At 41.5% G+C, this 288,358-nt stretch overlaps 1 protein-coding gene across 2 annotated transcripts; it reads right to left on the reverse strand.

Moving 5' to 3' along the window:
- Window positions 1-461: 461 nt before the first annotated feature.
- LOC124155700 (ras-responsive element-binding protein 1-like) lies at window positions 462-207,850 on the reverse strand. 2 transcript variants are annotated; one of them, XM_046529735.1, is made up of 5 exons: window positions 206,830-207,850; window positions 11,216-11,562; window positions 9,433-10,002; window positions 3,651-8,912; window positions 462-3,046 (listed from the first exon to the last, which is right to left on the reverse strand). In XM_046529735.1, the coding sequence occupies exons 2-5, from the start codon at window positions 11,513-11,515 to the stop codon at window positions 2,531-2,533; spliced, it is 6,648 nt and encodes a 2,215-aa protein (XP_046385691.1). In that variant the 5' UTR covers window positions 11,516-11,562; window positions 206,830-207,850; the 3' UTR covers window positions 462-2,530. The 2 variants fall into 2 exon arrangements, with proteins under 2 accessions (XP_046385691.1, XP_046385690.1); XM_046529734.1 differs by lacking the exon at window positions 206,830-207,850 and adding an exon at window positions 35,899-36,930.
- Between the last annotated feature and the right edge of the window lie 80,508 nt (window positions 207,851-288,358).

The following is a 288,358-nucleotide window of genomic DNA, read 5'->3' on the forward strand; positions in this document are numbered from 1 at the left end:
GAAGGTAGCACAAAATCCACAAAAGGAAATTTTGAGGTGTCTACAGGAGGCAGATCCCACCCAGTTGCAATCTATGCTGCCAATGCATGTCTGCTTGAAGCCACCTGTATGAAGCGGTAGTAGTGGACAACATTGCATTGCATTAATTTCCCTGGGATTTGCTGTGCATAACAGCCAGTGGCACTCTTATCACATGAGAACCTGGCTGCAAGTTGCCTCCACAGGAGGATCAGCCTGTTTCAAATGGCAAAATAATTTTGGATTTGGAGTATATTTACGGATGATTAGATTAAATGAGGGAGATAGTTGTTACTGGTAGATATCTAAATCATATCGCAGAAAGAAGTTGGTTATTATTAAAGAAGACCTTCTTGGTAAAATTGGGGATGAGTATTGTATGATTCTCCCATTATTGGTGAACCCAGGATAATAATTAGGAAATTGGAATAGAAAAGGCTAGATAATAGTGAATTGAATTTTATTCTCATACTGACAAGCACAAAAGACTACAAAAATGGAAGTGCAACCTAAATTGGTAATGTGTATTTTGGAAAATCAAAGTTTTCAAAACTATTGTTAACATGACATCGTTATCATTCAGAAGAGGTTATTTACATTATATTTTGATAATGTCTAAATTCCAGTACAAAGTACCTTCTTTTATATATACACAACAATTATAACTGAAATTCATAATCTTATTTGCATGGTAAATGAGGTATTTATAATATTTTACAAAACACCAATGCAAAACTTTAAACACACTATGATGATACAAAAGACCGATTTTTGGATAACACTCACTTTTTTAGCTTTTGTAACTAAACGCAGTGATAAAACACAACAATAGTTATTTTCAAACGTATCAATATCATCAAAACTAACCAAACTTTTTGTGTAGGCTCCCTGCCAGAGGTGGAACATCAATATACTTTAATATTGTATATAATACTCATTTTAAAAGAATTCACACATACACAAAGATATTGCCCATGTCTAAGAAATACTCGTCAAGAATCACAGATCCAAATCCACTGAAACAATTAGCTATTACAAATTAAAAACTGACCTCAGCTAAGATTTGCCATTGGAATGTAACAGAATTCTTGAATATTATGTCCCTCAATTATCATTTACCTAAATACTGATCAAAGAAGAAAGCAAAGTAAGGTGTATAATTACACTGTGTGCAGAGATCTTTTTATATGAGACTTAGAAAATGTGGAATGATGGCATTATAAATGACATTCAAACGAAGCCATCTCACATTACACATCCACAACTTTAATTTTTTAAATCATCTCTGGTAAATATGAATAATAAAGTAAATAAATATTAAAATAAAATATATTCATACAAAATTTACAATGCATAGCCTTATAGCTTGACTACTAACTTCTCATGTTGGCTCATTCATCTAAATTTTGATACATTTATGTATAAATATATAATCAGATCATCATACATTCATTTGTATGTGTATCAGTTTTAACAAATATATCAATAAAATGAGCATTGGTTTACATGAAGAAGTAAGGCTATTACTTGTCCAAGACACTAAATAAACTTAACATTCATCTTATAAATTATTATTAAGTGGCTTAAGTATTGCTGCCGTACAAATAAAATGTTCTTACCAGCATAGTTAATGTTAAATCACTGAAAATAACTGGTAACCAAAATGTTCTTCCTTTCTCGAACACAGTACCTACTTTGGCAAAATCAGCGTCCACAAAGCACATTAAATGCCTATATGGCATTTTGGAGCCTTTTATGACTTCAAGATCAATCACTGTCCAAGCCTACATGCTCACATTCACATTGAAAAAATATTCCAAGTATAAAGATTAGAAAATGTGAACTATGAGGATTTTGTATAGAGATATAAATACTTCTTAAAAATACTGACAAATATTGCCATCTATTCTAACATAAAAAGATCTTAGTTGAGACATTGAACAGATAATTGCTTCTTCAAACTTGATATGGAGATAGATGGACAATATTGCAACTCTCCATTCATAATGAGAATAATAATTCTATACAAAACCTGAACACAACAATTTTCAATGAAAATGTTTCGCTAATGTGCACACACTAGCTATTGGTAATAGTACAAAAACATCAATGGCACACCAACTCCCAAAATTAGTGGGAGCTAAGGCTCTATGAAGTTATGTAGCAGTATGTGCACTTCACTCAAATAACATATATTTGGATTGCAGCTCTCCATGGGTTTCGATGACCATTATTAACAGGACATCAACCTCATGTAGTCCATGAAACCTCAAGACTATATACCAAGATCACACGAATAGTTATTACTTTTGTAACATATAATATATATGTATATATACAAAGTAAAATGAAGGTTCCAAAATTTAATATGCACATGCGTGAGGCAAAGCAAATATTAGGGCTTTCCCACGATGCAATTCAATGGGAGATTCTAAATATTGTACCTTAATGACTTAAATTCTTCCTCAGGATCAGGAACAAAAGCAACAGGAATTGAATTCGCTTACTCTCTTCAGTCATGACCGTCAACCCCTAAGAGTTTTGCTGCATCATCAGCTGACTTTGAGAGGAGCATCTTCTCTATGATGGACTTATCTTGTATGTCCAACAACTTCTCAATTAAGTCACCAGCTCCACTCACTCCTCCTATTGCCGTTGCAAGGCTTATTTGCTGAGGAATGAGTCTCTTCCGCTTCCCTTCAGCTTCATTGTCATCTTTCCCACCATGCACATTCTTCTCCCATTTCAAGTGGTTTATTGCTACCAAATCGCTTGCCATGGCTCTATGGCGTGTAGTGATGGTTTCCTCATCACTTGCTTCTGATGTTGCTACTGCAACAGGAGTGTTTCCCCCAGCTGCCCTCTCTGCATTAGAGTGCTTCTTGCGGTGGCGAAGCATGCTGTGCTTGAGGGTGAAACGCCTCGCGCAGATGTCACAGGAGAAAGGACGCTCGCCGGTATGCGTGCGCATATGGCGTCTCAGATCTTCAGCAGACCAGAAACGACGCATGCAGAAGGCACAAACAACCTGTGGAAAACATTTTAATTGATATATTAAAAAATGGAAGCCAAACTTATCACCATACCTCTGAAATTGATTCATCAATAATTTTTATATTACATGCATCAAAGAGTTCCCATGATTTTCACACTGATTCATATCATAAGTTAAGAAATATGGCAAAAATTGTTACTTTCATGGTTTCACTACAGTATAATTTGAGTCAAAGTGATTTAATCAGTATATCATTAATATGCAAGACTATATTCATGCAGTAAGAAAAGCAGATTTCCTAATTTGACTCCCTGCTAGTAATTTTTTCTATAATTCATGTCACCATTGGTATAAATGCTTTGGAGAATTATTTTAAATACATGGCAAGATTAAAAAAAACCTTGCTTGTAAAATACATATTTATAGGTCTTTCAACTCTCAAACCGTTTAGTGAAATTTGTAGTTGTGGTTTCAAACTATTTTTGTTTGGTCAAATTGCATTGCCCATTGGGAAAAATACACAAATTTTTACAGCAATGAAATTTTAGCACAATAAATATTAGGTACCAAAGCCAGCCGAGTTAAAATGCCATTTAAAAAAAATTAAACTTAAAAATAAGCATGAGAAGGTATTCACCTTTCTGTTTGCATAATCCGGGAACTTTCCCCTTAGTTGCTCAAGGCTCTCTTCTCCACCAGTCTGGTCTCCACCAGCAACAGTGTTGTTATTGTTTGGACCATTGTGGTGGTTGCTGTTGTGGGCATCCTCAGATGCCACTGCATTAGCAGAGTCAAGAGCTCCTTTGGCCACAAGGAGCTCATACTCTGAAGCATGAGCTTCCTTGATGTGGTTCAGAGCGTCATTTCGCTCAGCATAACTGCGCTCACAGAGATGGCACTTGAATGGGAGGTCAGAGCCTGGATGATGATGGTGGTGGTGTTGTTGTTGCTGATGGTGTGGTGGCAGCTGAACCGGATGACTTGGTAGGACAGGGACAATTAGTGGTGGTGTACGACCCTTATCCCAAGCCAGCTTGACCTGCTCCCCTTCTTCCACAGGAGTGAGGGGCAGATTCCCATTGAGGAGCTGGTGTTTGTTTTGGCTGGTGGGAAGCTGGAGCTCTGGAATGGCTTTTTCAGGGGTCTTTGTGAGTGACTGTGGTGGTGCAGGGTCTTTCTTCTTCATGGGGTTACTCTGATTGCGGAGAGGATGAGACTCGCCATTGCAGAGAATATCTCCAGCACTGCAGTCTGCAGATTCCTCATCCTCCTCAAACTCCCCATCCTCCTCTTCCTCATCCTCCTCTTCATCAAGCATCCCCTCTTCGTCCTCAGCACCAACCAGACCCTCCTCATCTTCCTCATCATCCACATCTCGCTCCTCAGTGGCACAACGGGGGCTGCTGGCTGATGAAAGAGAACCACCCTTGTCAGACCCACCACGAGGTGAGGTTGAGAGCCTACCGCTCTGGTTCCCTGAGACTGGGGGCTGCAGGTGATGGTGCTTAGTGGCGAGGTGCTTCTTCAGGTTGTTCTGCGTGGAGAAGGTTGAGCTGGGGCAGACACTGCACTTATATGGTCTCTCTGGGACATTGCGCATGGTGTAAGCACTGGAAGCTGCAGCACCACTGCCCCCAGGGGAAAGACCACCGGCACCGGATGAGCTGACCACAGAGGCACTGTCTTCTGCCCCACTACTGCTCCCTCCACACCCACCACTGCCACTGCTTACTCCTCCATTTCCCCTGCCATGCTTCCTTAAGAGGTGCCTGTCACAGTTTGACTTAGTCGTGAATAGCAGAGGGCAGTGGGCACACTTATAAGGCTTCTGGCCTGTGTGCGTCAGTATGTGTCTCCTAAGGGAGCTTCGCCACGGGAATTTCCTCATACAATAAGGGCAGGAGACTCGGTTAGGGGCTGACGAGTAGGCACTCCGCCGCTTACCCTTGTCTTCTGTGTCCGCAGCAGTGGCTGCCTCCACAGTCACATTGGCCAGCTTTCGCTCCAGACTGTCATCCCTATCATCTGCCCTGCCTCTGTTGGCCCCCCTGACTGAGCCTTCCTCCCCTGAGGAAGCGCACTTGCTCCCTCCTGTCTCGTCACCACTCTTCCACCCCTCCTCCTCTTCCTCATCCTCACCATCTTCCCCACCGTCATAGCCTTCATCAACCCCACGGCGAGAACCCCTCCCTTCTGTCTCCTCCATGTCATCATCTTCCTCTGACCTAAAATACTGTTGGAATGTTTGAGTGGAAGCATTGTCCAGCAGCTTGGACACGCTGGCTAGATCTACACCGCTAGATTCATCCTCTTTGGTTTCTGAGCTCAACGTGCTCTTCCCTTTGTCTGCATTAGAGTCATTCTCTGTGTCCATCTTTTCTTCGTCAATCACCAGTTCACCACTGTCCTCATCCTCTGCGGTACCTTTGACTTTGTCTTTGGAGGACTTTCTTAAGTCGTTTTTGGAATCCATTCTTTTCCCATTACCCTCCTCGAATGAGCTGCTGTTGGCTCGACAATCTGAGACAAGTTTTGATTTGAGCTGCTGAGCAATAGCGTTCTTCACCTCTTCTGAGATCACTTTTTTATTGTTATTATCTTTGGCCTTATTAATAGGATCATCTACGTTTGTTGAAGATTCTGGAGTGGACACTCGGTCATCATGTGGCGAGAGCATTTCTGTTTCCTCTGCATCATCCATATTAATGTCATCATCTCTATAGTCCTCGGAGCCATGCTCACTGCCAGGCTTCCCTGCAGACTCTGCAGGGAGGGAGGCAGCCGGGGGAAGGGGACCATCAGGAGAGTGGGACAACCTGGCATCCGATGCAGATGGAGAAGAGTCCGTCCGTGAAGAAGGGAGCCCAGGTAGGCCACCACTGCCACCACGCCTTCCTCCTCTCGGCCTTTGGCTCCAGAACTCAGGGTGCTGCTGCTTGATATGCCTCTCCATGTTGGAACGCAATGTGAAGCGGGCAGAACAGTGACAGCATGCAAAGGGGCGCTCAGTTCTATACCTCCTCTGTTTTTGTTTTGGCATAAGAACCCCATTTTTGATCACCATCTTGACGCCAGACTGCATTCTGTTGTCCTCTTTGGATGGGGTGGCTTCTCTTATGGTAGTTACAGGTTGATCATTTGGCTTCGATTCTTTGGCTTGAGAGAGTACAGGCTTTGAAGGGGCCTCTGAGGTTGGTGTGGTAGACGGAAAGCCCACAGCAGTTGCCGCAGCCAGGGCCAGTGCCTGTATTCGTTCGTTCATGGCTGCTGGGTCCAGAACTAAAGTACCTCCAGAAGACAGTTGCAGGTTGCGAAGGATTTCCTTCTCCAAGCGTTCCATCGTGGGCGGGGCACAGGAGGTGGGAATGCCAGGATATGACGGCACAGTTTGGGAGGAGAGGGTCTGGGTGACAGAGGGAGATATAAGAGGAGATGGATGGAGGGATGGCGACTGGACTTGGGTGGGCTGGAGCTGAGTAATGAGAGATGCTCCTGAGCTTGGGAAAGGGAGTGGAAGTAGGTATGGGAAATTTCCAACTGGGGGCCTTGTTGGGGTGGAGGGCCCTGTGGGGTACTGAGAGTTCAGGTACATGTGGAGGGAATTGGGATAAAATGGGGGTTGGGAGGGTGGAGTTGACATCGGAATCTCCATCTTTGGTACTCCATTTGAAATGGAAACTGGGGTTGACTCAACCTTCAACATTGGTGGACTTAGGTGTGAACTACAAGTGGTAGGAGGGGGAGCCATAGGTCTTGTAATTGGCACCGAGGGAAGTCTAGCAGGCATCAGCAACCCTCCATTGAAGCTTCCAACAGAAGATGGAGGCGGGGCCTGGAGGTTAGTTCGCAGCTTCCCAACCGAGGGCCTTGACAAATCCTCGGGTTCGTCCTGCACCTTTTTGCTACTCAAGTCAAGAGCATCCATGCTCAAGTCCAATGGAGCCTCCGCTCCAATCGGAACAGCTTCCTTAACCAATTCTTGCTTGACAGCGATTGGGCGGTAAAGGTGCTGATGCATGGGGAGTGTGAGCTGCCCACTCACCATCGTTAGGGGTGCTGGAAGAGATGGGCTTTTGGCAAAATTGACTAGCTCTTCCACGCTGGACAAATCATCCATGTGGCCGCCCTGCTTGTTAATCATTCTCTTCTCGGCATCCCTGTCTCCAATCTTGGGTTTCTCGTCCTTGGAATGATCCTTATTAAACTGCTCAGTTCTCGTCAAATAGCTCTTTGCCTCGGATATGGCAGTCAACAGGGCAGACAGCTTTGTTGGTGGAGATTGAATCCTGGGCGGTGTGCACTGAGTGGATGAGGAGGCGAATGCGCTCTCCAGTCGTGGATTTACCGACTTTTCAGCGAAGTCCCTAGGGTTGTCAGGGTAAGCAACGGCGCCATCATCAGCGACGGGTGAGTAGATGACGGATCTCCTGACTTCTTCCCTGGACACCTTGGAATGCCTATTCCGGAGGTGCCTCTCGCAGTTGGCCTTGGTCGTGAATGCGTAGCGACAGAGGGCGCACCTGAAGGGCCTCTCACCATTGTGGGACCGGAGGTGACGCATCAGGCCGTGCTTGTCGGAGGCGACCCTACGACCACAGAGGCAGCACGCATATTTGTTGTCCCCATCGTCGTCTCCAGGCTGTTCCTCGACCATCTCGACTATGTGGTTCCGACAGTGACCTTTGAGTGCGCGCAAGTTGGGAAATACAGAGGGACAGAGTTTGCACGGAAATTCCCCACGCATCTTCATCTCCCTCAGCTCCGCCACGAAGGCGGCATCTTCCTCCTCCTGTTCTTCCTCCTCTTCCTCATATCCTCCACCTTCGATCTCATCCTCTTCCTCCTCTTCCATCGGCTTCATGAAGTCCGACCCGTTTCCGGCCACCGCGGATATTATGCTGCTTATGTCTGCCAAATCTTTGGGGGCATCTGAGGGCTCCCTACCCGAATCAGCCTCCGAGCCCTTGGAAGCCTTCTTCATCCCTAAGTGGAGGTCCTTGGGCTTCATCGCGGGGCTGTTGAAGTAGAAGGCGTTGTCGAACTCTTCCTCACGCCTCTTCCTCTCGGCGTATGGCAAGTGGGACAGGGAAGGGGAGTTGGAGTGGGGGAAGAGCCTGTTATGGGGCGGGAGAGTTGCGCTTTGGTTGGTGGTGGTAGGAGGAGGCGGTGAGGTACCGCACTGCCTCGTCTTGTTCTGGAGGTTTAGCACAGCGAAGAAGTCCTCTTTCGGGTCCTCGGCCGCAGGGGGCGCCGCGGTCGCCGGGGAGGTCGAGGACGCGCGATGGCGGGTGTCCGCGTGGATGTGGAGGGCTGAGCCGCAGGGGAAGGCGCGGTCGCAGCGCCCGCACTGGAAGCGGTGGAACTCGCTCGAGGCTCGGTGGACGGCCATCTCGCAGACCGCGTTCGCGATGAGCGGAAACTTCTGAGTCGAGAAGTCGACGAAAGTCAGATCTTGGAACCCGAGGGTCGGAGTTTGGTGCGGTTGGGACCTTTCCTCCCTCTCACCCGCTCTCCTCGTCCGCTTCCTTCCAGTACCCCTCTCTTCCTCCTCGTAGTCCTCATCGTCGAAATCGTCCTCCTCCTCGTCTTCCGGCTCCAACTCTCTGTGCACCATATAAGCGTGGACGCGGAGTGCTCTTTGGTTTTTGAAGGAGGTGTCGCAGGGGAGACACCTCCAGCCCATCTCCGAGGACTCTTTCGCGGTCCTCGTTCTGGGGGAGCACACGCCCCTGTTTGGCAGCCTGCTCGAAGGCGCCTCGACCGCGTTTCCGTTGGCGGTCCTCTTCCTTCCGTTCCCGGGCGAGGGCGTGGTGGTGGGCGGAGGCGGCGCCGGAGACTTCTTCGGCGTCACCTTGCCCCTCTTGGATCCTCCGCTGTCCGAGCTACCGCAGTCGCTCACCTAAAGAAAATTAAAAAAGATGTTGATGAGACCTTTTTTTATACTTCCAAGTAACTTCAACCTTGCCCAATCAGGATACCAACTAATTAAAAAATAACTTTCCCACACAATTAGTTTTTTTAAACTAATTTTTTTAATTATCAGACTATATAATCGTATATTAAATGAGCCCATGCGATTTTATGCAAGTTTCATGCCGATTACCAAATTTCCCAGGTTACCTATAAAGTTACGTAAGAGAAATTCCAAGTCCTGCAATTAGACCTGAGCCTTAAGGTAATATTTCATTTTAAAAAATTAGCGAAATTCTGAATATTTCACTTCTATGAAAATTCCACTGATAATTAATAATTTATGTGAAATCGTTAGCCTTGTTTATCCCAAAAAATAGTGCTTTTTGTCACTTGCTTTCTGTCTTAGGCAGCAGCAATTAGAATTTGGGAATACGTGGGCGGACAAAAAGGGCTGAATTCAAAGAACACTAAAAGTTCCCACTTCTTTAAGAAAATAAGTCGCTCACCTCCTCGGGCTCCTTGACGGATTGGGGATTGGTGGCGTGGGTCCTCATGTGCCGGTGCATGTTCCCGTTGGTGGTGAACGCCACACCGCAGAGTCGACACTTGAACGGTCGCTCCCCGGAGTGGACGAGCATGTGGCGGTCCAGGGAACTCGAGGAACTCAGCGCCTTCCCGCAGATTCGGCAGCTGAAGGCTTTCAGGCCGTTGGACGTCGCGCAGGCGGCGGAGGCCGAGGAGCCGTCGCCAGGACTCTGTCCGGGGGTATTGTGGGACCTGATGTGCACGGTGAATAAATGCTGCGAGCTCAGGACGTCCTCGCAGATGGGACACACGTAACGCATGTCCTCTTCTTCGTCTCCCTTGGGCGCTTTGGCGTCCGTCTTCTTCTCTTCCTCGGGCAGAGCCGCTGGGACCTCGGGACACTGCTGCTCAATCTCGGGGACGGGGGCCGAGGGTTCCGGTTCCTCCTCTGCCACGACCGACTCTTCTTCTTGCTTTGGTTCTTCCGGTACTACGGACTCTGACATGACTTCGTCCACAATCTCCTTCACAACTTCTACTCTGGGTTCCACCTAAAAAAATTATATTTAGTATAAGTGATTGTTTCAGGCGTGACTTCTTGGAAACCCTTTATCAAAAGAGTTTTAACAATAATTTAAAATTTTGGCATATTCGACACCAAGATGTGTTATTGCCCACAATATTTTCAAGGTAAAAATGCCACCAAGCGTCTAAACCAATATGGACCATCATAAATATACATGAGAAAAAATATTTCTAACACTCCGGCGAAAATATGAGGAAATTTTGAATGGATACGACGAGAGAAAGAAGGAATAAGAGGGGAAGAGGGAGGGAATTTCTTTAGTTTCTGTAATTGAATGAACAAAAACCAAAATCCATCACTCATCAGACTGGAGGGATAAACTAAATATCAACGGAGCTCAAGGACTGAGAAAGGGGAGCATCTGTATCTTAAATTCATACTCTGAATGACACTTTTCGTAACTTGATTAACCACCCATGTTAGTGGAAGAATTGTATTTTATTTAAGCATATGGAAACACTGCAAGTCACTCTTGATAGATAAAAACTCCATAAATGATGGATGAAATCTTAATCGAAGAGGTAGTCACACAGTTGATTATTCACCCTTTCAGAAATAAAATGACAAATAGTAATAAACGGCTATTCAGCAAGGATTTAAACTCAAAACCAAGTCAAAGGCAAATCTGATTACGAAATTCTCACTTTGAAACGTCGCGTCGACGCAAATATTATGTACGATTTCCATGCATATCATATCGATACCCTTTGATTAACACAATCACGCGCCCGAGGAAATTAAAATGCAGACAAATACGCGACGCCGTTTACACTTCTTTATTGTTTTAAATTCCATAAAATTGATTGAGTCTGAAATAACCAAATAGGACTGCAACCCTTATTTTTAAAAAAAAATCAAGATTTTAAAATCGAGAGAAAAAGTTAAGCCTATTTTATGCATCATTTGAATAAATTTAGGTATGTTCCACAAACATATATATAGAAGAGCACTAAATTTATTCTGGCATGAATATCCTACACTTCTTCGAAGAGAAACCTGAAGTCGTTAATGGTATTTTATGATACTCGACTGAAAAGTAATGTTATCTGAATGGAAGAAGGAGAAATTCATAAGGGGGTTACACTACGCGAGCAACTTGGCTGCGTTTCGGCATTTCTCTAGGGAAAATGCATCCACCTTAAGCTCCAGAGAGGAACGATCGAAAAAATTCCACCCACCTCTCTCTTGACAACTTTATTGGATTTTCTCTTCCTGGCACCGATCAAGTTGGACTCTGGCTCGGCGGAGGGTGGCTTCGCGGCGGCCGCATGCCTCGTCACTGGACCTCCCCGCTCCTCCTCCACCTCCTCTTTCAGCGGCGGTGGCACCTTCGCCTCACCATCCTCCTCCTTCGCCTCCGCCTGCGGCTGCTGCTCCTCCACCAACTCCACCTTCGGCACCTCCGCATCCCCTTCATCCACAGCCTTCATCTCCTCCTCGACCTTCTCCTCTTCCTTCTCCACGCTCGTTATCTCCATCCTCTCCTCTTCCACTTCGTCCCTAGGCAGAGGATCGCACCCAGTCTCTGCGGAACAAAAGAAACACACACAGATGTATCAGTAACTTTCTCATTAAAAAAACATCTATTTAACTCACGTAAGAGGCCATTGATTTCATGCAAGGTTTTCGTAGGGATGAGATTTTATTCACTTCCCTTCGAAAAATCATAGGATTGGTGCGATCCCTCACCGCGCCTTTCCACAAACCAGTGGAGACTCGGAGCGAGAGGTTACTTTATTTATTCCTTTTCCAACTTCCCCGTAAATTGCACATAAAGGCCTTTACAATGGAGGATTAACAAATGACAAACATCCATGCTCTGGATAGGAAACACCTACCCAGGAGGGATTCGAACCCACGACGTAAACTCTATGCCCACGACCTTCGGTTTGGCAGGCGAGGACAGAGGTATAGTATTGAGTTAGAAAGAGCAAAACGCCCTAGGGCAAATAGTGATGGCCTGTTACTGTGGCCACATTTTCCCAAACTAAAGGTGATTTAAAACTCCCGAACATCAATTTATTACCTAACATACTGTTCCAACAAATTATGACATGTTGCCATTACGGGGTGTTGCTTAACCAAGAAAATGAATAAAATGTTTCCAATCAGGGAAAAAAAACTAGTGACTTATAGAAAAATAATTTTTTTAGATAAGATCGCTTAATTGGCATAAGAACATCGTATTATCGAGAGGGCATGCATAACAAAAGTGCGCCCCACTATGCAGAGAAGTAACGCAACTACAAAAAAAACTCCTTTTTTAGTTACTTATCAAGATCTCGCCGCAAATTACAACAGAAAACATATAGATATTCCATCCCTCGTTACACAAAAACCAGCTACAATAAAAACGATCCGCCAAGCCCAACGGATTTACGAAGGGTCTCCAAATTATAGCTAAAGCGAGTGATGGTGAGCGATAAAGATAGATGCAGGAAGAAAGGGGCCGCCCCATGCTCACAAGATGGCTTTTGAGATGGAGAAGTGTGAATTTGCTTGGCCACGTGTGGTGGGCCTCAGAGTCGTGGCTCCTGCTCGGGGAGATGTGTTTGAACAGAATGTGGCACGCAGCCGCCAATGCCACTTGCGTGCGCCCTTGGGCCGCACTTTGGATGGGAGGCTTAATTGAACAGTCAGATCCGTTTCTGAGAACTACAAATCAATGGGCTCGACAAATCAATGGGATTCTGTTAAATTTCTCCGGACATCTCCGGTGCTGAAATGATCTGAGGTGTCAGGAGAAATTTAACGGGAAACTATTTTTTTCTCGGAGGGGAAAATCATTCATGTACTCTAATTTTTCACCGTTTAATATGACATTTCAGTCCTATTAGATAGCAAAAGATCATGTAAAACACTTATATCCAAGCAAGACTTCTGTCCCTTAAAAATCTCGCAAAGCTCTCTTTCACTCCATCAACTTTGGAGAGATGAAGTTCGCATATGCAAAGAGTACATAGGATATCTTGTTCGTTTTAATAACATTTAGATGCCCAGCTTTATTTTGCTTACAAAGACTGATTACGCCAAGTTTTAATCACGCTTCAATTTATAAAATGAATTCATGGTTCGATACACGAACTGTGGCGGAGGACGCAAGAGATAAGTGTAATTTTATATAATCAGCATTGCTATAAAATAAATAAAAATACAATAAGGCATCCAATGTCATCGCTCATTGTAATAATTCTAAAAATTTGCGATATCCACTGATTCGCCAGCTAAGAGAAAATACCGCGAGTTCCGTGATCTCCATTGGATCCACCACGCATACTTATGAGGAGCGCTCTCGTTGATGGCATTATGCCACCGTTTACCAGCATCCTAGCGGATGTAAGAATTCTGGGAAATATCACCCCGGATAGATTCATCGCATAATTCACGGCAAAGAATACCCAAGAAAAAAATTACCCTCCTCCGGGAGGTTTTCCCGGGTGCTTTCTCAGACCACGGAGCTCGCGAAATTTTCCAACAATGACGGTGATCGCGCACGCCTTTGCACACTCACTTGTTTTCCCTCGCGGAAACCCTTCTCCGCTCACTTCGATAAGTACGCAACAGCTTTCACGCTACCTTCACCTCCACTTACACTTTCATATCACAAATATCAGATGGATCACATTATAATCCACTGGCAAGTAAAGCAGCCAGTAGTAATGTAGAATTGATTCGATTGAGAGCTTGAGTCAGTAGGTTACTACATAAAAAGATTAATGAATACTATGCGTAGGTATTACCAAATTGAGTAATTTAAATACTGCATTTTAAGCGATTGAAAATAGGAATCCTATAGTTAAACAAAAAACAAGGCCTAATTCACTCGAATGAGCATTCTGAGAAGTTGGGCCTGGGAGTTGGCTAAATCTGTATTTCAATCTACACGGTTATCATGTTTCTCGCCACATACCACGCTCAAAATCGTCCTTCTTTCCACATCGACATGCACAAAAATATTCCTGCGCCGTTTTGGGACTAACACGCCTACAATAAATGACTTTTGCTCATATTAATCCCTCATGGACAGATATATCCTAATCAACTTTTGCGAGAAGATTCTTCATGATGAAATACAGGTGCCGGGAGAATCCTTATGGGATTCATTTTGCGGAGGCGGGAAGGATGCGAGATGGCTTGTAAAACCGCAGCTTCCTCCCCGGCCACCGAGATGGAAATGCAATTTGAAGCAATGAATCGGGCTACCCGATTAGGCCATGAGGAGAGTTCCAGACCCAACTTCACTTCAATGGAGGAGTTTTCTTTTCAGCGCGCGGGTTTTACAGCCCACCACCAGTCGCGCTTACCAAAAAAGGTCGGGAGGAATCGCAGAAGACCATAATATTTAGTATTCTCAACACTCACGGTCAGTTTTCCCCTTAACAAATTAGTGATACAACAATCTTACAGTAAGCATTTCAGATAGTGAAGGTCTTTGAAACAAGTAGCTGAAACTAGCTCTTCATCAGGCAACAATGCATCATGATGTGGCCGATTGAGTTTCGCCGCCTTCTTTACAGGGAGCTTAGTGAACAACTCCTATTCCCCACTCATCTAAACAATTCATTACTATGACGGGCATAAGTAGTTAGGTACACAGCCGTACACCAAAGACTAGATGGAGAACTGGGGCAATAACCGCGAATAAATAGCCCAGCAACATACTGTATCGGATGAGGTGATGCGAAACAATACCTCATAGTTAACATCTCATTGAAATCATCGAGAAAAACTCCTAATACCCAAGTTTATTGCAATGATACCCTGCTAATGACCTCCTCCCCCAGATAATGCCGAAACGCTACGAAATTAATCGAAAATTTGGACGGGACAAGGTTGTTTTAACCCTGAACTACCGAGAACCTATAAAGTAAGGTCCAGGCAGGGGCGTAGTTGTCAGATGCAAGGGCCGAATCCGTATGCGGAACGGAGGATGGAGAGGGGGGATGGAGAGTGGGGGCAGAGGATGGAGTCAGCGGATGCTGCTATGCGGAGGAATGGACGCATTATATCCCATGGGGAAGGGGGCAGATGAAGGAGGAAAGGCACGCAAACACGCGGAGAAAACAGCCGTGCACCTTCGCGCCATCCGCTCGCACAGACCTCGGATGAGAAAAGTTCCATCTCAACCATCCATGCTCGCTCCTCTTCGTGCGTGTACGCTGTATGTACCAGAGCGAGCACATCCTGCTTCCCTCGCTGCCCTGGGAAAATCTTTGGATCTTCTCGAGTCGCCTCCGGCAGTCGGAGTTTTTCTTTTCTTGCTTAAGTGTATGCACTCATAACAGTGCAGTGCTCTCCCGCGCGAATATCCCATTCCAGCATCGACAGAAAGGGTCCAAGATTAATAATTGGTGACATCGCCGGGATTAAACATATTGAAAAATAGGCAATTTTCCTGGCGTTAAGTACAAACAACAGCGAAAGAGAGCTTAAAAGGCCACATTTTAAGCAGCGAGATAATATCTCAATCAGGAGTAAGCGACGTAACATGTCAAACTATTCATTTAGAACGCAAGCTAATTTCAACAAGCGAAGTTTCCCCTTAAGATCATGATGCACCGTGCCACCAGGTTAATCTAAATCTTAGTTGAGTCACAAGGCCAAAAACTCTTTTTGCAGGATAGCCGAGGAGCTGGCAGGATTGCTTTACTTGACGCGCAACATACGAAACATTTTCATTTAAGTAATTATTACCTGATTTTGGGCACGATGCTAACAACTCCGGTTACATTAGCAGGTGATACTTCACAAGAAAATCGTAGGAAAAATAAAGAAAAAATAGGAAAGGCACTGGAGAAACATCACACGATAACCTTCACTGACTTCCCGCCCACGCTTTCACGAAACAACTTGCATCCGCAGTTTCCATCGGATGGCAAGCGACCGCGGGCGCAGTTTCACATTCGCGATCGTCATCCAGATCCCATAACTCAAGACATCGCTTGCGATGATTCACGCAGGGGAAAGAGCTAAGGTAGCATTGCACCATGGGAATCCAACGACGGCGGAAAAGAAGATGAGTAAAAAGGATCGACATATTAATTCATTCTCAATTCATCGCGGCTCCTTTTACTCCACACTATGACCGATTAACTATGAAACTGGAATTCCCCAGTCTACTTTCAGACATAACGACATCACAAAGTGCTAACGATATTTTATCGACTGTTCCACACTAAATATTTCACTAAACATGGTAACGACACCTTTACAATAGATGAAGAAGTGATTTTGTGCCAACGACGATTAGCCTTACAGTGAAATTGTACTGTAATTATTTTTAAAACAATGAAGATACATACAAAATTCTAATAATTTCATGACAAGCACCACACAAAAGTATTTTACACTAGACTTAAGACTGAACTCTATGTAAACCTAATAAATGATTAACTATAAAGGAACACTGAAACAGCTTTCAGCAAAGAACGCAATTTTAAGGTAATTAGGTAAGATACCGGTATCTGAGATAAGATGATGAGGAGATAAAGAGGCTCGACTTTTACAACAGGTATGATGTTTCATGATTTAAAATTCACATTCTTCGGCATTCGAAGATTTTTTCAACGCAACGAAATTCCCTGATTTGCCAGTAGAGTGGTCTAACTCTCATCTCCGGACTGTTGGAGCTATTGCGAAGTAGATACGCGTGCGAGTTGGCACGCGATACGGGAGCCATTAAACACCAAGACTCCGGCTGGGCCTCTGCTGAGGATCGGCAGATGCCACCACCCCCACCTCTCCACTCAAGCATTCCTCCCACTAATACTCTTTTGTTGTTTACGAGGCGCACCGACGCAATATTAATTCGCCTCGCAGGCTTCTGGTCGCCGATTGTGTGGCGCCAAACGCATGACGATTCGGGCCGTAAAAACGCGGAGAGTTCTACGACCCGCCATCGAATAGGAATATGGCAATACGGCGGAACGCCGAGGGATCCCCACGATGTAAAGTAAATCGGATGCAAACATTATACTAATAAGAAAAGAATCTTGTGCATGGGAAGTGGAAATATCTTGTCCTGTTGTCGCAACCTCAAAATGTGTTTACTCGGGTTGAGCTCAACAAATACGCGGAAAAAATATGAACCACCTCAATGTTATACTGCTCCACAGCAGATTACCTAAACTTGATATCAATTTATCCCAGTGTTCCCAACGAGATGCCAGGGTATTTATTTGCTATCAAGCTTGGCCCGAAACCCGACGCTTACGAACTCATGAAAGCAGCAATTTCAACCATAATGACTATCCCAAACACGGTCTTTTAAGATTCCTACCGGTTGCAATACTTAAAAAATTTTCTCAGCCATCCCACATAAGGGAGGAATCTACACGAGAAAGCCATGCTGTTTGGCGGCTCTAACATTAAGACTTCACTGTTCACCTAATTTCTATTGTTATAGAATTACATGAGCTCGTTCTCCACCACACAAATGATAATATGAGTTTTCAAAATTAATTTTTAATTTTAGTTCATTTCAATGTCACTGATTCACAGTAAGTTTGTGCGTTCCCAAACGAAGTACACACCTCCAATTTCTTTGCGAGTATTAATAGGCCATCTGTAAAACCGGACAGCATAAACGAAACAGAGGAGGCAAAAAAGCAACCAGATCCACATGGAAGTCGAAGCAGCCTCCCCCACGTATTTTCGAGGGCGACTCACGGCGATGGTGAGTCTCTGAGTCATAGTATCCACCCAATTGCCTTTGACAAAGCTCCCACTTTCAGGCGAAATCGCATCACTTTCCTCCGGAGAGCACAGGAGTGCCAACGGAGAGATGGGCTCATTCCTCCTTTTTAATGACGCAAGAAGATTTGGCAGAGGGATTTCCGGCGAGCATCACATGCCCTTTCACCAAAATGGAAGATATCAAAATGACCGAGTACTATGTTTACTGACTCGAACCGGACACGAGTTTCCGACCATAGGATAATTCGCGCGTGCCACCCGCTGTCTGATCGTACGGACTCAGGTCGAAATGAAGTTGCGAAAAAGAAACAACCAGGCGTCATCCGATTCGACTTTTGGGGTAGAGGCTGACGTGGCAACACCTTCGCCGATGATCTGTGCGAGCCGCAGAATGCCTTGGGGAAAAACTGCCCACGCCCAGAGTGAGAATCTGCGGATCCGCGCACCTGACTGCGACGGCAGACGAAGAGTCTGCAGAATCGATACCGCGAATGTCATTTATTAGAACTCACCCCCATCCAAACACTCTTACGGCGACCTCCACTTCTATCTTATGCACTTTAAAAGCTAAGTATTCTAATGCACCACCGGTTTCAACAATTACGAGTCATTGTCATGAGAAGGGACTTACCACCAGGAGGTGGGGTTGGACGGAAAAACGTTTAAAATGTAAGAGGCAAATAAGTAATTGAGGTGTAGAAAAGTTTCTCGGGTTTTCCACCGGTTAATGTTCACCGTGTCTCACGAAATTTCGAGCAGCGGCTTGCTGTTCGTCCTCAGCAAGAACAGCAAGTCGCTGCTCGAAACGTAGGGCGGCATTGAAAACATCAAGCGGTGGAAAACCCGAGAAACTTTTCTGCGCCTGATACGCCGGGAAAAGCTAAGATCATACAAGTAAATGAGGTTTGGAAATGTGCTAAGTATTTCACGTATCAACTATTACGCCAGATGTGACTCGCAGGGTTTCATGCAGATATACAATCCCCCTTTTCATACTATCATTTTCATTGGTGCAATTCCAAACTATAATTAGTGAACAATGGGTAAAATTCAGGTTTTGAGGAAAGAAAAATATCAGCCACGTCCAGGATGTGCCAATGCACATAAATGTACTCTTTTTATTTATCTTTCTATTTATTCTTTACCACAACCAATCGTAATCGCGTCTGATAATTATTTAACAAGCTTTTAATTAATTAGGGCTATTTTATATAAACGCAAGAACCTATGCCATTCCAATGATCATTTTATTAAAATAATAGCAATATTGTATCGCCTGATTTTTGCCAATTGATAATTTTGATTCTTATGACAATTACCAATGACTTCTCACGGCGAAAAAATACGATTCGACTTTACACTGATATTCAACATTCTTTTCCGCACCCACTTCTCTACTGCCTCAATCCGTTTTATAAGAGGAAAGAGATAGATACTAAGAGAGAGTATTATTAGATGAAGAGAGAGAGCTGTACCATTGGCGTCATCCCGTTTCGTTGGAGAATTAATTCCCCAGAGCGGAGGCGGTGCGGAAGGAGATGATTGGAGTTTTTAAGAGCGGTGAGAGAGGATGATGATGCCAAGGGTGGCGCGTGGGACGGAGCAGAAGGAGATGCTGCCCCCCCTAACTTCTCCCCTCCCGTTCGCCAGGGGAGTGAGGGGTAGGGGCGTGGGCAGGTGGTCATGGGATGCTGCGGGACGAGCGGCAGACGGAAGAGTTCTCCACGCTCGGTGGGACATTCCTGGTTCCAAGTTCAAGAAAAGAACCACCATCCCGCATTTTAAAAGAAACTCGACTTGGGGTGTGAAAAGCAGCTGATTTTAGCTGCATCAAATCCTATACAGAAATGAATCTAGTTCACCTTTTACAGCAATAAATACTTAGCTGATCTAAAAGCTACCCAAATTACTCAAGATTTCATTCGAATTCTTCAACGAGAACATAAATTACCGATCATAACGCGTCGATTTGTCATGGTAAGGGATTAACCTCGGTCATGCTATCGGTTGCGATTTAAAAATTGAAAAAGTAGCTGATTTTACCTGAACTACATCGTACACAGATTTGAATCTATTTCACCCGTACAGAAGTAAATACTTAGCTGATCTAAATGCTACTCAAGCTAATCTAGATTTCATACGAATTTTTCACCAAGGACATAAATTAATGATCATAACACGACGATTTTCACGAGAATGGATTAACCATGGCCAGAAATCATTTCTTATTATCCTGATTCTTTTGGGGGCACCAAGCATAACACTACGGTATGTATTCGACCAGAGAAGGTCCGGTATCGATTCCAATGACCAGTAATTTTTTCTAATCACAAATATACGATGACATAATTTTCTTATTACAAAAAGTTAGGGCTTGAAATGGAATATCTTCTCCACTGGTTCTTGAAAGCTTGGGATAATACATCGAGAAAATATAGATAATTTTTAACACTACATTACATAAATGCACCACTTTGAAAGGTGATCAACGTTTACATAGACTTGAGACGCAATAAAATGGTGTGGAAAGCGAATGTGCACTGGTTACACACGAAACGCTCTAGAGAATTGAAGTATTTCAGCGCGTTAAAGTTATCAATCCGTAAATGGGTGGATATAAAAATCAGTTTCAAGCCAAGAGCGTTCTTAAAAATTCTATAGTCGGGAGAATCGAACGACGAGGAAACTTCAATCATGCTGTGATTTGCCAGGCTCTGGAGAGGCGATTGAGACACAATAGCCAGCATACCATGTCACGCAACACCCATCACAATTTTAAATGACTTCATTACCAGCACATGCACCATTTCGACATGTTTATTACGACGAAAAAATTAATTGAAATACCAATGTAAGCTCATTACGACTCTCCCAACACAAATTACTTAACTACTAAAACGAATTCTTGCTTACTTTATTGAAGTAACGAGAAAGTTGATCGAAATCTGATAAACAGCCCATTATCACCTGAATTATCAATTCAACACATTCTGAAGCAAAGAAATCAATTACAAAGGCCTGTTTTCCGAGTCAAAGATTTTGAAATTAGTTGGAAACGACTATTAGAAGATAAATCGCCGAGAGCAGCTAACACGTGCCGACGAAAAGCAAGAGGAGAATTCCAGGGAAATTATTTAATCCCTCTTGCGAAACCGCGGCACACATGAAAACACTAGTCGACTCGAGGGAGTGAGGCAGGAATCTTACAAGCTCCAACAGCAAAAGATATTGCGGGATAAGATGATGCGTACTCCTATTCATTACAGCCAACAAGGTGCACGAATTCCAGATTTTAGCAAGGTCACAAGGCTTGGTAACTTCCAAGTATTGAAACTATATCATTTGGTTAAGAAAAATCTATCATTTTGCGTTATCTACTGACTAAGATACCACTATCGCATTGTAATTCCGAACATAATTTGACCGAGGGATATAAATATTTTGCAATTTTAATCGACCTATCGTTACTTTAAACGACTTTTTGTCATATAATGTACATTTTATGATTTTTTTGCATCTATCTATTGGCATGCCTACGATCTATTTGTTTCCATGCAACGAAATCTGGAGATAGACCAGAAAAGGTGATGCGATAACTGAAATGAAAGGTGAAAATGCAAATTTCTGTCAAATCAGCAGAATTTAATTAATTTACCGAGGTATGGCAAACGATAAGCAAGAGCGAGGATCACTTCGATTACCGTGCAACAACATCTGGAGATGGAGCGGATAACGTGATCCGATAACTAAACCAAAAGGCGAAAATGCATACTTCTGTGGATGAATTTATTCACCGAGAAGCTATAAGCTCGTGCGAGGATCGCGGAAGGGTTCGACGCAATCGCAGAGCTATACGAGCGACGATTGACGCGAGAGAGTGAGGCGGGAGGAGACCTTGCACGTAAATTTCTGAGAGCCGCGTCATAGGTCACAGAACTCAACTCTGAAAGGGGCGGCGGGAGGAGAGAAAGGAAGGTGCGGAGGTCTTCAAGAGAGTGCGCGGCTGCGGCGTCGTCAACATGTGACCACGAATGCGCTCGGGATAACGTAATAGGCGATGGGTGGGGCGAGGAGGGGCTCACACGCAAGCGGTGGATGAGGAGGGATGGCATGAGATGAGGGAGATGAGAGGGGCATGAAGCAGATCGCGCCCCATGTGACGAGAAGAGCCCCTCCCGATTGCGAGAAGGGAAAATGCGAAAAAAGGATGCAATAGCGAGAAACATGGTTGAGTTGGTACGAAGAACATGTACCCCGCCAAATGTATCGCGTTGGATACTGAAACGTACCAAATCGAGGAGGAAATGCAATTTATTTTTTATTTATTTCTCACTTCCCCGCAAACAGCACAGAATGGCCTTCACAGCGTGGGTTGCAACATTAACAATAGACTATCACCAACATCCATGCCCTGGACGGGGACCACCTACCCAGGCAGGATTCGAACCCGCGACCTACGGATTGGCAGGCGAGGACTTTACCCCACCGCCACCGAGGCCGGCTGTGGAACGTGTGACGGGAACCATTAAGATTAATGTTAAAACATGAACCTCTGGAAATAATGACCATACGGCATAACAAACTTTTTTAAATGTTTCATTCATTTTTGCTACATCACATCCCTATGGTTTCATAAATTTAATGATTAATTAATATTTTAATTAATCATTAAATTTATGGTCATTAATGATTCATTCAATGGTCATTAATGATTCATTTAATATTGACGCATTTCAGGTCCATGGATCTGATTACACGGCACAAGCTGCATTCTCCACGAAATATCGCCGCTTTTCAATGCTCAACTACAGCCTATCGGCCCAAATATTAGAATGATGTAATTCTCTATCACAATTAACGTCATTTTTCCATAACATTACATGACTCTTCATCACTTCGAACCCTTTCATTATTTGCCAGACGTATTTCCCGTCATTTACTCCTTAGGTAATTATTAATATTGAATAAAGTTCCATGACGCAATTGCATTCGTTCTAGTTATTTTCCCTCCACACGCACCATTACCGTGATGCAAACATTAGGCATAACCAATCTTCAAATGGACCATTATCGGTGTGGAAACTTTAGATATGACCAATTTTGGAGAAAAATTCTCGTGAGAAACCATGAAGAAAATAGAGGCGGTAAGCACATGGTGAGAGAGACGTCTAAAACGAGCCGTGACAAAACTATGCGGAAAAGCGCGATGGGATACGAAAAAGGAGAAATGCGCGAGAGAGATGAATAAAGAGCGAGCGGAAAAGGCGAGATTCGAGTAGGAGTGGATGATGGAGAAGGAGAGAGGGGTGGGGGGAGGGGGAGACCGTGGCGAGGATTGGAGGGGGGGGGACACTAACGGGCTCGATGATGGAATACACATACGGACGACGAGGCAGCCGCGGAGGAGATGGAGGAAGGGGAGATGGGTGATCGAGAACGATTTTGAGCTTAAATGGAATGCGTCACACTCGGCGGAATAACATAATACTCATTGTGAAGCATGCATCAAGCAAATTCAACTCCGCTCCATTATAATACTGATCTAAGTTTCGACAATTTTAAATAGTTTGCGACTACGACACTTAATATCACATACATTCCAGGTGAAAGGGAATCCACCTTTTCTTGCCTACTCGCGCAATGAATAGTCAGGGAAATGTTACGTAATGATTAGAAAGTCATTGATTCAATCAAAAAACTACAGTCTTACGATTGGTATGCTGTTGCTCATCTTTTCCCCCTTTCCCAAGCTAGTTTATTTAGTCTCTTGATTATTCTTCCAATAAAAATCACAAATTTATCATTTACTATCTTTAATTTTTTTTGTTCGCCATTTCCAACCTTTTGGGTCTCAGAAAAAATAAAGACGTAGCCATGGGTCAAAAACAGTCAAGAATGAACCCAGAATTCTTATTAGAAACCATGGATACCCCAGAACGCAATATTATAAGCTAGATTACCAGAAAGACGAAGAGAGACAACTTCAAGTTGAAAGCACTGCCTAATACTGATGAGGGCGCCGACGGGTACCGTGTACCACGGAGATGCCTCCGTCCGCAGCCACAGCGGCGTTGAGGACGGGAGATGATAGAAGGAAGAGTGGGAGGAGGAGGCGGGAGGGGGGTTAATTGGGTGGATGCGGAAAGTGGAGGGGGGACTCGCGAGGAGACGCACGCCACACCGGGTGGGTGTCGGAGGAGGAGAAGAATAAGACAAGCGAGGAGCGGCGAGCGGAGGAGTCCGAGAGGAGGAGAGAGGGGGAGCAGGTGGACGGGACACTTGGCTCGTGCCCGGTGAAAAAGGAGGAACAGGTCATGGATCCATCTCATGAGCAATGGGATGAGACTTTCGCACCTGCTTCCCACCTCCGCAGCGGAGGCGATTTAATTGAAGCAGTCTGCCGCCGCCGACGGCAGCACCGTCGGGCAGCGAGACTTTTTGGGTGCGCGCACGTGGTGGAGAGAGAGAGTAGAAAAAAACGTAGACGGAGCAAAAGGGAAGCACGTATGCATTTGTGAGAGAAAAAATACGAGGAGAGGGTATCCCCCGATTCGGACCGACCGCATGGTCTTCTCCGCCTCCCATCAACCTCCCTCAACGGCAGAGGAAAGAAACGAGTGGCCCTTTAAAAAACAGTCTCTCTCTCTCTCTCCAAGGCGATTAGAATCTCGTCTGGACGTCCAACCTCCTCGGAGACGAAAATCACCATGCACCCGATGGCATCGATACTACGATCTCTCTAGTTTTGGATAATGTATTCTCCTCCGCTATCGAATTAGCTCCCAGGTTGTTGCCTTCCTCCGCGGCCCTGCCTAGCAGTGGCAGCACTAGGACTGGATTACTACCCGTCGGAGTGTTGGAGGAGCGGTAGAGGAGATATTTCCATAGGTCGGGGTTTGAGTCTCATAACATCGCTTTGCCAATTAATGGGTCCGGGGTCTGACATCATCTAGCGAAATGTCACAATTGGTCAAGTAAAATTCTTTAAAATACCATCGTGTCCTTTAGAGATTTATTTTTGGTCATTTCGACTCCAAAATATTTCTGGAAAACTATTCTGTCAAGCGGCTGTTCGCGCATAAACAATTCTCCGCAGCGAATCTGAGCAAGTTGCGGGCTAACAGCAAACATTTAGTCTCATTTTTACGTCGTCGGTCAACAAAAACTCTCATAATGAATGATCCCTCCAAGGTTCTGCGAACGGACGGGAAGCATTGATTATTTAGTTGAAGGAGATAACCTGGGAAATTATCTAGGGTATTCTGTTAGGGAGACCCAAATAGGCAAAATATCACTGCAGCTCGAAATGTAACAATGCCAAAGCAAACTAAACAGTTGAATTCGAACAAGCCACTCTTGGGTTGCGAGGCTGGCACCTCACGATGACTACCACGAATGGTAGGGCAAGACCGGACGCGGACGTTTCGTCTGCGGCATAGAGTGTCTGGAGTATAATTGGACGAGACATCGAAGCGAGAAGCCTAGGCGAGCCCAAGCCCCCGTTTCGAGGACCTACCCTCACGACAGCATCTGCTAAGTGGAGTAAACAGGTTGTCCCCTAGTCGGACAAGTAGCCTCCTCCCGATTGGTACGTGGCGTAGGACAAAGAAATGATGCTCGCAATCTTCCAAGTGACCGATGCCGTGTGAATGTGGAGCAGCCTGGAGAGACGTCTATCATCATCATCATGAAGAGAGCGTTTTACAATTCCACCCTGACCATTTTGAATAATTTTATAATTATGGAGATCCCACCTACAAACAAAATACCATTTTCTTCGTATTTAGACAACTAAAAAACTTCGTCTCCAACTAACTAAGCCAGTCAATTTCCAATATTCGGCGTCATTTTAAAAGGTACATAAATGGCATTAAGTTATCAGTACTCACGATCAGTTGAAGATGCAATTCTTTTTTTTTCAAGTTTTATTTTACGGCACCGAAAATAAAATTTTGGAATAGTACGATGCACCTATATCTTTATAGGAAGGCTGCACTAGTGACAAATAAAAACGCCAGCTTTACGAAAAACTGCCAGCAGGTGCTTTATCATAAAAGGAAATATAATTTGAAGACCTTATCATCGCGAAATTCTATAGATTGCAATCTCTTTCAATACATATGGGATTGCTATCGGTTAATCTGACAAGATATGGGCATTGTAAAAAATCAATTAGTCAACAAACCAGCAAATTTAGCATCCTCTCCAGAGGAAGAGCATATCTACAGGGACAGCAATATTTCAAATGATAGAAAAAAATAGAATGAAACATTGTTTGAAGGTATTCGAGGTTACCAGAATCCCCATCATATTATCTTGAGATCGAATGCACCTGAATCCGCAAAGAGATTTCCACAAACGCAGATGCCACGCCGATCGGCCCCCTTCACGGACGGTTTAAGCCGAACTACGCCTCCGTATTATTTTTTTACACAATGACTCCATCAAGTTTACGAGAGTTGGATTGAGCTGCGAAAAAGTCTTCACACCCCGCCACAATGGTATTATTTAGCGATCATAAAAATAGCTAGGGCGGAGGGAAAAGCAGCTCGGAACCCATTGAAACGAGTGGTAATCTCTCTCCCATCCACCCGCAGAGAGAACACCTTGACCTTGTGAGCCTGCTCCGCCAGTAGCCGCGTGCACAGTCATCCCGATTCACCTGAGGCAGTAACTCGCGAGAAGACAGAGAGAAAGATTATTACAAATTCAGGGTTGCAAAAGACCCCACAAGAACCGGCATTTCGCTTCTTCTACGGATGAGAGCGAAATCGTACTTATCTTTTCACTTCCACAGAAGACGAATCTCTGGAAAAATGATTCCCTGTAATAGTTTTACCACGCAGCGAAGGTCCATTCAAACAGATATTTTGAAAGCGTAGAACTATGACTCAGACGAGTTCCCCACGTATAAGCCAAAAATATATCTCCCAAAACGATTTCTCTCGTCAATTCCGTCTTTGTATCGACTCTCACGGAATCTGTAATTCCAGTCCTTTCCGCAAGACTTCTTCTCTTTCCGAACTTCACCCTAAGTAATAACAACACCTACTGCGTCTTATTTCCATGTTATAGTTCCACATATGGTACCTGTTTTTCATGGAGAAGCAAAGAAATACGCCGAGCCCAGGATTTCTTTATCATCACCGTATGAAAAGCTCAGCAGTTAGTGGTTTAACGCTTAAGCATTATGCAAACATTTTTTAAGAAATTTTCAACGGCACGAAAGATGTAACGAATAGGCATAAACAACGGATCGAGAATATTAAATAGGGACAACCACACCTATAAACAAAAAATGGCTCAACAAATATCCGATAAATCTGCTTCTAAAAAATAAAAAAATACTAAATGAATGAAAATTTTTATAGAATCAGGACCATAATTCTAAACTGCGGATAAGGCTGATGCCTCCATCGTATACTCAATGAATAACATTCGTGCGATCATGTACTACTCCCTAGCCCTCTTAGTTGAAATTTTCTTCACATTGTCCTCAGACCTCTTTTAATGCCATAAAATGTGACGGTGAAACAGAAAATCAATAACTATGGCTAAATTAAAAGAAAACATCGTTCTGAGTTATTCTGAATGTAGACCGCGATTAAAATTACACTCGAAAAACTCTAAAATATAATAAATACTGTTCAGAATGCTACAGACAGCAAAAAGAGTACGAATGCCACAGACAGCACATATGGTATGAAAGATCAGGTAGTGACAGATCTAATGCCGACCATTCATGCCCGATGATGACACAGCAAGATCGAAAGCGCTAAATATGTACGAGGAGCGAGACCGGGAAATCCACGGGCTATGAGGAGGTCCTAACCCGGCCGAAAGAAAGAAAAAGTAGCCACCGCGCTACGCCGTCGGAGGAGGGGTGGGAGCGAAGGGGTGGGGAGAGCGGGTGGGGTGGAAGATGCGGTGCAGACGTGACTGGATCACGAGGAAATCCGCTCCACCCCCTCGCAGCTGACGTCACCGCGGGGAGCAGGTGGGAGACGGTGGCTGTGCATCACAAGGCGATGACGGGCGGCGGCGCACATAACGATGATGGGGAGCAAAGATCGGTGGTCATGCGGTGACCGCCGGCGATCTTCATTTGACACTTCCTTCCCAACGTGCGACGCCCTCGCCGGGGCTGTTATTGCCGCGTGTATACTCACCACCGTCCTGCGGCTAACGTCATAACAGCTCTCATAACTTACTCAACAGACGTCATGGGAAAAATAATTGAGAGCAAAACGTTGCATTGCTCCAGGGACATCTAAGGCATGAATAAGGCCATGAAGTACTATCGATGGGTAAAAAAGTATATATGTATGGCAAAGTGAACTATATTTGTAATTACACGCTTCGTGAGGAGTAACAACATAATCCTGATTAATATTTCGGGCATCCACACACAAAGCAGAATAGCATTAAAAATAAGCCACGAGGCAATTATTTGTTCCACACTACGAACTTCAGTCGCTAATGAAGGATTGGTTTTCCTTTCGTATCATTCATCTTGGTACCGAACGGTATAAAATTGGTTTTTCTTCCCAAAATTCCCTGCGAGGTTTTTTTTTCTAAATTTCTCAATAGAATGCCCATCTGCCCTTACACATGAGCACTAGAGCATTAAACATAAATGGTTCATAAACACAATTACCCCACGTGCCCACGGCCCAGAATCTATGGCCTTCGGACCGCCGCGTGAGGATTTTACGCCGCATTAAATAATCTCACGCGGTGTTGATGCTTGGGAGACAGGTAGTTATTTATACGCAATATTTTCCAAAACAGGCTTTACATAATTTTATATTCGATATTCTTCGAAGCAACAATTATAAGGCGAGAAGTTTTTTTTAAGCGAAAAAGTTGAAATATCTCCGAGAGTGAGTCGATAAATTTACCATTTAATCGATGACGAAATCATCCTCGAAATAAGTCATTATATGTGACATGAAAAAGCTGTCTCGTCTATTGAATCGAGTAAAAGTACAAAACGCCATAGTTATATCCTGAGGGAGAGGGATGTGAGTGAAATAAAGCTTTTAAAATGCGGCGACGATGGTAAAAACAATTTCGAGCAGAAAGAAAATCAAGGGATAAGGTTTTTCCCGATTTCACTTTTTTCGCCCAACCGCCCACCTTCCAGCGGCGGGTGACTAATTCCGGATATCGGACCACGTCCCCGTGACTCTCGCGTCAACAGCTGGGCCCCCACACCTCCCCTTCGATGCAAATGGTGCGGGCGTGGGCACTGGCCGCGGGAAAAAGCCGTGACGCGCGCGCATCCCATTAACAAGACGACAGAGCATCCCGGAGATCCTTCATATCCAGGCGGGGGAGAGATAAAGCGAAAAAAAATGCCAATCGTTTCCCAGGAAATGTTTTTGAAGAGCAAATCGTTTTCAGGGAGTTTGACGCACGTCACCGGAGACTTCAACGCTCTGAGGATGCTGCTCGCGAGACGCTTGTTAGACGAGTTTAGACATGCTCTATATAAAATTAAATGGGCTTCGGTGAAAATATTTGTAGTTTTAGCAACAGGCATCTACTAAAACCACAAAAAATAAGTAGTAACAGGGAAAAGTATAATTATAATTTCTGTGCATAAGCTTTTTTTTAAACATCTATACATGTTGATGATTAAGAATATATTTAAAAGGTGCATAATTACTACGCTTTTAAAGGAACAATTATAAAACTGATAAAACCAAAATTGATAAATATTGAAAGAATTTTGCCTTAAATTCCTCGTTGAAGACAGAGGTATAGTTATCGTGAATAATACTACACTGTCTCACCACGTCTATGGCAAAGACTCATAGGTACAATACCATGGAGGGAATAACATTGTTTTACAAGAAAAGTAATAATTAATCGCAATTAAAAGTTACATTTTCGGTTCGAGAAGAATGAAAAAGTACCTCACATTTAATCGTCACTGAAAATTCATTTACTCGACAGTCTTATCTATTTCGAAGCACAATCTGGTCCCCACTAACCATAAAATTAAGGGAACTGCGTCTAATATATCGATTGTACTGGTTTACGAAGAACCCAAACTAGTAATTATGCGTGGATTTTTCCTCGAGCCGCTAAAAAACTTAGTGACGACACAAGGTAGACCTAAGCACATACGTAGGGTTGTAGTAGACCGTGGTACCTAGCAAAGCGGCTACGAGATTTTCATAATTACTGAGAACCATGACCACCAAACGAAATGATGATCAAGGAAGAAATATTGTTACATCAGCTTTGATTCCTCACAGAAACTAGAGGAAGAACTCTTGTTATTCAGCAAGGGAGAGGACTTTCACACAACATTTTTAACAAAAATTACTGTCGAGCTCGTTAAAAATGATGCAGCATGCAGCACGGGATACAAGGACACCGATATGGTAAATAAAACTGACAGTTCAGGTAATCTGATCTCGTTTGGTGACAATGAGACAAAACAGTTTCACCAGTACTCAATCTGGAGGGATTTACTGGGCTAGGAGAAAAGAGTTTCTCGCATGCTCTCTGATAGATCTCTATAAACTTATTTCTTTTACCGGTCGTGGAAATACACCATTGTTCATTGATATTTTCTGAAACTCACCTACTGTCAGGGTGAAATACTAATAAACCATCCCTAGGAAACCTGAACCGCTCGGTGGTAAAACCTAGAGCGGGCCAGGGAAATAGAAGACGATTCGCGGAATCATATGGCGCCCTCCCACGCCTCGGACCAAACGAATCCCGAAAGCCACCCGTACCCCGTCTCCCCATCGCGATCTCATTATTGCCACGTGTCGATGGGATTTTCCACCGACGCGAAGGTGAACTGGCTTCCGCGATGCTCTCCGAGGGATCGGCAATAACACGGGCGGAGCGCCACGCGGCAAAGTGTGCGCCTGTGTCAACAAAGATGGAGGGGAGGCAGAGATCGGTGGCGGGATGCGACGCGCGCCTCCGGGGAATCGGAAACTGGGTTACGCGGAACGCCATAACAATCGGCCAAACCTGCCTCCCGGCACAGCCTACATGATTCACGGCGACATAGGGGCGGGGTGGGACGGGGAAAAGAGATATAAATGCCCGAGCGGGTAGCCGATCCAGTTCGCGGAAACATACACTGATGTGGCTCGACTGGGAGGATTAGATCGCGCGCACACAGCTTCCGTAGAGAATGAAGCAATTATTGAGAACCAGTGGAACGTGGAGGCCGTTTAACAGAAATGTTTAGCAATAGATATAAATCATGATTAGCGAAAAAAATTCGTTTCACTGCCTCGTGGCGTTCACAGGAAATATTTGCGTGGACTGGACGCCATCCATCATTCTTCTGCAGAACGTATTACACGGGGCACGTAATTCCACAATCTGTATACAAAGGCGTACTCAAAATTGCGTCTTGTAAAGCGGTGTATTGCGAGAACGCATGCGAAAATGTATGGACGTGAGCATTGACTTGGCGAAGGGAGAGAAGTCCGGAGCCCTCCCTCCCCCCCCCCGCCAATAAAAAAGTGCAATTACTTTGTGTAGTAATAAAAGAAATCAAAAAATATTGAAAAATCATGATTAAAAAAAATATCTTTGAAAACTGAAGTTTTTTTTCGATTTGGAAAAGCTTGAAAAAATTAGTTTGAAACTCTTTACTCAGTAACCCGTTCTTCAAAAAAATTCACGCTGGATTTGGACGCCACATGAACGAAATTTTTGGCTACACCACTGGACGTGAGAAGGCAAAATAGCCCTTTCTTATTTCGTTCGTGCATTCGCGCAAATGGAAGCCATAACGAGATATTAATGCAGTTCTAACCTGCGCATTTACTTGCCACGTTTAAAACGGTCTGTTGCCGCATTGATTATTTCTTTTCCGGATTTTATTTCTTTATTCCATATTACTTCCCCTTTATTCTTCATTCCGAAGTGTCTTCTTGCACACATTCTCTGTTCGCAATGGCAAAACACGATCGTAAAGCGCATGAAACAAATGAAAACGATACTGTGCGTTCCAAAGTTTCACGCTTATTAAAAAATCCATCAAACTCCACACTAATTTCCGCGATAATAATTCACCAGACTCTACGCTAGTTTTTTCAATGTACGTATGAGGGCTGGAGTATCACACGGACAAGTACACCGTATGGATCAGTGGGGTAGCCATGAATTTCGTTCGGAGGGAACCAGGGAAATTTTTTTTTGAAAAACAGGGAAATTAATAGAGGGATTTAAACTAATTTTAACGCTTTTTATAATCGAAAAAACTTCATTTGTGAAAGAAATATTTTGTAAATCTATGATTTTTCAAATTTTTTTTTCTTTTATGAAGGAAAGTAATTGTGTTTTCATATTTGGGGGAGGGAGGCGGACCCCACGGACCTCCCAACTCGCTACGCCAATGGTACGTATAATTCATGGCTAATTATTTACTATAAACCGGTCTTGATTCCGGGCGAGCAGCACCTCACTCATGGAGCGAAGACAGCTTTGGAATGATTGATGTCAATCAATGAATAGAGTCAATGAAATCAGTCGTAAGGAACTATTTCACCCTCGCCCAGCATTAAAATATCCTCCGATGATATATTTTTGACCAAGAAAAAACCGTAAACATTCGCTCTGCCAGACGAGATGCTTCGGTAAATTACGAGAGAAATATAGCATAGTAAGAAGGACTAAATATTTACTCTCAACCATGAAATGCAATTACATTTTTAAGCATTTGTCAAAAGCATTGCGCGAAAAGCTTTCACGCCTCACCAAATGAAAACATCTAAAATATCTGAAATTTTTTACAAAAAACGCCTGATAATGTTTTATCTAACTCTTATATAATTGTGAAAATATAGACAACCTCAGAGACGCAGGCAAAAATAATAATGACGTTTAATTAAACCTTAGCCAATAGAATATACGAGTTGAAAATACATAATAATAATATGAAAGCCTTCCACTTCTCAATACCGAAGTGCCATTTGCGACGGTTGGTTGAGTTCTAATTTACTCTATTGCCTCGAGATACAATCGATAAATGGAAAAAATAGAGAACAACTACATATAGCCCTACAGTACAAGGCTCAATCCTCTACAGGTCGCTTCGAAGTTATAATGTATCACCAGGATTTTTACATTTTCAAGAGGATTTCTCTGTCGCTAAACCGTATAAATAAAACCAGTGACAACAGAACAGAGTTATTTCCACCAGCGTAAACTGGTACATCAAAAATGGAGGGATAAAACCATCAAGTGTAAACCAAGCACAAAGAAAAGAGAACCTGCAATAGCGATTGCGAAGGCGATGAGAGGAGAATCATTTCGCTCACGAGTCAGATTCAATCCAGGAAAGAAAAGCAAGAGGGGGGAAAGAAGTCGATTACTTCAAAGTTAAAGAAAGAATAGATGATATCTAGGGGGAAAAATGAGATAAAAATAGAAATGAAGCTAACGGTCAATAAAGATAAAGTACAAGAGTCATTATCCTATTAGTTGGCACTACTCTTTGAAAATATTACAAATGGGATTCCGGAAATAAGAATAAAACATTGAAAAGCCCATAATTTCCCAAAACATACCGTTTGAGGTAACTCATGCAGTTGGTGCCCGGACCTCGCGAGCTTTTTGGAGGCAGATTTTCGACGATAATACTCAATTTTCAAGTAAGCCTACAAAAGAAAGAAAATTCTACGATACTTGAAACACTAACACAGGTATTCAATTAATTGATTTTATTTTATAACTTTCACTACGGGCCATACTAATTCTCAGGGCACATGAATTTAAAAACCTAATTCGATACCGATATTTTTTCGCACGACGTAAATAGCAAACATTTTTATGGGCATGATGAAGCATTACCAAGCAATCTAAAAGAGGACAGAATTTATTCCCATGAACCCTATCAAGTATCATAAAAGCAATAAGAAAGGAAAATAGGCCTTGCCATTACTTAAAATTACTCTATCGTAATCGTACAGTAGTATTATTTTCGTTGCATTTCCACGTAGTTCTTTCTTATGTTTTTGCCATTCTGTTCCAACAGAATAAAATCGATGGAGTAACAATAAGTTTAAAAAATAGTATGATGAACAAAAACTTATAATTCAGCCATTATGGGCATTATATCAGATTCTTTGTATCATAGGCCAGAGTAGTGAAGAGATGAAAGAGAAGAAAGACGTGAAGAAATGAAGACTTACGTAACCAGCGATATAACCTGCTTTCTCATAGAATGTTTTCCCGACCATTTGATTTAGGAATCAGCATGAAACTATTTTCTCCAAGCCTGAGAAAACCGGCACACATCATGAAGTGAGAATTAAATTTCAAAACATCATAGCAAAAAGTAGTACCTTCATTAACGCCGTAAAATACATTTAACCCGCAGCGGGCGGAACTTCAAATAGTATTGGTTAGGAACTATTATTCAGAAGAAAAAAATCTTCGAAAATAAAAATATCATTATAGCCAGAATATTTAACCTGTAAAAATATTCACCTAACAGTGAAGTGAAATAAGAATGTTAGTTCCTCTTCAAAATAATGTGGATTGTACACATAGTTCTCGATGAAGAACGAGAATTGATGGATAAATAATAGTCTTTCCGATGAACCAAACTTCTCCAAAGAAATTCTTATAGAAGAATACGAGTATAGGTAGAATTTTTGACTCAACGCCTTCAGCTAGTCATACCGGGAGCAGTCGCCGATAACGCCTGGCAGATAATAAGCGATTTAAAGTTCTGCGCGCTGGGACTGGCCGCAAACGAGTTCCATATCGTTCACCAACTCTACGGTAGGGGCGCTGCCGGTTAAAATTCAGCCGCAAATCGCAGCGGTGGTGGCGGAGATACCCTTGCCATTCGATAGACCGTAACCCCGCTTGGAAATCCCCAACCGTATCTCGGTGACCACGGGATGAAATTAGAAATGCGTGACAGTTAAATCTTATTTGGTTCAAGCTAAATGATACTTTACCTCATACGTCCGGCATCCCTAATTTATTATCGAACGATCGTAGTTTAATACAACAACACTCCTCTGAGAATACGCGTGGAACAAAGAATTACCTTGCCAGGAGCAATTATGTATCACTGAATCGAGGTCCAATACAATCGTTAAAACGGAACCAAACTCATCCAAAGGAACTTTCATACACAACATCCATGGCTTCCCAAATTTTCGGGAGCCAAGATAAAGCGAATGATAGTCAAAGACATATCACTTCACGAGTGGTAAGGCACCTAGATAGTAATCGGGTCCATAAAGCTTGCAAAATAATCTGTAGTACCTCACTTTGAAAATTACCGTCAAGCAAAGCCAGCAAGGAACAACAGCGCCAATCCAAATCCGCGCTACATTTGTGCACATAAAAACATAACAAAGAAGCAGGCGTGAGCAAATATGGTGCAGTTCTAAACGAAAGAGGATGCTTTAAAAGGCGGGCATGTCAAATTTGTTCATTAGGTAAGCGGAGATCTGCAAGAAAGAGTGAACTTTCCGGATGGAACAAAGGCTAGGGTAATATAACGAACTATATATCCTACAGTATACACTGCAGCGTCAAATTATGCTGAAGATACCTTAATATGATCCGATAAGTCTATAACTTCCTAACGTATTCACATTAATAGGTCATCATATAATAAGTAACATGTAATTTTCCCTTGAATGATTAGAAAAATAACCACTGTCACGTTACGAAAAGGGTGAATACACTATGATTACCATGAATAGGGGTAAAAATACGCCAGTTAAAGGACCAGAAAATCAGGGAAAACGAAGACATTTTAAAATTACAAGAAAGTTTAACAGAACGAAAGAGTCTATCTTAATTACGGAAAAAAATGCCAAGAATCAACAGCATGAAGCGTTTAAGGATATCCATGATTCACTATAACCACCAATAAAACACGACACAATTTGATAGGACACATCACAGTAATCTTTGAATGGACCACTGCAGGAGGAGTATTAGATTTGAAACAAACGCACACAGCAATCTAAAAGAAAGTTTGACAAGTGGCAGGTTAAAGCAAACTTGAGGGTGAAGAAAGTCTAAACACTACCGTGGATCGACAGCAGGATCACGAGCAATTTTGCAGAAAAATCAAACGCGCGACCGCGTAGTGGACCACGGCTAGTCCATTTGACATGCCCGACCTCTCGCCAAAAGCTTTCCTCACCTTCAGGGGACGCCATGCTCTCCTCCTCGACGGGGTCGGCCTTCTTGACCGACCCGCTGCGGCCTCGCCTCTCGCCGGGCGGAGGGGATTCCGACGTCTGCGGCGGAGGCGAAGAGGGACCCTCAGGGCCTTCGGTCCACTGCTCTGCAGGCATCGCACCCTTCCCGCCCCCGCGACCCACCCACGACTGACGCCCTCCTCTCTGCCCGGCGCCGCGCCTCCGTCGTCCGCCACCGGCGCTCCTCCACGGGGAACGCCTCCACCTCAGGCCTCGGGGAGCCGAAGGCGGGGGCTGTGGCATCCCGGGAGCATCCTGCAACGGCGGGGAGGGGGCGGAGTGTGAGTCGACACCGGTGTCGTCCTGCGCGGCAGCGGCCGTCGCGGACGGCGACGGCGGAGAGTCCAAGCCGTCCGCGGCGGATGACACTATGACCGAGTCGACGGCGGAGCTCATCGCGTCGGACACGGAGCGTGGAGATCGCGGTGCCCACGGGCTGCTCCCCCCGGAACCCCCGCCGGGGTTGCCGGGCAAAGTCTCGGAGGCGGTGGACGCAGGCAGGCTCGGGTGCCAGAGCATCTCAGCGGGAAGCACACCCCGAAAGGCGCAGGCCAGAGACCCGAACGAGCGCACGGCAAAAAAAGTTTCACACACAACACACACCGAGACGCGAGACTAGAATACGGGAGACGACAGTCACCTGTGATTTTTTTCTCCTTCCTCCACAACGACCGATAAAAGGGTCTCGGGGACGTCGGTTTGGCATAGGGGAGAAAAAACTACGAAAAACTAGCACACGTTTCAAGGGTCCCAAACCCGATGCGGGACCGGGTTGCCCGCAATGAAAAAAACTATCAGCAGTCCTTTACACTCCCCGTCTGCACTGCGAAGTGGGTAACTCCGCCGAGTCTCTCTCTCTCTCAACCACACACCGTCAGGAGGGCACCCTGGCTATCGTGCCTCCGTTCTCGGATCCCAGGAGCACCTCATCTTCACTTCACGCAGATCGCACATCAACTGAGGCGACGGACGAGCGATGTCTGCGGAGAGGGACCGCAGGGGAATGAGGAAAGGTAGGGGGCGGAGGAGGAGGAGGGGCGGGCGGGCGGGGAAAGGTAGAGGGGGAGGAAATGGAGGTGCCTTGCGGACGTCGGGGAAGGGGAGGGAGGAAAAAAAGGTGGCCGAAGGAGGAGTGGGATGGGAAGGGGAGGCGCGAGAGGGGAGGTGATGGGAGAAAGGGGTACGTTCGACAGAGGGGGCGAGGATTCGTGTAGACCGTGGTTTAGGAGTGTGCCCAATGTATTCAAGTACAGACTGACAATTGAGACAAAAGAGGGAAGTGTGTTCGAAACGATCGAGATCATAAGGAGCCAATAAAAATTCCTGAATCTTAAGACAATCTTTTCACATTCAAGTCAAGCGGTTATTTCAGCTGCCTTTCGATGATCGAGAAAATTATCGCTTAAGCCATCATTTTCTAAGCTGTCATTGGAGTAGTCATTGATTTCCTGTTGAGTTTAAACTTGATTTAATGTTCACTATTTTCGCTACCTGTCTAAGCTCAATGGCGACCCACACAATAAGCATTTGATCTCGTTCGCTGATCGTCTGCTGTGTTTTTCACGCACGAGTACGAAAGAAACGCGACGGCAACAAATGATGGGAATAGGGAAGGTGATCTATATCACTGCTGTCATCACTGAAAATAATAAGTGTGCGAGATACATCGTTTGGGCTGCAACTGCCACCATCCCTGAACTTCTTCATGAAATGTGATCGTGCGATTCAGGCTTTAAACTCTAAGACTGAAATGCATTGTTTAAATCGCACTAAAATCCCGTAATCAGCGAGTTCAATCCTCACCAATTGAGAGTTCTACTCGAAATTATCTCCAACGGTTCATGTGCTTGTAATCACATATCATTGAGTTCGCCTGAGTACTCAATTACCTGGATAAGTACTTGAGTTCCCTGGAAGATTCTCGAGTACTCTAATGTTCTTCTGAATGACGAATATATCATGTTTAACACTTCAAGATATCCACCGCCACTGCAGCTGGAACGTATGAACAAAATGTATCCTATATTTCTTTAGCAATTAGGAGTGTTAAAAATGTTGGCTTAAAAATTACCATTGATAAAGATTCTCGCGCATTAACCTCTTAGGTCTTTTACAAACAGTTTTATGGAAAGTATTAAGTAGTATCCGTTAAAGTATGCCGTATTTATTATGTATCCGTTAAAGTATGCACTAGTTCCCTTTTTAAATTTAGATTGGTACTCGTCACAGATTAACACTTTCTAAAAGTAAACTCTAACGAAGCCTAAATCCTTTTCGCGACTATTAGACCCAGCCAATGCCACCATTGTACATAACTGGATATTCCAGCAACTATCTCGGCACCCTATTACCATCTCCGGGTGCGAATTCCTTTACTCGAGTACAACATTTGGTAAACTCCTTGACTGAAGAAAGAGCAGATCAGTGCGAGTTAGATTAGAATGTGATTATATCATCTTCCTATAGTCGTTCCGCGCATATCAGTACGTCAACCGGCCCGCCCCTACCGCGCGAACGACGCGAGGAAGACATCTACTACCTCCCTCCGAGCGGTCACCTGACGCACCCTCCCTCTCCCCCCCTCCCTTCTGCCTCTGGATGAGATGAGTAAGTGAAGAGGGGGAGGAAAAAGGAGCCGAGGGGTGCCCACGCATGCACCGCCGGCGGAACAGCCGAACAGCGAACCCTTGCACCAGAGCCAGAACCTGGCGACAGCGGAGATGCGCTACACGTCTACGTACCTACTACTGCTTCACGAACCGCAGCGCTGGCTGGACGTGTGGCACGGGGTGTCAAGACACCAGCCGCTGCGAAAATTTCACGTATTGGATTGTGACTGGGGACTGGAGGCTACGTGCAGAGCTTAGATTGCCCGAACACAGGGCCGTAGTCAGAAAAAATATCGGGAGATTTTGAGCTTGCTGATTTCGGTGGTGGACTCGTTTGTAAGGAAAATTATGATCGTATCTCCCAAATATTTTGGGGAGGTTTGAAACCCCTTGAGCCCTCTCTTCGCTCGCTAAGACCATGTCTGAACACAGATTTCGATTTGACGAAGAGGAAATTATTTTGGAAACTCACTATTTTTTCAAGGTCCCAGAGAAAATATGATTCTAACTTGAGGTGTGACCTTCCAGCTCAAATATGACTCCCAGGGAAGTATTCGGAAAAAGTATCTCTAATATAAAAGTAAACACAACAGCCTATATTTTTCTCCTACCACATATTCGCATTGTGTATTATTCTTTGGCATATTTCCAACCTTAGTTCGGGTGTATTTGCAAATCGTAAGAGTATGACTCGTAAGCATTATGTGAAATCGTTTGTGATTTGCGTCTTCGGTGGTTCGGATGGATACGTGGGGCGATGATCCCCTTACGTGCGTTTGGTTAAGATGTTATCGCATAATTCCGTTTGAAGTAGATGAAAGTCATCCAATCGCACAGATGATTACACTAACTCCAATGGTACCTTATTGAAGCAGATTATTGCGGATTCTCCAACCTAAACATGGTTCCGCTAATAACCCCTTCAATTAAAGTCATCAAATCAGAGTCGGAATTAATGACATTTTATCCTAAAGCTTCCGAAAGCTAAATGTTCACACTACTGAATAAAATCAATGTCATAAATCCAATTACAACTTCACTCCCTCTCTTTTCTTTCAAAAACTTTCGCAGGACCGCTATCATCATGTGATTGATTAGATTACAACCATGAGAAGGAGAAAAACTGATTCGAAATTGCAGTTTTTATGTGAAAGAACAATCTTACTGATGGCAATCAACGCGGCTAAACAGAGAATGCGTCGGGCAGTCTAGAACAGCAAACGAGATAACAGGTCTCGTAAAATTTTTAAATCATTAATCCTTCCGATGGAAACCAACAGAGAATTCAAGTACAGCCAAAGCTTTCCATTTACTATCTTAATAAGGCTAATCACATAGGCCAAAAGGATAACAAAAACGCCTAAACTTGCGTGTTAAATCGTCACAAGCATTGCGGTTTAGTTCATAGGCGTAATCTTCTATTTATCGGGGAACGTATGCTGCGGGGTCTTTTATATTGAGGGGAAATAAACATTGACCCCAATTACTGCCATATGTTTCCCCATGTCCCCTCCCCCGGTTAGGACGTCCCGTGATATAGTTTAACACTTGTTTCTCTCTTAAGCGTCATGTCGAAGGCCATATTGTTTTGCTGCATGGTGATTTTACAAAAGCATTCAAGTGAGTAACTATGTGGAATGAGTTGTGATTAAATTTTTTTGGTATTCTAAACCTTCAAAACTTCAGCGACTTTTCAGGGGAATTGTGGTGATTTTGGCTAATGAAATCACCTTTCCAAGTATTTACACTACTCTTGGGATTGCTTCCATAGACATATGAAACAGCAAATCACTTAGAAATTTACTCGGAGCAAATAATCAATATACTGACAGTATGCAACATGCGCAAGGTAATTGCCGACATAATCTCGCTCACAAAAAACAAAATCTGCATTTGAACCTTCAAGGAGACAATGCTAGTATTAAATATATTCACATTAATTATTCAATGCGTAACGCAATGTAGTTTTTAATTTATAAAAATAATTCGTATTTTCAATTTATATTGCGTGCTTGGCAAAATCGAACCGATATCAAACGTTTATTGAGGAGCCCACCCGAGCGCTAGCAAGCTGTAATGGGAGGTTGATGGATCCCATCCTTGCGAAAGTTATCTCTTCCTCATCTCCAACCCTTTGGCGCAAATAGACTTCGCCATCCTCGCCTGTCCCAGGCCTCCTCCTTTCCCTAATCTCTGACTGCGACGACAACTGCCCGCTCCTTCTCCACCCACAAAAGCTACCTCCGAGCAAGAATCCACTTGTCTCAACGCCCTCATAGTCGTCCGGGTTTCCCCATCACTTGACCATCTCTCACACGGCGGTGATTAAGCAGGGCCTCAACGGTAGCCGTCACAGGATTACCACACACAGCTAGAGAGTGAAGGGCAGCCGTCGCTTCAAATTTGACGCCACAGGCATGCAGGGAACTGTGAGGCTGCTGCATCATTATCGTTGTCCTTGCCAACGAAGCAAACGACACAAAGAGATAGAATGCGCCGTTTTTCGTAAGGATATTCAAGCACGCGAAAAACAATGTATCAGGGTCAAGTTTTCCCCTGGATGGCAAAAAGTGAATGCATTTTTGAGTTGAAAATCAACCGCTGTAGCAAACGCATGCCAACACTGATAATCTCAAGGATTTCTGAAGCATACAGAGTGATTGAAGTTCACCTCTGCAACATGTGATGTTTCTATATGAAGAATCGCATACTATTTTTTATAATCTACATCTTCACGATAGGGTATCTCCTAAGGATGCTTGGCATGTGTCGAGTTTTATTCAGCTCCTAGTAAAGTAAAATTATTCCATATGCTTCTTAGAACTTACCATTAATATTCTCAACCGATAACTCAAATATGCATGGAACTTAGTTACACGCCTTTCAACTAATCTTTCAGTGCTGAAATTATACATACTGAATAAATGGCTATGTCTAACATTCTAATAATCCTCCACGCCAAAGAACAAATGGCATTTCATTATTTTCACGCCAGGCGATAGACTCAGAACAGCACGAATCCAGCAGCAAATTTTCCAATAAGAATCCCTACGCGTCGACGAAACAATATGGCTCGCCATGAGGTATGGAGCATGGATGATCTGAAACAAAAAGCGTGTCTCGCTTGCAGAATTGGACCTGTCTCTCAATGTAGACATATTCCCGACGGGTCTGGACTAGCAACAAAAAAGCACGAGCAGAGATGGGCGCTCGGGCTGCGCGAGTCTCAAATTTCACGAGCGACGAATGAAGAAATCTTCGGGGGCGAAATCGGATACGCCTCGCGCTTGATGTCGTCAACAAAATTGATACATTTCCGAGCAGCTCGCTCGCAGTCTCAAAAGCGACGGGCAACCGCCTCGCAACTGGTCTCTATGGGTTCCATCCACGCAGACATGAGAGCATCAATGAAAGGGGGGGGGGTGAGGAGGAGATGCACATTTACCATCAGCTATAAACCCAGCCACTACCAGCTTCTTTTTTTTAATAAATAGCTGTCTCTTACCTGACAATGAAGCAATAAGTCCTGACCGAGTTTGATGTGAGTGAACCATACCCTCCTTCTCCCAAGAAAAACAGACCTCTTTTAGAAATCGAGCCATCTCCTATTTCACTCTATCTAGATGTAATTCCACACATAAGTTTTGGCACGTGGAACTAATAAATCCGGAGAGCGATTCCTTCACATCCTATGCTGCCGAGATGAATGGATTAAATTGTCACGGGTGGCATGTACGTTGAAACGAGACAAATGCCCAAATTCCAAAGACTCGCGTCGGCAGACGTTTTTCAATTAAGTCTGTTAGTGAAAGAGGAGCAAGACGATGATGTAATTCATGATGATCAAGAGAATGTTCGATAAAGAAGTAAGGAAATCAAAGATACACATTTCGAAGCGAGTGAATCATGAGAAAGTGCTATGAGTGGGAGAGAAGGAAAGTCCTTAGAACATCCTTAAGAATGAACGACTTAATCGGCTAAATTATGAGGTACGATGGCTTAATGAAGTCATTAATGTGAATAACAAGTAGAAAGTAAGAACGGTTACATGTATCACTTCGAGTTATCAGGTATTTTAGTGCAAATTATCACATTTGAGCTAGGTCAAACCAATTTCATGATTAATGGACTATAATGATGATGATCCGTCAAAGACCAGAGGTGAAAGCCTATGAATGTTATTTTCTTTTCCGCACCACAACTATCCCCATGACTCGAATGTAGTGACTTCGAATTCTGAAAATACTTAAGTCGTCTTGCTCATGATAAAATGTCTGTTGCTAATCCTCTTTACCTGACGTATCCTTGTAACTCGTTTGCGATTTATATTATTAATAGACCACTTCGACTTCTGCGGGCATCCCTTACTGCCCCAAGGATCAGGATGATAGTATAGGTGTTACTACGATCCACGTAACCAACGGACAATAATAATTTACAAATAATATTCGTTGAGAAATCCTACGATATTTTCATCAATTTATTAATTCCACATTTCCTCCAATCATTGTTTAGTATTGATGATTTAGTATTGATATTGAATTTAGATGCAATCAATCACAGAAGGGAGGATACATAATGAAAGGAGATTTTAAACGGATACCTGCGTCACACTGGATACAAGCAGATTAGTATACCCAATATTAAGGGATTTTAATCGTAAACTTTTCCATTCCTACGGGCCAAGTGTTGAGTTTACGATATGAGTTCGCAAATTTTTGTACCGTAACGTGCAATTAATTTAAATAAATAAATAATTCATCAAATGTAATCAATACGCGCGCCTAATAAGTATTCATTCCTATCGTACTGGGTAGCGCATTTTCTATGAGAGCAGCATTAAATCGGGACTGCATATATCAGCACTCAAATCATTAATCAACTTTTCCACACAACATACTTAACACGGCTTAACAGGTCCTCAACCGTTTCAGCGACCCATCTTCACTATCAAAAAGTTAAACCAGAATCAAAAAACGCTATTTTATATCATTAGACCAGATGAGAAGGCGGGGTTATACAAGTCACGGGACGGAAACCCAACGTCACGTTTTCAGCTAGGGAGCCAGGTCAATCTTTTGAAACCTTAGAGGAGGATGGGAGGTATTTATTTTATGTACAAAATTAATACGCGGAATACAGGTTGCCAACAAAGCCCTAGCGGTACTTAAACTCGCATGGGAATCTCTGTCGGACCATAGATTGAAAAATAGACTAAGCCTTTTAGATAAATTCAAGAGCAGTGTCTTTTCTAACGAAGTTAACCATATCTTACGGACGCCAACATACTATGGAAGTTCGAAGAATCAAGCGAGATGGAGTGGAATTGATTCATAATGAAACACTGACTTGCAATTTTCCACAAAAATAAAATTTAATTCGACTCGAGTTTAGATGTTACTACATCATTTTCAAGTTACAACTGATTGTACCTTGAAAATGATGTAGTAACATCGAAACTCGAGTCGAATTAAATTTTATTTTTGTGGAAAATTGCAAGTCAGTGTTTCATTATACTATGGAAGATCAGATCATATAAATAAAATAAGAGAGATAGATTGTAGAACAGACAGATTCAGAATGTCTTTTTTTCATCGATTAATAAGAGATTATAACGGCAGCGATGGAACTCATAAATAGATTGCATGACTTGTAGTGTAGCCTACTAACCTATGCAAAACTTAATGCATGTTTCTTAATTTTAATTATTTCTAACAGCATATGGTAGTATAATTTGTTAGTATACGTGACGCTTTTTGGACCGCGTGGTGTGCATGTGGGAGTCCAGTTGCATGCTGCATGCTGGTGATTGATCATCCCCTGCCAAACACCCTAGGGGTGGCTCGCGGGGTATTATGTAGATGTAGATGTGTAGACGCTGACATTTGAAATTATGCTCTCCAAACATAAAAAATACTGAATTGTTCACACTGTACGGCATTGGGCGAATTCCAGTAAGACCTCTCGAGATGAGACATCCCACAGATGTGGCAGAAAGAATAACATTGTTTCTTATCGTCATTTCATCCACTCCCTACCTCTTTCCCTGCTCCACTGCGTTCAGCGCAAATTTACACGCCCGACGAGGAAGGCGATAAGAAAAAAATGCTATTCTTGAAATATTTTCACTCCTTCTTCCTCCTCCTCCTCCCCTTAGCAACCCCCTCTCTTCCGATCCACGACCGCCTTCCCCCGGATGATTCATCCTTCAGACGCGGAGGAGAAGTCGGGGAAACGGGAGGACCTCACCCACGGCGAAAGATTTTACTCCCAACCAGAACACTCGGGAGAGAATTCGAAGGGATCCTCACGAAAGAGTGACCTTGAGGGAGATACCTTGTCCTCTGTCTCAACCATCCATGCAGGAAAATCATGGCATAGGCTTCCTAAAACGAGTTGCTCTTGCATTTACATCCACCTAATTATTCAGTAGTTTGGCGGAGGAAATTGAATTTATGCTGGCGAACTGTCCGTAAATTTTAGATACTGCTAGGAGATTTATAATGCCTTTCATAACTTTTACCGTGGAAATGCGTTCACATGCACAAACGTTATAAAAAATAATGTTTATCATCATGTTCAAATCATACAAACCTACGCAATGTCTACGGCGGTCATAGGATCATGAGAAACCCAAATACCTTCAGCTCAATAATTCAAAATTATATCCAAACCGGGCTGTTTTTTTGGAATACATCTGGGAAAGATAAAATCCACGCTATCGGGAGGAAACGTAAGAGATCATACGACGACCGCAGTCATACAATTAGCAATTCCATGATACCACCTCAACAGCGTAAGCTGATCCACAGGTTACAAGTCGGAACGCGTTTGTCGCTGCCCATGGTTAAAACGACGGAATGAAAAAGCGTGTGAAAAATACTACTAAAATAAAATTAGATACTATGAATGCTGTATAAGAACGTGGCAAGATCAAGTGGCGATCGATATGCAGGTCTGGAGGAGAATGGAGAAGGAGAAGTGAACGGAGAGGAAGTGAAAGGACGAAGTACTACATATGGTGGGCGAGGCGAAGAAACTAGATTATTTATGGAAGACACGGAAGGTTCGGATGAAGAGAATAATGCGACGAAAACAGTATTGGAAGGAATAATGTTAGGAGGGGGAGAGAAAGAGAATAAGATTTTGAGATGAGATGAGAAGGAGACCTTTTGAATTGAGGAGAGAAGTCCAATTTGGGAGGTTATATCGGGCAGGGATGTACGTAAATTGGTAGATACATGTAAATGCAGCTTAAACGGTGGAGTACTTAAAAAATAATATGATCCAGCCATAAGAATACTGTTTGTGCGTTTTGTATCCTCCTTAATTTTCCTCCAAGTCGTGACTATTGCCGAATGACTGCTTCCCACAGCTGAACTTCTTACTAATATGAGCTGCATGTTGGTGATTGGTCAGCCCCGGCCGAAAACCCTGGAGGTGGCTCGCAGGGTATTTTGTAGATGTAGGTGTAATATTTCGTACCGTAGCATATAGATTAGTATGGTAATAGTATTCTTAAAACCTCGCTCACTTTTAACCAGCGTTAGATGAGCGCACTGGGAAAGGAGCACTTTCGGAATAACCTTGGGGAAGAGGCTAGCCTCGTCTCTACGAATCTCGCCCATTTCCTCCTCGTCCGTCGCCTCCAGATAGCTCCTGGGTCGCAGCAATGGTTAATGGGTTGTCTCTTGAAGCATTGGGCAAACGCCCCCTCCTCCCACCCGACCCACCATCCGAGAGAGGAATGGGATGGCAGTGAGAGGAGGCCAGAGCGGACCACCTCTCGTTGACGGAAATAAATCCAACGGGTCAACGCACGCGGAAATAGAGATTGCAGACCCAGAAACCTCAGCTCCCTTGTGCGTGCGAAATCTACCTGAGAAAAGGGATGGACTAAACTGCAAATTCCCCACGCCGCGGCGACGAGTCAATACGGTGCCAAGCTAACGAAATTAGGCGTCACTTTGCGGTTTTCAGGGATTTGAATTGTGTCGAATGGAAAGATAAATTTAAATAAAAGATGGTAGCACTTTTCCACAATATACACGATGCACAATAATATTGTGGAAAAGTGCTAGCATCTTTTATTTAAATATGTCGAGCTTCCACCATACAACGTCTGTATCTGTTGAACTTAGATAGAGGAAAGATAAATTCTGACCATGAGATTCCGCAGGTTTTTTAATTCAATTCCCAATTGATTCCAAGGTAAAAGTCTCTCGATGATCACTTAGTAATCATTACAATCCTTAGGGAAAAGAAACAGAATCTGTGGAATAAGATACCTCCTTGACGTTCAATGTAGTTTATCATTCTAAACATTTCAATTTAAAATAATAATACATATCGTTATTTAGCGACAAAATTAATCTTTGAGAACGCTAGGTGAAACAGTAACAATGATAATTTTTCAGTGTCCGGCCTGTAGTCTAATTTTTATATCGTAACCAGGTGCTATGGTGAGGTATTCGCCATTGACGTGGATATGATATTTCACCCAACCAAATACCTGCTTCACAACGCTAGATTGAGTAGCATGCATCTAATTATAAACTTAAGGAAAGGTATTTTCAGAAGGAAAAATACGTAATGAATATTTAAACTTTCAGATATATTATATACGATGAGACGATTCGATGGAATCTCATGGCATTTTTAGAGATCTCAACGGGAGTACAGGGTCGGGCAGTAGGCATTCGCTAAAGTTCCTTCTTTCGACGCGGGTGGCATTTGGATCAAGTATGCTCCAACGGAGGAGTGAAATTTTGAAAGACACTTCCGGGGTGATAACTGGATATCAACTCAATAGGAAATGTATCTCACCGAATCGATACAGGATGCTGAGGCAAAAGGTGAACAAGTTGAAAAGACAGCGAGCCAAACGGCACAACGAGCTTTCTTACAGTCAACCTAACATTTAATCTGCTCCATTTTAAATATCACTTATATAAACATGCAGAATATCCAAGAAAAAATATCGATTGATGAATACAGGAATAAATCGCCTCGGGAAATGAAACGTAAATGTATGCAGATTATATATAAGTGTGAATGAGATGCTTATTTTTGGAAAATCATGCAGCACCTTTCAACAGCACTGATCTTTGTATTAGATTAAAGCGTCTAGAATGGATTTAAAATGGAAAATTTCCATTGGAATGCTATGTGCGACGTTTTTCTTCAGTTCTTGAAGAAATTTTAAATAAGACAAGAAAGACAAATACAAAATGCGAGAAATATAATTGCGTTTTGGCCGCTATTTAAAATAGATCTAAGAGTAGAGTAAAGCATTTCCTTCCGACATTATTGTGATAATATACATCTTTCTCCAGTAATACTGCCATTAAGAATTTAATCAAGAGAATTCCTCCAGTGCTTCTTCCATATCTGATCGTAGGTAGATGACCTAGTATATCAAAAAGGTATTTTTTATTGCAGAAAATTGTGTTCAACTTGGAATTTTTCAAAGTTTACTCGATAAAACTCGAGAACGTCTAGTATAATCAGAAGTTACTCAAGGAAGTGTGGAATGCAAACGGTAGCAGACGGAAGGTTATCCTCAGAGATTGATAGAGAAATTATCTGCCACTCGGGAATCTCAGGTCTAAATAATTCCTCCTCCGCCTGGCCCGGACCGTGAAGAATTTCAAGCTTCTCGAGCATCAGGCCGAATGAATACCACTCCCCTTCCTGACGTGGAGGGAATTCTGACTGAATCCCATGGTTGGCAGAGACATTTTGCCCCGTCACAGCCCAATAATTTCCTCTACGCAACCCGTAGATTACGAGCGATATGCGGTATACTTTCTAATGGGCGCCGGTTATGAAGGACTGCGAGTCGTATCACAAGTTGCCACGCCAGTTTACTCATCTTAGAACTACCGCAGACTCCACGACAGATGACGCAGATCAAGCGTAAAATACCAGACTCCACCAGTGGGACGAGTTCGTTGCATTAAAATAGGGAAAATCACACATATAGAGTAATTGCTTCAGTATGAATCGGACTCACTTATAATCTCCGATACTTTTTTTACGTAAGTAGACCGTGCTCATAATGCATAACGCATCCTAAATCAATTAAAAAACAATTAAAGAAGCAATCACTTCACTTTATAAGTTCGGATAGGAGAGCATGGTGAACTATTAAGAAGAGTGTTTTGATGCTGACCGAACGTTCTCTGGCTCGAAGCCTCCAGACACTCCAATTGAAAACCCAATGCAGTGCGGTATCCTAGGGAGAGAAACTTGGTCCCTACTCGTTATAAGAAAGAATAAATTATTAATATTTTTCTCATGAAAGATAAATGCATAAGAAATACCTCAAACTCTTAAACTCTTTTTTCCCAGTATAATCTTCGATCTACTAATCTCAGCGACCACTCAAAGCTCTATGACTGCCAAGTATTGTGAGTATAGAATGGTTGCGTATCAGGCGTTTAATGGTCGAGGTAATGCTATTGTACCGGAATAAGGTTTTATGCTCGTGATAGTGATGATCGGAAATGGGTGATGGAGAAAGAAAATCAGCCTTGAGAAAGGCTGAAGGGAGAAAGAAAATGCCTTCTTAGAGAAAAGAAGGAATGAAATCATGTTGAGGAGAGATACTCACCTCCTTCCTATACACCGTAGAGGCGGCTCTCAGGGTAAAAGTAGATGAAGATGTTTCACGTGGCAATCAACTTGTATTCTGCGAGATCCTATACCGTATCCATTCCTGGAAAAACTCCAAATATCTGCCGCACTTCATATTCTCGCTGTTCGCGGATCTGATTTAACGAGGAGGATGACGAAATTCGAACCGCATGAATCAAATTTCTGCCGAACGGGAGACGTCGAAGAAAGTAGGCTAGGCAGAGTGCCCGAAAGACGCCGGCGACTGCAGCGCGTTGCCATCGCCACGGGACGGGGAGAAATAAAAAGGAACGGTTGCCCTTGGCAGGCGCTATTTTCCTTTCGAGGAAATATTCCATCACAGCCTTCGCGATCTCTCCCCCGACTCGAACCACGACGCACATCATATTGCATTATACGTATATGTATTACTGGTCTGCGAGTGGTGCCACCAGTCATTTTCCGAGACGGAAAATCCCGATCCGATTCTTCTGCCAAGTGCACTTCCTTCCCGAAAAAAATTTAAAAAAACAAACGGCCACTTTTTTTACTGGCGCCACTAATATTGGCCTTCGTGAAGTGAGTGATGTATCGTTGGAGACGTAAATGATTGCGCTCAATCAGTGGGATATTACACTGTCCTGATGTTAAATATGAACTACCATGAGACATGATTCGAGATTATTCTGGCGAATAATGTCGGGGAATTTTATTTAAGCTAAAGCCAAGTAACAGAGTATCTCTGCCTACGCTTCGATACACTTACGTGTCATCCGTCATACATACTTCCTTTGAAATACGCACACGTATAAAACAAAATTTCGGAAGTGTTGCAATATGTGTCCCCATGGCAAATCTTAAAAAAAAATATTTCGTAAAGCCAACCATATTTCTTCGAAAATTCCGATTGCGTGACCGCAAAAATACTTGAGAGCATCCGCCGAAGTCTACTGGTTAATCCAACCAGGCGATAGGTATTAAAAAAAATATTAAATCGTTTCTGACTGGATTTGGTGGAAGTTCGATGTATCCATGATGAAAGAACGAAAATGGTAATTTCCACACTTTTTAATTCCACAACTCAACAACCGACCCAGGTTTCAACATTACCTTGAAAATGACACAATGTGTTGAAATCATGGTCGGTTGTTGAATTTTTGGAATTAAAAAGTGTGGAAATTACCATTTGCGTTCTTTCATCGTGGATTAAAAAAAGACTTCTAAAATCTAAAAAAAGTTGCGCGACAGAAATATCTGCCATTTTCATACACCTAGAATTAAAGAAACTGCTTCATTCATTCACACGACGCCTTCAGCGCAAACATTCAAATAAATTCAGAGGTAAGGAAAGAAAGGGATACGAACATGTAATATAAAAATGACGAGGACAACGGTGCTGTGGTAGATGGAAAAAGTCAGAAATCAGAGGGTAAAAATGCGACCTGACAGGGACACGAACCCAGATATTTATAATAAATTCTCGGAGTTTTTATTTGTTATTTAAAAAGTAAATTTTGATTTGTATTACTTAAACTTCCAAAGCAGACTCTACTCAACTTAAAAAATGACTAATTCGTGACCCTGAAGTTACCCCGCGAACGTGGAGAAACTGTATGAGCAAAAACAGTTCCCCTCATGCACTATGACATCTGCCTCGTAACTTTTCCTCATTCTGTGGACGCAAATAGCACACGCGGGAGAGCATTCGCCCGCTCGAAGCTGCAGGCAGCCTGCGGGTCCGACACGGCTGCGCGACCCAGCTTACGCTCCCGCCCGCGGTCAGAGGAGCCTAATTAGCCGCGTCTTCGCGGGCCTTGAAACTTCCTCCTCCGGAAACGGTTCCCGAGGTGAAGTGAAGAAGGCAGGAAGATGCAGATAAGGCGACTTGCTCTCACTCCCAGCATCTAAAAACCTCCCCGATTTATCTTCGCCGAACGCTTAGTATTAATAACAAGACACAATGGGTTCCACGGAAGACCGGAATCCGATATCGCTCGCCCAGCGACCGGCCGCTCTGCTATTAATATAACCTTCCTGGCGATTTTGACTCCTTTCCTGTGCACGCGTCTCTCCGCCCGTTTCCGCTCCGACGCCATATTTTTCTCGGGAAGTTCACCGTAATCTGCGGCACATAATCTGTTCGGATATCCATACTTCGTCAAGGCTTCCTTCTAAGAATCGCTCTCGAAGATTCCAAAATTTCAAGCAAGGAATCTCGAGGTGCTATGTTGGAATCCTTCATACAATACTAGACGGATTAGGATGACAGCCCACTCCTTGGCATCCATAAAAAAATTTGATGCTAGCACAACGAAGCGTTTTAAGTTTTAACTTAAGTTTTTTGACATGAAAATAAAGGCACAAACGTGACGTTAAACAATATGTATTGCGTTATAAGTATTTCACCGGCTTAGGTAGCTATTCACGAATTACCCCTCTACAATTAACTTCCCATCGAAGTCCATAAAAAGGTTCTTCCTACGCATGTACTCTTACGCCCTCTTTCACTATTACCTAACGTTCTTCTATTTAATAGCACAAAGCAGAATAAACTATCAACATCCACTCCCCCATTTAGTACTCCTCCCCATTGAAACAACTGTCTCCCGTATTTTATTTATACAGGTAGCATAGAGCAAATTGCAAAGAATTACTCCATTTTCATTACATATTCAAAATGTAACCTTACGAGTAGAGTCGTACTTGATGGAATTTATCAGAGCTAATGTATCATCAAAGAGATCTACGACGTTAATAGTGTACCGGGTTGTTGTGGAACCTAGAAAGCTGTCTTTCCATCTTCAGGGATTCTGGTTAGACGTGCTTACATGGGCTCTTGAGAAAATGAAAAGGGAGAAATTCTTTAATAGGGAGAAAAAGTGTAAATTAACAACGAATTATAATTTCAAATTACTCCGGATATATAAATTATTACACATTTGAGATACCTGAAAAAATAGTTCAAGCTGAACTCAATGCTAATTTGGAAAGAGCTAACGTCATTTCCATGGAAACAGCAAGCAAAATCAATCCATAGGGTCCAAGGAGCAGGAAGACGAGTGGAAAATTTTGAGGCCAAATCACCTCGGCAAAGCGAGATGACATTCCTATATTACAAGAGGACGTGGGGCCAGAAGGGACTAAACGGTACGGGGTGATTTTATTCTTTTACGTGAGATCCCAAAGGATCCATGGACATGAGATATCCTTCTCGATGTCACTTAGGAAGCGCTCTTTCTAGCAGGAATATCCACAGGGAGAGCGATGTGAGGGATCTGCTAAAATTCGCCCTAAATCGATGACAGCCTCGCACTCAAGGATTCCCTCAAGTGAACATCCAAGAAAGGTCCCCTGAACCCCATGTCATACACCGGTTGTCAATAATCATACTGATGACAATAATACGGATTTTTCCGCATCCCCTTTTCGGAGAGCATCTGTCTCTCACTCCTCTGTATCCGTGACCAAAAACACACGCGCAACCTCAAAAGACATGAATGGAACCCTGGCGAAACGTCCTCCACTATACTGCACTGGTTATTAATACGCGACCCGACGGGAAAAGATGTCTTTACCCACTTCCCTCTTCATATTTCTATGGACGCACATACATTGTGGGCAAGCGCGACCACCCTCTATCGTTCGGTTCATTTCTCCCGAAAAACTTGCTCCTTCCTGTTTCACCCACTCAGGTCGGGAGAGACTCAGGTCGCCCGTCAATTGAGACCCGGACACCGGCGACCCTGGCTGGATACGCCGGTGTTTGTGCACACAAGGGATCAGTCACCAAAAAGGCCTCAAGAGAGAGGGAGAGACAAAAGGCCCCGAGAGGACCTTCAAAGAGTGAACAGGTACCGTTCCAGAGGATCCCTTTCCCTCTCGCGACCATATTCCGCTCTCATAATCTCCTCGGGGAACTTTTGCCACCACCACCGAGGAGAGAGCCATCCAGATCCATAAATGAATTGTCTCTCCTCCGGGGTTCTGGAGAGAGAATGGGTCCCTTCCTTCATTTTTTCCCCTCTTGGTCTTGAACCAGAGGGACCTTCTCCATCTTCACGGGATCCTTGCACGCACACCATGAAAAGCCGTGAGCTGGAGGAAGACGAGAGGATGAGGTAAAAAGGTGGTGTGAGGGAGATGTTGAAAAAGTGCCCCTCCCAGTGAAGGAGTGCTTTTTTCTCCTTCTATGAGTGTACCTGCGTGCGAATATCTCGAGACTTTTGGAAGGCAATTGGCATGGGAAGTGGGAACCAGTGGGAACCCGTTGGAGGGCGAGAAGATGTTGCGACTGGCGAGGTCTCCTCAGGAAAGGATGGGGATGGGAGGAAGAAGGAAAGACGTCAGTCGGAGAGGTGCGGAGGCCTCATTACTCCCACATTTCCGCTCCCGCTATTGTGGACAGAGAGGACGACAAGCGTCCCGAAAATTGAAATGAAAATATCGCCAAATTGCCACAACATAACAAATAGCTCCAGAAGCCGCGCATGGATGCGAAATGCTTCCCACGCAGTGAGAGTCGACCTAAAACTGCTTTACGAGGAATAGGGAAGGTGTGGTGGTTAACACGTTGACTTCCAATCCCGAAGAAATGGGTTTCAATGATGGCGGCAGTGAAGATTTTTCCACAGAGTGCTGAGTGTAAAGGCAGTTCTGGACATGGTCCGTGGTAAATAGTTGGACGTGGTCTAGCCGAAGCCGTCCAATAGAAGTATAGCAACGCCGTCACTATTCCCTATTTCTCCGAACTCATTCCCTCCCCATAATAGAGAAAAATACCTCATTGCTTAGTCGTGACCTCTACAAACTGACAAAAAATACTGTGGATACTTTCAATCCAAAAAATATTTCATTCATGTATTACCTATATCTTCAATCAAATTTAATTGTATCTTCACCATGGATGTCAAATAATGGAATCCAAGGTATTGTTAGTATGGCACTTTGCACCTGAATCATTTAAAATACAGTTTTTATCTCTGAAATTTTCAGAAGAGGGCTGAAAAAAACCTTGCAGTGGAAAATATTGCGGCATTGGAGACGGCGATGAAGTGCCTTGATGAATTAGACTTAGATCTGAAACCATGAAATAATCGAATCATACAGAAAATTGAGCGTTGAGCATTCAAGAAACAGATTCGACGGCTTCGACATAAACTCGCAACGTCATGAGATACAACTCGTATCTTTTTCATGCTAGTGCTAGCGTATCATGGGACGATTTAACGCTCCGCATGGCTATGTTCCTTTGTGACATCGCCTTTCCATCTCCGGCAGAGAATACCTATGCGATGCCATCGAATAATAAAACTATTCATTCGGAGATGGAAGCCAAAAACATTTTCCGTTTCATCTGAGAAGGAGGAAAGAAAGCAATTGAATTCTACGTGCCGTGGGCCGCATATCTCCCACAAGGTGGAAGTTGCGCGTGACGACACGGTTGAAGTTCACTGCTCCACGCGGAGACGATAGCCGACGAGCGGATGTCGATATTATGGGCCTGCGCAGATAAGGGAATCGCACGAGGATTGATACGGACCCCGGAACAAGACGAAAGGTGCTTATTTTGAGACGACACCGTGAGTAACAATTTACGTTCGACAGTTCCATCGCGATGAAACATCGGCATGGAGCTTTGACGTCACTCTATCTCCGAGGGGGAAAAAAGATTGTTTTTAATTATGATGGAGAATTGAAAAAAAAGGTCAAGATTAAATGGTGGTTTGCTGGGGGAAGATATCTGAGAAGAATGGAAAATCGAGATATGCGACGGAACTGAGATTATATTTTTCTTTCAGCTTTGAGAGTTTTAGGTCACGGGAAAACAATTCAACAGCGAAGGAAATAAATAATTGCTAATGCCATATTGAAATCATAGCACAATGGCTATATTTCCTAAGACTATACTTATCACAATGCTATTATGGTATTAAATACATCGGAAAACCGGTTCTTGGTTCAAGTCCAGTGTGAAAAGATACTATACAAATTCAAACAAGCTATCGCAGAACCGAGATAATTTGCAAAGAAAACAGTAATGAAGCACGCGGCAGCGAGTTGCAGCGTGCGTAATATCTCGTAAAAAATAATATCACCTTCAATTTTCAATTTTATCGCTATCATATGCGAATAACATAATTGAGCCGCCAAAAACTAAAAATAATCATTTAATTCACATGAAGCATTAATCTCACTCAGTTACGACACGCAGAACGCGCTAAAATGTTAGGCAAGTAAAGGAAACGCATAAAAGTAAATTATGCCGACTAAACATAGCCAAATAATACTTGGAAGAGATAACTTTTTTCACTACTTCGTGACTCATGAAGACGGTCAAGAAAAAAATGAATTTTTACGAGAAAGTTCCACATAGGTAAACACCAATAAAGTTGTTAAACCGGAGGAGAGCCAGTACGAGCAGCTATTATAATTTCATTTACGAATTATTCAGAAAATTACTCTAGATACTATTGAAGAAATGCGTAAAATATACTCCCTTAAACCACGGAGTCGTACAACTTTGTAATCATCCTCTAATTAGTTCAAGGATGCGCTGTTAGCTCGCATTCAAACTCCTCTGAGAAATGGTTCTAAATAAATCCATACCCACTGTTAATGAGACGGAATGTTGGCCTATTTGAAATTAACAAAGTCATTTTTAATATCCTCAATCCTTATTATTCAAGTAACTACAGAAATCCATAAGATATATTAGTGCATTTGAAATCAACGAGGTGAATATGACTGCTTAACTTGTTGATTCTGAATTTAATTTCTTTGGAGTTCTTCCAAGTATGGGGAGGAAAAATTATAACCTCTGAGTCACACTGAAAAGCTCCTGTTTCGAATATCTAAAAATAGCAGATCTCCATAAGAATCTTTGCCAATCCGATCACTCCAAGGAAACGTACGTAAACATAAAAAAATACCGCAAAAATGTCCACAAATCTTCGAAGATTGCGAAAACACTTGCAAAAAAATAACAACTTGATCCATGAAACGTATCAGCGAAACGGCGAAGGATGAGAGACGAGGAGGATTGGAGAGAAATAAATATCTGCCGGTGGCCGTGGGTCTTCTTGGCACAGCCTTTTGTTTGAGCGAGGCGCCCGGATGTTTCCCAGCCGTAAAAGCACAACCTTGTGGGAAAGCTGAAAAGAGGATGATGGGAGGAGGGGAGAGGTGGGGGCAGGAGAGTGAGAGAGAGATACCTCTCTCGTGGGGCCATCCTGAGCCGGCCACATCCTGTGTGCCGCCCGGCCAAGGGTCCGCCGCCGCTGAGGTAGGAGGTTGTCGTCTCGGGCCGATAGCGGGGGCATGGAGCCAACGAAACCTCCGGGGAGTGGATGTCGACCACTCCCGTCTCTCACGTCAACAGCCAGCGACAAAAGAGGATGAAGAGGGAAGCCGGACGCTCCGGAGTGGAGGAAGGTGCTATTTGGATGATGGTTATGAGTTGACGGCTGGAAAACTTTCCAAGACATAATAAGGCAACACACACGTTACCCTAATCCCTGTACACCTAATTCCTGCATACCTAATAAGCCGAGGGTATTTAGTTGTTGTGAAGCTGAAGCGCATTCCAATCCTGAGGAAAATCAGTTTTATCTAGCATAGGTCGTGGATACAGATTGAAACATAAAACTCAAGGCTCCATCTTGTGGAAACCCATTATGACAAAAAAACCAAAATAGATTTGCAGGATTCCTTGTGCAAAACCATTAATTGACAGATCACGGTTTTGACTGTTGACAGTCATTTTCAATTTTTTTTAAACTACCAACTATCGAATCCATGGTCGATTCATTATAACATATTCAAACGGTATATCATAAAGCCTAATTTTCATTTTTGCTGAGTGAACTGTGATTTTTCGGCGCCTATAACTAGCATGATTTGGTATGAGCTCCATGCTCCAAAATGTCTGCTCGTTCTGGTCATGTGAACAGAGATTCTGAAGTGGTGAGAGTGCTGAATTCCAATCAGGAGGACCCCGTTTAGTAACAAACTCTTATCAAACAGTCTCGGACGCTTATAATCAGTCATTGGGAGACTTAAAAATTCTTCTTGAGAGCCTGGGTTCGAATCATAACAGCGGGGACATGGAAACGTAATCTCCCAGGAGTGAACGTCGAACACTCCCTTCTCCCACGTCAAAAGCTGACGACAAGAGATAATAGTAAGGAAGGAAGCCGGTGAGGAGGAAACTTTGGATGAAGGTGATGAGTTGACGGCTGGAAAACTTTTTCGAACATAATAAGGCAACACACACTACACCTTAATCTCTAAATTCCTTACTATCTTCTAGACTGAGGAGTGTGGGTATTGAATTGTTGTGGCTGCTTAACCACAAGTCCAAGCCTCAGGTCCTGCGTTCGAAAAAAACCTTTCGCATATTAAGGGTCCATGCCTGAAAAACAAAAGTTTATACTGGCTTCTGTCATAGTAACTGAGTTATTTGATGGCTCGAGTAATGAATTCCGAACCTGAGGACACAGTTTCGTTGCAAAATCTTATCTAGCAGTCTTATTCACGTTTTATTAGTTGAGTGACAGGAGAATTTGGCAGGAGAGCCTGGGTTCGAAGCATATAATCGAGGCTCGGGACCAAGGAGTTCTTCCCGGAGAGGATTTCGACCACTCCCATCTCTCATGTCAACACACTGAGAGAGAGTAGGATAGGATGGAAGGAAGTCAAGACTTGCGCGCAGGGGACGTTTTTGGAAAAGAAGATGACGGCTACAAGTTGACGGCTGGGAAACTTTTAAGACATGATGAACCAGTACATTCCATACCCTAATACACGAAGACCAGTCCCTTCCTACCTATTCGGTCGAGGCCATTGAGCAGCTATTATGTCTAGAACACTAAATTCCAATCCTCTGGGTCTAGGTTCCGTAGAAAACAGTTTTTATTACCATAGTTCATGAGTATTGAGTCGTTGAGACGGCTGCAGCAAAAGGATTCAAAGGTTTTATCTGTCTAAAACGAAGTTATTGACTTGCTGTGGTGGCTGATCATATTAAATGATTTTTCTGGTGGCTAGAGTACCAGATTTGAATCCTGAGAGCGCGAGTTTGAAGTTCGCATGAAATTACCATCGGCCTAATGTTGTTGTGCGAGTGTCTTTTTTTTTAAACGCTTTGAGCTGGGCTGAACCCATATACTATTTATCTGACCCAGATGGCCCACAACGAATTACTGTAATTTTTCACTAATTTAGTGTAAAAATTAGAATAAAAATACTTCATCATGTTGGTAACTCCACGTGAGAATTCACAGCAGCATCCCTTACGCTAAGATCGAGAAAAAATTCTTAAATGGGAAAGTGGATAGGTATATCTTAAGTGGGTGTGCCAGTTGCAACATGTCCAATGCTTAAGCGGTTTACTACCTAAATAGAAAAATATCAAAATCCGCTATGAGAGTATTTAGAGTCGATCGACCAAATTCTTACGCAGTATAGTTCACTAGGCTTATAATTCGATATTGACATTAAATACATTAATCTTCTCCCCATTTAACGTGTTCTATACATGGTAACTTTCTGAGATGAGACCGAGAGCGAGTGAGAGGAGGTTAATGCCGTTGCGCAAGGGTGTACCCAGGATTATAACTGGGGGGGGGGGAGGGCTAGCCAAGTTGTGACATTTTTGCATGGAAAAGGAAAGGTGAATGAGACCAACATTTTAAGAAAACAGCGCTTTATTAGTTTATGGGATTATTTCCTTGAGAAAATAGTTTTATTTTAGTTGTAAACATATCTTATACTAATACATATCATTTTTCGTGGGTAAAAAAAAAATTGTTGAATACTTTCGTTTCAATTCAGTACTGATTTTGTTTACAGACTTTTGTGATTTTTGCGCCTAGGGGGGGCAGCGGCCCCCCCTGCCCCCCTCGCTGGGTACGCCCATGTGTTGAAGTAAAAGAGGCGTCGAAAACCCAATACATATATGTGTGGGTGACAACTGATGATCTTTGGCTGGGTACAGCCGGTACAGCCTGAAGGAGCGTGGGAAAAGTGGTCTCAGCTTTGCAACTTGTCCTTAATTTCGGACAGAGACCGTCCGTGAGGCATTCCTTAACCCGTTGAAAAGAGAGGAAGACGGGTCTTACGGATAAGCCTCCAAGTATACCCTTTGACGGCTCGTTAGTTTTACCAGCGTGCACTTGGCAAGGCAGTTATTTTAGGTCTTTTGTGGCCTTACACCTCGCCCTTCGTAACTTCGAACACAAGTCTGACGACCAATTTCGCCGAACGAGCAAAAATGTCAAGGGAGAGTGCAGAGGAAAACTTTCCAACGCCTGAGCATGTGCGTCATAACGATAAGGGAGCAAATACCTACATTTGCCACTCAAATAGTTCCGCATCTTCGAGATAAAGATGCTCATCCCCTCCGACCCTTCCTCCACATCCGATGACATCGAACGGGAAAAAATGCCAGCTATGCAATGTAATCGCTCACTTCGGTAGGCAGTAATACCGATGTTAAGGATAAAGCGTTTTTCCTCAAGGTAATTAAGATCATGCTTTCGACGCACAGAAGAAAAATGGAGGCCTAAATGATCCTCCCTAAAAAAATTGGGCCTCATTCATAAATCAATTCATTAAATTTATCTCATCAGAAATGTACATAGGTAATTAATCCAATTATTTGGCTTTATAACGATTATATATCAGGCTTATTATATCACTAAAACCTCTAGATACCACCATGGAAGGTTTATAACATGTACGCAAACTTATTATAACTTCGACTGTTTTGCTATCTTAGTACAATCTTCATTTCAAGTAGTCAACTCTTAAAATCGAGGAGGTAAGGGCGCTCTAAAACTATTTTAGTTGTTCCGGACACCTCTCGTCTCCCAGAACGATCGCTATGTTTCCCGCATCAGGCCATTTCAACAGTACCACACTCAGGTTGTCCATGCACTGACAATGATTTTGCATCCGTTTAGCGTGAAGTAAACTCACATGCCACAACCAATCTCGGAAGGCAGGTAGTCATGTCAATGTATGGATCTCCACAATTCCATTACACCATAATTCTCGTCAGTAGGTCGTGACTAAAATAATCTACATCTCATTCAAATCAATCACGAGAGGAGATTTATCGTAAATGCAGTGATTTACTATCGATCAACATGACAAGTGGGTGGGGAGCAATCGCCAATCCCTAGGGAATAGGGTGGTTTCCTATTATTTATTTATTACCTAAATCGAAAGATTATTACTCCGGGAGTACGCATTTCACGCTCTTAGATTTTCGAATGACGATATCTATTTTTCGCGATTAAACGAAAAGTGAAAATTTTCAAGCGCGCGAAAACGCGACGGCTAAGTAGGAATGATGGGAAAAGTCCGTAAGACGTATTTCTGGTTCCCGCTTTCGCCGTGTGAGGTGACCTTGGGGCGAGTCTTTGAGCGCTGATACGACGCAGGTTGCTACTAGGTAGCGATCGGCTTAAATAAGGATTATTATTACCCTATCAAACGAAGGAAACTTTCCGACCATAGGCAGTTTTAACAGGTGATTATTAAGAGATGTTTCCCTGAGCTCTGTGCCTCATGCATTCATTGGTAATCTCAAACTATGTAAAACTCCTATCTACTCGTATAGAAACTAGGTCCCTGTGACGTCACGTGGAGTGGAATCGCTGGCCTTTTTCAAATGAGGTTAAAATTGACCATTCCCATTATTCTAAACTGGGATTTATAAAACTAAATAATTTGTATATTATGAATACACTAATGGTGGGTAAGGAATCGCAATCGATGCATTTCGTTTTCTTTGATGTAGGAAACTACCCTATTACAGTCCCGTTAGCGCTGCAGTTCATTCGCGAAAAGTTGGCCGATGGCGTCAAGCGAAAGGGGAAATAATTTGAGGAAATGTGGTAGGTGTATCTGCCCGCCCTACGGCAGACTCAGTGCACGATTTTAGTTTGGACTCCCTTTCTGTCGCGGGAAACCTTCGCGCAAGGCTCTAAATTAGTGCTACTTCCCCTATTTTATGAGATGAACTAGGTCCACCTGCTCATAAGAGATTAGAGTCTAGGGTTTGTGAGAAAATATCAGGTACCGAGTGGCTACTGGAGTGCTTGTGCTCTTCCTCGATACTACTATGTACTTTTTGTAAATAATTATCTATATATACTTTCATACTTAGCTACCACCATAGAATGCTTACAAAATACGCAAATATAAAACAACTTCGATATTTTACAGTTTTAGTAAAATATTAAACGTAATAAATGCACAGTTCAATATATTAGGGTACTTTGTGAATCATAATAGTTCCACGCTGCCAATGGGCCTCAATTTCCACAATTTTTTCCTTCTTTACAGTACTTTATGGATATGATCCATCGATGATGATACTATTCCGTATAAAGACGCAGCGAGTGAATCTATCGGCGGGCATCAATTAGTAAGTGTTTTTTTTTTACAGAGTTTAATATTCTAATATTACAGCCATGGTGGATAGCTTGTTGCTGATACGAAGTTTCATTCATAACACAAACATACTTAAATGCATTGAATTGATGAGAAACAGAAGGTAAGATATCATCAAACATTAGCTTTAGGGTAAGGATGCCGGGCTACAATCCAATCCACCTATCCGCGATGACCCAAACCATCTCAGTCGTCTTTAGCACCCGCAGATTATCAACCGACCGAGATAACACGCTTCCACGCGTGACGGCTCGAGAGAAGTGACGTTAAAAAAAGCGAAGGAAAGAACACACACAATTCCTCCCACCCAGCATCCACAAAGACCTCACAACTCCACTCTGATACTTCTTTTTACCCGCTCCGAAAACTAAACCCACAAAGGACGAACCCAATTCCACGAAAACTATACATACACCTATCAGCCAGCGAAGGGTGTTTCGGAGGGGAGGCAGAGAAGTTATATACCGACAGTCCCCTGACGTCAGTCTTTCGCAAAGGAAAGGCAGAAAAGGCCTTTGATAGTTCCGACGCGAGGAAAGCATCTCCCTCCCACCGTTTTTCGGGTGGGGGTGGGGGGGGGAGAAAGATGGACAATTATCTCGTCGAGATAGCCGGCCGCTTGGGTGAGGGATTGGAAGGATCTTTGGGTGGCAGTTAAGAGAGCGAGATCTGGGATGGCTTTTCGGGAATAGGAAAAGAAGAATTGGGGGAATCGGTGCGGAGTTAACGCCCTGACGCCTTTTTAGGGGGTGTTACGAGATTTTCGGCGTCGGAAAACCTTCTACCCCCTTTTTGTTGTTTGTGTGCGGTTGTCACGGGAACGGTCAAAGGGCCCACCCACTACCTTTCTTGCCTTTCAACTTTTCCGCAGCGCGTGTGGATTTTTCGGCACACGTATCAATCGTTTCATTCGAAGATGAACACTGCTTTCGCTATTCTCTACGGCATTCATTTGTCTCTCACGCCAAGTGACTAGGATTGTACACGAACGACGCTCCTGATAAATGAGACTTAAGTTTCTCCTAATGGAACCTTTGGTCGTGAGATGTCAGAGTGAATATTTTATGGGCGAAACAATGGTATTTTCTCCATGCTTAGCATCATTATTATTACGATCCAATTGTCAGAAGCAAGAATTGGATATTGAGACTGGAGGGGGGGGGGGGGGTGAAATATCGTCCGTAGACGATAAAAATCAAGCAAAATTACAATTTGCAAATTTAGTAATGGGAAAAATTTAGGCTTGTAAATTTACCCAATTTAACTGTAATTTTCTAAAAAATTTCATTAGAAGAATGGGAGTTGTAAGGAGGGATTGCAATGTCTTCTTTGGATTTTTAAAAACATCATACAAATTAAAATATTTTAACGACTCTAATTTAAGTAATGGTTTTATGGTAAAATTTCCTAAACTCTATTTAATTTTCTTAAAAATTAAAAATCTGAACTGCCATTATGATAGAGTAACACAATATCCTATAAAAAGTGGTGTGGGAAACCGTACCCAAAAATCAAATTTCCTAATCACTGCTGACGGTGATAATCGCGGAAATCTTTTTTGGATTAGAAAAGAAATTAGGAGAGGAACAAAAAACTGATCCCTCTCCATTAGAAATCCTTCCCGGAAAATGAAGTCGGGAAAATTTTCATTCATATAAAATAATTTCCAAGAAGGGAACAAATGAATTCTCAACCCAAAATCTTATTCCTGTGGATTACCTCTGGATACTATATGGACATATGGTTGTATCTCAAAAGTATAATCTGGGTAGAATGTACTTTCATCCCACCGTGTAACTCGCTTCTAGGGAAAAAATAAAAATTACCGCAAGATACGTTTCAATTTTTAATATATTCACGAAAAAATCCCATCTCAAATAAAAAGGGGAAAAAAATATAAACAGTCATCATAAATTACAATTATTTCGCTACTGCTACCAGAGATTTAACAAATAATCACTCGCTACTAGGCTTTTCATCTCTGTCCGCCAGCGATTACGGATAAATACAATCTAGGTATATGTTTATTTTGAAGCCCAGGTGGCAAGGAAGGCAGAGAGGCAAAGAAAACCGCCTCCTAGGTATGAGAATATTATTTCTTCGAAATGAACCCATTATAATGCCTGAATGGAGAGCGGTCCATTCTTTAATGTGAACCAAGGTCGGAGGAGGGCCATTATTAGCAGTAGTAAAGAACGTGACAGCACCTTTATTCATGAAAGGGACGATCGGCCTCCTTCCATTCATCGGCTGGCTGATACTGATTGTGCTTTGGTTGTGTTTAATAACCATGTCATTTCCACTCACCGTATTTTTGTCATTAAATTTAATACCCATTCATCTCCGATGAGTTAAATGCCAGCTTTTAAACGTCACGGAATTGAATGATATTTTAGATGCAGGAATCTGAGACCGGAAAAAAGATAATGATGATGGACCATGAATTTGTTTAGCTACTATTGCTTTGTAAAAAAAGAAGTTTATCGAATGAATTAGTGGCGAGCAGAACCAAAAATGGATTTTACAAAGAAACTATCAGCCACACGGTTTAAATTTCATAACTCATAGTCGTGTTCTTTGAAAATAAATAGTGATTAAGTACAAACAGGGGAGCGTGGTAGCTTAGCGGGTTGCGCCCTTGCCTTTTGAACGGAGGTCCCAGGTTCAAAGATGGGTGAAGCCTTAAAACACCCGGTAAAAAATGATCCTCGAATTTCAAGGTAGACCATGGAATGTAACTGGCCCTGTTGCTCTGAAAATGTGTCATTTACACGCAACTGGGTCAGTAATGAACGATCTCTACCTCAAAAAAGTTAACCTTGGGGTTGAAACACCGACTGAGTGTTTGAAAGTGTATTTATTTACTCCAATTACCCCGAAAACAGCGCCATGGCCTTTTGCACCGGAGGTGTTTACAATCATTAACAATGGACGAGCACTTACACCCGTGTCCTGGACCGTGGCAACCGATCCAAGAGGGACTCAAACCCGCGACCTTTGGTTTGGCCGCGAGGGCTTTACACCGCCACCACGAAGGCCGGCATGTCGAGTATGTTGATTCTTCAAGGTACTGCTCGGTTGGTCATTGCTTAATTGCGATCATAAAAGATGAATTGAGGACCCTAGAAGCCCAAGGGTATACGTACAATTTTTATAATATTGGAGATAAGTGCGAGTAATGGTAGATGGGATACACAATACTTATTGTTATCGCAAAGCTATAAGAGGGAATTACTAATAAGTATATGCATGGATTAAGTGATTCAGTTGTATCCTTTTGCCACAGTAATACAACAATATTGTGTACCCCACCAACCAGGGGCGCAGCCACGAATTAAGGCTAGGAGGGGTTTTAGGCGAAAGTAATACTGGGGTGTCTAGGGGTATGGAATACCCGCCAGGGTAAGCGGGAGGTGCGGGGGCCCACCCCAGAAAAAAGTTTAGGATAAATAGTTAGTTTCACGGCTTTCTGAGTGATATTTTATAAATCCTTACATTATTATATAAGTAATATTAATGAAATTAAGTAAATGGATTTAGCTTAAAAATTTCTCTGAGCTCTGAAGGGAGTTTTATCCCCCCCTTCTCTGCGCCACTATCACCAACCATTACCTGTACTTATGTCTAACACTGTTAAAAAATTGCACTTGTACCCCTTGGCTTCTTGGGTCCTCAATTGAGCTGTGAATGACACAGAGACTGACAGAGCACAAGAGCACAGAGGGCGAGCAAACGTAAGGAACCACGAGAAGAACGAGGGAGGCGTCTCATCGCCTCGGGGGGTTCATCACCGCCCTGATGTTCGCACCGGTGCGGCGAGGATTCTCAAAGTGGGGAGGGAGGATGAAAGGGAACACATAGGAGAAGGTGAAATGAAAATCTGCCGAAAAGGGAGCCATCGATCTTACGAAAACCGGACGTCGTCATCTCGACCTTCCCCGAAACACTGAGAGACCACCGGAAAGATATCGTGCCGCACTCTCCCTCCCGCCTCCGTCCGTCGGGATGAAAGAAAGAGTGAAGGCGCCTTGTTACTCACGCCGACTGTCGGCGGCCGCCTCCCTCCCTTCCTACGGCGAGGACCACACGCACCTGAGGCGGCTGAGGGCTCGGCAGCAGCCCACAGGTGATGGAACGTGCCGATGCCGCCAGCTTCACCGCGGAGATGCTTTGCTATGTGACTCATGGGATGAGGCTGAATATCACGGCAGTGTACGGGGCGATATTCAGTTTCCAACGCTGAGGAAATTGTTACAAACCGCGGTATTTGAAATAAAAGGTAGTTACCCTTTTCCACAATTGTTATAATGCGTAAGACGCGTTTCGGCTCACAGAGCCATCATCTGGTACATGTCGAACTACCTTTTATTTCAGTTTGTCGAAATTCTATTATACAACTCTTGAAACGGTTGACTTTACCGCAGTAGTTTAAGTGCATCGACACCGGTCCTTTTCATCGTCCACAAGATTTCTACCAGCAGTGCATATTCGGACATCTCACATTTTATATCAAAAATGAATGTGAAATCAATTAAAAATAAGAAAGTAAGATGGTACTAGAATAAGATAGGAAGTACGGCGACAAGTGTAAGCGGTAGGCAGCTTTAACGCTAATAGTTTTTCTCATTTCGTGGGTTGCCAGAGCACCTTGAACCCCCTTATATATGCCCTTCGTATCAGCTATCGTAATGATTTTCTGTGCAACGTATTCATTGCGTATAACCCATAGCTAAATAATGAAACTATGAATCGTTTATTTGATACAAATTTCCATTTTATATTGGTATTTAGATGACGAAATTTATAACCTACACCGAGTTACAATGGTGAATGATGCCATTTTGAACGTGAAAGCCATCATTGGTGTTTCGAAATATTTTCATTACTACACCGGCCACGGTTAGAGACCACACTTATTACGAACGTCGTTCCGTTTCACAAATATCAAGTTGAAGAGGATATTTTGACCAGCCCTACCTCCTGTATCTATGTCGCATTCAAGAGTCGCTGCGGAAAGACAGGGTATAGGGGATGCCTGCCATTGGGCGCCCAAGTCCTCTCACATTGGAGATTAGGATGCTGCCGGCTTGCCTCTTGCCACCCACACACGAGATCCCCCTTGGGGCGAGGAGAGGGCCATTGGAGGTCCTTTCGCAGAAGCGATTTGCCCTCACAACGAACCGAGTGGGGTCGGTAGAGAATAAGGCCGGGTCGTTCTCGGAACGACCCAATGACCACGCCCCCGAAATATGGTGCATGTTCGGCCGGAGCTCCGACGTGTCATACCGTGGTGTGTACTACCCCTCGCACATAGAAATGTCCTCGTTATGAAACTCCTTTTTTCAAAACCATGTAGGAAAGCACAACTAGCTGCGTGCCGCTTTTCTCAGTGTTTCATTTAGTTTGCGGATAAAATCTTCCGGAGTCAAATGCCTACGATGTGCTTGCCTCGTATTCGAGGAGTGGCTTAGTTATGCCAAGAAAAACCTCTCTACCACTTCTACGACCGAGAAACTTCCCAAAGTTATTTTATTGACGTTATATCCACTGATAGTCATAAATTATCTCAAGGCCTCAAAAACTCGATTTCAAGATCGATACTAACGCGCTCCAAAGGCCGTTTTACACGGGGCACTGAATTGCGCAAGTTAGAGCTGCATTAATTTCTAAAATGGCGTGGAATTGCACGAATGCATGAACGAAATTAGAACAGGGGCTATTTTGCCGTCTCGCATCCACGCATTCTTGCATGTGTTCACCGCTTTACACGACGCAATTTTGATTGCGCCTTCGCACGTACGTCAGATTGCGCAATTCCGTGTACCGTGTAAAACGGCCTTAAGATGTGATTTCAGGAATGTTTCACCCATCAGTATGGGCAACTGTATATAACTACCTGACGAGTGCGAAGTGCCACTTATTTCACCCTATTTTGCCCGAGGACCTTCCCTCAGCTAATTTAGTTTTATAGGGTCACGTAAGCTATCGGAAGTATTCAATAAAATTAATTTCACGGTTTATACGCGATCTCAGTTGCGGGTTCAGGAGTAGCCGCCATCCATATGGGCCATAATAATTCATATCGAGCCACATTAAGTTGTCGAGAACGGAGGTTTACTCGTGTTGCTGCGGTCACGGCAAAGGCGCTCCTCCTCGGCTACGCCCTCGTAATCGCTTTCTGCTCTGCGGTTTCGAGATGAGTGATTGAGTGCGGCTGCAACGCGAACAAGTGAGAGCACGGAGCGACCGCGTCTTTCGCGCCCGCAGCCACGTCGCACCTATGAAGGACTATTATATCAGCGAGATTTTTCCACGACACTCCATACAGCTCTCTCCTTTCCCATTTATATAGTCGATTTCAAATCCATGACGGTTTTTCCATCCCGAGTGCTACCGTGCGAACTCGTCACATTAAGATGCATGCATTATCGTTAGCAAGGTTATTATAAAATCTACTAATTTTATTACCACTATAAGTAAGTAGTTATAAAAGTTCGATTCGATCACCGAATTTATACGAATTTAAGATACTTAAGCTACTACTGCTTCGAAATAATGCACACTCGCAAGGAAATAAGAATAATTTGCGAGCCAGAGGGCACCAAAAACGTTCCTCTTTCATTAGTAGAGCACGATAAGTTTTTATGATTGTTCCAGAGTAGCCTTAGGAATGCAACAATATTTTCCGTCGTGATGTGATGATGACTGATGTCTTGAGAGAGTAAAATGATATAAGCATCATTAATGTGAGTAGCATCGATGATGACTCTACCATAATTGGACGAGTATTGATTTAACAATTATTCTAAATCAACAATTAGTGGTATGATTTTTTTTCGCGAACGTTAAGCGAATCATGATATTTTATAAGCTCAAAAAGAACCATTTAGGGGCCTCAGATTTGGACATGGAAATATAACGGAGATGGAATTGGAATCGCAACCAGCACTACTATATTCGTTGAAGATCAAAACCTTCGTTTAACCTTGACCTTTTTGCTATAACAAAAACATTTCACCTATTTTTCAGAATTTAAACTCGTTGATACGTATTTTTGCTATTCATCTAATGAAAAGGGCGCATTTAATATCTCCGTTTCAAAATCAGGAGCAATAGGCAGTAGCAGTGATACTAAATACTTCATAAATATTTTAGATAGATCATTTGTGATAAGTTAGCATCAATTTTTTCTTAGTTAAAATTTGAAATTAAGACGATTCCAGCAATTTCTACCATCTATTGTAGCGTGAACAATCTTGCCCTCATAGAATTTAAATAACTCATTCAACTTAGAGAGAGCTCCACAGTGCACTACTTACTGATGATGGTAAAGAGTACTTAGATAAGATACACTCTCCGCCAAAGTAAACATCGATAAAATGATCACAAAGGAGGCACTGTAGTGATTCCTACAGCGGGGGCTACCCTTTTTTCCGCAAAGAATAGATAACGGCCCCAAACGGAGTCGTGGATTTTGAAAAACAAGCAAACATCAGCGTGTGGAAGAAACTTCGAGTTAGCAGGGGAGCGGGGTGGGTTTCGGAGGAGCATTTGCCATTCCCATTGACACGACGGTGCTACGCGGAGGCTGCAGGAGATGAGAGTGAAGCAGAAGGTGTCGGAGCGTTAATTGGACTGAGCGGAGAGCTGGAGCATAGCCAAGAGCAGTTCGAAGGGAAGCCTCAACCTCTCTTCACAGCAATCCCTCCCCGCAACGAACAATGGCATCGCAGCACGATTCTTAATATAGACGCATTCCGAGAAAATATTGGTGCGACATTTTCTTCTTACCACTCGACTACGGAATTCTCGCTCTCGAAAACAATGAGAATACTTTTAAAATCATAATTTTACCATATCTTTCCTGGAAATATTTTTTTAAGGCCCAGACTCGGCTTGATCTGCAATAATTTATGAGAGATAAGTTTTTCCAACAGCATAGCCAGCAGAGAGCCAGTGTAATTAGGTACATCCTCATTTATGCTTCACCAGTGATAACAGAATGGTGTCCATTCATTCTGTTTTCATTCAGATACGCGGAAATATAAAGATTACTCAGAATACACATTAAGTATAGAAATAATAATTACAACTATCATAGGAGTTCATTCCGGTGAGGAGAGTAAGCGATAAAAGAGAGACAAAACCACGTCTTTTGAAGCACTTTCGGATCCTTTACCTCTGAAAAATAAGATGTGAAAGCTTTTTGTATTATTTTTAAGTACTTGAAAATGATAGCAAGTTGAATCTTTCGGCAATGCGAGAGTCATTTCTTTGTTTTATCTTTTAGATTAAATATTGTGACGAAATTTGCAGGAAGATACTAATTTTATTATTCAAATCAGCTTCCAAAGAGAAAATAACTACCGATGTTTACCAACTTGCTAAAACTAGCTGGTATGTACTGTTAAGCTAAGCCTCAATTCAAAACAGAAGGTTTCTGCAACCTTAACAGCGGCGGACAATATGACAAGATTTTATTCTTCCACTGGGAATACTTTACACACTTGATGAAGATAACAAATTTAACACCATCAAAAAATAGAGATTAACCCGGTAACGCCTGAATTAAAAAGTTTCTGCGATTTTTGTGGTAATCATGTATCTAAATGTCAATGAAATTCTGAGTCATTAGGTGCAAAATTTATCCTTTTACTACCACTACTAGTTACGCCTAGTGGTACCATATGGTACCACCAAAATGTTTTGCATCATATCATCCCAAATATTAGGCTCACATCAAATAACCATCCCTTATTTGATATAAAAATGTTGTAACAATAATAATTACATAATAAAACTTTTGTATTAACAGTACATAAGGCGTAAGTAATGATAATCGCAATGCTTGCTCTAAATAATTCCGTTTTTTGGGATAGTTGATAATTCTCAATTTTCAAACTGCTCTAAATGCGTTATTTACAGCTTTAAAATAGCAAACTTTTCGGAAAAATGTTATTGAAAATAGTCTTATACATTTAAAACTCTCAAAAACCCCATTAGGTTTCGATAAATGACAAAAAAGTTACGTTTAGCACTGAACTCCCAGCTGGTACCATTTGGTACCGCTAGGCGTTAACGGGTTAAGAAAATAAATTCATTAACAATAAAAACAATAGAACGTAAGAAAATTCACACTTTTCTCCGTGAAATGATCGTCACGTCACCATTAACAGCCCTCTAGATGAAAATAAAACATATAAGGACCCGGAAACTGAGTTCAAAAATGGCCATTTGCAGGCATCTGATAAGTAATAAGTCGCCAATCCAAATAACTGCCAATAGGAATATCGATCAATCTGTAATAAGAATACAAGAAGCTCTAACGGCTCCTCTGATACATTGAGATCTTGAAAGACTGACTAAATACTACATCTACGAGTCCCTGTTTGAGCAAAGATCAAAACAAAATATGGTAGTCACCAGTCGAAGGGTAACAGAGCGTAATGAATGGTTTCCACTCGACTATGGGAGTATCCCTTTTCACTACTCGCTTGCTCAATTGACCGTGTCGACGGAGGTTGGCCATGGCAGACCGGAAAGCGAGACAAAGAGAAGATGAGAACATTAGGATGAGGAGATCATCACAATTACATACATTGTACGAGTATAAGCACGATTTTATGTCGTCGGCGAAGTCGGAGGTTGAAAAGTTACACTGAAAAAGGCGAGAAAGGTAGATGAGCAATTTTTTGCTCCAATCCATTCCACCGAAGCTGGAGTGGGCCTCGCGGTTCGCCGGTTGAGGAGTTGGGCAGGATAAAGCCCAAATCACATAATAGTTTTATGGCAATTCCATTTGCGACTGAATTACCTTTAGAAAAAACTATACAATGTGATATTTCGATTAAATTTTAAAATACAAAAAAATGTAAAAATTCTAACTGTGCAAGGTGATGTTTATATACAGAAACAAAATTAATTATCGAAATACCTTTAAATATGCCCATAATTAACATGTGACGGTAAACCTACCAGGTCAACCTCATAAGTGTAATGATTTCAAACATCTTCAAAACTCGGTGAATCTAAGTATAATTTGAAAACTTTTAATGAGGCTCTGAATAATATTTCAAATGTTGATTTCATAAAATTAAATCAATTAGCTGTTGGTTTATCAAGATTAAATATTTCCAGCCTAAATTTTAATTTGCGAGAAATAGTTGAAATTTTCGAAGAAATGCCCTTTTGAACTCTTTAGAGCGATAGCTTAAGTGATCGCTACAATAATGGCGAAAAACGGTAATTTCAAAACATCATTTTCCGCGATGGCTTCAGAGTTGAGAAATCCCATCCCTGTTTACATCACTCGGCACGTCCTTTTTTCCATTTGCTGAAATCATCGCTTCCTTCGTCCTTTAGCCAAACTAACGCAGGGCCGCTTATTGTAAGAGCACGCTTGGAAGTTGTAAATACGAAAGGTGACGGAAAAATGATGGAAAAAGGGACTGCGTGTGCTGTAGAAAATGATGAGTTGAGTGATCCCTTTTTTGGTCCCTGAAATGGTATTGCTCGAGCTATGAGGGACGGGAAAAATGATCGGGTGATTAAGGCTCAACGAAATATTGTACGAAAGTCTGTGACGTCATGGCAAAATTAAAAATGTCGGAACGCATTTTCCTTGACTTTCTTAAAAGTGAAATATTACTCTCTACATTTTTATTACAACTTATTATTGACATTTTATCACAAAGTTTTTTGTTTTGGTTACGAATGCATGTATTATAACTTTTGAGGTAAAAAATTGATAAAAGTGTTATTTGATTTTTATGTCTTTTGTTTACCATTGCCGGAATGGCGTTCCGGCACCATGACACCACTGATGAAAGTGGGAGCAGTCCGTAGAGAGAAGCCATAAATCCGAACGACCGCACCGAGAAAATACCTTAGGAATCTGCCTAATAAAATTAAACAATAAAATATTATTCCTTTGGGCAGTCGAGTAGCAACAATTAATGAAGTGAACAGTGTTTTGACAGTGAGGTTAAAAACCAAGCAAATTTTTATGTTTGATAATCTGTCAGGAAAACGCGGCCCGAGATGTATACGAGCGCGCGATTACCGTACTCGTACGGAAATAAGACGATAAAATTGTCATGACGAAATCATGGAAACATTAAGATTTTTGAATTTTCTATATATTTTTACTTGTCTTAATGCATTTACTAAATAATTAAGATAACGTATAAAACGTTCATAGAAGACATTAAAAACTTTTCCTGTTCCACTTTCTAAATATTCATAATAATAGTGTCCCGGGATCCAAAATCAGTCATGAATAAAGGAAGTCGCCAACGCAATGACGGGAAAATATTTTCATTGGAGCAAATGGGGTAAGAATTAAAGCTCTAGGGGTGAAATTAGTACGAGGTTACTTTCAGATCGATTAGAGTACACGGAAAACGGAATCTATTAGCTTTAATTGACCAATTCAGCTCTTCTTGTGCATCGAAAGGATAAATATACGAGTTGAACGTCTTGGTTAGCCACGGCAATAAGCACGAAAAGCCATAGAACTTTTCAGGGAAAAACCTAAAGATTAATCTTATAAATACTTGAGGGGAGTCGAGCCCCTCGACATCGAGCGTGTACAAAGTATTCCACTCATCAACCCGACTGTAATATCCTTTGGAAAATTATGCTGTCTGCAGTGGCGTAGCCAGGTGGGTCAGGACCCCCCGAAATATAAAAACACAGTTATTTTTCTCCATAAAAGATAAGACAATATTGAAAAATCATGAATTTACAAAATATTTTTTTAACAAATGAAGTTTTTTCGATTATGAAAAGCTTTAAAATTAGTTAAAAGCCTTCTACTTAGTACCATGTTTTTCAAGAATATCCCCCCTGATTTTGGACCCCCCCCCCCCGAACGAAATTCCTGGCTACGCCACTGGCTGTCTGTTTTTTTTTAAATCCGTAGATTCGAACGTGATGGAGTGGGTTTTTTCCCTGCTGAAATAAATACTTGCAATTTTCCACGATTATTGTTAATTAATCCAATTTTACTTAATAAAAGTTGATGCAATAACATTGAAACCTAGATCGTAATGAATTTTATAACGGTGGAAAATGGCAAGTGTTTATGTCAATACGTCTGGCTTTTTATCTACCCACTTTACAGCGCCAAAGCAAAAAAAATCAATCAAATCTTCACGACGCCATGCCATTAGAATCCAAACGCAACAAATCGGACGTGGATGACTGCCGTGATTTGCATCCAACTCCACGCACCAAAGGTCGGTCCCACTTGGTGCCGATGCAAGGCAGTTCCAGTTCGACGCAAGCATTCACAGAATGCTGAACAACTGAATGCTGGGGGATGTGTTTTCCTCCATTGTGCGGCAGAGACACAGAAGGCGAATCTTTAAAAACGCTCTGCGACAAATGCGACGAAGGGGAGAGAAGGCGCGAGCAGCGGAAACGGCAGCGGTGGCGAGGTGGCGCGAATCCGTTCGACAAAGCAGAAAGTAAAGGTCGAAAAGATTTCTTGGATGCAAAATGTACGAGCGAAGCAAATTCTGCGAAAAGATGTGCGCTTCAAGGACTCCAAGGAAGAGGTTGAATACCCTCACTATCTCGCGTGGCAAGCGGTCGAACCCGTGGCTGCCTCACGTCAAATCATCGGACGATACTGATGGAACTTAATCAGATGTCCCATGTTTAAGAAATAATACTGAAATACTAATCTCTACACATCTATAACCCCCTGTTTCTTCGTAAAGGGAACTCTTTTCAATAGGAAGGTCGGTTATTGGTCGCATTTGTATTATAATGGAAGGATAGTCTAGGAAGGTCGCCGATTTTTCCGGTTCATATTATAGAAGAAGCATGAATGAAAATTTCAAATACCGTAGTGAAAATCCGTAATTATTATCTTAATTGAATGGCTTTATCTCCTGGACGAAGATGCTTCACTTGTCAGATGATGGATGATGGAAGACCAAATCATACTGTATAAGGAATAAACGCAACCCATTTTCATATATCGCTCGAAGAGACAAATGATTCATTTTTTGGGGCTTGTGATCAGACCGCATCCCAACGTAAAATACGAGATTTTCCTACGATGCTATAAACATTAACCTCCGTTTCAAATTGGAGCACGGCAAACTACTAATGCAGATATCTCAAAAGAACAGGAAAAGCACTCTTCTTTGTCGAATACAAAAGAGATCAGTTCAAGACAAATTCACGGTGAATCGTCAGTCCTTTGAGGCCAATTCAGCATCTGGCGCAGCGATGCCATGCATGCAATGGCAACTGGAAACGGCGATAAGAGTCATTGTGGATTTGCTGGGCTGGTTGAAGCACTCTCGTGAGATAAAGATTCATAAACACGTCGTTCGGGAAGAAAGACAAAAGGGGCGACACCGCATCGGATGCCTTTGTGTAATCCACGTCTGAGAATTTCTGTGGGGCACAAGGGTAGAATCGCCGCCGCTGCAGTAAACTGGCGAATACGAGTGGAACTAAGGCGCCAAAGCTTTTTCAATGGACAGGATGAAACATGTCCACAAGTGGAGAGAAGCTATCATTTGTATAGTTAGCGCCCATCTATAGTTAATTATCAATACTCTCGTAGCCACCTTAACGATTCCTGTCGTAATACCTCTCGTATCATAATCCGCTTTTACTACTTCAACAAGCTTTGGTATTAGTTAATCAGTGCTTCAAGGTTGGCATTTAACCAAGATTCGGTTTAAAAGTGATAAAACAACTATGTACCCCTCTTAAATCTCCTGGAAGGTCCACCATATTTATATTCTCCGTCCCAAACACAAAATTTCCCAAATTTCTTGTGGAAAAGTCAATGAAACGGCCTTTTACTTTTAAAACATTTTTAGTTCCGCTTTTGCTATATCAACCTGATTATTTCTTTTTTCTTTCAATAAAGCGTTAATTCCCTCCAAGGTCTGAATTCCATCATAGTTAAACGATTTAAATTTGTTTTGAAGCGAAAAAAAGTGAGAAGTATAAAACAAAGTTAGTTCTATCATTAATGTGATCAAACTTCCACAACTTTAAGCCTGCAGTGATAATTCATAGCCAACTTTCCTGCAAGAATTTTAGACGATATTTGAAATCCTAATGATAGATTTTTAGATATATATCGACAGTGGCCGCTATTTGGCATTAGCGATAGTTATATTTCTTCGCCACTTATCCGAATCATCGTCTCTCTCCAGCAATTTCTTCAATTCTCTCATCCACTTCAACTGACCGCGACAGCTCATACCAACCACCTCGTCCCCGACAAATTAAAATGTTATTTTCCCTTCGTTTTTCCTTCACGGCAGCCGCGAACGACATGGATCTCTGCACTGGTATGCTGAGGCGGCGTGAAAACGGACGTGGGACGAGAGAAGAAACATGATTCAGAGTGGCGCGAGACGTCGCTGCCGATTACTTACGTACCGGGAGCCCTTACTTCGACACCGGTGTTGCGTCATGTCGTAATCATATTAATTTACATCGGCATTCAGTCCCGCAGCCCCCTGTATTCGTGTAGACCAGACCAGATGCATTGGAAAATTAATTAAAGTAAAACATCACAGCGGCGTTTATTTGTTTTTATGACAAATACATCAGCGATCGGTAATAAAATGTAAATTGATTGTAATTTTGGTGATAAAATGTTATGGCACTCATCAGCCTCTAAATATGTACTACAGATGATGAATTCACTACCTGCCAAAGATAGCCATTTCCTGCAAAAGAAACAAAGGTTCAAATATCTAAACGAATGTCAATAATAATTTTGGACTTAGGATAAACGTTTAATTACCAACTGCCAGTATACGTAGGGTTATTATGGGCGCATCATGGACGATCAACTTCAGTTAAATAAACGGCCATCAGATATCGAGCATGCATGCCTCAAGTCACAATCTGTCGATTACTTACACACACCAATAATGAACTCTGAACAATGGAATACTGATGCCACATTCCCGAGTAAAGTCAAGACATTTCGCAATAGGCCATCATAAGAAGGACCTGAAGGATTGCACTCCGTTGTAATACACCGTTGCAATAAATTTTAAATCTAAATTCTCTGCCCAAACGGTTCTGCGGCTTGACGAGGGGGGCCAGCTGGGGGGTAACCTCACTGCAGCAGTGGGGGTCCAAGAGGCTATGAAATTTCTGGGAATTTCGATGCTTGTAACAACTCTCTTAAGGTTGTTTAATTACTAATTTTCCAAAGAATTAAGTTTTAAAAACAAATATTTATGCACAGTTTTAGTAATTTTACCTCTATAACGCATTACGTTTTTATTCCTTATTACAAAAGGTCCAAAAAGGCTACTCTCCTGTATATACTCGAAAATGGAACGAAATTATCATTTTAGCTAGTGTAAATTGGATACCCCAGGGGAGCTATATCCCCTATAAACCCCTAAGGGCTGGCGTGGCGCATAGCAATCTGCATTCCTTTGTTTTTTCTTGTAGTATTCTTTGGCGTTGCTGTTTCGTGGATTTTTCTATCTTTCGGGTATTCGCCGCGTTGTTCGTCTTAGGTTGACGATAGTTCCGCCGGAATTCCACCAGGCGTCTTCAGATCGATATGACCTGGTGGAATCACGAATCTCAAAAGAACAGGAAAAACATTCTTCTTCGTTGAATACAAAAGAGATCAGTCCAAGACAGATTCAAGGTGAATCACGGCGAAACTGTCGTCAACCTATCACAAACCACGCGCTAAAAATCCGGAAGATGGAGAAATGCACGAATTTCTTAGTTTTCATTTCAGTGGAGAACCATTAGTAATCTTCTCTGTTATCGATTGCTGAATTTCGATTAACTGATTGATTATCGAATCAAATTCATTCTCGATGGTCTTTGTGCTCAAATTTCCACTCGCCTCTTCATTCCTTTGCGCGTTTCGTCAAAAACTGCTACGGGCGTACAGACAATTTTACCCAGATGTTAAGCGAAATAGGCTGGGAGCCGCTGGAGACTCGGAGGCTTGCGCGCTAGGCTTAGATTACTTGAACAATTGAGAATGGATATCTTTAAGAGCGACACAGAGAACATAATATTAGAGCCACACTATATTTCCAGGTCCGATAGAAGTGATAAATTAAGAGAGGTTTTGCCGAGCGGACAGATGTGGGAATTCGTTTTTCCCCCGAACCACAAAGGACTTCAATAAACGCTAGTCCCAACTTCGTTGGAACACTTCATTTTTTTTTGGCTGTAAACGGCTGGTGTCCTAACACCCCCTGCTACACGCCTTTTAGGCGGCTTGCGGGGTATTATGTAGATGTAGATTCGTCTTGTCCCGGTAGCAGAAATATTCGACACAGCCCCCATCCCACGAACTCTCCTTCCCCAGCCTCCCTCCCCCGCCCCGCCACACCCGCACCGCCGTGCATACCTCCCTCCCGCCCGCCTTCACGACATCTCCGCGTGTCGCAAGCGTTTCGACACTCCTTGCGACCGCTTCCTGCCAGACAATGCACCGGCAAAAACCCCTTCCATTGGCGACCCAGCAGCGCGACCTCCCCACTCTCTCTCTTGAGTTAAAGCCCGGTCTGCAAAGGAGGGATGGAATTCGGGTGGTGCGTTGGCATTCTCTTAGCTCAGGTCTTTGGGGGGAGGGAAGAAGACGCTGCCACTTCGACACCTTCTCTTCGACGCCACAATCTGTCTCCTACCTAATCCCCCGCCCCCTTTCACTCCCTGAACACGTAAGAGAAGATGTCCTCAAACGTCCGAGCCAATTGGATGTTTCCTCCTCTCCGAGACAAACACGCTTCGGTATCCCTTCTCAAAATTTCTTTCCGCACGCTTTTGCACCACCCACGCCCGAAAACCGTCTTTCGATTCGTTCCACGAAGTTTCAGCGCGAAATTTATGCTGCAGTTGCAAGTTACAAGAGGAAGATTTTAGGCAAACATTTTGAGAGTCTACCACAGTATGTCTGTTCAAACTTCTTTACAGCAGGCTTTTTATTTTTCTCGTCCGTAAACCACGTATCAATGAATTCCACGATGATACAGTACTATTTTTCAATGATGAGGCGAGTTATGAAGAAGACATAACAAAAGTTCAATTAACGAGAGAGTTATTCATAAGAAATGTCTGCTATCCAAGACAAAAATTGTGATAATACAACCGTGGAATGCCCAAATTTCTTTTCCACACGCTTTCTCTTCATTTTCACAAAAAAATCTAATAACCTGAACATCGAAGTTAAGCCGTAATATTACAGATAAAGAAGCGATTTGAAGATAAAAAATTCTTTGTAAGTCTATGAGCATTAACTCTGGAAGAAATACGAAAAACTTAACTTTGTTTCCGAAGGATAATATAACTTAGTAGAGTTTCAGACATTCGAAAATTAGCATAAAATGCACCGATATTGGTTACCTAATCCCATAATTTCACGCAAAGAGTAAGGATGATCTAAGGTAAGCTGATCCGAAATTTAAGTTGCAGTATTTATCTTATAATGGGCCCATAGATTCGATCTTTCAGATAGAAAATTACAAACCATGGAAAGAAATCATCAAATGGTATTTGAGCCACTCTCGTAAATGAAGGGATTCGTTTAGTTGTGTCTGTTGTCACAACTAAACGAATTACGCGAAAAAATTCCATTAAAGGCAGTGTCGCAAATCTGAAGAGATGGTTGTAGAATAAGAACGATCTGTGAAGTCAATCGTCAGCTTCCTGAGCTATCGGCATAAGCGCAATGGTGAAGCAAGCAATCCGATACGGCGCCCTCAGTCTTCGTAATTCGCCGATAAGAGCAATAAAAAGCATTTCTCTGACGGTCAAGGAAGGTGGCAAGCACGTTTAGACCGATTTCTGGGATATCTTTCAAGGATATGGCGCGAATTGGATGGGTGATCTCCTATTCCGAGCGCGCAATGCCATGAGTAGACCTGAATTCGAGGGGGCCGCGAAACCTTACAGCAAATCCCTCGATATTTATGGCAAAAGTTTCATTCCGCAGATGAATTAAGCAAGCGTTCACTACCGTAATGAAAATCAGATTGCATCCTACCGGTAACTATTGGATCTCACCTAATCTCAACATAAGCCTTTCAGCAATCCTAAAAGAGACAAAATTCATCTTCAAATTATTCGAGATACACATGTAAAGGTTAATTACGCAGATATACTGATGATGCGATCATTATTGCTTCGGAAACAGTATATGTTCTACTACAGTATATGTTCTACTATATGTACTATTCTAGGTACTTCTCAACTAAAAACTGATGTCCACATTAATGGATTTTTATCCTTTGGATATGTTTTGAAGAAGACAATGTTGTGAGTTCAAATCCGCCAAAAATGATTACGATATATGGTCTTAGTGTACCTCCTTCAAATATCCATCCTCGAAACTTTATCCCTCTCCAAAAGAATGGAAAACTCCCTGGAAACGTTTTTCTGGCTACCACCCTGCTGTGAGTCAACATACACCGGCTGATACTTGTTAATTCATGTTTATCCCTTCGTAAATGGATTTTACATTCGGAAGAGCTCGCAATACATTATGAATGACCGAAAAATATAAGTGGTTTGACCGCTCAGATGAAGACGGCAAGACCATCAATTTCTAGCCATGAGTAATGCACGACACGTAATAACTTCTTTTAAAGCCCTATTCCCAAAAATAATAACAAAAATTATCTTTAACCCCGCACTTTAATTGTGAGTCCCTGGATCGGTAGCGGAGCCTAAATTACAATTTTCTGACGAAAGCAACAGGAGAGCTAAATATATTATTTTATTGGCAATACCTGAGAATAATTCTCAATCCCAAATAATTTTATTGTGCATAAAAGAAATTAGTTTTTCTATCATTCATATTTACTCGGAGATTAATTCAAGGGAAAAGCTGCTTTAGGCTCTTGAATATTTGGAAACACGCCTTAAACCGTAACCTTGACTAATTTGAAATTCGAGAAATGACAACAAACCCTAACCCAATATTTGACCATTCTCAAGAATTGACCTCGAAGCAAGGTTGCGACCTGGAATAGGCGTGAATGAAAAGGTATCAAGGGTGAAGGGCATATCGAAATCGTTCACTGCATTCTGAAATACATCGATCCCGTGGTATCCATGCCCACGGTCACACTCGCCTACGGGATGACCAGGGCTATGGGAACGGATCGGCAAGAGTTCGAAATATTACCAGTAGCGCAGAGCACGCAAAAATCTGGTGTCCCAGGAATAGAATTTGCGCTATGTCAATCAAGAAAGCATGACATAAGAGTACTGACTCATCGCTTCCTCTCGACCGATCTCGTTGATGACACAAAAAATTTAAAACTTATGCTACCATCTTGAAATTTCAGTATATATAAAGAAGAGTATATTTTGCTCATACGTAATATTTCTATGACCGTGCGGTGTGCATGTGGCGGTACTCTAGCATGCTGCTTGTTGGTGATTGGTCATCCACTGCGAAACACCGAAGAGGTGGCACGCAGGGTATTATGTAGACGTAGAGGAAATCTGCCAGCATCTCAACTTTGAAAATGTATCCAAGGCATTTCTTCAGATATAATTATTTTAAATGTAAGATTCAAGAAAATGCCGAAAACGTCCCGTTACATTTCAAAATGGCATTGCAAACTTTAAACGAGTAATTTATACCCCCAAAAAGGACCAAGACCGGTGGAGTAAGTGATGCGCTCTCTTAAAATGTTTTCAACCCCATTGAGCTATATAAATAAGAATGAGTTTCGTCTTTAGAGTCGGACTCGTGCACAGGTAGAAGCGGGCGAAAGATGGGATGAGGGCGCACGCTTGAATTTTTGAACGCGGATCTCGATGAGGGAGGGCAATATATGAAACACGAATAGAATGATGTGGGATTCATTAGTCTGCCTGTAGATGAATTGCCAACCACCGCACATTTAAATGAGTTAACTAAGTTGCCACTCGCGACGCTGATCAGCAGAGGAATCCGAATTTCAAAGTAGCCTATAATTAGAGTTTTTGACCGATATTAATGTTCGTGATGTTGTTATACAGCATGTATCTCTATAATGGATCGCGATCATCTACGCTACGGACATTCTTGAAAACCGCTTAAAATGCGCCTAAGAGGCACCAAAAATAAAACTTTAACGGGGTGGACTGGTGCCTCCTCTTGGTAGTCACCTCGGGATGAAGATTGCCATATCGAAGGCAAGCCGGATTTTTTTATCTGTTTCTAGCCATGCGGCCACTCCTCTCCAAAGACGAAATTTTTTAGGGAAATGCAGAATTTTAGTAACTAACCTTAAGACTCACTAACACGAATACCTCTATAAGGGAAAGTAATAGCCCCTTTTCTAGAATCGTTTCACATTCAGGTTGTTGCCGATGACTTCACCACTTGAATTGCTGATAATTTCTGAGAGAGTTACTTCACCACCAGAACTGTTGATAATTTATGTCAATAATAGATGAAGATAAATTTTATATTGAGGTTTATTGAATGCAAGAATTTAACAGTACATAAAGTTCCAAATTCTTGTAATCTGCCCTCCACTGATGTTGAAGCTCCGGATTTGACCGTGCTCTTACTTTTCCAGTGGTATTGAACACTACAAGTGGAATTCGAGCTTCATAGGATTTAATCTCCTGCTGCACCTTTTAGTAGAAGTTTGAAGGAATTTCCCTGATTTATACATAAAATAATTACCCATTTAGCATCTTCCAATATCTTTCTCGGCATACAGATTTTGGGTAGAACCTATAAATATTTGAGTACGTCCTCGAATGAGGCTCTAAAAAGAAAATATAGAGACTATCGAATGAGGTCAAAACAAAAAAACCAACACTTTGATCCCTGAATTCACAATTGATTCGGCGTGAATGGCCATCGGAGGAATGTGACAGATATATGCTAATGCGCATCGATCAGTGATTTTGTGAAGGATTTCGTAGACTTTATATGGCCACGGTAATTTTTTGTTGTTCCATTCGCCTCCCATATCTCACAATTATACTATAATTATCAACTTCGAGTCCAAACGTAACCTCGCTCCTATTTTTCAGGGATAGAGACTTAAATTAAAAAAATCGAGATGCTATCATTGACTTTATATAATTTTTAAGGCACATAATACGGCAGTAAATACCGAGGGTTTGAGGTGGGGTTTAAACCCCACCTAAACCCCGTAAATTAAAGGGCCACAGGACGAGCGATTAAGATTTGACCGTATGAAACTCGACGACTGAGAACAGAGGAAACCCGAAAGATACGATTTCTATTTGAGAAAATGTGGATGCGATCAACTATTTCGTACATCAATCCAAAGTGATGAATGAAAACCGCCACAGCCTGAGGCGCTAGAGTGATAAACCTCAGTTAAAGATAACTTACAACCCTCGGGAAAACCACAGGCTAAGTGCAACTTAAGTCCAGAATACGCTAATCAGAGCAGCATAAAGATAATAATAAATTTACAAAAGACTCTATTCATAATAAATGGTAAAATTGATTGTGTCAAAGAAATAAGAACACAGTACAGGGGTCCTCCGATGAATCTTCGTATTAAAAAAAATGATTATCCCGCAACTGAGAAACTTGAGGCATTTTCCAGAGAGGTCACCGTCACATGAAGAATTATAACTTTCTGTGTTATCACCAAGAATGCGTTAAATTGGGAAAATATGCTGATGTTGGAGAAAGAGTTCTCGGGTTTCCAGCCGGGTCCAAGGGTTTTTCAGCACCGACGTTTCGAGGGTGAAGTCTGCTATCGTCTTCAGGGTGAATGTTTAAATGTTCTTGTTTAAATGTCTTTTGTTGATGTTTAATTTAATGGATGCCTGCCTTAATATCTAGCCTCTACGCATAGGTATAATTTGGAATGAAGATGATGATCTAGATGAATCCGCTGAGTAAAATATAAAATATATCATCCTTCAAAAGAATGATGAAATTAGCACGTAACTAGCGGAATGAGCATCTCATGCCGAGGTCTCCTTCCCCTCCGTCGCTAATGGACACTCTCCCACCCCCCCCTCCTCCCATCCCACCCATTCCCACCACCCACCCGCTCCTCAAGACGTCACAATCGGCGACGCAGGCGCAAACTGGCTCTGACGCAGCGGAGGCGACCGGTGGTGTCCACTGGGATGCCAGAAATGCGTTTGCTCTCCTATCTCCACGCAGAGGGGAAAATACATCCATATCTGCGATTCGAACATCTGCGTACGTGATGAGACGGTCTTCGGGACGAAAATCAAACGGAGCGAGCGATGGGAGGTGAAGCTGATGGGCTGCGCGTCGTCCTACGTGCAACCGAGGAATAGAAAACTGCGCTTCCCATCAGCCAACGAGGCAATGATTTGAATAGCTCTGTTTGGATTGACTTGCGTGCATCCTTCGCATTGGAACCAAAGTGCGAGCTCATGGTTACAGGGAATGAACTCGTTTTTGGCACGAGATTCTAATTGTAAGATGAGTACGGAATACGTTTTAACTCGATGGTGTTAACCGTGCTTGTACTTTGCACAACTGCTCGGATAGATGCACGGAATTAGAACAGGGCCAATTTCCTCGACATGCATTCGTGTATTTCCATAGATTACAGGCGTTTACATAGAGCAAATAATGATGCTGAATTTATTTGTGCATTGTAATATGTGGTTGGAGGTTGAATCATTGAAATCATTCCATCTTGAAATAATGGATTGTTCGATTTCGCTACCATTTTTTCAAGTTAAAGAGAAAGAAATGCTCCTTCCACTCGATTCGAATCAGCGCATCTATGGACAAAAAAAAATATTTTTACCACACTTTTAGAATTTGAGCCAAAATCATTTGGCGATTAGAAATTTTCTTACGACAGGGAGAAAACGATTCGTAACAAGAATTCACATTACAAACCACAGAATATCTAACTTCTACTCTTCATGTAATTTTAATAATACATTCCCATCAGATAGTATTGTAGGGAATTCTAGGGACTGTTTGCTTGAGATAGAAAAACCAAACCAGTTTATACTTCGTTGAGGTATCGTTTTGGAAGGCACTGAACAAATAAAACGAGTTATATCTCAGTGGTAATGAATTGGGAAAACATAATAAAAGTCCGGAGTTTCCCTTTCACAATCTTTTTTGAACTGAATGAATCAATTCAAAATGCTTTTTTTACGTTACTCACCTATAGCAGTGTCTTATTAATAAGGATAATAGCTCCAGCAGGATCAGTAAACTTACCTAGAAAGAAAAGAGAGAAGGATAAAATTAACATTTTTACAAATCATCTCATACGCCATAGGGATCAGGAAAATAGTCTACGAGTTAAACCCGTAGAATAGCGTTTAAGTGGAACTTCTTTGCAATCGCATAGCGAGCTCTAGTATTCAATTAAGAGAAGCATGAGATAGAATGACATCTCAGACCCAAAATCAAGGAATGAAATTTCAAATATGTCTAAGAGAATAAAATGTAACACATAACTGTGAAAGACTTTTGATTTATTATGAATTTATGACCAAAGACATAGGGCAAAAATGGAATACTATTTGGAATTGAGTAGGATTAGGAAGGCAGGAGAACGGAAGAAACATAATCATTTGAATGAGATATTAGCACTATAAAAACTAGATTGAATAATCTTGTCCATGAGCTGACCATGGAAACATTAATATTTGAGATTGAATTTCGGAAAGGAAATGGAGGCCAATGTCATCTTAATTTATTTCCAGTTGAGAGTAATTAGAGGGTGGCTAGGTAGCCATTAACGGACTTTTTTAACCCTTAAAATAGTTACTATTTAAGTATTCTACAGGGTAAGGTTAGTTTACATGGAGCATTTCACTAATTATCCTGTCCGGTCTTCCATTCCACATCGGACATCTCATTTTAATTCACAATAAGGCCCACTCCACTTCATTCTATCCATTGAGCCTCATACCTCGTGTTAAATTAAAAAAGTTTTATCGGAAATGAGAAGAAAAAATTTGCTGTATTCCAACAATTTATTTTCAGGCACAACTGGTTTCGACGCAGCGGGCGGCTTCTCTCCTCCCCTCTCCAATCCTCACATATCGCACTCGACACCACATTGCTTCCTAGAGGTGTCCAACCCCTTCCACCTACGTTATTCCTCCCCCAGACCTAGATAAAATATAACGATCATGTTCTAGATTTTACTCTTTACACCTGAAGATGACGCCGCAACGGCGAAGCTAGTTGTACCTGATAATGCATTGGCTGGAATATAACAAAGTTTTTCTTTTCCTTTTACAATAAAAGGATCTTCCACACGATTGAACCTGAGACGATAGAGATAATAAATTTATTTGTCGTAACCATTGAAATTTATTTAAAATGCATAGAAAGTGACTCATTCTGATGTTATATTATATTAAATTTCGGTGATAGGTACCATGAAACAAGGTTCAGGTCACGCTCTTGGAGGGAACAAAAAAATTTCTTCATGATCCAGACAAAATCCAAATGCGTTATGCCATCGCAGCCATGGGAAAACACTGCAGTTGATATATAAATAGGCTCCCCCAGAACCGGAGGACTGGGGCAAGGCCATGACTAAGGGAGAAAAACGCTTTGAACACTCAGGAAAGATTTCAAAATAAGATTTCGGAAGAGGGCTTTTTAGAGGTCGTACGCTGAGATGCGCGAGTTGAGCGTTGGACCATTCAGCACAAAGGCAGCAGTCTGGGAAACATGCTGACCGAATCTTGAACTTTCACGTTTTGAGCAAACGGGACGTGAGAGATTAAAAAAGAGCTCACTTGGACGGCGACTGCAACGCATTCAACTTCGTCACGTCTTTTTTTCTTTTAGCCTTGGTTGATGTGCGACAGTTGAGGGCATTCCACCCTTTGACCCTTTCCACGCTTCTCCATACAATGAACAATTACCCTCCGTACGATGAAGTCCTCTAGATTTGGTAACTGTATTTAAGAGGAAAATAATGCTACCTCATCATCATGGTTGTCGTAATCATTGGTCAACAGTGATTTACTTGTCAATATTATGATTGTTTTGACGAAGCTCTTCACTAGTCTCCTATCAGCTAATCTTGCTACACCTACGTATTTTGTCTCATTCACATCCTTCTTTACCTGTTCCATATATTTAGTTTGAGGTATGCCTTTCACAAACATGCCATCTACTTATGTACTACTGCGATGTGGAAGGCAAAGCGAAACAACAACATTATTATCCCGAGGAGTAACAACTTCTCCACTCATTTTTATATCATGACATGATGGAATTCTCTTTAGCAGTAGAATGTGAACTTGGTTTAAAAAAACTATGTCGCCGAAGTGTATTCATTTTGCCTACCTCAGTTAACTTCACCTACCTCTGCGTGTGATTTGAGAGAGTAAATTGGAGGTAAAACGGCAAATCATGAAAGCTTGGGTGATTATCTAATTAACTGAAATTAAAATATCACATTCTGCAAGTTATAAGCGCGCCTTCAGCAAATTACCATATTAAATACCATTCAGCATGTGACAAGTCATATGTTAATCATGCTATCCCATAATTGCCCTTAACACCATCATAACTCTATTAAAATTATTGGTAAAATGCTAGATCGATTGAACATCCTGAATCGCCTTTTGCTTTATGTTCTGGAATCATCATTTATCAGCGAGAAAAAAATAAATATGCGAAAAAATTTGTACACGAATATGAAGAGGATGATTTTTTATAATCCTCAATTTAGGGACCCATATAATTTTATAATCATGATCAGGTAATCAACTTTTCATGTTTGGTACAAGTAGATCTCAAATTCACCCAGTATTCCAATATAATGAATTATTTTTGTGAGACAAAAGCAATCTCAAATTAATAAAAATGGGAAGGAAATGCCAGTTTGTTACACAAATCTCTCCCGATGTTTCGACTCTCGGGATACTAAATAATTCATGGGTGCTTGCACTTGAAGGAAGGGCGGACGGATTTGGAAGTGGAGATGAGGAGGCGAGCGAGAGTTGTCCCGAAAAGCAGAGAAGAGATCTCCGCTCCGAACGAGGAGGCTGACATGAATAAGTCACGTCTACGTCAATTGAAAAAGGAGGTCGTCCGTGCAGTTACGTGCTAGGCGTCATAGAATTCCATTACCAGCTCTCTTGGCGTCAAATAACTCTTCTCACAAAATGTTAATCGCGCATAATTTCAATTGAGCTAACAAGTAATCTTTGGAAGACCATCATTTCCTGTCAACTGATCGAATTTTGTCTTCTTTCGCATCAAATTACTTGTATCAAACTTTCGTTATCACCGAGACAGTTTTAGGAAAAATCTTGGATTTTGAAATTTTCAGAGAAGAACTTTTTGATAATTTGCCTGCTCCTCAAAAATAAAAACATTTACATCCGAGCAAATACTCAAGTAAAATATTCAAATTAGAGATACAGGCAAATGTTGACAGCGATCTATTCTGTTTAACTACCCTGAAATTTCAATATGGCGAGCATGTTGTAAACAAGTAATTCGTTGCGACGAAGACTGCCTGGTCGGGAGTCCTCTTAGCAACTCCAGAAAAGTTTGAAGGCCTTTAATGAAGCATGTAAACAAAAATAAATCTTTGAATTTCCACAGTTAACTTCTTCCATAAACTTAGCGTTATTATTTAATAAAGGTGTTCTACCGGTTAAATTAGGCAAATGAGTCTCCTCTTCAATTCCATTTGGCCTATTACCTTTTGTTCTATTTATATATCCTATTCGCTTCCTCCCTCTTCTCTGCTCACCAAACATCCTTCTCTCTTTAATACAGTACCGCGCTTTTATAACGAAGTAAATAGCTACCAAAATAAGATACAATTTCCGAGAAGATCAAATGTACTTCATTCGGGCCTCAATATCAATACATCATTCTCAAGTAACTCGGTTCGGAGTAATTTTTCTGCGGAAAATTTTACCTCATTATTTCATTAGGGCCAAATTCCAGTTAGTGCCTCGTGAATCTCGATTTGTAGTGTTTTGAGACTTGTTGGTTGAAACCCAAAGCGATAAACGATAGCTAAGAAATGAAAAAGGAATCCATGCATATTTTCGAAAGGAAGACGCAAGAGTCACTTCGGACAGTCATTAAGTGCTACTGAGGTGGTATTCAAAACACAAGCGTCAGCAATGCGCGCGATAAGGCGACGCCTTTTCCTCGTTTCTCGATACAGATAAAAATATTCGCATTCCTCACTTTGTGAAGGCGGACACCCGCTTCGAGGAACCCTCTCTGAATGTGGTTTTGTGTGCACGTGCAGCCAGTGCATCCTTAATCTCTGCATTGTTGTGGACGAGGCGATTGTTTCCATAAATCCTTATCCTTGCCGCAGACTTCCCAAAGCCGCGCGCGGAACAATAGGTCGCCGTCCTTCGCACTCGTTTGCGATCGTAAACGAGCATCCACGTAAGACGGAGAGGCGAGCATCGCGCACGCAAGCTCGCGTCCTTTAAGAAGGTTCCTCTGAACTACGTGAATCAATTCAGGGACTGAACACAGCCATTTTTTTCTCTACATTCAAAATTATTTTGTTTTTTCTTAGGCATGAAATTCCTCAGTCATGGTATAACGAAGGAGCGAGTTGGAAACCAAAACCTTTAGACTTGTCGACGGTCATGTAGGTATTTAACGTGGGATTATTTCAATCCGAATATAACGCCTTTCCCATGGAACTGTAGTAGGTATTCCGAGCACTATTTTTGAATTAAAACTTAGAATCATTTCTGTATTGTTAATAAACATAACTTAGGTATGCCTTGATTAGTCTAATGACTCTTTCACATTTCATAGTATAATGTTTTTTTTTTATTATTCCTTGAAAGTATAAATGTCCTTTATAATTGGATAGTTTAATTTGCTACGTGGCATAGCGGCGCAATCCATTTTAGGGGTTTCCGACTGTCCAATGGTGAAGAAGTTCAATATGTACCCCATACCAGCGTCCAAATCAAAGATAGAGGAAGAAACGACAACCTCCACCAGGACTGTCATAATTGAAAGCGATTTACTTGACTTTAGTATGTTTTCTATGGATAAATTCTGTCTGAAATGTTGGCCTTTAAAAGTTACTGAGAACATGAATAATAAAAAATTGAGTAGACGACAACAGAGTGTAAATGAGATATAGGTGTTGAATTTAATCTACGAGAAGAAAGGAGTCATTGCCATGTAGTATAGAAGATAATTCGTCAAGTTAAACAAAGAGAGCCATAGTCGCCATAGTCAGGACTAACATAGCTAGGCTAAACGGGCAAAAGACCTGTAGCCCAGCTTGCTGGGTTAACATTCTCCAGTACCTCCCCTCCACAGAAAAACTGGTTTGGTAGATGATATTTTTCCGATTTTAATTTACATTCGGATTTTCCTATTTTTGAGTACATTTAATCAAGCCCATTAATAACCAACTTAATCTATTATCGCCGTGCGGGGCAATTTCAATCGAGGCGATTCATGCTGTCCACGCCCTTGCTGCGGAGTTCTCCCTCCGGTCAAAGCGATATCGCAGCGGGGGATAACCCGCTGGGATCACCACACACTGCGGACGACTCCCCTCGACAAAGAACAATGGATCATCCTTGAGCCATCAAGATTTGAAAGATCTTTTCTGAAATCGACGCGAGGTGATCATTGTCTAAGAATGAGCAGGGGCAGCTGAGTTGCCGAGAAGACGACGTAATTGCACGGGCACATTGAGCCGGCTTGCGATCTTCCGAACTACCATTGGACCCTTCCGAAGCTCTCGATCCCGATGTTTCCTAAGCTCCTGATTTTGAATCAAAAATGTCTTGAAAAATATAGTGAACTATATTTCCCATGCAATGAACTGTAAAACTGATGGCGTTGTATTAATCGTATGCAATTTTTGATCTCTGATATTAGGTCCTTAATGTGGTGCAATTTTGATGAAATTTGGCATTCACGTGACAAAAGGTTGTATTTATTCTTTAATGTTAACAAAATGTAATAATTATGACATTTTGATTCCATAATGAGGGAGGGATAACGTCTAGTGTGCCAACACCCCCTCCATACGCTTATTGAGGAAGCTTGCGGAATAGTATGTAGTTGCAGATATCTGTTCGCATTCAAGTGTCTCATTTCTTCAAACTTAAGGCTGGTTTGGATAGTTGAGGGCAAAGTTCTCTCCGGGCTTAACCACTGACACTTTAACTTTGGTCCCTACCTCTCCTTGGGTTATCTTGAACAAACAAGAACCTGAGGGCATCCGAAGACTTCTTCCAGGATTTCAAACGAGGACTCTTAGGTCAATAGGTAAGCGCTCTATACCCTTGTCCCCTAATCCACTTTCTACTTAAGACCTAAGGATTCGGAAATTTCATTTTTAAACTCAAATAAACAAATTTTAATACTGGTGGAGCCTTCTTCGAAGATATTCGAACCAGGTTTGGGAGCTAATGTGAGGCCACCGCATTAAACCGTATCCTATAAGTCTTTTGTGGCTTCTCAGTTGTTTGATGCACCTATGCGATGAATTAATTAATAACCAGAAAAAGAAAAACTACTCGAGGACCACAAAGTTAACTAGGTGAATCCACAGATGCATGAAGTTGTTGAGAACTGTGGAGCTAACACTTTTGTGCCGCAAAGCAGTCACACAAGTGCGTGCTGGATCGAGATTATCTATCGCGATAAGACGCATAATGTAGGCTTCGACTGAGGGACGAGAACAGCTCACAAAAACTGACGAGGGAAGAAATTAAACTTCCAGACAATGGCGAACTCATTTGAATAGCGTGTCGCAATTAATGGACCTCCCACCCGAGCCTACCAAGAGAGGCGTTTTACTGGCTGAGGGGAGGGAAAGGATATGTTGAGCGGTCTGCAGAGGATAAGAAATATCACATCGAAAGAAAAATGTGGGACGAGGAGGAGCTAAGAGATGATCTTGGAGTCACAAAGCAGAGGCCAAGATAATAATACCCGTAAGTACATTACTGGTGGCCTAGATACAAAAATCTCTAGCCAATAGCGTAGAGGGGCATAGGGGACACACTTTGGCGAGCAAAACCCTTCTCCTCCTTGCCCTGAATCAAAACTGGTTTTTCGATAAACGTTTTACAAAAAATACCCTTGAAGGAAAATATCAAAGTTTTAATCAAAATTATTAATGCAGAATAGCTTAATAAATATTCATCCAATGTATTTATTTCTGTTAAAAATAATAGATCTAATAATAACCTTTTTGACGCGTAGAGCTCGCAATATATAAATACTCCTAGAAAAAATCCCCCACGGTCGTTATCTGGCTATATCACTTCAGACAAAATTTGCAAAAACTTCAGATTCAAATGTGAAATACAGGATGACATTCGTATCGATGCTGGTAATAATTCACGTTCTCAGCTTAATAAAATACACCTTTGTCATATAGTACATGCTTATATTTTAACGGCGTCATCATCATGCTCTATAGAGGGACTGTTGGATACATCTCAACAGTTGATTGAAAAAAGCTGCAGAACCAATAGACGCTGAAACAATATCTCGAAACAACCGTATTCAGAGAACCGATTTATTATAGCAATAAAGGCAGCCCAGTTGAAGTCACAAGGCGAGCAAAAATAATTATGGCCTTGTATCAAAATCATTACTCACAGTGGACGAAAGAGAAACATAAAAATAGTGATGCGTTACAATAATATCCTACTCGAATGAGGGTATTGCGGAATATTCTTAAAGAAGATAAAGTTATTAAAAAATACCAAATAAAAAACGCAGACGAGATCATAAAATGTTGAATCACATTTTAGCTCCAAATACATCTGAGGCTACCTTCCCTTCGCAATGCACTGACGAGAGTTGAACAAAATATGCACTATTCATCGGTTATATGCAAGTCCAACGGTTGACTGAGAACGCAACGCTCGAATAAACTCCCATCTGAATAAAATCGAGAGGGCGACGTAAAATAAGGGTAACAGTGAGGCAGAAAATAGAACGCGGAACGAGAAAAATTTCACTTTCAACGCAAAAACTTACCTGAAAATTGCGCAAGTTGACGGCTTTGAGATGGAAAGGAAAGTTAATACTGACATGGTCTGAGAATGTTTACGTCCTACGAGATCAATGTGTCGGCAAAGCAATTTTCAACGGTTCTTCTCAATAGAATATACGACCGCGCCTAGACATCTTTTTTCCCATCTCCAAACAAACAGGCAGGTAGTAATGAAATTAACGGCGATCCAGAATATGATGCGGCGGAGTACACGCTCAACACGCTCACGAAGAGCGAGGGCTGGGAGCGGGTTGCGACAAGTTATTACTGCTATTTATGCCGGAAATGACGTCACCACGCGAGACTCCGGTGTCCACTCCGGTGTTTTAAAATGGCAACAACAACAACAACGGAGAGACACGCGGTAGGGACGGAAGATTCGTGTTTGCGAGAGTGGGAAAAATGAAGGATGAAGAGGAAGCGGGGAGGGATGGCGGTGAGGTCATCCGCGGATCTCCGCTGAGAAGAACCCGTTAAAATCGCGGACTGGATCGACGTGAACTCATGCGGAGGCTCGTCTATTTTATCATTGCCGGAAAACATGCTTCAATATATATACGGCCGGGGACAAAAATTTCCATGAGCGTGAGAATAGAAAGAGGCAGGTTGGAGATCGCGTCTGCAGAGGGAAATGGAATAGGAGATGGAGGAAATAGAAAAAAACACACAAAGGGGAGAGGGAATGAAGCGGTGGTGGGAGGAACGGAGCGAAAGGAAACGAGGACAGCCGAAAGGGAAGACGTTGAGAAAGAGCGAACGGGTTAAATTCATTTATTTTATTTGTTCACAATTATTGCCAATTTAGAGTGAAACAGTGATATTATAATAATGGAGTTATGAATATGAATAAATGAGTTTAAAATCACACAACAACAAAAAATAAGGGAAAATATTACAAAAATACAAACAAAAAATTCAACGAAAATATGAAAGGGGAAAGAGGGGTACTTAATTTTTTTAAACAGATATATGGGACATAGCAAGGTTGATGGAAGAGTCGAATGAGAGTAGGAAAGGATCGACATTAAGTGGTAGAGATTTAAGAAGTGAGGAGAGGTGATTGCATAGGGAAAGTTTTATGTAAGGGAACTGGATGATTCTTTATCTTTCCAGGTTTTCACCACGTTCAGAGTTTCGAAGCACCACGGTTTGATTGATACTACCGGCGAAACCCTCGTTGAAGGGAACTTTGAACGCGGTGGAAACCCAGAAAAATGGAGAATCATCAATTTAGTGAAGAGTTCTCGGGATCGCCACCAGGTCAGGAACTCCATATCTGCCGACGTTTCGATGTCCGACTCGGCCATCGTCCTCAGGGCTGTGAATGATGAGAGGGCTTGATTCACAGCCCTGAGGACGATGACCGAGTCGGACATCGAAACGTCGGCAGATATGGAGTTCCTGACCCGGTGGCGATCCCGAGAACTCTTCACTGAGTCCATTCGCCGGGAAAGCACGAGATCTTTCTTAATCATCAATTACTTCCCGAAAACCGGAGTAGTAATCAGGGAATAAAGTTGATGTGAAGGCCGAGTTTTGGCTTCAAACCCCGCAGGCCCGTACTCAAGTCCCGGTGGTGCAGGCGGAGATATTTTCTTATAAATAGACGACCATCTACCTGCTTGAATGCTTTACGGAGGGCACTTCAAGTTCAACACCCCGTCCGTCGGATGGAAGGTTGAATCATGATCCCTTTGGTGTCTTTCGCTCAGAGTAGGCTTCTGTTGACGCCAGGTTTCTCTCCAACCTTCCTTCCATACTCTTCGCGACGGTGCAAATGATCTTAGCTGCCGGTAAAACTGAACTAAATGGTGAAAACATTAATACACATATATTCACTTCCTATTCTCAAAGCGAGGAGGAGGAACGACGAAGTGCTGGACATGGTGGGTGAGCAGAGGCAGCTTTTAGATGAGATACGGAAGAGACAGAAGGTATGGATGGGAGGAGTACTTAGCGGGGATGGGATGTTGAAAACAGTGTTAGAGGGAAGAATGTTAGGTAAACGAGGGATAAGAAGAAAAAGAATAGGATTTTTAGGGAGTAGGACTTACAGTGAATTGAAGAAGGCAGTGCTTGACGGAAGGGGAGGCTCTCAGAATGCTTCTTAAAGCACTCAATGGAAACCTACCTTAATCGGTAGAATAATTTAATAATAATAATTCTCAAAGCCCTGCTTCAAGACCTGCGATGGAGATTTCTCAACAGAAAACCATCAAAAACTGAAAAAAAGTGACCAACTTACTGTACATCACCCACCAGAGAGAAGGATAAATGCGTTGTAGGCTTTAGACTAGATCAGGTTTTTGCCCTTACTAAATTTCTCATTATTTCCCTTTATCCTGCCAATCCACTCAAAAGGTCACGGATCTCACTTGCCTAATCAAATACACAACCTCAACAGTTTTTTCCGCGTGGTGAATAAAAATAGCCACGAGAATTCAGTGTTATTTCTTCCCCGGCAACGATGCCATTTCAGTCGAGAATTCCTTGCAACTTACGTATCGGAGTCATTCTTCGTCTGGCGATGAATTATTTCATTCACCGAATGAAGACCAATGAGTTTTCTTCGGAAATGCATTACATCACAGCTTCAAAGAATGTTTCACAAAAAGAGAGTGCCGTTACAGCGTTCTAGAGTCGTAGTCGTAGAAGAAACAACAAGGACGAATGTTTGTTCACGCAATCACGCCGAGATTGACAAACACGCAATGCAATGATTACAGTAGGTACTAATTGAAGGGAACGCATTATGGTAGGGGACGATGACAGGTCCAAAAATTCGTATTATCACAAATATGAAAGCACGCCTGTTGGATAAATTAAAAATATTACATCAATGTAAAATATTTTGATTGATCCCCCTACATAAACATAGTAATATATCTTTAAATCACATCACTATAAGGATGGTATAGCAGGAAGATGAACTGTATATTTAACTGTTTGGTTTGTCCTTCTCGTGATGCTTACAGAATCTTAACGTGTGATGAAACCCGACAACGGATACGAAGGCAAAAAAGCTCAACAACAAGGGAAACAATTCAGTGAAACTGTTGAAAGAAAAAGTGGGAATAAGTTACAACGCAACCCACTTAAAAGATCCATAAGAAAACTAGAATATGGAAAAGACTCCTATTTTTTATCACCCTCTATCATTGATAAGCGTAAGCCACAGAAATGTTTTACTGAGAAAATGATACACGTCGCCATTTCAAAATAAATGCATGGCATTATCGTGTCCATGCTAGAATTACGAGTACTCCACTATCAAATTGTTTGTTTTCGCGAATATTCACACGATGCATAAAAGTCTGTAAGGTCTGATCCATTGCCTGACGTGGTCTTAAATGAAAAGACTGCATCCATCGTGGAGAACACCCAGAAAAGATAAAGAAATTCTATACACCACGGGAACCACGGCCAGAACGGGAGGAAATCCCGATTAAAAAGAGACTTAGGACAGAAATGGACGAGTCCATCAGAGATGATACATAAACAGATGAGAAATAGAGTTAAAAAGACAGGTAGGTATCTGAAGTGGGCCGACGATTGCTTAGGCCACTTGCGCCAGAATAGAAGGGTAGGGAAGGAATTGTGGAGAGAAACCCGGAGTCGGCACTGGCCTGCTCTTAGCGAAATGCGCCAAGGAGATCACGTCCCACGGACGGAGCTATGTACTTTTAAGTAGGTACCTTCCTCGAAGCATTTAAGCGGGAAACGAATCTTACCGTATAATGAAACTCCGCAACGGAAGCGAAGGCAAACGTATCAGCGCAACCGGTACAGGAAAAAGAGCAGATAAGTAATAATGAAATCTCATCCACTACCAGGACTCGAGTAAAGGCCCACAGAGTGGAAAGCCAACACTATAACAACCACACAAACCTGATTCCAGTGGATATAAAGATGAGAAAATAAATTATGAAGAGAGAGGAAAAGCGGAGAGTGAACGTAAGACTACCTACGTGTCTCCTCGCATTATACGATCGTGAGGCTAATGGGTCGATCTGAGAGGTAGGCGTGGGAAGGCTTCTTCAAGATGAGTTAAGAGCGAAGGATGTGGAAGGTATAGGAACAAGGTGGGGTGGGCGATAGGGGGGATGGAGGGGGTGTTGAGAAGAGGGAGGAAGAGGAGCGTAATCGCACAACTCTGGCGGCTCGTATCCTCACAATGGCGGAAAGATGGAAATGGATCAAGGTGAGGGTGTGTGAGAGCGGTGGGATGGGAACGCCAAGAAGTGAAAGGGGGGTGGCGAATGGGGAGGGGGGTGGGGCGAGAGAGGGGAGGGGGAGGGAATGAATCCCGTGAGATGTGGCCACCGGAAAAGGACGATTCTTGAAGAACGATAAGAGCGTTGGAGGTACAGCGGACGGGGGTGTGGGGGAGGCGGTGGGAAAAACGAGAGTGGGCGGCGGGGAGTGGATCAGGAGGAGGGGGCGAGGAGCTGGGTGCACGTATATTACGCGAACGATTTTTGGTATTGATTGCCTTATTTTTATCGAATGGCAACCTAAACACAAGAAAGCATATTTTGGGGTGCCTAATTTCATTGACTTTTTATTTTATTTTTTATTCCACTTTTTATTTTAGTTATTATTTTTATTTCAGTTTTTATTTATTCTTTATTTTATTTTAATTTTATTTATCTTCCGCCCCGAAAACAGCCCATTTGAAGGCCTATTACATCGGGATAAATAATGCGTAACAACGGCTATCCCATACAACCATGCCCTGCGTAGGAACAACCTACCCAGGCGGGACTCGAGCCCGTGACCTTCGATTTGGCAGGCGAGAACTTTACCCTGCCGCCACCATTTTCTATGTATTGTGGTTTAATTTTTGGACAGTGAAATAAATATCTTGTGCATCGCCGTATGTATCGTAAGTATAGTCGTCGTGACATTAAGGGTGGAAGAAGCCACTGATTTGTTGGCTGATACGTATAACACTTACATTACAATGTGATGTTCGGAGCCCGGCGGGAGAAGCAGGGAATAGGAGCAAGGTACAGGCCAGGAAGAGGAATACTCCCGTCATTCGGATTCGCTGTATTTATAAAGGCCGCTATACACGGTGAATGATCATGCGAATGATCATGCCGAATGATCACGTGATTATTCACTGGATCATGCGAGCAAAATAGAACATGTTCTAATTTTCACTGAATGATCATGCGCATGACGATTCATTCGCGAATTTTTCCGTTATACACGGCGAATGATTTCATTCGCATGACCATTCACCGTGCATAGCTAGCTGCCTTAAGAAACTAGCAGGGGACCCAGAGTTGCTCGGGAAGGATAGTACCCATAGAATTGTGACACTTGGAACTTGGAATTCATGTTAAAATAGCAGAATTTTCATGTTTCCTCTTTGAGCGTGTAAAGGGATGTGCCTACCCGGCAGGATCTTTAACCACAGAAGTTGTATGACGTGACGTAACAAACAGTAATTAGAACATGACGCTAATGACGAGTCGGACACAACCAAAAGAAGCACAAGGGGGTTTAGGAGCATAAGATGCATTCATATATTAATTTCTGTCGCAATCAGTGCAGCCGTATGGAAACGAATATCGGACATACAAACAGACATCCTCTTTTATACATATAGATATGCGGGTCCAAAAGACGAATTGCCACCAAGGAGAGGATGTGAAAGGGAGGGATGAGGGCGCGGGAGGACGGCATGATCTCACCAGGAATCCCATTAACGTTCTCTACCGACTCTTCGCGACATTATTATTATTTTCAGCTGAAACAAGTATAGTGATGGAAAAATCGAGTTTTAATGGTCAATGATCGACATATTCGAAATCGAGCCATGATCTTTCGAGTCCCTAGGCATCCAGGAAAAGGCAAACGTTAATTTGAAATTCATGTACTTCAACTACTGGTTCATTTTTGGAAACAAACCAACATGTTAGAAACTCAATCGTCGAATGGCACATAAGGTGTTGTCTTAGGAGTTTTCCTTGGCCATCAATGCTGACTTCGGTTTCCTCTCCATCCTAATTTCAGCAAAGGAGCCCAGAGCATAACAACGGATTCTTATGGCCTATAAGATACTTAAAGGACTAGAACCAAACGAGTACAAAATATATACGTTCAAATCACCCTTGTCTTTGACAAAGCAAGTAAGTTCAACCTTACGGAATTTAAAGCATATATTACTCAGAGCTGTTCATAGCGGGGCCTTTAAATTGTTTCCCTTTTTTTACAAGCGAGAACTTTATGGAACCATCGCACAAGTGTTCATTTTATACGGCCTATTATGCAGCTTGGAGACGTGCTCAAAATTCTGATTCCTCTCTCTACGTCGGCCGTATATTTTTTTTTGGCCAACACGAGATAAATTTCATTTCAGACGGCTCCGTTCAGCATCGCTGCCCCCGAGTACAAGGCTCACATGGAAGAACCGGGAAGAGGGGTAGCCCTGCGAAGATGACGAATAAAATCACTTTTTCCGAGCACCAAGGCTGATGTGGTGGACGTCATTAGGCGATTCCTAGGAATTAATTTTCGGGCAGTAGAAGATGATGATAGCGTTAGAAACGAGAAGGCAGGCAGAAGGAAATAGAGAGCATTGAAAGGAAACCTTGATGAAATTGCAAGTCGAAAATTCCTTCTCAAACTAATCGCCCATTGTTACCGGCTGGAGGAGTTATCCCTAACGAAGGCCCTGCATGGCGCAGATGGAAAATTTACCGTTTTCATTTTTATGCGGTTTAGAAACGATTAATTTCACCCATAGCTAAAAAAATTCCAATTATTCCACGAGTGAGTAAAAATCCAGATCAGAAACATCAGCTGGTAATATCAAACACAAGAGTAGAAACACATTTTCGGCAAGGGGGATTTGTTTCCAGACATAGGTGAAGTTGAAAATTATTTTTACATCCCGGGATCTAATCTCAAAATTATTATCCCATTAAAATCACTATCACAGCAAAATATATGCACTGAAGTAAGACTATCTTCCCAATACTTTAAGAGTAATGGTTTCAGGGAAATGTAATTAATGACTATCAATACGTCTATCGACATATCAATGAATGCATATATTTGTGGGAAAACAGAAACACTTGCTTCAATAGGAAAAGAATAACGAAAAAAATGACGAAGCTTACGGGGAATAGTTAGTTCGAATTTTCGATGGGACACAGCCCATCTTCCTCAAGAGAAGGGAGGAAGAAAAGTGAGGGTAGAAGGTATGGTGCAAGGGAGAGGGTAAAGATGGAGGGAGGAAACACGGTTGACGGGGATTGGTGGTGCTTTAGTGGGCGCGGTTGATCCCTGGTGCAGAAAAAGCACGAAAAGCCCAAATGCACGCCTCTTACAGTTCCTTCAGCTCTAGCGGGGTGGTAGACGGAGGGAGGGAGGCCAATATTCCCACTTTGTAACATTCGTCAAATAGAGAGTTGTGGGAGGAGGCATGCATGGCGACTGGAAGGGAGGCAGAGAGAGAGGAAACGCTATTGCAAGAGGAGCTATCCCCATTCATTCGAATACACAGGGGGTGGTGGATGAGCCGACGTAAAAAGCGGGCCATTTCTGGCACAGAAATATAAATGCAACGTTTTTCTTCGAGCAAGAAAGGTCCAACACTAAGGTATGAAAGGTCTAACACTAAGGTATGAATGGTCTAACACTAAGGTATGAATCAATGAACCTTCACACCGGGAGATGAGCACATTATTTCATGAATTAAAAATGAAAAATAATAGTCAAGTACTGTTTACAATTTTCCATTCCAAATAATTCCCTCGCGTTTCGATGACTGCATCATCCTCATCGGATATTTGTAATGTTCACTCACAATGTCACAATACGCAGATACTCATATCGATATTAATTTTTTTTACTGATATCTACTACTATTTCTGTTGCAAAAAAAATTAAACTTAATTAGAGTCATTTTGCCACTGAACCACTCAAGTAATAAAGAGAAGCGAAAGATCTCCACGCAACGCGAAGGATTCTTCCCCATTGGCCTTCTCATTCCCCCTCTGCCTTTATGACCCTCCCCGCCTAATTCGCGAGTCTAGGACCATTAAAGACGGCCTCCCCCGCCTCCAACGCCGCCCCCACCACGACAACAGCACTCGGGGCGGTAGTCCTCCGCCTACTCCCCCACTTTACCCCTTCCCCCTGGTCAGGTGCCCGGTGGGAACGCTTATGCATATAACGTGAGCGGCCGCCCATGACCTGTTTCTACCGGTAAAACATCAGCATCTGCGTGCGGATGTGCGCTGGGAAGGAGTGTGGGGGGATTGTCGGTTGGACGGGGAGAGTGGCGTGGGGTGCGGAGGTTAAATTGGAGGGTGGGCGGCTGCATCTACGTGATAGACATGTAGGCACCGCCGAAAAAGGGCGAAAGGCACGGAGTGCTGGAAAGACTTGTGCCAGCTAGAATGTCCGGACACCAGGCATGATAACTTGCTGTACCGGTGAGCCCACTGAGCCACTGACTCAGCCCAACCAGTCAGACAATCAGTCTTACCAGTGGCGCTAGGAATATGCTTTGGGAGGAATGAAGGGGAGCCAGTGGGGGCTGCTATCACTGACGTGATGGCAAAATTAGCAGTACCGGAACGCACTTTCCTTAACTTTTTTTATAAGTGAAATACTACTCTAGTTGTTTCAATTTTTTCAGCAAATACAGAATAAACAATTCAAAAATATTTTTATCATGGTTACGAATAATATTAGAAATTTTGAGGCACCAAAATTGATGAACGTGTTATTTGGCTAATATGTCTTTTCTTAACCAGGACCAGAACGGCGTTCCGGTACCATGACACCTCTGGCTGCCACCCCAGAAAACGGAGAGTTGAGGAAACATTTTGAATAATACATGCCTGAAAATGCATTTTACATCATTTTGCGCCTAAAAATTCACTTTAAGCAGATGCAGCTATTATATATCAAATCTACACAGGATTTTTAAATAATTATTTGATTTCTCTGAGGCTTTGGGGGGTGGATACATCCCCTCATCCACCCATAGTTATGCCACTGAGTCTCACCAGAGGTAATATCGCCATGCACTTACGATGGAAAGGTTACTCTGGTCCCTTTACGCTTGTTGTGCCATTTGCACCATTAGTGTGTTTAAACAAAAAATCAACCACGCTGAAGAGGTGGTCTTGGAACTAACCGGCAGCTGGCCCTTTACCTGGAGATTTGAGGATATCTGGACCAAATTTGAGGATCGTCGTCGTCGTAGGTAATGTCGCCACGAACAAGGCCGTGGTCATAACAAGATTTCAAGTGAGGTTTCAGGGTTCGCTTGGAGACGGATGTGTTTTGGGGCTATCGTCAGAGAGGGTACATCTCCCATAATTTTGGGGAGTTTCGACCGTTGAATGTTCCCTTCCTAGATGCGGCCTTGTACGCAGAACAAAGGGAAGCAATAATAACTCATCGCACTGCAGGAACAAGTGACATTGTACGCAGTCACGCGCACGGGTGCAAAGTACACCGAAGGATGAAGTTCGCCATGAAAAAATATTTGACTTAGCCGGGATTCGAACCCGGATCCCCGAATAACCGGTCAGGCGTGTTAACCAGTTCCACCACCGAGCCATTTTCTCAAAGCCAACTTCGGGATGGTATTTTCCAAACAAGATGTTGACGTCACAAGTCCACACTGTGGCACATGTGGCCAGGGTCGTGCTTCACCCTTGTTCGGCGATTCACGCTGACTTTGGTGTCGCTCGAGAACTATGTTTCTCATTAGTCCAGTGGTTTGTCTCTGGGAGGAGACCAACACATTTGGTAATTTTAAGTGTTAAGCTCTTGCGGAAAGGAGAGTCAGGGTGAGATTATCGGAGGATGAAGAGATGGGTTCCTAGCGAAACCAAAATCCTATAAGGAAGGGAACGGCGGAGCCCATCTGTTGGGCCGAGCACATAGCACGCAAGGAGGTATGGGAATTCCCCTGCAAAACCTCCGCCGCTCTTCTCTGGGTTGGAAAACCCCAATAATCTAAGACCTAGCCTCCCATCGCTAAATTCCGCTCACTCATGTTTTCATGCTAGAAAATATCTTTGTTCCTTACACGCCTCCGACAAAAAGCCGGAAGAGATAATAATGTGTATGACAGAAAGAATTGAGAGTCAAATTGACTCTAAATTGAGAGTCAAAAACTTGACTTGCATAAAAAGGCAAAATCAATTCACGGCAAGTGATATCGACTGCAGATCAACGAAAATATTTTATGACCATCAGTTTCGACTTCTTTTATTAGGGAATACTTTCACACAGAATAAACCTATATCGACTGGCAATGAAACTGAAAAGTGTTTCACACGACACTAGTCATAGCTCGGTTTAAAGAATGACCATTATTGTGACAGCATACAGATATTTTATCGCATTCATGAAATCCAACGACATCACCATCATGCTCGCTGAGCATTAACATTTGACACATGATGAAGTACTAGTTTTTCCCTTGCGCAGAGTAGCCTGAAACAACACTTTTACCTGCGTGAACACAGTATATTCCTGATTTATTTTAATCTTAACCTCATATACTTAAAAATGCGATGCTATTCTACAGAGATAAATGGATTAATAGGGCATGTTTATCGATGACCCAACTTTGCAACCGAAATCTTCGAGGAAATGAATTCCTCTCGATTAAGGGAAATGGATATTTTTCGATTAAGGGATATGCATATTCTCATTTCCTTTAATCGAAAAAGCAACATTAAATGAAAAAAAGATGCCCTCATATGGTAAGTTGCGCATATTATTAAAGTGACTCAAACGATATGAATGAAATCACTTCTTTTTGTAAGTTCATTGACAGCTTCATATCATCTGGGACAGCTCCCAGCACTAGAGATTACGCTCTCGACACCACACACTACGTCTTGAGATTGATCAAGTACAGAGATAATTGAGTCTCAATAGATTATTTAAAAAGCTTTGAACATGCCTCATCCTTCATTTTAAGCAATCGCCGAACAGCGGAGGAATTTCACCTCTCCTGAATTTTTTCATGAAAGTCAGGCTCGCATATATGTTTAGCAAGGGATTTCCACACTCTTAACAACGATTTCAGGTTGATCTGCGCGAGTGATTTTGCTAATTTTCAAGAAAAATTTTGACGGACGGTTATTTTTAATTAGTCATTAAAATCATTCCAAATTGAGAAAGAGGGAGTTGATTTGATTGCATGGTCTTTCAAGGCCAGATCGTTCCTTAGGAAGATATAGGTAGCCATTTTTGTTCCTCATGAGACTACCGACCACGTGCAAGGATTACTACCGCGATTCGCTGCACTAAATGATACAAGGAGAAAGAGAAGAAACTTTGAATCCCTTAATAAACATGAATTATTGCTTCTTCCTTTGTAGGCCGAAACCATCGAAATATAACAGCGAAATGACTACACACGGGTCGTAAAAATAACACCGTGACGAAGAGATGCTGGAGAGAAACTGGATCAACGAGTTTTGGCCCCTCTTGTTTTCGCAATTGCCACCTTTCACACGGCAATATACTGCCTATTTCGAGGCAATGAGTATTTCGCGAGGTAGCCATACCCTTCACAATGAATCCAATAGAGAGAAATGAGCCAATTGATCTCCCGAACGGCGTAAGTGGAACTGACCGAAAGAAAGAGAGAAGCGACAAAGGAAACCCGTTTTTTTTCCTCCGTGGATAGCAGGGCTTTAAAGAGTCGTGACGGAATTGTTAGCGGAAGGATGCTGTGCGTTCAGGACTGAGTGATTTGGGGAATGCTGGTGGCGTGAGGGAGTTCTCGAAAAGTTTATGACTACTATCGAGAGATGGGGAAAACCGCGAGACCTGAGCCGAAAAACTAACTACACTCGGCGTGCCCATTCAGGGATAACGGAATCCGAAGAAAAGCATCGCGATTCCGCCAAACAATGATTAAGCGGCTGGGATCCGAACAAGAGATAATGAACAATGGAATTATCACCCGATAAGAGGGGGTTGTAAATACTTTTGGCCAATATTTCTTCGGTAGGAAATGAATATTTATTGAGGTGTTACCATAAAGAGGGCAGATCTGAATCGTCGAAGTTATGGAAGAACAATCTCTCGCATTTAGCATAGGTATTTTTACAATAATCGCTATGTAATATATAAACTATATTTTCATACACTAAAATGATATTTAAGATTTTTATTTCCTGAAGAAAATTAACAACTATGGTCGAAATTAAGTACACATAACTTAAAATTTCACATGAATATTTGAGCTACAGTCTCATTTTCGACCCTTTTAGAGAACAGAACGAATTTTGCCAAAGACGCCATGGAGAAAAAATTGATCAAAGGGTCGCAGCCACTTTAGATTTTAACGTATATTATAGGAAAAATAGTTTAGAGGGTGGACTTCAGATAGATTTAAGAGATTAATTATATTCCTAAGGTAATTATTACAAGAAGTAAATATCAGTAGAGGTATTTATGATTTTCAAGCCATTAGGAATCTAGACAATTTAACAATACTGACATTTGCTAGTTTTCCCACTGAATTTAGACACTATATATATCATGATTAAGAGTTGGTGAGCTTTATAGTTGCCACAGCGAAAGGGGACGCAACCCAATGACAACACTACTCTGGAAAATCCACAGCATGACAGTGCAACACTTATGGAACAGGCTAACTTCCGATAAGTAAATGAGAAACAAACTTAAGCGAACTACGTTGGGATCACATCCGCAGGAACACAAGACTGAGCATTTCAACGCTGCGTACACGCAAGAACCTTGACCGTTTTGCATCACATTTCAAGCACAAAAGAAAATGATATTCCCGCATCCTTCAAAACCAGTGACCACAATGATAATCATCACTTCAATTGCTGAGTAAACGCGTGGTAATCGGTTCTTATACATGCATTCAAAACCTTCCAACGAAAGCTAAAGGAATTATTTTATTCCGGAATTCGCTTACGTTCCTTCAAGTTTTCAAGTCACCAATAATCCTCTATAAATCTTTTGGATTTAGGGTGTAGGTTCAAATATTAACCAGCTTAGATATTAGCAATGATTCACCAGTCCTAACGATCCGACTCTATTTCTTTCATCGCTTGCATTATCCCTCTTCTCCTTCCTCCCAGCGTTTATCTTTGTCACATTTTGCAACTCTTAATAATTAACGCCCACGTACATCCACGTGCTCATTATTCACCTAGCCATTCTTCAACTAATCATGACGATCATTTCCCTTTCCTCTCACTGGCCAATGTTATTTGTTTTCTTGACTCTTTAATGCGGTTTATATTTCTGTACCAGACACAATAATAGTAGACATCCTCTAGCACTCATTAATAGCAGACATCCTATAGCTCATGCTCGCGGTCCCATAGCCTAAGATTTACCAGGTACATTGTACCTACACCACTTCTATAGCTAAATATTCCACGAGCAAGCGCACAATTCGCATCAGTTTTAACAATAGTGTAAAATACACTATCATCCTTATGGAAGTTTTTATCAACGACGTCACATGAGGATAAATAGCAGTTGCAACGAAAAGTGCATCTTGTGCGCTGAGGTCCTCGTTAAGCTATTCTCAAAGTGAAGCGCCGCTTGAGGGTATTTCCCAATATTTTCAATGCCTCTCAAGCAAAAGAGGACGAGCAGGTGAAGTTGCCTTTGTTTGAAAACAAAAGCAGAGCGCAATATCTGAGCCAGCGAGTCCCCCTGCTGACCAATTTCATCATCATCCATCCGAGAAATGATTGCGAAAAGCATCTTGCTGAGCGCGATGTCAAGTTCTTAAGAGATTTGGCAAGATTTGCGTGCGAGCTCCAAGCAAAGAGATAGACGATGACCAGTAAGAAAACTTTAATTCTCGTGCTGAAAACTATAAATCTCATTATTAAGTAACATAATACATTTAAAACGGTGTACTGGAATCAGGTATACAGGCCCAATCATTTCCTTAAAATGAAGCTCATTAAGAAGAATCCACGAATAGAAGATTATTCACCACGATCGTTTCTTGCATCATTTGTGTTTCATCCAGAGATTCATACCACTTTAATATTATAAATCCTCATAAAAGAGCACTTCTACTCACTGTAAGTCCCAGGAAAAATTCTGGGAAGGTAGTATGACAGGAGCAAATATCAATTCAAATGCATCCTAATTCAGATGAATGGTAGTTTTAGAGCGAATTTAGTAAATTATTTAATAAGTAAATCCATTATTGAGATTTACAAACATGCTATTATTCCCTTTGAATGCACGCTAAAATGTTCTAATGCGCAGAAAGGCATATCAAAGGACCAATCGTAATTTGCCATTAGCTAAATCATCTGGTGTGTTAAATAAATAAGCAAACAAAATTATGGACTATTCCTCTACCTACGTTTTAAGAGTATCATGCGAATAGTTTTCGGAGTGAGAGGTTGCAAGGCATGGTGGATTAAAAAGGCGTAATTTAGCAGGAATAGTTCAGGAAAACCCGCCACCCATACAGGGAGCTAATGACACGATTGCAATTTTTACTTTGCCATTCACCTCACCGCATCAAATAGCATACATACAGCATAGATTCATAAAAATACTTCGGGTTGCAAAGACGCGCCAATTAAATTACAAATGAATTGTTCCAGGAGGATAAGGGTTACGCTATTCACTTGCCTCAATGTAAGGGTATCGATTGCATTCCTTGTTTTGAATTCGTATTGCGAACTAATATACCCAGGCTATATTCAAATTACGAATTCATCTAGGAAATCCAGTCTGCTAAGGTACTTGAGATTCTATAAAAATTATTTATGATGGGGAATCACCAACTCATTCTCTAGGGCACAGCTTGTGATGGATTTTGTAAAAATCTATATCCCCTCGTTTTTGGACAGCATTCGTAACTATCTTATTACCTTAGTATCGGTACTTCTTACTTCTAGGTTCTCAATCATTGAGATTTAGCAGTATGATAATGTGAAATAATGCCAAGCTGGAAATTCATGAAGACTATGCATTGAAATACTCACAATTTAAAAATGTCTGCCAAATGATTCGGAATGCAACTCTTGCAAATTGTATCATCATCTAACATTTGCCTATTCGCAAAGTCTCACTTGAATCATAGAAATCCGTTGCATAATTTAATTTTGGACGAGAACTCTTAAGAAAGTAACGCTATCGTTACGAAGTGCGATGCTTTATCACTTGATGTTAAACAGGAATGGGATTCGAGTATCAAACACAATCACTATTCTGAACTGAGTATGCGGTGGTCATGGGAAAGTTTGTGAAATACAACGCAACCACTTCGACGTAAAATCGAATGCCAGCTTCAAAACCACTAATTTTCGAGTTACCAGTTATGCTACCGAATTTCGTGAATTCCTCGTGAATTGCGAGGTCCACACGAAAGCAATTTCAAAACCGGACGATCCTGAAGCAGAATAATGAGGAATTCATGTTGCAGACCGAAACATATCCCGAGAAAGAATAATAATAGAGTAGGTGTGTATTGCCAAAATAATTAACATTAATTGATACTGAAAGGCTAGATATATCCAAATATCTGAATTCAAGTGCAATCAAAATTTGAATCTGCAATCGAATTAACAATCAGAACATGAATATTTTAAATTATTCACGCCGTAATTCAAGCCGAATACAGATGTTCAAGGGATGAATATAAATATCCAGGACAATGCCCAGTCAATTCGGTGTTCACAAATGATATGACAAAACGGCACCTTCCGCCACCCAATGGATTCTGCAAGATCAGCAAGAGGGAAAAACGGAGCGAAATGACGACACCATACATTCGAAAGAAACTGGGGTTCGGATTCCCGACACGAAAGAAAAAACCTCCGTGACGTCACGCGATCGGACTAGTCATCGCCAAGTGGCGCGAGTCTGCGGCCGCGGGAGGAAGGAAAGGCGGGAAGCGGAGATAATGAGCGGGGGAGGGGATATCGCCACCTTCGGACGAAGCGCCCGCAAAACGAAGGGTGGGCGGTCAATGCTGATCCAAGAATAGCGCGGTGGGGAGGAGACGCATACACTTCCGCCGCAATCATATTCTTCAAGAGGTCCACCGCGAGAAGCAGCGGCAAAAGAAGACACATTGAGGTTTCCTATTCGTGGGAGGAAGGAACTCCCAATGGCGTTGGGAAGGAATGAGGAGATAGATTTCTCGCCTTATCGACGAAAATTTCCGGTTCGCTGATGAAATAGGAAACGATGTCTCACCGCCCACGGCTTCCATCTTGAATCAAGGGAGAGTAGAGTGAATGATGATAAAAAATTTAATAAACTAAAAAGTACTCCCACTATCTTCCATTCATTGATTCAAACTACGCAGGGAATTTATAAACGTCCTTAAAACGTGAGGAATCGCGACGGAGGGTGATCATAGACTCAAAGTTATACGACGATAATCGACGCTAAGGATTTAAAAGCTGGCAGGACTCTTTAAATCGTATATCTTCATACTTATACGAGTGCAGGTTTATATAATGTGTGATATATATCAACATAATAAAGTCACAGAGTGTCTAAAGAGATCCCACAATACTATGATTCTTTTGGCATGACAATACCAAGGTTGCTATGGATCACGCGTGATTTTCTATTATTGAGCCGTGAATCGGCTGAAAAACTAAACTAAATATACAAGACATAGTTATATACTACCTGATGTCGATCTCATGCGAAACGCTGAAACCTGGTTCATGCTAAATAAATTTATGTGGATTGACATAGTTACTGCATTGTATTTTCAACTAAAGGAGTTAAATATTATAAAATTTAATTTGTGGTTCCAAAAGGTTTGAATTTCACAATCAGAAGATGAATTTTATGTTGCAATTTAAGACAGTATTTGAAATTACAATCTTGACTATGTATTTCAAATATCAATTTCTTCAGTATTTTGTATTTTGTTTTTGAAATGAAATTGATAGGAATAATTTGAATTTTTACATAAAATACAATTGAAATTTATTTTTTCCACCTATGAATGACAATTAATAACAACCAGTTGTGTCCAAGGTATTTCGAAGCAGCTTTACTTAGCCAGTGTTGGGAATGAAATGATGGCATTTTCAATGGAATTGGCACTAACCCTCAATAACCCAGAGCTGATTCTGGGAGAAATTAATTTCAAGACTTTTAATAAAAAAAATGTGAAAATTTGCTACTCAATCACAATTATTGTGGAAGCAAAATATTTCGCCGTTAAACTCTGCGGCACCAAAAAACACGCAGTATTTAAATCTTTCCTGAATAGAGCTGAAAATGTATACATTTTTTATATCACTTAGGAGCAACATAGGGTTATAATGGGTTTTAATACCATTCACTACGGACAATACATTCATAAATGACGTGCTAATATCAGATTGGATGGGAGTAATGCCGCTATGCATCTCGCACTGCATATAGTCAACGATTCTCACAATAGGTCCTCGTTTCCTTCCCCTCCTTGCGTTCCCTTTTTCCTCAGGAAGGAGCCCGCGACATCCACATGTCTCTCGCATCTTGGCGTCGCGTCGTCGGCGAAAGTTTCCCAACTGCAATCCCAGTTTCCTTCCTCCCTTCCCTGAATCTAAGAACCTTACCACTGGCAACTCCAGGATGGACTTCGGGAGGCCTATTAGGTCCTTTCATAGAGAATTAACCGCCACTAAATCCGCAGGAAACTAAATTTTTGAAAAAAAGAGAGAGAGGAAAAAAACCATTCCGATTGAGTGTAACGAAGGGTATAATGGGGTGCTATCGATTGAATATATGAGTTGAGATATATGATTGATATATGGTTTCATCTACCGCACTGTTTATACCACTACCTCTGTAGAGTGAAACAGAAAAGGTAGCGTTTCTAACTAGAGATATTTATGGCTTCGTTCATAAATAACTACAAAAATACTCATCTCTTTATATTTGGACATCAAGCATTAAAAATTTCGATTCAGATTTTAATGGAGTGGCAAAGCTTAAAAACTGTTAAGGAAAGCTGAGACAGCTTATGAAGTTGGGATAAATCGAGAATAGTTATAAGATTGAGGTAACAGGGAGGGTGATAAAACATTGAGTAGAAATGATCCAATCTAGAGAGATAACGAGGATTCACGCTTAAATAGTCATTGCAGATTAACGGATAATAATATACCATAAAATCCTCAAAATTATTGATAGCGGATCCGTGAAACATGCAAATATGAAATTAACCATCGATTTGCGCTCTCTAATGAAAAGGTAAATACATGCAGTGGCGGATCTATGGGGGGGGGGGGGGGAAGGGGGCTATCCAATACCCCCCCTTGGGTATCCAATTTACACTAGATAAAATGGTAATTTTGTTCGAACCCCCTCTCCAGCTAGGAGGTTACCCCCTACTCAGCCCCCCCTTGTCCCTATCCTGAATCCGCCACTGCATAGGTACATGCATGGTCATAATTTGTGAAAGATACTATTCGCCGAATGAAAAAATGAATAGCTATCTCCTCTCGTCCGGCGATACAGCCAATTAAAATATTAACCGTTACATCTGAATATCAGCTAGGGCTTATCACGGATGTATTTCGTTAGCCCCACATCCTTCCTTCTTCAGACTCCTATCTACAAGAGATGGAATGCGTTGCAAAATCACGCTCCTGCGGCTGAGCAGAATAAAATAACGATTTTTGAGTCTCGCCTTTGGGGAGGGAAACGTTGCTTCAATATGCAGAAATTTTAACTCGGGCCTTATTCAGAGATTATAATTTAAGACTGTAAATGAAAACAGGAAAATGATTGAGTTCAAATAAAAATAAAGTACTCTCAGTGGCTGTATTATACAATAAAGTATTTTGCATTCTGAATAATTCATCTTAGAAGATACTAATAAGACATACAAATGTATACCTGCGTAAAAGTAGGTATACAATTCAAAAAAGGATAAGGAAAAATTTCTCATATATGAATAACATTACCGACATTATATTGTTCGAACCCCCGGCAGAAGAAAAGACACGGTTAGTAAGAAAATATTCCCTCAATTTGAAAGAAAGAGCCAAGTTTTCGAAGTTTCGCCATAGTAGTTTGACGAGATTACTTATATCACATTAAAAAATTGAAGTATATAAAGACATTTTCGATGATTTCGAAAAGTTTGACCAAGTCATTCAAATTTCGTTGAGAGTTAAAACTATTAACCCTTTTCTTTCTCTATGGCACCGAAGTCTAACGGTGAGAAACATTAAGAGCAGAAAGGCAGAAAATAAACTGTAAGTCTTTCATGAGCAGGAAATAGCTTCAAAACATCCGCAGATAATTGGCTGCTGTCGACGAGGCTTACTTATCCCATATTATCCTGCAAACCTAAACATACGATAAAAATAACTGGAACGCTCTGACAATGTACACTACATGAACCTTAGGAATTGAGATCAATTTTTATTTTCTCGTTCTACTCCCAGTCAAAACAAACTTGAAGAGCAACCACAGAACTTGCCCGCGACTTAATAGACAGACGAAGCGCGCAGGAATGCTCCACTTTCTTCCTTACCCACAGTAAACACAAACTTTCCCGAGATAACGCGCATGAATACTTTCTGACTCGGCGATAAGACGGCTCCACGCCCATATGGGATTGCCTCAGAGCGTCTCCAAGAGCTGAGAAAACGATCAAACGTAGGATCATACCTTCTACAGCCGATCACAACTTGCGACTGTATGAATGAATAAATGGTTTTTTATTCTCTGGTAAACCCATAAGAGTAAAATACATAAGTGCAGATAACCTTCTGCTCAAAATATTGATAATCTCGTCTAACTGCTATGGTGAACATGCGAAAGCTTGGCTCTTTCTTTAAAATCGAAGGAATATTTTCTTACGAACCGTGTTTATTTTCTTCTGCTGGAAAAACTTATGTCAATAACGTCATTCCCATATGAGAAATTATTTTCTTTATCCCTTTACAAAATTGTATACCTACTTTTACACAGGCGTACTTTCACACATGGGTATGTATGTTGCATTATCTCATCTTCGGAGATGAATTTTTCAGCATGTATTTAATTGCACAATATTTTCACTAGGAGTACTTTATTTTCATTTAAATTCAATAATTATCCTGTTTTCATTTGTAGCCGTAAATTAAAACCTCTGAATAAGGCCCGAGTTACAATTTCTCGAGATTAAAGCAGCGTTACTCTCTCCTCCCAATAAAAATTGTGAAATAAGCATAACATATACTTAAGAGTAATTGAATATAAAGTGTAAAAAAATGAAATGAATCAGCACATATTTTCTTGCATTTCAAAACAACGTTGCTACCGCTTTAAATATTCGTACAATTTTCTCTTTAAATATTACGGGGTAAAGGAGCATTTTATTGAGGAGGGTAATGAATCCCAAAAATAGCATGCTTTCTTCGGGATGGAACTTAGGTGGTGGTTGTTATGGGTTTGGGGTATGAGGAGAAGGTTCAAGTCTGCCCGGGTTCTTCTGACAGAAGCAGTAGTTCTGACAGTGAATATGTTGTGGAGGTATTCGGGAATATGAGTTTGAAAGAGGCAGAACAGAAATTTCTCACTTTATAACCGGTTTTAAGAGCTTGAACATTTCATCAAGATAGAAGTGAAAAAAAACAGGGATACTAAAAGGGTGTAATGTAACGTAATGAGTAGAAAAATAATTACTGGAGTTCGGTCGCGCTGAGTCGCGTTCGAAATATCTCTTCCCTACTTTTTCACATAGCCTCATTTGTGGCGAAGGAAGAAAATTTCGGCATTCGAAAAAAGAAAGAACACGTGCGTTCTCCCGCTCGCAATCTCCGGCTCTTGTTCCGGTCCATAATCCCGTTTGGCCTCTCCGAGCGAGCCCTTAGCCACAGCTTCCCTTTCCTGCAACCACTTCCCCGTTTGCTCCCCGGGTGAGGAACCCCACCCTACGACTCCTTCCTTCCGTCTTCTAATATCTCCCCTCTCGTTCCTAGATGAACCCCTCCCGGCATGCAACGGAATCACACTCGAACAACAAGGGTACTTAGCGAAGGACATTATTTTCACACTGTAGTTACCCACCCACAATTGCTGCAGCAATAGTTTCTCCCATCACAAGTTGGGCTATCCCGTTAGTCACAGAGGAAATAAGCGCAGAAAATAAGGCTCAAACTTCATTTAAAAAGGGACATGGCGATAAGTCCCAATTCAGTGTTACAATTAAGGATAATTTAAGTAATTAAACAATCCGACTATCATTAGAAGGACTTATTACTGATAAGTAGGACAACGGGAACGTACACAAAATTTTCAAGTTGGCATCAGTGCACTAGTGACGAGTTTCAACAGAAATTCTAAATAGTTTTCAAAAATTGAAAATGTTACTTTTTTCATGATCAATTGGAATGCTCAGATTCCAGATGAATCGCATTCAACTCCTCCATTACTTTCAGCTTCTTGACTGAGACATCATCCTCACTGTTCTGGAATATGAGTAGGGGATGAATTTGACTTGTATGCAAAAACTAACTTTCCATTCATCAACCGCGAATGCATTTCCTGAAACAAATCAAATGGTCCTGCTCCCACCAAAATTTTAATCGAATTACTTGCACCTTTGCGTTATTCACTTTTAACTAAAACCCATGATATTTCAACGCATTTGGACTACGAGTGGCGGGCGCTCTATCGGTTAGTTGGAGCACTAGTCCAACATGGAGTGTTCTTCGAGCGTTCTTTTGCCTGGAATTTAGAGAAAAAACCTCAAGAGTGCGACGCCAAGCCAGAGGATGTCAGCATCACCGGTGCTTTTATCTCCAGTTCGACTGACTTCTCTCTGACCAACATCCTGCCCTTATCTCCGTCCCTCAGATCCCTCTTGTTTCTCTTGAAAGTTTCACCACCCCTTCCCAACCGCCTGGGCGGTCCGGTCAACTCATGCTAGTTCCCCTTCTCCTTGAAAATATCTTCAACCGGCCGCTCGGCTACGATATAAGTTCCAGGATTTCATTTTAAATAACAAATATACGAAGTACCAGATAGAAATGCTCACTAGTGCGAATCCATTAAATATAAATAACTAAAGCGTTTATATTTGGAGCAGGGGCGCGGCTACGGAATTAAGGCTGGAGGAGGTTTTGGTGCAACTAATACTGGAGCGTGTAGGGGTATGGAACACCCACCAGGATAAGCGGTAGGTGCGAGATTAGTAAATTGCGGAATTTTAAGATAAATGGCTCAAAAAGGTTAAGTTTACGGCTTTCTGAGGGATATTTTATTAATCCTTACACTATTCTATTAGTAATATGAATACAATCATGTAAAATCATTAAACTTAAAAATTTCTCTGAGCTCTGGGGGGAGGGTCGCTGCGCCACTGATTTGGAGTATGTATCTCTACGGAAATGAGGCATGGAAAGTAGCAGAAAAATTAAGGGTATAGGCCTTCGCAACGTGGTGCTACAGAAGAATGATGAGGATCAAATGGATCAAGCCGAGTAACTAATGAGGGAGTCCTAAGAAGGGTAGGAGAGAAGAGAAGCCTCATGAAAACCTTTACAAGAAGTCGGAACAGCCATATAGGCCATATCTTGAGACATGATGGCCTGATAGAAGACAATCATCGAAGGACAAGTTGATAGCAAGAACGGGAAAGAAAGACCTCGAATAAAACCTGTGGAACAGGTAAAGAAGGATGCGAAAGAAAAGATAAACGTAGGTGTGAAAAGAGTAGCTGATGGGAGAATTGAGTGGAGAGCTTCATCAAACCAATCTTAGTATTGTTGACCAGAAATGATCATGAACTAAAGCGTTACGTACCACACATGGAACGCGGTAGGTCAGCAAGCATGGCGTTACGACACTGATCGGAAGGTCCCTGGTACAGGTCCCGGGTGAAGCCTTAGAAGTCCTCACACCATAATACTCTATGCGTGGGTTTCGGGTTGGTGTGGTGGCATGAGTGTTGGCTTCCCACCCCGTGGGCACGGGCTCAAATCCCGGCGGTGACAGTATTTTCAGAGACTTCTCGATCCCTGCTTGAATGTTGTGTGGAGGACATTTCAAGGACAACACTCCGTACGTCGGATGGGACGTAAAGCCGTGGTCCCCTTGGCTCCTTTCGTCGAGAGCAGGCTAATGCCGACGCCGGGTTTCTCTCCACCCTCCCTTGCCTACCCTTCCCTCATTGCGCAAATGACCTAAGCTGTCGGTCGCCTCCTTCAAAATACCATACCATACTCTATGCGTGAGGTAACCCAGAAAAAGTAACTACCCACCTCTTTCCTTGAATGTGTGATATCACTCTTTTCAGGCTCTACCGTAACCTATACAAAACAACACTAGGGATGAATCATTGCGTGATTCCACGCGCGTTTCAGTATCATCATATAAAGACCAAAAGATGAATAAGATAATAACAAGATACCTGTCGTCGCCGTGAGTTTAAACACTGACTGACCATACAGCATACAAATTGAAGCAACGGGATAAATAGAGTAATTCTCAACTAATGACGAGTAAAAGAGAAATATTGCAGTAGATCATCAATGCGTCGAGAGCATAATTCAATTAGCGAGAATCGAAGTAGCGAACAATGGCGATGAAACATTAATCTTCCACACGCTTCAAAAGGTGAATACCCACGCCGGCGATGCTGCTGCTGGCTCTCTTTTTATTTCATTTTTTTTAATGTCCGGAGGATTGAAAGGCGATCGCTTTGAAGGCTCCGACGATTGCGAAAGATAGATTGTCCTTCTCCCGTCGTCGGCAGAGCTTCCGAGAATGCCTGCGTGGGAGGAATACACTCGGTCGACACCGCGAGGGAATCAAAGTTGCCGATTGCACGCATTCCTCCCACCTTTACGCCCCACTCCCCCCATCTCGCAAACTGCCGCTGACCCCTGCCTCTCCCCCTCAATCCCCTCATCATCTCATCCCACTGCACTAACAGATACTTCTTTCTTCACGCTTCCACACGAGTATAATTCAAGTATTCTACCGATTAAGGTAGGTTTCCATGGAGTACCTGAGAAGACTTTGCCGGCCTCGGTGGCGGTGGGGTAAAGTCTTCGCCTGCCAAACCGTAGGTCGTGGGTTCGAATGCCACCTGAGTACGTGGTCCCTATCCAGGACATGGATGTTTGTGTTGTGTATTGTTTATCCTCCGTTGTAAAGGCCTTGAAGTGCTGTTTTCGGGGAAGTTGGAAATAAATAAATAAAGAATTATGGGATCCTCCCTCCCCATCAACCACTTCCCTCTTCAATTCACAATAAGGTCTACTCCCTTTCATTCTATCTTAAAATCCTATTATTTTCCTTCCTCTCCCTCGTTTACCTAACATTCTACCCTCTAACACTGTTCTCAACATCCCCTCCCCGCTTTGTACTCCCTCCATCCATACCTTCTTCTGTCTCCTCCGTACATCATCTAAAAGCTGCCTCCCCTCACCCACCATGTCCAGCACTTCATCGCTCCTCCTCTCCTCCACTTTACCTTCTCCATTCTTCGCCGCACCCACATCTCGAATGCCTCGAGTCTTGTCTCGTCCTCCTTCTTAAGTGTCCACGTTTCTGCACCGCAAAGCGCTACACTCCAGATCAGATTTCATAAGCCGTTTCTTTAAATTCTTACATGGCGAACCTCTCAGAAGCTCCTTCCCGTTCATGAGCGCCTCCTTTGCTAGTGAACGAGTGCTAATGAAAATCTTTACCGTGAGTACAGCTCATGCAGAATTCAAGAGTTACATGCAAATGGAGGTCGTTCACTCACAAGGTACATATTCGAATTGCCCCCTCACATAATATGGGATGGTAGTAGTGAAATAATTAATAGTAGCGGGCGTAATTTGGTGGAAATCCATAATCGCAGAAATGGAAGGATCGACAGCTTTGCTATTTCCACAGGGTAATTTATTGAGACCGATCATGGGTTCGTTACAGAGTAACATTATCAAGGTCATCATCATTTCAATAACATTATCACAATATCACCACCGCCGCATAATTACAGATGATGAATCAAATATTTTTACAAATAAATGAACACTCTTTGCTGGAGTTATTACGTCAATCCACCAAAATCTCAATATTTTTGCTGCGGATCAAGTTTAAGATTAATGCGAAAAATTTGGTTTGATTAGTTGCTACTAACAGTCTGTATTGATGGGAAAAAATGGCTTACAAAATGCATCAATGAATGAATGATCACAGTGCTATATTTCAATGCCTTACTGAAAATTCTGGTTACTAGCGAAAGACGTTCAGCAAGGATAACACGTATTAATTTGATATTAATCAGTAGATAAGGTTTTTTGATCATTAACAAATTCGTAAATAAATTATTTTATCATGGTAATCACAGTAGATCAAAGGCAATTAAAATAATTAATGTAGGGTATTAAAAATCTTTTGACAGCCGTCCTCGGCATGCCAAGAATCGTTAGCTTTTGAATGAAAGAAAAATATATCGTACTGCACACTAATGTTATTTACCAGTTCACAACACGTTTTTCGATTGCCTTACAATCATTATCATCGGATACATGGAGATGATTGGAGTACTTACTTGAATCTTTGCATTACGAAGGGATACAGAATCCATCAACGATTATTACGATTCTAGAGCATAGTTTCATAGAGCATAGACCGATCCTAGAGCATAGACCGAGAGCATAGTTTCAAACAAAATAGATGAATTGACAGATGACTTTATAAAAAAACGAGGTACGAACGAATACGTTTGAGTGCGATACGTAAGAGTACGGGGTACATGATGATGATTGGAGTCAAGGGCGGATCCAGGATTTTTTTCTGGGGGAGAGGGGGGCACAAGGGTCTGGAAGGCAAAAGACCTTCTCATATTCGAGATTTAAAAAAAACATACAACAATTACTGTACGGAATATTTTCTTTATTTAAATATGAAAATTATGAAAATGTTATCAAATGATCAAGGCTCCGAAATACACGAAACAAAAAGAACGTAACGATAACCATGATAAAAATCTTGCCTATTTTTTAAGCGTATTGTGCATCATGGTATCCATCATGATGCGCCTATGATTGGAGTACCTAATGACGAACGTAAAGTAATCGAAACACGTGTTGTGAGTTGTCAAATAAAATTAGTGGGGATTACGATATTTTTTTATTAACCTATATGTTCTTTCACGATATCTCTCCGGAAAAAATTGACTTTATTTGTTAAATTTTCACTTACAATAATCACATTAATTATGTAGTGTAAAATATTTCCTTCGTTCAGTAAGTCAACATGCGGAAAATGAAGACGATTGACTTGCTATTGACGCACGCTTAGCGGAGAGCATACTCGATCTGCTTACGGGGCCGAGGTGACCCTGAGCGGAGACTACCGATGGAAATCAACCATGGCTAACGGGCTGAAAAATGCTCCCTCCCATGTCTAGTCTTTAGTTCATCCGTCCATCATGAAGACACTCAACCGGATACCGATAGGATAACAAGGTAAACACCTGCCCTGAAGGGAGATACAAAAAGCACAGGAACAATCAATCCTCTTCCTTTAGGATCATCATCGCAGTGGAAAGCAGACAGACATCGTGCTTCCCTACGTAAAGATCTAGTAAACAAGTTTTTAAAACGATCTAATGAACCAAAATGATATGTCACGTGCCATCTTGAATAAAATGAAAGCAAATCACTTGGATGGGAAAAAAGTTTAGACGATTTATTTAGGAATTCCCTTACCACAAATATTACTCTTCGAAATCTCAAGTTCTCGCCAAGATAGGTGATTGATTCAACTATTTACTATCACAAATCCAAGATTTGAAAAAAAACTTTAAAAAGAACATTAAAGATTCCCAATTCTAAATATTGTACTTCGCGCATCCGAAGGGCGTTGGAAAATACGATAATTTTGATATCATCGGCAAAAAAATTCCACACGAGAGCTCCAACTTTCAACTAGAAAACGTTTCAAGTTCTTTTACATTGAGCAAAAATAATGCACTTGCGTTAAAAAGACATAAGGAAACAAAAATTGCTCACTGGGGCAGCGCGGAGTTAGAAAACGAGAAAGATGAGCATAAAACAAAACATAAAAGTAGAATAATAATAGTGAGATAATTAGTTTACCTATCTATAAGTAAATATAACTGGAGTGGTTTTAACAATAAAGTTTACAAACTGCGAAAAAAAGTTATTCTATGGCAGCACATATTCTTCTCTAGAATTTATTTTCCCGTGATAAAATATATACGGCTACGTCACTATTATGCGATCAATGATCATGGTGTTATAATAAGCGAAATAAATACTCTTTCCACGGCAAATCAACGTTAAAACACTGTCGAGTCTAACAAAAGATGAGAAGTAGTCTCAAGAGTAAAATAAAGGAAGTTACATCCCGCAAATAGGATCCCTGCTAATTCCAGAATAATTTTCATCTGATTCGGCAAAGTGAGGTTCTTAAACTCTCAATTTTAGCTGATTCCCAGTACCATTATTACTGTCCTTCATAATGATCAGTGTAATTAAATACCCGAGCCGTTGGGCGTCTAACGGAGGAAATAACTCTAATTAATGAGATCAAAAAATCTCTAATAGCAGATATCTCCATCAAATTACATTCAAACCACTAGGCATACCTACCCAAATTCACCCATTAGAATCACTCGGCAGAGCAAAATCCTTGGCAGATGAAGCGAATATTTGTGATGAAAACGACCTTCAAGAGACGGCGAATAAACGATGCAAAGGGAAAATGGAAATCTAAAGGAATTCAGCTATTTTAAATTATTCTGAGATAACAGCGGTTTGCAAACTAATAACGCAAATGAATACTGTTAAAAACGAAAATCAGGAATATGGAACCTTATTCATTGAAACTGTATAGAATTAAACTGTTGGCTGAAAATAGAGCGTACTGAATGGTTTACGTAAGCTTATGTCTAGATACTATATTGGAGCTTTTGATTTGAATGGGAGGCAGTAAGTGAGCACCGAGAATGAGGAAAATGAATTTCACAAATAAAACATGCTTTACTGGTAGATTACTTAAAATAAAAGCGAGCATTTCACCGTTTAAATTTCGCGCAAATTGGAACATCATACAACTTTTATTAATACAATAACTATTTTTAACTGTAATTACACGGTTGAATTGGACCAAACCAATAATATTTCCGATCATGAACCTACATTCTAAAACAATACTAAACGCTTGGATAGCAATTGAATTTTATTTTTAATTAATAAGAATGCTTCACATAGCATCCCCAGGTAGAGAAGTTATAGCTTCGCTCAGTATCAGGGCTTCGACGAAGATTACGGTAGCCATGGTAGTTTGATATTTTTAGTTGTTGGGGGAAAAAGGTAAAGCCTTTCCATTTATTCCCAATAGGTACAAGTGACCAAAATGCTCTCCGAAAACCATGATTTTCGACGCAAGACGCCCTTCATGCTTTTATACAGTCAGTCCGTGTGTATCCCAGGCTTTACGTTGACCCGTCCGGAATGGACCAACGAAAAACCGCATCGCCGACAAAGAACACGGTTCACATCGAGGGGTTGGAAAATGAAAAAAATGAAATAAATTGGAAACTTTTCGTTGATATGGTAAATAAAAAAATAGCGGCGAAAAAGGAGCCTCTTGGTGACGGATTGCATAGATATTTGGGGAAAAACTGTTCAATACCTTTAAAGTTTGGGCGTATAATATGCGAAGAGCACTATGTACATCGGTATCTTGCATTTTGTTACCGTATATTTCATACGACAATTACTATTTACTTTACAATTTAAAAATATCGATTACGATTTCGATTATCGATTAATTTGGGCAGAAATTCGAACTGGTAGATGATCGACTTTAAAAATAAAAATCAAAAGTTGATTAATCGAAAATCGATTCTGAATTTAAATTACCAATCCCTACTCACGCCGCAACTCAGATGCGGACTTTCCGCGCCGAAAGCGGGCGTATCTTTAGGCGGCGTGACTGAGGGACGCGGTGCCGCCGGGACGGGTAAGTTATCTCGGCCGGGAGCGCCTGATGACCAAAGATGAGAGCCCATGTATCGCAACACTCGCGCGCGCTCTTTAGACCGCGCGCGGGGCAGCCTCCACCGGGTCTCCAATTAAGGACTCCAAAGTGTGTTGCCGTAGCCTTCGGATCGCCACGCTTGAGGAACAAGGACGGGGTCAGAGCGACGGCCAAAGGGGGGCGGGGAGGGGAAGATAGGAGGAGGAGTGATTCGGGATGATGGAACGGATGGATATGCCTCGGAGGAAAGGCTTTGCGCTCTCCCGTGCTGGCGAAAAGTGAAAAGGATGCGACGGAAGGCGAAGGGGATGCACTATATACATGAGATTATTCAACCCTGCATTTTCGCGACCAAGTTTCGGCGGCTGAAATCATACAAGGAATTAGTGGCGCCGAATCCATGGGGCCTGAGGGGTCCCGAGCCCCCTCAAAAATTCGTTATGGATATGAGGAAAAAATGGGTCAGGCTTGTCAATTTTCCCCGGAGTGTCCAGATTTTGAGATTCAAGTTATCAGGGTTCTAATGTTGATCATATGACTATTCTAAAATGCTTAAAATACTTAAAACTCACTACTTATAAAATTTCCCGGGGCAAATCTCCGGTTTGGGCCCCCCAATATTTTTTGTAAGTCAGCCTCCCTGTAAGGAATCCGATGATGACAATACTCATCATCGACTCCTTCCTTCCATGGTTTTCAATGAGGCTTACGATGATCTTTAACAATGAAGATGTTGAATTGAAGTCGTGAATTCCAAAACGCATCAGTCAGGAATTTGGGACGGAGAATTCTTATACATACCTTCGGGACTAGTAGAGCTTTTGCTAAGACTTTCTTTTCTATGAAAATAGTGGTAAACAAATTTTCTTCCAGCTTCATTCCATATCAGTGATATCAGTACCTACCGACTAACCCTAGGATCAATGCCCAGAAAAACGCTTACAATTAGTATAGAGTTACTACAATTTTAAACAAAATAGAACGAGAGGAGATAAGTATTACATTTGGTAACGTATCAATAATGTGGAAAATTGAAGGTTATAGGTAGGTAGGTTTGAAAATTGAAGTGGTCATTTTCATTATTTATTTACCACTATTTACTTGTGCTGTTTCAGAATTTACGGCTTCAATTTACGAGTTCCGTGTTTTCTTCATACCACTGCTCACCTCATATATTCTTCTGCTCAGCTAATTGGATATTCTCTCCTCTAATTTGACCTCTATAAATGTGATTTAAACCTCAAAATAACAACTCTGTGTTTTATTCATAAGCATCCACACCCCGAGAGCAGTAGTAACCTACACTAGCTGTTGCGTCGAATGGCGAGTCGCTTGATTAAACGTAAACAGAAATGGAATAGTTATTGCGTGAAGAATGTATACCTACATCAACTTTTCTTGGAAAAATACGTAAATATGAATCTACGAATGAGAAGTGCCCTAACTTTATAAAATCTAAAGACAAAGCAGCAGTTTGGATTAAATCTTCTTTTACGAAATTGATATTAAGGTAAATATAATTGGCACAATTGGTCTCATGAAAAAAACGGAACAATGAGTGATATTATCGCCGTATCACCGTATTAAATGACTTGTTTATATCTACATCAGCGACATGATTTCAACGTAAACACTGTACCAATGAACAGCAAAAAGAGATTCGAGGTCACCCTGACGAAACGGGCGAAATAAAAAAAAAGAGCTTGTGCCAGGTAAAAATCATGCGAGAACAGAAAACCAGGAGGGCGAATAAAAGGAGCTCCTTACAGGCGAGAGGAGAAGATCGAGCGCGGAGATATGCAGAACTATTAGCAGGGAGGCGTGAAAGAACCTTCGCGGGTTCGGAGAGTGCGCAATCGACGGGACATGCAGCAGTGGGGCACTCCCACGTCGATTGTCCGTCGTCCGTGCGGGACACGAAACCTTCAGCTCCCGGTAGTTCAGACGCTGCTGGTGTGGGCGGAGATGGGGTCCCCGGATGAACGCGTGGAAAAACAAAAGAGTGCGTGATAGATGGCTAGCGATAAAAAAAACAACAACCGCGCGCGCCTCTCTCTCTCTCTCCGCGGCGTGGGTTTGATGTCATAACGGCGGAGCGATTTAGCAAAACAGTTGAGGCGGAGGGACGCGAAGGAGGCGGCGGTATGTGAAACGACCCAGTTTCATCCGTAATGCGACGAAACAGCCGAGAACAGGGACGTTGGAGGGAGATTTCCACACCCCGCGACGTTTAAATACTTCTCTCGGACGCGGTGGCGGTCTGCGGGGAGTCCTTTACAGGGTACTCTCATCCGCCTAGACAGAGATAGGGACATACTACCACTCTCACTAAAGCCTGAATATCATTTATAATTTTTTCCAGTGGCGTAACTATGGGGGGATAAAGGGTATATATCCACCACCCCAAAGCCTCAGAGAAATAAAACAATATTTCAAACTATTTATAGTTTTGACATTTAATAACTGCATCAGATTAAAGTTAAAGGTATATGTTAAAGATGGAGTGAAACCCAAATTTTAAAATCCAAAATGATGCGAAACATATGGTCATTCCCACAGCCCCCTTTTCAATCGCTTTTTCCGTCACTTGACGTATTTATAACTGTCATTCAATTGAAAGCGAAGCGTGGCATTATAACGTTATTTTAGCGGCCGTGTGTTCTGATTGGCTGATGGACGTCGTCAGGGATGGTTTCAGTGACGGAGAAGGGGACGTGCCAAGTGATGTAAAAAGGGATGGAATTTCCATTCCTCGAAACATCACTGAAAATAATCGCTTGTAACGATAATTTTTTCCGCCATAATTGGAGCGATCGCTGGAGCTGTCCCTTAAAAGGATGGAAAAAATGATCGTGCCATTCAGGCTTAACAAATGACAGCTTCTGACGTTGGGGGATATTGAGATGCTTAATGTACCATTTGCGACGGTGATGATTCCCTGGGTGTTCGCCGTGGTAATAAATATTTATAGACAATGCAGCCGCGTCAATGTTACGATCATCCCAACGTTTACAGTCTGATGCTGGTCTTTGTCTAGTGAAATAGCTGGGGAAGGTTCACTTATACGTATATTTATATGATTGCCTCCGGTGATGGAGAGGGAGGACGGAAGAAATATGGAAGAGTGAAATGTGCGGAAACGCTGGGATTACCTTGAAATTGATGGGGCAATATAGCCCAAAAGTTATTACTGCCATTCATCCACATGGTTTTGCAAAATGAGTAAAAATACACAAACACAAGGTAGTATCTACGCAATCTAGGGAAACATCATAGGCCCATTCTCTCACATTACGTATCCTATAACACTCCAGAAAAAATTAATTCGATTTCAAAAGTAATATATGTAATTTTCCGCGAAATAATTTGATAGGTCAAAAACCTTACATGGGTTCAACACTAGGTTCCAATTCAAATCCCAGCCAAATTAATTTAAAAGTACAATAATTCTGATCCTCACAGGAATAAAAGATGTAGAGAACTCTACCACTGCATTCCGCCTCACTGATAGGACACTAATTTGCTCACCCCTGGGCAATTTGCGTTCATCCCGACCAACTCAATAATTCTGCAAGTGCTCTAAATTGCAGGTCGTCTACCGTAAGAACCACCAATTACGAATTACAGGCAAGATTAACGCTGAAAACTAGCTCTCTCGGTTGAGAGCCATTCCACCCGTGAAGGAGAACTCGCTTACTAGAATGTGCATGGGTATCTGATTCGCAGCGATAGAACCAGGGGGATTGCAGAGATAGGGAACGGGCAGGAGAAGGGGGGAAACTTGGGCTCACCCATTCACCTCCACGGTGAAATTCACAGACAACCCTTCATTCGTGTAACGAGGCGCTAAGAGTGTGCGGAGCCAGGGAGTGTAACGCCAGCCAGGTTGATCGCTCTTTCAAGCCACCCACTGCTCTCTTCCTCCGCGTTCACGCCAGGCTGGCTGCAGCGACACAATCAAGGGTCCCCCCCCCCCCCCGTAGAGCACAGAACCCGTGACCAGGTCCCGATGAGGATCATATTCCGCGAATTAAAAATTAGTGAGCGGAGGTTGTTACTCACTCCACATTCTTGACTTCTCACCAAAGAGAGTGTAGAGCAAATACTGTTGTAAATAGCTGATGTAAATGAGTTATAAACAGTGGCGGATCCAGGATAGGAGCAAGGGGGGGGGGGCTGCTAAGTGGGGGTAATCTCCCAGCAGTAGTGGGGGTTCGAAAAAAAATACCATTCTTTCTAGTGTAAATTGGACACCCAAAAGGGGCTATAGTCCCCCATAGATCCGCCACTGGTTATAAATTAGCTGTTAGTAGCTTTTAAGGTACGCAATTACACTGTGATGAGATTGTCATTGTATCAATACAAGAGCAAAAGGCATCTATAAGTGAAAGAATAATATATTATTGTTTGATGGTGGTAATACATTTGATAGTAAAATGTAATTTGTTGTTTGGAGTGACAATAAACTTTTTATTAGTATTACTTCCTGCTTGTACGCAAGTTATAGTGCAGAAGAAAAAAATTGTTTAGTTATATTTATTTAAGAATAATGAAGATTGGTATTTAAGATAAAAAAGATAGCAATTTTACTCTTTTTCTCGAGGAAAAAAAAATTACGTGATACTTGCCAGGACCTTCCCCCAGGGTCTTCCCCACGTGAGATTAGATGAGAATCGGATTAACCCCTCCCCCCCCCCCCAAAAACGCCTCACATCATTAATGGATGCCCCAGAGGATTCACGGGGCTAACGAAGTTTTCACGGGGTTTTAGCTGCTCGCTCCGTATTGCTTGTCAAAGACGTCACCAAATGTCCTAATCATACTGAACACTTCTGTTGTGAAAGGCTCTGCATTTTTAATACATAAGTAACTTCATTGAGATTAAAGTTATTTAAATAAAATCGAATACAAACAACCAGAATTTGCAGAGAAAATGAGAGTTTTCACCAAAAACGAATGAAGAGCTCAAACCAACAGGAAAACAGAGTTAACATAGTTGATTAAGGCGAGTGATAAAGGTACCTATGTTCGTAAATGCCAAGAATCACGTCAGTCATTACGAGTAAATAAGTAAAGGATACCTCATATATCCGTGATTATTCCGAGAATGTCAGTGGGTAAATACGTGCTATCAACCATTTCCAACCTTCCTCCTTACAGCTTTTACTAGACTTCCCCATCAAGTTTCACCTAGCGTATCAATCCCAATGTTATTATCGCAGACATGATGGTGCCGAACGAGGAAACGGCTTTGCCGCGAGAGGATGGGGCGAGATACAAAAAATTTTTTTACTCCACTCGAGATTCACGTGGGAACAAAGATAGCATTCACCGCGGACTCCACGTCCTCTCCAACTGATACCTAAATGTTGCAAATGGGCTGCGCTAGAGAACTGGTCTCCGCTTGAAAACGCTGGATCGCTGCCCCACGAGGAACTCTGCTGATAATGTAGATTCGGGAATTTTCTCTCGCTAAATATAGCATCGTTATGTAATTCAAATATAATACTTTACCTTTTTCTCCATAACAAAATGGTCCTGAAGGTCGCGTTCCCAATGTCTGAAGCTAAGCTTGACTTTTATAATCTAAACCATGACTATTAAGAAAGAAGTTTCACCAATCACAGCCTAATAGTGTCCCAAATACGTAGAAATACACACATATTATATACATGCATAAAGGAATGTGGGATAGCTAACACACCCATCAATGATATATGAGCTTCATCCCGGCTAATTGCTCGATTTACGTGAAAGTTAAAGAAAGATAATAAAAGTTAAAAAAATATAATTGGCTCTATTTTCCAGCATAAAATCCCTATGTCAATACTTTCTTTCCCATATAAGACAATATACCATCAATGAAAATCTCAATTTTTAAGGCAATACGATGATGTACAAATTTTTTTTATACAACCTAAATTTCTTTGAGTTAATAGACTCTAGTGATTATTAATTTTTTACCAGAGTAAAAAAATTGGGAAAGTAATAAAATTTCGCAATTGACCCGAAACTTTGCTTGTATCTGATGGAATGTTAAAACAAAATTGATATACTTGCCAATAGAGAGATCCGATATTCACTTTCTGAGGGGTGCTCAAAAACTTTAGGAACCAGATACGTACCTGCAGTAAACAAAAAAATGAATGTTAGGTCACAACAGACAAAACAGCAATTGGTAGATGTCCTCGTAAATACGTGAAAAGCTGGTTTTCAAATATAAATTCTAAAAATAATGCCATATTCAAAATATCTGTAGAACAGTTTTTAGAACGAAAATGGAATACCAGAATCGCATATTTATTTTTATTATTGAAAAAAATTTTGAATGAAAAATTTGTAACCTTCCATGCTGCATAGTGACTAAATAGGTGAATAGATATGAAAGGCCGAGGATTTTGCTGGATAATCAGACCCTCACACCTTTTCCCACCACAAGATACCCAAAAATAAATGTCCAACAAGGCGAGAGAATAATATTGTACCTTTTTTCACAGGTGATTACTCAATATTAACAATTATCACAGTCAATTACAACAGGTAAAATGAGAAATGAATATGATTTTGAATATAGAAAGGTAACTTTTAATATAGCATGACAAAGAAGAACTATAAGTATTAGTTATATCGTAAGAAATAACCCTTGACCGACCTTTTAAATGGAGTAACGAAAGGGGAAAAATAAATAATTGGTGGTTAATGCATCAGATGAAATTGAGAGGGTAAGGAGAAAAACGAATGAGACTGCGAAATTGAACTATGCATAAGGGATAGAAGTATGGAGGGTGGCAGTTAAACCAATAAGAGAAGAAAACTGGAAACCTTTGACAACTGATTGATTGCCGCTATATATTCTATTCTTTTTGTACTATTTTTGCCGTCATTTCCTATACTAGTAGTATTCTAAGTCAAATATAGCAGTACAAGAATCAGCGAAAGAGGAGAGAGTAGCATTGTTTTACACCATCGTGATCAGAATGTGAAAACCACAAACCTTGATCAGAACCGGCATAATAAGAATAGAAGTGCAATTCTTGTCTGATGCCGCGACAGATGTAAGGACATAGTTACCGTTGATGACAACGGTTTATTACTTTCGCTGCGTTACAGAATCTCCACCGCCAAGAATCTCGGCGGTCGGAGCCGAGGCGAGGACTTTTCCTTCCTCGGAGCGGAGATAAACACTCAATCTCTAGCCACCACGCCCTTTTTGAGAAACGTCGCAGCTCGGAAAACATCCGCTGACGAGATAAAAAAGAGCCGGATTCTTGGCAAAGAAGTGGAAAGCGGGCAAAAGGGTGTGTGTGATGTATCCAAATAATGCCGAGATGTCGACTCAATTGTGGGATGGGTAGCTCACAGATAGCACTGTTCCTACAACCTCAGTCCACTAACGGACCGTGGGTGCATCTTCCGAGAAGAAGAATATAACTTTGACTCGTGAAAAAAAATATTTGAAAAAATCCAATTAATCCTTTACAGAACTTCTGGTCCTGGCCTTAATCCTTTCGGAGACTTATAATTATGCTGAGCATCTAAGTGACTTGGCCTTAAGGCTGCTATACACGGTGGATGATCTTCCGAATGATCATGCGAATGGAGTCATTCGCCGTGCATAACGGAAAAAAAATTGCGAATGAACCGTCATGTGCATGATCATTCAATGGAAAATAGGAAATGTGTTATTTTTCTCGCATGATCCTGGGAATGATGGCATGATCACTCACTGTGCAAAGTGGCCTTTAGATAGGAATATTCGAACGGCAAATTATTTGTAAAAAGTAAATATCTCCAAAACAAGTTTTTCGATTGATTTGGCTATCATGATTGGGAAAAACAATAGATGTTGACCCGCCAAGGTATACGTTAAGAGTGTCCACGGCCGAATTCTTATTCTAGGATGAGTATCATAACTACAATAATGAGTATCACTCATGAAATGTCACCTTGAATTAAACATCGCTATCTTACAATTTGCTCTTAGCAGACTTCTCGGTTAAATTATTTGTTAATACCAATTTTTAAATCGATTGGAAAATCGGATTTCCATTGTTCTCGTCACAAAAAAATAACTTATGGATAGGAAATATTTGAAATTTGAGGACTTTGAATCGGGTAACATAAAATTGAGCTTGGAAAAACTTTTGGATAATATATCTCGGCAGCATTAAAAATGAAAACGTTTACGCAAAGAAATTAAAATCACGGCATTCTTCTACGCTCAAATGACAGTCAGGGCTACTACTACTTCAATAATGTAAACATAAATTAGTTACTAGCACAAGATCATCAATTAAAGCATCCCTTCCTAGTTGAAATTTACGACTACTTCCTTTTGTCTACAAGTCACTTACTTGAGATAAAGGCTACAATTAAATTTCTTTATGATTATTTTATCCACATTATTATATTATTCCCATGTTAAAATCACCTTCTTCAGTCACTTTGTAGTTTATTTTCGTTTCCATTCATATTAATTTCACTTTAAAAAGTTCATATTCACGAGAAGGACTAAAATGGATTCCACTTTGGTCATTTGCTTCAGGGCACAGAGAAGATGAGCTGCTCAAAATCCGCTATAATTACCAATCTTTACGAATAAAATGTAATAAAATGTTCAGTATGAACATGATAATTCTTCATGATTAATTTGAAAAGAAAATGTATGTATGCAAGTTAGGAACATTTCTTACCAAAATTTCACCTTTTTATCATAAAACCAGCGCTTTAAATTCCAAAAACACTATTTTAAAGTCCAAACAACCCAGATTTTTAAAATGAATAATTATTAATTTCAATAATTCGATGAAAATAAAAGCTTGAAGATGACGAATTCTTAAATAAATCTTTTTTGGCAACGTATGTGCATTGAGTGTGCTAAAAATGGAGTCTGTTAAATATTGCATCAAATATAAGAACGAGTAAGTACCACAAAGTCAAATTGGATCAATGGAACTTTTTTTCACTCGGAAATCCCAAAGGTCAATCAATAGCAAACCCCAAAAAAGTAAATTCGCCCGCTATCCATCTCTCTCTTCTCACTCCCTACTTTCTCCCTCGAACACTTCTCCACACCGACCGGCTCCCAAACCTAATCTCTAAATTCTCCGTGCCCGTTACCACGGCAACCACCGTATCAGGCGAGCACGCGATCCGCACCTCTCCCCTTCCCACCGCCTTTTATGATCCGGGCTTCGCGCTTCGGGTCCTGGATGATCCTCGACGCTCCACGCGGGGCTGTGTCGCCAGGATACCGCGAGAGGAGGTGAGATTTGCGCACCACCGTATCACGGGGAGACGAGATACGGCAGGCGTTGGAGGGAAGGGGCGGGCGGGGTAAACAGCGGCCGATGAAGGCGGAGTGCGGCGCCGGGCGAGATATGAGAGCGGGCAGGGATATCGGTATCGAGAGGGATTTAAAGGAAAAAACAAGCGTGCAAACAATATTGATCGCCTTGAGGAAATCTCGAGGGTTCACAAACAGCAAAGGGAAAGTCCCTCGCTCGAAGAGGAAGAACGCGAGGTAGCGATGGTTGAATGTATAGTAAGACCTCGGAGTAAGATCATTTGGCTGTCTAAAAGCCAATTGGTGAAGACCTTAGATGCCGATTGGAAGGAACAGGGTGGGGTACTGGTGGTACGATACATCTATATAAGCTTTTTTGCACCAAGTGATTGGGTTGACATCGATGAGTTGACTGATTGATTTCATTGAGGATACCATTGATTTGTTGAGAAAAAGAGAATATTTCGTCAAAATGTTGCTAAGAAATTCATTTAAGTGCAGAGTAAATCAATTTTGCATGCTTCTGCAACCTTTAAACGACTGCATTAACATTCCAATTAACATCTACTGCCAACGACGGCCTAAGGAATGGGATTTATATTCGCTTTAATGACTACAGAATTTTTTTTTGATAATCATCACTAAGGCCACTGCTTGAGGATGGTGGCACAGTTTAGGAGTAACTATGGTTTCTGATTTGATGGTGTGAGGAGGGCACTCCATGCAAAGGTTAATTAGTCGGATGGGACGTTGAGCCATTTTTTCCTGAGCATTTTCATTAATAGATTAATAGCAGGCAAGTGTTTACGTCGGATTTCCAAGCATTTTTCTATCCTGTAAATTCAACAATGGGCGAGTTAACTTCTTGGAAATTCATCTCTAAACGAATAATACACCAGCAATGTACATTCCACACTTGCATATTTACTAAACCTAGACTGCTTTCAACGCATCAAGGGCTATTTTCCTCTACAAAAGTGAATGATAATATTGTTCGCGAAGTCCTTTCCCCACTAAGTTTTTAATGATACAAATGTCATCACCAATTGCCCTCAAAAAAGATCAGGACAGCTATTTTTATACCTTTAATGTTACCCATCTTCCCCTAGATCGCTTTCAACGCACCAAGGGGTATTTTAGTTGAGAAAAGTGAAGAATACAATAGTTAGTATGCTCCTTTTCTTTCCTACAGTTTCAATGATAGAAATAATATCAGCACTTGCCCTCACAAAAGATCTAAACAACTTTTTTTTAAATACTTTCAATATTGCCCCACACAATACAAAACTCTCTCCATGACGTTTGCCGTTGCGTGAGGAACATCCCTCGAGTCCGACCAGCTTTTCCCTACGATGTACCCCAGATCTATGGAATCGTCTTGGTAGCTGGATACACGCGCGCTCTCTATAAAAAAATGGCACACTAATGAGTGAAGACGGTCAACTGAGTATGCGAAGTGAGAGCTCGCACGGGAGGATGCTGAGACCGCGCGATTCGCAGATAGTTCCGAGCAACAGGGGAGAGGCGTGGAAAAAGACAGTGAGAGCTTGAAATAGGAACTCGAGGCGCGCGTCACCGGCTCCGCTTATCGTAGATCGATTCGAGAGGCGACTAATGAGCGACTCCTTGCTGTGAGGATCGAGTTTTTCCGGAAAGGTTTTCTATTTTTTCCTGCTCCCGACGTCCGCGATGATCATATTGCGTTGCGAGCGGGAATTTCTCTTCACCCACTGGAGAGCGATAGATGACGCATAAGCGACCAAGCAGGTGAGAAGTTCAGATAACGCGTGTCCGAGTTAACTACAGCACAAAGGGATGCGAGGGAGTCAGAAAACAGGGATGGCAAGTGAATCAAAACGAAAATGTTTCGTTTCGATCCGGAGGTAAACGAAAATACGAGGCCAAGGTTTAGTTTCGTTCCCGCACGACATTAAAATCTCCAAGGAGTTTAGTTACGACCCGAGACGAAACTTTACTCCCGGGAACGAAACTAAATTAATCTAAACTACGCTTCTCATAGTTAAGTTTCGATCTCAGATGTTGAGTGGAGGTGGATAGGAGGGAATAATTTCGGCCCATTACGTTTGCCATGCGTGTAGAGAGGTTAACAAATTGAGCTTAAAATCGAATGGCCAGTTTGCGTCCGCCGTTCTCCTGTTAGTGGCTGAAATATGAGTGCTGAATGCATCTAATGCCGGTAGGCCGAACCTCTACTTCATTCAAACATACTTTGCACTCGGTATGTGCGTCGAAACTAAACTGTAGGTGAAGCACGTGGTCCCTCCGGTGAGAAACATTATCTGCGTTTCGTTTCGTCCAGAGTTTTAATTTAGTTTCGACTCGAGGTAGTTTTGACTCCGATTTCGTTTCGTCTCGGATGGGAATCTCTGTCGGACCGTAGATGGAAAAATAGACAAAACCTTATAAATAAATTCAAGAGCAGTGTCTTTTCTAACGAAGTTAACCATATCTTACGGACGCCAACATACTACGGAAGATCAGATCATATAAATAAAGTAAGAGAGATAGATAGTAGAACAGACAGATTCAGAATATCTTTTTTTCCACGATCAATAAGAGATTACAACGGCATCGATAGAACTCATACATAGATGGCATGACTTGTAGTGTAGCCTACTAACCTATGTAAAACTTAATCCATGTTTCTTAATTTTATTATTATTTCTAACAGCATATGGTTGTATAATTTGTTAGTATACGTGACGTTTTTTGGACCGTGTGGTGTGAATGTGGGAGTCAAATTGCATGCTACATGCTGGTGATTGAACACCCCCTGCCAAACACCCTAGAGGTGGCTCGCAAGGTTTATGTAGATTTAGATGTAGAGACCCTGAGTTTAGCTCTTCGGGATTAAATCCATTTCGTTTCGTTACTACATTTCGCTCCCGTGAACGAAACTATTGAAATTTTACTGATTTTGAATTTCGTTTAGTTTCGATTGCCATCCCTGTCAGAAACACTGTATCAAACCCCCTCCAGTTTACATAATGCTTGTACCCGCGTGGGTGATTAAATGAGCATCATTCAGTTCAATGAGCATTACAATATCCGTGATACCCGCCTCCAAACAAGTGATCCAAAAATGTCCCACTCATTGAATACCCCACGGAAATTGGTAAATCAGGGAAATAAACTGGCCCGTGAAATTCAGACAACCGAATTTCAGTACGGGGGAGGTTTATCCTCATCTATTCGAACCAACCTTGGGTTGTAATCACTCAGTGAATGTGTGAAAATCCACTGATCCTACATATCCCCCTAACTTCTATCCCCCTAACACTAACTTCCTCCCGGCCCACAATCAAAATTGCAAATCCATGAGTCTAACAAAGGGACTTAGGTAACATAATGGCAACAAATCGTTTGCATTGTCCACAGAAATTTTTAAATTGTAGATCAAATGGATCGACCGAGTTAGTGATGAGGAAGTCCTGAGAAGATCAGGAGAAAAGAGAACCTCATAAAAACATTGATAAGAAGAAGGAATTTGAAGACCATATCTTGAGACATGATGACCTGATGAAGACAATCGTCGAAGGATGTGTGGATGGCGAGAACGGAAAAGGAAGACCTCGAACAAAACGTATGGAACTGGTAAATAGGATGTAGAGCAGAAGAATTATATGGGTACTAGAAGATTAGTTGATTGGAGAAATGAGTGGAGAGCTGCCTCAAACCAATCTTATGACTGTTGATTATGATGAGTCGACATAGGTTTCCACAACTTATGTTATTTAAACTTTTAAAATATCGAAACCTAACTACGTCGGTTACTAAGAAAATTCTGTGGACCATAAATACGTTTTTCTGTCATTATATCACCTGTTAAACGGTTCCACGAAATATCGCATCTACTCTTAAGTTCGTAACAGATGTATTGCCTGATGTACCGACGCTTCAACTCTTTCTTAAACGAAAATGCTTACGTGACCGCAGTCTACGCACATTCTCTTCCGCAAATACCAAGCATCCCGAAGAAAAGAACGCTCCACACAAAAGTTTCAGCCAACAGCTGAGAGGGATGAGTCCACCTAAGTCACTCGAGGGGAAGATATGCACGTCGCTTAAGTTGCGTCATCTCGTTGGGCTTCTTCGCGAAACGCCAGAGACAAATCCTGTCAGCGTTTTAAGCCGCACATTTTTCTCAAGTCTCCCAACCGGAATGACTCCGAGTTATTCATCCAGCACTATTCAGTCGCCATCTGGGTGGCCACGCAATAACCATCCCTAAACCTGGATTTCGACGCAAGACATTTAAGAAAGAAGTGCGGATGCCATTACAACGTAACTGTCGTCTGAGCGGTGCAGTTTTCATCACCACAGTCATAAGCTATGGCGTACAATAATCTCTATTTTTTCCTGATTTTCCGCTCAGAGAATGCAGTAATGGGGTCAATGTTCGCTGGTAAAGATGACTGAAGTATGCTGGAAAGAAAATGTTGTGTCCAAATACATGCTTTTCAAATTCCTCCCCCCTAAGTGTCCTAAAGATAGAAGCATTTCATTATATATGCCACACAGTTAAAAACTCCTGGGCAAAATTTCTAAACGACCGAAAGGAATTCTGAATATCCACAATATCAACGAGGTAAAAATGAAATAAAATCGGCATTACTCAACGCATCAATAATGCGAAAATTTAAACATGATAATTTTGCTTAAGAACGAGCTTTCACTCTTTTAGACAATACAACACAATACAGTTAGGAATGATTAAAAACATTATCAAATTAACGGATATAAAGTGCAACATTTTCAGAGATGTAAATACGCACTTCCAAAGCGCATGAAGCGAAATCCTTTACACTTGACCGATTTATTCTCGAATTTCTAGAAGAAATCTATTTCACTTGAATATATTTTACCCGTAGACATTTCAAGGCGAAGGCAAGTACTCAGAATACAAAAACCAAGTCAAAAACTAGTAAAAGCCACTAGTAGTACTAGTAAAAACCAAGTCAAAAGTGGTATTCATTGTATAAAAATGATTTCAACGTCGTTTTAAGGTTATTGCTTAGGTTCTTCACTTTTCGCGGTCCCTTTGTGGCATGCAATACCTGTCAGCAATAATGTGTCTTGAGTTCTGAAATGAGAATTCAAGTGGCTTTCAGATATTCATAAATTATTTTAAGCATCGTTTTTTTAAGCTGGCGAAATGAAAACTTTGATTGAAGAACCACCTGAAAGATTTTTACAATTTTTCCAGAAATTACATGGTCGGTGAGGAGAGGAAATTTTTGATGAGATACGGAGGAGACAGAAGGTATGGATGGAAAGAGTGCTTAGATAGAATGAAAGGGATTAAGCCTTATTGCAAATTGAGGAGGGAAGTCCATGAAGGGAGGAAAGGTTGCCAGAATGCTTCTTAAGTACTCCATGGAAACCTACCATAATCGGTAGAAAACTTATACAATTATATTAACGGCGCTTACCCCTATTGTACGCCACTTTATGCATTGCGTAAAAGGCTTCGAACCATGAGGGCTTATTCATGATATCACGCTTACAACAAGTCATTTTGTTCCACGTAAGATTCACCACCGCTGGTCGACAGTTACCCGATTTACGACCGAGAGAAAACGCTCGAAAAGTGCAAGTGTGCGCGGATCAAGGCGTTAAAGCCTTACGGGATATGGTCAGCGAAGGAAAACGGGCGGGGATGGATAAGGGTGATGACGGTTTGAGCGGCTCGTGGAATGTCTCCCCCTTATGGGAGGGATGTCAGAAGAAGGAATACGGAATGAAGGACAGCTAACGGAGGAATGGCTGACCTAGCATTTTTCTACAATGAGCGCAAACAGCTCGGGACTATTTTTCACCCAGATGCGAGCGCTGAGATCCAAGAGAAAAAAATTGAAGGAATCAAAACTGGTGGTTTTTATAACGTCAAGTCCAAACACTTCCATGAGCAATAATAACTACGTTTAAAAAGTAAAGGAGACCACACATATTCATCATTTCATTCTTACACAGGTCTCGTCCACAAAAATTGACTGCTATGGACCCCTCAGTTATATGAATTATAGAAACACTACAGAGTAATCAGTGATACAATACTATGAATGATAAAACAAAAAAATGATCTTCAAAATCGAGTGTTTTCCCAAGTAGCTATTACTAAAAGAATGTCTAAAAATATCAACTTGTTTCGAGAAAAATGTAAAATCGAGGGCTACTACCTCAACAGCAATTCTATTTACCGTTTGAGGTCATGCTAGTTTGCAAGCACTGAATCAATTCGGAATGGGTAAGGACAACACTCTGTTTCCTCAATTTTGACCTCCATTAATATTCACATGTCACTGAAAATATGAACCACAAATCTGTCCATAGGTGATTCCTCCGAAGTTCTAAACACTTCCCATCACCGTTTGCCAAGTAAAATGACAATGATTTCACATTTACCCTCTAAATAAACAGAAAAATTAGCCAGGAAGAAATACCGAAGCATTGGGAGTTCGATTTTCATCTCTAACGAGGAATATGACATAATTGAATAACATTAGCCGCCATCGCATTTACAATAAATCTTCAGAGTTGCAGAAGGAAAGACACCAATGGACGGAATCATTGAGGGAAAGAAGAATATTATGTAATGAAAGTTCAAAATAGTTTAAATCTGGAGCACCACTTGACAAGTGAGTAATTAGGCAAGGAGGGATGAGCGATGAAGTACCCAGTTTCGTAATCTATTATGGGAAATCGATGCTATACCGATTGATCCCATATTCAATTATAATTCTACTTTAGCGAGTAAAGACTGAGACAATAGTCCACGCCTTGAACCCCAGGTAGGCTCTATAACCAAGTAATAGCAACAAAAAAAACGCACTGGGTGGAGATTGATGATGTGTAAGTGCTGACAGAGTTTTAGAAAAAAGTTAAATACCTTAAGAGTCGCGTTGAGTGGCGCTGATACATGCGAAAGAAGGATAAGGACGGGCTAAGAGCATTCAAGATGTGGGTGTGGAGGAGAAAATAAGACGTGGAAGTGGCGCAAAACAGCAAAAATGAGGACGAAATCAGCATGGCTGGTGGAGAGAGATAGCGTTCGGAAGTGATAAGGTTAAGATAGGCTGTGGAAGGGAATACTGATGTCCGAATTTGCGGGGGCGGAAAAGGTATGACAGCAGGCTTTTTGAATGATGTGATGGTAATTAAACTCTCTTCTTCTTATTAACTATAAAGAAGTACTTGTACTTTATTGGCGCTCGAGAATAGCATAGTTGCCGAAACCGGCCGATTTTCAATAAAATTATGTGGGTGTGACTAAGTTTATTCATAGACGATATGAAGGGAGGTACGACGAATGTAGAACTTACGATATACAACACTTCAGCATTCGTTGAAGACTAGCAGAACAACATAATTACAATATGAACCTTTTTCAACTTATAATGGCTCGCTAATAAAAAAAAATCTGGCCACCTGTTCTTACATTCTAGCTATAAAAATAATATACTTTATTTCAAAATGCGATTAGTGCGTGTAAATCATATTTAAATTTTGAACTGTGAACCTCTCAAGGAACATTATGACTGGGACACTATTATCCCGATTGATTTATTTTTCACGGAGAAATAATGCGAAGAGGAAGGGAGTGGAGATGCGGCATACGAGTGGGGGAAGAACAAATGCAAGTGAAGACGGCGAGGAAGTGTGAGGAAGGCGGAGAGAGGGGGAGGTTAATGCACTAACCGAGAAGGAATATGGGATGGGAAGAGGGGGTGGAGTGAATGAGATGAGGAAGGGGCAGCTGCGCAGATAGCACTCACTCGCACACACACATATACACGTACAGTCAGTCAGTCAAAAGCGATGATGCACTCGCATGCAGGTAATGCGTCCCCGCCCACTGCACCCCGCCCAACACACAGCAAAAACCACTCCCATCCTCACGAGCCTATAGCGCAAGCCGACAATTATGGGACGAGGAGGGATAAAAAAAAAGACGGGAGAGATAAAGAAAAAAATATAAACTTCGTACAACGAACGCGAGTTCCCTGACCAGCATGCGATGTTCGGGCCGGTTGGAATGCGAAAGCGCGTATTTGCATGACTGGTGGGGTGAAGATATCACCCCGGGCAGAACCATGGGTAAGTATACGATCAAACAAAAGAAGAGGGAGGGGGGGAGGTGCATTTATTTTATATATGCGCCAGGTTTGCCGGCGGATCGTCCGTACGTGTGCCAAGTCCGTAATGAACGAGCCTCTTTTGAATTGGCGACACCCACATCACACGATATATGATTCAACGTTTTATATTCCGGCGAGTGCAGACAAAAGTGATGATAGTAATCTGCGATTAAGGGTAATCGCCAAAGCGTTCAGTGCTCATTGCGGAAGATGAGCAGTCAGAGGTTTCGTTTTAGTTCGCCCCGTGACTTGTTTCCGGGTATAAAACTGCAACAATGTAAAATTTTCGTCATTTCTCGGCGAAAAAAAACACTAATTGCAGCTTAGTACAGATTAAAAATCCTCTATAGAAAACGCATTGGACGAAATCGCAGAAAAAATGATAATGTAAATCGCGGACAAACCAATCATCTTGCGAGATATAATTCATTTAATATTTTTAGCTAAAATGCAGGTATTAAAGTGAGATGGCTACAGCTCATATTCAGATACATCTCATCTTCAATACCAATCAATTGAAATCAGAAGCGTTGTTAACAATCGGATATGATTATTGGCGAGAGATAAACACAGAAAACCATTCTCCTAAATTTTCGGACGTGGATAAAGCAAAGCTATATAATGGCAAAATGCTACTGCGCAAACCCTATGACAGAGCGATCACACTCATAATTAGGAACCCGATAGAAAAATGCACATTTTTCAAAATGAAGTTACCCAACATTTACTGGTAAAATTGATCTTAATGTAGATACTGCGATATTTGAACCGTGCATTCATCTTAAGTTTTCCACGCATACATTTTCCCTTTAAAAGCGATGCCTTTGTAAGGACATGAATAATACTTGCATTCCATGCATAGCACTATGACCAGGTCGACATCTAACGCCTGGTTATAAAAATGAGACAATAACCATTCATACTATCTGCTTGACATCGTGTTGTAGGCGTCAAATGTATGAGCGATTTGGTTTCACCTCACGATAATCAGGCGTTTAGGCACAGCTACTCTAATTGTAAGAAAGGGTTTCGAACCAACCCACAAAGGCTTGGTGGATGGTACATATATCAAAGAGACGAGGGAACACCGCACTGGGGCGAGATGAAGGGCAAAAGGTATCCACGAGCGGAGACTGCTAATAGGCGAAAATCATTGGCTTGACCCCTGTCGCGACCCCAGCGCCGCTCTTTCAGCCTCCCACCGCAACAGCCACTCAGCCATCTCATTCAACATCCGGTTGTCTAGCTACACAATGGGCTACACAGGTCTTCACGCCGGTATTTCGGCAGCGAGACCACAAGACATCGAAAATGAGAGCCACTCTCTGCCGTCCAACCTCATCACGGATACCTTCCACTCACAGGCGTAGTTACGGTGAATCAAACATTTCAGTACCTCGAAAATATCAGGGAGGAGGATTTAGGAGGCTGAGAAAATAAATTTCAGGGAAATAAGGCTTGAAAGTCAATAGTTACCAATATAAGTATCATTTTTATGTTACGGAATATCAAGTATCATGTTATGGAATTGTATTTCAGTAATGTTTCTTCCAATCCCATGGTGAGCCTAACTTAGCTTAGAAGGTTTTTATATGGGTATTTGTAATGATAATGATAGTATTAATGCTTCCTGACTTTGCGGTGGAAAGTAAAAGGTCAGCCTCTCTGGAAAATGGTCCACCTTATGTGAAAATTCAGGTATTCTATGTCGCAAAATAGCTGCGCACGTTCCCCTCAATGAAACGAAAAAAATAATTTAGAGAAAAATGAAAAAGAAAATAATGGACCATGAATGCTCGCGACAATTTGGCAACGTCAAAGTTATGAGGGAAACTCATAGCTTTGACGTTGCCGGAAGGAACTCAGAAGGTAGAAGCGGGTTAACACAGAAAATTGTTAAAAGTTTGAGTCGTAAAAGTGATGCGTACGTACCAGGGAAGAAAAAGGAGGTCTGAAAGGAAAGGAGGTCTTAGGGGTATTGCATACCCGCTAGGGTAGGGGAGAGGTGCGGAGGCCTTCCCCCGGAAAAATTTAAGATAAATGGTTCATAATGGTGATTTTTACGCCCTTCTGAGGGATATTTTATTAATACCCACACTATTCTATTAGCAATATTAATCCAATTAAGTAAAATAGATGTAGCTTAAAAATTTCTGTGAGCTCTGAGGGGGTTTATCTCGCAAAACCCCCCCTCGCTGCGCCACCGCTAGATGGAACTCAGTAGACGCATTTATTCTTCTTTTTTGTTAAGGGGAGGTGTCCTACCATCCCCCGCCACACGCGTATTGAGGCAACTTGCGGGGTAGTAAGTAGATGTAGTATGTATATGAACATCGTTTATCCACCCTGGATCCTCCTCGAGCCACCGCCTCCACACGTCTCACCGACCTGCGGGCGCGTCAGTTTTTTTTTCATCCGTCTCCTCTCCCGAGGAAAAAAAATTACGAACGGAGATCCTCTCCTCGCTCCTTGTGATGCTAATTTCCTCCGGGGCGATACCGCTCGTCAACGCCGTGTGGGACATGCAGGCACTCCCGACCGACATGCACAGAGTTTCTCTCCCATTCGAATGCCCGGCGGCCCCATTCTCTCTCCCCGTGTCGCCCTGGAGCGCCTCATTTGTTTCGTATTGTGGATGCCGGTTGACACCTGAAGGAGGCGGCAGCGGCGGCGGTCTTCACGGATGCCGTAGCGTTCGAGTCTAAGGTGACAAAGTCGGAATATTGAATAATGGGAGAGTGGAGGTGGTCGGAATGCGAGTGTATCTGGTGTGACGGAAGGCTGTGGGAGAGATCTTGTGGAGAGGAAAGTGGAAAACCCAAGAGGGTTGCGGTCGACAAGTCTTAAAAACATGCGACTCGGAGCTCCTGATCTGCATCAACACTGGCGTTTGGTAATCTTTGGGTTATCTCATGAGTATGTATGGGGAGAGTATGGAGGTGGGTCTCAAAATTTGTTAACAGCCAGGAGACATAGGACCCGATCGTTAGTCATTGCCCAAGACCACCTTGAGAGATGCATTTGATAAATTTGGTACATGCAATCCGTCATCATCACTGGTCAACAATCCTAGGATTGGTTTGACGCAGCTCTCCACTCAGTTCATCTTTTCACACCTACGTATTTCTCTTTTACATCCTTCTTTACTTGTTCCATATATTTTGTTCGAGGTCCTCCTTTTCCGTTTTTCCCATTTACTAGTCCCTCAACGATGGTCTTCATCAGGCCAGCATGTCTCAAGATGTGGCCTATAAGGTTGTTCCGTCTTCTTGTTAAGGTTTTCATGAGCCTTCTCCTCTCTCCTACTCTTCGTAGGACTTCCTCGTTACTAACTCGGTCGATCCATTTGATCTTCACCATTCTTCTGTAGCACCACATTTCGAAGACCTCTATCCTTACTTTCTCCGCTTCGGTCACTGTCCATGCCCCACTCCCGTATAGGAGCATACTCCAAATGTAATGCAATCCGTACTCATGAAAATGCCCGAAGACAATAAAATCGGTATGCATATTGAAGTTGGAAAAATAAATGCGCCCAAAACTAATATTTCGATTGACTTGGAAATCATGCACGCAAGGGAGGATATATGCTGACGTGAAGCGATCTCTTAACTCTTAACTAAACCCTTGACTGGGTAACATCTATCCATATTCCTTCCCGTAAATGACTGAGAAGTAAATCGATATCGGCTTCTTTTATTATTTATTTTCAAATTTTGTCAGCATACGAATTTTCCTTTGGAAATTTTCGCTTAAACCAATAAGCAGCTCATATTAATAATTTTAATTTACAATCATCGTGAAAAAATTAAAAAAGCTAAAGGCAAAGGTGGAAATTTCACAAGAGATCGATCAAGTAATCTAGATTGGATGTTAATACGGTATGTCACAAATCCAAAGTTGAAGGCATACAGCGGCAGAGGAGCAATAACTTTCGTCTATACTTGATGAGATTGTATTCCATCTTCAGCGAGAGAATAAAAGACAACTTTATTCTGTGCTAAAAGCAAGGCAGAATGTGCTTTGCCTTCGTGGAGGATGCCTACGAATTCGTCTTCAAGCACAGTCGGGAGATAGCTTGCCAGCTGAAACTGATACTCGTGGTTTAGTTAATTCGCACAGGTTATACTTATCACAAGAAGTTTCATTACTACAGACTTTTTTAACTCCAGACTTCGCAGCAGCATTAGTGGAAGAGAATACAGATTTATTAGCGTCCGTTATGCCACCCTTCTTACTCCAGCATGGGCCCAGATCTTGGCGTGCTCAACACTTTCCGGTTATCATTGCTATGCCTGATCGGGGCATTGGATACCTGATGGAAGTAGCAAATAAGATGGTTTTAACTACGTCTTAAGGACATGAGGTATCACTCATTATTCGAACGATGTAACTTTCTTCTCTTCCTTTACACATTAGACAAGCATCTCGTTTCTATACCTACCTATGTACGAAAACGATTCCTTGCACAGAGAAAGTAGCCTCTGAAGCAATGATTTTCACCAAATACCTCAAATGCGTGAACTAGGCATTATAATTCTACTCAATTTTTCACCTTTACCATTCTAGACAATTGTACGGCCAGGGAGAATGCGTTTTTGGTAAGTAGAATATCTTGAACGTGATTGAAAATAATGCCACTGCGTAGTGTTCGATGAATGTTATATACTATTTTATCTACTTATTATCATGACTAGCAGTTGGCAAAGCCAGTTAATAATGAAAAAAAGAAATAGTATTCATGCTCTGCAAAACCACGCAATACTACCATCGAAATTGATTCAGGGAATATCCTACTCCGCGCAAAACGGCCCTCTAGGCTGGAAGGAGATTCAGCGCAGCAATTACCTCACGTGTTAAAGAAAGCGAGAGGGATTATGGGGGACGACACGGAAAGAGCGGCGGGTGGTAAGTTGGAATGGAACCGCAAAAACCACCACCGCAGTGGTCACTCGGCGCAATCCCGCAAGCTCCAAAAGAACACCCAATGAGTGGTAGTGATGCCGGCCTCGAGTTTCCCGTTCACCTGCTTCGGCGCGGCGGCGGCCGGCGTTGGCACGTGGTGCCGCAGGGAGGAAGGGGAGAACCAGCGGCGAATATAAGTGGACCGGGGAAGGGGAATTCTGAACGAGCCGTAAAATGGGGATATCAAATTGATGGCCGGGAGGCACACGATGCCTATTCATCGGGAAGGGAGCGTGGGGCTGGATCCAGAATACGCCGTCCAGCGGGAGTTGTGTGTGAGACACGAATATCCACAACAGGGTGGGTTGCATACATATTTTAATACTGAGCATCAATCAACGCAGGAATGATAGCCTTTAATCACATTTATCGTAAACGTTACGACCCCAGAAATAGCCCTTTTACAACGGGTCACCATGTAGATTGTCACCACTAAGGGGCCATTCACGCGATCCATATGTAATTTTTCGAGATTATGTATAGGGCATAGGACCTTTGTGCCCATCGTAGTCAAAAGGCCCCTAATTCCTGGTTTACAATCCCCCTACCAATCCCAAATGTTCGTCCCACCGGCTAAGGGTAATTTAAATCATGCAGTCAATAGGGTTGATATCCAAGAATCAAAGAACGGTTCGTATGCAAATGAAGTATTTTTTTGGTGGAGCCTCTCCTCTTCTCCACGGCATCGACGTTTGTTTTCAGCTATAACAGGCAATAATAGTCGAAATATCTCCATAACGGATACGTTCAGGAAAATGCACTATGCACACAATACACATATATACTAAGAGATCATCTGGCCTAATTACGGGAAAGGAAGAAAATGAAACAATATCCATTGTATCTTTCCTCAGGCTCAAAATTTTTACCATTTTCAAGGATTTTCTTGGCCAAAGTACCTTGGAAATAACGATTAATGGCTTTAATTGCGGAAGGTAGAATAAAAAATTTGGCACTGTGAAATAAATACCATTTCGTTTTATTATCAATGCCTCTGGAGAGTCGGAAGTAGTCTTCGACGGACCGCGACTCTTCGGCGTCAAAACCTGGCAGCCTTCATCATTCATTTTCGTAGAATGGAGATTTTTTGTTAAGAGGGTGAATACTGAGTGTAACAAGCACGAATCGCCTCCATTGCTTCTCTCCTAGTGCCCTTAATTCGCTGTCAGTCTTTCAGGATTAGAGCATTTAATTAAACAGCGATTTATTTGCTAGGTCGTTTTAACACTGACCTCTCTGTTCAGCTTATTAAAAACACTTGTCTGTTTCCACACTCTTTTATTTTCACCAATCATGGTTTCGGCAACTTGTGCCATTATCAAATGCCTTAATAACAGCACAAGTTGCCAAAACAATGGTAGGTGAAAATAAAAGAGTGTGGAAACAGACAAGTGTTTTTAATAAGCTGAATATCAAAGATTTCCACCGTACCACGCCGGACACTGAATCTTTCACTGACCTCTTTGCCTTTATATTGAGTTAGCGGGAGGCAAAAATCAAGTAGATTGATAGCATATGCGTATGCAGAGATACAATTAAGGTCTCCAGTGAGCAATAGATTCAATTTATGAAAAATCGTAAAATATACTTTTTATAAAAATGATGTGAATGCACAGAGAAAACTTGTGCACCACCACGATTGTGGATTACTAACAGAGAAATGAGTTAAGCGAAGGATAAGGGTCCATGCTCGAGTTAGTATGTTGCATGAAACCTTGGTGCAGACGAAGGCATTCACTAATAGGGAAAGTGGATTTTTAACGGAAGTAGGTAAAAGAGACCGTAGCTAATGAAGCGAAAAATGAACGCGCAAGGCCGCTGTGCTTATGTTCTAATGTGGCATACTTTGCTCGAACTGTGCGCACTTCTCGTCAGTAAAAGCATCAATTGATTGCTCAATGTAGTCAATAAAGTTAATTCTTAACACTCTGGGACTATGGATTACAAAGATATTACTTTCACATCATCAATATCCTTGTGAGATGGAACAGTTTTGTAATTCGACTCCAATACATTTTCATAGATAGACAATAAGCATACCATCCACAGCTACAATTCCACGAATTAACATGGCTGAAATTTTGAACATTTTTAATCAAATACTTAGTAGAAAGAAAGAGAAAATATTAATTTAGTCCATTGGTTTGATACATGCAGCCAACGGGAAAAGAAGATTAAAACTTAGCATGCACTGAATAGTAGAGGCCTTCATGTTTTAGAAATCCATCTTACTGATTTATGAATGAAAAACTTTGCTGTTTCTACAATTTGGAACTTTATTTTCCTGACTAGTTTCGATACTAGTCGGTACTGCTAGTCCTATGAATATGATACAGTGTATCGAAACTAGTCAGGAAAATAAAGTTCCAAATTGTAGAAACAGCAAAGTTTTTCATTCACAAATCAGTAAAACTTAGCATCGCGAATAACTATTTTAGTGATTGTACACATATGATAAGCAAGGCCAGTACAGATTTCGGTTCTCAACATCATCTTGTAGGCGCACCAAAACTATAATAGGGCATATATTTTAACAAGGTTTGAATGGAAAATTGTTTTTCATATATATTGATGAATGTGAGTAGAAACACTTCGAGAAATAAATAAAAACTGCAAAGTGGAGCAGGCATTCGGTCAGTGCTTCAAACCAAAGAATGGGTATCGATAGTTGGGGTAGAAGTAATATACACGTGCTTAAAATTCACATATTCAGGGTATAAAGGCCAGTTCCATCTCTGGGGACACCTCATCATTCGTGGATGTTCATGTAGGGCTTTCGAGGGTTTCACCCAAGATTCGAAACTTGGATTCTTCGGTAGAGTGGCTAAGTGCTCTACCCAGTTGTCCACTACTCCCATTATCCAGACAAGATTAATAGATTTTATCTATTTTTTTTAACTTTTAAGTTTTTCGACTAATATCTCAACAAGCTACCCTTTGAGCCAAACCATTGTTTGCCACCATTAAATTTTCACTACTTGCAGATTTCATTATTTATTATTAAAATGGCAACTACCGCTCAACCCAGGTTCTCATGGAAGATTTAGCATATTACCCCGGTTGTCCATCAGCCCCAAATTAAACTTTCCGTTTAATTCCTAGTAACACATACATCTATTCTATGTCCGAATTTTATTCCCTTCCCCCCTTCACTTCTTATCAAACATCCTTCCCTCCATCACGGCTTTTAACATCCCATCAGATTTCATTCCTGCGCTATAATATTCGCGGAAAACAATGAAGAATTCCATATCTAGGCATCCCCTCATCGAAACCAGATCTCGCCTTTATTTCTTTTAGCACCGTCCGTTTCCCGCAGCAAATCTCTCGGCCAAAGATACATCGCCGCGGGAGCCTCGACCATATCCGTCGTTTCTAGTCTGATAGTCGAGTTGGAGGAGCATTTAATGCATGCAGCCGAGGCGGGAGCGGGGTGGAGGGGGAGAGGGAGGGTTGAGTAGTTAAGAGTGAAATAGCGTGACGTTCTCGCGAGGGAGATGCCTCTAGGCGGCTAGGCCTGTCGCCTCCCCACTCAACTGCAGCCCCAGCCAGCTCAATCGCGAGGGTACTGAACTTCCTTGGAGAGGCGCGGAAGATAACGCCACACCTGATGAGGAGAGAACGCATCTCTTAGTGCGACTCAAGAACTGACCTCGCCGACTTGATTGTGTTGTTCTCCTCACGGCATTGAATTCCCAACACCTGGGGTATTGAGACTGGTCTAATGGTATCTTCTTTGTATGATTCGGTTTGTTTCATCTCGGGATGGTGATACCTGGCGGACCCAGGTTCAGTTCTTGGTTCTTTTAAAATTGAATCTATTATCAATTCGTGATGGATTTTTTCGTGAGGATTTCAAGTGTATGCAGCCGTCCATGCGATTTGACGTTTAACTATGAAGCCATTCCGTGCACGGTAGAATGGTTCCAATGCTGGGTTTCACCTTACTTTCTTCTAAGCTTTTTCTATGTTAGACTTGAGTATGCTCATACAAATAGTCTATAAAAATGAGCTCATTTTCCCATGGTTCTTCGAAATAAGGAACCAACAATCAATAATGGATGCATAAAATAACCCTTACAATTACATTGTCAAAAATAGAGACACACTAGGATTGGTGTTTTTTCCCGAGTTTACTAAAGTTGACTTACTAGTTTCTTGTAAGTAGAGAACCCTTAAAGTAGCATATAATATGAATAACGTGATTAGATTTCATAAGAAAAGAAAAAAAACTCTGAAGCGTGTTAGGGTTACATATTCTTTGAGACTAATTTGCAAGTCAGATAAATCATACAATGTCCTTGACTCGAGAACATTCATATTCATATAGAACTATTCACCTCGACGAAGGATCTAGGCATCATCATCAGCCCTGAGGATGTTGAGAAAACTCCCAATGAAACATCGGTATCCATGCAGACATCCATGCACCGGTGAGAAACCCCAGAAGAATTCACAACTAATGGTCACGATCATGCTAACATAGCATAAGTACATGGTGAGGGTAAGAGCTGAAGTCACAAGCGAACGGCTTTATATCGGATTTTCAAGCATCAAAATCTGAAGCGCGAAATACATACGTAAATTTAAAATGTAAATGTAAATAATTTATAGAAATACAATTCATCAGATTGTACACATGGAGCATGTTTATCCATGATCAAGAGGCTTGTACGTTGACAGCAGCGGATAAGTCAACAGTGGAAGAATTCGGAATGTGGTGCAACCGAAGGGTGGTGAAGATACGCAAAGTGGATCGACCGAGTAATAAATGAGAAAGTGCCGAGAAGAGTGGAAGAAAAGAGCTCTTCTAGAAACCATAAGGAGAAGACGGGAAAACTTCGTTGGCCACTTAATGAGGTATGATGGCTTGATGAAAACAATCGTAGAAGGGCAGAAGGAAGGGAAGGACGGCCCGGAATGAGTTACATAGGACAGGTTATGAAGGACGTAAAATATAACAAATACGTCGTTACGAAAAGTTTAGCGTATAGGAGAGCGGAGTTGAGACTGCGTTAACCCAATCTTAGGATTGTTGACTAATGATGATGATGAATGCTAACCACTGATAGTATTAAAAGCCAGGTCACGTATAACAAAAAATGAGACCTAGGATAAACAATTGAACGACACAGAAACGCTCGCATGGCGTTCCACAGGTCGAGACGCGGGAGATTTTAATTAGAGGCCAAATTATAATTACCGCGAAGCCACCACAAACACGACGACGGCGACGCTATCGTTTCTGACCGCATGCATTAAAGGCAACAAAAAAACGAGTTCTCTTTCGCCTTGAGACGAGACGTGAAAACGAGAAGACAGGCCGGCCGGGGGAAGGAGCATTGTGAAAAAACGAGAGGGGAAAAAATAATAAAATAAATGTATAAGTATATGGAGGAAATATAAAAATGAGCGTGTGGTGGGGGAGAGATATTGAGATAATGGAGTCGACGACGCTGATGTGTATGAGAAAGAAGGGGGAGGAGGAGAGGAGGGGGAGGCTATTTCCACCTTGGGCAGGAATGGGATTATGAGATCCCCAGGCGAAGATAAAAGAGCGCCTTGAGGCAAGATGGAGGAGGGTGGGGAGGGTGGAGAAATGGGGGGGGATAGGGGGGTGGGGGATGATTCGGGGGTGGATGTGAAGAAGATGGTGGCTGATGGAAAAGGAGAAAATCGAAATCTCTGCGAGGAGGAGTTCTTCACGGGATTGAAAGAGAATGGAGGCGAAGATGGCGGAGATCAACGTTGCCAATTCGCACGGCCACACTATCTTCAACGTTTTTAAAGGCCATTTTACGCGGGTCATGTTATTGCGCATGTTAGAATTGCACTAATTCCTTATCCATGGCATGGCTGTTCGTGCACGTGCAATTGTTGAAAAATTTAATGAACCCCGATGTAAAAGGCCATCTGTACTGCTTTCAGTGGTATAGAAACAAATGAATAAAAATAAATAAATTATGGCGTGAAATTGCGCGAATGCGTGAAGGAAATTAGAACAGGGGATATTTTGCCCTCTCACTTCCATGCATTCTCGCATGCTTTCTAGCAATTCACCACTTAACACGACGCAGTTTTGACCTCGCCTTCGCACACACGTCAGATTGTGCAATGAGGTGACCCGTGCCTTAAGACTATCTCTTGCGAGTGTGGATAAAAGAATCGGTAGGACTGGGACATCACGATGACGAGTTAGCCATCAAATTGTGACGCCTGAAACCAAACCATGGATTTCGATGTCGATAATGATTCAACATTCGAACTCTCCGATTGTCGAAGATCTCGATTGTCGGAGATCTCGAGAGTTGCTGGCAGGGTTGGCAAGTGAAAAGAAACGAAAATGTTTCGTTTCGACCCGGAGCGAAACGAAAATACGAGGCCTAGGTTTAGTTTCGATCCCGCACGAAATTAAAATCACCAAGGAGTTTAGTTTCCACGCGGGACGAAACTTTACTCCCGGGAACGAAACAAAATTAATTAAAATTCCAATGCTCATAGTTAAGTTAACAGATACATCTACAAAATACACTGCGAGCCACCTCTTGGGTGTTTGGCAGGGGGTTATCAATCACCAGCATGCAATTGGACTCCCACATTCACACCACACGGTACAAAAAACGTCACGTATACTAACAAATTATACTACCATATGCTGTTAGAAATAATAATAAAACTAAGAAACATGCATTTAATTTTACATAGGTGAGTAGGCTACATTACAAGTCATCTAATCTATTTATGAGTTCTATCGCTGCCGTTATAATCTCTTATTGATCGTAGAAAAAAAGACATTCTGAATCTGTCTGTTCTACAATCCCTCTTATTTTATTTATATGATATGATCTTCCGTAGCATGTTGGCGTCCGTAAGATATGGTTAAATTCGTTAGAAAAGACACTGCTCTTTAATTTATCTAAAACGTTTAGTCTATTTTTCAATCTACGGTGCGACAGAGATTCCCATCCGAGTTTATCTAAGAGGTCAGTTACACTAACAAGACTATCGTAACGACCTTTCACATACCTGGCAGCTCTTCTTTGCTCGCGTTCTAACTCTGTTATTAAACCTTTTTCATGAGGGTCCATAACACTGGCAGCGTATTCTAAATGTGGTCTAACGAGGGATACGGAGACTCTAACTGTGCGGACCGTGTGAAATTGTTTGTGGCCGCGGATAGACGAACATACATACATGGAAGCCGGTGGAGTTGGATAGAGAGAGGAGGACGAAAATTGTGACAGGAGCATCAAACGACGCACTGCTCGCGGGAGATGTTGGTGGCGTGCGAGTGGGATTGGCGCGGCCCACACGCGTGCAGTAACGGCCGAGATGGGTTCGAGGACCGGACTCGGTGCGCAGCGGAGGGAGGAATATGACGAGGGGGAGGGGAGGGGAAGACCAGCACAGGGAGAGGGCAGTTGGAGAGCACTCGCTCGTGGAAAATCAGACAAGGAGCAAGAATGGAAAGAGAAAGAGGAGAGATAGGATGGAGCACGCAACCCGACTCTGTCCGGCTGCAAAGGAAGAGGCGATACCCTACCTTCGACGAGACGGATGTGGGGAAGACAGAGAGGGTGGATTCACAATGTGGAGCGAGTCGCAATGGTCACAGCTCATTACTTATATGGGGGGAATAACTCAATTCAGAGATTAAAACTTTTGAGTGTAGAATATTTCCCAATCTGGAACTCACGTAAAATATATGGGTAGGCCACATTAATATAATACAAGTTATCGAGAAGTAATAAGTTCCATGCATGTTCCGGATAATTCTCGTAATTTCCAGACTGATCGAAACTACGTATAGTAAACAATATTCACCTTCTCTTCGATCAAAGATGTCCGTTGTCAGTAGCATGAATTCCAATTTCAATTCGATTTTACGTGATGATTATGATGGCACACTGTGCCCAGCTTAGTAGCTAGAAAAAATTCAGGGGAGAGGTTCTTTAGGGAAGGAGGCATATGCCAAGGCTCATGAAAATGGGATACACTGGAAACCTCACTGAAATTTGGGTGGAGGAGGGGTTTCTGGCTCTTTGACATCCCCCGCTCGATGCGGCATCGACAATGCCATTGAACTGTTGAAATGCCATCCATTCCTTCCTCCGTAGCCTACCGTCAACAGAGAATAAATGATAATTGAAAATAAAGCACAAAACATATTACAATGTAATATCGGAAGGGACCACTGCATAGTCGGTAGCCTGAGCGTAGATGATGGCTTTCATTGATTGAAAAATAAGCAGCAAAACAAGTGAGGAGAATAGATATTCGGTCTGTGTGATTGGTAAAATGTTAAATTAAAAGTCCGCGGGCTCAAAAACATTGGATCCCTTCCAACCTTGGTTACATTACCAGATGGAGGGCTGTGTAATGGCGATCAGTGAGCTTATATTAGAATACCCTCGCTCCACGTCGAGTGGTTAAATACGGCTCCACATGGTATTGGTTTATAAAATACCTTGATTCGCTCGTTTACTATGAAAAATATCATTGCTTTGAAAAGTCACAAATGTTTCACTCACTGCGAATCGGATAAATTTTGCCAAACATTTTCACTCTCATTAGCAGTTCAAGACGTTATTACGTCTCCCAACACTCAGACGATGGTTCAGCTACAGTGACTTTGAAAATGACGACATTAAGTGGGAAACTGGGTCGCACTGGCTTCAATAATTAAAGGCTGTAAAACATTTTCTTGAGTTTTTATCTCTGAATGCTTAAATATCTCAAAATGTAATTTACATTTTATTGCGCACGTCACTGGAATTAAACGTACACATACAAACGAGAACAGTTGTTTAGTGCATTAGTCATCGTTATTATTTGTTCACAGGGCAATTTTCTTTGCCAAAGAGGAATGGAAACTCATACATAGAATTTAAAACTTGGGGAACAGAGAGAAAATGAAAATAAAACAACCTGAAACAACCTCTATGTAACAAATGCCAAATGGACTCGCGGGAATACTGCTCCGAATAATTTCAAACAAAAAGGGATTTGAACTCAGGAAAATCATACGTATCACTACCTGCTACACGAAATTATGAATTCATTTATCTATGAGTTACACTCTTAAGTTGTAAAAATAAAGTGATTCATTTTTTGGGGGAGAGACTTGATTTAAGAACCAGAGGGGAAAAGCTCTGTCGAAGTACCACCACATAATGAAAATAATAACTCGAACAATGTCACTTAATTCTTGATTCGAATAGGTCAGAATAAAGCTCACCCCGAAATCACGCATTCAGGGCAGGAAGAGAGGAAGGTGGTCGGAAATTCTTTTCCCTCGGCTGCTTAGCTCCGGGAAGTCTCTAGTTCAGGAGGATTAGAAGGCTTCACACGAATTTGAGCCCGGGGCCTTGGTAGTCCAGCGCTCAGTCCCATTTAGGCTAATAACTTCCCTTTAAATGTTTAAATAAAGGGTGAAGACACAGAAGAAATTATCGACTGATTAATAAGATGTAATTTTCCCATTTTTATGCGTCAATTTATTTAGACAACCGGATTCGAATACGCTCTATCATTTTCGAGTCTGGAGAGCTAAATTTCGTGCATTGATCGGTAAGCATGCATGGGATGTATCTCACCAGGTCCACGAGGCATACGATGGAACACTTCCACTACATCGACCTTGTTACTTAAGCATACAATACTCATGAACAGATTGCGGCAAGAGTAAATGTAGGTAGTGGATTCAATGAATAGCATCATACTATTCCTACTGTTGATGATACGTACATGATAACGCAAAGGGAATTTTAAAAACAGAGTACCAAGCGACTGAAAGCCATTCCGTCTCATGGACACGGACTTCACATTCCGCGAAAAACCACGATTCCCTTCCAGACTCTCGTCATAGATATTCGTGAAGGGACGGATGAAGAGTGAGCGAGGTCAACATTCGTTGCATGACGGATTTCTCCCACCGGAAGGCTAACATGAGATATTGGGAGAGAGAGGTTGGATGAGGGCCGATTTGACGAAGGCGAAGACAGGGGACCTGCACGTAGGTAATGACGAGGTGACCGACACTCGAAGTGAAACGGATGCCGGAAGAAATGGATAAGGTCTGGGGGAAAAGAGGTGAGAGGGGTGGAGAGGAAGAGGTCTGGCGGAGGCACGCTTAGGGCTTCCCGAAGGGAGGAAATCCACGTCCTCCTGAGGATGGCGAGAAGTGAGGGTGGAGGTTGTGGCAGCGGTACCCATCGTCAGCGAACCCCCAAGGTGTTATACTGAAGACTAGATGTCCTGATTCTTTTCAGGAAGGCCAAGTTAAAACACAAGAGCAGATTGTGCATCGTAACAATACATTCAAATAAACATGAATGATTGAATTGCTCTACGACGTAAGAGGGGAGGATGCAACATTATGTATGATTTAAAACATCCCGGTCAATAAAATGAATGAACTTCTCTCGAGTCAGAAAAATGAAGGGAGCCGACGTTTTGTTACTCATTCTCAAGGTAACTTTAATTTCCAGGATTCATTACATTAAGGGATTAAAATGTACTGTCTTTACCCATTCTGAAGGAAACTTTGACAATGGGCAACGAGACGGAACCCGGAATGTCGGCTGCCTTAATTTTTCTGACCCGCGCGCAAACCCGAAGGAAGTAAAATCAGGATGCAGCGTTATTACAGGGGCGGAACCAAAATTCCATTTTGTTCTAATAATCAATATGTAATGGAGCCAATAGCGTTGTGGATATGAATATTATGGAGAGAATACAACTTAGATAATTTCGTGGAATGTTTTCAAGATATCAGCCCAGTTTTCAAATTGATAACTTTCTTGATAACGTCTGAAAGGTGAAACCTGAGTCGATAATATTACAACATTCTATGAAAGATACAATACACGTTCATTCCGTTCAAAACATTTTTAGTTTGGCTGGTTTGCATTTTATATTCACCATTTCATTACTCCGATTGGAAATATTGTTAAGACAATAATTCTTATCAACATTCATTGACTCAAGTAGAGCAAGTCACTGCAATGCGTTATACGGCTGTGACGGTATGAAAAGAGGAATTTTGTTTTGCGCTGATAAATAACAACCCGACGGCCAGGTATCCCTTCAAGTGACACATAAACTTTTTATTATTATATACAACTTATTTAGATATGTGTTTGCAGTTTTTAAGAAAAATCCGGATGAGTACATGAAAATTTCTCGTCTGATCATCGACGGTACTATTTATAGGATGCGCAATATTTCGCGAACAAGAAACGATGAGGAATTAAGAGACTAGTTTCGAGGTATTATGTGCCCAAGGATTTGATTCATGAGTCTGCAGGTGATAAGTTGCCCCATTATGGGAGGAGGAAATATTTTTAACCCGTAGAGGAGCTTTTTATCCGTTCCTTTTCGAATAATGGCTGACTTGCGCCACTCCTATTCGAACGAGGTTTTTCATTTGTCACCCACGCGGCCTTCGCGACTTCCGCCTCACAAGATTGTCGCCGCTCTGTCTCACATTGACATGACGAAAAGAGTAATTCCCTTGCTTCCTGCCGATCCGTTTTTCTTTTCGGAGAAAGCTTCTTTTCCCGAATACCAGCAACCACAATTCGAAACAGTGTCAGTCGCCGGCAGACAATCAATACAGCTACTGCCGCCGTGCCATCATTTCAGAAGCATCACGTTCTAGTCTCGAGGAGACATTGGTAAGCGATTAATGAAACTATGAAAATTCTAGGCACGTAGAAGGGCATATAGGAATTTTGCCGTAAAGCTTTCAGTTTGCTGGCTTTAATTCTTGGGAAAGGTTGAAAGTATTTGGATAATTACTAATCGTATTACCTACTCACTTATTTTATCATTATAATTCCAAGTATTATGAAAGTTATTACCTTAAAATTTTCACCAAAAAAGTAAAGCAAAAAATTGTTATTGATAAACTTAAATACTACTGAAAGGCTCAAAAAGAAACACCAGGTAGCTTCAAGCATAAATTATTGTTCTTAACCAATCAAAAGAGTCGCTACCAATATGAACTTTCTAGTTACCATTAAAGCCATACAATTATTAAACAGATATCATACATACTACTTGAGGCTTATGATATAAGATCAGGGAAAAATAGACATAGCTAATGGAAGAAAACAGCGTCGTTATGGTGCTATTAATTTAATAACGCAGTCATACAAGGAATATGAAGCAATTAGCCTTTCTTAGAGCACCGTTTGGTGATTTTCCGGGTTAAAGAAAATAATTAAGAGATCGGGAAAAATACTGAGCAATATAAAACATGAACAGAGAAAGTTTTCATCTCAAGGAAGCTCCAACGGGGCCTGAACAGTATGATATTTTATGCTCAGCCGACACTCGAGCTCCGTTTTAAAATTAGAGAGAAAGTCGGGAGGGAGATAGAACTCGTTAGTGGAACTAAATCCAGGGTGGCGCTACAAATGCACGCCTCGTGGACACGTCACTGCGGTGAGCGAAATAGAATGAAAAAGTGGGCCTCCCGAAGATAAAAGAGCAGGATGCTGCACTGCCATGGAGTAGCAAAATAATGGGCGATGCGAATCGTAGGGAAACAATGGCGAACAAATCGCACAAACCAAGTTCTTCGTAGGAATAAAGACTAACGCTGGAGATAGAAGTACAACTCACGAGACTCATTCCTGCTCTTGGATGGTCTATTTTTCCAGCTCTCTCTCTATCATGATGTTCTCGAGAATCGTCTTTCCCCATCTGACAGGCGGCCATGTTGGATGATCTCAAATGGAACATCATTTTTCCCCGTGAGGGAGACGTTGATGAAACACGATGAGTCAAGCAGGAGCATGTATCACCGAGGAGAGAAAGTTTTAAAAAAGCCAAGGAGGAGAATCGCAAAGGTCCATGCCTTATTCAGTCACGAGGTTATCTTAGAGATATAAAAAATAATAGGGAATGAATAAACCATAACCTGAAGATAGAGATGTACAAACTACAACAGGCTCCACACGATAATTTTCGTGATGTGCCAATGGAAAAGTATGTTAATATAAGATTAGGGAGACGAAAGGAAGTAGGGAAGATGAAGGAAAGTAGGAAAAATAATTGGAAAGGAATAAACCATAACCTGACGATAGACATGTACAAACTATGACAGGCTCCACATGATAAGTTTTGTGATATGCCTACGAAGAAGTGTGTATTAGGTGAGAGGGACGGTAGAAAGTAGGAAAGATAAAAAGCTCGACAATATTGCAAAAGAAATAAGAGTATTGGGAAGAAGTAAAGAAAAACAGGACATGGATGGACCGAATATTAAGGAGCGAGGGGCAGAAAGCATGTTTTACGCACGATATTAAGGTCAAGTGCCACAATCAATATGGAGATGCTTTCAGAAAATGAAGCCTTGCGGGACTTACGACAAAAAATGCCATAGCGATGGTCAAATAATGTGACAGCTTCCACTAGAATCCAGGTGTTTATGCCGGTAAATTACTCCAAACATTAATTAAAACTTCGGAAAAGTAAAAAAGTTAATCCTGGAAAAATTAATGGATCATAAAAAATAATTCAAATGTATCATAATCCAATGAAGTAAGTAAATATAAAGAAGTAAGTTGAAATATGTATCCAAATTTTTGCAGACATTTAATGCTCTGATAGTGAGTTGCAATACAATAGCAGCCTTAAATTGCGAGACAGAACAAGTCCATTGAGCAAATTCTAGAACTATCCCTATGCATCATCGAAGCCATCACTAAATTTTTCTCCAATAATACATATGTTATACTGTTATAGAGAACTCTTTTTAATGTAGATTCTTAAAAAAATTAAACGAATAGATGGCCCAAAAGATAAGCAGAATGACAGGTCATCCCAAATTCGTATCAGCTTGAATATTTCCGTTACGGAAATCATGGCTTCAATTGGTATTGAAAACGGGAGCGGACTTAGATGTTCGCACTTAAAACTTCGTTCCGATGGCTACGCAGGGACACGTTCACTTCGAATATCGCCCCGGGATGAGGATTGCACAATTCGGAATTTCGGGGCCGCAATGGGAAAACTCGCCAGACTGACTCCGCACCCTCCCCTCTTGCGATGCGCTCTCTCTCCTCTCCCCCCTCCTCCCTTTCCATCGCGAATCGTGACAACGCCGAAATGAGTGACTTCCTCCTCCCTCACATTCGTCTCTCGAGCGCCCGAGTTACTTTTATGGTCTTAATTGCCAGGGAATCAAGGGGAGATTAATCACCACCCGTCGCTTCAGTATGAAAGGATACGGGGCAATGAATCTGGCCGTGCGATCAGAGCGAAAAGAGGGAGATGCGAAAATGGAACGGCGAGAGTTATACACATCCTTGCGAGAGCGCGATGAATTAGATTGGGCGTCTCTTAATGACGCGAATAAATTCCACGGGACCAGTTTGCCAGGCCGAGGCCAGACGATTGCAGTATCGCGGCTCCGTTCATCCTCTTGTGAGACGCATACAGTGCCATGAGCGACCGTGAACACAAACTTTACGCTTTCATATAAAATCATATCATTCTGACGAAATCCAGTGGAATTTATACAAATCGAAACAATAATGTGCAAAATTCCACAAAATAAAATTTACCTAAACCCAGGTTTGAATGTTAATACGTCATCGTCGGGTAAATTTGACCATTGAATTGCGCAGAGACATTATTACAATTTCAAATCAGTTCGACAGGTTGAAAATGACTGAAATATGATGGCGAGCGGAAGGAAGAGTGGCGCGTTATCCGAAATGCCCAGCTACTTTTTCAGGCACATGGTTACGGAGGGGCCTAATGATAGCTCTGCATCCCCTGAGTCATTCACGTTTTCCTTCAGTTCCGTGGGCTACTAACATCATTAAGGAGTTAGCACAACGGATACTCGCCCAATCATTTGCATTAAACTTAGGTTTATTATATTTTATTCAACTGCACCGGCGAAGTCACACGTGGGCAACACGCCAATATACTCCGTTAACTTACGACACTGAAAGGAAATGCCTAATTATAAAAAACCTACCTACCCTGGAAGCTCAGAGATTGCAACATCCAAAAATATTTTGATCTTCCATACTAATTATCATAATTGCCAGAAAAAGTAACCTACAATGTTAGCATCCATAAGGTATCCCGCGCGCCGATTTGCGTATTTGCTCCCACTGATAGCTTAAATACGACTGTGAGCCTGAAATAGCAATTAAAAAATAATATCATATTAATTTCTGCCAGGATTTATGCCGACAAAAAAATCTCTCGCAGTACTGCGATGACACTGCACCCTATAGAAACAGTGTATATCGATGAATAGGAGGCAGAGCGCGCCACTACAATTACTTCCACCAAAGACAAGAGGAAAGAGTTTTAATGTGATCTTCAAGAGAGACACCCGCAAAGCCCGCATAAAGCAAAGTGATATTCGCACTATAATCGCGCAATTTTTTCGGCTCATTCTGAAGCGTGACTCGCGTAAGGGTACTACAGAGAGATGCCTTTTAATTACCCGTATGAGGTATACAATTCCATTCCTCATCGCTTTGAGCGAGTGCCCGCTAGATATATGAGCGAGGAAATTAAACCCCTATTCTCTCACACACGAGATGTTTTCTACAACCGCACAACCTACCCGAAAAGATAAATTATAGCTGGATGCGGAACATGCCATTAATAATGAAATAGCGACACTTCTAGATGGTACTTTTCCGAAGAAAGGAGCACCCTCCTCAGCCAGGTCATGCAGAACAAAGCATCTAGGTCTTATCCTAAGCAATGACACGAACAACCTTGTAATGTGTTGAAATCGGAAGTAACAGCATTCCATCAGTTTTTTTACTTCATTTATATTAACCTTTTTGAAGTCACGTAGGCTATGATAGTGCTTAGATTATTTACGGATACGTTTTACACACGCTGACGTATGTTCATGGAACTGTGAGGACAATCGCTCGGAAATTTTCGGGGAACACTGAGCTGGGTCGGCCTTTAATATGCAAGACTATTAAAACTATTTTCAAAAGTAAATCGAAAGGGGAAGCTTATGCAGACACGATAGAAATATTCATGAATATACATCAACACGGTTGGTTGGTTGGCTGGCTGAGGGGGAGGATGACTGACAGCTGATGTAATTTTCAACATCAAGGAAAAGTGGTCGGCCTGATAAACTAAAGACTACGTGAGGGTTGGGGGACGAGTGCAAAGGGAGACTAGTAGTGTTAGGATTAGTGTACTCTTGGCGAAAGGCCTGAATTGGTCCAGTGATCTAATAATTAACCGCGGGACGGTCATTACAAATGAGCACACATGTAAGAATTGCCATTCCATAGAACAGTCTTCACCAATGACAGGATACTAGATTACACTGTCACTAAGCTACCATAAAAATTTTATGTGGCTTCCGTTGTATAAGTTCAAAGATATACATCTTTATGTACTTTTCCCTTGAGATAGTTGTATCCGAACCATCGACGTCAAAACATTTATTTTTCAACCGAGGAGCCCATTCAAGACATGGTTGTTTGGTTTGACCAAGTTGTTTGAAATAGCGCATACGTAGCGTGAATCATAAGGCGCGGGACTCAAATGGTCTTGGGATAACTCTACCCGGCAGCGATCCTGAAAGTGGAATGGAGGAGTTACTTGAAAGTTCCCTAGAAGTTAGTTACCTGGACACGAAACTTTGAAACCGAAGTCCTGATGATACTCATATAAAAGAGTGCAGCGCTGGCCGAAAGTTAACAAGTTGAGCACAATAAGGATGAATATCGTCATGAAAAATCATTTGCTTCAGCCGGGATTCGAACCCGAATTTCCCGATTGCCGGATAGACATGCCAACAGTTAAACCACCAAGCCACCCTCTTCCAAAGCGAATATCAGACTAGGTTCGTCAATCAGGAGGTTCAGGTTCGAATCCCGTCTAAGTCAAATGATTTTTTCATTGTGAATATCATCCGTGGTGTATATAACTTTGCGCCTAAACGCGACATTGCGTACAAAGTCACTTATTCTATGGAGTGCTTTAGTTATATTTATAATTGAGCAAAACAAAATTATCTTATTGACGAATTACTTTTACAAAATTACGGACAAGAACAATTCAATGCGGTAAAGAATATTAGGGTAACTAGTCAAAAATGAAACACTGTTTGGTACTTTAAACCATATCTTTGCCAATTACTTTTGCAGTGAGGTGAAGAGGGAGACAAAGGCAAGCAAAAAGTGTTGCCGTAACGGTGGTTGTCTCACTTAGGAGAGCGGATGGGACGCAAGGCAGAAGAAGAGAGGAGAGGTGGAATTTTCTGCGAGAGGACAATGGGGGACAGGGAGGAAGGAAGTAGAGAGAGAAAGAGAAGGAGCACTTGGAGAGAGAGGGCATTGAGAGAGAGAGAGAGAGGACAAGGGTGTAGGACCCTCCGTACCATCATCGTTCTGGGTGAGGGAACTTCATTTCGTCAAAACAAGCGCAGTTCCTGATAACTCCGCCCTTCCCCGTGCGTAACACCGAGGAAAACGACTTTCCAGCAGCGGCGGCGAGCGTTTTTGTGGAGCTTGGAACTGAGGGGGCCGGGGAGGAAGGGGAAGGCGATGTGGAGGGGGGGGAAGATAAGGGCTCGCGGTGGATGGGGGGAGGGGTGGGACAGGTGGGATGTAGACGAGAGGGAGGAGGGGTGGAGGGGAAAGAGTGGAGAGTGGGGGTAAGGTAATTGATGTGCGCCAAAGAGATTTCGGAGCTTGAGCAACGGGTGCCCTCCAACCGAATCCATAAAAGGCTATTTGATCATGCTGTTTCAGTATTGTAGAATTGGAATTCTCGAATCAAAGTGCTTACAGCACTTCCAATATGCTTGCTCGCAAATTCTCCAAAAATAAATTCAATGTTTCCGTATACAACCCTTGTATTCTCGTTAAAATTTTGTGTCGTGACAAAGATAAAATAGAACCCTTCCATCAATCCGGCATATACAATGTTAATTGTGATTCATGCAACATGTGTTACACAGGCCTGAAAGGCAGAAGATTCATTAGAAGAATGAAAGAACACAAAAGATGCTTGAAACATGGGGATGAAAAGTAACTTCTCGCTAAAGCACTTAATGTTGGACATGGTGAGTGAGGAGAGGTTGCTTCTAGATGAGATACGAAAGAGAAAAGGAATGGATGCAGCGAGTACTGAGCGGGGAGGGGATGTTGGAACAATTGTATTGGGTAGAATATTAGCCGTGAGGTGTCTTTTACAAACATGACAGAGCTCTGAATGGATGATGGAATGGAACGGAATTATGAGAAGTAAATTGCTCAAAGTTATAATCTGACTTTTGTTTGTGAGTAGGTACCTAAAGTCTACCTTTTCATTAAAAGTACAACTATGGCATCATTTTCATAAAAAATGAAGTCAGAATAGTAAAATTCAACTGAAGCTAGACGGCAAAAAAATACTTGTTTAACATTGAACATGTTTGAGCAGCTTTTTTTTTCGATTTCCGCCTACGCAGTACCAGGGCTTCGCCACGGAAGCCGCCGTCAATTCGTATCGGGGATCAAGCACGAAAATCAAAGCAGAGATACAAATCTTAATTGCACAGTTTGAATAAAATCCTCATATTTCACGATAAACTGAAGTCGATGAGTGTTATAATACCCCTATTTATGGTTATAAACTAGATTATACAGGCAACTTAGGCCTCCACTCTCACAAGCATGGGCAGGCAGCGTAAATGGCAGACTCCATTTCCTGTTGACTCATTGCCGAAAACAATTAGTGACACTTCCATTGCTTAAAGTCTCAAGTTTGACGAGTAGATACTCGTGAGGTTAAAGAAGGATAAAATGACGGATAAAGGATGACGCTTAAATAAATTTTAGTATTCCGAAAACAATTACCTATATAAAATAAAATTCAGCAAAGCAGGAATGAGGATTAGCTTCCTAAAACTGATTCATCAAATTGGCTCGGCAAAGAGTCGTGTTAAAACGAAAATATCTTTCAGATGACTTAATCGGATTCATCCACGCTAACCAGTATCAGTGAAACTACTCATGAGCTTACAGCCGGTGTCCATATAATGAGGCTAGTAGGAATGAAAAAGAATTTGAAGCTTCACTTTTTATATTCGCTCACTTCTTGTTATTAGTCATCCAGTAATAGTGGTATTTTCCATTTGAACCTTAAAAAGTCACAGCGGGATAACAGAATTCACAGTACATGTACATAAAGAAGATAATGAATGTTGTATAACGCAGCAGATAAAACACAGCGCAATCATGTACAAAAAATGTTCAAAAAATTATCAATGGTAATTTTATTCAGTTATCGAATGTATGTACATAGGAGGGGAGAGTTCCCCAGCCGAGTGTCCCAATCCTGGATCCGCTGCTGACCCTATTTAATCGCTAAATGCAGAAAGGCATCATGTCCGAGTTAGACGATTTTTCTTTTTTCTTCTTTAAGTTGCAGCTAGGTGCAAGACTCAACGTTTCCTATTAAAAGGAAACATGTTATGGAGACATATGCTCAGGGTTATTAGCATGATATGTTTCCCTTTAGTAGGAAATGTTTAGTCTTGCACCGAGCAACAACTTAAATAAAAAAAAGATAAAACGTCCAACTTCGATGCCTTTATGCAGTTAGGGATTCATTTGTTCCAGGCGTCGCCATGGTGGGATGAGCCTTGGGTCACGGAAGAATGTTAGGACAAAGGGAAGAGAAGGACTCTAACGTTTCCATGGCGCTCCGGGTAAACGATTCAGTATACGAGTATTTTAACAATTGGATCATCTTGATGAAGACCGGAGGGTGTTGCCAAAGGATGTGCGCACAAGCGAGTGTTCGAGAGGAAAGATGCGGGCTACGAAGACGTGGGTGTTAGGATAGAGCAAGGGCGGTGGCGGACAGGTTGATGTCGGATAGTTAGCCCCGAATAGCGTGTCTGCACATGCAACAGACGCCCTCATCAGAGAAAGGTGACTCCACCGCGACGTGAGCACGCGTTCCGCTAACGTCAGAATGTGATCCGAATATTACTCTTGAAGAATATTTGTAGCCGGCACATGGTGATTTCAAATATCCCCTTTCAAATGACGCCAAGTTATGACTCATGGCCATCGCAACGCCGCTCAGACGGGCAAAATACCTAAAATATGGTTAAAATGTGGAAAATTAACGGAAAATTTTTCTACAATTTGTCAATTTAAGTTAATATAACATGCCTAGAGAAAGCCCTTGTTCTATCCCGTAAATTAGAATTTATTTGCTTTTCACTCATAGTCTCTTCTGTATGAAGTCTCCCATATGAAATCGAGGATCTCAATTAAGCTGTTGTCTTAATTCTAAATTTTGCGCAATTCTCCTTACTGTTTTCCCAAGGTCTTCAGCAATACAAAAAAAACTATTTACGCGCGCATGAAACATTTCACAATTCCCTGTTTGCTTCGAAGTATATATCTGTATCTGTATCTCTGAAATTGAATTGAATATGCATGCATGCGAACGCCTGATGCAAATTTAAGCGTTGTGGAAGTCAGCGAACAGGTTACTTACTCCATTTTTAAAAAATTCTCTTCCTTATAACGTTACTGGTAAACAACCATGAATTTAAAGCATATGAAGATGGTTTTCCCATGAATTTCCAGCGCTGAACGATTTGGGGACGAAGAAAAAATGGAAGTGGACAATATTATGAAACTAGACGTTAGGCGGGCGGAACAACAGAGAGGACGACGTACGTTCAAAAGATGGAATTAATGACTCCCGGGACAAACAAATCGAAGGAGCTAAATCTTGCCATGCAATGCTATAAAACACGGCTACTTTATTGAGCTGACAACGGAGGCCCGAGCGAAGGCATTTGACTCCCTTATTTATCTCCCCCTGCGCCCACGCACTCGTCCGAAAAAGTCCCAGCGAACGCGCTCGTATTCCGCTCGTCAAGGTCCGGACATCCATTTTCTGGACAGAGCTTTCCGGTGAGGCAGGAATTCGCGGCCCAGGTGGTCAATCCAGTTGAGGGAGAAGCACCATTGCAGAACGGATAAGGGACAAGGGGCGGCTTTTGGGCCCTGTTTTAGTTCCAGACAAATCCCTGACCGAGCATTGATGATGAAGCAAACGCCGTGTTGATCAGACCGGCGAATCTGATCTCAATAAATGCACTATTAGGACAACGTTATCAAAAAGGTTCACATGCTAACAGCATCCCATTCTTCACAAGAAGACTTAATCGGGGAGTCATAGAGGCTTCCTAAATAGGTACGTCAATGTCGTACAATTTACTTCCTCTCTTCTATAATAGAAGCCTTCCTAAGTCTTTCACCACGCGGGATTGTTTCATACTGTCGACGTAACTCCGACGATGAGAGCAGAGCAGCATTCGAAACGTAGGAAAAACACAATGAATAGCAAAGTCCGAGAGAAAGTTTCGTTTTCATACAAAATGACCTAGTAAAGTCGAATAAATATAAACCACTGTTTAGTCAATTGTTAGTGAAATGAGTCCAAAACTAATGAAATACTAGATTTAACAAGCATTTAAAGTTTATAGCACAAATATATTTAATCTTCTCGACAGCAATCTGGTATTGTTATATTTTACGTTTCTGCAATAACTTGGTCAATTTTAAGAGAAGACCAATTTTTTAGTTGCCGTTGAAGCCATGCAATTGTACAATTCTAACCATAGTTGAGTAATAGAGTGCTAGGCAAAAAAGGAAAAGGATTTAATTTACGAATCAGAAGGAGCAAATTTAATCCACATTGCCCGGCAAATGGGCGTATGCATGAAAAACAAATCTGGGTGACTCGTGTATCTATAAGAAGTTTATCTATCCAGATTCAAAACAAGAGTATTGTTCGGAATGTTAGCACACGCAAGAGTACCTATCATCAAAACTTAAAAAATCATTTTTCCTGAAGTGATTACGATATGGATCCATGAACTCGCTGTTCCATAATAGTAACAGTTATCCTGCCGTGGAAGAGGCGGGCAAAAATTTGTATCCGACCGAAGCGAAAAAAATATGTTCTCAAGCGTCTTTCCTTTTTCATCTTCCAGAGTGTGGGAATTCTGGCTCTTCCGGAGCAATTTTCATCCATTAGTCACTCCTTTCCTTGGGACTAAGAATGATTGCTAAAAAATACACTAATGACTTCCGAATAAAAGGCTGCATGGTACGGCGCCGCAAATAGATTAACATGAACGCAAATAGAAAAATTAAAAAGCAACTGCTAAATAATTTTCGAAAACTGAAACGAGAATAAGGCATTTCCATCATACTCATTTATTGAGTAAAATATTTTATACCTGAATACATGAGGATTTTCTACTTTCATCATATATTATCAGCTTTTCTAAATGGGATCACATAGAATTAAGTGGGCATATTATGAGAATTCAAATTTAATAGGATAATATTGTTTTTATCAATTTCAATGGCATTTAAATGAGAAATTTTGTTGGCAGATAAATAAATAAAGAGCCCCAGGTATGGATCAAATAAGGGAGTTCCAATGCGTATAAAACTTATGTGAACGACGGAGACAGAAGAAACACTAGCCTAAACGGAAACAAATTCGAGTATGATAAGGACGTAATTGCCTGATAAAATATTCAAAGTATTTTCTGAATAATTACCATATCTAAATAAATTGGCTTTTATCGTAGGGAAGCAAAATCATCATCATCATCATCATCATCATTGGTCAACAATCCTAGGATTGGTTTGACGCAGCTCTCCACTCTATTCTCCTATCAGCTAATCTTTTCACACCTACGTATTTCTTCTCTTTCACATCTCGCTTCACTTGTTCCATATATTTTGTTCGAGGTCTTCCTTTTCCATTCTTACCTTCCACTTGTCCTTCGACGATTGTCTTCATCAGGCCATCATGTCTCAGGATGTGGCCTATAAGGTTGTTCCGTCTTCTTATTAAGGTTTTCATGAGGCTTCTCTTCTCTCCTACTCTTCTTAGGACTTCTTTGTTACTAACTCTGTCTATCCATTTGATTTTCATCATTCTTCTGTAGCACCACATTTCGAAGGCCTCTATCCTTGCTTTCTCCGCTGCGGTCATTGTCCATGCCTCACTTCCGTATAGGAGCATACTCCAGATGTAGGATCTTATAAATTGTTTCTTTACTTCCATACTTAAGTTTTCCGCTGTAAGCAGGTCTCTCTTTTGGTGGAATGCTCTCTTCGCCTGGGCTATTCTGCTGATAATTTCTTTCTTACTTCTCCCGTCACTAGTTATCTTGCTTCCCAAATAAAAGAATTCATCCACCTCTATCAGTTTTTGCTTCCCTATTTTAATGTTAGTCATGACTTCTTCTCTTCTGCTGCATACTAAGATCTTGGTTTTCTTTGTGCTTATTTTCAGTTGATATCTACCCATTACCCTACCCATATTAACTAGAATATTTTTCAAATCCGTCTCTGTTTCTGCTATAACGGCTATGTCATCGGCAAATCTTAGCATGCTAATTTTTTCTCCATGAATATCATGAATCCATGGAAGCAAAATAAGAGACATAATACCAACGTTTCAGGTCACTAAAACGTCATTTATTACTATATTTCAACATATCGTAGGTATAGACAGTAAATTCCGAATAATGGTATGCTTTATGGAAAAAGAAAGCCGAAAAAAGAATTACCTTATTGCAAAACGGGAAGTTTCTCGAATGGAGTCTGCGAATAAAAAAATTCGGGGAAGATAGTTTTGGCGGCAAATTTAGGAGTCTTTAGAGCTGTAATTGCTGTTGTTTGGTTGTATACACCACTTACTAATTTAGTTCACTGCTTTTTTTTCTTTTAGTTTCTCGGGGAAACAAGTAACCTGCAGCAACCACGAAAAGTGACTAGTTACTGAGGAGGCCCTGACGGTACACATCCCTCGACCTCCCCCGAAAGAATTTCAATAAATTGCAGCAATAAACTTTGTATTCATAACTGAGGATGACAAAGGGTGTAAAAACTAGTAGAGTTATCTCAATCACATTCACTATCAGTACTTATAAGTAATTTTTTCCTCACCAGTTTTGGTAGTATTAATGCATTTATTCCGTCATCAAGTTGACACGAAATATTATGTATTATTTTTTATAACGGTTGCTAAATAAACTGGTGAGGAGTTGATAAAAGAGATTTCCATTTGTATCACTGATAATGGTATTAAATTCATGACTGTATGAAATAATGTCCTCGTCCACGAACAGGTGCGAGTACAGTCTCCTGGCTATAAGATTTAGATAACCGAGCGAGCAAGAAGGAGGAGGATTAGAGACGGAAGACCAGTTGGAGGACGTGGGAGGAAGGATGATGGGCAGGGTGGGCGGGGGAATGGAGTGGAAACGAGAGGATAGAAGGGAGAAAAAAGAAGACGTAGAAGGAGAGCGAAAGGAGGTGTGGCGGCGAGACTAGGGGTCGTGCAGGAGAGGCAGCGAATGGCTGGCGAGATGATGATCACGAGGAGGCGGAGGAGGCGGTGGCCTTTTCATGGGGGGGAGAGAGGCTGAAGAGGGACAAAAAGATGAAGAGGGAAAAGAGAAAAACCCGCGGGACGGGGCGAGCGACCAACCGGAGGAGGCCATTACGCTGCATCCCACACGGGCTGAGGAGGGGAGGGGGAGAAGAACCTGAAGAGGAGGAAAGTGTGGAAGAGGGAGGAGGGGGGAGACTGGAATGGGAGGGAAGGGAAGGGGAGATTCGGTGATAGAAGGGAGGGGGAATGCTCTCGCCTCCCCATCCCCCTACTCCCCCCGCAAAGCTGTTCCATCCACTGGCGTCGACCCGCCCGCAACTGCCGCCGCCACGAGTGGGTACTGCGAGATAGCGCCGGTACCCGTGGCTGAGATTCCACGAAAGACAATTTTCAGCCTCTAATTTTATCTTATTCGTTAAAGGTTATTGTAAGATATACCTGAAACTCATTATACTAGATAGAACTAGAGCAGAGACCGAAATCTGCAAACTACGCTCCCATACCTGCTTTATTCCCCTCAGCGCGCACCTTGTATTTTATTTATATTTTTCAATAACTCAATTAACACTGAAAACAGCTCATATTGGCGTTATAAATGTTTTTTTTTCAAAAAGTTAACAATTAAACGCACACAAACAACCGTCCCAAGGATACGGGTAACCTACCTAGGCGGGACTCGAACCCGCGACCGCTGCTTTGACGGACTAGAACTTTACTCCTCTGTCACCGAGGTCAGTTTGGTGGTAACATTCACAGGAAAGAATCACCAAAAAGATTTAGGTATGATATAATTAGCGAAGATATAATTAGTATCTGCATTAAACGCCTATAATAAGAAATTCCAATGATCCAAGTATTCCAACGGCTAAGACACGTTTACATGGAGCGTTTACGAATAAACCCAATCTGCCCCATCCAAATTTGTATTCGCTTTCATTCTATTTCAGAATACCATTCTCTCCCACCTCAGTCCCTGGTTGCCTGAAATTCTTCACCATATAGCGCTTTACTACGATCCCTCCCCAGTTAGTACTCCCTCCACCCAAACCTCCGGTCTCTTTGTCAACTAGGTCTGATCTCCGCGTTCCATACGATACGAGGAATTAAATTTATTGAATCAATTAATTCGAAGCCTGGTTGGGACTATGTTAAGCCAGTATTCCATAGCAGCACTTGTTAATAGGTGTTAATGAGGTAATAATAACAATAATACGTCTTCATTGGGCGAGATTGGGACTAAGAAGTCCCATCTTCCATCTAACTCCTCGTCATGTATTAAATATTTGCAGAAGAATACGTGGCCAAGCTACTCTTGAAATTAAATGAAGTGAAATTGGACGTAAAAGAATGCTTTAAAACGACAAAAAAAACGAAAAGTGAACAAAGTTACATTTTCAAAGCGTAAAAAGATATGAACAAACGTGGGAAAAATCTAATAATTGTCAATTTCATCCATATTGGAAATCTTTCCAATTGCGCACTGCAGATATTGCTCGCAAGCCATGATATTATTTGCATAGCAATTCCGAAAATATTCTTTCAAACTATCTATCACACACCTGCAGCTAACACTCTTAAGGCTAACTATATGCGACAAGTTAATGGCGATATAAGAAAAGTCGAGAAATACCACTCAATGTTGTTTCTATGGAATGGGAGAAAAAACCCCTTCCTTATGGATCCAATTTCTTGGTGGGCGAGTCGGCCGCGAAATTGGACCGTGTCACACTGGCACAAGGTGTGTCCCGAAAGCTGACGCGCTTCACTACGGTAGAAACGACCGACCTCCTTTATGATGATTGCGATGGCAACCCCTGTTGTCGAGGGATATCGCGTGCTGGATTCGGGAGGGACCGTCCGCTCACGGAAAAAAATGATGATCACACAGTTGACGTGGGGAAGGGAAGTTTTCCTGCATCGTCGCGGGCAAATACGCGCCCTAATCCTCGGGAGAGGCCCAATGTCATTCATTTATGTGAGAAAAAAAAGCCGTGCTATTCAAAAACATGAGGGAGACGCCCAATTGCGAGAGAAAAATCTTTTGCATGCTTGACCTGAGACGAGTGCCTACATGAGGAGAAATAATGAAATAATCAGGGCAAATATCCGTGTGAAGAAGGATTTCATACTAATTACAGTTCAGAATGTACAAATTACAAATAAGCTTTCAAATAAGCTGAATTTAAATTTTATTAACATGGTATTATTTTAAACCTCAGTTCTCTAGTTCGTGTAATAAATAAAAAAGAATTTTCACTAGCGTACGTTTCCGAGAAACAATGACATTATCAGCAGGAAAATTATTATGGAACATTGTAACAATAACTGAACACTGTTCATTTTCTTTATGGATAAATAAGTAAGCAGAAAAAGGATAATGCTTTGAATTGATTCGTTTTAATCTTGGTGCCAATTTAATATGAATCCGTTGGAAACTGTTGTTCACAGAAAGATATGCCTTTCGTTGGTGGTGTATGATTTTGAAATTCAGGACTTGTCGGGGAACAGAGTCTTTCAAGACTTTCGCTCGTCTAATTTCAAATTTTAATTAAATTTATTCTGAAAAATACCCATACTTGTAGTCAAGCACCTTATGTTATAGGTTGAAGTTTGCAGGAAATTTTTAAAATTACTCATTTCATTTCCCAAGATCTTTTTCTTTTCAAAGGAATCCCTCATAATACAAGGGTGTACCTACCCAGGATCAAAACAAGGGGGGGGGGCAAGCCATGGTTGTTCAAGTCATAGGTAAGATTTAAGTACAGAAAAGGTGAATGAAACCAACATTTTAAGGAATAGCTCTTTCTAATTTTTTTTAAATTATTTGCTTAAAAAATATTATTTTCCTCAAAGACATCTGCATTTTTGCTTTACAGACATCCGAAATTATTCACTCAAGAATTCCTATTTCCAGCAAGGAATCATCCTCATATCACTGGTTCTTGCCACTGACGCGATGACGCGCCGCCAACGTGATCGCTACCTTCGCAAACAAGCCCATCGTATTAGACGCTAAACACCGTTAAATGTCATTAAAATTCAAGCTTGGACCCTTGGGGGCCACCCAGTCAGATCGGGAGCGGAAGATGAGCAGGATTCTGAGAGCTTTGACGCGCTGGAAAACCGATGACTAAGTCGGCGCGGGGCGTTGAATAAAACGCGTAGAGTTCCCGAGAATATCGGCTCCGAGGCAATTGGCACCCGTGTGATCGGATTATTAACGAGCTTTCGCTTCGAGGGTGGGGGAGGGTTGAGGAGTGCTTGAGGGGAAGGGGAAGATGAGGTAGATGATACGGGAGGCGAAAGGGAAAGATGAAAGGGAGGCGAGGAATGTCCATTGGCAACAATAGGGAGGAAAAAAGCGCGGCCCGGAATTTCCCAGCGCAGGAACACGCCCCTTTTCCCACACCCATCCGTGGAGCATAATATGATTACGGTGTTCATTTAGTCTTCGTTCACCCTGTTACGTATAAATTAAGGGACATTCCTCACGCAAATTTTGCTCATTTTAAAGGCTACCACTGCGGTACATGGCGTGGCTGCCTGTGCATATCGACGACCAGGGTTAATACGTTTACGCGTTCAATCCTGTCAACAGCAGATATGCTACGTTGTGGCAAAATGTTTATCCCAACATCCACATATTTCGGGAGAAGTCATGAGGAGCTTTCTCTGGACCACTATTATCACGCACTTCACGTCACGCTGCGCGAACTAGCTCTTAAGCTTAATGATCTAGCATGGTTTCAATTAGAAAGATCTCAAAACCATGGCGTCCTCCTTCAAGACTTTCGCTCGTCTAATTTCAAAGTTTAATTGCATTTATACAGAACTTGTAGTCAAGTACCTTATGTTATGGGCTCCTCAGGCGAAAATATTAACGGTGAACGTTTGTGGTCTGGAATGCCATTGGGGCCATCTTCCTCAATGGTAAAGTGGATAAAGGGGCTTATTATTCACGTAAATGATCGTACGTTTCAGTAATCCATAGGTCAAGCCAGAGACGTGACTAAGACCTGGATTTGGAGGGGTATGGTGAAATTGATTAGTACACCACACGGGTAATAATACACGAAATAATGCTATATCACATGACTGTATTTTAGAAGACTACATTTAATATGATATTTGCTTCAGAGAGTCTGAGTTTCTTCGCTGAAACTAAGACGACCTGGAATAGGCAAGACGAGAGTTCTGAGAGGGTTTGGAAAAGGGAGTTTATATCCATCTCATACCCTGTGGCGAGTCATGTTTTCACGAATCGCATATACTCCTGGTCATCATGTAATGGCTGCACACTAATACGTAGGGATCGAGTTGGTGTGGTGGCAAGAGTGTTGGCTTCCTACCTCGCGGACTCGGGTACAAATCCCGGCGGTGACTGAGAATTTTCGCAGATTGTTCGATCCCTGCTTGAATGTTGTGTGGAGGACATCTCAAGGGCAACATTCCGTCCGTCGGATGGGACGTTTAGCAGTAGTCCCCTTGGCGCATTTCGTTAAGAGCAGGCTAATGCCGACGCCGGGTTTCTCTAGGTATTTTACCAGTCGAGCAAAATTAAAACATTAATGCCTTACTATTGATGACTCCCAACCAATGTCTTCTCTCATGATTTTACTCTCCGACTTAGAATATCATATCATAGTCCCAACCACAAAGCGTCTGATCTTCCTCCCCTACCAGGTTTTACTTTTATCATTACCCGGGGAAATGAATCCTCTCTAGCCCTCTATTAATGCTATAAACTCCCTTCTTTTATAAAAGGTTCTCCCTCATCAAAGAAAGGCCCCACATAATTCTTCCAAGACCATTTTCCTCTCTCTACTGAGAAATATTATTTCTCAACTAAGCTTAAAGGAAATGGGTCTTACTAATTGATGATTTTGATTTATTTTCTAAATTTGATATACTTATTTGGCGGCACCCGACCCAGAGCTCGAATCAACTAGCATTTCATTGCTCCCTTACAGAATAAGATTAGCGGCTCAAAGTAAAAACTGTACGTCTGTTAAATAATCCTAAGCCATCTGATATTTCGACGTTGAGAAACAATTAATTAGTTTCCTGAGAACCATAACCCCTCCAGACACATAAGATTCCAAATACCATAATAAGGCATCGCTGAATTTCCTTGTGAAATAAAGGCGCAGGGCGTACACATCTTCAGCACCAAGCGTGCAGGCATGAGTAGTATGCAGCCCGTAATTATAAAAGGAATACGAAATTACCGGGGCTACAACGAAAAATTTGCATTATCGCCCGTGGATAACAGGTGGAAACCTCCGTCCAAGTTTCTCAGAGGATGTAATTTGGCATTCCCTTTCCGAAAAATTCCGCATTCCCTTCAGGACAATTACCGGGGGCTGCTACATTCGAAAAATCATTAAGAACCTTCATTTTTCTTTTTTGCTACATTTGACTGGAAGAATGCTTCGGATATATTAACTACTGAAATTTGTGACGCAGATGTGGGAGAGACTTGTAATACAAAAAATGAATCAAATGAGGTCATTACTTTAAATCGCTCATGTCCGGAGCTACAGCACATTAAAAGAGCTTTTTCATCAATGTTTTTTTTTGCCAAAAATCAACTTTCTCTTTGCCGTCACACCTGAATTAAGGAGGCGAGCCAGGAGGCGTAGTATCAATGTAAAGTCAGAAGTATCACAGCGCAGAACAAGGCATTCGTCACAAAACTAATTCAAGCAGTAACTGGCCTTCGAGTCCGCCACATTTTTATCGCAAAACTGCAATATGATATCCGGAATGAGGAGTTAAGACTGCTGAGGTCTCGACTGTAGAGGTTAGCTTTAGAAACAAAATTCAAATACCGATAAAATCATTTGTGTATCTTTCACATCGTAAGGATAAACAGAGGTTCTTACAACGACAGAATAACCACTTTGACCATTAAACATGGCGCAATATAAAGCTGCCCGTGAACTAATTATCGATTCCATATTTCAGTTCTTAAAAAAAAATGATTCGTGCAACTCGATCAGGGGAAGATGTGCCGCAGAGGTAGTTCATAACTTTAAAAGCCATTTCATATCAGTTATGAATGGTGAAAAAATCACTGCCGTTTACGGGTATTTCAATTCCCGTAGTTTCTAAATTATAAATGTTCTATAAGGTATTCAGCATAATTTTGCACTAAATTAAGCGATTTTTATTTAAACTATGAATTATAGTCCTTTAAGTAGAATTTTTAGAGCAAAAAATAACAAGTTCATGGACTCTGGCAAAAAACAGGCCAAAACCAGTCATCGCACAAGTAATGTGGATCAACAAATATCCTCTAAGGCACAGAAATATGTACCCTTTCAATCCCTTTCGCATTCCGCCGTAAAACCTATCTCTCTTGCCAAAAATGACCACCCCATAACAAACCTTATTTGTTAACCAACCTATAGATACTTCCCGCGCACGTAATTCCGTGGAGCGGTAATTATCATAAAACCTATTGAGGCTTGCCAGAGAGACGCCAGCTGATCGACGTAGCTGCCAAAACGATTGTTTTTTTTAATCTCACTACCAGCGCCCCATGTAAAGAGGGTGGAAAATGTCGTTGGAGAGTTGGTGAAGGAATCGCCGACTTGCCCGGGGGAAGACGACAGCTTGCGGCAGGGGAAATTGAGGGAGCAGCTGACGGGACTTCCCTGCCGCCTTTCCTCGGGGCGGACGCAGGACTTATGCCCGGCGAATGAGCAAGTATCAACCCAGGCCGCGAAGAAAGGTATGGGCGAGTACTTATTGACTGTTAAATCTTCACCATAATAAATACTTTTAAACAAGCTCATTGAAGCATTCAATTCTTACCTATTCGCATCTTACGTCCCGTAGGTGGCACTGTCTACTGTTCGTCAGTAGAAATTTCTTGATATCAAAGAAATACCAAGAATACTTTAAACCAGCCATGCTTGAACTCCAGGATACTTAATACATGATGAAATCTTCTCAGGTTTTCCATGGGATGAGTTGCTTTTAGGCAGCCAACGTAACCTATAGGCAACTACCCGGTGGAAAACAAAAGAGGATTTCACCAGTCTCATATCCGGGAAAGAACAATATCATATTATTAAATACATAGTTACGTCCTTATTACATGCTATCAAGGGTCTTATTTCAGAATCTTGTGTCAATGTTTCCAATAGATTTCAAATCAAAGTCTGATTTTCTTGTTCACTTAAGATAGTATTTCTATCTATAGTTCCTACCATGCTTTATAATATATCATTCCCCATTTTATATGCTCAGTGCATATCAATCAATTAGAGTAGATATTTATCCCGTTTTCATTGTGATCAGGGTCAAAGTCATCCTTGGCTTTTGCCGAGATGGCGGTAGTTATTATGGTTTGGTATCCATAGGCGTTTGTTCACGAAATCCGCCATATTTTTGAAAAAAAAATCAACTTCAGGACTAGAACAGGATAAGGACGCCTCTTTATCAGATGTATGGCGCGCAGTCGCAACAAAGGGTCACATAAATTTGGGGGGGGGGGGGTGGAGGAGAGGATAAAACCCCCCAAAGGCTACATACAGATAGATTTACTGTGTCAATGAGCGGATGATTAGAGTAAGTTTGCTAGTATCACTATTATGAATGGACTAGTATGCAAAGAATATTTATTTTTGACCGCAGATAATACGTAGGATGAGTAGGTCGGTAAAAGATATGTGCGTTCTAGGCGGGATCCCCATATTATCTATGAATTGTGCCGCTAGGTCGTCGTGGTGGACGACACGGATTTTCCTATCAGATGCTCGAGTGCGGAGGAATTTGCCAGGCGACCCCGGGGCCGGATGCACGGCGTAGGAGGCGGTCTGCGGTTTGAGGGCGATCCCGCGACATGGGAAACAAATGACATGAGAGATCGGAAGGAAGTAGCGGCTGGAGGAGGAGGGTGGAAGTGGAGGGAGGGAGATGCGCCGCGAGATGAGAATCGTCAGAAGTATTGTCATTAAATATTAAAATATGAAATGCAGGCAAATGTTGACAAGGGACAACTCTGCATGAATTCCAATAATGTCAACGTGATGAATAAATGCATTCGAGGTAAATAGTGTGATTCTTTGGTGAAAACGAACGTATGTAAGACAATGATGAATAACATTAATATTTTACCAAACAAGGGATAATGATAAGAAAATAAGATAATGCTGGGTTAATTTTCTGACCACTAATTACAGTTTATTATCTTTATTTCTTTATTATCCTCTTAATATCTGACGTACAAAAATTATGAAATTCCGTGTTCTATATTTTCCCGTCAAAATAAAAAACAACTCATTATTGTTTTCTCCATGACAACTTTGATACTCTGGTTTTCTATGTCATTTAGAACATACGTACATACGTCTACGTGTTCATTCTTCACATTTTTTAAATATCTAATTAAGGTTTACCAGAGATAAATCAAGAGGCCCTATATTGGCTAAAAGCTCATGATATCAAATCCCCAGCCCACTCGCTCTACGAATCTATTATAACCCTAAGTGACTCATAATTTCCTATGTAACCGTATTAATCACTGCTGAATGAATTGCTACTAGGTGTCCATCTCGTCGATGACGAAACAATAGCTAGAGAGCGATGACGCGTTCTGAAGCCCCAATTTCCGACTGGGTGAACTGCGATGAGCGCTTTCCTCAGGCCATTCCTCGCCTTCCGGAGGATGAGCTGTCGCCGACCGGCGCGACACTCCAGGGGGAAAAGAGAAAACCCCAAACTGCATCCTTCCTGCTTTTATTTCTATTTTTCGCCGTAATTGTGCATCGCCCGACGGACACCATCGGGCGTCAACTCTCTTCCACTCCCCCACTTCCTCCCCGTGTCCGTGACGTTACGTGAATCAAACACCATCTATGAACGGTTTTCCCCGGCCTGACTGCTACTACGCAGTTATACTACAAAGGTCATTGCATACTAACGACTTTTCCCTTACGAAATTCATTCCCACTTGTTTCATTCAATTTCGCTTATCATTTCCGCCGCAAGAAAGATTGAGCCGATGATTATGGACAAGGAGTAGAAATGCCTGGTTCCTCTCACTTTCAATGAAGTTTCTGCGATGGAAGATTTCCTCGACTGCCTAACGGTAACAAAAATTAATCAGTGGACAACGATATGTATGGTGGGCGTGGCAAAATCGAATTATGAAGGAGAAGGTGCATGCTTTATTCATCGGAATTCACTATCCTATTGCCTATGGTAATACCAACGATATTGATGACGATACTTTGGATATTAGGAAACAAACTGTAGCAATATTAGTCAGATTAGGCCGCCGCATCTGACGGTCCTGACATTCATTTTCCTCGAATCTTCTTGTCTGGAAGCACACCTGGTCATTAATAATGTCTGGTAGGTTTTTTTATGAATCCTTTTATCCGATGCTTTTTAGGTGCTTTAAAAAATTAACCCAGCGTATATCCTATTCGTATGATTTCAAATAAAATTATTCCCAGATTATGAATCGCCGCATGATAAAGAGTATTTTAAATAACCTTTTCCACCACTTAGGTGCTAAGCGTGGTAAGTCATTTTTTCTGTGGCAATGAATTCTCAAAATTCAATAAACCTTCCCACAAATAAATTATTCAGCATCCCAAATAAACATTGCAACGAAAATCTACATTATCATTCCGCCATCACCTGGATAGATTCTGACCCTACGGCCTGGGTTCTGGATATCCTGGGTTTGGATAGATTCTGACCCTACGGCCATGAAGTTTTCAGCAGTAGGTATTCACGGTCCTTTGAAATTTCAAAGCCGCTCTCGTCTGCTAAATGATAAATAGTTCTCTTATAAGACGTTATAATTCAGGCAGGCTGTTTATCTCGAGATAATTTACGTAAGGGCCAGTCGCTGAATGATAACTGCCTCACCACAGGGAAAAAGACCCATAACTTCATCCGCCGACTATAAATGTTATTGTTTAGAATCGGATCCTTAATAGCAGCATTAAAATTATACATAATTTTAACATAAATACAACAGCATTTCTCGACAAAAATTGGACATTTTTTAATTAAAAACATGAAAAACGAAAACTCACCCAAAAAAACTATTAATCGGTATATTTGAGAATTTATTGGATTTAAAGAGAAATTTTTACTTTGGAGCATCATGAATTGAAAATCATCAGAAGCTGCTTGATTTGTTACGTCAATTTTTTTTACCCCCATGAAAAGAATGAAAATCGAAAGTTCCACTGCGGGACGGAATAAAAAAAAACAGGAGATTGCTTGGTCCTTCTCCGCGCGACAACAACAATAATGCATTAAACTGGGAAACACATTCAGGGTCTCCAACGAGGATCTCCAACAAAGATAAGGGAAGTTGAGCGCTTAACACGCAAGAGAACAACCCGCGAAAATTAAAACTTTCATCGCGATCAATCCGTCTTCGATGAACAACAAAAGGACCCCCCCATCCCCCCGCCCGCCCGCGAGCGAAAATTTAATGCAAACAGAGACGAAGCGGAGGCGGTGCAATTAGTCTCGCGTATCGTCCGATTTCGTGACGAACATCATTTCCCCCGCCTCGTCGTGCGAACCACTTGAACGCTGCTTGGAGGCAGGCGCCGTGCAACAACTGGGTCGTGACTTCGGGACACACCAAGATGGCGCTCGCGCGTAAACCTAAGAGTAAATATATGGGGTGGACAAAAATTGTGTCACGAAATTTCAATCTTAGCTAACTGATGCCGGCAGGAACCAAAATTATTAATGATATTTAAGTCGAAAACTTCGCTCCGATTGGCCGCGAGTTTGCCCTGTTGCCGAATGCTCTGGACAAGTCAGGACTTCGAATTATTTGGCTTTGCCTTTTTCCAGAGCATCTGGCAACAGGGCAAACTCACGGTCAATCGGAGTGCTTGGCTCAAAGTTTCTGCATTTTTAAAATGACGTGTTTTCAACCTACATATCATTGGTAATTTTGCTTCCTACTGGCATTAGCAATCCAGGGTTAAAATTTCATGACACGATTTTTCTTCACCCTCGATAGCGCTAAAGGTGGCTGCGCGCGGCAGACAAACAAGAGGCTGAGGCTAACACCCAAACCCAAACTTCAGTATTATCATGAGAAATGGAAAAAGTAAGCGAATGATGTCCTCATAAATGGATTTTATATATTCCTTCTTCGTGAGGGTTAAAGTTAATTTAAATAATGTTCCAATCGATATAAAGAAGATGAAAACAAGCAATACCGTCTTAGTCCTGCTATGAAAACAAAGACACCCATCATGCCATTCTAGGAACTTGTTTGACCCTTTCCCCTAAACGTTTGAATTCACAAAAGTTATCCAATTGATAGCTGAGCAAAGTTGAGGAAAAGTGCTTCATGTAAATCATGAATCAATTCAAAAATATAGTGTTTGGATATTCACTGAATTATTAAATATGTGTTCTCCTCCAAGAACTGAAGAACTTCAAACATAAATTAGTCTTGAAAATGATAAAGTGTATCAAAACCAGTCGAAAATTAAACGATAGGTTGTGGAAAGCAAAGTTTGTTATTTTTCCTAGCTTAAATTTGGATGTGTTGATATCAATTTTTCCAATAACTTGAACTCTCCGCGAAGCCTTCTGCTCGAGATAACTCATCGCCCCGTTTTTCCTCCCCGTCACCATAACCGCGAGGCCACTCTTCACGCGCGCGCGTGAGGGTGGACCCAGGAAGAGGAGTGGACGCATGCACCGTCGTCCCACAGGAAGAGGCGAGTCGCCGACGGGGCTCGCGTGATGTGAACCGGACGCGTGACGCCGCCGTTCCGCGATTCCGTGACATCTCATCCCGCCCCCACTTCACTCATGCCTTCCGATTGTTATATTTCCTCCGCGAATCCATCGCCTACCCCACTCAAACCAATTCCTCTCGACTCTTACAGGACCGTACTGAGAACAACGATTAGAAAATAGTCGTAAAAATATGTATCAAGTGTTCAGGGTTCACTTGATGGAACCACATATGTATAGCGCGAAATATGTCACTCACATTGTAATGCTTCACAAAACTTTATTATTCCGACCGTGGGTTTCAACTACTAGAAATTCATTATCTAGTACACGCAAAGTCGGAATAATAAAGTTTTGTTGAACACTATAACGTGAGCTATTTCCCACTATAGTCTTAAAATGCTAACTTTTTCTTTGTTACTTTCTGTAGACTTAAAAAAAATCAACAACTGTTTAGTATGTAAGTTCCTGCTAACACAAAAACCACACTACCCCTAACAACGCAAAGAAATGCGCAAAATATAATTGAACTGTCATCTGGCTGGTTGTGGTTAACATGGTTTACCGGTACGGCGTAAACGCGCCTACGGCGCGACATTTACTGTGAGGTAGTTAATGGTTAAAAGCAGTGGCGGAAGGGGTAAGTGGATTATAGCCCCTCCCTTGGATATCCAATTTGCACTAGATAGAATGGTAATTTTGTTCGGACACCCACTACCGCTGGGAGGTTACACTCTACTTAGCCCCCCTTGTCTCTATTCGGGATCCGCCAGTGGTTTAAATGATCCATCAACTGCTCACAACTTTCAGCTTCATAAATTCGTTAATGTTATAGTACTTGGAGGAGGCTACCGACAGCTAAGATTATTTGCGCGACTCCGTAAGGGTAGGGAAGGGTGGGTGGATAAAAAACCCGGCTTTGGAATTTAGCATGCTCTCAACGAAGCTGGGGACGGGCTAGGTGCAGAAGGGAGCATGGCGAAGCGTCACATCCGACGGACGGAGTGCTATTATTGAAGTATCCTTCACAAAGGACTAAAGCAAAGATAGGGGATTCACTGAAATATATCCACCACCGCCGATATTTGAACCCCGACCTACAGGGTGGGAAGCTACGAAACTAGCAACTGCACCAACCCGATCCCCTTGTGTTCCTAAATTCAAAGCAATGAAACTTAAAAATCACACGAATAATGTAAATTTTTAAACAAGTTTTTTTGTGAATTGTTCAGAGCAGTGGCGTAGCCAGGGGGGGTCCGAGAGGTCTGGACCCCTTCCCCCCCGAAATATAAAAACCTTAAATTATTGTCCTTCATAAAAGAAAATAAAATATTGACAAATCAGGAATTTACTAAATGTTTATCTAACAAATTAAGTTTTTTCGATTATGAAAAGTATTAAAATTAGTTTAAAACCCATTACTTAGTGCCCGGTTTTTCAAAATATTTCCCCCCTGGTTTTGGACCCCCCCTCCCGAACGAAAATCCTGGCTAATCCACTGACTCAGAGTTCCAATCCCTAGCGAAGCTCTTGAGCATCCTGAAAAAGAAAATCCTGTAAGTGTTAAAATGCCCAGGGATAGGAATTATCACCCCTACCTTGGATGTGTGAACTTGTTACCCCAGTGGCTTGCTTAGTCGGGGGTTAACTCCATAATAATAATATTATACTTTCTGTGTGGCTAACAGGTTCCCCCATTACTATCATTTTTATAATGCTGACGAACGCATTTGAAACCACTCATTCTTAAACCTTGCTATCTTAAACCTTAAACTTTTCTTGAACCTCAGAGGCCGGCAAAGCTATTGTCATAACTCATCAAAACCACCTTTGGGGTCGAATCACTCAGTGAGTGAGCTTAAATTGGTTACTTTTTTATTAAATCAACTTTAAACTTAAATTAATTAAGATGTCTTTTTTCAGAGATTAGCTTTGACTTTAATCAGTTCTTTATTTTGGTAACTTTCCCAACTTAATGCTGGACACATCGCACTAATACCCCGCCCGTCCCCCCCCCATATCTTGACCGCCCACTCAAAGAGTCAGCCCGGCGGGCACCACCGTCTTCCTCGTCCTCACTCTCCCTCCCGACTATTTCAAAGGGCTGAGCCCATCCCACTATCCTCCCCTCACTCCAGAGACAGTCCTCCGCGACGTAGCCTCTTCTTTTGCGTCAGCCGACGAGATAACGACGGAGGGGGACAGGCCGACAAAAGGGCCGTGCCTTTGTTTTTTTATTTACTTGAATTGAATTTTATCAATTCTCATTTCCATTGGGGCACGGGTTGGTGAGGAGGATACAATAGTGGCTACCCATCTTTGAGGGTAGGGGTCGAAATATCCGTAGTTGTGGAGTTTTTTCAACGGATTAACTGGTCCCTGATTGAAGTGGTGGGCAATTCAAGCACAAAACAAGTAGACCATTAAGCGGAGCGGTATGACATCTAATAAGGCTTTGAAAATCAACTTACAACATCAAGAATAAAAAGTCAATGATAATCTGTTCTGCATGTTTAGTAGATGTAGAGTTTGTTCGACAGATTCAGGCTTCAATTGGTGGAAGTTAGACATCCTTAAATAAGTAAAAGATCGTATCACTTTTCCACAAAATGTTTTAATGCGTACAACGCGTTTCGGCTCACTGGGCCATCATCGGCCTTGTACCAGATGATGGCTCAGTGAGCCGAACGAAAGCGTTGTACGCATTAAAAAAAATCTTGTGGAAAAGTGCTATGATCTTTTATTTATTTAAGGGTGTAGAGTTTACCAAGATGTGTAGTTGTCCCAATGGAAGAATCCAAATTAAACAGGCCTGTATTAAAGTATAACAATTTCTATGAGACGTGATTCGAATTTTAGGAATGTCTTGGTCTCTAAACTTCCGCTGGCGGTGCCACTTGGAAATCAAATTTCAGCTGTGCAGCTTTCACTCCCGAGTGACATCGAGTCGGACGGCAGGTCAAGCAGAGGAAGCGACCTGAGGACAGGAAGTTCTAGGGGATAGAGTGACTTCCCGCATGAAATGACGAATCTCCCTTATCCGCAGATGAGAAGGGTATCATTATAGGAACGCAGATCCGTTACTTCAGGTCGAATTCGCGTGTGATGCAGAACACTGGTCAGAAAACGGCATTTGAGGCTTTATAACAGCCTGGGATCCACCAAAATATTTTTATTTCTCGTGAAATGACCCGAGCTACGCTCGCGAAGTGGAGTGAAGAGAAATTTTACTCACACAAACCACTCAATTTGTTCTCTGCGAGGCGGAAAGAAGAGTTCGTGGCCTCTGAGAAGTGCGGTAAGATAAATTTCTGTCACCCAGATTAGAAAGAGAGAAATTTTCAAGATGTTTTCAAAATTTCAAAAGATGTTTTTACTGCAACCAAATCGCCTTTCCTGTCGTGGTCTTGGTTTTCAGAGTTCCATTTTTCATCGTTGGCGAAATGCAGGGTTCTTCAGACGCTCGGATAGGCAAAAATGAACATTGACCATGGAGGCCTAAGTATTTATTTGGTCGATGGTAAGTCTATTATAATCGCTCAATCCATTGTCAATGGTCAGCAGATGATAGAGGTCCTAGACAACATAGAAGTCTAGCCGATAAGTTGCGATCCCCTCAACCAGCAAGCAAGTTAATAGCATTAACCGGTTAAGTCCATCCACTACGTAACATTACTCAGGGTCGACCACAGATGACAAATATGTGTAAGATATGCCCATAGTGGATCCAGAGGAGAGGGAAAGAGTGATATTCGTCCTTCAAACCCCAAATAATTGGGCTTATTTCGCAAACAATAAAAATTTTACACTCTGAAATTGAGTTCCGTCCACTCAAAATGTGTTAATTATACTTTTTCTCGATTGGATTTTCTTTATGCGGTTCCAAAGAGCGTGAATTACTAACGCCAATGTTTTTGGCGATAGCACTGCTCTTAGAACTGAATAAATTATTTAAGAAATTAAAAAATGTGCATCAGAGGGCCTAAAAATCTTCAATTATCGCCCACATTAAATTTCGTATCACCTCCGCTCCCAGAGGTTTCCTTAGGAAAATTTACTCCTCAGAAACGATCCTATAAATAGACGACATTTATTCATCGACTAAAAATTCGATTTATCGTCCCTCATCACAGGTATATTTCCCCACAGAGTGAGAAAATCCACGTGTTCACGCTGGAGGCTGATTTGGGCAGCAGGAGTACTACTACGTTCATGGGAGGAAACGGCTGGCTAGCGTTTGAGGGAGATCCAAGATGGCGAAGTGCGTGACAGGGGAGAGCGGAAGCGGCGAGGGACAGCGGCAAAAGTGGGGCGCTGCTGGGGGAATGGGGCCACGTGTGGGGGGGGGGGGGGGAGGAGAGGGGTATTCGGGAAGGGGTCAGCGGATATATAGGATGCAATGGAGGGAGATAAGTGTAGAGAGGGAAATGGGGACGAGGGAAAGGGGTGAACGGAGAAACAGAAACCGCAGGGAACACTGGGAAGGCTAAAAAAATAAGCAGTTTCTCTGAGATGAACTTCTCAACTAAGGTCGACCCATGAGAAAAGCATACTTAAAACCTACAAGAGACTGGTGCGTAATAGCGACTTCAATCTTGATGGCGTAACGTTTGACATTTTAATACTATTGATGTTTAATGAATACTGATATTTAATGTTGTTACGGAGTTGTTGATAGGAAGAGAGGGGAATTGTTGAGAAGAAAAGGAAAAGGGAAAGTTGCTCGAAGGATTGAAACAAAAAAGAACTGTATCTTGTGGAAATTTAAAAGGTTTTGGAAAAAACAAGCGGCTGACGTTACAATGGCTATTCCTCATGGAGTACTTGCGATACCATAGGGGGGAAATATAAACTACTTGCTTTCAAGATGCACTGCTTGGAAATGTATTTAAATTTACTTTTCACCTTGATATACTTGGTGTCCAAACCTAGTTATTCAGGCCGAAATAATTATTCAACTAATTACATTAAAATATTTTTAAGTGTATTAAATTGTCTTTCAAGGGATCTATCAGTTCCACGAGTTTCATGTAGCGAATTCAGAACGATGTAAAAAAATCAAGAATATTGGTTTATTTGCAGACCGGAGACTTAACGAGGGGAAAGTTGGATCAATCTAAACTGAACGTAATGGTCACTATGGGGCATCGATGATGAAATTGTAAATGAATAAGAAATACAAATGAAAATGAATTAAGTTTCTCTGCATTCAGACGGATCAATGGAGCATATTAAATCTTATACCTGAGGTCATTCTTTCCCCATTCTCCATTGACGAAGAGGTTAGATATAACGCTAGTACACACGTCTAGTTCAATTTTTTCCCTCATAATGCAAGCTATAAATATTTGAGGTCTCTCTTACCACGAAATTAGACCAAGAAATTTAGTAATCAATATATTTCATGAAGTCAACCAGTTAACATTTTGCCTCCTGGTACGTAAGCCTTCAATGGCCTGGAAAATAACTTAGGTAACTTTAAAATATATACAGTTAATAATTTTAAACTAGAAATTCGCTCATGGAAATATTTGACAAGAAATATAGTTTACATATTTTATCACAGGGACAGAATAACTCAAAAAAACATAAATTTCCTGAATGTGATTCTTATTGGATTTATCTATTTTTTATAGCTATAGTGGGAGTTATATTTTTTGAGAGAAGTAGTTTTGCAGAAAATAAAAAGCGAATGCTAAGAAAATTGTTGAAGATGAAATTCACGCGGCAACTCGGAGAAAATTCCTCTGAAAAAGCGAAAGAAAATAATGGTGACATCAGTACTCCTTTCGATCTCCCATCAACGGCTGGAAGCGAAGTAATGATAGAAAGCAGAGGCGAGGTCAAGTGTATCGGCGAAAAGGCGAAAGAAAAGACTTCAGGAGGAGCATTGGAAAGCGGCTGGATGGATTGGATCGATAAGGAAGGTGAGGAGGAGAGCAAGGTGGACGCGGAGGAATCAGCAAAGTATTAGTCACGGGTGAGTAATGCATTCCGGGACTTGGACATCGTGGTGGCCTGGGTAGGTTCGGGAGAGGAATAGGGGGGAGTGGTAAACAATCCTCCCTTAAAGAAAGCCGAGACAATGCGGTAAGGCACGCTACGCTACGCCATTCACAAAACGATTCGTAACATGACCCGGAGTGAGTCAGATCATATGCCTGAGGCAATTTATTAAGTTGGCTAGGGGGAGAATCAGCGGCAAGATATGCTAACCAACGACCACGGGGAAATCCGAATCAATGGACATCCGCTCGTTCTCCGACGAAGAAGAAAGTCTGCCTCCTCCATTACTACCCGTCGCGGTCAAACATATGAAGCTGCTGTAACGCAATCGGAGGCCTGATTCATACCGTCCGTAATTACGGGAGTCGTTGGAAAGTGCACGGCTATCTTCGTGCGCGAAAAAAACACTTCGAAGGATAACAACACGCTTCGACGCGTCACCTATACATTTATAAACATTGTAAAGAAATACATGGTACCAACGTAAGATACTTGTTGTTGGTCATAAAATACAATTAAAGTGATAAAAAAGGGGGAGACTTAAAATTCTTTTACTTAAAATATTTAAACAATCGTGATTATAATATAAAAGACGAACGCCTTTCATAATATAAAAAAATGAGGCGATGTCGATCTTCTAGTAACATATAAAAACCAACAAAAATGTGAAGATTGTCATAGAAAAATGAGGTGTCGGTGATAACATATTCAAACCGTAAGTCTCAAGTTTTTTACCACCAAAACTACCGTAAACAAGTCAATAGGTATTGACTATCGCATTTAGTGTTGATAAAAGACGGGCTGAAAATAAATTACCAGAGTAAATAAACTCCGTCCAGGAGGAACTCAACAACTCAACCCGATGCTTACTTCTCTAGGTGCTAAACCTATTTTCACCAGCGCCGAAAAATTTCTACCTGCTAACAAGAATGCGGATTTCTTATGAGGGCAAAAATATACTCTTACACAGTTACGATTAATGTTCGTAAAAATTGAAATTTGTTCATATTTTTCTCCTTATTCTCAACTCTTTTGGCATCGACATGAAAGTGCTATAGGTACCATTCGAGAAAATTATTGCGTTTTCATTAGGGAAAAATACCTGTGACTATTGATGTCTGTAGGAAGATATTTCTTCCCAAGACTATAGTGGTACACATAGGCGGATTCAGAGGGATGGGGGCCACGGGGGCACATGCCTCACCCCCCCAGACGCTTAAAAATAGAAAAGATTTTTAATACGGTTATCATTACGAACGTTTTATTTTTGGATTACGGAGCCTCAATCATTTAATTTAATATAAATGACTTTTATATGAAAATAAAGAGAATATTTTCAGCAGTAATGTTGTATTTTGTTTTTAATCTCAAATATGAGAGGACCTTTCAGACTCTTGTGCCTCCACCCTCCCGAAAATAAACCCTGGCGGTACAAATAAATTATGCGAGAGAAGTTGAAGTGACAAGAATGTTCCATCATCTAACATTAATCGCATAACACTCACATGAATTTATCTAACACACAATTTCCGTACGACGCTATCTTCATGCGATATGGCACCTCAGCTCGCCAGAAAAAATAAATGAGCACATGAAAACTGCGGGTAGAACTAGAGTGAGTAATTTGACGACCATGAATCAGCTACATTCGTGTACCGACCTGGGAGTCTTCCCATTTTTTTCTTTACATGTTTTCCTCAGCTCGCGGAGAACGGCTCGTGTAACAATCGATCCGCTGACCGATAAAAAAATATAACTTAGCAGAGCGGCAGGAAGAAAAAAAAACGCTCTCCTTTTTTTCCGAGCCGCGATACACGACCGCGGAGCGAAAGCGGTTTAACCGCCGCCGATGCCGCATGGCGGAACATAAAGGCGGCAGCACACGAGTGAGCGGCTCCCTCCCATTTATAACCATACTGATGTATCCTAACGCGTATACGTCCCGCAACACGGGTTCGCCCGCAGGCCTCGATTAAGATTTATCGTGCCTGGTCGGCTGATTGAGCCTTGGCCGCAGATTCAATTCGCTTAATGGAAACGACGGCGATTTCTCCCAACAGGGCACACCGCGGGCATACACGGGCAAGGATTGAAAAATGTGACGGCGGGCGACAACTGTCGCTTCCTCTGTAAAGATTCCAGATATCACAGAAAAGGATGTAAAATGGAGACCGCACAAGAAGTAGTAGACTTCTTAACATTAAATCTTTTTTAAATTCCACATTTATTTTATGGAAATTCATTTTTATTTTACATACTAAAAAACGCAAATCATAAGTTTGATTTCCAAGATTTATCATCACCATGCGCGTATTGCCATTTAATCTTTTGTTAATGCGTAAGAAATTGTTTATCTTGTACTGTCTTTCATGATAAAATTAGATGCATATATATTATTCTGCCTAAAAAATGAAACTGCGCTGTAAATCAAAAAGAGTTTCATTTTCATCAAGACCGAACAAATTAAAAAAAAACTTAGTATCCAGGTCAACATGGTGGTAAAGATACCTTTCCATGAATTTAAAATGCTCAAAGTTCTTCATCTTGAACCATATCGTAAATAAATTTTTTAAATATATATAAAATAATGATGATGTCACAGAAAAAAGCCAGTGCGAATTTTATTATTCCATGAAATACAAAAATTAAGAATCTTGGTGCACTCCCCGCTTGCCATTTGAGCAATTACCCATAGATTGTAACTGTGATACTCAAATTGCGTTATTTAGAGTATAAAGATCCCCTGTCAGTATATCTGACTGGAAAATATGATCTTTCACAAACAGAAATAAAGTCTTAGCCATATGAACTCAAAATTTCAATTCTGAGTAAGTATTAATAAGCATCAGTGGAATCTTCTCAAGCACATTGGGTTCTTCTTACGAATGAAAAACTTCTAGCTATGCGAATCATATAACTGTATTTTCTTATTATTATTGCTCATAATTTTCTCTTGAATGCGATAGGTCCGTATTTCAACCACCCGAAACTTGAATTCAAAAATGTGTGAGTAATAAACCAAAATAAAGAGCGAGAAAATAAGTAGCGGAGGTTGTACAAATCAATTAACTACGGTAAAACTGTTCGATGATTTGAAGATCATTCACTAAAATGGGTTTCAAAAATATTCACGCATGCTTAAAGGCACATTTGTCTCAGATATTAACTTGAACAACGAGTTTATTTTTAGTTTATGAGGCTCCTCGACGCTCTAATATTATACTGCGCCTACTAATAAATCGTTCATCATATCGAATTAACTTCGGCGGCGTTTGTATTCTTGACTTAGATTAGATAGAATTTTTATGGCCTAATGGCTTTTCCTGTACACAAAAAACGGGCTCATACTGCTGATTTATAGTTATAGGGACAAGAACGTTAAGGATGCATTCGATACTGATTGCTGCCAAGTAACATTAATGGTGAGAAAAAAAGCGAACGGGTTGATAAATAACACTGTACGTACAAGGAAAAATAAATTGAATATATATACTTGTGCCGCAATAATAGTCTCAAGTTTGCTTGGACCTCAAAAGCGAGATGAACGACAAATTAATAGACTCCGATGATCGAACATTTCACAATGGTTGATATTTTTGATTCAACAAATGCCATAAAACTACGTCGAGAACTGATATGTCTCATATACAACCTCCTTCGCGTCAAATTCTATGGAGCTAGGATTCATTTAAAATAACCTAAGATTAATCTCACTTTGAAACTCATAATGCAATTGTTACGCTAACTCAGATTGAATATGTATACCTTACATATCACCCCAATGAAAATAGTATTAAATTAGAAGACAAATAATTCGATGATTTGCGAAGGCATGACACCTTATTACACTACATCTGATTCTACGCCCTGGTTTCACACTGAAGGCTAAATTTTTCATCCTCTGATCTGGTAATAAGAAGTTCATAGTAGGAATTTAGTTCGTATCAAAATTATTTGGATTGTATCAGAACTAGAAAAATGCGTTGCATGTGCATTTTATCAAATAATCTTCGATCGGTGCATAGCATGGAACAAGTGCATGCTAGTCTCCTCTGCGGCATGAGAAGATGAGAGCAGTCTGTTCTTAGAAAAGGGGAAAATAGCACGGTTCTCACGGGTAGTACTAGGAAAGGATCGCCGCTAAATTTTTCAACACCTTTGCCCGCCAGCGCACGGTTCCCCTTTGTCTCGGAGAGCACTTTACAACTTCCCCAGCAACAACGCTGTCGGGGGAGCACAAAGTGCACTTGGCGGACCGGGGAGACGGGGGCGGGTGAAGGGAGGGCCGCCGTGACCTCATCTTTTATCGAACGCCACGGGAGGGGGATGGCGAGGTGGGAGGGGGTGGAGGGGAGGCAAGAGAAGCGGAAAGAACACTCGGTGGAGGAAAGGAAGAACATAGGGAAAGGAGGAAAGATCTACTATGACTGACACCTCCCACCACACGCCCCAATAAGCGTATTGCAGACACCAATAGTAAACTCATACGAAGGTACTAAAACATTTAGGTGCGTGCTGTTAGAGGTTGAACTAAATTCACTAATACTTGATTTACTTTGTGGTATTCCATTATAGGTTTTCCTGGATATAAGACAATTACTTATTACACTTATTTTATATCAGAGCGCCACCCGGGTTTCAATTTATTATCATCATCTTCAGGCGCTAATTAATAAAAAAAAATAATAACGAATCACGTTGAAGTAGTTTGCAAATTTAAAAAAAAATGTTGAAATATGCGCACTATGAGTATTTACACCAAGTGGAATGTGTTTTAACTCCTATTATTCCGCACTTCCTTAGTAAAAATGGCATGCCCCTTGCTTTTCTTCTCATGAAGTACATGAGGGCTCAAGGATCAAGATTGGTGAAAAATTTAGAGTGACACGAGGCCATCGTTTTCGAAGTCTGGAGGTCGAACTTGGTGAAGGACAAATACGTTTTCGAAAAAATGACTTTTGTAGCAGTTTGCAGCAGTTATTGGAGACGTGGAAAGAATATGATGAATTTCGTAAAAGAATAAAGCGAAGAACTTCTCTACCTATATATTACCTTTGAATCTCATAAATGGTTATGAGTTTACAAATTTTTGTCCCAATGGATATGCACTACTGCGAATTCCACACAAATGTTATGCAATGTTATGAAGGTTTCGACCAATGTTTAGTTTCGTCCGGAACGGCGTTCCGTCATCTCTCAGGAAAACTTTTGCCGTGTAAAAAATTTTCATCATTTTTTAAAAATGTTTGGTAAAACATGAATCCTAACAGTAACTTTTATTTTAAGTTTAAAACAAATCGGAAGTTTTATGGGGTTGGGTGTTTATGTTTGAAAATCGCTTGAATTAAATGAGTTGATATGCGTTCCGGTGCCTAAAATTTTAAAAATTAAACACTGGTTTCCACTTCTTGAGGTTAAAAAGGTAGTAAAATATTGGCCTTGAAGAAACGAAAACGTTGAATAAATTTAGATGTAAGAGGGGAATATTTGGCCGTTATAGGGAACCTTAAAATATATATAGTTAACAATTTTAACTATAAATTCGCTCATGGAAATATTTGACAAGAAATATAGCTTACATATTTTATCACAGGGATAGAATAACTCAAAAACATAAATTTCCTGAATTTGATTCTTATTGGATTTATCTAATTTTTTTATAGCTACAGTGGGAGTTATATTTTTTAAGAGAAGCAGTTTAGCAGAAAATGAATAGCGAATACTATGGAGATTGTTGAAGATGAAAATCACGCGGCAACGCGGCGAAAATTCCTCTGAAAAGGCGAAAGAAAATAATGGTGACATCAGTACCCCTATTATATTTTTTTAAAGTAAAAGTATGTATTATATATTAAATGTAATATATATTATACCCACATCTCGAATGCCTCCAATCTTCTTTCGTCTTCTTTCCTCAGTGTCCACGTCTAAGGTGCGGAAATGTGGACACTGAGGAAAGAAGACGAGAGAAGATTGGAGGCATTCCAGATGTGGGTATAGAGAAGAATGGAGAGGGTGAAATGGACGGAGAGGAAAAGGAACGACGAAGTGCTGGACATGGTGGGTGAGGAGAGGCAGCTTTTAGATGAGATACGGAGGAGACAGAAGGTATGGATGGAGTTAGTGCTTAGTGCGGAGGGGATGTTGAAAATGGTGTTAGAGGGTAGAATGTTAGGGAAACGAGGGAGGGGAAGGAAAAGAATAGGATTTTTAGATAGATTGAAAGGGATTAATCCTTACAGTGAATTAAGGAAGGCAGTGCTGGGAGGAAAGGGAAGCTTCCAGATCACTTCTTGAACACTCCATGGAAATCTACCTTAATCGGTAGAATACTATAATAATAATAATATTGTTGCCCCGTAACCTCGCAATCAAGTAATCAGCATAGGAAGTTTTTAGGCGAAAGGGAAATTCCTTGAGTAGGCTTCTGTGAAATAATGTAAATGAAGTGCTGTGCGAAACTGTTGTCCTATAAATTGTATTTACATAAGCGGGGTAATATTTAGAGTAAAAAGTGCTTCTCAAATAAGAGAAATAATATTGTGCAGTATAATGGTAAGAAAAGCCTTTTTAAAAAGGCACGTTTAGAATCCGAATAAAAATAGTTTCCGGGGGACCACCCAAGACCCCTTTCAACCTCGAGTTCAAAGCATAATTACGCGCACATAAATGGAAGCAAATTTCTCGAAAGGGAGGCTTCCAGATCACTTCTTGAACACTCCATGTAAATCTACCTTAATCGGTAGAATACTATAATAATAATAATGTATTATATTGAAAGGATATTTTTCCGGCACGGAGAATTTTAGGAGGGAAACTGCGATGGTGGGAAGGAGAGAGAGAGAGAGAGAGAGAGGGAGAGGGAAGGTGGATAGGCAAACAACATCCTTCGCGATGGGTCAATATGCAGAGCGTCGGAGGCGGGGCGCATGTTTCGGAGGGGCGGCAGATAGAGGCTGCTCTGCGGGTGAGGAGATGTGGAAGCACCCCCCTCCACTCCACTCCTCCGCCTCGCGCTGCGGGTCCTCGCCCTGATTGGTGAGGCCCAGCTCCCCTTCCCACCCCACCTGCCCCCCACCGCACAGATTCGATGACGCAGAGAGAGAGAGAGAAAGAGAGACGGCCTGCTTCACTTCTCGGAGCCACCGACTCCAAGGAAAGGAGGCGAAAGAACACGGCAATGATTCAAAACCATTTCCAAGAAAATCTATTTTTAAACCCATTACTCTCCATTTCAGGGTTGAACTATTGCAATACTTGTATGTATGGAAACCTCTAAATTGAAGTGATTGCGTTTTCGAATTCCTTCGAATTTGAATTTCGAATACTATTCCCCTATGAGAAGCATACAAAATGGAATAATTAAACGCAGGCCCAACAAATATTATAAAAACAATAATAATTTCATCAACCGAATTTAGGGCTATACGGTCCTTTCTTACATTTGATGGACAGGCATATATATCCATACATATGCATACATCCCTGCGTGAGAGAAAATTCGCCCAGACTGGATTTGAATCCGCGACCCCTGGATTAGCAGGCAAGACCTGTACCCCGTCGCCAACGAGCCCGGCAGGGCTGCGCAATAATTGGGGATAGGCAAGTAAAAGGGACAAATCAAGACGGAAACGGGATGAAAGAATCAAAGAAGTAAAAAAGATCCAATAGTTAAAATAATTCAACCAATTATCTAAATTGCATACAAATGTGATGGCAGTTTCGTATCACATATCTACTTTCTCTACTAGGTGAAAATCATTGCGAGGGAAAAGTAAAAAAAGAAAAAAATATAAAGAAAAAAAGCTCAAAAAGAAAGATCAGGAGGCAAATTAAGACGGTTACTGATTGCGAGTATGAGAATAGCGAGGACTTTGAATAAATTTAGCTATAAACGCCCAACACGGTGGATTCACATTGGGCTCTTATATCCCTTATAATTACGCAGAACTTTGTAGGAAAATACTTTTTCGACTTTATAATTTTCAAGAGAAACATTTTCAGTTTCTTTTACAAAGTATTGGATAGTACATTAGATAGCGTTACATTTAAAAATAAAAACCATGGAAATTAGTTAATTACAAATTAATAACTGATGCATACATTGCATCTAAAGAAGTTAGGCTAAAAGTAAGAATATGCCATAGAAAATAATCCAATTTCTAATGTATTTTACAGTGAACTTCCCCTTAGGTTGGTATTGAAATAAGATTTAGGGATTCATGATCAGACCTATTGTTTTGAATGAAAAGAAAAAAATTAAGTGTTAACCTATCGAATTTTATTCAGTATTATTTTATCTCTCCTTTCCCGGTCTCAAATGATTACAGCGTACATGAGGGCGATCAAACCAGAGCAAAGATAGATGCAACTAAGTACCTTTTTATCTTGTGGAAAGTTAAACGTTAAGATGCCCTTTTTGCGAAGAAAACACCATTAGGGGAATGAGAAATAGGGTAAAATATTTCCATTATCAAGCATCGATGAATTAGGCGTTATAGGTTTAGGTCGAATATATTGAGTCTATTCTCAATCGTCGATGATCTGTGGTAGCCGATACCTCGTGGTCCATTAACTAGCAGAAACCATCCGCTAACGAAATTTGAGAAAAAAGCAATTATCAATCAATTTGTCGAAATGTAAGGGCCATTAAGACAAAAAAAGAAATATGAAAACGTTCCGGATTATATTCACTAAAATCGAGATTCCACAGCCATAGTTACAGCATGAGAGATCAAGATGCCACCTATCAAGTTCATTAATCATAATATTACTCAACGAAACTTGATGCCGAAAAGAAAAATCGACCGGCGTTAAAAAGTCAGAAAACGAACGGCACGGCGCTTGCGCATCGAGTGGGTAGTTTTCGCCCAGAGGAGAGTTGAAGAAGAGAGTGAAGAGGGGAGCGGGAATGTGGAATGGCTGAGGAGTGGGAGGGCGTGAAGCGAAGCGAGACGCGAGAGTGGCTGTGCGGGGATTAGCAGAAGGGACTGACTGGCCTCCACGCCACGCAGGGAGAGAGAGAGAATGCGAGCATCGCTCCTCCGACACAGAAACAAGATGGCGGCGGTGGAACGCGGGCGCACGATGGGGTCGCCCCCGGGAAGCGAAGATAGGGCGGGGGAGGAGAGGGAGGTGGAGAGGGGTGGGAGAAGTGAAGCGAGGGAGAGAGGGGGGAGGGAGAAGGACAAGCCTCGTTCGCAGCAACTTCACAGGTCGTAAGGCCGGTTGGTTCATCGTTAAAATTAGCGATAAATTAACAGGGGGAGGGGGAGGATGGATGATAATGCCTCGTTCACAGTACTTGTGACCCGACTTGATGACTGACAGTAGATAACTTGAGCGGTTCGTAGTATCAATATGCGATAAATAGAATAGTTTCCTTCATCAAAGAAAACGAAATGCATTGATTGCTATTCGTTACCCACCATTAGGGTTTTCATTAAATACAAATTATTTGGTTTTAGAAATCCCAGTTTAAATGAATGGCAATGGTCAATTTGAACTGCATTTGAAAAAGGCCAGATTGGCGCCCATGCGATGCCACTCCACGTGAAGACACAGGGACCTAGTTTCTACACGAGTAGATAGGAGTTTTACTTCGTCTGAGATTACCAATGCATGCATGAGTCACAGAGCTCAGGGAAACATCTCTTAATAATCACTTATTAAAATTGTCTAACGTCGGAAAGTTTCCTTCGTTTGGTAAGGTATTAATAATCCATATTTAAGCCAAGCGCTACCTGCTAGCAGCCTGCGTCGCATCAGCGCTCAAACCTCGCCTCAAGGTCACCTCACAGGGCGGCAGCGGGAACCAGAAATGCGTCACACGTACTTTTCCCATCATTCCAACTTAGCCGTCCCGTTTTCGCGCGCTTGAAATTTTTCTCCTTTCGGTTAATCACGAAAAATAGATATCGTCATTTGAAAATCTAAGAGCGTGAAATTCGTACTCCAGGAGTAATAATCTTTCGATTTAGGCAATAAAAAAATGATAGGAAACCAACCTATTGATTGTAGGATTTCCCGGTATATTCTATCGTGGAGGGTTATTCGGGATATCCACCGGGTCCGGTTCCCCATCACGCCGACGCGTCGCGACGTCTCGATGAACGAGTCGTCCATCATCATCATGCCCTGATGTATCAACTGTCGAACTACCGGCAACATGAATTCAAATGGGTTGAGTTGCTCCGTCGCTGCCTTGATACAACCAGGAGCGCCGACAAAAATAAAAAATATTGGGGGGGCCATACCGGGGGCCTTGCCCCGGGAAATTTTCTAAATTTTAGATGAAAAATAGTGAATTTAAAAGTTTTTTTTAAGCATTGTAGAAGAACCATAATTTCAGCCTTGGAATCCCGAAAACTCGACTCACGATAACCCGACGAGTATGACACATTTTTTGGATTTAAGAGAAGAAACATCTCATAAACAAGCTCGGTATTTTCATAAAAAGCTACTTAATGTATGGTGATAATTAAGTTTAAGGACTATTACATATCAGTGAATTTGTAGCTCTGAAAGGACTGAATTTATATTGAAATAAATCCTAAACTATCATTGGGAGAATAAATTGCTTATACTTAGTAGATTCAAATTATTTAATTGCCTTTAAATATTGGAGTCTCCCTCCCCCCAAACGAATTTTTGCGGGTGCTCGGGCCACATCAGGCCCCATGGAGTCGGCGCCAATGGATACAACGTCACTATCGCAGTTTAACAGGTTATTTTTTTTAGCCGCATTGATATCTATCCCGAAGTCAACTTCTCAATTCCGTATCATATCCTCGATAATTTTTATTCCGAGGAGTCAATAAAACAAGGATGCAAAGCGCATGAAGAAATGACTGCTACCCTCTGAGTTCCAAAGCTTCGCGTTAATTTTTTTCGTTCACAGAAAATCGACCAAACCCCATGCCACACCAAATTTCACCAATTGTCGGCCTCGTTGGCGGTGGGGTAAAGTCCTCGCCTGCCAAAGCGTAGGTCGTGGTTCAAGTCCCACCTGGGTAGGTCGCCCCGATCCAGGGTATGCCTGTTTATGTGTCTTTGACAGTTGTTGAAACCCAACGATGTTAAGGCCTCATTGTGCTGTTTTCGTGGATATTGGAAATAAAAAAGTAAATATATTCCGCGCTAATTTTTGTACGAATGTCGCCATTGATGTTTGGGTACGGGAATCTTACGTTAAGCACTCCCTACGTGCTATTCATTGCTATTTCTTTTCTAAAAACCGGCTTTTAGAAGGTAGCGTGGGGTGAAGGGGATGTGAGATGTTGAAGATAAGCCGCGAATGGAGAAGGGGACTATGCCTCTCTCTCCTCTAATGTTGAACGGCTTGTTTCGTCTTCAAGGTTTTTTTCGGGGAGGAGGGAGGGCGTCCGAAAGGCAAGATCCGTGGGAAATGAAGCCGGGGCAATTATTATTGGGCGCCAATTAACTGATTATCCGGCAGCACTCTCCAATTATGAGGAGAAAGCTCGTGATGGATAAGTCTGCTACATGGCTTGGAAGAACTCTCGACTTGTATCACTCATTTAGCCGACTCACATCACGTAACTGATGATTCAAGAATCAAGAACGTTCTGTTCACGACAGCTGAGTTGTACTGCTGCAAGCTTCTACTTGCATTCCAAGGATTAAAACGTTAAAAAGTTACAGGAAAATTTCCTCAAATACATCCAAATATAGCACTTATTAGCCGGTTTCAATACATTTTAATCATCTACCGATCGATTCGTTACACCTGAAGTTAAAAAATAATGTACGAAAAGAAGTTGTGTAATGAAATAAAGTATTTCTGTATAACAGCCAGTAACTTGTTATTTCTTTTGCTAGTATATCACCAGGTTAACACTGAAAAATTGATACATCCGTCCATAAAGAATGGGCAAACCTACGAAAGGACTCAAGACAGTCATATTATCTCACAATGGCGCTCATTCTTCATTCAGCACCTTCAATTTGCAATTACCTCATTTCTCCTTCCGGAAATGTACAAAATCTGAGAACGTTGGAGGTCCATGCATGAACTAATAGAAACGCTACATTATTCATAATATCTCCATAACAGGGTGAGCTCATAAAGTGAAAACGGCCAATTCCTCCAAGGACATTGCTTTGGCCACGCATCATGTATCTCATTCATGTAGGAACAGTGGCGTAATTATGGAGGGGATGAGGGGATAGATTCCCCCCAAAGCCTAAGAGAAATAAAAAAAAATATTTAAAATTATTGTCTAGCTTTGACATGTAATAACTGCATTCGCTTAAAGTTCAATTTTTGCGCCAAAATGATGTAAAATGTACCTCCAGGCATGTCATTTTCAAAAATTATACCAGATTTTGCCTGACGGGGGCGGGAGCGGTCGCCACCCCAGGCCATCCAATCCCCCCAAAGAGATATTCCTATTTACGCCGCTGTGTAGGAATAAGTAAGATATGCTATGCATTAGAACAGAGAAATTATTTTCAAATGGCCTAAACACGTTTCTAAAACATTTGCATCAATACAAAAACATTCATTCATAATAATCCTAGTTGGTTTGAATCCTAGGGTTGAAAAAATGAATCATCAAATTACGCCTGGTATGGATTTAGATGCAATTAGAACTGCACGGCTGATGAAAAAGATAGGTATACAAAAATGCCTGTACATCTGCACCTGCATTGAAATAATATCACAGTAAAAAGGTTTCGGCTAATATAAAAAGAAGCTGATAATTTAACGGCAGAAGTGCTTTAGAAGATTGCAGACGTTGAGGTGAGCTAGTACGTAATAGAGATCAGAAAAGAATTAGGATGAGGCTTCCGGAAACCATCAATTAGAAATGTGGCGTTTTAATATTCTGAGAGAAATTACTCCGACAAAATCGCGAGAGGTTCAGTAAAATAACCGACTCTCGTATATCCGTTATCTGAAAAGCATACACCTTTATGACTTGATGAGGAGTTACCTATACCAAAATTCGAGCTAAAAGTTGTACTGAGTGGTAAAGTACGCTATGCTTAATACTATTCTTTACCACAGACCTCTCATTACAGCTGTTTGCTCGGTATCTTTCTGCAATCACACTGCAGAAAACCAACCCCGCAGAAAGCAATTAGCCGATTGACAGAATATCGCACCGAGCCCCACATCCTACCTTGTGGCTGAGACACGTGCTAGGTCCTAATGGTCGGACGAAGGGATGTTGGAGGGAAACCTTCCTCGGAGGCTAGAGCGTGTGTTCACCTCGGGATTATAAAAGTATCGGGTCACACGAGCGATAAGACTAAAGGATTTAGAGCGACCAAACCCTATTATCATGCGACCTAAGGTTCACGACGCATTGCATGAGGATGAAGGTACGGGGTGGGGTCTCGACGATGCTACGGATCGAACATCACAACCTTTCTTTGCCACCAGCCGACCACCCTTCGGAGAGGGAGAGTAACCAAGTAGGTGATTTGCCGGTAACGGATTATATTTTCGATAAATTTTCACGTTTAGTTTTTTCGTTTTTCGCAATCGTCACGTTTTCAAAAAGGTTTCCATTATTCGTAATATTCTCATCGTTTTCTGAGGGTGATATTTATTTTCTTCACAATAAGGATTATCAACAGCATTCGGCGAAAAAAATAGTGTGAGTATTTTAGCTTGCATAAGATAACAACAGTAAAGTTAAAAATGGGAATGTTGGTAAAATGCATTCATTATCAGCGATGACCAATTACACTGAGCCCAAATTGTAGCCTTGAAGATACCAATACAACAAGTTCCCGAGCATTTAGCTCTTAGCTCTTTCATACATTTTCACGAAAAGTGTTACGGAGCTTTTTCGTAAGTTATATGCTGAGTAACTGTGATTGTACTTTCAACAGTATAAGTATTTCCATTTTCGGATAACAAATGATTGGTAATAATTAACTGCTTTCAATTTTTAAGTAACTGCCACTCACTCAGTGATGACAACTGAAGGTTGGTTTGAGTAGGAGAGGATAAAGCCCACCGCAAACTAAGCCAAATTCATGAAAATATCACATATTTGGGCCACCTCACAGAAATTTTGACGGAGATTTCCTAAGGATTCACCCGGGCCCCTTTGGTAGGAAGCTAAACGCGCCATTCCAAATGCTTCCACGTTTTCCCTTGTAACTGATGAGGAACTTATATACGTAGAGGCTACAACCAAGCACCTTTGGTAATTTACCCGTCTCTTCAGATGAACATCGTACATGATTCACACTCTTTCTTCGCCGGAGAAAGTTTTTTTTGTCTATATGACGAATAGAGTAGGGTGATAAAACTGCGAAAGTAGTTAACTTGAAACAGTTATTTTTTGGAAGTCTTAGTATAAAAATTTCATAATAATTTATTTTTTGGGTGGTGTATTCACATTGGACGTAGCAGGAGAACTTCTGTAATAGCATTTTATGTGTCACGGGAATCCTTCAACTTATAATAAACCAGATACCTTATGTAGCAGCATAAGGAAATGTGGATAAAGTGTCAAGGGATCGATTCCTGAAGACTCACATTTTTTATTATTTGTCTGTTGTTTTTGGCGGAATAAGTAGGTATATTAAAGGAACGTAAATCCAGAAGGCATATTTAATGGAATTCGCCATTTTCACAGGATGCAATGGAAATGAAATTTGAAATACTCTGTATGAATGCGCTGCGATGGACGATTGGACGTGAAGGGGAGTCGTGGGTGTGGGGGCGATGCTACAGATCGAAGGCCTCCTCCGCTCCGCTGACTCCCCTCCGCAGGTACGCAGAATCGAATCGACCCGGCGCCGAGGAAGGTGGGGGAGTGGTTCTCGGAATCAGGAAGAGGAGGCACGCGAGGGGGCGAGAGGGAAGCCAGGCTGTGGTGTGTGGCGTACTCTGCGCCGTGGAGCTGCTTCTAAAAGGGGGGACGAGGGGGGCGTGGCAAGGAGAGAGAGAGAGAGAGAGGGAACACTGGGAGTTAGGGAGGATTAGGGGGGAGTAGGGGTCACAGGAATGGATGGATGGAGCGGGAGGGACGCAAAGGAGCAGAGGGCTAGAGGGTGTGGGCGGTGAGGAGTGGAAACACCCGTCATTCACGTACTATCCAGTCATCTTTGACGTCCCGCTCCTATTTGACCGCGGAATTTATTCGGGACGGCTTCTGTGAATGCAGTTACGTCACCATCAGATACCTGAGACCCAGTGATGACGCTATTGTGCTGGAGCGCTAAGCATCGAATATTTTTTCGGGTAGTTCAAAGCTGGTATGGTATTTGAAGGAGGCGACCGACAGCTTAGGTTATTTGCGCCATGAGGGAAGGGTAGGTAAGGAAGGGTGTAGAGAAACCCGGCGTCGGCATTAGCCTGCTCTAAACGAAAGGCGCCAAGGGGACCACGGCTAAACGTCCCATCCGACGGACGGATTGTTGTCGTTGAAATTTCCTCCACACAACATTCAAGCAGGGATCGGGCAGTCTCTGAAAATTCTGTCACCGCCGGGATTTGAACCCGAGCCCACGGGGTGGGAAGCCAACACTATAGCCACCACACCAACCCGATCAAGTTTAAAGCTTCTCTTCATTGGATGCAATCTGTTCCATTACATCTACAATGATTCGACGAATGCAATATGAATCACAAGCGTGTTAACCATGCAAGCGTGCAAGTGTATTAACCATTTTAAGAATAGATCATCGTTGTAGGTGAAACAATTCGGAGATTACTTTGATGCAGCTCTACTTCGCTCTCTCATTCGCTAATCTTTTCATTTTTGTTTTTTTTTTTACTTTTTGGCATCCTTAATAAAGTGGCTTGTGTAACTCATCGCTTTCCTTTCCATTTTCCCCTTACAATTGTCTTTCGACAATTTTCCATCTACATATGGCAAGCAAATGCATAATTAACGGTCAATGAGATGGAGCTTTTCTACATCACAGATTCAGAAAATGGAATTCCTCTCATACTTGCTAGCCCACCTCAGAAATCCTCGATCATTTACTTCACAAGCATCTCCTGTTTCTTTTAACCCACCCATCGATTCCTATTTGAATGAGTAAATTACATCGGTAAAATAGGATAAATCTCCAAGTACAACTGCCCATGAAGTACAATTTAGTTTTCTCGTGTACAAGCAAAATATCAAAGTTATAAATATCTGAATTCAACGCCATGCATTACGCATACTTAAAGTATCCGTGGTAGTTGTAGCTGACAGTATGTTATTCAACAAAAAATCTTTGGAAAATTCTTCCTCCGTGGCAGAGGACAGCTACACCCTTATGGAAGTATATTTTGCGTAAAAGGAAGTGGAAAACATAGGGTACACTTTCTCCGGAGAAACGACGTAAAAGCATTTCGACGGCTATACTTATACTTAATAAATTAGAGAAATTGTCAAAGTTAGAAATCCTCTCCAATTTATGGGAATTTACGAGTTTCATTAGGTGCGCGCGGGAGGATATCACTGAATCGCGGAATGATCAGTCTGAAATCTCGTCGAAGAAACGGGGTGAGCATCAGAGAGCCAATGGTGGAGGAAAATCAATTAACTTCAAGAACAAAACATTTAAAATGCCGAGTTAAAACCCTGTATAATCTGCGATGTCAGTGTGATTTACAAAAATATGTGAAGGTTAAACATTAGTCAACGTGACATCCGATCACATGAGGGAATTCTCCATCTATCCTGTATTCCACCTGCCTGAACGCCGTCCTTTCCCTCTTCCAGATATTTAAGTCATAAGTGAGACGACAATGCACTACTATGCAGCTATAAACGGCCGCTAGAATGTATTGCTGCGGACATAAGTCAACATCTAATACCACTGAAAGCCAAACAGAATTCGAAACACGCCTAGCACTAAAAAATGACTGCATCTATGTGTTTAGAACTACATCCACTTATACGCTTATCTAACAACTATTTCAAAATCCAGAGAGCATTTTTGGGTGGGATGCACAGAAAATGAAACGGAGATGCAATTTCCAACAACTCTGCTTTCTGTTCTTGTTGGCGCTCTTTCGCTACCGTCGTCCAATTCGCGATCAAGGAGAAAGAGACAGGAATCGATTGCAAATGTAACGATGAAAATTCCATTGCGTGGCTAAGGTAGGTATTGAGCCAGAATCCCTCGATTCAAAGGGGAGTCTCGTGTGCTAAGAGAAGCGCGACGGACGATGTGAAGGGGAGGTTGGACGAGGGAGAAGCGGGGATATCGTGATGAAAACTGTTCGGCGTCGTTGGTTTCCATGGTGAGGAGGCGGAGGAGGATACGAGGAGAAACTAGAGCCGGGAGGGTTGGGCCCTCGGAAAATGTGAGGCAGGGGTGGGGGAGGAAGATTATGTATTAGCGTGGGGATCTGTGCTCTGCCGGCGCGCTGGCCATCAGTCGCGGGCCGAGGAACATGAAACTTCCTCAACATTGCAAATTGACGCCTATTTTACGCTGTAATTAAAAGAAGTCAACTTTTTTTCCGGAGAGATATTTTGGAAAAGCATATTAAATGATACACAAAGATTCTGTCCACTCAATTCTAATTTCACAAACTCCACCACACGTGTTTAGATTGGCTTGCAATAATCATTAGCAGCTCATGACGATTGTAAGCCAATTGAAACACGTGCAGTAGAGTTTATGGAATTAAATTTGAGTGGACAGTGCGATATCTTTGTGTATCACGGTAATATTAGTCTTCAAACTATTTTTTCGTAATAGCGCGGAGGATGTTAGTAGGTTATGGCACAAATAAAAACTTATCAAGTTTCAATAACAAATATGTACAAACAAATAACGTTCTAATTATATAATTTTAACGACTTAACACTAGAATGTGGGATTTACAAAGATTCAATAATCATTAACTTGAGATCAAGTGACACGAGACTACACTTTTATCATTAAAAATTTCTCTTCGATACTTTATTAGGTACGATTAAACGTTCGAGCAAATCAAAAGAATACATACTTGAAAGGGTTTTACTATTTTACCGCAAAAGTATTGTATAGAGAGTCGTCATGAAGTCCGGCCATGAACCCTTTGTGCCGTAACCATGGCCAGTATGCAAAAAAGAGGATGTGTAGATTACTTGAAAATTTTCCTCCTGTTTAGGGAAAAACCTGTGCAGTAAATCATTTATTTAGCAAAGTGTAAAAAAATCCAGTCCAACGAAACGCCATCACGCGGTCCTCACGACATTTCTGATGTCGGCATTCTAAAACCGATCATAGGCTTCAATTGTTCCTTCCACCCCCATCTTAATGCCCGTCCAAAGTGCTGAAACTTTGCATGAAATAAGTATGTATAGCATGTTCCCAATCCAAAAGGAATCGGATGAGGCCAATGGATGGTTTTCATGTCTTTCATGTGCATCATGTGCAAGGAGATTCATAAAGCAGGTGCGTTTGAATGCTGCAGACAAGGCGTGCGGACATGCCGAAGTTGTTACTGCATCGGAACACTAATCAAGAGACCTTGTATGCATTGACAACTTGAAATGTTTAGTATGGTGAATAACTCCTACGCTAGAGATAGCATTTTTTCACAAAAAAGGGAAGTGGACTCGGCTGGAGACACTGAAATATCCAGACACAATATTTGAAAGAGTTAAAAAAGGATTTTTATACTAAAAATAATTAGAAGGTTTTTTTTGTAGCTGCGAAAAAGCACCATTCATTAATTACATAAAATTGAGAGGTGAATAAAAAGAATCGAACTTTCAAGGCAGTAGATTTCTCAACACTTTTTTACCTAGTCACCGAATTGTGTGAATTATGCTATACCTAAGTATTACCGTAGAGAGTTGCGAAAATTCTAAGGGATGACCAAATGTCGAACAAAGATACCCAAGTATAAAAAAATATAAAATAATTAGAATACGTACACTTGTAAAGTTACAATTAAAACTACGGCTTAACATCCCGTGTATGAAATGGTACGCACTTTTTAGGATTATTTGGAATGCAATTTAGAAAAATTATGGAAACATGCCCAAATCATTTGTTCTTTAAAGACTTTTTCGAAGAAGTATTTTTTTTATTGATACTCAAGAATGAAAACTATAAAAAATACCATTCTCATTCTTTTCACTATTCAAGCATGGAATCAATGCAAATATGAACAGAAATTACTATATAAAATTACTAAAAAACATATACTGATAAAAGCTATAGAGATTGAATTCCCTAAGCAATCGCCAATGATCGATTAGACTGAAAGCGAGATCAGCATGAACTACAGCTATTAATTCCAATTTCATTTTAATTGACTCTAATCGCCAATTTGAAGGAAATTACGCCAGATGTAACAAGAAAAAATAATAAAAGCCGATCACGGGTGAGTAGTATACAAAAATCTGCTATGTTATCTCTATATGTGCGATTTTCAGAATCTCAATAGCACAATTCGTGCTAAGCACTATGATAAGAGTCATTGGCAGGAAAAATCGTATAAACTACTTCAGTAAACCAACTTTCGGATGTACAGCAAAAATAGAAATGACTATAGACAGACAGATATCTCGGAATGGCTGAAGACGGCCATTTTTATGGACCACAAAAATAAGTGTTGAAAGATAACTTCCACGATACTGAATTTCACGAACAATGAGCGAAAGGTGTTAGCCTCGCAGCATAATCGTAGTTCGTGGAAGATGAACGAGTACGTCCTATTTATCATAACATAGGTGTATGTTTTGCTGCCTCCATGAGTTTTCAAGAAAACGGTGATAGCAATGGATGCGAAATCTAAGGCATTGGTACCAACTAAATAATAAACTAGACATTAGCATTTGACTGCGATATAATAGCGGTTATTTCTAATGCCGCTTTGAGACAGTAAAAATTACAATACAACGTGTACCGTGGCGTCAATAAAACCGCACGATCATAAAGGAATGCATTGAGCTATTCAATGATATATTAAAGCGCTACAGTAAATAAACTCTTGAATGTAGGACCAAGGGCGGCTTTCATCTCATTAATTAAATATTTTAAAATAGAGTAAATTTGCGTCAAAAATTTCCATACCGATAGCCGAGAATATTTTGTTTTGTGACAACGATATTGCCTCTGGCGATGTAGTGTCAAAAAGCATCACTTTAAAGCTATTTAGATGCTGTCACCGGTTAGGTGAGAAACATAGCGATTACGCAAAACTATAACAGCAAGAGGACTGATAAAGATCCAAACTCCAGCCCACTACGGCCTACGATTCAACACCACTATGAATTTATTGCCATTGAATCACTTCACATTCCCGATGTATTCCGTGTTACCGATTGACACTAATTCCAAGTTAACGACTAAAATTATAAATGCCGTTCACACACCTGAGTTACACGCCGTGAATTCTTACTTCGCACTTTGAATTAGGGCACAAAAAGAGCACACTGGTGCATGAGATAGCTCCACTTTATTACCTTCACATCCCTATAGAACTACCTATTACTACATCCACATTATCATCAATCACGGTGGAACACAGCACAACGTCAATATGATGATCCTGTACCACCTTATGCATACCGTCATTTCTAAGGGTATCATGGGAAGGTGAAAGATGGCATCGTATTTGCAAAGAGCAAAGAAAAAAACGCACCAAATTCGTGGAGAAGAGGACATAGAAAACCTTTTATTCGGAAATACTCACCACTGAAAAAACGCGGATAGTTAAACACTCAGTGGAGGTTGCAAGCGACCCCCTCCTCTCTGTCCTCAGCCTTCTCCTTGGAACCACGTGAACCTCCTTCAGTGGAACCACGAGTAGTTTGTGTGAGTGTGCGTGCCTATCTCTCTCGTGGGGCCCGGGAATCGAATCCCGCCCCTTCCCTCAAGAAGCCAACTCCCGCCGGTCCTGACCCATGGTTTTGCTTGCGCCGGACACGCCTCTCGCACCGCGACGACTAGGTCGTCGACGAGATGAGTATTAAGAGGAACACGACTTCCAGGGGAGGAAGGGAAGACTCAACTCTTCACTCTTTTCCTTAGGCACAGGCCGAGGGGTCACACTGAGGAACTCCTTATCCTTGTTCTATCCTCCTCTCCCTCTTTCTCCACGCACAAATGCACCTGGCTCCCTCTTCGTCTCTCGCTCGCCGGGCTACTCCACACGCACCTGTCCACGGGGGCTACTGGGGCCTCCCTACAAACACACCGGCCTTCCTTTGGGCACGTGCCCCCTTAATAACACCCTCCTTCTATCTCTCTCCTCTTGGGCATCTCTTCTCATCCCCACCCCACCCCTCCTCCTCTCAAACCACCACCTCAAGGAGCACGGACGTTAAACTGGGCGGGGACCGCAGATCACAAACGGGAGATGATGGGCCCGCTGGATGACTGGATACACAAACACAACACACACGAGTTTGAGTCCGGGGTACTATCTCTACTCGTCACAAACGGCACTTGAGATGTTCCTGCGTGAATATGTATTTTTTTCTCACTATATTTTTATGAGTATTAAGCTTTCCTCTTCCCCCGTAGCGTTGTTGTGGGTTAGTCCAATTGTTGTGTCTTCACGCCACAAGCGACACGCTTGCGTTTCGAACATGTATTTGAGCGAATAATTTCATAATCCTCTCACTATGATTTTTCAGGGTTTTTTTGGCTCCCTTTTCACGCTCTTTTCTCCCACAGCGCTGTCGTTGGGCCTCCGTGGAGAGCCGTTGAGAGACTCACTAACCGAGCGTTCGATCGCGACTTGGACGAAGCCGTGGTCTCACTGAGGGAGAGAGGAGGGGGGTGGGGAAGTGGCGGTGTGTTGAGGGGTTGCGCACGTACGGAGGGGGTGGGGGAGACGTAGACTGGGAAGGAAAAGGGGGTGGGGGCGTCCTCGGGGCGGCGGAGGGGGCGACATCTGCCGAGCGCGGATCGGCGCCCGCGTCTACCTTAGGAGCCCACCTCCTCATCCTTCTTGTATGAGTGATGGTGAAGGGTGAGGAATGATATGGACCCTTTTTATGGAAAATGAGACGGAGTCTAATACAATGCCTCCCACTCAACTCTTTGCTCTCGCGGACCCGTGACCCCCTGAATTCCCGACTTCTTTATACACATATTTACTCTCAGACCAGTCGCGTTGAAATTAATGTAAATTTTCGGAAATACTTTAGGTTGGGTTGGGTTCCAATCAATGTGACTTAATTCCTCCCGCTATGTCCCTGCTCCCCGACATCTACTAAATAGGCATATATTTTTTTTCTTGATTAAAACATTCGCGGCTAATGATGATTAAAAGTGGCAAACGGGTGTATACCGCGTGGTATATCGGATTTTTCCCCGACGTTCCGTGACCTACTGCTGGTCACTTCAATGGTGGTGGTGTTTGGCGCTGCTGACATTTTATTTCAAGTGGGAGAGCTGGGCGGAGGGGTCGAGGAGAGAGGATGGGGCATATATTTGTTTCCTAAGGGTGAAAATAATATAATAAATATAAACAAAACAATATTTATATGCTTAAATCAAGAGAATTTTCAAAGCGTAGTTTTGTTCCAGGAAAATTACATGAACTTTCACCTAACTAAATAAACCGGTTATAAGTGAATCAAGTGTAATTTATCATTTCCAACAAGTAAATCATCAGTCCAAAATAACTTTAGAATCATAAAAAATCGAAACATGTGATAAAACCTAATATGATGATAATAACCTACTCCTTTTCTGCAAAAACTTTTGGTTTTACAGCAATATCTCTCAACCGGCCCGCAATTAAGACCCTCCTCTGGTCTTAAGACGCCCAGCTGCCTATCGAGTGATGTTTATCTCCTAGATACTTTCTATCAGATAATCTTAAATAAGAAAAAAAATACCTGGACCAAGAGCTGATTTCCAAGCATTTCATAAACCACTCAAGAATTCGCATGCTCAGTTTTGCAACTCTATGTATTCGCGTTGTTATATAAAAAAAGGTTATCGCAAACTTATCCATGGCCACGCGACTTTAACACCTTCCAGGTTCGTTTCGCTGAGCGATTCAGCGAGATGGAAATATTAGAAACTCGTGCCGCGAGTTTTTGAGTGCGGGTGTCCTTATATTTTATCCCGATGTGAACTCGGAACTGTTCTATCTGTGTTCACGCGCTCTGCCCAATTGGTCACTACTAACGAATTGAAAACCATCAAAAGGAGAAAATTCTATGGTTGAAAAATCATTCTCCTTGGCCTAGACTCAAACCGCTATTTTCTGATTCCGAGTTGGACCTCTGAAAATTCAATTTTTTCGGTAGAGCAGATGTGCTCTACGTAGACATGGCATGAATAATCCTTCATTTCCTTCTCAATTTATATCAAATAAATATCACGAATTACATGATAGAGACAGCACCAAGTAAAATATGTTTTGCTACATATGAAATAGGTATATGCTTAGTCTGTAATTAACAATAAAACCCAGTGGCATCAAATGATTATCTTTGTCACGGTGATCTACCTCAATGGTTTAATACTTACTGGAAAAATAGTTGAAAGAGTTAAAAAAATTAAATTGTTTTGGTTCGGACAAAGGCCAACGTCATCTTCTTGCAGGACGGATCCAATTATGTAATTCCTTTGGAGATAAGCAATATAACTGAAAAGCTAAAATATAGGTCACAATTGACTTAAACACCTATATATCGTAGATATCTTACTTTTCACACGAAATTCATAATCTAGCGACAAAACATTTCGATATTGGGAAGTCTACCTCATCGCAAATCAGCAGATAATTCATTCAAATTCATTGAACTTATGCACAATAAAAAGAAGATCTTGAGTTTCATCATTTTTTTAAGAGAAGTGAAATATGTATTTAATGTATGATCGAACTCACATTACCTCGGAGCAGTGGATCTCAAGAATCACCGAGCCTTCTCTTTTAAAATAGAAATGCATGTAATAAAACCTAATATGATGAAAATAACCTCCACAATATAAATTAATACCTTGAGTCTATTTCCATTACTTAAACTTCTTTTGCGGAATACCACGGCACAACATTTGCGCCATTAGCCTAAACATAGAGGACGATGGTCGAGCAATAAGACTACGACCCCATATATTCTACATTGATGCAAGCAACCTTATCTGTAGGCGAGTAGCTCCCAGGAATGAAGCGGAACCAGTTTGAAAAAATGTTTTTTGTAAATATCACATCCGAAGAAGATAATGCAAACCTTTATCACTTTTTCCACGTAGCGACGCATAATCAACAGGGCGCTGGTGACTGGTGAAGAAAAATGAAAAAGAGATTTTTTTTGGATAGCATAGGAGGCGGTTTCCAAAGGCTTTCCGCATTCTCTGTGCGATCACGACCATTGATCTGCGTAAAAGTTTAATGGAGATTATAGTTCCCAATGTTTGCATGAGCTAAAAGCCGTGGTTTGATAACCGGTCTCATCATCATCATTACTAGCCCATAATCTGAAGATTGGCTTAACGCCACCCTCCAACCAGCTAACCTTATCCTAATTACGTATTTCATATACTTTCTTGATAACTTATCCTATACAACTCATTTCTGGCCTTCATTTGCCATTCTTTCAGTCCACTCCTCCTTCGACGACTGCCTTCATCATCGGCTAACATGGATTACCGGTTTAGGTAAAATTATTGTATTTGCCCAGTGGCGCCGACTCCATGGGGCCTGAGGGGGTCCGAGCCCCCTCAAAAATTCGTTATGGGTCTGAGGAAAATATGTGGCAGGCTTGTCGATTTTATCCGGAGTGTCCAGGTATCGAGGATCGAGTTATCAGGGTTCTAATGTTGATCATATGACTCTTATAAAATGCTTAAAAAACTTAAAACTCACTACTTATAAAATTTCCCGGGGCAAGATCCCCAATATGGGCCCCAAATATTTTCTTTAAGTCGGCATCCTTGTATTTGCGTGAAAATTAATTCCAATTCCACCGGTGTTAACGCGACTGGCTGGTAATAACCGCCAAATCCAATTCATTATCATGGATAAGTCAACAATCGCCACACCCGCATCCATATAAAGGGGCTGAATGTGACATTCTCATGGAAGAGTCTGTTAACTGCCTCAAGTACATATTTCAAAGGAGATCCACCTCGTCCACATTCTCCGCCTTGCGTAGGGAAAGAAAGCCCTATCTCACGTCCTTCCCCCACCCCTTCTTCCGACAACGGCCATGCCCTTACCTCGCTCAAGTTCGAATCCCAAGGCCTCCCATCTGCCGGATGCTCACCCTCCCCCATCCATATATTTTTTCTCCCCCACCTCACCTGAGAAAGACGGCCGAGTCAGCGGCAATTTGACTGCGAGGAGGCGACCGTTTTTCTGGAGAAACCTCCAGCAGGAGGGGAACATGATGCGATTGGCTTATCGTATCTCGCTCCCTGTTCTTCTCTTTTTTTTTAGTTGTTCTAGCTCTCTTGCATCGTCTCCCCTCCCCCTCCTCCTCCCACCACGAACTCCTACTCTGCCTCAACGAGAGCACAGTTCTGGGACTGGTTCGCACTGAACTTAAGAAACCTAACTTAAGAGCGTAATCCAACATTCATATTTTAAGGTAGGATATGCAATGTTGCTGTAGTGCAGTGAAACGTGTTGATTCATTTTTAAATAAATATTTATGAGGGAAAGTGCAAGCTATTTTTACTTCATATCCAACAATTGACTTATACAAAGTATCAGCCTCCACCATTCATTTCACATTTTCAGGCACTTAAGTCGATATCATGGACCTGTTCCGGCAACTATTAATGGAAATGAATGCTAATATAAAAGGAGAAAATAGCACTTCATTAGCCAGAATATGACAAGCTTTTGTACTAATCGGCATATTCTTAAACCCAAGCGCAAGATTTCATGCTCTCAAAAGCTAAAAGAGTCAGAGTTTTGGATACACAAATATTAACGCACGGAAATGGAGTTAGCGACTGATAAAAAGGGCAAGAGGTTCTTCAAGTCTGCGAGCTTGTAACCAATTAAATATTCTGACCCAATATCTTCCCAAAAAAATGAATAACGTGTATGGAAAATTTGACAGGACCTCACTAAGGAAAATAATGGCTTATCGGCCATGAGTGTAGAGTGCTACAAGGCCTGAAGCGAAATTCTGCGAGATGCCTCAAGAAATGTCACCTGAGAAAAAAATTGACCTCCCAACTCTTAATGAGCGGGTAACTTTTAAAAGAGATTAGAAAGAAAAAAAGCAAAATTCATATGCTTCAACGACTGAAATAACCTTAAAATTAAAATACCTATAGTGAGAGAATAATATCAATCAAATTATGTATTACAAAAAAAGTGTCCAGGACTAGCTAACGTTCTTTAGAAAATGCATCACTCCCGCTCGACTGAACATATTTCGCGACGTAGATCTTGTTTAAACTAATGCTTTCACCTTCAAATTTTCACGGTAGACGAGTAGACTTGCAAACAGTTGTCTTTCTTGCAAATTAAAAAATTTTCACCAGAATATTCCCAGGAGTAAAGTTATTCTAACTCTGATACAGACCTGTATGTACCTGTAAATGATGTACCTGTAAATTCTGACCAAGGAGTACACCATGCACCTTGATAATGGCAAGATGGCAACCAATGTTTTAAACGAGTAATTTATCATAATAAGCTACTCCCTGAATACCTAGCGAATTTTTCGTCGCATCGGTTAATCCACTTTAGAGAGAGATCGGCCCCTAATGTTACGAGCGGAATAAAGAGAGAAAGTGGAGGACGAAGAGGAAGTCGAGGGATACTACAAAAAATGATAAAAATGGATTATTCGTGAATTTCGGATAAATTTTGTAATGGCATGAGTTTTTTAGTCCACTCATTGAAATAGGAAAAAGATAGCGGAATAGATAAAAGATAGGAGAGCGGAATGGAGAACTGCGTTAAAACAATCTTAGGATTGCTGACTTATGATGCTGATGACCATTAAAATGGCCCTTTATGTCATCGCAAATTAAAATTCAAGGGCGTCGTCTTAGGTCATAAAATGTAAGTAAACAGATACGCTCCGTTATGGCATATGATCCGGAAATATGTCAACTAAACGTCACAATCCGCTTCATTGGTTTTCGCAAGGTCTAACTGAAACACATAAGTTCCGAGACAAATCTGTTCGACCTATTGCTGTTGTTTTATTTAAGACTTAAATAACATTTATTGGACAGTAAGGTGATAATCGCGTTGCACGAAAACATCTATAACGATATTTTAAAGGTAGATATACAGGGCCTCAGATACGCGATCATTCGAATCCAAAGCTCCACTTAAGTTGCAACTATTAAGTTGCATCTGAGCTCTTACGCCCCACCCGAACAGGTCTGAACCCACTCCCCGCTCATGGCTCTCCCCTCCTCCACAACTTCTCGTCAACCGTTGAAGAAAACGAAAGAATTCGAATGGGGCGGATCGGGTGGGGGTGAGAAGACGAGGGATACCCCAACCTCCCTTAAATGCTTTGTGGGCGGTGTGAGGGAAGATGCACTCTTGTGGAGTCAGCCACGTGCCAACGGACGCATAGCATGATAAAAAACGAGCAGTCCGTCGGTCGTCTTGGAAGTCATCCCCTTCCTCTGGCCCGCACCTCTCCGAAGGAGGGAAGAAATACGGGAGGAAGTGGGTGGAAAAGGGGTTGGTCTAGGATGTAATGCGTCATCTTACAAGCTCCGACTCCCTGGCATTAGGGGCACAATTGGGGGAAAAGGGTCATCGCTCGAGAAATAGATGAAGATTGTCCCAAAATACAACCGGCTACACATGTTTGAGCGTTTGAAGCTAAGGTCGAAAACCTTTTGAGAGGTACCTGGAATTTGATCTTTCCCCGGCTTCAATCACTAATTGCCGCGCGATAAAGCTGTCCCGGTAAACCATGTTCACCCTAACCAGCCAGTTCACATCAGAGTAATTTTTGTGCACCAATGATCGTGTAGTGTGGTATTTGTGTGAGCAGAAACTTAAAACTAATTTTTTTGGCATAAGATTATATTATTATTTTTAAAATTATAATTATTTTAAATATATTTCTTTCTTACGACGCTGATAAACCATTGGCCATTTACAACGGGGTTTCTCAACAAGTTTGAACGTACACCAACATCCATGCCCTGGATACAGGGGCGGATCCAGGATTTCTTTCTGGGAGGGGCACAAGCAAGGCCGTATCCAGGATTTTGTTCAGGGGGGGGCACAAGGATACTTCGTCATACAAAACGAACGAAATGATAATGGGACCATATTAAAAATCTAGCATATTTTTAAGGGTCTGGGGGGGGCACGTGCCCCCGTGCCCCCCCCCCTGGATCCGCCTATGCCTGGATAGACAGAATCTACCCAGGTGGAACTCGAATCTGCGACCTCTTACTTAGCGGGCGAGGACTTCACTACGCCACCGCCGCGGCCGGCAAGTCTTCCCTGGTTCTCCACCGGGTGAGACGACGGCAACAGACGTTTCGACGTTTAAGTCCGGTATCGCCTTCAGGGAGTCGAAAAGTCAGCCGCCGCATCACATACTCATTGTCGGTAGAGAACCTGTAAAGAATGTTTATACCTATTCACACTAAGGGGTTACACCCACCCCAATGCAGATGATGCATTCTCCGCTACGCCGCATCATAAAAAACCTCCCGAGGATTTCATTCTCCCCTCATATTGTTTCTATGGCACAATATGTCACATACCTTTCCTCTATGGGCGGCCTAGTTCACGCTTGTGTGCGCAGATAATTTTATTGAGAGATTCCAAGTATATTGACATATATCTTAGCTCATGAATGTAAGTTAATAGATACGCCCTTACGTGTACTTCACCGAACTGGCATATAATTCGGAAATCGGTCAACTAATCGTCACAATCCGCTTCATTGGTTTCACAAGGCTTTTAACTGAAACCACATTAGTTCCGAGACAAGTATGTTCGACCTCTAGCTGTTGTTTCATTTAACGCTTAAACAACACTTGTTAGATACTATAAGATTTCTAGTTCCCACATTTCCCAACATAATGCGGAGAAAGCCAGTTTATCATTTAGATCATGTTCAAATCGGAGTTTTACCACATATTCCACTAAAATAACGCGGTTTAACTTAATCAGGGCAAGCAAGTGGTGTATATTTGAAATTTTATTTTATTTTCAAACCACCGGATACAGCTCTTATTGGCCATTTTACACCGGGGTGCTCAACAAATGTAACAAGTAAACGTACACAAATAACCATGCACTGGACCGGGAAAAACCTACAAAGGCGGGACTCGAACCCGCGACCTCTAGTTTGGCAGGTGAGAACGTTACCCCGCCGCCACCGAGGCCGGCAAAAAATATTAATTCATAATAATTTCCAGTGCCTTTCACCATAATATTAGTTATTCACTACCTATGTCTCCCTGGTACTAGCCGCAGAAACATTTTTTTTTAAATACTGATATTACTCAATTTCAACAAGAATGAATAAAAATTTTCCGGCAATACAAAAGCTCTCCACAAAACATATAATGACTGGCGTGTGTGACTAAAGCTCATCTTCAAGACTCAATTAACTTAAATTACTGGTAAAAAGAGAAAGGCTGCACGTGTGGACAAAGAAATCATTTTGATTTAAAACTCAAGGTAAGCCCATATTTAAAAGTCTAATGGCCTTATAAGGGTGGCCCCCGCAGTAACTGCCCACAGAGCGAAAAACAACGAAATTTACGCGTGCGCCTCGTAATATTTTTTCACCTTTTTCGTGCTCTTTGCAAATATTGCAATCTCTGAGGCACTCTACAAAATGGAGCCATGCAAACCACCTTATTCAGAACATTTTCCTTTTCACTAATTTTAAATGAGCAAAATGAAACTTTTAGATGAACGACCAACATAGTCAGTCAGTCAGTAAAATAGGAACCTTAGGGAAAATGGATAAAAGGGAAGCCACTACGGTATAAATTTTAAGCCTTCAGTGATAAAAATGTTGAACATGCTCAATTATTTGCTGAGGAATCAATAGGAAGTAATGACGAAGGGCACAAATAAATACCTACCGACCACCGTTTTCTCAATACCTTAAGTAACAAACCTATCCTGAATTTTATTAGAGATGATTATCTCCAGAGGATTTCGGTATGATGTAGCTGCAATTTTCCAAATGGTTGAATCAAATACACAATGGCAAAAGTGAATTTTTTACTCAAGACGTAGTACATTACATATCCCTTCATCGAACTGAATACGTAAATTACAACGTCGGTGGAACTCAGAAAACGAAAGACCCGTATCTTCCAAAACATCATGCTGCAGAATCTAAAAGACTGGGGGCAATAAATAATTGAAGCCGGTGGAGAGTTATTGGGTATTTCACTTGGATTTGAAATCATATGACAAAAAATATTCTTAATTTATCACTCGCTGGCAATTCAAATTTGAAAAAACATACGCACTGTAAAGCACAAGAAAAGTTCGAAATATCAGATTCCTCAGGAAAGCGAATTAGCTGAAATAGTTTTGAATGGTGTTCAGTGCTGAACGCCATTGGGCGGAAACGGGATGTGAAGTTAGTAACTTTTCATTCGACTCTTTCAAACTTCGATTTTTCGTCACCACTAACTCAAAATAACAGGCAACGGATTAAGGAATATAAATACGTAATGGGTATTTTCGTTACTCAAAATCTATCAGATTCTCCAATTGAAAAAAAATGGCGAAAGAACCCATTTTTTCAAGGAAAAGGCTATCCGTGGCGCTATTTCCAGGTATTTGGAATCAATTATGACCTGCGCAAATGGATACACCGCTCCAATAAACCAAGTATTCTTCTACGGAAGATCAATACGGATCGATGTCGTCTAGATTTCCATATTTCTCCGAGGCTTCAGGCATGGAGAGAGAGAGTTTTCCCCTCCTCGTTTTGACCAATGTATCCCCACACAGCAGGCGCCTGACGCCACATCTCTCGGCTCCCGAGCGGAGGAGACCACCTTGAGCGGGCCGTCGTCGCGTGATCGGCATTGCGCAAACATCCCCATCTGCAGCAGCAGCAGTAGCGGCGGGCAAATAGGGAAGGGGGGACGAGAGGAGGGGGAGGGGAGATTCTAAAAGGAAAGAAAGGGCTTCTTTATCGGCTGACGGACACATTTCGAAGAAGTTACCGACAAGGAGCAGTGAAGATTTCTCGGGTCTTGCACCGATTAAGGCCCACCATATCTCCTTACAACGTTTCGACAAGCAACTCGCCCATCGTCTTTAGGGGATAAGGAATCCAATCATTCGATCCAATCATTGGATTCATGAATTGGACCCTAATCGGTGCAAGACCAGAGAAATCTTCACTGCTACTATTCGCCGGGAAAGAACCAGACATTACAAGTTACCGACAAGTTAAGGAATAGAGGCTGGAGAAAAATTGTGCCACGATATTTTAACCGTGGATAGCTGATGCCAGTAGGAATCAAAATTATTCATGATATTTAGGTCGAAAACGCACAATTTTTAAACTACAGAAACTATGAGCCAAGCGCTCCGATTGACCGCGAGTTTGCCCTGTACCCGAATACTCTGGACAACTCCTGACTTTGAATGCTTTGGCTTATGCCATTGGAAATCCACATAGTCCTTTTCTAGCGAATGGAGCACTACACTTTATTTTTTTCCTCTATTCATCGGTAGAACTACTCATTCCCTATCTAATAAATGTACTTGATCTGCCATTAGCACCAGAAATTGTGCTTGTTAATGAATTGATTCGAAACAGTACACATACCAACATTAAATCGGGGCAGGTTATATTTTCTAATGAATAATTTAGATATCTGCACAATTAGTGCCACAAATCAGTTCTTTCGAGTAAAACAATTTCCTTAGGTCATTTCACTCGGTGAAAATTTTGGCGTTTATTAATGACCGGTAGCGTATTTATAAAATTTAAACGAAAACTTGCCCTGCGTTGAATTTGAAATCAGTATGATAAAAGTATCCACAGACACCATTCAAATCCAGACTATATACAGGAACGGCAGAGCCACAACATGGTAAGCATCGCACTGTCACAGCATCAACGACGTGCACAACCGCAGGCCGAGAAATAACAGTTGGAACGCGGAGTATGCAAAAACGTGTTTTAATCGCTAAATGACTTCGTTTGGAAAACGCGTTCACCTCCTCTACCCTGAGCGGCGCGGTCGAAATGGGAATAGGGGGCGTGAGGCCAGGAGGGGGTGGGAGGAAGATGGAGGGCAAGGGTAGTAAGTAAGGGCAGATCTCGTTCCAACATCAACCGTGTTTCACCTCGCTTGCGCAAACGGAATCAGCCCCCCCCCCCCCCTCACACGCGGCAGTGACACGGCTTGCTTGGGCAAGGGCTTACGGAGCGCCAGCTAGCGACCATCCCCGAGGGGATCCATCCTCGCACGAAAAACATGCGTGCCTGATGAAACACACAAAACGGAAGGGTTAGTGGTGATTATATATTGCTGCATTTCATTTCGCGCACAGTGTGAAAAAAAAACTCGGGAGTGCCCCCGAAAAATATAGCAAAGACCTGTTCACAACCTCCAAGAATTTCACGATTTTTTTCGCACGCAATCGCAATTACATCTAGCAATTGAATAGGATTCCGAGTGTTATGAAAAAAAAACTTTGTAGGAGATGAGATTTCATGAATCTAAGGTTTAATTAATTATCTTAAATTTTCTTTTAAAACTCTACCATGAAGTATAGATTAGGTTATTAGAAGATTTTTTTAGTTGTTACGAAGGCTTTCGCGATTTTAAACTAATTGTGGTGGTACTTTACAAATTATTTAATTCAGCATGCACGAAGAGCTCTATTTGCTTATTTATGCAGATGAGTATGGTAGCGTAGTTATATTTGGACACATGGGTAATATTTTCAATGCAAATTTTATAGGTTTTTTTGCAAATTACTTTGGGGAACAAGGGAACCAAACCAGCTGAACTACTATGGAATTTCGAGATAAATATTTTTGCAGTTTTTGACATTGGGTAGCTGGGCACGGGGATGCAACGAAAACCTGATTTTGCTAGTAGCTAACATGTGACTCATACACATTCTCTCCGTGAGTGTAAAAGCAACCTTCAGAAAGGTTCAGATACATTGATTGCCATCTCACATTCTCAGGATTTTAGTTTGGCTTCATCCAAAGGCTTCACCCTAGATTAGAACCTTCCGACAAAAATTCTAACCCTCTAACCACGGAGCCACCACGCCGAGGGAGCAAAAAGCGCGATTTCTTCAAGTATGCTACTGATTAAGGTAGACTTGCATGGAGTGTTCTTCGAGTTATTTGGGCCAGCCCATATAGTACCTCTCCCTACTCCCTTTCATCATTCTTTTAATAAATGTTATTCTGTTACTTCCCTCTTGGTTATCTATCATTCTCTCCCCTAACAAGGATTTTAACATTTCCTGCTCACTCAGTCAGTCAGTCCAAAAAAAGCGATTAATAGGTACCAACTGAATCATTGAGTGATACGTGGGAAATATTTTCAATGCATATTTTATAGACATTTTTTAGATTACATTGGCGGAGAAAGGAACCAGTCTAGCTGAGTTACTAGGGAATTTGGAGGTAAATATGAAGAAATATCTCAGCTTTTCCCGGCGTATGATGATGTTGAAGTTGTTTAGGGTTTCCCACCGGATGAGGTTCTCAATCTCTGCCGACGTTTCGATGGTCGTGTCATCCATCGTCATCAGGGCTTGTGGACGACACGAGATAAACGACACGACCATCGAAACGTCGGCAGTGATGGAGAACCTCATCCGGTGGGAAACCCGAAACAACTTCAACATGGAGATAAATATTTTTGCAGATACTGACGTTGGAAATACGAGCACCTCCAGGAAAAGCATCAAGCGCTTCTTTAAAAATGAAATCATGGAATCATACAAAGGAGTCACTCAGTTTTGGAACCATATTCATCAATCCGTAATTGAGTCAGACTGACGTGAGTGCTAAACTTGCAAACGTGGCAGATTCCTCACCATCATCCAATCCCTCTTTCCACTGCTTGGGGATATTCTTGCAGTGCCGATGTCTCGGCCGCCGCATTCGGGGGAGTGCGACTTTCCCTCGCGGAGACCTCAGCCTCCTTGGAAGAAGCTGAAAATGGACAGGATGGCTCGCTCACGAGGCGGCTATAGTGAGGGAGAGAGAAAAAAATAAGACAATTCGTGCGCACCCGGCTTGCCGTGACCACGCGTATATAAGGGGGGGAGAGGAGGAGGAGGCCGTGTATGCGTCTCTCTTTCTATCTCCTCCTCTCTCACACACTCTCGTAGAAACAAAACGCACGCTCCGTAGTACCTAACGGGCATTCCAATGCAAATGCGACTTCGGCTCGCACGGGCACGCGTTCGTCACAAACAGCTGAAAGGCGTCGAGCGGTGGCTGCGGGTACTTCACTACGGCGACTTATACAGACTGTCCCAAGGGTCGTGTGTCATTTTTGACCTCTAATTTTAGTAACTTCCCCTCGAGCAATATTCTTGAAAATTGGCATACTTATGGGTAAAGGTCCTAAGTTTTGTTGAATGCAAGCAAAATTTTACAATTTTGACCACTTGACCTCAAAATGTGGGCTCAAACCAAAATTTTGAATTTTCCCCATGGGGTTTCAATGTTAAAAAATTCGAGATAGAAAAAAAGTCTGAATTTCATTGACCAAGATGTCAATTCGTAGGTTTTCGGACACAAGGAAACCGCAAATAACACTTTTATTTACGAAAATTCAACCGTTAACCCAGTAAGGTCACAGTGAAGGTCATAAGGGTGGCAAAAAGAATAGGATACCGACAAAATTGTCGATGCTTTCTATTAATTCTTCGTTATAGCTTTTGCTTTGCTCCATGAAATTTTTTTTACTAATTTTAAGGAATTTGAAAATAGCATTGGTATATTATTTCAATTCCATCAAGTTTTGCTGAACGCTCAAATCTTAAAATATTATTTTCTACATTAAAATTTTTCTCGCCGAGCACACGGTAACCCCAGTCAGAGGACACGGAGCACGCAACACTTTTAACAAAGAAACATACGGAAAACTGCCAGCAAGACGAAAAAATAAAACTTGCTCTTTCAGAAAAATCACTATAAAACAATAAAAACACCAAAACTGCCGCCCACTATTCTTGAGTTGGTGACGTGTTTAGAGTTCCATTTCAAAAACTCATTTATGGATAGTCGCCCTGTGAGAAAAGGGATTGCTAATAATGGTATAAACCACAATGACACTCGCGAGATTGATGCGCGAGGCCGATGAGTAGCTGAGAAGCGGTGACCCAATCGGCAGAGGCACGTTGCGTCATCAACTTTTCTGCGAAGAGGTCAAGGCCTTCGATTTTTCGCCACGAAAAGCTCGAGTAGTAAGCAACAAACCGTGAAACTGAAAATACGGGATTCCTTATTTTTCAAACTACCATGACAACCGACAATGAAATAAATTGGTAAAGGAGTCCACTGGAAGTGTTTAGGGAGTGATCGATTGGTAGTACGGGTATTAACCAGGGCATGATGGTATGTGGGGATCAATGGTAAAGGGATATTTTTTGGAAATGAAGGGAATAGTTCACATCCGGGGTACGGAAATACCTATACCAAAGGTTCGAGAGTTAAGGGAAGAAAATTACCTGGAGCAACAAATTACCCCTGAAAACAGCAGTGACCTCATCATATCCTACTCAACTATATCCGTATGGCTAGTCCTTCAGCAACGAAGTCAACACGCTCCCTTGCGGGAGCGCAAAGATGTCAGGCCCAACAGTGTGATAGTGTAAAAATAGACCACATCCATACCTCCACTGCACAAACGCTCAACAATCGCCCACAGAATCAAATCCGCTCATCTAGTAGCCTTAGTAGTACTAGATGAGCGGATTTGATTCGGTGGGCGATTGTTGAGCGTTTGTGCAGTGGTGGTATCGGTATGTCTTGTAACGCTTCTTTAGGATTTAGTCGGAGTGGTAATTTCAGCGGCATAGTCGCTAAAAAACTAAACTATTCCTATTTCCTGTTCGCCAGGATGCTAAATATAACTCCGGTTGACGGAGAAAAGAGAGAATCAATAAAATAATACTTGAAAATTGACTTCATATATCCACGAAAGATGGCAGTTCAAGCGAAGATTCTGAATTGAAGAATCGACCGTTTCCACTTAGGGAAACAATCCGCACCTTGACGCTGGCGAAACTCCAATATTCGCATAACAGCGACCAGCTCATAAAAATCATCTAGATACCTATCTGGTAGCATTGAGAAAATACGCAGAAAAGTTTAAATGGTCTACTTTACCACACATTTAGGGAATAGAAAATTACATAATATGAAATAATACCATTACCTAGTAATAATCAAAGCAAGTCTTTCACTATAATAAACGCATTCTTGTGCATTTCGAAAAAATATTCCTAATATAAATATGTTGCTGGGAATTAATGCGGGTATCCTCAATGAATTCCACTAGGAAGAACGCCTTAAAGAAATCGACGTAATTATAATACGCAGGATTGGTACACTTCTCAAGGCCTCAAAGCTTTTTTCAGTCAATCGCATTACCAATTACTGCAGCCATTCATTCCATATCCTTACCATAATAGTTACGAGGAACCAATTTAACCAGTGTCCTCATTACAAAATTAAAATCATGCAACCAAACCCCGACGCGCCAAACAAACAATTGAAACATTGTGATGAAGTCAACTACATAGAATTATAGGTATGAGGTGGCCGAATTTTTCGATGAATACCAATTCAGGCAGTAAGGCTAGTGATAAAACGAGGAGAAACAGAAAATTGTACTTACATTTGATGATGAGCTGCCCGCGGGCCGTTTTGGATGAAGCTGCAGGGCTGTGCGCGGCCCGATGCGCGGGCGACGGTGGCGCGGCGTGGCGGGAGTTTGACGATGCTCACCGTAAGGATAAAGTTGGTCCTTGCTGGACACAGCAGCGTTGTTGCTGAAACCGATCGGCCTTCTCACAAGCAGCAGACTTGAGCTTACGAGCAGCGGACGTCAGAAGCTGAAACTGCCCTGAGTAACCGGCCACCTGCGAATGAAAGTGGTAACGCCGTTTTTATTTACGGTGACTACATTATTGCTCCGTTTGCTTACGAGATATATCGCTCTCCCGACGCAATGTCAACAATGACTCAAGATGCGGTGGGATAATTGAATCCAATCATTATTGTTGGCGAAACAATGAGATTTCGGGGAGTAGGGGAGCGACGCGCTGCAACAATGGATGGTGATGGAAACGATGCGATGCTCGAACATTCAGTCTTCTAATCATAACGTGCTTCTAAATAATTTATTCAATGCCGCGGAGCAATAAAGATGGCGATGTACCACTTTCTACATTGAGATTATCATTTAAGTAATGATTTGTACTGAAGAAGGCCTGAGTGTTTTGCTAAGAACTTAATGTGATGAGTCCATGAGTTCTAATGACGGGGTCCATTGGTGAAGCGAAGCTTACTTATCCTAAAACAGCTTGTGGTTCTTATATCACAATCCACATGGGAAAGACGGGAACAGTTAAACTCACATTTACAAAATGTGAATCACGCCATAAAAATATAGAGAAAAATATATTTGATACACGAGCGTGATGCGCCCGCTCCCAGCGGGCTTCCTCCGCTCTTTTAAATGGAGGTCCACAGAGGGATAGGCGCGTTTCTAATTTTAAAATGTAGAAAAAAAAGGCAGGGTCTTATGTACAAATTTAATTGGAATGTTCACGTACAAATTGAGGTCAGAGGATATCTTTAAACACTACATTGGAAGTAATTTCACTATCCTCTGTTAAACGCACATGATGACTCATACTTACGTATCAACAGGAGATTTGAATGTGGAATCAGCCGCATTTTGATAAAAGTTATTTAAAGAATGCGAGATATTGTTGCAAATGAACAAGTGTATCAGTTTGTGCGCCGTTAACGTCAGGAATGTTTACCGTTTTTTTAATTATTTAAAAACCAATTTTAGGAAACAATAGCAATATTTAGGAAGTGAGATATGCCGTCGCATGTTCTCTGATAAATTCTGTGCATTTTGGTGCCTCATTTGTAGAGTTTGGTTGCGTATAAGTTGAGAAAAAGGTATCTATACAGTAGAAATAATATAGAAGATATTAGGTTAGAATATTGGAGATCTCAAAACGAGGGTCATCTGATGATACACACTAAAATACTATGAGCATACGCAATGAATATTGGTATGAGAGTTAGAAAAAGCAAGGTTAAAAGCTATTTTACCGATGAACTACTACGTAATAGAGATGATTTTTTTTTATTTGATGAGAACTTGAATGCGGATCAGCCAATGAGGATAAAAGAACTGGAACTCAGTCTCAGCAATACGTCTCCGGTAAAAATTAAAATGAAGAATAAGAGTAAAATTTAACGTTTTATCCGCATTATGTATGAAAATATTACTGAATATGACGGAGGATTCAAGAGAAAGTTGGCATTGAAAGTAAATTTAGGAACAGATTACACTGGAGACAGCCCCACAGTTGGGCACAGCATCAAATTTGGGGGTTGGGGGTGACGTGTACGTTATAAATGGGATAGAAATCCCTCAATAACTCCATATAAAAGTTGTCATGTAAAGAAACCAATAATGAGTTGTTGTTTATTTGGACGAAAGAGAGAGAACACGGAAGTTTATATACTTTTTTGTACTTAAAAAGATTAAGAGGAAGGATAAATAAAGTAAACAAAACTGTAAGTAGTGATAAGATAATTAATTCTATCGCTGCATTACGATAGGGGTCATGACCTGGGTTTGGGGAGTATGGAATACCGTCCTCGGGAGAAAGGGGCGTTTTTACAGTAGGAATGGCGGTAGTTTGACGAAGCTCACCGTAATGGATAAAGTTGGCCCTTGCAGGACAGAGGAGTGACGTCGCTGCTCTGCCCCAACTAGGGAACTCTACGCTCTGCGATGAATACAACTCTAACTTCTTCCGCGATCGTGACTTTTAGCCATGCACTCCCTCTACTCCTTTACAGGGATACAAAAAATTAAACTAATGAAAATCGCAAATATTTGATGATATTTGGGGGGAATGACCCCTCTGACCCCCTCCCCTCAATCCGCCCTTGCCAGGCAGGAGTAACGAAAAGCAGTTGATGCTTTTGATATTACCTACGCACCGGTACACTAAATTAGTTTTCACTCAGTTTTTAAGCAGGAGATTACCCTTTTAGTTCAGGAAATGAGTGACAGAAATGAAGCAAACCAGACGATGTTTGACTGTTTCACGGTATTGATCCTACTCTCTTAGCATAATCTTTGCTCCAATACTTAACTTTGGCGATTACAAATATGTTTGCTATGGATCAGGCACCGGAAAAAGGTGCGAGGTTCTCTCCCTCAATCCCCCCCAAAAAAAACGAAAGGGGAAAGAGGATGAGGAGAGATGGTGTCAGAGTCGTCGCCATGGTTCCGTGGATCGATTGCACTTCCTGAGTAAACCCCGAGGGGTGGCCGCTAACAACCCTCCTAATCTCCGCCCTCGTCACTATACCCTTATCTCATCCTCCCCCCCCTTACGTCCTCTCTCTCTCTCTCTACCCCTTTTAGCTATCACGGGATCAGCTTCAGGGTGAGGTAGAAGGGGGAAAAAAGATGGAGAGTCGCTGCGGGGGCCAATATAGGGAGTTAGTACTGCGTTATTCCAGACATGAGGAAAATTAAGAAAAAATTATACACCCACCTCTGAATAAGTTCAATTAATCATGATCCAGAGTATGGCCGCAGCGTGCAGATACACTCCATGGCATGTAATACGATAAAGAATTACCCATGAATTGATTGCGAGTCATAATTGTCCATTAACACACGACGCGCCCATGTTTCTGTTACCGCTTATGATAATATGATTGAAGCATTTTACATTGGACCTAATACTGGATCAAAGGGTGATAGGAGATAAAATCTTTCCCAATTCTTCTGCTGGAATCATTATTCGCACTTATTTAAATATAAAATATCACATTGCCCTATTACCAGAGGTGTCATGGTGCCATAACGCGCCCTAACGCCGTTCCGGCACTGGTTAGCAAAAGATATAATACTCAAAAAATACTTTTATAAATTTTGTCGCCTCAAATTTCTAATATGTATATACATTTGTAACCATAGTAAATAGTTATAATAAATGTAAATAATAACTTGTAATGAAAGAACACACGGAGTAATATTTCACTCATTAAAAAAGTTAAGGGAAGCGCGTTCTGGCACTGCTAATTTTGCCAAGACGTCACTGCCTATTACCTATCACCTTATTCTCTACCCCTACATTCATCTTTTTTTTTCCTTAAAATTATCAATTCATCACCTTTAAGTTATTGCTATGCAGGGAAAGAGTGAGGGATATAGGCAACCCTTTTGACTAAAATCGCTATACTGATTAAATGAATATTCCCAAACGTTCCCCAAAGGTTCGATCGCCTCTCGCCACCGTAGGTCAGCTCCACATCGTCGGCCAAAACAAGTAAAAATTCTTAGTGATAAAATTTTTTTGAGTTTCCATTGGTCGTCCTCGCAGGAGAGAGTAAATGGGAGGGTGCCTCTCTCCCCTTCCTTCATGGACATCCCTCAATAGGGTAGTTTCCTTCATCAAAGAAAACGAAAGGCATTGATTGCGATTCGTTACCCACCATTAGTGTATTCATAATATACAAATTATTTGGTTTTAGAAATCACAGTTTAAAAGAATGGCAATGGTAAGTTTTATCCTCATTTGAAAAAGGCCATATTGGCGCCCATGCGATGCCACTCCACGTGACGTCACAAGGACCTAGTTTCTATACGAGTAGATAGGAGTTTTACATCGTCTGAGATTACCTACCTATGCATGCATTAGGCACAGAGCTCAGGGAAACATGTCTTAATAATCACCAATTGAAACTGGCTAAGGTCAGAAAGTTTTCTTCGTTTGATAAGGTATGAATAATCCTTATTTAAGCCAAGCGCTACCAGCTAGCAGGGTACTCTGCTACCTGCTAGCAGCCTGCATCGTATCCTCTGCGCTCAAAGCCTCGCCCCAAGGTCCCCTCACTTGCGGCAGCGGGAACCAAAACGACGTCACACGGAGTTTTCCCAGCATTTATGCTTAGCCGTCGCGTTTTCGCGCGCTTGAAAATTTTCACTTTTCATTTAATCGCGAAAAAAAGATGTCGTCATTTAAAAATCTACAAGCGTGATATACGTACTCCAGGAGTAATAATCTTCCAATTTAGGCAATAAAAAAATAATAGGAAACCACCCTATTCATAATGAGGCCTACTCCCAAACTCACTCCATCTAAAAATCCTATTCTCTTCCTTCCTGACCCTCATTTACCCAACATTCTACTCTCTAACACTGTTTTCAACATCTCCTCTCCGCTAAGTACTTGCTCTATCCATGCCTTCTGTCACATCCTTATCTCATCTGGAAGCTGCCTCTCTACATCCACCATGAACATTTTCCTTTCTCTCTGGGGCGTTTTTCTTCAACTCTCCCTTTCAAGATAAGACTGAGATTTCGTACTTTCTCCCTCTCAGAATGCGGATAGGATTTTCCTCTTCTCAATTAACTTCCTTAGGGATCGATTAACGTCCTTAGGGTCTACTCTTAGCAGAACCTCAGTGTTTGAAACTCTTCTTATCCTTGAAATTTTTAGAACCAAATTTCAGTCGCTACCAGTCTTTTGATTCATCATAGTAAGTGCGAAGAGATATGGTTCAATCAACGACTTCACTTGAAACTTTGCCGGCCTCGGTGGTGGCGGGGTAACGTTCTCACCTGCCAAGCAAGAGGTCGCGGGTTCGAGTCCCGCCTGGGTAAATTTCCCCGATCCAGGCCATGGTCGTTTGTGTACGTTTAATTGTTACATTTGTTGAACACCCCGGTGTAAAATGGCCAATACGAGCTGTATCCGGTGGTTTGAGAATTAAAAAATAAAATAAAAAAATATAAAGGACTAGGTCAGCCTTGAGAACCGCCAAATAACCGCAGTCCACTACTGAATCTGACTGAGCGAGATTCACCGGTGAAACGAAGACCCAGGGCGGGCTCGCGGGGATACAACCTGAGAGACAGGTCTGTAAGGCTGAGACTTTTCACCCACACACCTCGGGAGAGGAAGGATAGAGGAAGGAAAAAGGACAGGAGGCGCCGCCGCGATGAGAGTTCGAATACGTCACCAGAGAAATGATAGGGATGAAACGAATAGGATAGTGGAATCGAAACTGCCGAGAGGCAGGGGCCATTAATAGGGGAACCATGATCTAATGAAATGAAAGGTAATTGCACTTTCACGCAATGATTTAATTCGTACGACGCGTTTCGGCTCACAACTCATCATCTGATACAATGTCTTGTACACGACTATTGTACATCCTGTACAATAGTCTGGTACAAGACATTGTACCAGACTATTGTAATAGTCTTGTAAAAGACATTGTACAACCTGCACAACAGTCTGGTACAAGACATTGCATCAGATGATGGCTCTGTGAGACGAAACGCGACGTACGAATAAAATTATTGAGGAAAAGTGCAATTACCTTTCATTTCAATACGCCGACTAAATAACGCCGGAATCAGTTGAACCAGTTGAACCTATTCGGAACCATGATTTGCTGTTTCTACTGGAAACGAAAGATTTCCCTATGAGAAAGAGAAATCCTACGATATTCCTTAGATCAAGCGGAGCGACAGCTATTAAACGAGGGAGCGAAGAGAGAAAGATGAAACCGAGGAGACATTAGGTACGCTTCTCTTTCTGGCTGCTGCGTCTTGAGAACCAGCCGGGCGGGATTGGCGAAAGGAATGAAGCGAAGGATGTGGGTTGGGGGAGATGAAGCGGTTGGAGGGGTGAAAACAGAGAGAGAGGAAGAGGGATAGAGATGAAGAGATCAGAGGAGGGGAGGGGAGGGACCACTAGAGAGCAGAGAGTGGCGGAGGAGAAGCTGTGAGTGGAGGGGGGATGGGCATCCCGGGAAAACAAAATGGCGGACCTATGGCCCACGGAGAGCATCCGCGTAAAATCCAGTTCACAGAGACCTAACTTGAGCTCAGGGGCGCAGCTAAGAATTAAGGCTAGGGAGGGTTCTAGGCGCAACTAATACTTTGAGGTGAGTGGGTATTGCATACCCACCAGGGTGAGTGGAAGTTGCGGGGGCCCTCCTCCAGAAAATTTTTAAAGTAATGGTTCAAAATGACTAGCTTTGTCGCTTTCTGAGGGATATTTGATTGATCGTAACACTATTCTATAAGTTATACTAATCCATTAAGTAAAATGGATTTATCTTATAAATTTCTCTGAGCTCTGGGGGGGGGGGGGGGGTTATCCCCCAAAACCCCCCCTCGCTGCGCCACTGCTTGGGCTAACTTAGTACCATACAGACGTAAACGTAAAATATTATGCAAATCACAGTTCAGATTATAACGAAAGTAAAAAAGTCAACATTCACATAAATCCCAATGCACTTAGCTGGTTTTGTGGGAGAGACTCATGTGAGAGTGAGAGAAATTCATGAGATGAATTACAAGCAAGCTCTTGAACGTATAGGGAGTTGTTATGTGAAAAAGCAAGGGAAAGGGCGATTTTTAGGTCTTTCCATCCATGGGTCATCACCTTAAAGCTACACCTCCTTGCTTTAAGACACGACTACTCTTTATAAATTTAAGGGATTCGTTGCAGTCCAACTGATGATGAGGACTCTTCCCCAAAATCTGTCGTTTGTATTAAAATTTTAGTGAAATTTTTACCAAATTGGGCTTCCACAGGGGCTAAGAAATTTCACAGAGTCGAGCAAAGTATTTGCAATGAAAATACTTTGTGACTTCCACAATTTATTTGAAAATTTACTCCCGGTTTCGGCTGTCACGCCATTATGAAGTGCATAAATACCTGATACTAATTTTTTTTAAATAAATGGTGGAAGTCATGAAGTCATCGCTAATATGGAGCCCTTCCACCATGCTCAAGCTTAAAGTTTCGATTTGAAGTGGTAGCTAAAATCGAGTGCATCAATCGCATAATCGATCTGAGAGGAATTTCGATAATTCATACGACTTCCAATAGACGTTACTATCTTCTTTGGTACTGACTACATATAAGAGAATAAGTATATTAACAATCTTCGAAGTCGAATTTCGTAGCTTTGAGTAGTTATAAACTAACTAGCTAGTTATAAGCTAACTGAGTACTTATAAACTAAACTAGAGTAACTATAAACAACTAGCAGTCGCCATCCTCAAACTTGCAACTCACTGTCAACGAGGTTTATGAGGTAGAACCTCTGGTAAGCAACGCAACTAATGCGAGTCACTATAAGTAGTTTTCGTTATCCATACTCAAATGTTTGCCAACGCCCGAGAGTGGTTGGCAGGGAGTGAAATGCCTTTTCATTGCATACGCATATTCTTTGAAATGCTTAGATTGGTCTCACAAATTTACACGAATTTTTGATCTTTTGATTACGGTAGTAGAAAATAGATTTCGTCCTAGAGAAAAAGTCACATCAGATTTGGTCGATAAATGCAAGGCATACTTGATAAAAGAAGAACTAGCGGTATTACTCATTCAGATAATTTTATATAAAAGAAGAGAAAATTATTTTTATCAAATATTCAAATAGCAAATATTGCTTCAGCAAGATACTCAAGGAATATTATGAGCTTTGATAGGAAATGATAAATTGCTCCATTAGCAATTTAGTAGACTTAAAATATTCCGGTATAATGAGAAACCAGACCACAATGAGTAGAACGAACAAATTTACTTTTCAAATAATTTGGTGAAATTATAGGAAAAATCACAATTTCGTCTACTTTGAATCTAAGAATTTTTTGAAGAAATAAAACAAAGCCAGCAATTTTGAGGAATACTTCAAACAAGAAGATGGTCGTAGATCCAAAATTAGCTTCGATACATCGTGTCAAATACCTATTATCAAAAAGTCAAATTACATCTTTCGATCGTGAAACTCTTCGATGATGTGAGGCTAACCTTTGACTGCCAGGGTTACCTAAGTCCTTTCTTCCCTCTCTCAAAATTCCTCTCCTCATGAGCCATCTTACCCCGCCAACAACCCTCCCACCCACCCACTCCCTGCAGTGCACATCCCCATCGCGTATTCCGGCTGCTGCCACACTGTTCTTGCTTCTTCATCGACCCGGCGAGACCCAACGCCCGCGGGGGAGGGAGTCGCTCTCTGGCAGCCTTGGAGCAGGGAAGGTTTCGAACCTACGCGTGTGGAATTGAATGACTCTTCCCTCCACTATTACCCTATCACATAGCCTTCTCCATTCACAAATCTTTAAGGGCATAGAATATCTAATAGTTCACACCTACACTATTCTTCCCTTTGTCAGCGACTGCATCCCACTCAAAAACCAATCAGCGTCTTATTAGTACTGCAGAGAAGAAGTTTTGGCCGACTATAATCTACAACACGATTTCACCAAAAAGGGATGGATGACATAACATATACACGAGCGCTGCTTGGAAGATTTTAACTAAGAGGGCATGGGATACTCCCATCATAGCAGGGGAAATTTCGAAAAGATTTGACAAACAATTTAAGTGTATTTAAGACATAACTATTATGTAAACCACCCGCTTGCAACTAATAAAGTATTATTATTTTTTACTTTCTTGTTGTCAAGCATGTAGGCCGCCGACGGCACCTTTAGCCTTTTCTCCTCGCCTTTGATTTCACTACATCTTCAATATCCCTGATATAAGTACCAGATTCAAAATGCAATCTTTTATCGTGCTCTTAAATAATAGTTATCGTAAACTTGACTGCTTTCGAACACTCCTCATGATCTTGGCAAATTTTTTTTCAATCAAATAGGTACCTACTAGGGAATAAAATACAAAGTAAAACAAGTCAACATCATAATTTCATTTTTCTTTCAGTACCAGCGAAGCATTCATGATATTAAAAATTACACATATTCATGGACAGATCTGTTCTAGAGGTGATGGTTTTGCAATCGATGACATATCCTTCCATCGCTCTCACCGACGCAGGTGTTTTAACGTCTTGGACGTCTTGGAAAGCTCAATGCGATTTAGGCATGGCCAGATCAATGTTCGACGCAATAGGAGTTTAATCCAATGATCAGTGTTTTCGTTTCAGTTTTCATGACTGCTAATTGTTGAGCTGCCTATTCTTTAACAAAATATGTCCTCCCATATCCCATTTTCCCATTTCTTCGATTTCCTCATATGATTTAATCTTCTTCATCTTCCTTCCAGGATTAGGATACTTAGCTTTTTCCAGCTCCACATTAACATTTCAATATGCGGTAAATAGATATTTCATAGGTGCGTAAGGATCAACTGGACTGAAGCACTAACAAAAACTAGACATCCCCAGAAAGGCTTGCGCACAAAACCTTAAACCTAACGATTTTCAGAGGACTGTGAAAAACTGATCGAATGCTACGAGCACAAAGGTTCATTTCCATTTATAATTTACTAAAGGAAGCGTTGCAAAGAGATGTGGATATAACTATATGTAGCTACGTATCCCCGACGCAATGACGTAAGCGTCATATCGCGTGCATGATAGCGATGGAAAATTGCGACCGGTTGGGACCTGAGGCTGTAATCTGAGAAAATTCCCACGCAGGCACAAAACGAGCGATGCTAGAAAATTAAAATTACATATAGCAAAGAAATGCGAACGTGGAAAACCTGTTCCTCTTGACTTGAATAACAACGTCAGACCGTGAGGAAAATTACACATAAGAAGCCCGACGATAGTATTCTAATGCTCACGAATTCGAGAGTATAAAATGTGCAATTATAAATCTGTATCTTTACGAGTATTTTTATTACTATGCCAATTTTTAACCAAATATTTTCGCAAACGATAGTGTGAGAAAAATTGATGAATACGCTGTATATTAAATTTCCAGTCAAGAAACACAATCCGGGTATTTTTTAATCCACCAAAAGTAAATAAAAATATGGTAATAAATTAAATTATTAAAGCCTTAAAGTAAAATAATATCAGCTGCACTTAAAAATAAATTACGATGTTATCAACCCACCAAATAATGGACGGTCAAATAAACATGGATGAATTTAATTTACATATTGATTTAATGTATGCATGCCTTGAAAACATTTTTCACGCACCTGTTAATATAGGCTCTCGTGGTCGCTTAATCGTTGGTAGCAATCTCTCGCGAGAGAATAACAGCTTTGGTTCTCATGAGAGTTATCGCAAATACGGCCTCTTCTGAGATGCAAGATTGGTTACCATAACGCTGTTTCATCCAATAGCGAGGCTGGATTGTTGGCCGCGAAGCTTCTTCGTGAACATCAGCCAGATCTTACCTCAATTAAGAAGGCGACGAGAGAGAACTATTTTGAAACAAACGGAGAGAGAAATTTGAATATGAATCGCTCATCTTAGTCGTAAAAATGTGCTGCATCACCCCGTTGAAACACGAGAGACACGGCACGGAAGTGTTCGTCAGTCATCTCGTAAGAAAGAGAGCTAGAAAAAAACACATCCCGCAACCAACTGAAAGAGACTGACTACTTTTGCTCCTGCCGAAGTATGATACGCACTTCTATAACTTGCTTCCAACGAAAAAGGAAGCGGATAGAAAGCTAAGGCTTAGAAGGGCAACTTAACGTATGGAATCGGGATTCAAATCAGGCCTCAAGATATGATCAATGACATAATGCCAAATCAAATGGACATGAAATACGTATCTAAGCCGTCATGTTCACTTGAAATTTAACATTTAGATAAAGTCAATGTTTTCCCACTTTGAATCCTGAATCCCGGAATTTGAGCAATAATATATCACCCTCCATGAAAGTTTTTCATGTTGTTTCTGATAGAAACCAGGTCGAATTCGAACAACTTCTTCGGTTTTACTTCGGAATGCGAAAATCGAAAATCTCTGGTTCAAGCTCGTTGTAGGCACTTATTCGTGTCATTCCAACAACATTTTATCAAGGAAAAATCGCCGAGAAAAAATGTTCTTATCAGCGCGCAAATAGAAAAATCTAACCTTGAAAGCATGGATTTTACTCATAAAATTTTGGTTCTACTTTGAGGCAAATGAAATAGGTGGAAATCTTGCATCGGACATGAAGATTGGAATTCCTAAGCAGATAAATACTCCTATAATGGAAATTACAGATGAGAATGCGATTGAATGACTTCGAAGGCAAATATGGCCTGCCACTCATTCCGGACTCTTACCTTTCATGCAAGAGTGATTCATTCAACAGATCTTTAAGGCGCCCGGATGAAATATACGGCCATTGTCTCTCCAAGGTGAATACGAAACCTTGAAATGTAAAGTTTAACGGTGTTTGATGAAAAGGGAATCAGTTTCCATGTCAACCTCTACGAATAGTTTTCATCCGATGCCAGGAATTAGTTCTCATGCCACGAATGGACGTGTGGAGAGGGTAGGTTAATAGAATAAGGAACTAGAGATTCATATGGAGTAAATGCGAGTTGCGATGTCCTCCCGATTAAGGATGAATAAATGTTTTAGTCGCTACGTACGTTTAGCTTTACGGAGCAAATGATATGACCAAAGAGTTTCATATGCTCGAAAGAATAACTTATTGCGAAGGATCTGGTGCTTTTTCTGGCAAGTGATGCCAATGACGCTTTTTGGGCCTGGTGGATCTTAATAATGACTCCAGCCAGCGACAAACATTAGACCCAAAGTCCATTTGATCATAGGAGAGTCAATCATCGAAATCAAGGCTGCAGCTGTTTTGACAAACCAGCGGGATACCCGAAAATGGACGTGATAAAGTGGACATCCCACGACCTTAAGGAATTTCGTTCAGCTACCTCTGCATGATTGATAAATAGTTAAAATAATTGTTCTTCCCTGATTTATACGACTCAAGAGAGTAGCTAAAGGTAAGAAATTGTTGACGAATGCTGACAGGTTACAAACCCGTTTGACCAAAAATATAGCGATAGCGGAGCCATGTTTTTAGTAATGGGGTGAATTAATCCTAAAAACTCATGAACTAAGGATTATATTACGAATCATCATGAATTTTCCTTTTTTTTAATTTCAACCCTTGACCAAGCGAAAACAAACAAAATAATAATACAAAAACAATTAACTATTACTTCAAAACCCAAGGCAGTGTTAGTAGTCCACATAAAAAAAGCAGAGTTATTACGTCAGATGACGTAAAAACGATTATGCCCGTAAGTAGGATCATTGAATAAACCTAGCCTGACCCATATCTTGAGTTATATGCGGCACGATGTGGTGGAAGTCCTTAATATTAACATTGGAATATTTCCGCATAATTTATTCGAACAGGACACGTTGCTACAGCAACATTATCAAGAGCTCTTAGTAATAATAATGCTGTAGCAACGAAACACGTCGTGTTCACATAAATTCTGTGGAAATATTGTAATGTTTCATTTAACTAGCCACACCCAACCTATGATAGCGAGAAATTTGCTAAGCTTTCACACGTGGTCTTCATCTATCAGTCTTCCGCTACCTCCAAGGACGCTCATTGGCGAGACTCATCGCATATGCAGCCATTACTAGATGCATCAGTTGAACATGCTTACGCATACCAATCTACACTGGCCCGACCGCGACCGCGTACGTACGCACACAAAAAAAAAACGCTTGCACTAACTGGTACGCGAAGGGGGGAATGAAAGCACTTAATGCCCGGCCATGTTTCCATGACTGGAGAGAGATGGACGACGGAAAAACAAAACAAAAAAAGAAAAACAAAAGGGTGAATAAAAAAACTCCGCCCAGACCGCTGGCGGGGAATAAATAAGAGTGGATTTGAAGAGGAGAAAAAAAAAAGTAAAACGAAGAAGCTCGCCTTTTGTTTCCGCCGCGTGGGAAGAAAGAGAAAGGCCGGGGAAGAGTTGAGACAGATAGGGAGAGAGAGAGTGAGTGAGGTACCTACTACACGTATATATAAAGTGGGGAGGAAAATGCAGGCAAGAAGGGAGCAAGCCAAGTGGAAAATTCTGGCGCGAGGTGGAGGGGGATGGACTGATGGGGAAAGGAAGGGTTGTTTGGCGCTGAAGGGAGACGATGGGGGAGAGGAAAAGCATGGCGTCACAAGCCCAGAATTATTACATACAAAATTGCCCATCGGCTTCTGCAACATGGGACGATGGCTAAAAAGGCAAAATGTTACATCACGTGACGTGCTTTATAGGCTAATTTAAACGCTAGCTTTTGTTTTCATGTCGTTTATTTACATAGGAAATTTTACTTCTAATAAATGGGGGAAAAGGAAAGGCAGGGAGTTATAAGCATGGCGTCACAAGCTCAGAAGAATGAGATAAAAAACTGCCCAGGGCTTCTGCACGTAGAACCAAGACTGAAAACGTAGAATCCGAGATCACGTGATTATAGGCTGATTTAAACGATAGCTTTTGTTATCATGTCGCTTATTTCAACTCTGAATTTTACTTCCAATAAATTGGATACAAATTCACTGAGGGGAAATATCAGGATTTTCATTACATCTATTGATACGTAGATATTTTCTCTAATAACTGTTCCCATTTCCTCTATTAATACCAAAGTTGGAATCTCAACGTTGACCTCGGCTTTTGGTTATTGCAAAGCCATCATACGAACTCTTTTATGTTTATTCTCTGACGCAATAATTATGAAAGCATCGTCCGGTGTAATAATTATATCATTTGCCTTAAAAATTAACAATCCTAGCAACTGTGAAATGCTGTAGAAATAAGGATACCTCATTTAGGCGGTAGTGGGCCAATATAATTGGAAATTTGTAGGAAAGATGCCGCTCGAGATTTAATTAGAGAGCTATTTATGAACGAAGACGCATAAGACAAAACATTTTAGCGCTGAATGGGTACTGTGAAGATGAAGTTTGATACGTTTAGCAATAAAACGCCATTAATTTGCTCTCAAATGGCTCGACAAACAGACTTCTTAGAAAAATGAGACCAGTGGCATAGCAAAAAATTGCACGAGTGAGGGGAGCCGAAATCTGCAAAACAAATATCCGACATTATAATGTTTGCGGTCATATACAATTCTCTTCGATATAGAGCAGATAAAACAGATACGAGCTAAACATAAGTCAAACGATAGCTTTTCTACGAAAACGGAATGCATATTGCTCACCAATTAGAATCATAAAAATCTATTCGAGTCAGAGAACCTGCCCCATAATCTCCATACTGAACGAACTGATATTTCACCACGGCTATAAAAGTAAAACTGGGATAACCAATATGGTATCCGAGCTAAAGGAACGTGATGTATTCAAGTATTGGCCGCCATAAAGAGAAATTCTCCTGGCTATCTGAATGGCGATGGGGCATAATGGTAAAGGGAGTTGGAAGGGAGGCACGGCATTCTCCGTGGAGGCGCCAGCGGAAAATACGAAGCGAGAAAGAGAGTTTCCACGCAGAAGAAGAGGAAAACGTCGGCCCGCAAGGAGGAATCCATCATCGGCGGAAAACCGATTTTCAAGAGCGACAGCCGGGCCTCATGCATTATTATTCTGACAAGGCAGCGATGGAAAAAAGGGAGGTTTGCTGCTCCTTCATATATATATGTATATATTTCCCTCTCGCTACCTTTTCTTTCCGATTACATCGACTTGAAGGAAATACGGAGACAAGGTATGTAGGAGGCGCCAGTTTCCGTATCGCGCAGGGATCACTCTTAATATCACACACTACGTAAATAAATACGCTCTCTCCTATAATGCTGCTAAGTAATGTCAGATAAACGCCTAGCGCTGAACACAAAAATCCAAATGGATATAAAGACCAATGATGTAAAATTTACTTAAAATCTTTGTGAAGATAAACTCTCTATCTTTGGACACTGAGGAGGTATCATCATCCCTGCTCAACAATCCTAAGATTGGTTTGACGCAGTTCTCCACTCAATTCTGCCATCAGTTAATATTTTGACACCTGCGTATTTCTTCTATTTCACATCCTATGCCTGTTTCATATTTTTTCCACGATCTTCTTTCGTTCTTGCATTCTACTTATCCCTCGACGACTGACTTTATAAGGCCATCATGTCTCAAGATATGGCCTATAAGTTTGTACCGTCTTCTTATCAAGGTTTTCATGATGCATCTCTGCTCTCATACACTTCTCAGGACTTCCTAATTACAAACTCGGCCAATTCATTCAATCCTCCATCATTCTTCTATTCATCGGAGGAGGTGTACAGTTTAGTATCGTAAGCTGATGTTTCTCCATAAAGGCAAGTTCTAATTTTTTTTGCATACCACTACGCAAGCCGTATGGCAGTAGGTAACAGGACACAAGCCTTTAGACTGTACGAGAATACAAAAATGAATGACGTGTGGTGAGATATTTGACTACCTAAGTTCCGCTTAGTATTAATTAAAGTAGTTACGTATTTATTCGGGGGAAAAAGAATTCCTATAATTGTCCATTCGGCAAAATATCGGCCTCGGTGGCGACGGGAGTGAGTCCTCTCCTACCACACCGAGGGTCGCGGGTTCGAGTCCTGCCTGGATAGGTTTCCCCTTCCAGGACATGGGTGTGTGTGATCGTCTGTTGCTGATTGCTTAAACTCCTGATGCAAAGGCCTCGTTGTGATGTTTTCGGGGGTGAATGAGATAAATCCCTCGTTTTCCCTATTTTATGATTTCTGCCGGTAAGGCTTTGCGCTTCATAGATTATGACAGGAAAACAAATTTTAAAGATGATGAAAATGAGAATTAAATGAAAATAAAATATTTACTCGAAATAAAAGAGCTCATCCCGACAGAATCAGCCAATCAACGGTCCTGCCAGTCAGAAGTGGAAGGGTCGAGGTATGTCACGTGGTCATGGGATTTCAAACTTGTCCGCGTCATCAGAAGTCGAAACTTGCTCTATCCTATCCTAGCACTGAGGATATATCCCAAAAGGGAAAAAAATGGCTCGATGCTTCAAGGCTGTAGATTTCCATACGCGCCGCCGCCGTATCATTTCCTCCTACGCCGTATCATTTGTCTCATTCTTATTTGCCTCCCGTGTTGCAGACGCGGGGATTTTCCGAAGCCTGCACTGCGGCTCCACCGCCGCCATTTCTCGTCAGGAACGACGGAATGGTCCCGGTTTTTCCTCCTTCACTTAGCTTCAATCTGAATACTTAAAGTGGCTTTCGAACACCACAAAGCCGTGCTTCACAATGTTGTGCTAAAGTGGAGGTCATATACCGCATCATATTTGTTGCGATAATTTAATCGTTATAAATATAGCGTTGTTCGATAGAATTTTGAACGAAATATTGAATATTAATTGATGAAAGCTACTTAAGATGACATTTCCGCTTGAGCTTAACATTTTTACTTCATTAAAATGGGAAACGCCTACGTACTCTTTGAGTGTCTGAGAGTGAGGAAACAAGAGATTTTGGTATATTTTAAATGTTCTCATAAGAAGAAAGATAGAGCTGTACCAGTAATGAATTTCGCATCCATTTCTCTCTAAAATGGGTCTTAAATTATAATTAGATTTGTTTAGATTGCAATTTAATGCTTCAACTGTTTATATAAATAACATGTTCAGTGTTGAATTTTGCTTCTAAGTTGCTTGACTGAATAAAAACGAAAGCTCAATACCCGAATCGGTAGGAAGTTCTTTTAGATCCTGAGGTCCATAAAATCTGCAGGTTACCACTATATAACTAGTTAGCTTCATGCCTGAACAGAATATCCTGTCAGAGGTAGGATTCTATGCTCAAAACTTTGCATAGTCTCACCAAAGGGCATAGCATTACAAGTACTTAATAAAAGATGCTCAATGTAATTCTGACCCGATCCCGAAAATCCGATTCAAAGGTCCTCACGCACGAATACCGAAGAATTCAATTAATGGCATAATGCATATCAATGAAAAAATTTTCGAACATTAATATTACATATCTGTAACTAACTGGAATAAACTTGGGGATCAACTTACAATTAATATTTTGAGGCCTTGAAAGACTTGGAATTTCAAATCATGTCTCTTGGACTGGTTTATGCGAGAAAGCTTTCAATCATTGATAATTAGCTAACATCGATAGAAAAGGTATTCAGTGCCGATTTTATTTGGTTTTCACGGGTGATTATTCACGAAAAATTATTTCTCCACCATTCATAAATATATCAACTGAATGTTGGAGGCCTAATTTTTTGATTAAGTGGACCGACCAGTCAGTAAAAAGAAGCCAGTTAAAAAAAATAAACTTCGAAGGATCATACATGAATATATATATACTTCGAAATGTTCCTCGACGAGGTAAATAACATAAAAATACCCCAGGTTGGGCAGAATCACAGGACACAAAAAGAGATAAAAAACACTCACAGTACTAAATTTTCGGTGGCACATTACCACCTTCCTCAGAGTTAGGTAGTAGGCAGTCTCCTACCTAACTCTGAGGAAGGTGGTAATATGCCACCGAAAATTTTGTACTGTGAGTGTGTTTTATCTTTTTTTGTGTCCTGTGATTCTGCCCAACCTGGGGTATTTTTATGTAAAATATATATAGCGATAAAGAGCATGTTAAAATCCGTATGTTATTTCATATATTCATGCTATCACCCTACTCAAGGACTGCCGGAACTTTAAAACGCACGCGAAAAAATAAAGACGAGTAAATAATGGATCTCTCGCAAGGAGGAAATTTTAATCTCCTCTCGGTGTGGAGATAGCGAGTGAGGAGGAGGTGGGTAGTCTTGCTCGCGCGTTAATCACCCATCTCGGACCGCCGTTGCCTGCTTCCCTTCCCCACAATCGCTTTCTCGTAAAAGCGAAGCGATTCTTCCGAAAGGAAAGAGAGGGGAGGCGCGAAGAGCAAAATGGAAATTTGCACACTCGCTCCGGGAAGATAAAAATCATCGCCCTGGATCAAATGGCTGGGAAAAACCACGGGGTAACGTGCATAAGTCATCTCGGAGGGCATTATAAAATCTCCCGGGGCAGGTGAACGGACGCCCGCAGCCGAAAGCGAAGAGTCTATGTGGACAGGAGATTAAGGGTGGAGGAGAGTTTGAGGTAGGTTTTTGACGAATGGAGTGTACTCGGGCGAAGAAAGCCAGGTTAGGGCTGCTGGACTGGTTTTTACGAACAAGTCTTCGATCATTGATAATTTTGTGGTCTTTAACCAACATATCGATTGAAATGGAATTCAGTGGCGATTTTTTAGATTTGCACGGGTGATTATTTATGAAAATTTATTTCTCTACCATTCATAAATATTTCAACTGAAAATTCAAGGCCTCATTTTATAATGAAGTGGACCGCCCAGTCAATGAAGAGAAGCATTTAAAAAGATAATCTTTGAAGGATCATATCGATGGCTACGTTCTAAAAACACGTACATCAAAAATAGCAACTCTTCAGGAGAGCAAAAGAAACGATTTATATTTTTAATTTTACACTGAAATTAAAAACCAATAATTCATAAAACTGAAAAAGGAGTATGTGTTTGTAAACAAAGAGTTGTTTTTTGCTTGATTTTAATTTTTAAATGTCATTACACTTTGCTTAAGATACTTGTCTCAAACCGGTCAAATCTTGAGATACGTGTTGTTAGAACTTAGCTATCGATATATGTTATCCAATTGCGTGTACACTTCTCCATATAGAGTTTTAATTTGTAGAGTATATCTTGATAAAACCAAATACTAATTCATGCAGCACTGTGAGAATTGTCTGAATCATTTCAGAGAAATTAATTCCTCCATAATGTGCCGTATATCCGAATTAGACGCAAACGAGGGGGAAATTTTGATTGTCCATATAATTTAGGGCAAAATTACTTAAATCCGCTAGCGACTTAAAGTAATAGAACCAAAAATAAAGTGAAGCATTAAAATGGTCTACCATTCCCAGCATGTTGCTAATGACACACGAAGAAATGCTAAGAGGTATGTAAACTTCGTGAATGAGACGAATATATAGAGCTGTTAGGGTTAGATCTTCGATCAGTTGCTTTCCACCCTTACGGACTGAATAAGAATTCTCATTGACGTAAGAAGTTTTAGCGAGATGTTGCACAAATCAGAAGAACTGATGCATATGTGAGGTAGCCTATTGTGTATATCGGTTTAATCCTGCCTTAAGGGTCTCCAGTTCAAAGCCCGGAAGAAGCCTTCGGACTTCCCTAAACAAAATGACTTGCAACACGAGGCGGAGCATGGAAAGACACTTCCCCCTTTCCTCTTAAATATGTGGTAACACACTCCTGTCAGCTTAATATGGAGTTAACTCTTCCCTCACATAATTCCACTGACATTCCATGAATTGGACTTAAATCATAACTTACTACTCGTCAAAAGTGTTTTCAACGTTCGCCCTACATTTCGAGTACAGGGATTTTAACGCTCGGTCATTTATCAACATAGGGAGAAGCTCTATCCCGTGTTGTGCCTTAATTTCGTAAATCAGAAATTACTGAAGATGACGCAAAGAAGAGCGTTACGTGGATATATTAGGGGGTACAAGTGCCAATCCAAGTAAAAGTTCAAATATGAATCTACCGCATGAGTTACCGCCCGACTGGAAAATTGCAAGTGTTACAGCCATTTTCAAAAAGGGAAACAGAAATGATCCAGGCAACTACCGTCCAATTTCCCTAACATCAATTATAGGCAAGATACTTGAACATATCGTTGTTAGTAATATCATGACTTTCTTGGACAGACGTAACTTCCTCCATGACTGTCAGCACGGATTCCGAAAAAATAGATCCTGCGAAACACAGCTCGCGCTCTTTCTTCACGACGTTATAAAATCTGGTGAATCGAAAAGACAAGTTGACGCACTATTTCTAGATTTTAAGAAAGCTTTCGACACTGTACCCCACAACAAACCTTTATACAAATTACAGTCATGCGGATTAAACGAAACAGTTGTAAACTGGATACGCGACTTCCTCAGAGATCGTAAACAAAAAGTAGTTCTTGACGGAATTAGCTCTGATGTTGTAAAAGTTACATCAGGTGTTCCACAAGGAAGCGTAATCGGCCCCCTGTTGTTCATTATATACATTAACGATCTGTGCTCCCGCATTAGCAGTAAAATACGTTTATTTGCTGACGACGCTGTCATCTATCGCGAAATTAGTGATCACTCTGACTATGAAATTCTATCATCTGACCTAAACAACGTTCATTTGTGGAGTCAAGAGTGGGGACTCGAACTTAATCTGAGCAAATGCATGGCGGTACATTTTTTGCGGAATTCGTCCAACACTAACAATGTTTATGCAGTGGATGGCATTAACATAAAGGCAACAGACGAAGTGAAGTACCTGGGAGTTACGATAACCTCGAACCTCACGTGGGGAACTCATATAAAGAATATTTGCGGCATAGCCCTGAAGAAATTAGGATTCGTCAAGCGTATTGTGGGAAGATTTTCGGATGAGAAAGTAAAAGAAAGGTGCTATTTCGCTCTCGTCCGACCGCACCTTGAATATGCAGCGAGTGTATGGGATCCAGTGCAGAAAGACTTAATCCGCGAGCTGAATAAGATACAAAGGAAGGCTGCGCGTTTCGTCAAAAACCGCTACGGGCGTACTGACAGTGTTACCCAGATGTTAAGCGAATTAGGCTGGGAGCCGAATTAGACTCGGAGGCTGCGCGCTAGGCTTAGATTGCTTGAACAATTAAGAATGGATATATTTAAGAGCGACACAGAGAACATAATCTTAGAGCCACACTATATTTCCAGGTCCGACAGAAGCGATAAATTAAGAGAGATTTTTAGCCGAACGGATAGATATAAGAATTCGTTTTTCCCCCGAACAATAAAGGACTTTAATAAACGCTTGTCCCAACCTCGTTAGAGCACTACTTTTTTTTAATAGCTGTAAACGGCTGGTGTCCTAACACCCCCTGCCACACGCCTTTTAGGCGGCTTGCGGGGTATTATGTAGATGTAGATGTAGATGAGTATATACAGTAAGGTGAATGGGTAGAGAAAAACAAATATTGGGCGAGACGCTGTGAAACGGAAGGGAATATTAAAGAGTGAGGAGAGAGAGGGAGAGAGAGAGAGAGAGGGAAAGGACGAAAAAACAAGAGAGCAGAGAGACGCGCGGAGCAAATGGGAGGGTTGGCGGGAGGTGGAGGAGGGGGGAGAACAGCGTTATATCGATCAGCACGGTTACCAAGGCGACCAAACATCGCCTCACATCTACACACAGACAAAATGGAGGGGAGACGAGAAGAACGGGAGGGGGTGGAGGAAGAGGAGGGAGTATGGATGACTGGCGTGGAGGGGTGGAGGTGGATTTCTAGGAGCAGAGGGATGGTGGCGGAAGGTGGAAGAGGAGGGGAAGCGGAGAGATGAGAAAGGAGGAAGTAGAAAGAGAGATAGAGAGCACCCAGCCTGTATATACTGTTCAAGTGAGCCTTGCTGGTGAGTAACAAACGCATCAGGACGGATCAAAGAATTACGGCGATTCTTACGTTTCTAAAATATGCACTCATCAGATTTTCTCGATCTTTCGGCCACATTAATAGCGAAATTTTAATAAACTTATGTGGCTATGAAAGATCCGAAAAATGCAAGCACAAACTACCAAAGTGCGCATTAAACCCTTCCCACATTCCTATCCCCGATTAACCCCCACCCTCCTCTAAATCTTACAACAATGAATACTAATTACTTAACAAAGAGAACTAATTACTTTTTAATCCAAATGTTATTGAAACTCCCAGGATTCAGCCATTTGGGAGACGCGGATTTATAAGAAAGAGACACCTAGGGGGTGGATGGATGGAGGTGATTCTTGCGCGTAAAGAGACGAATCTATTAAGGGCCGAAAAATTAAGCAAAAAACGCGAGGCAAAATTATTGAGCTAAAAGAATCAATTCACCAAAGGCAACGTCTATCTGTCGTCATATGACGTAAGAATTATTTTTGCGGAGATGCAATTATTTCCAGAAACAATAAAATTTTCACGTTGGATTCTGATGCAATTTTACGACACAAAGAGAACTTTTGAGAATTCAATTAACAACAGAGGAAACTATAGCAATTTTCATCAATAATTTTCAATTTTTATTCCAACTATGTTCATTCATCCGTTTACATTAATTCAGAGACGAATGATGCAATTCATTGAGGTATCAAACGTTTACAAGCAGTTCCGCGTTCGTTTGCAGTCAACTATTTTTAACCTCACAGTTGTTATGAGTATGACACAGTTCATTGAAATTAATGATAACATCGTTGGTAAATAAATCCTGTAAAATAAACAAATATTTTTCATCATACTCATACAATGCAGTGACGGGTCAACAATGATTTAAAACCAGCGTGAGGATAAATGTTTTTATTACGGAAAGCAAAATTCAAGCCTAATTCCTATGTTGTGCCGCCATATCAGAACACCAGGTATCTTCAGACTCCTCAAAAACCCACTCACATCCTTATACAAATCTTCATCACCGATATCGGAATTTTTACGAGTAAAATACCGGAGGAAATGATGAAAATACTCTCATGTAGGCGATATCCATAGAATTAACATTGATTTTTAATATTACAGATCACACAAATCAATAACTGGACTACCCAGGATTACTATTACCATTCTTATCGCTTACTCTCATTGCTGATCAGTACATCTTGATCGAGGATTGGACTTCGAACAAACTCATTAATACACCCTTATCTCTATTCAACCGAGAAAGAACCAACCTTGTGTCCAGAGTGGAGTTGTCTCCTAGCCATTAAACATACACTAACTAATTACTTGAAATACCTGACTTCCTGCGAACGCTCATCGATGCCAAATGATGAGCAAAAAAATAACGAATGTTCTAAATGAACGATGTCGATTGCACCTAGGTACCAAATATTCCTACGATCCTGGTTACTTCGTGGTACTTAAGCGAGAAAATTGAGGTCGCCTATTAAAAGGGGTATGAATTGTTGTTTTAAGCATTAAATTACCTAGAATATGTTATTCTATTGCGCGGAACACACAATAAATTGAGTTAAAATGAAATAAAGAAGCAATAGAATTTTTTTCTTTCACGTTCGGTGGCATGTTATCCACAAATCCTCATAGATATTTTCAATCTTGATCTCTGACTTTCTACGAGTAAAGAAACCGTACGAAAAGATGATTTTAACCCTCATATGGATTCTCTGCGCCTTAGCGGCGCTCGTGGTTTTAAAAGTGGTGTAAAAATTTTCCTTTCCAATGGATCATTCTGAAATTTTCAGTAGTCTATTTTTTCTGCCTTTTTCGTCTACGTATAAAATTTTGTTTGCATAGTGTCGATAGTTTACATTTTATTGGCCTCTAATGGAAAAAGTTACGTCGTTGGATTTTCGGCGCCGCTGCGGCGCTCAGTATTTCCTCGTCGCTACGTCATTGACTGCACTCCTAATGTTAATGTCAAATCATTTATGTTTCGTATGAAATGCTATAATATATTTATTATCATATTATTTATATTTTTAAACATTATTAACAAAATGAAATTGTTAAACAAAAGGAAAATTTTACCATACCTATTTTGCTTTCTCTTACAGCTAAAAATCAAAATATTTGCCTCAATATGATGTTCATTGACAAAACTTCATCTTTTTACAAAATTATTCATAAAAACCTATGGCTAGTCAAAGCTGTTTTCTCATGGGCCGCCGACTTAGTTTTGCTTGGACCGAGAATTTCCTCATCGTTACGTCAGGGTCTGCACTTTCAACACTAATGTCAAAGCAATAATGTTTCATATGAAATGCTATAATCTATTTTAATCCTATTATTTAATTTTTAACTTATAAACCAAGTGAAATTGTTTAACAAAAGGAAAATATTACAATACCAATTGTGCTTTCTCTTTTAGCTAAGAATCATTACGTTTGCTTCGTTATAATGTTCATTGACAAAACTTCATCTTTTTGCGAGAATTATTCATAGAAACTCATGCCTATTCAAAGTTGTTTTTCCATGGCTTCCGATTTAGTTTTGCTTGGGCACCTTCTCCGCTCCGCGTCCACGTTACTGCCGTGGTGATAGTCAGCTTTGGGTAAATACTAGAGTGACTCTGTTTAGAATTACTCCAAGCAGCAATTCTAAGAAAAATTTAACACAATGCATTATCCGAATTCGTAGAATAATGCTTCCTCACCGTTGTGTGAATATTTTTCGCTGAATGAGTAACTGTAACTTACCAAGAGGTTCAGAAGTTTCACCGACTACCCTTGAAGAACACATCGCACAGTTATTGTTATAAGTCTTGTACTTTTCATTCGAAAAAAATCCCTTTGCGGCTACGATAGTATATACAAAATTGCTGGCGTTTATATAGCTACTGATGACGTGACAGTTTACCATTGAGGTGAAATCAAGATAACTACCCAACTAATTTCGTGATAGAAAATAATTTCTCTTTCCTGACGATGAGTTTAGACTTTACATGGTAAAAATCGTTTCATTATGAATAGATGAAAAGACAATTTACCATGAGGTGAAAATTTGTAAACATATATCTCGTTTCTATGTGTACTGAAATGTACAGATGTTTTATGCATTGGGGGTGTTACTAACGTAAAGGGATGAGTGAGAAGGAGAAAGGAGAAGGAATGCCAGGAGGTTGTTTTGAGGTGAAGGGGCGGTAGTGTGTAGACTGCCAAGGATCGGGGAATACCCAGATCGTTAGGACAGGTAGGAGTAGAAAATCCTTATCGCAAAAAAGGTTGGGAGTGCAAGGAGGCAATTAGATACAAAAGCCTGCTTTTTCTTCATCCTTCTAACGCTGCATGAAGGACAGGGAACAAAAGCCTTGTCAAAACGCCCCGCGGTGGCCCTCCCTTCATTCCAAGAAGGTCCAGCTCGGTGGGTCATTAGGGTGGTGAGAAGTTCAATCAAGTTTTGTGGGAGGGGGTAAGAAGGTGGTGAATGACGAATAAGGGAGCTTAGTGGGAAAGTATGGAGAGTCTCAATGTTTGGGTCAGTGAAACGCTAAGAAAGGAAACGGAAAGAAAATGTAAGGGAAGTCCTTCCAAAGTGAGGGTATTGTTGTCACCCCAGAGCATTCTTTCAACAGTTTCTCACGCAGCTGCACCTTCTCCCCTACCACCAATAACACATACTTCTAAGAATTTATTTTTTTTTGGACTTCCCACCAATCCAGGAGTAAAACCTAATCTTATGCACTCCCACGCAAAACATTTACCCGTCCATATCTAAGGAAACCTTTCGCTTGGGCTACACGTCCCCAGTGGGGGAATGGGGCTCCGTGGTAGGAAAAGAGTACCGACTCTTCTAGCTCCATCTCCAAAGAAGCGTTGAGTTCTTTGACGCGCCGCTTATCATCCCATATTATTTATATTTCAAAAGCCATAAGACTTGATTTTTTTAATTTCAGGACATAAGCTCCCAGAATATTCGTAAGATTTGTCTTGATCGCCAGAATCTTGTAAAAATCACGAAAGTTACATTCGTCTCTTCACACTTAACCTACATCTGTTCCATTATTAACGTTTAATAACTTATCCTTCTATATACACTGCAAAGATATAACATATGGGTGAACGCATTGAAGCAAAATAATGTCATATGGGCATAAACGAATTTTATTTGGTCATTATTTTTAGCATTTAGATACATAAAATTATAAACAATATAGACATTAAAAAGCGGAGTTTGCCGAGCTCTGCATATCAGAAAAATATTTTAAACAACAATTACTCACGAAATTAAAACTTTCACTCAAAAATAACATACAAAGGGAACTGAAATAAAGAGCATTACGGCAAGAAATGGAAAAGAATGCAGCGTTCAATTTTTTTTGTTATTACTTCAACAATAAGGGTTTAAATCTAGCAAAACACGGTAAGAAATAAAGATAATAGATGTATTTACCATTATCAATCAAAAAACTTGTAAATTCAAGCTAACTTTGAAAGATAATAGCAAAAAATGACGCGGCGCCGCTGCGGCGCCGAGAATCCAACGACGTAACTAATTTTGTAAATCCATATGAGGGTTAAAATCATATAGGCCATATCCACCGAGTAAACTTGTATTCAATATTACTGAATGTACTTTAAATTCACTGCATGTACGGCATTCTTTTAGTTCATTATCGTAGTGGATAGGGGAAAAATATTTCCGAAAGTTTCATGACACATCAGTGAGATCATTGGCGTCGCTTCGCATCGCATTCGGCGGGCGGTGCTTGCGCACAGCGAACTGGCACATCGCAAACCCGACCGCCCGCCACTTTTTCCCCCGCCTACACCTGACGACGTAGTACGAGAGATGGGGGGGCAATAGTGAGGGGGGAAATGTGGGGTGGGGTACGTGGGAGTGAGTCGTGGGGGTGAGGCTGCGGCGAGAGAGCCAGGTGGGAATTATAAAAGACTGGGAGAGGGGGCATGGCGGCGCGGAGCCAAGGAGACTACGGAAGGGTGATGGAAGGCGGGAAGTCAAATGGGGGAGTCAAATGGGAACAGCGGACTGTCTCGGCAAAAAGGGGGAGTGCAAGCGACGGCTAGGGATAATAAAAAGAGAGCCAGCGAGCGAGGAGCAGGAGGGAGGGAGGGAAACACCCTCTGTCAGCTATTGTGTGTATTCTTCTCTTCGATTTTTCGGGAGATAAAAGAATGATGTAGTACACAGAGGGCGGAGATGTGGCCTCGTTCAAGCACGCCTATTCCATGATGAGGTCTCGGGATCGCCACCGGGTGAGGAACTGCATAATTGCCGACGTTTCGATGTCCGACTCGGCCATCGTCTCGGCACGATCTCGGACATCGAAACGTCGCGTCGGCAGCAATGCATTTCCTGACCCTGTGGCGATCCCGAGAATTCTTCAGTCAACCTATTCGCCGGGAAAGCACCAAATTTTCCTTCAAGCCCATTCCACTCTACTGTGGATATTCAAGTTCCCCATGATCTAAGGTAGTTTTAGAGGGAAATAAGTAGCCAATATCCTTTAAATTTCCTTCTATTAGCTAAAGTAAGTGTTCTCCAAAAATACGGGATCATGTAAATAAAATTATGCCGACTCATTAAAATTCAAATAATTCGTTTATAATGGAAACTTAATTCAAGGGGCAAAAGGATCGGAGAGGAGTTTTAGGCCAGAATCAGACATGGTAACCGTAAAGTAGCGCGGGAAAGCGTATAGGACCTGCGAGGGCCTACATGGTGTTCGTCTTCTCACCCCACGGTCGAGCGATGCCTCCCTTTCTCCCCACCTCCCGTCGTCCGAAAACAGCATCGCCCGCAGAATGAGCCGATGTGGGCGGTGTTTTGCGACCGAAGACGCCCATAAAATGGATGAGACAACTGTCAGATTTTGTTACGAACCGCCTCTTCGCGACCTCTTCCGCCCAAACTCCTCTGTGTTGAAATGTGCTCCGACGATTTGAATACATGCCCGAGAGACATGGAAAGTCTCGTGAAAAAAATGTACGAAACTGAACCTATGTTTGCGCTCCCTTTATGTAGGTAAGAAACATTTTCATAGCTTCATAAACTTTCTTCTTCAGACATGACAATACAATATGGTCGGTATACATGTTCTACGCGGATCCAACGCGAATAACTACTCCGAAAGTATCGCAATGCTTTTCAGGACATGAGTAAATGTGAATAAAGATGTCTTAACTAAACTTGATTGTATTGTGTGAATAGATACTTTTTCTATTTTCTTATGAGTTCATTCAGTAATTAAATTATAACTTTAATAATTACCAGATTGGTTACGAGAGAATAAAGATGGCGAAACATATAATTAACTGCAATTCGTAAGCACATCGAATCATGGAGGTGAAATATATAAATTTCCATTGCGGTTTAAAACATCGAAACGCACCCAGAAAACAAAAAAAGTTTATGAGTAGAAAACAGAAATGATCTTTCATTTATAGCATGAAACCATGCTGTGATACTGGATGTGAAAGAATAAAAATCCTCACCGAACAGGGAAACCACATATATCTTTCGTTTCGGAATATTCACGGACAAAAGTGGATCAACAACACACTTTCCAGACTCTTCGATTCGCGAGATGACCTCGGACCCTTTTCGCATCCAAGTATACACTGCGGATGAATGCCAATTGATAGGAAAGACCCTGGCCAGAGGACTGCGATCCTTGGTCGCCGCAGAGTGGAGAAAAAATGGAATAAAAATGTTTCCGAAAAAGGAGAGCGCGCCTTGAGCAGGCGGAAGACTAATGGAGAATCGAGCGGGCGCATTTGGTATTCCGCGGAAGCGTGAGAGGATGGAGCCTCGCGGCGGCTCTGGGCCTTCGCCCCTCATTACTCATTTGTTCTCGGGAGACAGGCGCCGATCGATAGCACGGCGGGAGGGATCGGGATTATACGTCCGGGGCACGCGCAGACTCTCTACCGCCATCTCAACCTCACCGATCCAACTCCTTTCACTCTCCCGAAGCATTTCGGCGGGGTCTGCATTTTTAATGCAATTTCTCGCTGTTCACTGTTTTCCTAATATAGAGAGTATTTTATTGATTTATAATTATTTACTTATAATATGATAAATGGGAAATTTAAGCATAGACGTACGTAAGGAAACAGTTTATTTCAAAACTTACATTTGGAGTATGCTTCCCTACGGAAGTGGGACATGCACAATGACAGCAGCGGAGAAATCAAGGGTAGAGCACTTCAAAATGTGGTGCTACATAAGAATGATGAGGATCAAATGGATCGACCGAAAAAGTAATGAGGAAGTCCTAAGAAGATTAGTAGAGAAGAGAAGCCTCATGAAAACCTTGATGAGAAGACGGAAGAAGCTTATAGGCCATATCTTGAGACATGACGGCCTGATGCAGACTATCGTAGGGGGACAAGTAGATGGCAAGAACGGAAAAGGAAGACCTCGAATGAAATATACTAATGGAACAGGTTGAGAAGCATGTGAAAGAGAAGAAATACGCAGGTAAGAAAAGATTGGCTGACAGGAGAATTTAGTGGAGAGTTGCCTCAAACCAATCTAAGGACTGTTGACCTGTGATTATGAACAGTGTGATATCAATATTTTGAAGACTTTACCCAACTCATCATCATCTGCTGGTTTCTGCCCACAGCAGAACTGGTGACTTTTGTGAACCCATTAAAAGGCAATTTGGATGGCAGCACTCTTATTGTTAGTGGTAGTCAGATGAACCCTCTATGGTAACATTTGTAGTTACGACACTGTGCAGTGGACGAGCACAAATGGGTGAAGTGTCAGAGAAAATTATCTACGGAAAAATTGTAGGATTATTCTTCCTCGCAGAATAATCTTACATCTCTGTAGGAACATTAAATGTGGTTTTGATGGTGGTAGCCCGCATCTTGCAGGTCCTAAGCACCGATGTTTTCTTCACCTCCTCCTATCCTATACCTCCTCCTTGGTTTCCTTTTACCTTCTTTTTAACCTCACTTCGTCGGTCATCTTCAGCTTTCTATTGTCACCTTATTTCTTCCTTCCTCTCCTTCTCTTATCTCCTACCACTGTTCCCTCGACTGCTGTGATCGAAATACCCTTTGAACTAATGAGCCAAATAATTTTTCTGAAATTTCCATTTTTATAAATTTTTGAGCAAAATAACTGCCGAAATGTTAAGGATTTCTCTCACACTTATTACAAATAGACGTACTCTGATTCGATGACGAACACAAGGGGGAAAGATCACCGCATAAAATATGCATTAACAGAGTTTTCCCACTATTTTGAGGACTTTGTAGAAGAAATTGTAAAAAAAATGCTTCGGAAATTTTCATTTTTATTAATTTTTAGCAAAACAACTGCCGATACTGTAAGGATTTTCCTCAGAACAGTTAAAAAGGGACAAACTCTGATTCGATGACTAAGACAAGGGGAAAAGATCAGAGTAGCGAGACATACAAATTAATCACTTCGAGTGAAATCAGTTAAGAGTCGCACGGTTATTATTTTTTTAGCCTCTAGCACGCACTCTCTCTCCTTGAAATTAAAAGTATTGGCCAATTGTCACGCTCGCAGCACTCCGAGAAAAAGTCAGTGAAGAGAACGTGGATCCCTGCAACAAAAAAAAGCACCAAGACTTTCACGACTCGTCACGGAAATCGGAGCACACTCATAAACCTCTCCGCGCTGTCTTTTTCATCCGTGGATTGCATCAGGCGCCAGCATCTCTACTCGCATTGTTTACTCAGATGTGCGCACAGACGCAACGAACGCGTGACGCGACAAAAAAACGACTCGTAGAAACTGTCAGCCATCTCTCTCTTCCGGATACAAGGGATGTATTGTCTCCCTTTATCTCTTTCGACATTCCCTCAGTGGATTTCTCTATCTGAATACCTGCTAGCACTTTTTGCTGGAATGAAAATTATTCAAAATGGAATCTGCAATGAGAAACTGTCCTCGACGAAGGTTTCGAGGACTAAAACGAATTTTACTCACTCAGTGATTAAACCAAAAGGTTTGCTTGGATAGGTGAGGGTAGAGCCTAACCCAAACTTAGCCAGGGCGTATCAATTTCACACATTAAGGGCGGGGGGGGGGGGATTTCGCGTTCCTTTCCACGTCCCACTTCTAGGATTTTGTTTGGGGAGGTCCGGAGGCTTCAACCAGGACATGAACCTGGAACCCCAAGGTCAATAGCCAATCGCTCTAACCATAAAGCTACAACGCTCCAGAAAAAAGGTACCTATATTAGTGAAAAAAATTATTCGCAACCACTTCCTTAAGAAATCCTAAGGTGATTTCTTAAGGAAGTCTTTTGCGTGAACGACGAGGATATTGACGTTAGTGACCATGACAAAACTAATCTAGAGTAGGAATCGAACCATGGACCTTTCATTTACCAAGGTGGTTGAACTCGTGAATAATGACTTAAAAATTAAAAATTTACGAAGGGTGTTATATAATATACGAAGCGAACAGCGAACTTACGTTATTACGAAGCGTATTGTGACTTTAGGTGCGTATGCCAAATGACAACCACCTTAATGAATTAGCTGACAATAGACAAATTTTCGTTGGAAAGTCGATTGAAAATGTTTAGGTAAGTACCTACTGCTTATCAATCGACCATCTAAGGTTGATATATTAATTGATGATCGTTAACAGTCCAGATAATGCTTGTACGAGTTTGTTTTTATGTTAAGATGGATAGCTTGAAAATTGGGTACTGAATGCCAGCGATCTCCAATATTGAACAAAAACTATATTAGTCATCAATCATAAAAGATATCCAGTTGGCCTTGAACAGAAGAAAGACCTCGATAGCGAGTAAAGGTGATCGAATATGTGGCTGGTTCACCAAAAATTATCGACATCAAAGACTCAAAATTCGTTTTTTTGATTATAACAGAAAAATTTCGCCCATCGCATAATATCACTCCTTTTAATACGATAGCCTATCAAACAAGCCTAAGCAAGCCATATCATCAGTCGCTATTCTAATGCTTCCAGTTTCCTCCTATGCACTACATGAAAGAACCGTATTCAGTTGATATCCACTGAAAATTCAGAGCTGTGAAAAAATCAATTTTACTTTAATATTTCGGCAATTTCAATTTATGCCTTTCAAAAATCTGATGTGCTCAGCATTTGAGGCGTTACGCTCATAAATATTTCACAACATCGCTAAGCTAAATGCTTACTCAATACAGTGGATAGGAATGTTCTCAAATACATGTAACTGTATTTCAACAACTTTTCAACAACAACATCCCTTTTAACAAGCACAATGGCATTATTTACCGAAAGAGTAGCTTTCCATCACTTCTCAATAATCCCCTCCCCCAATCTCAAAAGCAACCTTGGAAACACAACATAAGTGCCGGTTTTATATTTTCTGGTTAAAATTTTGGGGAGTATGAAGACTGGAGTTAACTGCGCTGGAGATAATGAGTTTTACGAAACGTTATTCTGAACTACTTCCTCTCGCTATAGCTTACAAAAATTCTCCAGCTAAGGTTTTGGTTCGTAACATGTCCCGGTTAACGCTAACTAGACATTATAAAACCGGCCCAAAAAGTTGCATGTCTTCAATGGTAACCTGCTAGGTGTTACACTTCATTATTGGTCGAATCCTTATTTACGTGCCGGAAGCTATCTTGAATATTTTAAGCACACGCCCTTACATCTTGGATGAGATGTATAATATCTCCGCGGCCATATTTTAGATAACAATCTGAGGAATAAAAAAAGAGAAGGAATAAAAAGCATCCCTCTCTTCCGCTCACGAAATCCATCGCTGGGAGGGGGGATGGAAGCGGGATGCGGGACTCGGTGGCGCTACGGAGGTGGGCGCGTGGCGCGGTTGGCGGCGGCGCGGTCCTTGATTGGCTGTGTAGGGCGACGCAGGGACTGCAGATGGGGATTGATTAGGGCGTTAATGGCGCTTTATGTGACGGACGCGGCGAGGGAGGCGGCCGTTATCGACGCCGATCGACGTTCCCGCCGGCGGCGACGAAAGGATTGGGAACGCGATGCCTTTGGAGGAGATGGACGGGTGTGAATTACATAACGCCGCACATGAATGCATGGAGACCGATGACGATTTATTGCTTCGATTGCGCACGAAAGGCAAATGTTAAAGTGGAAAACACGAATTTGTTCTCACATCATCAGCTAGAAGAGGATCGGGTTGGTGTGGTGGCTATAGTGTTGGCTTCCCACTCCGTGGATTAGGGTTCAAACCCCGGCAGTGGCAGAGAATTTTCAGAATCGCTTCTTTCTTAATGTCTGCATAAGTTGAATTAATCTCTGATGTATCCATGGATTCCGTTCTCTTCCTATCTTCGCCCACTTAAGTAACTTTCTTCCCTGCATCACGGCTTACAAAATCCCCATCCTGAATGGGATTAATCCTAAGCTACCTTCTGTCTCTGCTTAATATCCTCTCCTTAAAAACCACTGCCAATACTTCGATCATTTTTGCTTTATACTAACCCATCATAACCGAATGTTGCCTCTAAGAAACATCAAAAATGTATGCTTTTTCAGCTCTATGCAGGAAAGATTTAAACTACGTGCTCTTTTTTCCTGTAAAGGTTAATGGCAAACTATGTATCTGCCACAATAATTATAAATGATCAGAAAAATTTCACATTTTCATATGAGAAGTGCTGAAATTTAATTTCTCCCAGTGGCAGCTCTGGGTTAGAAAGGGTTAAAAACGCGCTGGCCCACAATATTCCAGCATGTAGACTGATGTAGACGTACCATAGGATTCCCTCTTCCTCCTTAAATTCGTGATATTGAAGGGTAGGATATGCTGCTGTCTTATTTTAGGCGTCCTCCCGCTCTGCCTGATGAATTAAAACGGGAGTAATGATCGCTGCATGGCTCATTCTTGTCCGACAGAAACTTCCAGCAGAAATCACGAGAAAGAAAGGCCCTGCAATGCAATGGATTAAAGGATCATTCCATCGAAAAGAAAGCGCAACGGTTAATTTGAAGATAGGGGAACACACTTCAAATGCAATGAATGATTAAAAATAAAGTGAAACTAAGCAATGACAATGCTCGCCCATAATTTTACTCAAGACTAAGCGTGTTTCGACACTTAAATTTTAGTCTGGTGCATTCATCAAGTAACCAGAAGAGGTGATGCTAAAATATGCATAGCTTCTGCACTATTTAAAATTATAGACAGGAATTTCACCAGAAATGTTTTCCTTCAATGTTAAACATGCTGTTCCACATCTCGCCTGACACGGTTGAATTCGTGCATACGTGACGATGATGATGAAACGTCACGGGAGGTAAGGGTAATTAAGGATCATTTCGTAGGGAAGGGGGAAAAGGGTAACAGTTTGAAGGGGAGATGTGCATTCGGAGAAGGGGATAGGTAGCAGACATACACTCACGTGAGATATAAAAACGGGGAGGAGGAGTTGGATAGAGAAATGGCTCGAGGGAGATGGGGGAAGGTGGGGGAATTGACCGTTGGCAGAGCGTGGTTTCGAACGGAGGAAGTGAGGTGTACGGGGAGGTGGAAAAAGAATGGGGTGGAAGGGGCCCCTGGGGTCGGGCGACGGAAGTGGCAAGGAGAAAGGAGGGGGTCAGGGAAGCGGTGAGTTGAGTCCACCCTCCGTGGAAATGGTAGCAAATGAGGGAAGGGTAGGGATACATGAAGGAGAAGGGTTTTTTTTTGGGAGACGACATTCCCCGTACTACGAATACATTTTTTTTTTCGTTCAAGGGGAGGAGAGTGCACACGCGGAGTAGTGGTCTGGTCTCTCCGTGGATGTGACATGGCCAGAGGGTGGTGGTGGATGGGAGACCGCACATCAAGCTTCCTTATCGCGAAGCTACATCCAGTTTGTGTGGGGGGAAAACATTTCATTTTTTTTCCTCTTCCTACTACTCTTCCTGCAAATTTCCCCACGCTATTTTTTTGGTGTCTGTGCTCCAGACAATTGCGTGGATGTGGCGCTGATAAAAAAAACACGAAAGCGCATTAGCGGGGCCGGGAGATGAACCCGGGAACTTGCAGTCAACACCTGGCCGCCTTTCTCCCAGCGAGGTGATTACGCGGTGCCCCTCGAGTGGGAGGGTGATTATACAGACCGCACTTGAAATTACACTCGTGTTGCACGGCGTTTTTGGAGCAGAGGACGGGCTTTTATAAAATCGACTCCATAGTTTTAGTTAAATAAGGCATTGCAATATTTCTGATGAATTTAATGAATTAATCTGTGAAAATATTGGAATAAATTATTTAACTAATATTAATACCTTCCACCACATTGCGCCACATAAAAATGTTTGACTGTATAGGTTAGCTTTAACTTAAATGATGAACGTTCTCCAAAAGAACGATGCCCTGTGTATTATATTTGATCCTTGACCAGAATTAAAATAAAAACATTATCATTGGAGCGTAGCATATCATTGGATAGATCCCCTCCCAAAATCTCAGAGAAACAAAAAAATATTTAAAACTAATGCCAAGTTTTGGCACTCTATAACTGCATCTGCTTAAAGTTAAAGATCATTTATAAATATCATGGCAGTATGTCATCTGAGTCTTTGGGATGAGTCATTTTTCAAAATTTTCCCGGATCTCCGTTGCTTGAGGTAGAGGGGCGCCTCCCCCCTCGAAGTATATTCCTAGTTGCGCAACTGTTTTTCATTATACAAAAGCAAAACTGATTAGATTAATATCGAAAACAAGAACTTAGATTAACTGGAGACCTTTTAGGAAATGCACTGATGAGGGTATTAGCTGCTAATAATATACAATCAATGCTAATGACAGTATACCCGTATTCTATGGTTATGCCTAGAGTACATGAAATTTCATTATGACAGTAACTTTTGTAAGAGAAAACCCCCAATTTTCAACCATAAAATCCGTTATTACAACTTACGTGATATATGGTTCCTCAATATTTTAAATACGTTCTTACTGGTTCAGAAGACGCTGACGAAGTTTCCAGCTCATTACAACGATTTCAAATTAAAAAAAAAATCGAGGCGGTTACTATTCCAAAAACTATTGTAAACCAATTCAGGCCAGAATGTGCAAATAATCGTCATCAGCTCTATAGCTCGGTTTGGGCTACCTTTTATATGTGCCTCTATTTATTTCTTTTCCCTCCATCTCGTGACTCCCTTTGCCTTCAAGTCTTCGTCTACATAGTGTACCCATCTCTTCCGCGTTTTACCTCTCTTCCTCACCACTTCCATCCTGCTATTAAGAATTTATTTTGGCATTCTATCGATTCTCAATCTTTTTACTCGGTCCAATCAATCCAGGGCTGTGGTCCGTTGAATAATCCAATTATATCCATATCTCTTTAAGAGTATCACCTTTCTCATAGTTCATTGTGTTCATCTATCTCTCACTTCATCTTCAATCATCTCTACATCATCTCTTAAATCGGTTCACAGATCATCCTCATCATCTTAATTTCATAATCCCTTCTCTCTTTTTCAGGATTTTTCGTCATATTTTGACATCATATATCACAGAATTTGTAAGTAAAGTTCCAAAAAACATGATTTGTCGATGCGGATTTTACTTCAACAAACAAAATGAAAGTTCCCACTCCTTCATATGAGAAATAATGTAATTGGAAAATAAAATTAATCCCGAAGTGTTTCATTCTCTCTTTATTTTTACACTCACCTACCGAAAAACATTAATTTGAAGTGCCTATTACTCATTATCGCGATTGCCTTCGCGCCAAAATTCGGCATAGCGCTGAGTCAGCACAAAACCAAACTCAGATTTCCGGAGCATCAGCCTTGGCTTAACCGGAGCCGGTCCGTGGTCGACCGCGGAAGCTCAATCACACCCCCTCGGACACGAAAAATCTAATCAACCCAAATGGGCGTGAGGGGGAGATTTGAGCGGGGGATGATGATGGCAAGGTGAGGCAGGGAATCTGCCCTCTGACCCTGACCTCTTCCGGAAAGGGAAGAGAAGTCGAAAAAAAATCAACGTTGAGGCAACGTCCGTTGGCTGTGTGGATCCAAAAAATCAACTTCCCCCCCCCACGCACACTACAACGTCCGTCAGGCAGACCAAGCTTTTCTCTCTCCCCTTTTCCGCCCAAAGCTGGCAGTGAATCAGCTCAATCGAAGGAAGTGGTGGTGGGGAGGTGTAACAGTGGTTCCAGGCAGGAGGAGGAGGGTAGTCGGGTGATTCGGAAGCGGGAGGTTCCTTTATCCCCGGAGCGGGGGTGGAGTGATCAAGCTGGAGGAGGATGTAGAGTAACCGACTCACAGCCGTAAGCGGAAGACAAAAGCCCATCCACGAAACTGCAACCCCCCCGTCAGAATTTCGACCGACCGGATAGGATTGAGCGATTTGATTTGTTTATAAAAGTTGATAGGCCTGAGTACAGACCGGCAAAACCTTTCCAGTGATAAAGAAATCTGGTAGGTTCGCATTTTGATGAATGAATGATTCATGCTCTGCAAATGGAAAACTTCTACATCTAGGCGCAGCTAGGTTTCCGTGTCGTTAAGCCTCCATCAACAACTTCTAAATCTCGATGCTTAAAAAAAGATTAATCACGAGGAAGGTATTTTCTAAGCGGGAAAGAGGGAAATCAGACCGAAGTAGCTGACAACGTGCCCAATGTAGACCTTAGACAACTCAACCGGTGCAACACCTATGGTGATGTTTATGTATTAAAGTGTGGTAATGGAATCGTATTTAAAAAATCAATCTGCAGTTAAAAGTAGGCTTCGACAGATGTTGTTTCATTTCTATTGAAGATCTGTAAGGCCAAAGCATCACCTGCACTATAACGTTCTTCAGATCATTATAATTTCCACCTCACTCCATCTCGTCCGTAAAGTCTATGTATATTTCATGTAAAAGCCTTATTCTCAAACGATGGTATTTTTTCTATCATGAATTACTGCTCCTCGGATATCCCCTTGCCACCTGTGGAAGAAGAGAGAAAAACGATCTTTTCTGACTAAAAAATTATTTAAAGTGCGTTTCTACACGTAATTCATTTTGAGGCAAAAAGAGATACATATGTGTATAAAAAAATAATCGTAATAAGTACCAACACAATTAATAATCTTCCACCCATAAATACGAGACATCACTGACGAAAAGATACTCCTGCCATGAATTATTTCATGTATGTGCCTGGGATGGACTGAAAGGGCCCTTATCATGAGAAACACGAGCTGAATTCTGGAATAATTGATTAATACCTTGCCTAATTGAAAAGCTATGCCAGCACTGATGACTAAATTGCGAGAGCCGAACTAATATTTCGACACTTGATTTAACACCCTAACATCATCCCTTGTTTTTAGCAGAGGGACTGATCATGAGGAATCTATGAAAAATTACACTTGGAAGATAAATGGAAACAGTAGGGGACGAAGTCTATCAGAAAAAAACTACAACTCCAAATATACCCGTACCCGGAGCTCAATTTTTTATCCGGATCAAACCGGAAGTCACTTGTCTTTGGAGGGAGAGGGCCTGGGATGGAAAAGGGTTCCGTGCAAAAGAATCAATTAATGTCACGCGTCAAAGGGAAAATCGTAGCGGGCCAATCCACCAAAATGAGAGTCAGGTAGTACAAAGGGATTAAGTGGCCCACGCATCAATACATCATTCCACGTGAAGCGTCGTGAATTGAGGCGAAAACCACCAACGATGGTGGACATTTTTATTTCACGGGACAGGGCAGCAGGATAAGTGATTGGGGAAAAAAAGGAACAAAGGAGGGAGCAAGTATAACAGGGCGAGGGTGAGTGGAGAGTAAGGAGGGGAAAAAATGACGGCACAGCGAGAAGTGTATGCAACTATGCATGAGGGAAGGAATAAGGTCATCGGCTCCGACTGCAATTCACAACTGAATAAATAAAATTAATTCATGAACTCGTCATTCACTTGAAATGAAAATTTGAGACACTGTACACTAATTCCCTAAGTGTGTGATGCGAAGAGACCTCCAAAGGAAAAGATGCAAGTGTCATTTGGAATCCTGCCATGGTGGTTGTACAGGAAAAGCGTCGTATTAACAGCTTCCTAGGCCCCGCACCGATTTTGATATTTACCCCGGGCTAATAAGTCGAGAAGTAAATAATAAAAAAATGGAAAACAGAAAGACTTTATCTGATTCTTTTTTTAAATTCCAAACAAAAATCAATGAATATTTTGGACATAAAAGCTCACTGCGCCCCTTAACTAGGAATTTCATTGTTATATCCTGGAACCTTGAAGTTATTAAAGTTTATTTTTATCAACCAATTTTCTTGCCAAGGTTTTACAATATCAAGGCTTGAAAGTTTCTATAAATTATCAAGTTGCTGACAAATTTCACTCTCTTACAAATAGAACTTCTAATTAAAGTTCGATTCTTCAATTAACGCCCCGCTCTGCCCCGATAGCAGATAACCCCAAATAGCGGATAACATATAACGCATCTTCTTTGTTTACGAATGCACCAATTTCCATTTCAGCCGCGTCAAATACGGGGTGCGCGTCATACGCGAAGATTTGCGGGTCATCTGAGTATTTTATTTTCGAAAGTATGCAGTGGAAGGACATATGACGGCGATACATTCATTACGCTCCGGCCGAGCAATTACTTTGATTCTTTATTCTTTATCAACCGGTTGCGGCGCTTTCACACCTTACACGCCATGTCCATTTTTTAAAATTGCTATTTTCAAAATATGGAGCCCAAAACTCAAGGTGCGCGTATTAGAGGAACGTACGTGGTAATATGAATAGCCTTTATTAGGAGTTCAAGTCTGGTAGAGTATTAGAACATTTTCAGTTCCGCGTATATTTATTGTGCATAAAAAAATCCCTAGCCCTCTCAAAAATAAAATATGCAAAACTTTTTCAAGAGAATCAGTTGATAAAAAATAATGAAAAATCTCCTCTTTTTTCCTTTCAACGACGGGTAGCGTGGTAGTGGGTCCCAAAGAGCATTGAATGAATACATGAGAATTAAGTGTTTGTTGTCCCATGGCGTCGCTTCGTGTATTTCGGAGGGACGTAAACAGAATTACCTGAGGCACACTCGCTGAATTGGTGTCACCTGGACTTCCCTCGTCTTCGCAATTGCAAGCCCTCCCCACCCCGCCCTGCTGCTCGTAAACGCAGCTCATTCAAGTGGGAATGTTTCTTTCATTTTTTTTTTACTTTTACTGCCTGACTTGCCAGACGGACGATTTCATCGCAAATGCAGCACACAGATCTGCTGCGAAAAAGGTAGTAATGGACAGGAAAGACAAATCGGCCAATGTTATTTAGAAAACAGAACGTTCATAATGCTTCCCAATACCCCGATGAATGTTAAAATGTTTCTCAATTGTCGCACTGAGTGATGATCTGCGTCAACGCTTCTAAAAACGACTTGTTTTTCATCCTCAGGATGTGATTTCCCCGCTCCTTCAGGATTCACAGTGAACATTGGTAATAGCAGCGCAATGTGGTGAGCACACGGCTTTCACATAAATGCCAAATATTTGAAAGTCAAAAATATTTTGTGAAAGACATGACACATGAATTTATTTTCATCTTAAGTGTAAATAAATTATGCCGCAAATATTAATTTGACTAAATGATTGAAAAAGTTTCATAAACATATATTTACTCCATTTGATGGCAGTAAAATTTCATCACAACTGCATCACAGACCTGTGATGACTGCAGAGAATAATGGCTAATAATAAACTTACGCCCCTGAAGTCCCCTGGGGTCTATGTACAACATGCTCATTCCGTTTCTACTCAGGACGACATCCTCTCGCCTTTACAGCAACCCTAGCAATATTGCCAAATAAAATATACCTACGTCAAAGACGTGAAGCCAATGGGGAGAAAAAAAATAGCCAATTAGTATACTCAGTTGTTAAAATTTCATTTAAAAGTATTTGATATGCACGATATTGAAGAGGTTATTATTTAAAATTTCGCTGGATGTAGATCAATCACAATATTTTTAGGTCGAAAATAGCAAACAAAACTCGGTGATTGTATCGTAAATAAATTGGTTTGTAACGGAGAAAACCATTCTCACCAATTTCTGCGAATCTCGGGCATAACATTATATCTCCTGACGCCATTTGGCAAATTAATTACATAATTTTATAGCAGGGGTACTTATATAGTGATGTGGATAGTAAAGTTTTTATCTTTATGGCAGGCACTTACAAAGTCGCAGGAAAGGCACCCTATTCTTCCACGTTAATATACTTGAGAGGTAGCGCGATAATAATAACTACTTAACACTACTTCGCAATATACCTATCAATGTGATTCACTACACTCACAAATTTTCGTAGACCACAACTATCTTCTTCCTGGGCAAATAATAATCGAACATACAAACACAAATAGGCAAAAGGTTTCGAAGCCAAAAAGAACTTATAAAAACTCAGTGGCGCCGACTACATGGGGCTTGAGGGGGCCCGAGCTCCCTCCAAAATTCGTTATGCGTGTGATAAAAAAATGTGTTAGGCTTTTCGATTTTCCCCGGAGTGTCCAGATATCGAGATTCGAGTTATCAGGGTTCTAATGTTGATCATTTGACTCATCTAAAATGCTTAAGAAACTTAAAACTCACTACTTATAAACTTTCCTGGGGCAAGATCCCTGGTTTGGGCCCCCCAAATATTTTTTGTAAGTCGGAATCCCTGTAAAAACTCAACCTCGCTGAAGAAGACAAACGACCGTATCAATTCATACGTCATCAGGGATGAAAGCAACTATCGCGCGTAATCAAGGAGACGACACTGAAGCCTAATTCCCGAATGAAGCGGGCAAGGTAAACAAAACCTTATAGATATCATCGGTATTAAACGGAGGGTTGAAAGTTTGCTTTTTATTTCGCCTCCACTCTCTCCTCCACGGATCACCGAAATGGGAAATGGGATTGCGCTCAATGAAGGCACCGTAATGACGAGATTGAATGAGTGAGTGAGGGAGCAGGAGGAGGAGATGGGGGCGGACTAAAATTTGTTCCACCCCCGGAGAGAGACGCGGTGGGGGAGACAGGTATAAAAAAACCGGAGGCGGGTGGCTTGGGCATAGAGAGAGAGAGAGAGAGAGAGATAGAGAGGAGAGAAATAAACGCAGTGCTTGTGGGGGAAGTAACGAATAGGGGAGGGAGGCGTCCCCTTCATCCCAGCCAACCGGATGTGTCATGGATCCAGCAGAGCAGAGAGGAAAGGTAGGAAGAGGGAGGAAAGAGCGGTGGCAATGGAGACAGTAATGATTTGAAAATCGCAGGCCCCGGGCACTGGTGGAGCAGAGGGGAGAGACGGAGCGTTGCCATAGCAGGGAGAGATGGGGGGGAGAGGACGTTTGGCCGAACCGCCCACGCCTCCCACTCGAGAGCACCCCCAGACAGTCTCTTCTCACGCAAAGCCATCCGAAGGGGTCCCTCCCTCCCTCCCCCCCGCACACCTACGCTAAAAACCCTCATGCACGCGTTCAGACTCCGGACAACCCCTATTCCAACCCACATTGTGTATAAATTTATACGTTTCTCTCTCTCTCTCCCTCTCCGTCCCCAAAATGATCCCCTTCCCGTAAGTCTGGAGCCAGAAGGGAGGCCTTAGTACCTATCCGAGAGTCATGGTTCTTCTCATACAACGAGAAATATCTAAACTGGGGATGGGTAGGTTCGGTTTTCGCTTTCACCGGTTTTACAGCAAGAGCCGGAATAGGAAACAAAGTGGAAAAGGATTGGTTCGAGATAATTAGTGCAAAATATAATTCGAAAACTTTCCTAAGCATATTTTACGTTGCAAGGGTAGTTTAACTACATGTGATAACCATAATAATCCTATCAATAGAATCCAACAAATTTACTTGATGTGTTATTTAAGGCAAATGCGCAATAGCACATCGAAAATAATTAATAGTGTTAGAAAATGAGCACTTGATTAAGAGGCAGCACCCACAACCGCAACTGGATACCTAAGTCAGGAACCAAATCGCAAACGGGTACGACTGATCTTCAATCTCTGAGCTTACTTTCAGAAGATTTAGCCGGCTTCACTTACAGTAATTTTGGTGCATAGAGTAAATGAAGCCACTCAATGAATTAATTTAAGGCTCGCAATGAACAAATATTGGTTTTAATATGAATAAATTGATAATCAAAATCAAGGTTGTTGTATGACAAGAAGAAAAGAAGAAAATCCTCCATGTCCTTCGCGACAACCCTATCGATTGCAGAAGAACTTAAATGAGAGTAAAAAAGGTAGTGGGGTATTCGGAGCTAAAACAATTTCGTTTTAAAAAACCTAAAATACAAAGAGTAATCATCACACATGAGAAAAAACTTTTACTGAGACTACTGAATGACTAATGAAAATTTCATGCAAAATTTACATAATAAAACACTTTAGCGTCACAACTGCAATGAAACAATATACAATGAAGTGAAACCAAATAAACGGAATTAAGTAATCGGAAATTGAAAATATTCACAGCTATAGCTTCTAATATCACATTTGTTAAGGGAAAAATTATTTTACCTTCTCACCACAGGTGGTACCGGGGAAACTGAAGACTTACAAACGAACCCGGTTTGCAATTCTTCACGAATGGTTTTCAGATTTATTTTCTCTTCACTCAATCTGGAATATCCTCCCCAATTTTTCCCACTTTTATTTATTTATTTATACCCATAACACTGAAAACAGCTCATATTGGTCTTTTATGTCGGAGTTTTCATAAAGATAACATTTAAACGTATACGAACAACCATGCCCTGGATTGGGACAACCTATCCAGGCAGGATTGTAACCCGCGACCTCTTGCTTGGAAGGCGACGACATAACACGGCCGCCACCGAGGCCTTTATATAGACCTACTTGAAAATGGAAGAGAAATAGGTGATGAGTCAGTCATGGCTTTCGCCTTTATAGGTAGGTCTGTAGAAGGCATCATTCCCTCTCAGTTCTTCCCCCACCCAGACCCATTCCGGAGTCATCATGAATTCGAGGCAGTTGATGGGTGGCATCTGGCTTTAGTGAGGCCGAGATGGGGAAGTCTACGAGCGAGAGGAGGAAGTGGATAGAGAGAAAGAGATCGCATGGGTTTGTCTGATTGGGGAGCGGAGGGTGGGAATGGCGGGAAGGAGACGGTGGGAGGGGTTGATGCGCGGGTGAAAATTGTAGTGCTGCAACGGCCATTTTATGATGCGGAGCGCGAGGGTGGATAATTCGTATTGCCCCCGCCAGCCCATTACCCACCCCGAACAACGGCGGCGTCCCCCTCTTCTGGAGAGGAACTGGACTATGGCGTGCGGGTGTTGGCGAGTTTGCGGATAACACCGGCCCGTAATGAGTGGCATTTGAAAAGATAGCCATCTTCCCGCATGAGATTCGAAACGTCCCCTATCATTTAACGAAATTTATTGTATACACCCGCTAAAATATCTAGACACCCCAAACAGTTCAATGAGCCTACAGCGGGACTAAGTTCGTCAGCGAGATGGATACTTTTAGGTGGGATTTAATTTCAATAATTGAAACTGCATTCCGAGAATTTTCAAGGATGAATTCCAAGAATTGATTGGTCAACGACCGGTTTAGTGATTGCAAATTACCTTGCATTATTTTGCATGGGAATTTTGGTCACCAATGCCGGTGATAACCAGTTGTCATTACGACAAAATTTGCTAAAAGCAAAGATTCTGCTGGCCAAATGAGTCCTGAGTAAAATTTACGGTTCTTTATTTCGTCGATATGCTTCCTCAGCAAACGGTAATGTAATTTAAAGCACATTATTTTGTGGATGCGAACGCTTTAACGAGATTAATTGAATTTGACAGCGATAAAAATGATATTCCTAGACATTTTCAATCTTAAATAAAATATGAGAGAAAAAGCTTCGAATTCCTAACATCAAGTTAAGGGCCGTTAATAATTTCCCTCATTTTCGAATACACCTTTCTCTATACATTTTACTCAAATACAGGCTGAAGGTGCACCTAAATTATATTGTCGAACACCAATCAAAAGCGAATGGCTACTACTTTACAGCAGATTTATCCTTGCTCTTCAAATAAGACGAAAACTAGATTGTTTTCACTAAAATAGAATAAACTTCCTCTAACAATTAGAACAAAAACAGTAATCTTCATGCCGTTATGAAATATTTTTTATTGTTAGGAGCGGCCAGTTCGCTAATATTTATCAGTCGTACGCAATTATGTAAGATTGCAATTCTTTAATTGCTTCTTATATTTTGTTGTTGTTTAGAGAAAACAAAAATTATTTCTTTCACATCCTTTTCTTGTCCCAAGGCTCAATTTTAAATAAAAGAATAAGAAGGCAGTTTTCCAAAGAACTGTTAAGGACCTTCCGCAATTTTTGGAAGCAATATTCAGTTTTATGACACTCTTTAGACTCCGACTATCCTAATATTATCTTCATGTCGTTGGGTTTCTTCCCATGATAATATTCATTAATTCTGAAGGCACTTGAAATACATAAATCATTGCTAAGATTATTATAACTAGTAGACCCAATATATAAGTGATTTGGCACCAAAGGGGTTCATTATTCAATACACAGCAGGACATTTTATTACCAAAAAAACCCCAAGCTCCTGCAGGTCATGCATCTAGCAAACTACGGGACACACGGCAAAGGATCGACGTCAGCAGTCTCGTTTTTCAAAGAGAGAGAGAATTCCGCCTTTTACCAGCCAGCGTCCCACGGCGACCCTACACATAAATAATTAAGGAGAACCCTCTCTCTTCACTCTGTATTCGAGTACCCGATGGTGTATGCTGTGGGAGGGGGCGGGGAGGTGAGGGGTGGTTGAGTCGATAAGCAGGAGCGACCCAAAGGGGGATGAAGAGGGAGGGAAGGGTGAGCCAATGGCTTCCAAGGACCAATGGCGGAGTGCGCGGGGGAGGAGAAGGGATGCCGGCGCTCAATAACTGGCACGGAAGATGTCTTGGGAGCGTATAACACGGAGAGGAGGATACTGCCCCGCAGACGAGAAATATTGATGTTCATGGCGGAGGGGGAGAAGCACTCGGGGGGAAAAAACCAATAGCCTTCGTGCTGAGATACTGACAAAGAAATGGCATGAAGGAGCCGGCTAATGGGAAAGTTCAAATTTTAAACTAACTTACAAAAACATATAAAGGCAATAAAACGAAAACATTGCATGGCGATTATTACGCATACCTTTTACCGTCGTGATAGAATAATTCCACGAGTTGAAGCCTAAGTCCATTGTTTTTAAATTATGTGGAATCATATTCACCATCAGTATTATTAATATCGTCCAGTATTTGATCTGGAGCACGGCGCGGTGCGGAAACGTGGACGCCAAGGAAGGAACGTATAGTTTAAATTGAAAAAGTATCTAAAAGCCACTCGCAGGAGGTTCAAAATTTATCTATTTCTACAAAAATTATGTATGCTACTCCGTACACTTAAGTATTCTCCCCAAAATAATATCTGTATCGGCCAACAAATTTTATCCATCATTAGAATTTTAATTCGTGGCTTGCAATGAATAATTCCCGAGAAAGTGTCCATTTTTTAATTCGGAAACGATGCTTTCAATATGTATATTCAATTGTTTGCAAGCTAACTTAGTTGAAATTGCTCATGGTATGACAAATACATTGATACCTTTGACTATTCCCCACAGCTTTATTTAGAAAACCTCGACCGGTTTAAATATTACCGCGTCATTATCAAAAGGAAATACATATATTACCTCCTGATAATGACACAAGAGTGATGACACCGGTCGAGGTAGTACCAAAGAAAGCTGTACGGAATGGAAAAATTATCATAGTATTTATTTTATGATGTTTTAAATACTCACCGTACGATATAAAATGCAACTGGTATTTAATTGTAGATGAGGTACCAGCGAAAAAAATTGAACCGGCCATTTTTTACGCCACAAATTGCGAGATAAGCCTTTGAGCTTTGGTGCTCAAATAGCCCGGGAAGGGTCAGGACGAAGTGCACGTGAGAGGTTTAACGTCGGGGGAGGATTGTTGGCGTAGACATATTATTGGTGAGGGGAGATAGGGAGCTGACTGCGGCAGAGGGAAGGACTATAGGGGGAGATAAGGAGGATAAGAGGAGGAGGAGGAGAATGCTTCAGTGAGATGGATGAACTGAAACGGAGGGAGGAAGCTTTGGGAGCGACGCTGATACTCCAGTCTCACTACCTTGGTAACCACATACGCATCATCAGAGTATACTGTACCAACCAACTTTGAAGCAACTTACGAATGTACAAAATAAACTCCCGGGGACTTGAACCAGAAAATATTGTCATCATCATCTTCTGCGCTAGGCTAAGATTGCTTGAACAATTGAGAACGGATATCTTTAGGATCGACACAGAGAACATAACATAACAATGCAGCCACACTATATTTCCAGGTCCGATAGAAGCGATAAATTAAGAGAGGTGTTTTGCTCAACGCATAGATATGGGAATTCGTTTTCCCCCCGAACCATAAAGGACTTTAATAAACGCTAGTCCCAACTTCGTTAGAGCACTTCATTTTTTTAACTGTAAACGGCTGGTGTCCTAACACCCCCTGCCACACACCTTTTAGGCGGCGTGCGGGGTATTGTGTACATGTAGATGTAGATATGTAGGTTCGCAGTAGACAGAAAATATCCAATTCGTATTTCGACGCTTATTTGGCATGGAAGGGGGCGCCCCCGTAATTTCTGTAAAATTTGAAAAGATGGTTATATTTATGGTGGCTCTCAAACGGAAGATTTTATTTCACCCTCTTAGCGACAATGCTTAAAAATAATCGAAGAATGCCTAAAAGACACATATCTACTCATATGCAGAAGTTGGGTGAAAGTCTAAAAAAGAGAAAAAAAAAATGTATGCAGCACAGGCCAAAACAAAATTTGAAATTTTGGATTATTTATTAATTAGTGAGTCGGCAATCCTTAAGCGAGGACAAAGTCTCAAAGGTTGTCCAAATCCAAATCTTTGTTTATATATTATTCATATATTATTTGTACTATGAGAAATTAAAATTATTTTTACTATATCAGACCTCATATGGATGAAGCGAGTTCTTAGCGGGGAGGGGATGTTGAAAACAGTGTTAGAGGGTAGAATGTTAGGTAAACGAGGGAGGGGAAGGAAAAGAATAGGATTTTTAGATAGAATGAAAGGTAGTCGGCATTATTGTGAATTGAAGAGTGAAGTGGTTGATGGGGAGGGAGGATCCCATAATTCTTCTCAAGTACTCCATGGAAACCTACCTTAATCGGTAGAATACTTTAATAATAATAATCAGACCTCACACACATTACTGCAGAGAGGGATTTCATACCACCAAGCCGCCGCGGAAGGTAATGAACCGAAACAACGACCTTAATCCACCCCTGCCTATCTTTTTCGATGAAGATACCCAGTCCAATGAGATCGCTGTCCTCAAGTTTCAGGTATACTGGAAACCAACGCTTGGCACATTCAGAAACGTCCTAAGTCATCCTCCACATTTTGAGGTAGTCGGTGGATTTGGGTGTAATGAGAGCGAGGGAAAAGAGGCCAGGAGACGAGACGAGGGAGCGATGGGTTTAGTGGATGGGAGGGCGAGCGGAGGGAACGTGGATGGGCTCAACCCTTTTTTAATATCCTCGGACGGGAGATAGGAAGCCGTAGGAGGAGTAGCCAGGCAACGGGGGTGCGGGGAGGGAGGGTGAGAGAGGGGGAGAGAGAAAAGGCAACGGCAGATTGCTTTTAGATGTCAATCGGAGAGACGTGGCTCGTGGCAGGAGGGAAATAAAGAGAAAACAGATGGGGGCAATAGGTTCATACTTTTTCTTTTTCCCACCATTCCATCCAGGACTATCAGACCTCAACGGAGCTACCATACGTTTGCATCTTCACATTACGTTTGGGTAATAAAATTAGCAGTTAATTCCACAGATAGGGAATTTTACCTCAGGAGCATTCTTTACCCTGTAGCATCATCTGGTGAATATGTTTAGATGATTATGATATTTTGTCGAAATTAAATGATGTGAAAAAATAGAATAGAATAGAAAAAATATTCCATCGATGCTAGGAAACCTACCATTTGTCCTAGACCGTTGATGGCAGCCATCGACCACGTTTTTTCATTTTACGATTTTTGTGCACGTTCTATCTTATATTACAAACTAGTTTAATAGTAGAATAGGTTGCCCATAATTAAAAATGAGCAATGAAAATATTGAGAACAAAACTGGGAAAAATCAACCCTTCACGGCGTCACTTGGAGGCAAATTTTAATAGCACAATAACTTTATACGTTTCACGGAATGATAATAATAATAATAATAATTCTATAAAAGCACTAAATCACTGTAATTTTCAAATTATGGATTACAAATTTCACTTTTCACAGATCAGGAAACAAAACGAAAGACTTAAAACAATATAATTCTGCGGACCACGAGCACTGAGAACATACGAAAATCGAATAAGCAAAGTACTATCAATTCCCAGGACTTAATCGATACCAGAAGTTTATCAATATTATTTTATTCTCACACACTTTATTGCGATGAAAGAGCGAAAGATCTTCCAAAATATTTCTTGGGCAATATTCCTGTATCAGCTAATTTCAGGCGACCATAGTCGATGTTGATAGATGCCCATTGAAATAGCCTACATAATAGGATGGGGAAAGAATAAGGTTGGATGGGGTACAGACCAGGGTGGGGTAGGGGAGAGAATTGAGATGAGAAAGGGAGGAGCGGGGGGGGGGGGGAAGCGAAGGGAGGGTGAGGAGGAAGGAGAAGCGGAGAGACGAGGGGGAGGGGTGAGAGCATTCGGGTGGCAGAGGGTGGGCTGCGGTGAAAAAAAAACTGATCCGCCATTTTGCACTTCCGGAAAACTGCGCATGTGCCGGCGGGGAGCGAGCGATGGTATTGATGCGATTTTTAACGAGAGAGGAGAGAGAGAGAGATGGCTGTGTGGTGATGCACGTAGTACGCTATCCTTCTGGCTCAGCTCAATGTGGGACAGTTAAAAAAAAGCCAGAGACAGGAAGATGGAATCTTACAATAGTCACAATAGGGTGATTTCCTATTATTTTTTTATTGCCTCAATCGAAAGATTATTACTCCTGGAGTACGTATTTCACGCTTTAGATTTTTTAATGACGATATCTATTTTTCGCGATTAAATGAAAAGTGAAAATTTTCAAGCGCGCGAAAACGCGACGGCTAAGTATGAATGCTGGGAAAACCCCGTGTGATTCTGGTTCCCGCTGTCGCTGTGTGAGGTGACCTTGGGGCGAGGCTTTAAGAGCTGATACGATGAAGGCTGCTAACAGGTAGCAGAGTACCCTGCTAGCTGGTAGCGCTTGGCTTAAATAAGGATTATTAATACCCTATCAAGCGAAGGAAAAATTCCGACCTTAGGCAGTTTTAATAGGTGATTATTAAGACATGTTTCCCTGAGCTCTGTGCCTCATGCATGCATTGGTAATCCCAGACGATGCGAAACTCCTATCTACTCGTATTGAAATTGTGATGTCTCCTGTGACGTCTCGTGGAGTGGCATCGCATGGGCGCCAATCTGGCCTTTTTCAAATGAGGTTAAAATTGACCATTAACATTCGTCTGAACTGGGATTTCTAAAACTAAATAATTAGTATATTATGAATACACTAATGGTGGGTAACGAATCGCAATCAAAGCCTTTCGTTTTCTTTGATGAAGGAAACTACCCTATTGCAGAGGGATAAATTTATTTATATTTGTTTATTCGCACACATTTTCCTCGGTGGTGGCAACGATGGGTCCTCGCCAACGTACATGGCCGATATATGCTGTTTTCGGTGGTATTAGAATAAAATAAAAATAAATTAAATAAATCATGATGCAAGTGTTAAGAATTGTTTTCAGGTGAAATATTTCACTCGCGGAAATAAAAATAAAACAACCCGGCCCGAATTTCTACGAGTAAAAATCATCATTAGGATGATATGAACACGAAGGAATATAACTCGTGTTAATAGTTAGGCAGAGAGAAAATTGAAATCAATCTACTCAATCAATAATACAGCTCACCTAGACTCGTTGGTCCATTGGCCCCGTTATCGATATTCCGACAGTAGGTACTAATACCAACACTTTTTGGTGTATTGGGCCCCTCATTAATTCCACGGCAGTACTAAAGTTACTACTGAAGAGTACATCTAATAACCAGTATCTCATTTCCTCATCGATTGCAAACTGTAATAAGTATGAATGGAGAAATATTTTTTTTAACTCCATCAAAACATTGACCAAATTAATGAGATCACTCTTTTATTGGACTATACTATTTCTAATAATATCTGGATCGCGAAACTTAGCAATACTTCGTTTATATACTCCTTACTCCTTCCCTTTATGAAATTTGGAATTGTATTTCATAGGAAGTGGCCAAAACTGCCTAACAATCGTTTCCGTTGAGCTAAGAGCAATCCACATCCTATCGAAATTCATCTCGGGTATTCAACGAGGACCATTTCCATTGAAGCCATTCACCCGGTTGACAACAAAGAATTTGCGCATGTTTTCCATTGGGTAGCTCACAGAAGAAAGCTCATCTGTACTAATGATTGTCTCAGAGACGTGTAGTTAGATGGCGACTAATCTATCCATATTTCTTACTGATTTATTTCTGGATTATTCATTTGTCATCCTTCGAGAGCAATGATCTCGCCTTTGTTCTTCTGTATCAAAGTCGTCACCCATACCTGGTCACGCACACTCTGGATTAGATGGGGAAGTTCCTCCGGCTTTTCAGGCATCATCTTCCCCTCTCTTACCCTCCTCTCCATTCCTTTGACTTTATTCTTCAGATTGTTCCACCTCCGACCACTCCTGTCTCACCTTCTCTCTCCCATTTTTCAATTTTCTCTCAAAGTTTCATTTTATATTTCAATTTTAATGATTTTATAATTCAACATCAAACCACATTATGATATTCACAGCTTTTATCATTCTTGCACTTTTTAATTCTGTTTCTCCTTTTAATTATTTACAAATATATAAATATGTTTTTCTCTCATGTGCAATGCATATGTGATATTTTCTTATTTATTTTCTGATTTATTTTGTATTAACTATTTCAACATAAACCCGCTCAATCTCCAGAAAAACGTGGAGGTGGTTCAACGGAGGCTGCTCAAACTACACCTGTGGACGAAGAGAGTGTATCCACACTCGCAGCCCCTGACTTGACTGCATCACGAACGCCATGTTATTTTATAAAATGGATTTACTGGCCTGCGTGCCAATTACCTGCCTGATATAAAACTTGTAAGAGAGCCCTGGCCCGAGGGAAGAAGGGACCGGATTGTGGTCTCACCCTGGCCAGGTAAAATAAATATCAAGTCAAGTGAAAATCTATAAATTGGATGCACTACACACCATTTTGAACTATTTTGTACCTTGAAGATGATATAGTAACATCGAAACCTAGATCAGGAATAAAATTTATACTCGTGTAAAATTGCGTGTTTCTTTTCTTCAATATGGAAAAATTCCACTCCATCACGCTTAGTTCTTTTGATTTTACTCGGCTCATTCGCCCACACACGGACAATCCATTCATTCCGCCTCGGCTGGGACTTGCCCTTCCTCGGTGGCTCCATCCCACGCCCCTGCTTGATCCTACCCAATGGACCATTGCGCCGGGAGTACGCATGTGCCGCCTGATTGAATGCAATGGGAGGCCAATGGAGTGGGGAGAACGTTGAAAGGGGGGGAGGGGCCTCCAGAATGATGCTGTGCGCACTTGCATCCCTCCCTCCACCACTGGGGACCGTGGACGGAGGATTTTTGTAAGCTGAATGGGGTGGGCTCTGGTAAAGAGAGGGGTTGGCACCGAAAGAATTAAGCGGAGGAGTGGTGGGGGAGAGTCGTGAGCTCCCCAACCAACTCCTCGCTCGTCCAATTGTGCTAGCTACTCGCTGGATCTAAAGAGGGATGGAGAGTGTGGAGAGAGATGGAGAGCCACTCCATCAGACACTCCCACTTAAGTGTCGCCGCCGCGTGGGGTCCTTTAATGCCCCTCCCACGAGCCCGCGATGTGGCTGTGGAGTAGAACGGAGAAGTTGTAGTGGACGGAAGTGGACTAAAAATGGTTGGAATGGAGACCTAACATCTAGAGGAGACACGGAAGAGAAAGAAAGATGTTAAAAATCATATGGTTCTCGGATTATCTCCGTCTGAGTTATTTTCATTGTAACATATTGTGGCCTCTACTGGCTACATCTTCGGATCAGGTGTCAGATCTGAAGATACGGCCAGTAAAGGCCACGAAACGTCATCTTAAAAATAGCTTCGACGCAGCTAACGTGAAAACCATGCAGAGAACTGCAATCCTACGCTTTGAAAGCCTCTAGTAGAAATTATATTAGAGATGTAGAGACTAAAATGTAAGGTGGGAGAGGGAAGGATATTATTAGGATAATAACGCTGGATAGAATGGCCTACGGAGAGGGTGAGATGATCGGCGAGGACAAGATTCAATGAAGTTTTGTATATATATGATGATCAGCGAGGAAACCTGAAGAGGAGACACTGAGGAGGCTATTGGAGAGGTTAGAACGAGTACTAAAAATGGAGGCTGTGCTATAAATCGTTTCGCAGAGAATAACCTTAGGCGAGAGAGGACGCTGGAGGAAAAAGGGTTTATGATGACAAGGGTTTAAAATGAAAAGTAATAGCATTATTATGAACTGAAAAGGTAAGCTCAACGTAGCAAGGCGACAGGACTGGGTGGTTGATGCCTAACCGATTGCACAGTTAAAATGATGAGTACCTACAGCTCCCAGCTTTTTGACACTGGTAGGTGGATTCGGGTGAAAATGAATAGCAGCTTTCGGGTGAAGTTGCGCTATACGATTTAAAACGACTGAACCAATGGGAATAACTGGAGCATCGCTAATCGCTACCAACTTAGCCGCCTACAGCCTACGCAATTAACAGCCAATAGATATGCGTAAAAAATGAAATGATGAGGGGTGAAAATTTCCACATTGGTATTTCAGACCATCATGTTAAACTAACGGGGTTGAAGTTGATACAAGGTAGTCGCAAAGTCAGCAATAGAACCTTCGATTCCCTCACTACTACAGACAGAATAGGTACTTATAAAGCATGAAAACCTTTCGGGGGCCAAAAAATGGAGCCAACTTATTTTGAACGAATATAACGCTCAATTCCCCCAATTTTACTTGAACGATGTTTTTTTGCACAAGGATTCCAATACTACTCAATTTCAACAGAAATTCTCCCACTTTGTTAATCTTAAATTCACTTACAACTGGCACAAATTCAAATAATATGGCGAAAACGAACCCGCCACTCAAAGGAGCCAGCCGTTTCGTGAAAAAGGAAAGAAGAAAAACACGATGCTATAACGAAAAACGTAGGAAAACATTAGAGGAGGCTTCAGACCTTTGCTAAGGACTGACATGATGCACAATGGTAGCGACCCAGAAAGAAAACGTGACGCAAGGCCTCGTCCATTCATATTTTACGTTCAATTTGCGCGGAGCCGGCGATGAAAAGGAGGAAGGGTGTATGGGCAGGCTGTTTCCACTCCTTTTACGCTCTCTTGGCCATCGTGCGTCGCCCATTCCTCTTTTCATCTGCTGCCACGCCACAATCTGTCTTCCGCCCACTTCATTACCAACAATCGCCTATGTCTCCTCCCCTCCGCCATCAACCTCCATTCTCCTGTCCCCACTCTAAAACTACCTCGGCTACCTTTTCACGAATCGTTTTTTGGAACGAAAGGAGAGGAAAAAAATGCGTCTTTCACATTCGTCGAAAGGAACATAGGAATATGTGGTGCTCAAAAATATTTTTATGGATATTCCTAGCATAATAAAAGGCGTTACTGTGAATTTTAGAGGGAAGTCCATCAAGGAAGCGGAGGCTGCCAGAATAATTCGTAAGTACTCAATAGAAGCCTGCCTTAATCGGTAGAATAATTTAATAATAATAAAAAAATTCCTGTCATGAAATAAGAGTGTCTCCCAAAAAAAAACAAATATGGCTTCAGTGGGGTTGGGATAGAGGCCTCACCTGGTAATCCTGAGATATTTATATCGCATCCAGGCCGGGTGGGTTTTACACCATTCCAAATTTGGTTGTATGTGCGTGTCCAAAACAGTCTGCGCTAGTAAATTTCATGATCATAATTTTTCTAATTAAACAAAGGAATAATTGTCACTATTATTTAAGATGGCCACTGATAGCATTCGTTGTTTTTTTGCAAAGTAACCACCGGCGATAAAAATTGATAAGGAATCACCCCATTGTGCAATTTATTTATCGTAAAATCGCAATTCGTGTCACAAAAAATAGCTGTAGGACTAAAAGTCATACACCATAAGTTGAATCCAAATCTGGTTCACGGATTCCGCAGTAAACGTTTTAACAATCGAGAAAAAAAAACATACATCATATTAAACTAGCATGCCTTGCTTAATTTCTGGGAGAAAAATCCCGGCTACACCTAAAAATGTTTGTTTGAAGCAATCAGGTTTTTCATCCAAATACCTAATTTATAAAAGAAATTGAGTTTTTTTAAGAGAATTTAAAAGAAAAATTGACGCTCTGACCCCAAAAATTATTTTTAGGGCCATAGCAAAAAAAATTAATATCGTTCTCGTCTACGGAAAAGACTAGATACCATCGAAGAAGTAAGAGTGAAATCGACTACGATGGTTCGACAGATGATCGAAATGCATGCAATCTTCACTCTCGGATATTGGTACTTGGCGAGAGATATTCACAAAACCTCGAGGAGCAGAGAAATACTTGTGGGTGGGAGAAAACGAAGCGTTTCGTACCGAGGAATTACGGTTCATGAAGTGAAACTTTTCCCATAGAATTTTCCGTGTTATCCTCGTGTAACTAATTTGGCGCCAAAACTAAGCCGGCAGGTAACTCTTCCATAAATATGAATTAGCTGCGGCCTCATTAAACTTTCCACGCAAATCAGCCAATGAATTTCACCGCGAGCAATATACGCCGATATGCACTTGGCGTGAATAAAATTTACGCACGAGTGACAATTGTGTGAGGCCAATTTAAATAATGTAAGTGACATAAAAAACATAAAAACAGGATCAATCAATCTCAAACAATCGCTATACCCTTATTTACGCATGAAACCGCTATGCCCTTATTTTTCTCAGTTCATTAGGCTTTAAGTTAATAAAATACAATGTTTATGAACTCAATTACGAATACCGCGAGACATAAACCCTTACATGGCCGACTTACGCTCCCTCGTCTAACTTAATATTTATTTTTCACCAGAGAGAAAAATAATTATTTTTCGTATTTTGTTCGATAAAATTCACCGAGTCTATTCATATTTCACGTTCTTTATGGCCTCTCCACACACACCTAACAATATAATCAATTAGAAAATAGTGCTAATTCTTTGGACGGAGCAAAAATTCACGACTCATCTAGGCAAACAGGTGAGTGCAAGATTCATCACCTCCTTCTTTCCGCGGGAAATCTCCCGCGTTTCCAAACACAACACCTGACCTTTTTTCTCTCTCAGCAAAGTGCTCTACATATTTCCTCAGAGGCAAAATGCTTTTTAATTTACCCGACCCCGTCCCTTTCCACCTTTTTATCGCCGGGAGGCCAGCAATTCACCCTTCCCCTTTCTCTCCCTCCTTACCTTCGATTCACTTCCCCTCCCGCGAGGGTCTGCAACAATGAAGAAGAAAGACCCCACGGGTTGTTGGCGATTGGGGTGGGGGGAGGGTTGGGTCGAGCGGGGTAAGCGGGAAGGAGGTGGTAGGGTTGGCATAAAACGCCTATTCACAGGATGACGTTCCGTGAATTCGGGCGATGAGGGTAACAGGGCGAGAGAGAAACTCATGAATAACTCAGATGTTTCTGCGAGTTTCCATGGATACGTGAATCCATAAGCGGATTAGTACTTTTTTGTGGGGGAAAAATTCTCTCGCCGAAATTTTCGTTCTCCGACGACGGATGTCGCATGTGTACCTCCAGTGGTTGGCTGAAAATGGAATGGCTCGAGTCTTCACAGTAAAAACTGGAGAATTGGAACCATCATGACACGTAATTACGTATTGTTAAAAGCGGGATGGGGTGATTTGTGTCACAGAAAATAGGATGTTAATTCCAAAATGTGGAAGAAGCACGATAAAATAAATTTTCGCTAAAATAATCTGCATTCTGATTTTTACTCGTAAATTCAAAGCTAAAACAAAACAAGCGAGGATATTCGGGTTTTCTACCGGTACATAGTTGACATGGCTGCCGACGCGATGTTTCGGAAGCCAATGCGGATCCCATTATCAGGGCTGATACGCCTAATTTGCTTACGAAACACATTTTACAATAGTTAAATTCACATTCGTTTTCGTTCATTCGACTGATTCCGGAAATAATTCAAATAAAACTTTATTGTTATTATAGTATTCCACCGATTAAAGTAGGTTTCCATGGAGTAATTAAGACTCATTCTTTCAGCCTCCCCTTCCTTTATGTACCTCCCCCTTCAATTCACAGTAAGGTTTACTCCCTTTTTTCTTCCAAAAAATCCTATCCTCTTCCTTGGTTTACCTAACATTCTACCCTCTAACACCGTGAAAATGAAATGTACCATGGAATTAGCTTTGCAATCGGTCCTTCGGAACGACTTAATATTGGAAAGCTAAGTTTTAATGCACCCTGAGAAGCAGGGATGCCTACTTACAAAAAATATTGGGGGGTCCCAAACCGGGGATCTTGCCCCGGGAAATGGGTTTTAAGTTTTTCAAGCATTTTTGAAGAGTCATATGAGCAACATTAGAACCTTGATAACTCAAATCTCGATATCTGGCCACTCCGGGGAAAATCAACAAGCCTGACACATTTTTATCACATACCCATAACGAATTTTTGAGGGGGCTCGGGCCCCCTGAGTCCGACCCACAGCTGTAACATATGATTTTACAGATGTGTTGCAACAGACTCTCTTCCCACCTTTGTCAAGAAAACAATAAAGAATAACAATACCTTTTTCTGAGGCCGATGGAGTCGGCGCCACTGCTGAGAAGGTCAAAATGACAGATTAAGTTATGAGCAAGTAATACGAGATGAAATAATATCAGTCGAGCGGGGTAATGCGTCCCCTCAATGCTAGAGCACATGATAATTTTTGAGGAGGAAGCCGTGGTCTCCACCACAAACGAGCATCCTGCAGTCCTCAAAAGACATCCCCGACCAACCCATCGCACCCTGCTCCACCCCTTTATACACTCACTATGCGACTCTTTCAAACTCCTGCGTCGCCGCTCCCCTTATCAACCTCCACTGCGACAACTGTTATTCTTCTCCGCACACACAAGGGGCTGCCGCTCCGCTTTCATGAAAGGCCCACTCCCACGCTCAAACATCTCTCGTTTACTCACGCAGCCTTCCTCCTCATCCCCACCTTCCCTCGAGTTCTCCTTTTCTTCCATCCTTCCATTCCCTTCATTTCATTAGGCAGCTCCTTACACTCCGAACCATTATGTGCGTCTCATCTCTCTTCGAAAATTGCACGCTAGTCAAAGGATCTGTCATGCCACACACTACACGTCAGGAACCTTACCGTTATGAAGCTCTTTCCACGCCCCGTGTTCTATTGAAAATGAATTTAAAAAAGGAAATTTAAAAAAGAATTTAAATATGGAGGCATTAAAATATAATTATATTCGCTGTGTGGACAAGTCTCTACTCAAAATTCCTCCCACATGTTTTGTGAGATCCTTTCTTGTAAAAAAGATTGAGATGGGGACAAATGCCTTTGTAAAATTGCCGTGATAAATCCGAAGTCCTGTTTTTCTGAGAATACATCCGCTATATATGTTGGAGTGGGAAAGGAATTCCTCAACACAATTCAGCTCTGCCGATATAAATGCTATCTTTTCTCAAGTATTAAAAAAAAGAGACTTAATTTCATTGAAGGACTAATACATATACACCAATATAATACCAAGTTGTTTATGAGTCAATGATTATCGTGAAAGTTCTATATCACCAAACTTTATCGACCGTTGATATTAAGATATCTACATTAAATAATAGCATCTATAAGCAAAGTATTTAATAATTGGAGAAATAATAACTATTACTTCATTTTTTTTGGACAAGATGAAATATGTGACAAGGTTACAAAATGATAACGGGACACTCACACGATAGGTATGTTAATTTCTCAACAAGAGTGGATAGCGGAATCTCACAAGAGGGTAAATGTGCTTCTTTACTGCCATCTATAACAAGTTGTCTCGTTCCCTACCAACTTACGAAGCTTTCTTCTCTCACGTTTTCCTGCGTTCCCTACCAGAACATTTACTTTGGACATTTTTCCATTCCTCTCTGGGCCCAACCTTCGCCCTCAGCTTTTCCAGCTTGCGCCAACAACTCCGAAAACGTAAAGAAAACGACGCCATCCCACTGCCGCCATCACTCTCCATCTTTTCTCTCTCTCCGTTATCCATCTCACGAATTATTCATATCCGTTGACAAATCGACCCCCACACCCCTCCTTTCCATTCTAAAGATTTCCCCACCCACCGTTGTGCGAGTGCGTTTCGTGAATGCCTCCCGCTACTGCTATTCACCTCGACCCCCGCCCCCCTCCCCGTTCCCACCTTCCGTCTCTTAAAGCATCGATCACATTGAGAGAGTTTACAAACTAAATTCCGGCAAATTTACTCCCGTCTAGTAGACGCGATCTGTAAAATCAGGCACACTCACTTTTCTTAAAAGTCAATGAGTCTACTGCATAATGACTAGAGATGCGTGAAAATCGCAAATGCGATATAGATGCGATGTGCGTAAATAAATGCGACATAGATGCGATGACTGGACTTCTATGATATTTTTACGCAAATTTGCCTTTTCGACGGAAAAATTCGTACATTTTGTGCCGAGCGCAGTTTAAATGCTCCGCCGACACTCACCGCGTGTGAGCGACTGGCCAGCTGCTAGTTGGCTGGGACTCTACGTGGCCGCGAACTACAAGTGGGCGCGGGCAAGCTACACCTCCGCCACTATATGTTTTATTCCTTAATTAATTATTGTTCTACAACATAACTTTTTAAAATATTCTATACTTTTCATATAACTGTGTTTCACTACGTTTTATCGTCATCCAACTCATTATGAAAATAAAAAATAGATGCTACAAAATGCGTTAAACTGTTATTGAAAGTGCGATAAAATAAAAATGAAAGTACGATTTTCACGTATCTCTAATAATGACATATCTTCGAAATGGCTCTGCCGATATAAATGCCATCTTTTCTCAAAGAAGCAAAAACATGAAAGCTATTTGCATTGAATAATTAATATATTTACACAAATACAAGTTTTTTAAAGAGTCAATGTCTATCGTGAAAGTTCTAAATCACCAAACTTAACTGACCAATGATATCGAAATACCCTGAATAATAGCACCAAAAAATAAATTAATTAAAACCTCGGAGAAATTATAACTATTGCTTTTGTAACTTTAAAGTCACCTACCGATTTAGATAACTTTACGTGGAGCATTTTGCGTAACGCCTATCTTCACTTTCCGAATCGAACTTCCCTCTTCAATTCCCGGTGAGTCTTTTCCCTTTCATTCTATCCATAAATCCTATTCTCTCCCTCCCACTACGATACATAAACGTTTCGGATATCCTTTGAAACTGGTCGTTCCAGGCGTATTACGAGGAATAACACAATGGGTATTAATATTAACGGTATTGTGGCGGTTGACGTAGTCTTACAGGAAGCATTTCGCGAATCATTCCCACCTTCCTCCTCACCCCTAATTGAACGTTCCTTTTCAATAATCAATAAGGTCTTTTCTCTTTCATTTTATCTTTTAATTCTATTCTCTTCCTCCCCTTCTTGGCATACCGAACATTCTACCCTCAACAAGATTTTAAGCATCCTCCCTTCTCGCTCGCTACTCGCTCCATCCAAACCCTATGCCTCTTCCTCATCTTATCTTGAAGTTTCCTCTTCTCATACACCAAGTCCAGCATTTCGTCGCTTCTCTTTCTCTCCATCCATTTTGTCTTCACCATTCTGCTCCTCACCTACATCTCCCACGCCTCTACTAGTAGGGTTTTCTATTCCTAATGGCCTAAGTAGGGACCGTGTGGCCTATTGGATAAGGTCGGACTTTGGAACCGAAGATTGCAGGTTCGAGTTCTGTCACGGTCGAAAAATTTTTGCCGACCTTGGTGGCGCCGGGGTGATCTTCCGTTATATCTCCCAAGATATAACGGAAATTATCAAGCAGGTAAGAGGGGAAGAAAATATTATTTTAGATGACTGGATCGCCGTCGTCGGCGAAGGTCAAGACGGAATGATAAATGGGAAATATGGATTAGAAAATCGTAATGAAAGACGCGAAAGTCCACATGAATTCTGCACTGAACACAGGCTAGTGGTTGCCAACACTCTATTCAAAAATCCCCTGCGTCGAATATACACATGGAAGATGCCAGGAGTACTTAGATGATTCCAAATCGACTACATTCATGTGAGTCCAAGATTCAGGAACCAGGTGATGGACTGCAAAAGCTACCTTGGGGCAGATATGGACAGAGACAATTACTTAGTTATGATAAAAAGCTACCTTAAATTTAAAAATCGAAGAAAGCCGTGAAAAATCTATGAAAGGTTGAAAACTTGAAGGATGCTCAACATCAGCTGGCTTTTAAAGAAGCTGTAGAAAAGAGAATAGGGGAGGATACGATCAATAAATCAGTGGAAGAGAGTTCGAAAACCACTAGAAGTGGCAGAGGAAGTTCTTGGTAAAATAAAAGTCGTAATGAAAAAACCATGGTTCACGCAGGAAGTATTAGATCTCATGAAAGAGAGAAGAAAATGCAAGGCTGAGCAAAAATATGAAGGGAAGAATTTTTAAAAGAGAATAAGGAACGGGATTTGTCGTCAAGCAAGAAAGGCTAGAGAAGCGAGGATGAAAAATATTTGTGAAGAGGTACTAAACAATCTAGTGCATGGGAAAGCAGACGGCGCCTACAGGATAGTGAGGAACCACTTTAAGGAAAAGGGCGTAAGACGTAATGCCCTTAGGAACAAAAACGGACAACTAATGATGAAAACGAAGACAAAGGGAAGAGATGGGAGGAAAATCTCAAAGATTTGTACAAAGGAATCAGCCTAAGAAAGAATACTATCGAAAACGAAAGGGAAGTGGATGAAGGTGACATGGAAGCCCCAATTTTAAGATCAGAATTTGATGCGGCTGTAAGAGACCTTCGGATAAATAAAGCATCTGGAATTGATGATATTCCCGTAGAGCCAATTCAAAATGCAGGAGAAAAGACTTGAGCAGGTTGTACAAAATCATTAGTGAAATGCATTCGAAAGGTGAGATAGCAAAGGACTTCGAGAGGAACACTATAATCCCAATTTCTAAGGGGAAAAGAGCTGAGAAGTGCGAAGATTTTAGGGCCATAAGCGTGACTACATATGCGTCGAAGATAGTTACAAGGATCATCTATAGAAGAATAGAACGAACAGCAGAAGAGTATTTGAATGAGGACCAAGTTGGATTCATAAAAGCAAAGGCACACGGGAAGCAATATCGGCCATTAGGCTGCCCTTAGAGAAGAGAATGGAAAAGAACAAGCCAACGTTCCTTGCGTTCGTGGATGTAGAGGATAGAGGCCTTCGATGTGGATTGGAACACAATACTTGGAATCCTAAAAGAAATTGGAGTTCTTTACGATGACAGAAGAATCATCCACAGTCTATACAAAAACCAAGTAGCGGTGATAAAATCAGGGTCCAGCTATGAAGAAGCAAAAATTAGGAAAGGAGTGAGACAAGGATTTGCTTTGTCACCCGTAATTTTCACCGTTTACATTGAGAAAGCCATTGAATTAAATCAAAGAAAATGCCTCGGGAGTGAATATCCATGGAAAAAATATCATGCAAAGATTATCCTTTATAGCAGAAATAGAGAAGCATTTGAATAATTTTCTGGTTAATATGCGTAGGGTAATGGGTAAATATCAACTTAAAATAAACAGAAAGAAAACAAAGATATTAGTATGCAGTAGAAGAGAACAAGTCAAGGCTAACATTATAATAAGGAGGTAAAAACTGGTAGAGGTATAAGAATTCTGTTACTTGGGAAGCAGGTTAACTAGTGACGGGAGAGGTAAGAAATAAATTATCAGCAGAAGAGCCCAAGTGAAGAGAACATTCCACCCAAAGAGACACCTATCTGTAGCAGTAAACTTAAATATGGAAGTAAAGAAACATTTAATAAGAACCTACAATTGTAGTATGCTCCTATACGGAAGTGAGACATGGGCAATGACAGCAGCTGAGAAAGCAAGAATAGAGGCATTCGAAATGTGGTGCTACTGAAGAGTGATGAGGATCAAATGGATCGACCGAATTGGTAATGAGGAAGTCCTAAGAAGATTAGGAGAGAAGAGAAACCTCATGAAAACCTTAATAAGAAGACGGAACAGCTTTATACGCCGCATCTTGAGACATGATGGCCTGATGAAGACAATCGTCGAGGGACAAGTGGATGGCAAACACGGAAAATGAAGACCTCGAACAAAATATGTGAAACAGGTAAAGAAGGATGTGAAAGAGAAGAAATACATAGGTGTGAAAAGATTCGCTGATAAGAGAATTGAGAGGAGGGCTGCGTCAAACCAATCTTAGGATTGTTGACCGGTGATGATGATGATGAAGTGACTGCTAACAGCAGATTGTTGGCGGAAAAATGTTTTTCATATCAAAATCGATAGATTTCTATGCTCGTAGTTATGAATGTAAGGGAGCGTTGTAGCCTAGCGGGCAGAGTATTTGGCTGCTGAGTCGAGGGGTTTTCAGATTCAAAGGGTGAAGCCTTTGGACACCCACAAATGAAAATCCCCGAACTGGGGGGAACCAAACCTAACTTTCAGTTGAATCAGTTTGATGGTTACGAATGCATACGTGTAGCTCTCTGTGGGTGTTATCTCTTTTGTTGTAGCATGAAGACTGTATACATGGTCAGAGGTAAAGGCTGCCGCATGTGAGCACGTATTATTGTGGTAGCACCCAATAAGTTAGCAGCATTTAGCACAATGCATTCTAGGTAAAAATACGACGAGTCAAACACCCTTGGTGTTGCTCCTAGGATATTATAAAGAACGTCGATGAATGCTGAAAGCCGGCCCTTACTCGCTATCGTTAGTGCTAGATAGTACGTCATTAATCGTGTTACGAAATAAATACTAGAAAATTACGTACAAGTATCCCTATTTTTTCAGAATCTAAAAGAACTCTGCCAAATTGCCCATCATTGCCACATACGTCCGTTTCACACCGTACTTGATTCAGAAAACATCTTGCGCACGATCACTTGCTTGACAATGATGACGGGTGATTGGAGGCGTCCTAGTTTTTACAATGTGACTGCAGTAGCGCTTCCACGTAATTATGGTGTTATTTTTAGTTGGATCCGAAAGAATAAGAGAATATTGAAGATCACATAGCGTTAGTTGAAGGGTCAAGTTCGCTAACCTTAATGTATGATGCTTACCAGGTTCCACTGTTAGCTATCAAGAAACTATTTTAGCGGTGATCATAGATTTAAACGTCAAAGGGTGGACAAATGCCACTCAAATTTTCAGGCAGTATACTGGTTTCTTTTAAAATCTGTGTGATGATGCCGTAAATTGGACTAGTGGACCGCATAAACCAGGAATTTTAGAAGGTGGAACCTAGATGAAATGTAGCTCACTTATTGGGGTCACGAGGTAAAAAAATAATTCATGGAATGGACGAAGGGAAACCAAACCACCGCCTATTAAACATATTTTGTACGTATATAGGTACCAAATTTCAATACAAAGCCGTACACATTTTAGGGAATTTTTAAATGTGGAACACTGGTGCTCAGAATAACATCAAAATGGACATAAAATCAAAAATTAACGTAAATACAATAAGACTTTTGGAATATCAATAGTTTATTAAAATGAAAATTATTTTGAAAATTCGCAATAAATTAAAAGCATACGCTTGATAGGAATGCCAAATTATTCAGAAGATCTTTGAGAGAAGAATAAAAGCTAACCACGAATAGATCTTTCGTACAATTTATAAGGAGATATTTGAGTTACGCGAGAACGCTGAAAACGATATGAGAAAAATGTATGTTCCACGTCCAATTCGACGATTGGAATCTGTTGAAATTTCATTTATTTAAAAATAGAGGCAGAAGGCAAATAATGTAGTTAAAATAAATAATATAACCCCATTGCCTTATCAGAATTTATTTATTTGTCAAAAAATAATACGAATCGTTCTCTAACTGCTAAAGTTCAACCCGACAGCGGCGCTCTTTTAAGTTCTTCGTCGCTTTCAGCTTCGTTCACGCCGAATGGGTGGGTCGTCATCATGAACTTGACACCGACACTAGTTTAATAATGACCCGCACCAGAAGAGGTACTCTCAAAGGCTCCAGAAGCCGAGGACCTTTTTCTTTTCATCGCCGGATAGAAAGAAGAGGTCTGATGGAAGATGAATCACGCTCCGTCTCAGCAGCAGACACTCGTTTTCTAAAGGATTCCTACCTACTTCGGTGGCAGGGCAGCCTTCAAAGAAAGGCAACACCTCTTCCATAGTCTGAATGAAAACCCGAGGTAGCATACTGCTGTAATGACTATTGTCGGTACCAATCACGGTAACGTCATGCCATAAGGAATTCCAACAGCTACATA

Source organism: Ischnura elegans, chromosome 3 (assembly GCF_921293095.1).
Source record: "Ischnura elegans chromosome 3, ioIscEleg1.1, whole genome shotgun sequence".
NCBI lineage: Eukaryota > Metazoa > Arthropoda > Insecta > Odonata > Coenagrionidae > Ischnura > Ischnura elegans.

Excerpts from the sequence above, each read along its gene's own strand:
- LOC124155700 (XM_046529734.1), bottom strand. The coding sequence starts at position 36,475 with ATGCTCTGGCACCCGAGCCTGCCTGCGTCCACCGCCTCCGAGACTTTG. Across the intron at positions 10,003-11,215 it reads ATAAAGTTGTCAAGAGAGAG|GTGGAACCCAGAGTAGAAGT; the intron begins GTGGGTGGAATT and ends TAATTTTTTTAG. Across the intron at positions 8,913-9,432 it reads CCGTCAAGGAGCCCGAGGAG|GTGAGCGACTGCGGTAGCTC; the intron begins GTGAGCGACTTA and ends AATTTTCTTTAG.